The sequence below is a fragment of the Urocitellus parryii genome, chromosome 11, assembly GCF_045843805.1.
Source record: "Urocitellus parryii isolate mUroPar1 chromosome 11, mUroPar1.hap1, whole genome shotgun sequence".
Classification (NCBI taxonomy): Eukaryota; Metazoa; Chordata; class Mammalia; order Rodentia; family Sciuridae; genus Urocitellus; species Urocitellus parryii.
In genome coordinates, this window is record NC_135541.1 from 101566607 (window position 1) to 101853708 (window position 287102).

General features: G+C 37.9%; 6 protein-coding genes and 1 pseudogene across 9 annotated transcripts; 4 read left to right on the top strand and 3 right to left on the bottom strand.

Moving 5' to 3' along the window:
• Positions 1-7873: 7873 nt before the first annotated feature.
• Positions 7874-20524, bottom strand: Henmt1 (HEN methyltransferase 1). Its single transcript, XM_077791454.1, has 8 exons — positions 20448-20524; positions 19527-19624; positions 15964-16092; positions 13606-13718; positions 12416-12550; positions 10749-10928; positions 9894-10071; positions 7874-8601 (listed from the first exon to the last, which is right to left on the bottom strand). The coding sequence occupies exons 2-8, from the start codon at positions 19587-19589 to the stop codon at positions 8176-8178; spliced, it is 1224 nt and encodes a 407-aa protein (XP_077647580.1). The 5' UTR covers positions 19590-19624; positions 20448-20524; the 3' UTR covers positions 7874-8175.
• A 16731-nt stretch (positions 20525-37255) lies between these two features.
• Positions 37256-46808, top strand: Prpf38b (pre-mRNA processing factor 38B). The gene is made up of 6 exons (XM_026402792.2): positions 37256-37847; positions 40544-40612; positions 40906-41057; positions 41357-41417; positions 43694-43917; positions 44403-46808. The coding sequence occupies exons 1-6, from the start codon at positions 37563-37565 to the stop codon at positions 45262-45264; spliced, it is 1653 nt and encodes a 550-aa protein (XP_026258577.2). The 5' UTR covers positions 37256-37562; the 3' UTR covers positions 45265-46808.
• Positions 46809-58802: 11994 nt separating this feature from the next.
• On the top strand, positions 58803-88029 carry Fndc7 (fibronectin type III domain containing 7). The gene is made up of 12 exons (XM_026402848.2): positions 58803-58865; positions 59367-59385; positions 64916-65170; positions 66336-66596; positions 70961-71218; positions 72462-72716; positions 75003-75260; positions 76451-76705; positions 78020-78274; positions 80475-80735; positions 83719-83748; positions 87998-88029. The coding sequence occupies exons 1-12, from the start codon at positions 58803-58805 to the stop codon at positions 88027-88029; spliced, it is 2202 nt and encodes a 733-aa protein (XP_026258633.2).
• A 6547-nt stretch (positions 88030-94576) lies between these two features.
• Positions 94577-166244, top strand: Stxbp3 (syntaxin binding protein 3). Of its 2 annotated transcripts, XM_077791140.1 has the most exons (20): positions 94577-94718; positions 109793-109842; positions 110382-110463; positions 112444-112485; positions 114644-114720; positions 117845-117923; positions 119219-119322; positions 124010-124164; positions 126862-126952; positions 130693-130817; positions 136743-136838; positions 136974-137031; positions 148469-148534; positions 149840-149920; positions 151878-152016; positions 152357-152463; positions 153957-154049; positions 156142-156227; positions 162980-163131; positions 164719-166244. In XM_077791140.1, exons 1-20 carry the CDS (start codon positions 94670-94672, stop codon positions 164811-164813), a joined length of 1827 nt encoding a protein of 608 aa, XP_077647266.1. In that variant the 5' UTR covers positions 94577-94669; the 3' UTR covers positions 164814-166244. The 2 variants fall into 2 exon arrangements, with proteins under 2 accessions (XP_077647266.1, XP_026258564.2); XM_026402779.2 differs by lacking the exon at positions 112444-112485.
• Positions 145636-146885, bottom strand: LOC113192622 (eukaryotic initiation factor 4A-I pseudogene; annotated as a pseudogene).
• Positions 166245-175542: 9298 nt separating the features above from the next.
• Positions 175543-212643, bottom strand: Aknad1 (AKNA domain containing 1). The gene is given in 14 exon segments (XM_026402783.2): positions 175543-175677; positions 176406-176497; positions 176500-176542; positions 178207-178292; positions 180688-180789; positions 180882-181004; positions 184846-184943; positions 188740-188831; positions 196428-196584; positions 202374-202507; positions 207725-207787; positions 208019-208164; positions 208565-208604; positions 211657-212643. Coding segments are annotated over 14 exon segments (2298 nt in total).
• Positions 212644-232701: 20058 nt separating this feature from the next.
• Gpsm2 (G protein signaling modulator 2) lies at positions 232702-286427 on the top strand. Of its 3 annotated transcripts, none has more exons than XM_026402768.2 (15): positions 232702-232852; positions 245313-245384; positions 253766-253987; positions 254370-254505; positions 255057-255199; positions 256083-256206; positions 256320-256435; positions 258909-259064; positions 259946-260054; positions 261125-261254; positions 270798-270868; positions 274180-274356; positions 276631-276778; positions 278022-278239; positions 285671-286427. In XM_026402768.2, the coding sequence occupies exons 2-15, from the start codon at positions 245329-245331 to the stop codon at positions 285908-285910; spliced, it is 2046 nt and encodes a 681-aa protein (XP_026258553.2). In that variant the 5' UTR covers positions 232702-232852; positions 245313-245328; the 3' UTR covers positions 285911-286427. The 3 variants fall into 3 exon arrangements, with proteins under 3 accessions (XP_026258553.2, XP_026258555.2, XP_026258554.2); XM_026402770.2 differs by having other exon boundaries at positions 278022-278243; positions 285671-285769; XM_026402769.2 differs by lacking the exon at positions 245313-245384.
• Positions 286428-287102: the final 675 nt, after the last annotated feature.

The following is a 287102-nucleotide window of genomic DNA, read 5'->3' on the forward strand; positions in this document are numbered from 1 at the left end:
CAATAAAGAGAGATTCTGGGAGGGAAAAAAAACCAGAAATCCTTGAAATGGAGGAAACAGTAAACCAAATTAAAATTTCAATAGCATGACCAACAGAACAGACCACTTGGAAGACAGAACCTCAGGCAATATGTAATCTTGAAAATAAAGTGGAAGGCTGGGGTTGTGGCTCAGAGATAGTGTGCTCACTTCGCAGGTGTGAGGCACTGGGTTCGATCCTCAGCACCACATAAAAATAAAATAAAGGTATTATATCCCCCTACAACTAAAAAAATAAATACTTTTTTTAAAAAAAAGAAAAGAAAGTGGACCATGGAGAGAAGATGCTAAGAAACCATGAACAGAACTTCCAAGAATTATGGGATAACATGAAAAGACCAAATTTAAGATTTATCAGGATAGATGAAGGTGCAGATACATAAACCAAAGGAATGCACAACCTTTTTAATTACATAATATAAGAAAATTTTCCAAAGCTAAAGAATGAAATGGAAAATCAGACACAAGAGGTTTACAGGACCCTAAATTTACAAAATTAAAACAGACCCACATCAAGGCACATTATAATGAAAATGCCTAGCCTACAGAATAAGGATAGAACTTTAAAGGCTGTGAGAGAAAAATATCAGATTCCGTATAGGGGAAAACCAATACAGATCTCAGCTGATTTCTCAAAGCAGACCCTCAAAGCTAGGCGGTCCTGGAGTAACATATACCAAGCTCTAAAAGAAAATGGATGCCAACCAAGAATCCTATATCCAGCAAAATTAAACTTCAGATTTGAAGATGAAATAAAAACTTTTCATGATAAACAAAAGTTAAAATTTTGATTCGCAACCAGAAAGCCTGCACTTCCAAATATTCAACAATATTCCATAAAGATTAAATGAAAACTAGTAAAGGGAGGAACCATACTAAAGCAACAGTCAATCAAAGGAGAAACTAATGCAAATTAAAAACTAGAAATAGGGCTGGGGATGTGGCTCAAGCAGTAGCGCGCTCTCCTGGCATGCGTGCGGCCCAGGTTCAATCCTCAGCACCACATACAAACAAAGATGTTGTGTATGCCGATAACTAAAAAATAAATATTAAAATTCTCTCTCACTCTCTCTTTAAAAAAAATTTAAAAATTTTAAAAAAATAAAAACTAGTAATAAATCAACATGACCAGGAACACAAATCATCTCTCAAAACCCTTGAACATTAAAGGCCTAAATTCATCAAAAGACAAAGACTAGCAGATTGGATTAAAAACCAAGGCTCAACAATATGCTGTCTCCAAGAGACTCACCTCATAGGAAAAGGAATCCACATGCTGAAGGTGAAAGGATGGGAAAAAACATCACTCACTGAATCACGTAAGCAAGGAGGGATTTCTACCCTTATTTCAGATAAAGTGGACTTTAAGCCAAAGTTAATAAGAAGGGACAAAGGAGGACATTCTATACTGCTTAAAGGACTTTTTATCAACAAGACATAACAGTCATAAATATTTATGCTCCAAACAATGGAGCATCTATATACTAATCAAACAAACCTTGCTCAACTTCAAGAATCAAATAGACCACAACACAATAATACTGGGTGACTTTAACATGCCTCCCTCACTACTGGATAGAGTTTTCAAACAGAAACTAAACAAAGGAACTATAGAAGTAAATAATACAATCAATTATTTAGACTTACATATAAAATATTTAATCCATTAATGACTGAATATACTTTCTTCTCGGCAGCACACAGATCCTTCTCTAATATAGACCACGTTAGGTAAGCTATCACATATATTGGCATACAACTGTAATATTACCTTAATATATTTTTAGCATCTGCAGGGTGATTTTGATAGCTCCTTTTCCATTGATATCAATTTTTGTGTCCTTGCTTTTTGATTTTTTTATTAAATTTTAGCTGTATTTTTTCTCTATTCCATGTATTTCTGCTTCTTATTTTTTCCTTCCTACTATTTGAAAATAATGTGTTAATTCTAGTTTCTTTCTGATATAAATACTTTAAAGTACTTTAGATTACAAACATTTATCTGAGTATTATTTAATCAGAGATCCTGATATTTTAAGCTTTTATTATCACTTTGTTCAAAGCACTTTTTATTTACTTATTTTGTGCTTTCTTTGACTTCTGAGATATTCATAGGTGTGCCATTTAATTTTGAAATAGTTGACATGGGGTGGGGTTTTGTATCTCTTAAGGTTTCTAATGAAGGATCCACAGTCTATAGGATTTCAGTTTTTTTAATATTTATTTTTTAGTTGGACACAATGTCTTTATTTTTATGTGGTGCTGAGGATTGAACCCAGGGCCTCACATGTGCTAGGCAAGCGCTCTATCACTGAGCCACAACCCCAGCCCCAGATTTCAAATTTTTAAAAAGGTAATAGATTCTTTTTATATTGATTGTTGGTTACATACAGGTCAAAACTGATCAAATTGCATACTTCAAATACGTGCATTTTATTGTACTTCAGTTTTACCTCAATAAAGCTATGGGGGGGGGGAGAAACTAGAACTGGAAAGAAACATAATTTTTGATAGTTGTCAATAGGGGTGAAATTGAGGGCCAAGACGGGAGGTGGGGTAAATGTGGAGAGACACTTAATTTCTTTGCATCCTTATTAACAATTTGGGGTTGGTTATTTATTTATTCATACCAGGGATTGAACCCAAGAGCATTTTACCACTGAGCTACATCTCCAGCCCTTTTTAATTTTTGAGACAGGATCATGATAAAATTACTGGGGCTGGCCTTGAACTTGTGATCCCCCTACTTCAGCCTCCTGAGTTTCTGGAATTACATGCATGCACCACCCCACCCAGCTAACAATTTGGGGTTTTATAAAGTATGAACTTTAATTAAGGTTTTTTTTAAAAAGCATTACTGTTACTGTTTTGTAAAAGCACATGTAATCAAGAATGGAGTATATCCAGATGCATTTATAAAGTATATTGCTGAGCCAGGCATGGTGGCACACACCTGTATTCCCAGCAATTTGGGAGACTGAGGTGGTGTATTACAAGTTCTAGGCCAACCTGAGCAATTTAATGTTTAATGAGATCCCGTCTCAAAAAAAAAAAAAAAAAAGACTGGAGATTTAGCTCAATGGCACTGTGTCCCTCTTCCACCAAAAAAAAAAAAAAAAAAAAAAAAAAAAAACACCATAAAAACATAAAGCCTATATATTGCTGAGGCTAAGGCAGGAGGACCACAAATTCTAAGCCAGCCTGAGCAATTCAACCAAGACCCTGTCTCAAAAAATAAAAAGGGCTGGGGATGTGGCTCAGTGGGCGAGCAGCACCCTTGGGTTTAATCCCAGTACAGGGATGGCGGGGGGGGGGGGGGGGGGGGCAGAGGAGGTAAAAATGGGTTACATAAAGTATTACCAAGTTTATTTGGAATTCTATATAGTTCTGAACTGTCTTAGTCTTACTTTTGTAATATAAGTTTTAAGGTTATTTTCAAGTTTTCAATTCTTGCAAGTGTGGTGGTGCATGCCTGTATTCCCACTGACTCAGAAGGCTGAGGCAGGAGGATTGCAAATTCAAGGTCAGCCTCAGCAACATAGCAAGACCATGTCTCAAAATAAAAAGGGCTGGGGATGGAGCTCAATGGTAAAGCACCCCTAGGTTCAATCTCCAGTACACTCTAAATTATTTCAGTTCTTAACTGGTAGGATTTTGAGGGCTGGGGTTATGTGATAGAGTGCTTGCCTAACATGCATAAGACCCTGGGTTTGATTCCTAGTTCTGGGGAAAGAAGGAAGAAAAAACAGGTATTTAGGGTTGTTGCTTTTTTGGAAAAGGAGCTGGAAGTAAAGGCAGTAACTATCTTGTCCATCAAGGTCCCTTCACTTTAAGACATCTTAAAGTTCAGCAGAACTTAGACTTCAGAGAAAATGTTTCTTCTCCTACAGCTCCTCCAATAACCCCGGCAACCAGAAGCTTCTCAGACCACATTATCTAAAACCTATGCTGAGCACTGGGATTGTGACAGCAGTGAACACGCTTTACACAACATACAATGGATGATATATTATCAGAAGTTTCCCAACAAGCCAGTCATGATGGTACACACCTGTAATCCCAACAAGTCCAGAGGCTGAGACAGGATCACAAGTTCAAGGCTAACCTGTGCAGCCTAGTGAGACCCTCAGCAACTAGCAAGACCCTGTCTTGAAATACAAAAGGGCTGGGGATGTAGCTCAGTGGTAAAGTGTTCCTAGATTCAACCTCTAGTAACCACCCCTGCAAGAAAAAAAAAGAAAAAGTTCCCCAACAAGAACAAATGAAAGAAAAACAAATTGCATTAAAAACCTTCAGGCTGGGGATGTAGGTCAGTGGTGGAGGGCTTGCATAGGATGTGTGAGGCCCTCAGTTTAATCCCAGCACCACACTAAATAAAATAAACCCATCCCTTCTGGAGAAAGTGACCCCACTTAAAAAAAAAAAAAATTCTGGCTCCAGTGTAGATCAGCACCTCAACACATATTCAGCTTGTGCAAGGACTGGGGTTCAATCCCCAGCACCCAAAAAAAGGATAAACTTCTCCAGATAAGAGCAAAAAAATCCCACTTATAATAGAACATAATTATGAAATTCCAGATGTGCAGTTAGCATTAAGACATTAAGAACTCAAGGAGCCAGGTGTGGTGGTATACACCTCTAATCCCAGCAGCTCGGGCTGAGGCAGGAAGCTGTCAAGTTCAAGGCCATCCTCAGCCAACTTAGCAAGGCCCTAAGTAACTCAATAAGACCCTGTTTCAAAAAAATAAAAAGGACTGAGAATATGGCTCAGTAGTTGAGTACCCCTGGGTTCAATCCCTGGTACCAAAAAAAAAAAAAAAAAGGAATTCCTGACTTGTCTCTGATTTCTTAGAAAGCTCCTAGGGCCTCGGGGTGATAGTCTCAGAACTGAACTAGGAAAGGAGAGAGTCCATTCATCATAGGGCAGGGGGAGCAATTCAATGCCCTATGAGCAAGAATGGAGGGACAGCTGGTGATAGGTTTAACAAAGACTGAATGAGACACCTCATTCAGTAGGTCCCCACTCTAGTGTCTTTCAGACAAACCAGGCTGCAAGCTATACATGACTCACACTCTAGAGGGGGCTGCACACTTACATGTGGGGTGCCACTCACTGCTTGTTTAAGCTGTCGGGTATGACTATTTGATTTCAGAAACTATTTTGAAGAATGATAATGCTTGCCAAATGTGGTGACACACATCTCTAATTCTACTCTAATCAAAATAATTTTTAAAAAAGGTTGGGGATGTGACTCAGGAGGATCACAAGTTTGAGGCCCAACTCCCCAACTTAGCAAGTCCCTTTCTCAAAACAGGAAACAAAAAGGCTGGGGATATAGCTCAGTAATAGAGCATCCCTGGGCTCAGTCCCCAGTATTATAAAAAATTATCCTCAACTCTTTAGGTCTGCAATATGAACAGCTATGACATATTCAACACGGCCACATCAGATGACATATATCAAATGACATATTTAGCCTATGCCAACATAAATGGGGTTAAATTCCCTTAGGACTCCAGCCAGCTTCTTTCTGCATTTATAGCAGTAAGGATTTTAACCTCTAATTACTTCCCCTATATGAAGACCACCATTTCTATGCTGCTATAAGGGCAAAGGTGACTATTTAGAACAAAGGTCTGGGCTAAGAAGATGGCTGAGTTTTAGAAAGCTTACCTGGCAGGGGGGCCTGGGAGTAGGGGAGAATGTAGGTATAGAAGGTGCAGAGATGGGGCATCCAGGAGAAAGTAGCTCCAGCCCCCATGTCAGCCTGAGCACTTAAAAGTTTTCTGGGTAAGCACTGGACGTGGTGGCAGTATAATCCCAGTGTTTCCAGAGGCTAGGCAGAAAGATCACAAGTTCAAAACCAACCACGGCAATTTAGCAAGGCTCCAAGCAACTTGATGAGATCCTGTCTCAAAATTTTTTTTAAAAAAGTGGGGGGAGGGGGGCTGGGATTGTGGCTCAGCTGTAGAGCGCTCGCCTAGCACGGGCAGAACCCGGGTTCGATCCTCAGCACCACATAAAAATAAAGGCATTGTGTTGTGTCCATCTACACCTAAAAAAAATATTTAAAAAAAAAAAAGGTTGGGGATGTGGCTCAGTTTATAGCAGCACAATTCACAATAGCTAGACTGTGGAACCAATCTAGAAGCCCTTCAATAGATAAATGAATAAAAAAAAAATGTGGCATTTATACACAATGGAGTATTACTCAGCACTAAAAAAATAACAAGATCATGGCATCTGCAGGGAAATGGATGGCATTAGAGCAGATTATGCTAAGTGAAGTTAGTCAATCCCAAAAAACAAATGCCAAATGTCTTATCTGATATAGGGAGGTGACTCAAAATGGAGTAGGGAGGAAGAGCATGAGAAGAAAATTACCTCTAGATAGGGAAGAGAGGTAGGAGGGAAAGGGAGGGAGAAGGGGAATTGTATGGAAGATGGAAGGAGACCCTCATCATTATACAAAATACATATATGATGATGTGGGGGGGGGAAGAAATGTGTCACATTAGATTGGGTAAAGAGAAGTGATGGGAGGGGAGGGGAAGGCAAGAGGGGATAGGAAGGGCAGAATAAAATAGACACTAGTATTGCTATATGTATACCCATGTCTGTATAACCAATGTGATTCTGCAACCTGTACACTCAGAAAAATGAGAAATTATACCCCATTTGATTCAAATGTATGATATGACAAGATCATTGTACTGTCATGTGTAACTAATAAAAAATATAATTTTTTTTAAGGGTTGGGGATGTGGCTCAGTGGTTAAGCACCCCTGGGATCAATCCCTGGTACCCTCAGTTTCTGGATGAACATAGTCAACTCTGGAGAAATATGAAAGGGCTGACCCTGGATAGAAAATGTGGCCCTAACAAAGAAGGGAGCCCCAAGGTGAAACTTGTGCAGAGGCCTAGAAAGGTGAAGACAGAGGGATTTGGGGATGGGGTTGGAAGGATACAAATCTCTTAAATCATGCGCACATCTGAACGTAGATGAAGTAGGTGGGGATTAGTTTATGAAATTTAAGGAGAATCAGCTGGGTAGCAGTGGTTATGTGGTTAAGACTTTTCTAGAATCTCTCCTTTGTTCCCCACTGTCACCAAATCCACTTTTCAGATTAACCCTCCAAAGCTCAGCTTGAGGAGGCCTTCCCACAGGAGGACTTGCCCAGGGACTAACTCTGCTCTGCCACAAGGCCCATCTCCAGGTAGTCAGGATACTCCAGGTGTGATACCATTTGCCACAGGTATACATTCTCCCCTTGTTCCTTAGAAGACCACCAAGTATGCACATGGCCTCCCAAACACAGACCACATACACTCCAGCTTCCCTGGCCATACACTTCATTCTAGTCAACAGGAAGTATGTTCCCAACTTGCAGCAAACCATACTAGGCAGCTGGCATGCCACTTCTCCCTTTTCCTCTCTTTCTGCTGGTATGGAAAATACAAGTGGTAGCTGGAAGTCAAACCTCTATTTCTGTCCCTAAGGTAAACCACAATAGCAATACAGACACTGGGGTCCCAGAGGTGGACCTCTTGACTTACCATTGGATTCCTATGCCAGAAAAGGACAGAAAAAAAAAAACAACTCATTAAACCACTGCTTCCTCATGATGAAGTGATGGACAGTGGTGACATCATGAAGAGACTTCTGCACCCTTCAAACATCTGCATTCTTTTTTTGTATGACATTTTAGGCCAACTATAATAGGTAAAAATTTGGCCCAAATAATCCTAGAAAGATTTTAAAGCAACTCATAACCCCTGGGAATAGGTTTTGAACAGTGTATTTGATCACTTTAAAAAAATTTTAATGCTACTTCAACACATGGCTCTAACACCAAAAAAAGGGTGAGTTCAAAATTAGTACATCACCATATCCCATTTCTTCATTCTTGAGAACACAAAGAAAAATTCCAACTTATAAAGGAAAACACACTGCATTTAGTTAAACCCTAAAACCTTTCTCAGGTAAAGTGCAGTCAGGCGCATCTGTCCACCAGTTTAGGAGTGTCTTGTGTTAAAACTTTTAAAATGTTACTTGAATTATGACAATACAAAGTTTAAATTCTAAGTAAGCCCAACTATCACGGAGTCCTTGAACTTCAGGAAATGCAGATGGCTCAATAATCTTCAAACTGATAATCCCAAGATTTATACAGGTCGTCCATGACTGCAGAACCATCACTGCTCAGCTGCACCGAGTCTGCGATGAGTGATCTCATCCTCTCCTCAGTCACACGTAAGCGGTGCACTTTGGGATAAGCAAGGAGTCTTTGCAGGGGTACAAAAAACTTATCTCCTTCACAGAAGGGTTTTGGAGAATTCTCTATCCTGGCTTCTTCAGCCTCTGTGAAGACTGCTCCCAACACTACTTGGGGCGGACCAGAAGAGTCAGTGTTGTCTGGGTCACTGCACAAGTCCTTCTGTTCTCGCAGCATTCGCTGCTGTCTCAATCTCAGCCGTTCCACTAGTATCAACACTTCCCCAACCAATACAAATTTGAGCATCTTCTCCTGCTGTAAACTCGGGTAGGAGGTCTTATAAACCTGAACAGAAGAAGACAGAATGTAGGAAAACTTTCCAAAGCCATCAGTAACTCTTGTCACATAAGAATTAATTATATATACATATGGGATGTATGTCAAATCCTCATTGTAATGATTCAATTATAATGGGAGTCAAACTAACTTACATACTGACATTAACTATCTTGTTTACTTTCAATTCTGATAACCAGCTGTCCCCTAGCCAGGTCTTACCAATTCATACTAACCCAATATTTCTAAAGGAAAAGGGTGAAAGAAAAAAAAAAAACAGTTCAAATTGGGCATGGTGGCACATGCCTATAGTATCGGCCACTTGGGAAGCAGGAGATTGAGGCCATGCTGGGCAGGACAAGACCCTGACTTTAAAAAAATAATTAAAAGAAAAAAAAAAAAACAAGAAAGGGTTCAGTTAAGGGGAAAAAATGTGTTTCTCTGGGAAGATCAACTGTATTTCGTGTGCATGTGTGTGCTGGCAAGGGAACCCAGGGCTTTTCACAAGCAAGGCAAGCACTCCACCACTGTGCTACACAGCCCAGAGCTGTTTTTGTTGTTTTGTGCAACACCAGGGTTACACCCAGGAACATTCTACCTCTAAACTTCATTTCCAGCCTTTTTGTTTGATTTTGAGACAGTGTATCGCTAAGTTGCCTGGGCTGGCCTCAACCTTGCAGTTCTCCTATCTCAGTCTCTTAAATTGCTGGCATCACATATGTATCTTATCACCACACATAGCTATTGGAAGCTCAGTTCTAATAGTCATTCCTGACTGGAAAGAAGCTACTGCTGGCTTTCTCTTTACTGCTGATAATCCTGAGAGCTCACAAAGGAGGCTTTTGAAGTACTCTAACAAGACCCCAGCAGAAGATTGTTCTCTGTATTATACCTTGAGAAAGGCCAAGAGGCTAGACAAGCCCAAAGGATGCCTTAGACTAACTCTACTAGCATTCGAAAGTCCTAAAGGACCTTCCTATGAGCCTCAAAATAAGTCATAAGGGCTGGGAATATAACTCAGTGATAAAGCACTCGCCTGGCATGTGCAAGGCTCTGGTACCAGGAAAAAATAAGATCATGTACACTTATTACTTTGGGGACACTTACCAAAAACAAAAACAAAGTTCAACATCTTTTTGGGGGGGCTGGGAGTACTAGGGGTTGAACCCAGGGGTACTTTACCACTGAGCTACATCTCCAGCCCTGTTTATTTTGAGACAGGGTCTCACTAAGTTGCTGAGGTTGACCTCAAACTTGTATTAATGTACTTCTGCCCTGACAGCTACCTCACAAATACTCACAGTTTCATAAACATGTTGATCATGCTGCTCTGGAAAGCACAATTCTGTTACCTTCCCACTATTTTTCCGGAAGACACCTATCTGGGTACAATAGCCAACATGCTCAGCTCCAGCTGGTGGTTCCCCTACCCCAGTAAACTCCACAGAGTAATGATAACGATTTGCCACTTGTAAGGCCCTGAAATCAAAATAATAGAAATCATTTTACTAAACAAAGTTATTGCTAAATAATTAGATTATTGCTAAGTAAATTCTAGTCAATAGTATTATAGATAAATATAATGAATCAAAATACTTTGTTACACATCCTCACACTACCACACAATGCCACAAAGGGTTTGTTTGATTTCTATGATGCAGGAACAGCCAACATAGGGCCGGTTTCCAAGTTACCACAAAAATATGGACAAGCCAGAGGTGGGGTTGTGGCTCAGTGATACAGTGCTTGCTTAAGCATGCATGAGGTTCTGGGTTTGTTCCCCAGCATCACATAAAAAACAAATAAATAAAGGTATTGTGTCCATCTACAACTAAAAAAAATATTTTAAAAAAATATGGAAAAGCCAAATGCAGTGGCACACGCCTATAATCCTAAAGGCTTGGGAGGCTGAGACAGGAGGATCACAAGTTCAAAGCCAGCCTCAGCAAGGTCCTAAGCAACTTAGTAAGACCTTGTCTCAAAATAAAAAATAAAAAGAGCTGGGGATGTATCACAGTGGTTAAGCGTCCCTGGGTTCAATCCCTAGTACCAAAGAAACTAGAAACAATTTAGGTAAGAGATAGGTATCAGGGTTTACTGCCTAGGACTTTTAAAAACAGTTTAAAACAACAACAACAGAAACCTTCTGAACTTACCAGGTCTGAAACTCCATTCTGTTCCACTCAAATTTATGATCAGCATCTCTTAGGGTCACTGTGGGAAATAGCGGGTTGAATTCAGCGTTTGGTGTGCTGATGACAATCATGGCTGGAGACAGGTACCCAAATACTACTTCGGGAAATCTAGCCAGATCATCTGAATCCAAATGTTCTATTCTAAAATGGTTAATGGGAAAGATAATTAAAGTAGCTTCACTGACAAATGTTTCCCAAATTGATTTAGTAAAAACAGTGACCATCTGGAAAATCAATTTCTTCAACTATGCAACAATGCTATGACACAAGAATAAAACAATTATTCACATATTCTAATCTTGCCCTACCCACAACTCTACCCATAGTGTTCCCTTAACCAAGGTCCTCTGCTGTGCTCTATGGGACTCTATCATACTCCTAAAAACATGTTATCTGAGTTTGTACCTTCCCGATATAAATACACATCACTTCTTGGTAGTGCCAAAAATGCATACCCTGAGGCTGGGAGTGGCACTCAATGGTAGAGCATTTGTTTAGCACAAAGCCCTAAATCCAATCCCCAGCCCCTCCCCTCAAAAACAGCCTACCCTAAATCAAATGAAATAATAGATAAATCCAGATTAAAGGATATTCTTCTACAAAATAATTCACATGTATTCTTCAGGAATAAAGGGCAGGGCCAGACCCAGTGGTGCACACCTGTAATCCCAGCAGCTCAAAAGGCTGAGGGAAGAGGATCACAAGTTCAAGGCCAGCCACGGCAGTTTAGTGAGACCCTGTCTCAAAATAAAAAATAAAAAGGGCTAGGATATGGCTCAGTGGTAAAGCGCCCCTGGGTTCAATCCTAGTATCAAAAACAAAAAACAAAACAAAACAAAAAGGCTAGTTACATATAACCCCATGTCTTAGAAATACAAACTGAGTGTTTACAAGAGCAAAGGGCCATGATGTGTAAAACCTACCCTTAATTAGTTCCATAAAAACTGGATAGGTGGGGAGAATACACAAGTACAATTGCAAACAAAAGGAGTAAAACATTCACAGGTGAATCTAGATAAAGGGTATTGGGTATTCTTGGTACTCTATTTTTTGGGAACTTTTCTGCACTTTTGGAATTTCCAAGTAAAATGCCAAAGGAGAGTAAAAAGATATTCCCAACTGATGAACATTTTTCTTTACAAATATAAAGCCTAAATATTTAAAACACCAACCAGAAATGGTGGCACAAGTCCATAATCCCAAAAGCTCAGGAGGCTGAGGCAGGTGTATTACAAGTTTGAGGCCAGCCTGGGCAACTTAGTGAGACCCCCGTCTCAAAAAATAAAAAGAACTGGGACTGTAGCTCAGTGGCAAAGTGCCCCTGGGTTCAATTCCCAGTACTTTAAAAAAAAAAAAAAAAAAAAAAAACACCAAGAGCCTAGTTCTTTTTTTTTTTTTTTTTTTTTGATACTGAGGATTGAACTAAATGATATTCTACCACATTTCCAGCCTTTTTTTTTTTTTTAATTTTGAGACAGGGTCTCATTAAGTTGTACAGGCTGACCTAGAACTTGTGATCTTCCTGCTTCAACCTCTTAATGGGCTGAGATTACAGGCAAGCACCACCGTACCTGGTTTTCATACTTTTTATTTAAAAAAAAAAAATGAATTAACAGTTTAAAACTTACAATTCAATGCATGTTATCAAGTCAAATCCAAGCAAACGAGAATCTCTCTCCACAACAGAGCCATGATACAAGATAACAGTCAAATCCAGATCTCGGGGCTTTACAAACTCCCCCAAATAGGGAGACAACTGATGCCTGCAAAAGAATTGTCACATAAGAAACATTCTGAACACGATCCATTTAGAAACTCTTGGTCTGAGCCTATAGCTCAGTGGTAGAGTGCTTGTTCTCGGTTCCATTCCTAGCACCATATTAAAAAAAAAAAAAAAAAAAAAAAAAAAAGTTCTCTTCAGAGAGAGAACTCAAATCCTTAGATAATCATCTTCTACCTACATTAATCTAAGTTTGACTCAGTCCATTCTCCTGTCTTGATGTAGTAAACAGTGGGTCATAGGGCAATTTGCTCTCATTTTGGGGAATTACTGGGCAATGAGAACAAGATTTTGGCTAGGCATGATGGCACATACCTGTAATCCCTATGACCCAGATGTCTAAGGCAGGAGAATGCCAAGTTAGCAAGACCCTATCTCAAAATAAAAAGGAATTGGGATGTGGTTCAGTGGTAAAGCAACCTGGGTTCAATCCCCGGTACCCCCCACCCAAAAAAAGAGAATAAGATTTTGAAAGGCTGGAGATGTGGCTCAAGCAGTAGGGCGCTCGCCTGGCATGCGTGCAGCCCGGGTTCGATCCTCAGCACCACATACAAAGATGTTGTGTCCACCGAAAACTAAAAAATAAATATTAAAAAATTCTCTCTCTCTCTCTCTCGCTCTCTATTTTAAAAAAAAGATTTTGAATATTTGATATTGTTCTCTTTCTTAATATTTTTGGTCTTCTGGTTCATTTTGGATCAGTGACTTTTCAGTTTTTTGTTCTTTAGAAGAAAAACATTCTCAAAATAATCTGTGAATATCTAACATAAATATAGGAAAATGAAAAAGGAAATGGTAGCATAAAGGTGCCAAGTACAAGGAATGGCCTCATAACCCAACCTCAAACTAAATCCAATCATGAGACACAGCCCTCTCCCTAGAGGGAGGCAGGCAGACATTAATTCATTCATGAGAACAGAGCCTCCAGAACCTAAGTGAGTTCCACTCGGCCCCACTTCTTCACAGCTGTTTCATTTTAACACCACCACATGAAACTCTGGGGGATAAACCATATCCAAATCTAACACTAAATATTACCCATTTGACTGCAATTTTTCCTTATCGATATCTACTCCAACAAGCCGTTGAATACATGGGTAGATTTTCAGCAGCCTTAGGAGCTCTGTGTCACCACATCCCAGGTCTGCAACCTGTAGATGAGACAGAATGTCATTTCTTTTTTTTTTTTTTTTTTTTTTTATTCTCTAAAATTTATTTACAGTTAATAAAGAGAATGTCATTTCAAAGACATTTGTAACCAGAAAAAGTATGAACAACAACAACAACAAAAAAATGGAGTGGGGGATTGTGTGTCAGTAATAAAACCACAAAGAAACTATTATGCAGGACCATTTTTTTTTTATAAAATAGTATTCACCAAGACAGGTATGGTGGCACATGTCTATTATTCCCACCAACTTAGGAGGCAGGAGGATCCTAAATTTGAGGCCAGCCTTAGCAACTTAGCAAGACCTTGTCTTAAAATAAAAAAAATAAAAAGGAATGGGGATGTAGCTCAATGGTAAAGCACCCTTGGGTTCAATCCCTAGTACAGGGGTGAGGAGTAAAGGGGAAAGAATAACATTGACAAAAAAAAATAATAATTTGAATTTCATAAACCTGTAGACAAATAAGTATTCCAGTTATTTGTTTTGTGGTGCTGGGGTTCAAACCCATGGCTCAATCATGCTAAGTAAGCAAGTACTACTTCCACTGAGCCACAGCCCCTACCACAAATAAGTATTTGACTAATGAGAAAGGCAGAAAGATTAGATATATACTCAGTTTTCCCATTCAGAATCAGAACTTGGGAGTCAAATATTCTTAGTATCATACTTCAGCAGACTGAGCTCTCTAAACTTGCTTTCATTCATTTCTGAATAGTTTATTTGAAATAATAATCACAAACCATATGATATCCCATAATGAACTCTTGAGTTGACATTTCAGATGCTTCAATTGAATGCATGTGCCTTTATGGCTACAAAGACATAAATAAAACCTGCACCTTTGTGCACATGTGCAGAAACAGCTATAGTGTAAAGAATCTTAACTGTTTTCAACATCAAGCAAGAAAAAAAAAAAAAAAAACTTTCTTCAAGAAATTCACTTTACCATTAACTAGTCCACAGCCAGAGCATCAAATCCATTAGGATGGCAACAAGTATATATGTTCTGAAATCATGACTTTCCCCTGAGGTTGATGAGCAGACCTGATATCATCCAATTTGTTACTTTTTTTTTTTTTTTTTTTTTTTTTGAGTCAGAGTCTGGCTGTGTTGCCCAGCTGCCACTGAAATCCTGGACTCGAGCAATCCTCCTGTGTCAGCCTCCAGTGACTGGGGCTAAAGGCATACACCATCAAGGCTCACTTACTATTATCTAATTTAAAAGAACCACAGTACTTATGAACATAATATCAGTTTGCCTGATGTTCTAACTAAGCACTTTAGAAATATGGAAACAATAAGATCACTTTCAACTGCAAAAATCAAGATTTTTCACCCAGTGTAGTGGTGCATACCTGTAATCCCTGTGGCTTGGGAGGCTAAGGCAGGAGGATGGCAAATTCAAAGCCAGCCTTGGCAACTTAGCAAGATCCTGTCTCAAAAAATAAAAAGGGCTGAGGATGTGGCTCAGCATTATGTTAAGTACCCCTGGGTTCAAACATCCCTAGTACAAAAAAAAAATTCCTATAATTCCTCCCCATAATCAACCTGGTTAGAGTAAATTTTCTTTATTTGTTTTTGCAATTTTTTTAAAGGATAGAACCCAGGGCATTATATGTGCTAGGCTAGCACCCTACCACTGAGTCACACACACACCTTACTATCCTTTCTTACTACTAGTTACTTTCCCACTTAACTTTCTTGACTCTTTCCTATAAAAGAAAAAAAAAAAATAAAACCTTTTGCTTAACTCAGATATTGCATCGAGTCAAGGTATTTTCCCCACTGCAAAAATCCTTCTGAAAAAGATCTCCTAGCAGGTGTGGTGATGCATATCTCTAATCCATCTCTAATCCCAGATACTGGGGAAGCTGAGACAGGCTCAATATTTGAGGCCAAACTGGGCAAATTAGTGAGACTTGCCTCAAAATAAATGAAAAGGGCTGGGGTTTAACTCAATGATAGAGTACCCCTGGGTGCAATCCCCAGTATTGCAAGAGAAAAAAAAAAAAAAGAGATGTCTGGACACACCTGTAATCTCAATTTTGGGGAGGCTGCAGCAGGAGGATCATTTAAGCATACAAGTTTAAAATAAGCCTGGGCAATGCAGCAACACCTTTTTCTTACAAAAATAAAAAATTAAATTTAAAAAGTCTTTCCTTACTAGTGTATTTGACAATATAATAAGACAGTCTTAATAGTTATATGTAGGCAAAAAGATACCTACCTTCTTGGGTTTATGTTGATCCACAAAATCTCTAACAAACTGGTATCGTTGTTTGTATAGTGGAGGTTTAAACTTAATTACTTTCTCAGGACAAACTTCTTCAAAATTACCATCAATCACACTATTGCACTGAAAGTTTTTAAATAAAAAAGAAGAGTTCTTAATCATGCATGACTTCAGAAATTAAATTCAGGGAGACTATCATTATGGAGAATACACAAGTCATCAAAGACCCCTGTCCTAACATCATTAGGCAACATCACATCTCCTCCACCGTTCCCCTCCTGCATTTTAGCAGGTGAGAATCAGGCCAGGTCCTTCCCCTAGCTTAGTTTCAGCTGAAAGGAGCATTACTAAATGATGCATTTAATAAAAACAATTAGAAGCCTCCTAAACAGAGGGCCTTTATGGAGTCAACTGCCAAAGCCTGTGGTCTAATTAGAAGACTGGAAAATGTTTGTCAAGACTCTCCAGTAACCTCTCTCAGGTTCCTCAGTGACTACTTCTCTACCAGACTTTGACCTTAGTCCCAGTTCAATCTTTAATCTGCATAGCCCAGTTTTAGGAAGAATTCTGCTAAATCAGTTAAAAGAAAATCTCACCCACTGGATATCTAATCACCCTCACATTCAAGTTTTTTTTTAAATATTTTGTTGTAGTTGGACACAATACCTTGATTTTTATATGGTGCTGAGGATCAAACCCAGCACCCGGCATGTGCTAGGCAAGCACTCTACCACTGAGCCATAACCCCAGTCCACAATCAAGTTCTTCATCCCCCATCCTTAATGTATATCTAAGACCCTGGTCTGCCCTCAGCAGGAATCCTTTCAAGTCTGTTTAGCAAGAACCCTGCCACCCACCCCATCCTGATGAATCCTCTTAATTTTCCATCCACTACCCTACTCTCTCACACTCTACTCCTTAGATACATATTTCCAACTGCCTTTGCTGTACTTATTCATAGTTAAGCCCTGTCAGCAATGTGCAAGAGTCCTAAATAGTCTTTTTCTTTAACAGACCCCAACGGGAAAAAAAACAATTTGTAAGATTAATCAGTGAAAGCTTTTACTGCTGACTGCTGTTCCTATATACCAATATCACAAAGCATTGGACAAAAAGGCTCTTAATATCTAGAGTAATACTGTCTAAATAAAATACAAGCAGGGCTGGGAACTTAGTTTGGTGGTAGGACTTGTCTAGCACATGTGAGACCTTGGTTCCATCCCCTGCACCACAACACAGGGACCACACATGCTAGCTAGCAAGAGCTCTACCAGTGAGCTACAGCCCTAACCCCAAATACTCATTTTTTAAACTTAAACATAAATTCAGTTCCTTCCTCAGTTGCACTAGCCACAACTCAAGCATCCACTTGCCATGTATCATATATACAGATTGGACAACAGGGATCTAAAGCCTAAGTACTGCAAGTGTGGACTGTTCCCCCACACCGCCAAAAAGTGGCATCTCCACCTGGAAACAATAAAAATGCAAATCCTTAGCAGGGCAAGGTTCCTCAAATCTGTAATCCCAGCTACTCAGGAGGCCTTGGCAGAAGGATCAAAAGTTCAGAGCCAGTCTGGGCAATTTAGGAGACACTGTCTCAAAAGGAAAAGGATTGAGGGTGTAGCTTAGTGGAACAGTATTTACTCTAGTGTGTGAAAGGCCCTGGATTCAATCCCCAGTACTATAAACAGTTAAAAAAAAAAAAAAAAAAAAAACTTTCTTGGGCCTTATCTCAAATCTCCTCAAACAGAATCTGCTGTAAAATCTACAGGTGATGGAGAAGGGACAGGTTGGTAAGAGGGAGGAGATTTTCAGGGCATTCAAGTGGCATCCCTTTTTTCCCCCCCTTACATCCTTTTCAGTCATCTTTATGGTAACTGTAGACAATGGCACTGGGGGGAGGGGGTGTCATTTAACGTGCAGATGGTATTTTTGTTTTTGCAGTACTGGGGATAAAACTCAGGGACATGCTAGGCAAGTGCTCTCCCACTGAACTACATCTCCAGCACATGCAGATGGCATTATAATGAAGTTAGAGGGTATCTAAGAATCAGTCACTCTGGCGGCCATCTTAGGTCCAACCACTTTCAGGGTAGAAATTTAGCTACATCACCAAGGCAATGCACACTAGGGTGGGGAAACAGAAGTGAGATAGGGATTTGATAAAAAAAAGATACAGTGAATCTTAAAAGAAACCCCCAAGAGCCACTAAGATGCAGAAAGCATGGTTGTAAATCTTCAGTGGCATGCCTTTGAAAAATGAGGAAAATACACACACTCAGGTGCAAAACTGTGCAGCTGCACCTTCAGTCCAGCCCCTAAATACAGCCTTTGTCTGGCTTGTGCTGAAATTCTTTTCTACTACATATGCCAAGAAACCCACTGGTCCTGAATTTCCCCTCCCTTCTGGAAACTCCTTGAACCCTTGTCTGGAGGCACCTCTTCTCCCATAACAAGGATATAACATACTCAAAATTAAACAGTGGTTAATTCCAGGGATGGAAGTAGAAAAGTGAATTTTTATTTATTTTATTATTTATTTTTTTATCAACGATTGAACCCAGGGGTACTTAACCACTGAGCCACATCTCCAGCCCTTTTTATTTTTTAGATAGTGACAAAGTCTTACTAAGTTGCTGAGGCTGGTTTTGAATTCCTGATCCTCCTGCCTCAGCCTCTCAGGCATATGCCACCACACCCAGGTTTATAATATTGATGAATTACTTTTGTATTTTAAAAAGGCCCGAATTTTAAAATGTTTATAGGAGGCCGGGATGGTGGCACAACCTGTAAACCTAGCTACTTGGGAGGCTGAGATAGAAGGATCACTTGAGCCCATAGCTACTATATTAAGATCTTAACCATTTAGATGGGGCTTCTCTTTAGAATACCAGGCAAAAGGGGGGAGATGAAATCCTTGGGAGAAGATTAGGGAGGAGAAACAACTTTGGTAAAAATTAAAGGTAGGAGTGGCAAAAGTAATTTAGCCAAGCCAAACCTGGTGGCACAAACCTGTAATCCCAGCAATTCTGGGGCCCCAGGCCAGCTACAGCAATTTATTCAGGCCCTAAGCAATTGAGGGAGACCCTGTCTCAAATAAAAAGGGCTAGGGATATAGCTCGGTGGTAAAGCACCCCTGGGTTCAATCCCTAGCACCAAAACAAAACATCTCCAGGCAATCCATTCATTTATATTAGAGACAGTGTTGGGTTTGTTTTTCCTTCCCCCGCCCCCTTTTTCCTCAATACAGGGAGCTTTATCACTGAGCTACATCCCTAGTCCTTTTTATTTTTCATCCTAAAACAGGGTAGCTAGCACCTCTGTGCCCAGCTGAGACAGTTTTTTTAAATAAGTACCAACTGATGACAAAAACACTTAACTTTATATGCACAACTGTAGAAAATTTCATCAACACATAGCCTTGTTTCACTTAAGACCCCTGGAAATGCTAGAGCCTAAATGTGATGGATTTTGCATGCAATTTCCTCACAGTACACCACTGTAATAACTCCCAAGAGAAATACAGGCAAGCAAGAAGGGTGGCATTTACCTACCTGTTCATTCTCTTCTTCCATCTTGTTTCCAGGTTTTGTTGAGAACAAATGCAGATATATCATTCAAGCTCTGTATCTGAGAATCAGCAGCGATTCAACTGTAAATACAAAATAGTTACTTTTATTTATTCATTCGTTTGTTTTTGAAGTACTGGGAATCTAACCCAAGAGTACTCTACCACTGAACTACACCCCTAGCCTTTTTTGTTTTGGTTTGGTTTTGGTTGTTTTTTGAGACGGACCTGGCTAAATTGCCAGTCCAGCCTAGAACTTGCGATTCTCCTTCCCTCTTGACTCAGCCTCCTGAGTGGCTGGGCTTACAGGTATGCTCCACGCCCCTAGCCAAAACACTTGTTTTTTCAGACACCTATAGGAAACAGCTGGCCCAGATGTAAAGAGAGCTTTCTCCTCTATGTGTTGCTATGCAGCCCACAGAATTTACCCAAGTAGTATCGTTTCTGACATTAGCAAACAAGTCAGGATATCTTAACTTCACAGTATCCGACTCAGCTAAGTACAATAATACCCATTCTCTCCTTTTCCTGCTATTTGTTTAATTTGATGCACACTGAAACAAACTCCTGAGTTCTGCCTCTGCCTATTTCCCTGCTAAGATTCTCAATCTCATTCAAATTGCTTTCAATAACTCTATCAAACATCGTTAAATGAAATTTCGAGAGGGAAAAAGTGCCCTTAGTAAGTCAAAAGATACTGCAACATCGATCCAATTCACTCCTGGACTTGAATTTAAATTTCTGGCTCTCCATAGCACTAGTCCCCATAAACTAGAACTTAGTCCGAAATTTAGGCACCATGTCAACAACTAGCTTTTAATAATTCCCTGACATGTATTACGAAACCCTGTTCATGCGAGCCTAGGCTCTATCTTTGTGGCACCTCAGTCCTCCTAGCATCTGCTACCTTTGAGAAGGAAGCACACCAAGCAGAAGAGCAAAGAGCAGAGGACGGAGCGGATTAAGCAGAGCCGCAGCCGTATTTAACTCCAGGCCCCGCCCCCGACGCCCGCGCACGCGCAGCCACGCTACGTGACGTTACCCGCCTGCGGCCACACCTGCGCACCTCATACCTGCGCCTTCTGCTCTCCTCCGCTGCGCATCGAAGTTTTGCGTTCTCGGCGTCGGTTCTGGTTCTTAGCGTCGGCCCCGGCGTGCGAAGCCCCACAGTGCGCCTGCCCCATCCCTCCTTGCTCCTCACTCCCAGGCGTCGGTTTTGGGTTTTTTAACGGCCGCAGTGGCGCATGCCCCGAAGCTATTTTCAAGGTCCTCACCCGAACCCTGCCGGGCACTACGACCTCCACCCCGCCGCATCCCGAGCTCGCGCAGCTGTGATCCGCCTTGGCCGGGTCTCGTGACTGGTGGATGGAGAGGGCGCTGCAAGGAGCTCGTCCGCAGGCCGGGAGTAAGGGTGGCTGTTCCGTTCGTGGCGTTCCCGGTCCGAGGTTCCCAGTGCGCCCCAAAGACCTGAAAACGGTCCTGGCCAATGGAAAGCGGCTACCGGAGCAGCCAGGCTCAGCGCGAGCCTGCCGGCGTCCAGTGTCAGAAAGAGCCGCCGCTCTGATCCCAGAACATTTATTTGCAGGAGGGACTTAAGCGACTGCTAGGCTGGTAAAGTTGGTCTGAAAACACCTGAACTCAGAAAAATGTTCTTTCAATTCCCAGCTCAACTCCTGCCCACCCACCCCAACTTCACATACACACAGATTGTGGAAAGAATGTCTGGTCTCTCAGAAAACTTTAATAGTTTCCTCCTTTCTCTCAGAGACTCAACACTTATATAAATAAGTACAGCACTTACCTGTTGGTGATGAAAGAGGGTGGGGGAAGGGGGCGACGGTGTCTTTGAAAGAAATCTTACTCCTATTTTAGAAATCAAAAGTTGGTGTTTACTATTGAATTAATAGCCTATTCATATACCATAATGGGCCAGGGATGTAGCTCAGTAGTAGAGGGCTTGCATAGTATATTTACATACCATAAAAGACATTGAAACTGTGTTTTCTAACACAGGCATGTAATGCCTACTGTATGCAAAAACATGCTAACAGTTTTAGGGTAGCACAAAGATAAATTATACAAATCTTGGCTTTGGTAATTTGGAGTCTAGTCTTATGGACAAAAATAGTGTATAACTCAAAAAAAAAAAAGTGTGTAACTCAAGATAAGCTTCACAGATGCAGTGATGATGTTACATCACAGTTTGAGAGATTCCTGTTAGCCTAGGGAAACTGCAGTTGAAATAGACTCTTTGTTAAAGAAACAATTCCTTACTATAGGATTTTTTTTTAATTTGTTTTATTTTCTGGTACTAGGGATTTAACCCAAGGATGCTTTAGCACTGAACCACATCCCCGGTCCTTTTCATTTTTTTGAGACAGGGTCTCACTAAATTGCTTAGGTTGGTTAAGTTGCTGAGGCTGGCCTGGAATTTGTGATCCTCCTGCTTCAGTCTCCTAAGTGGCTGGGATTCCAGGCATGCACCACATTGCCCTGCTCACAGTATTTTTTTAAATGAAACATCTAAAAGTAAGTGATGGATGCATTTCTGGGTATCTACTAAAAAGGAATTGAAAAGGGAACAAACATATTTCTACACCAAAATTCACAGTGGCAATATTCACAGTAGCTAAAAGGTGGAAACAACCCAAATGCCTGTATGAATGAATGGATAAACAAAATATGGTGTAGACATACAGAGGGAAACTGTGGTCCACACCTGTAATTCCAATGCCAGGGATTATAGGAGTCTTAAAATACATAGCCATGCCCAGCTATATATATTTATACACACATGTTATATATTAGATTATAAGGAATTGGCTCACTGAGCCAATTTTTTTTTCCTTCTGTACTTGTGATTAAACCCAGGGTACTTTACCACTGAGCTACATCCCCAACCATTTTCATTTTTTATTTTGAGATAGGGTCTTACTAAATTATTCAGGTCCTGGCTAAATTGTTTAAGCTGGCTTTGAATTTTCAATCCTCATGCCTCAGCCTCCCAAGTCCCTGAGTTTATATGACTGTGGCACTGTACCCAGCATAAGAAAATTTTAAAAGTTAATAAATGAACTATACTGGACTCCTGGATCTAGAGTTTCTGCCTCATTGGCTAGAAGGCCCATTTATGAACTTGTATTCCTTATGACCTGTTTCCTCCAAATTAGCCTATTTCACAATTCTCCTGATCTACCAGGCTATGAGCCAGGTCCCAGACCTCATCCTTAGCTGTATTCACTTCTGCCCTTCCTACATTTGGACAATCCCAGAACCTAAAAATCATCCTTGGCTGTATTCACTTCTGCCCTTCCCACATTTGGACAATTCCAGAACCTAAAAATCATCCTTGGCTGTATTCACTTCTGCCCTTCCCACATTTGGACAATCACCAAACTTGATCTTTTCAAGCTGTCACATGCATCTGTTCTTTCCAACAACCAGTACTTGAGTTTAGCCTTTGTCATCCTGTTTTTTTCATCATAACTCATTTTATCTTCCACCATATTATAATTTCCATCGAGACTGGGAAGGCAAGTTGAAAGCCAGCCTTAGCAACTTAGTGAGATCCTATCTCTAAATTTTAAAAAATGAAATAAAAAGGGTTTGGGATGTAGCTCAGTCAGTAGTAAAGCACTCCTGGGTTTAACCCGCAATATAATAATAATAATAATAAAGTATCCTGAGCCAGGCACCATGATGTGCACCTGTAGTCCTAAACTGCTTGGGAGGTTGAGGCAGGAGGATCACTTGAGCCCAGGAATTGGAAGCCATCTTGGGCCACCCTGTCTTTTTAAAAAAAAAAAGTTATCCTGATGTTAGCTTGAGCATGATGCTCACAAAAAGATGAGACATTTGGCAATCTTGGAAAAGAGTAATTATATTTTTGCTTTTAAGAAAAATGTAAATAGTTTGAGACTAGAGGAAAGATTGTGACAGATTAAGATCCATAAATTTATTCACACTCCTTTTGAGACCTGTGATCTATTTCTTCTCCTTTTGAATTTATATGAATTGTTTTTGTTTGGGTTTTTTTTTGGGGGGGGGGCAGGTACTGGGGATTGAACCCAGGGGCACTTAACCACTGAGCCACATCCTCAGCCCTTTGTATTTTTTTATTTGAGACAGGGTCTTGCTAAATTGCTTAAGGCCTCACTAAGTTGCTAAGGCTGACTTTGAACTTGTGATCCTCTTGCCTCAACCTCCCCAGCCTCTGGGATGATAGGCTTATACCACTACACCCGCCTTGTTTTTGTTTTTTTGAGATAGGGTCTATGTTGCCTATGTTGTCCAGGCAAACTTCAAATTCCCATCTTGCTGGGCTACCTCCGCAGACCTTACTTAAGTCCTCCCTAAATTGCTGAGGCTAGCCTTTAACTTGCAATCCTCCTACCTAAGCCTCCAATTTTACTGTATTACAAATTTATACTACCTTGCCCTACTCAAAATAAGAAATTTTTTAAAAGGTGTGGGGGTAACCAGGCGCAGTGACACATGTCTGTAATTGTAATTTTATATGCATAATTTTTTAAGTTTTTCTGAAGCACATTGTATAAACTTCAGCCCTTTAAAAAATATATCTGGCCACGTGCCTTTGCATATGGAGGATCACAATTTCAAAGCCAGCCTTAGCAATTTATTGACACCCTAAAAAAACTGTATCTGTACTGCCAAGATCAAGATCTGGAGAAAAACTGCTTCCACACAGCTCAATTACTCTGATCAATCCTGAATTTATTAGTCAATATTCTCCAGAAAAAAAAAAAAAAAAAACCAGAAAAAACAAGCTGGGCGTAATGGCACACACCTGTAATCCCAGCTATTTGGGAGATTAAGACAGGAGGGTTGCAAGTTGGAGGCCAACCTTGGCCATTTAGTAAGCCCTGTTTCAAAATGAAAACTAAAAAGAACTGGAGATGAAGCTCAGTGGTAAAGCATCCCTGGGTTGAAACCCTAGAACACCAAAACAAACAAAAAATAGAATCAACAGGATGTGTGTGTGTGTGTGTGTGTGTGTGTGTATTTATATTTATATTTTTGTACCAGGGATTGAACCCACAGGTGCTTAACCACTGAGAAACACATCCCCAGTCCTTTTTATTTTTTGTTTTGAGACAGGGTCTTGCTAAGTTGCTTAAGGCCTCACTAAATTGCTGAGGAACTTGCAATCCTTCTGCCTTAGCTTCCCAAGCCACTAGGATTATTGGCATTCTATCATGCCTGGCTATATATTTTAATATATACACACATTCAAACATACTGAGAGAGATTTTATTATAAAGAATTGGCTCCTTGAACCAATTTGTCTTCTTTTGTACTTGTGATTGAACTCAGGGGTATTTTTCCACTGAACTACATACCCAGCCCTTTTAGTTTTTGAGACAGGATCTAACTAAGGGCCTCCTACCTGAGACTGACCTCAAACTTGCAATCCTCTTGCTTCAGCCTCCTGAGCCCCTGGAATTACAGGCATGCACCATCATGCCTGGGCTTGTGCCCAATTCCCTAAAATAAATTGGAAATAAGATTTAAGAAGCCAGACATGGTAATCCCAGCATTTTAGGAGACTGAGGCAGGAGAATCACAAGTTCAAAGCCAGCCTCAGCAATTTATTGAGGTCCTGAGCAACTTGGGAGACCCTGTCTCAAAATTGAAAAGGGTTGGGGATGTTGCTCAGTAGTTAAGCACTGATGGGTTCAATCCCCATTACTAAAAAATAAAAAAAAAAATTATGGAGTCTCTGTTTCAAAATAAAAAGGACTATAGTTCAGGGGTAAAGCACCCTAGGTTCAATCCCCAGCAACCATCAAACAAACAAACAATGAAAAACAGATTCAAAACAGTTCAAAATCTGCGGGATAGATAGGCAGCCTGGCCACTTGGGGAAGAGTTAAACTCAAGTCCAAAGTCAGTCAGCTGAAGAATCCTCTTTTGCTGGGTGGAGGTGGGCATAGGTGGAGAAGGGATAAGGTGAGGAAGGAATTAGTATTTGTTCTATTGAGGATTTCAACTGATTTTATTAGGCCCAGCCACATTATATAAGGATAGTTTGCTTTGTGATTTAAATGTTAATCTCATCCAAAACATACTTTCACAGATTTTTTTTTCAGGTTAATATTGGACCAAATATTTGGGCAACTTGGTCCAGATAAGTTAAAATAAAAAATAAAATCATCTATCACAATTCCATTTTCCCAGTACAGTATGCCAGTGCTTTGAGCAAATGATTTCCTCAACCCTGGAGCTGCATAGGGCTCAACCTCAGCAGATGTACTCCATGTGTCCAGGTCCCATTTTTTGGGAGAGATAATCTAGTTAGCCCATTTTGAATAAGCCTCCATTCCTCATTCAGTCACATGTAATAGTGGAGGAGATGTTTGAGCTCACAAGAGTGTGTATTGTTGTTTCTCTAGTATTATGAGAGAGATGATTGGAAATATACAAGCACATTGGAGCCCTGAAGTATTAAGCTTTCCCTTTTTTTAAAAAAGTACTTTTTTAGTACTTTTCTTTGAACCTCAGTTTCTTTATAGAATGACAATAAGAAATGTATTGGGATCAGGGTATACAGTGGTAGAACACTTGCCTAGCATGTGAGAGGACCTGGGTTTTTTCTATAGTGTTGGGGTTCAAATTCAGAACTCCACATGTACTAAGCAAATATTTACCACTGAGCCATACCCCAGCTTTGGAACCTCCTGAGTTTGATCACCAACACCAGAAAAAAAAAAAAAAGTCAACATGACCCTTTAACACCAAATTGATGATCTGATCCCAGAAATAAGGTAGGCACAGGAAAAGGTTTCTTAGAAATGTTCATTCAGGGTTCTTACTTGCAAACAATAGAATTCACTCAGGTTAGTTTAAGCAAATTGTGTTTTATTATAGGCTATCCATACCTAATCTCTCGGTCAACTTTATTTATTTATCTATCTATTTATTTATTTATTGGTACTGGGGATTGTCAGGAGATTAATTCTGGATACGGGCTGCCTTTGTGCCTTGCTCACTTGTGAATCTAATTCTCCTAAGCATGTATCTAATGGACTGAGCGTAGCTTATTTCTCACAGCAAGAATCTTGAGATTGTTCCTGGTGGTTGGATTATGTTCATTGCTCTTGTGACTGTGAGAGAAGATTCCTAGTAAGACATGAGACATGAGACATAGTAAAAGTGTCGCAAAATTTATTAGAAGGGCAAGAAGAAAGAAGGAAGCACCCTCAAGGGTGAGGGGGGTCCTCTTAGAGAGGAGAATGACAGTTCCCTGCTTTGTTTCCCAGCTTTTATTGGAGTTAAAGGGGCAGTTTCCAGAGGGTCCCATACCAATACCACTTATTAACTATAGATTGGCAGTTGGATTTTATCCGATTTTTAAATCCCTCTTGCCTATGTCTTACTCATGAGTGTCCAACTGAAACTCACGGAGATGAAAATTTATAATTATAAAAAATTAAATAACATGTGAAGGACCTAAAGGCAACTTTGGTCACCCTTCCCTACACCACGCAATTTTTATCTGGAACTTGACTTCACAGACCTTGAGACCATTGAGCTCTTCAGTCTCTGATCAGGGCAATCTTTTTGTTATCAAAGAAGGAGTCTTGTGCAAATACTCCTCAGTCCTGTGAATAATATGCTATTCAGGGCTATTATCTTAAGTCAGTGTAGGACCAGGATGACTTTATATAATTTGTCTTTTTAAAAAACATGTTGAGAGGCAGGGTCTCAGTGGTGGTGCACACCTGTAATCCCAGTGGCTTAGGAGGCTGAGGCAGGCGGATCACAAGTTCAAAGCCAGCCTCAGCAATTTAACCAGGCTCTATGCAACTTAGTGAGACCCTGTCTCAAAATAAAAAATGTGAAGAGCTGGCTCAGTAGTAAAATACCCCTGAGTAGTTCAATTCCCAGTATTAGGGGGAAAAATTATCTTGGGACTTAAAATTTTTAGAGGAAAGAGGTGGGAAGATAACTATCATGTGGAAAATTATAGAAATGTAAGGAAGGTCTTCAACTACCAAACGGCATGATTTCCCCCCTTGGCATGTGGCTCAGTGGTACAGCACTTGCCTAGAATGTGTCGAGATTGAACCCAGCACCACAAGGGGAAAAAAAAAGTAAGAAAAGTATGCTTTTATGTCTCCAGCCACAAAAGCCATAGGAAGAGTCAAGAAGAGTTAGATAACAATTAATAGTTAAATAGTAACAAAACAACAATTAGTACTTTTATTATAACTAACTTTTGTTAAACTATTGTGTGTACTCTAATGCTTTTCCCATATCACTCATTTAATCTTCCTAAGAATCTGCAAGCTGATTAATTACATTTTACAGATGAGAAACAGATTTAGTTACTCAAGATCATAATAAGCTCCATAAGCAGCAGAAATGGGCTATAAACCAGACCATTTTGGCTCTCATCATGCTTTGGTTGGAGCTAGGCGCTAAGATTTTCTCCCTTAGTGAAAAATGACCTTTGACAGGTACAAACAATTTGTGCATGTGTGTGTGTCACAGGGCTGGGGAGTAATTGGAATTAAATAGAGGGTCTCGCACATGATAGGCAAATGCTCTATCATTTTTTGAGACAGGATTTTGCTCATTCAAGCTGACCTAACTTTCCAACCTCCTGCCTCAGTCTCCTAAATATCTGGTTACAAGAGTGTGCCACCACACCTCAATTCAAATTCCCCCTCTGAATTAGCTTTATAATATTACTTTAAAATTGTTTTTTAGTTGTAGATGGACATAATACTTTTATTTATTTTTATGTGATGCTGCGGATTGAACCCAGCGCCTCTTACATGCTAAGCAAGAGTGCTATCACTGAGGTACCAGCACAGTTACTTTTTCCTTTACTATTAAGCTGAATAGTTGTGACATGTGTTCATTCCCTATTTATGATTAACTTGTTTTGTGTTGTTTTGTGTGGGTGTTGGAGATTAAACCCAGGGCTTCAATGCATATCGCTGAGGTATACCTTCGACCTGAGTTATGCTTTTTAACTTCAAGTGGAAGTTGAAGTTAACAGACATGGCTTAACTTTTCAGCAATAACAGACTTTTTGTTTGCTTGTTGTGATATTGTAGATTGAACCCCCCCCCCAGTGCTCTATCACTGAGCTACTATATCTTCAGCCCTTTTAAAATTTTGAGACAGGGTCTCACTGAGCTGCTGAGGCTGGCCTGGAACTTGTGATCCTTCTGCCTCAGCCTCCACACCTGCTCGGATTATAATTGTCCACCACCGTGCTCAGATAAAAGTGTATTGTTTATTGATTGATACTGGGGATTGAACCCAAGGGTGCTTAAACTCTGAGACACATCCCAAGCCCTTTTTATTTAAAAAAATTTTTTTTTAGTTTTAGATGGACACAATATCATTATTTATTTATTTATTTTTTAATGTGGTGCCCAGGGCCTCATGCATGCAAGGCAAGCACTGAACCACTGAGCTACAACCCCAACCCCCCCTTTTATTTTTTCACTTTGAGATGGGATCTCACTAGGTTGCTTACAGCCTCACTAAATTGCTGATACTGGCTTCTAACCTGAAATCCTCCTGCTTCAGCCTCCAGAGCCACTGAGATGATAGGTGTATGTCACCCCTCCTGGCAAAAGTGCATTTTTTAAAACAATGAATTCTCAAATATGTTGGGGGGAATGATGAAAGGCCTAGGTTTGCATTAAAGATATGGCTTGGAGCTCAGTGGTAAAGCATTTGCCCAGAACACAGGCAAGGCCCTGGGTTTGATCCCCAGCACTAAAAAAACAAAACAAACAAACCTGCAAAACAGAAAAACAACTATCCCTTTTCTCCACCTGAAATCCCATTATCTGTCTCATTACAAGATAATGTCTGTCTTTGATTCACTCAAACTCCAAACAGAATCATTTTAGCCAGGTATAGTGGTGCTCAACTGTAATCCCAGCTATTTGGGTGGCTGAAGCAGGAAGATATTTGAGCCCAAGAGTTCAAGATCAGCCTGGGTAACAAAGTGAGACTCTTGTCTCAGGAAAAAAAAAAACAAAAGGCAAACCAACATTACAATGCCTCAAAATTGTCTACACTCTCCATTCTGCCCTTCTTCTATAAAAAGGGGGTATAAAAATAGTGAATTATGCCCACTTAGTGGGACATTACACTATGTGATGTTTCCTATGTGTCCTTCTCCAATCAATCTATCTTTGTCAGTTTATTCCAGCAAACCTTCAGAGGATGGCCAGGTGTGGTGGTGCATGGCTATAATCCCAGCTACTAGAGAGACTGAAAAAGGAGAATCACAAGTTTAAGGCCAGCCTCAGCAATTTAACAAGAGCTTGTCCCAAAATAAAAATAAAAGGGGGTGGGGTGTAGCTCAGTGCTGTAGTGCTCCTATAGTGCCCAGTACCACACAAAATAAATAAATAATTTGATCTTTGTACTAGGTTTCCAAATCCTCAGAATTTCCTGATTGATCATATTTTTGTTATTCAAATTGGATCCTGAGTGTTTATGCTAATTAGGCAACTCTTGGTTGGCTTGTAAATAGCATAAGCTAATAAGATGACTCAGGATGGAGGAAGACCACAGTAAAATAATTAATCCTCTGATTAGAAAGGGTTGGAGCTTTGGGTTGGGATTGTGGCTCAGTGGTAGAGTGCTTGCCTAGCATATGGGAAGCTCTAGGTTTGATTCTCAGCACCACTTAAAAATAAATAAAATAAAGGTGTTGTGTCCATCTACAACTAAAAAAAATTTTTTTTTTTTTTTTTTTTTAAAGAAAGGGTTGGAGCTCTAAGTCCTGAGATATCATGGAGGGGACTAGAGCAAATGATCCAGTCAATTGTACTTACTTAATGAGACCACAATAAAAACCCTGGTTACCCCAAGCTCAGGTGAGCTTCCATGTTTGGTAACTACACTGATAGGGTGTACTATCCTGAGCACATTTGAGACTCTTGGAGATTTGGCCCTCTCTTCATTTAGTTGGTCCAGATTTGTGTCCTGTATGGTAAGTTGTAAGTACTACACTATTGAGTTATGAGTTATTTTTGCAAACTACGGATTTTGAGGGAATTCTAGAAACCCAAAGTGTATAATCATTTCCCCATAAAAGCAAGTAGTCCTATAATCCGAAGGAATCTTGTTTCATCTTTTTATAGTGTCAGAGATTAAACCTAGAGACTTACCTGTGCAAGGCAAGAGCTTTATGGCTCAGTAACATCCCCAATCATATCTCATTATTTATTATTATTGTTGCTATTTTTGCAGTGCTATGGATCAAACCCAGGGCCTAGGACATGCTAGCCAATCACTCTACCAGAAAGCCACACCCCAGCTCCCATTCTCATTGTTTTAATCTGCAATTCGCTAATGACATTTGTTGAATATCTTTTCACATGGTTATTTTTCACCTGTAAAGTGTCTGTTAGGTATTTAGCCCATTTGGGGAGGGGATACTGGGAATGAACCCAGAGTCACTTTACTACTGAGCTACATCCCCAGAACATTTTATTTTCTATTTTAAAACAGGGTCTCACTAAGTTGCTTAGAACCTAAGTTGCTGAGGATGGCCTCAAATTTGCAATCCTCCTGCCTCAGCCTCCTAAACTGCTCAGATTACAGGTAAGCACAGTGGTGCCTGCCTGCCTGTTTAGCCCATTTTTAAATTGGCTTATTAATTTTCTTTTTTGGTACCAGGGAATTGAGCCCAAGGGTGCTTAACCACTGAGCCACATCCCCAGCCCTTTTTATTTTTTGGGATAGGGTCTCGCTAAGTTGCTTAGGACCTCACTAAATTGCTGAGGCTGGCTTTGAACTTGTCATCTTTCTGCCTCAGCCTCCTAAATTGCTGGGATTACAGGCATGAGCCACCAAGCCTGGCTAGAGGATGATTTAACCAGAAGTTAGAGACTAGTTTATGCCATATAGCAAGACCCCATCTCAAACAAAATTTTAATTAGTTGTAAAGGATCTAATTTGCTATGCATTACAAATATTGACATTTGAAAATAATTTTTTTTTTTTTTTTTTTTTGGTAAGGAAAATTTATTTAGCTTACAGTTTGGGAGGCTGAAAGGTCACATGGCATGACATGGGCTTTCGTGAGAGCCCTCTTGGCTGCATCAGGATTGAGTGGGCCCATTGTTTCAGCTTCTGGTAGTGTTATTCATGCTGACAGAATTCCAGGGTGACACAAGGCATCATATGGGAAAAGATGTATCTGTGTGTATCTGTCTGCGCCACTCTTTTGAAGGTATTCAGTGAAGGCTGTTTCCTCTTTTGGAGGTGGCCTGCTCCTCATACCTCAGAGCTTTACTTCTATTTCACTGAATAAATCCTTTATGCTCTTTCTTTTTTTTATTTTTTAATTTTTTTAATATTTATTTTTTTAGTTGTACTTGGACACAATACCTTTATTTTATTTATTTATAAATAAATAAATAATCCATCATAGGTGCTAAGGATCAAACCTAGGCCTACATTTGCTAGGCAAGCACTCTACTGGTGAGCCACAACTCCAGCCATATTTTTTATTTTTTGATACTGGTGATTGAATTCAGTGGATGCAGTCCTTTTTATTATTTTATTTTGAGACAGGGTCTTGCTAAATTGCTGAGGCCTTAAGCTTTCAATCTTTCTGCCTTAGCCTCCCAAATTGCTGGGATTTCAGGCATACACCACCACACCCAGCCCCTTTATGCTTTTTATAATTTTATCTTGATTGAAATCCTTCTTTTGGGAAGACAAAGAACCAAGGAACCTGACACATATGGTGCCATGACTTAGACCTGGCTCTGATTGCTGCAGAAACACTAAGCCACCAACCTCTAGATGTCTTTTTACTGGGTACTATCAACCTATTGTGCCTGAGGCCCTGTTGCCATTGACATCTCTATTAGATCAAGTGGGACAAAGATTTCTCAGAGTTAATTTGCCATCAAGTGCCTCCTTTTTGGCTAAAGCAAGGAGACTTAAAACTCCCTATTCAAACCCCTTGAGGATCTGGACTCAGAAATCTTTGCCCCTGTCCAGAAACAGTCCAAGTGGTGATGCAACACCTCAAAGCAAAAGGGTTTCAGAGTTCCAACTCACTGAGGGGGTAATGTTAGAGCAGGCAACTAGGTAAGCATGATCAAGAGAGGTGGGGAAAGGAAATTCAAGTTCTGCCCCTGGACAGTACCCAACTGGCTGTTACATACCCAGCGACCGCCTTCTTGTGGTCAGATAGCTTCTATCAATCTGGAGAAAATGGATAATCTATGCTGTAAACATTTCCAGCATGACAAAATTAGTGTAGGCACACTGATCTATGGCAGGGAAGCACAAAAACTGCCCCAGATAAATAATTCATGGGGTATAAGAATCTCAAGCAGGCCATAAAAGCCCACAACACAGAAGACACAAAGCCATTTCCTCTTCTGGAAGTTGCTGCTCCACATGCCTCTGAGCATTATTTCCATTTCAGGAAATAAACCCTTTTTGTTTGCTGGGTTTTTTTTTTTTGGGGGGGGGGGGTTACTGGATTAAGCGCAGAAGTGCTTTACCACTGAGCTACATCCCCCAGCCCTTTTATTTTTTAATTCTTTTGATACTTAACTTCTGAGCCAAAAAAAATCAACCCTTTTTATTTTGAGACAGAATCTTCCTAAGTTGTTTAGGGCCTCATTAAGTTGCTGAGGCTGGCTTTGAACTTGTGATCCTCCTGCCTTAACTCCCAAGCCTCTGGGATTACAGTCATGTACAGCTCCAGACTGGTCTTGAATTTGCATTCCTCTTGTTTCAGCCTCTCAAGTAGCTGGGATTACAGGCTCCGGCCATTGTGCCCCTACACCATTCATTTTAAATGATAACGCCCACTCCCCACCCCCTGCACCCCCAATTTTGTGTTTTGGATTCTGGGGAATCAAGCCAAGGGCTTTGACTATGCAAAACATTGTTCTTATCACTGGAGCTACACCCTCAGTCCACAAAAGAAAATTCTGGCTAGTCTTCAGAGTCATTCGTTTTTCTGAACACCAATGCCAACAACACTTAGGAAATGGCATTTTGCCTGGCACAGTGGCACATGCCTGTTAATTCCAGGGGCTCAGGAGGCTGAGACAGGAAGATCACAAGTTCAAAGCCAGTCTCAGCAATTTAGCAAGGCCGTAAGCAATTTAGCGAGACCTTGTCTCAAAAGGGCTGGGGGTGCTGGGGATGTGGTTCAAGGGGTAGCGCGCTCGCCTAGCATGCATGCAGCCTGGGTTCCATCCTCCGCACCACATATAAAATAAAGATGTTGTGTCCGCCAAAAAACAAATATTAAAACTCTCTCCCTCTTTAAAAAAATTAAAAAAAAAAAGGGTTGGGGATGTAGCTCAGTGGTAAATTTTCCCTAGGTTAAATCCCACTACCAAAAAAAAAAAAAAAATTGCATGATGAGTTGCGTACTTTTTTTTTTTTTCAAAATAGGAGATCTATGGGAAAAGGAGGAGGCAGGAACAGAGAACTAGTATTATACCACTGATCTTAGGCAGATTGATTTTATTTATTGTATTTATTTACTTTTTGCAGTACTGGGGATCAAACGCAGGATCTCACAAATGCTAGGCAAATGCAAATTATATGCAATGTTCTCATAGGCTACATGAAGTACTTTTATTTTTGATATGTGGGTCTTGCTATGTTGCCTAGTCTGGAACTTGTGGGTTCAAGTGATCTCCCCACCTGGCTGCCCAAGTAGTTACATACACTCCCTGTTTAAAGAGACTTTTTTTTTTCATTTTTATATTTTTGCAGTTATGGGGTTGGAGCCCAGTGTCTCACACATACTAAGCAAGTGTTCTGTTAGCAAGGGACTTTATTTACTTATTGGTACTGAGGATTAAACCCGGGGTCTCATGCATACTGGGCAAGAGTTCTAACACTGAGGTACATGCCCTGCCCTTTTCACTTTTTTAAAAAAATATTTTTTAGTTGTAAATGAACACAATACCTTTATTTATTTTTTTTTAAATTTTTAGTTGTAGATGAACACAATATCTTTATTTTATTTTTTATGTTTTTCTGAGGTTTAAAACCAGTGCCTCATGCATGTGAGGCAAGCACTCTATCACTGAGCTACAACCTCAGCCCTTATTTATCTTAATGTGATGCTGAGGATTGAATCCAGGGCCTCACACATGCTAGGCGAGAGCTCTACGGCAAGAGCTCTACCACTGAACCACAACCCCAGTCCCCCTTTTCACTTAAAAAGAAAAAAAATTATTCATTTTTTGTGGTACTGGGGATGGAATGCAAGGTCTCACAGAAGCTGGGCAAGTGCTCTACAACTGAATCACATCCTCAAACGTTCTTTTTTTTGAGACAGTGTGCCCCCCAGGCCTGGTTCCTTCCCTGTGTATATGCTGTTGAAATTTAAGATTGCCACCTTGAAACTTCCCAAGTTTCTAGTAAAAGCCAGGTGTGGTGGTACATACCTATTATCCCAGGTACTCTGGAGGCTGAGGCAAGATCAAAGTTTGAGGCTAGATGAGCAACTTACAAAGATCCTGCTCAAAATAAAATGAAAAGGGGTGGGGATATAGCTCAGTGGTAGAGTATTTGTCTAGCATGTGTGAGGATCTGGTCTCCATCCCCAGTACAACAACAACAACAAATAAGGGCTAGTGGATTTTGGCAATTAGGATTCCATAGTAAGCCATCCAAGGTTTTTGAGAAGGATGATGATACATTTTTTTAAATTATTCTGACAATTTATGAAATATGACTATAGTCAGAAAACACTGTCAATATTAGTCTTAAAATTAGATTTTGAGATCATGGATGTAATCATGTATGATTTTTTTTCGCCCCAACACTGGGAATTAAATCCAGGTCTCTTGCATGCTAGACAAGCACTCAAGCACTGAGCTGTAGCCCCAGCCCCTGTTCAACAATGACATTTGGGGTAGGGGTGGGGTGCTGGGATTGAACCCAGGACCTAGCAAATGGTAAGCACAAGTTATATCATTAAGTCACACTGCTAGCCTGACTTTTCCTAAAGCATATAACCAATCCCTAACTGGCCTGTTTTATTGGAAGCATTTAGTAACCCTTTCCAGGCACTTCAGTCATTACTCCCTATTAATATACCTCTTAGCTGCTGTCAGTTGAATATTTATATTTAGCACCTATAAGTCTGATCTTCCCTGCTTCTGTGTATGCTCAGGCTGTTCTCTGCCATTTATAAAACTGCCTGTCTGGATTTCACCTGAGAAACTTCAGTGCTCTCTGTAGCCTTCTTTGTTGCAAACTGAAAAATATTCACAATCTGTAGTTACATTCTCTTTATTGCCCCCACTTTGGGAGTAGCCAAGAAATTCAACAAGTCTTTAAAATGTCAAAATGTGGAGCTGGGGTTAGCTCAGTGGTAGAGCACTTGCCTCATACATGTGAGACAGTGGGTGTGGGAGGCACTGGGTTCCATCCTCAGCACCACATATAAGTAAATAAATATATTTTTTAAAAAAGGAAAAAGAAACATGCAGAAACAATTTTTTGTTAAATATATTTATTTTCTAGTTATAGGTGGACACAATGTCTTTATTTTATTTTTATGTGGTGCTTAGGATCGAACCCAGTGCTTTACGCATGCTATGCGAGCGTTCTACCTCTGAGCCTCAACTCCAGCCACAGAAACAATTTTTTTTAAAATTGTTACAACATGAATGGTGTACTCCAAGAAATAAACTATTTGACCAGTATCTTTATATCCGTGTGGATTTTTAAAAAATCATTTTCATTCTTCTTACCCTAACCACTAAGTTCTTAACAAAACATACCGTTTGAAGTAAATATTTACAGTCCACAACACAAATCTTTATACCTGCAAGCATGAGAAGGGTCTTTTCAGTCTTTTTTTATGGGTAAAAATAAAACCCAAAGGTATTATTCTGTGTATAACCTTCTCTTAGTTCTCAAACACTAGGAGTCTTCTGTTAGCAGTGGGTTTAAGAGCTGAAACTGATTACTTTTACACCGTTTGTTCACTTCCTCTGCCTCATTCCTTGCCCGAGACAGGAGCAAAAGACAAGTAGTCAGTAAATGATCGGGTAAGAAAGATGAGGGCTGATTTCGAGGACCCGATCCTCCCAAGATACACATCACCCCTATGTCTAGCCCAATACATTCGTTAAAAGTGAAAGATCTGGAGAAGAAAGCAATGGCTTGAGCCAGATGCCTGAAACATTCTACTGGTAGCTTCAGGTACGCTAAGTAGTTCCTTTAAAGGTCACAACAGCCCAGCAAAATGTTATCGCAGTCTTATGTTCAGGCTTAAACATTAGACCTCAGGTCATACACTACATCCCTGCAAAGGATAGAAACATCTTTTATGGTAATCACATGGGGAAGTAGGGTCACTGATGATAATCCTTTGAAGAATCTTAAAACAGCGAACTCGGCGGAGACCTCCGACACTTCCCCGGAGCTAGACACTGAAAAGCCCATTGCGGCGGTGCAAAACTGTTTCCTGCCCGACTCTCGCGAGAAGAAACTAGGTCCCCAGACGAAACGCTAAAACATACAGATTGGGCCTAGAACGTCCTTCCCCATCGTCCCCAAATCCTCCCGGGAAATCTAACAGTCGGGCAAAGGAGGCCACCTCGACGAGTCCAGCGCGCAGAGAACGCGCGGAACCAGGAAGAGGAATAGCTAGCCCACCCAAGTGTTTCTGATTGGCTGCCGGCTTAGCTTGGAACGCTGGGGCGTATGACGTCACATCCGCCGAGCCCGCCATCTTGTTCCCAGGGGCAGTTGGCGGAAGAGATCGCGCTCCCTGGCCACCGGCTAGCCTTCTTCCTGGAGTTCTCGTAGCCCGCGTCTCGGTGTCTGCTCTCGGCCCGGGGTCCATTTTCGGGGTCAGGGTTGCCCTCTCTCGCCTTGCTGGGGCACAGCGAGGCGGCCCCCTTTTCTGACGGCATTCCATGGAGTAGGGTCCCGGACCGTTGTCCCGAAGAGCGAGATCGAGCTTCGCCCCCTCCCCCCTCCCTTCTCCCTCCCTCCTTCCTTCCGTCGCAACATGGCTAACAACAGCCCCGCGCTGACAGGCAACTCGCAGCCGCAGCACCAGGCAGCCGCAGCCGCGGCCCAGCAGCAGCAGCAGCAGTGCGGCGGCGGCGGCGGCGGCGCCACGAAGCCGGCGGTCTCGGGCAAGCAGGGCAACGTGCTGCCGCTGTGGGGCAACGAGAAGACCATGAACCTCAACCCCATGATCCTGACCAACATCTTGTCGTCGCCTTACTTCAAAGTGCAGCTCTACGAGCTCAAGACCTACCACGAGGTGGTGGACGAGATCTACTTTAAGGTACGAAGCCTCTAGGCCTTGGGCTTGGGGGTAAGTTCAGAAGAGGTATGGAGGAAACCGGCGGAGGCGGCCCCCGAGATCTGAGGATTTGTGGGTGGGGGAAGGTCGGGCGGAGGGGGAGCTGTCGCCTGTAGCCTGTCAGGGAGGGGTCGGGCTGGGGCCGCCCTCTCGTTTCCTTTTCAGATTTTAGAGCCAGGAGAGCCCGCCACTTTCGATATTTCTCTTCCCCCAACCTCCTGCCTACCCCTGGGGGATGTTGGGCAAGAGGGATAGGGGAAAGGAGAAATGAGTAACAGAAGTCTCTCCAGTTCACAGCTTTAAATTTGTTCCTTTTGACATGGATCTACTAGGCGCCAACTTGGTGCTTCTCCCGCTCACCCGGGCCAGGGCATTTAGTGACTTCAATGTGGGCCTCGTGTTGTTGGTACTGTCCAATCCAGATAGGGACATGGTCAGTGCGTGTGTCGGTTGGGGTGGGAGGGATGGGGGTGGAGAGGTGCCAGTGCAAGATGTGTACAGAAGGCCTGGAAATTTTCCCAGCAGGAAGTCAGGAGTAAGCGGTCTCAGCCACCTGTGCATTGGGCATATTTAGAATTATCTGGGCCCTGGGCTTCTGCGGCAGGGTCGGTGCTGGCTTGGCTGTGCTGGGGAGCTCACCTGGCGCCTCCTCACTGCACTCTTGTCTCAGTTCTTGTTTCGTTAGCAGGATTGACTCAGTCTTGCAGCGAGGCTCGGAGCAGCCCAGGGTCGCAGGTAGAGGTATGCACTATTAATCATGCTCAATCGCCATAAATGCATTTCCCTGGTTAAATGAACAGCTAATTAGACTTTTTTTTTTTTTTTTTTGGGCCATTGGTTTTGGTCTTCATCAGTAGATAGACTTTTTCCACTTCCCTGCAAATTATGTAGTATTAAAAATACCTTCCAGGCCTCCAACCATGGATTTGTATTTTAAAGAGAATTAATAATAGCCTCAACAGTTTTTACAAACGTTTTAGCTAGAGCATTTACAGTCTTTTGTCTGTAAAGTTTGAGACAGATCACGTCTTTTCTGTCATCCGAACATGTGTGAAGATGTTAATAAAAGGACATTTCTCTATTTGTTTTGCTGCCTTTCCCCCCAATAATTGTTTAGATTATTTCAGGATTTTGAGATATTAGTTGCTTTTTTATAGAAAACATTTTGAGGAATACAGTTCAACCCTGGGCATGTAGAGAACAGAAGTAAATTTAATATTCTCTTAAAAGAGTCTTGAGAAGGTGTAATTGTTATACTGTGAACTAGCTTTAAAAAAAAAAACAACACAAAAACTAGCTTTTAAAAGGTAAGACCTTTTCAACATGGATGCAATATGTCTAATAATATTTAATACACTATTCTATGCAGTAAACTTTGAAAAGCTGTAAATTGGATTTCTGCTCCTTTTGTGGCAGTTTCTGTTTTAAAATCTAGTTTATGTAGTAGGGGGAAAACTTTCATACGTTGTGTTTTGAAACAAAGATCTACCAGGAATTATTTTTAAGTTAAGTTTAAAACTAAAGACCCAGATTTTGTCATTAATATGGTTGTATCAAATAATGAAATATGTAGACCTCTAATTTTGTACTTATTTTTTATTTATTTATTTTTGGTACCAGGGATTGAACCATTTAGCCACATCCTCAGCCCTTTTATTTTTTTATTTTGAAGTACTTTAATTTTGTTTTATTTCTATCCCTTGACTACTCTTTTGAGGAATTGAAACATTAACACAGCAAGCTGGGGAAAAGAAATAGTTAAGTACTCCAGGAGTTGAGCAAAACAGTGTAGTACTTGAGTACCACTAAAAAGCAGTATAAAATAATACCATGTGTGGGTGGAAATACACTTTCAGAAAGATAATAGAATGAAAGAACAGGATTTTTTTTAACAACAACAACAACAAAATGAGATCTTTCCAAAAGACTTCTTGGCTTCTATTTTATAGTTAAAATTCTTTTTATTGCTATTTTAGATAAAGCTATTTTTGTAGGGTGGTCCTTTAGCAAAAAGGATACTGTATCATGTTTGATTTTACTTAGTGTATATTAATGGCTATTCACACTCCATTTCTGATACAGTTTATGTCTTGGGGGGAAATTTAGATTGGTTCACATAATTAGGCTGAAAATGAATTGTAAGAATGATCTCTGTAAAGTGTGACTTTTGTGGTTTTATCTTTAATCAGGAATAAACTTGATTCTTGTGGAATAATGTGCAAATAAAAGTTCTATTATTTTGCATTTTACTTTATTTTATCATGTAAATTTTTTTAAATCATAAAGTAGAAATATTGAGGGCATTTTTTTCACACTTCATTTTAAAATGAGTTTTTTTAAGCAATTTATAAATAAAAGGCTGAATAGTATCAAATATATTGTGCAAATTGATGAAGGCTGTAGACATTTCCTGACTCCCACATATGTAGAAATTAGCTGTGCATAAAGCTAGTTTAATGGGATTTCTGCTCTGCCAACACATTAAGGTTTTATTAAATCCTGGTAGTTTTATTGGTATTCTTTAACTGTCTAAGCAGGTTTTCCAAAGATAATTTACACACTTAATGTGAGTAAACAGTATTTTTGGAAGAGTTGCTCTGTTATGGACTTGGGCTTAATCAGAATTTTTAAAAATTCAGAGTATGAATGTTTGTTGTCTTCCTCTTTTCTATTTTCAGGTCACGCATGTTGAACCTTGGGAGAAAGGAAGCAGGAAAACAGCTGGCCAGACCGGGATGTGCGGAGGGGTAAGTAGAAGTACGTGCATTTTTCAGTTTTTCTGTGTCTGATAATTAAGTTTATTAGAAAACTAAAGTCTGTCCTTATACATTCAAGTGACAATTTGTTGGTGGATCTTAGAATTTGTAAAAAATGTAAACTCAAGGGTCCAGTGAATTGGGTTACAAAAAGTGTTACTGTTAATACTTCATTCTTAGTTCTGGATTATGTCTTGGTTATTAATCCTAACATGATTAGTCAGTGGATGCTAACTAAGCATCTATTAATTATTATACTTTTTTCTTAACTGTTTCCCCTAAAGGTTCGAGGTGTTGGAACAGGAGGGATTGTTTCTACAGCTTTTTGCCTGTTATACAAATTATTTACTCTGAAATTAACTCGCAAACAAGTGATGGGTCTTATAACACACACAGACTCTCCATATATCAGAGCCCTTGGATTTATGTATATAAGGTGAGCATGTATTTATCTGTATTTTTAATAAATATCTCGTTGTAATTCACATAATTTTTTTGTTGTTGTTATTGTTGTTTTTGTACTGGGGATTGAACCCAGAGGTACTTTATCACTGATATATCCCTATCCTTTTTATTTTTCATTTTGAGATGGGTTTTGCTTAGTTGCCTAGGAACTTGCTGAGGCTGGCCTTGATTACAGTCCTCCTGCCTTAACCTCCTGAATCATTGGGATTACAGGCATGCACCACCTTGTCTGGCTCACATAAGCTTAATAAATCTTCCTTGCAATTCTAGGTATACGCAGCCCCCTACAGATCTTTGGGACTGGTTTGAATCCTTCCTTGATGATGAAGAGGTATGTCAGCAAGGGTAATAATTAGTTTTTTCTAATTACTTTTATTTTTAATATCTTTTCATTGGAGATTTAATGTCTTCAAGAATTTTCTGTAGTTATTTCAGACATACTTTCAGAACTAAAGTCTTTTCACTAGGACTTGGTGGCTTTTACATATCTTATGTTAAATTTAGTATGTTTTGTTTTGTTTTTAAATTACTTAAATGTTTTTATAATTATTAGAAAATTTCTCTTCCTAATTAGTTTCTGTATATTGTATTGGTCCTAACTTGTACAGTTGATAGTGACTTTGAGGTGGGCTGTGGTCCAGATGGAGGTGATAAAAGACATATAACAGAAAATTAAATGTATCCTTTTTTTCTTGTGGAACTTTTAGTTCTTCACTCTAACTTCTAAATACAAATATTCCTACTTGCATAGAAATGCAAAATTGTAGAGCTAGGCTTGACTTAAATAGGCTGAGAGTTTGGATGGTTGGTTGAAGGTGACAAAACAAGAACTTTTAATTCTGAATTTCTCATTTTTTGAGACGGGTCTTGCTGTATTTCCCATACTCTCCATTCTCCTGCATCTGCATCTCAGTAGCTGAGATTATAGGCATTTGCTACCACCATGCCCTGCTAAATCTAGCTTTCTGGCTCCTAGCACATCACACATTTAAAACAAGACAATACTATTCTAGATGTTTTTAAAATTCTAAATCCAGTTTGCCATCTTGAGTTTGTTAACATGTTTAGAAATTACTTTAGGAAACTTGACTAAGTCCAATTTAAATCCTACTTATACGAATTTGCTTACATATTGAAGTCTAGGATATCAAAATGTACCCATGTATTATACCATGTTATCTCTTCTCCCCATTACTTTGTATTTTAAGGTTCATAAAGTAGACTCTGATATAGCAGTAGTCCTATTTAAAAAGTTCAAAGAATTTGTTGAATTAAAAGATGGTTCCAATGGAAATATTTTTGTTTGCCATTATATTCACATCAAAAAAATGACACATTTAGACATAGAGGATTTAGTCTTTCTCTACCTTTTTTTTTTTAACCTGTTTACTGAACTGCTTGATAATCGGAAGACACAAAAATTATTTTAGGTGATAATCACAACCTTTTAAAGATTTTTTTCCTCTTTATAAAAGCTTTTTTTTTTTTTTTGGTTGTAGATGGACACAATACTTATTATTATTGTTATTGTTATTATCATTATTATTTATGTGGTGCTGAGGATCGAACCAGTGACCCATATGTGCAAGGCAAGAGCCACAACCTCGGCCCTATAAGAGCTTTTTAAGACCAAAATGCTTCTCCCTTCTGACTATAAAAAAGCGTGTCCTTTTTAATTGTATTAGGTTTGTTTTTTAATGGTTCTATTTAATCTGTTTTTTATTGTGCTTACAAACCTGAGGTCCTCTGTTTAAGCTAACTTATGTTTTCTTCCTTAGATATCTGCAGCGATTATATTTGGAAATACTGTAAATCTGAACACTTAAATGTGTGTGAGTGCAAGCAGTTTTACCTTTAGCTCTTGTTTTCCTGTTTAGATAACAAATCTCACTTTCCTTGTGTGCTTGCACTATAGGTTTGGGACTGACAATAGCTGACTAACATGTCCTGAGCTGTGAGAGGGCATAGCAAGAAGGCCTTCATGCGGTAATGACCCTTTTCAGAGACAATGGTCATCATGGATTATGCGTTTCCAATTATTTGTTCATTTATTTATTTTCTACATAACTAAATTAGAAACCTCACTGCTTCATGGCAGTTGGTTTGCTATTGCTTCCAGTTTTATTAGGGCTTCATTTTTATATTACAGCTGTTAAAAAGATAACCTTTAGACAGAAATTGTCTGAAATAGTTCATATGTAGTTAGGTTACAGTGCTAGGTATGATGTGTGCAGATGTATCCACAGAAATATGTACTTAGTAGGTATGTGGAATGTAAATTAAGTCCTTTGTTCCACATAGTTTAGTAGTATAAGGTGCTTTTTCATATTATTACCTGAGTGAGATCAGTTCCCTTTATGCCTGTGAGGCTGCAGGATTTGTTCTCACCTGCATGTATACACTAAGCCCAAATATTTTGCAATGTGTCATTCATTATCAGGTTAGGATACAAAATTGAAAGTTTTCTGTTAGAATTTTTTTGTATTTGATTCCAAAGATGGTAATGTGTTTTTTTAGTATTCATGTTTGTGTTGAAATGCCTTTTTTTTCTTTTTGCTTTTTTATTTTTTATTTTTTGACCATTAGGGTATCTTTTGTGTTTCATAGGACCTAGATGTGAAGGCTGGTGGAGGCTGTGTGATGACCATTGGAGAAATGCTGCGGTCTTTTCTCACAAAACTGGAGTGGTTTTCTACACTGTTTCCAAGAATTCCAGTTCCAGTTCAGAAGAATATTGATCAACAGATTAAAACGCGACCTAGAAAAATCAAGAAAGATGGAAAGGAAGGTGCTGAGGAGATAGACAGACATGTTGAACGCAGACGTTCAAGGTAGACGTAACAAATTGTAAATTTATTCCTTTTTATTAGGGATTGAATCCAGGGATGCTGTACTACTAAGCTACATCCCCAGCTTTTGGTATTTTTTTTTTAATATTTATTTTAGTTTTCGGCGGACACAACATCTTTGTATGTGATGCTGAGGGTCGAACCCGAGCCGCACGCATGCCAGGCGAGCGCGCTACCGCTTGAGCCACATCCCCAGCCCCTTTTGGTATTTTTTTTTATTTTGAGACAGACTAAGTTGCCACGGCTGGCCTGAGCTTTTAGTCTTCCTGCCTTAGCTTCCCAAGAAGCTGGGATTGTTGTAGACTTATATCACTACACCCAGAGTTTTGTTTTGTTTTTACACAGTCTTGGGAATTAAACCTAGGATCTTGACTATGCTAGACAGTGCTGTCCCACTGAATTACATTCTCAGTCCTTATAATATTTTTTATTCATTGGAATTTCCTTCTTCCTTCTCCATTTCTTAGATCTCCAAGGAGATCACTGAGTCCACGGAGGTCCCCAAGAAGATCAAGAAGTAGAAGTCATCATCGTGAGGGCCATGGGTCTTCTAGTTTTGACAGAGAATTAGAAAGAGAAAAAGAGCGCCAACGACTAGAGCGTGAAGCCAAAGAAAGAGAGAAAGAAAGGCGAAGATCCCGAAGTATTGATCGGGGTTTAGATCGAAGGCGTAGTAGTAGGAGTAGGGAAAGACACAGAAGTCGCAGTCGAAGTCGTGATAGAAAAGGGGATAGAAGGGACAGGGATCGGGAAAGAGAGAAAGAAAATGAGAGGGGTAGAAGACGAGATCGAGACTATGATAAGGAAAGAGGGAATGACAGAGAAAAGGAGAGGGAAAGATCAAGAGAACGGTCCAAGGAACAGAGAAATAGGGGTGAGGTAGAAGAGAAGAAACATAAAGAAGACAAAGATGATAGGCGGCATAGAGATGACAAAAAAGATTCCAAGAAAGAGAAAAAACACAGTAGAAGTAGAAGCAGAGAAAGGAAACATAGAAGTAGAAGTAGAAGTAGAAATGCAGGGAAACGAAGTAGAAGCAGAAGCAAAGAGAAATCAAGTAAACATAAAAATGAAAGTAAAGAAAAATCAAACAAACGAAGTAGAAGTGGCAGTCAAGGAAGAACTGAAAGTGTTGAAAAATCAAAAAAACGGGAACATAGCCCCAGCAAAGAAAAACCTAGAAAACGTAGCAGAAGCAAAGAACGTTCTCACAAACGGGATCATGGCGATAGTAAGGACCAGTCAGAAAAACATGATCGTCAGAGGAGCCAAAGTGTAGAACAAGAGAGCCAAGAAAAACAACATAAAAACAAAGATGAGACTGTGTGAAAAATTTTGTAAAAGTGGATCACATTGAATCCTATAAATGTTTGATTAAATCTGCTTTTTTCCCCCCGAGTTCAGATTGTGCAGTAGTTATGCACTCTTCAAGCTCCCTGTAGGCTGCATTTTCATTTCTTCTTTTGTGTAGGGAAGTGCCTTTGTAATCCCATTTATTGCATTGATGTTTTCACCCAGTTGTTGAGTTTGATACATGATGCACAAGATTGTTCTTGCATTTTATTGTTTGTTTTTAAAATGTACAGTCTGTACATATGTCCTAAAAATGTTTTAATTCCTTTGGCATGGTTGCCATGTTGGTTAAATTTGTATAAGGCAATAAACTGCCACTAATTCTATTTTTGTTTTGTAGGTGTGGGATTATGGTTTGTGTACTGAAGTTAGCATGGCTGTGCTTTTCGTAATAGGATGCTAAAGACTTTGGGAATGGATCTTGGATATCTTATAGGAGAATTGTGTGCTTTCAAAGTACATGAAGGCAGCAGTTGTAGGATTAACATTCTTGTCCACTGTACATTATCTTGGAAGACTTGTTAATATGTTATACTTAATTATTCTCCACAGTTAACTTTAGAGAGAATTTATGAGAGGTTAGTTTCTGATGCAGAGGTTTAAATTAGGCTGTGATTTGATCAAAAGTCCTTTTAGCATTCTACCTCAAAGGGACACTGTTAGTATGCCTAAAATTTATTCACTTAGTTTTCCTTTTTTATTTGGGGGAAAAAAAACAACATGTAATCTTTTTTCCTTGAATTCTTTCTCAGATTTTTAAAGTACTATATTAAAGAAAAAATTAATGTTTAAAGCCTAGCATTCTTGCAGCAACCCTATACTAACTTGTAATTGGGAGAGGGTGGGGCAGATGAGTAGAGAAACAGATTCAAGCTCAAGCTTCCAAAGCATTTTTATAAATGGAAAAATACTTAAATTATGAAACAGCTTGATATAGTGTCCTTTTTTTAAAATTTAAAACTTTTTTTTATCAATAATGAAGATTGCTATTTGAGTTTTTAAACAATCTAGAACGGAGAAGTATTAAAAGTAATGCTGTGCTGCATTATTTAAGACTATCGGCAAATTATTTGATAGATTGTTCTTATGACTTGTATTCTGATTACAAAGAACATCATGAGTGGAATAAATACTGGATTAAATCCTTTATCCTGGGTGTTGGCTTTTCCCCCATTTGTTAACATTTTTTAAAGGTATTTTTGTTGTGGAAATTGATAAAATGTCAGTAGAGTTAAACTTTGTGCAGAGAGAGATCTTAGTGCCCAGACAACAAGTGGATTTTAAAGAAACTCAGAGACATGTGATAGTTATCCTCATAGTAACGGCAGTTCCCTTTCAGTGGATGTTATGTGCCACTGGGATGATCTTTTGATTGATTAATTTATTCCACATAAAGTATGTTTATTGAAATAATTTCATTTGGGTTTTAAGTATCACTTTAAAATATGAACTTTAAGGACATTTTTATAAGACAGCCCATCTACTTCTTTTTAGAACAGAAAATAGAGGCCCAAAGTGATAGGCTTCATCAGTGCCAGGACTAAGAGTATTCCTGAAAAGTCTAGTGATCTTTCTGTACACGTACCAACATTTTTTATAACCCACTGGTTATATTGGCTAATTGAAGGGTGCACAGAGCCACCTTGTGATAGTGTTAAGTTGAACAAACAAGTCCGTTTGGTAGTGCGCATATACTTTGGAAGCAGAGGTCAGAGGATCTCAAGTTCAAGGCTGGTTTGGCAATTATAGGGAAACCCTATCAAAAATGACTGGGGATGTAACTTTGAGAGCACCACTGGGTTCAGTCCCCAGTGTTATGAAACAGAAAAGATGTTCCATATGTGGGTTTGTGCCTAATTTAAGAAAACTAAATGAAGGAATTAGCTATAAAAATCCTGTTTGGGGTCAGGGATTGGTACTGGAGACTGAACCCAGAGGCATTCTACCCTGGATCTATATCCCCAGCCAGTTTTGGAGACAGTTTCACCAAGTTGTGATCCTCCTGAGTGGCTGGGAATATAGGTGTGTGCCACCACCTCCAGCTTTCCCCCTTCCCCCAAGAGTAGACAATTGAGCATCAAACATACTAGTATAGATAACCTAGAAATTAGAAAAACCTACTTTTGAGTAATGAAAGCCATTAGGGTTACCTTAAATTGAAAATTGGTTTTCTAGTATACCTAAATTCCAGTGCTATTCCTTTGGATATAATTTCACTTGAAGTGTTCAGTGGTATATTTTAAGTAAAACGTGAAAAGTATTTCAAATGAAGATGAAAGTACTACCATAACCTGTTTTTATTTTGATTTTTAATGTAATTTTGCTTTTGAGTGAGGAACATTTTGGTATGTGTAAGATCATCTAAGTACTAGTTAATGCCAAGCATATGCGTGTTTTGTTTGGAGAGTGGCTTCCTAAGACTGTGAGAGATCTCCATCATTTCTTGCAACATGAGATCAAGTTTGAAAAGATTTTAAAGCTTAATATAACTAGAAGCCTCCATCCAGTTTTTGTATACACCTGAAATGATTTTACTTTTCCATGTATTAATCTTGGCATCTGTTTTTTAGTGTTTCATTTGCAATTAAGCCCTATACATGGGTTAGAATATTATCAATCAAAATTTTAATATAAAATGTCCATTTTAATGCCATTTAATTTATAACCATTTGAGTCTGGTTTAGTTTTAGTTTGTTGTAAGGCAATGATTGTGTGTGTGTGGGGGGGGGGGGTTGGGATCAAACTCAGGACCTCGCTGGGCCAGTACTTTACCTCTGAGCTGTATCTCGGCTCCAATTACAGGACCTCTTAATTGGAGATGATTTTATGGCGAAGGAAATGCTTCCTGAAAGTCTCTGCAATTTCTCCTCCTGGCATTCCATCTCTAAAAATTCCACAGAGCTTTGCAAATACTTCCAAAATGACATTTTTCACTTTAGGATCATTGTCTATCAACATTTGTTATTGTTGGGAACATGACAGCATGAATATAATCAACTGAAAATGTTAGCATTGTAGCTAACTTAAAATCCATTTCATTCCTTGGCATCTCGTCACATTGTGGGTCTGGGGTTGTTACTAGGGATTGAATTCGCATGTCTCACAGTTAAGGCAAATTCTCTTCTATTGAGCCACATACCCAGCTTTTTATTTTCTGGGATGGTCTTCCTAAATTGCCCAGACTAGCCTTGAATTTGTAATGCTCCTGCCTCAGCTTAATAAGTACTGAGAATATAGCCATGCACCACCACTCCTAGCAAGAGAAAATCTCCATTAAGTAATATTTACTGTTAAGTAATAATTAAGTGCACAGGTAAAATGTATTTAGATGTATAGGGGAGTGCTATTTCAACCTATTGCAAAAGTGAGTTGAAAGCATTTTATGTGTCTTAGAAGCTGTGAGATTTTGTCACAAGGATTGAGACACATACATGTCTGTATATATTGTAAGGCAATCCTCACATAAACTTCCCTGATCTGTAGTTGCCTTTAAATTGTACCAATCTTCAAGTTGATTTTCCATGGTTTGTGTTCTGGCCATCTCCCCCCTCCCGCAACTCTTTTTAAGTACTGACAATTGAACCCAGGGGTACTTCACCACTGAGCTATATCACCAGCCCTTTATTTTTTGAGACTGTCTTGCTAAGTTGCTAGGACCTTGCTAAATTGCTGAGGCTGGCTTTGAACTTGCAATAGCTCTTTCTGCCTCAGTTTCCTGAGCCACTTGGATTACAGGCATTTGCAACTGCATTTAACCTGACTGACTGTATGAGTGCAACCTCATTAGGCTGGATGGTGACCCCTGATTTAGTCTAATAAAGGGATCAACCAAAAAAGTTTGCTGAGAATTATATAAGAGAATCAGTCTGTTCCCTCCAGTTTTTTTTAATTCAACATTTATTATTTTTAAATATTTTTTAGTTTTTTTTTAAGGCGGATACAATATTTTTATGTGGTGCTGAGGAGTGAACCCAGTGCCTCATGCATGCCATGCTACCACTTGAGCCACATTCCTAACCCCTATGTATTTATTGAGATGCCAAGGATCAAACCCAGTAGCTCCCCTGTGCTAGGGAAGCGCTTTATCACTGAGCTTCATTCTAAAGCCGAATTATTTATTTCTTGGGTCACTGGAATTAGTCATTTCTACCCCCCACCCCCCCACACAAAAATTGTATCAGCCCTGACCCCTAATATCTGAAATATAACTAAATGAAAACAATGTTTCAAGTCATCAGTATTCTGAATTTTCAACTACCAATAGAAGATATTTCTGAAGTGCTTGACTTATCCAATCAGTCCAGATAATACTGGTTTGGTGAACTTTTTTTTTTTCTGAAGTATTCCATATCTGATCCAAGTCCTGGGAATGGAATTATGCTACAGCTTATTCAGGAACAGTCAGTTATTGGTTTGTGCACAAGTGTTATACTGTTGTATTTTTTATTTTCCTCAGTACTAGGGATTGAACCAACGGCCTCACATACTAGGCAAGCACTCTACTGCTGAACTATCAATTTTTATTGGCTTCAGCCAAAAAATTTATATCTACTCTTCATGGCCCTGCTTTGTGATTCTGGGGCTGAGTCTTTTAAATATTTCTCCTTTGCTAGCTGGCATAATGTTAGGCTTGTTGGCAGAGGATGCTTGAGGGATGCTGCAAAAGGAAGGAGCTCTGGTTCCATGGTTTTCTTGCATCTTCATTGTGTAGCAACCAGTATGTCATCCAGTGGTACTCATCCAACAAATTTCAGTGGCATTTCATTGAAGGAAGCAAGGGGAGTTCCTAGCAAATCTACAGGCTGTCCTGCTGGTGCTCCAGCAAGTAACTTCCCAGTGAATCTAAAGCAGCATTCCAATGGGAAGTGTCGTGTCTAGTTTTATTGACATTCCTGTATCTCTAGTCCCAGCCTTCAGTATCTAAGCAAATGGAAGGCCACAGCTGCACTCTCTCCAGAATTCTCTTTACTCTTAGTAATAAATCTGTTACTGATTAAGAATTCATTATGTCAAATGTCCCTTGTTGGAATTACTGTATTTTCTGAATACTGGTTGAACCCTAAAATATATTATTAAGATGATTGGTATTAAGATGATACCAATAATATGAGTACCACCTCATGAGGTTGGATGGTGACCCCTGATTTAGTCTAATATAAAGGGCTCAACCAAGAAAGTTTGCTGAGAATTATGTAAGAGAATCAGTCTGTTCCCTCCAGTTTTTTAAAATTAATTAGTTAATTAATTTAATGAGGTGCCAAGGATCGAACCCAGTAGCTCACCTGTGCTAGGGAAGCGCTCTAATACTGAACTACAATCCAAGCCCTCCCCTTCTGTTTTGACTAAGAATAAATAAGAATTGACTGGTCCTTAGAAGCCCAAACCAGACTTGCATAGTTGTGGTTTAAGGATGGCCATGTGAAAGAGATACCATGATGTTTAAGTCACTGTACTTGAAGCTGCCTGGCTTCCTGACGGTTTTCTAGTTTAGTCTAGTTTTGTTTTGTTTTCCAGTCTGGTTAAGTGAATATCCTTACAATTTCTTTATTTTCCTTAAGATGACCTGAGTTTCTCTTCCTTGGAACTAGGAGCCAAACTCTAATTTCTCTATTATAATCATCAGGAATACCTGATCAGTGAGATTCTTCCTGATATTTTCCTGAGACTGAGGGGGCTTTTTGTTGTTGATTGTTTGTTATTGTTTGTTTTTAATTTTCCGACAGGATCTGACAAGGTTGGTCTCCCACTTGTGACCCTCCTGCTTCAGCCTCCCAAGTCACTGTAATTATACGCTTGTACCACCATGCCTGACTCTGAGATTGAAATTTTATCTATCTTCAGCACCAGTATCATCCACTTGATTTGACTTAACAAGTCAAAAACAACTTTAGCTGCAATTCCTTTTCCTTGGCAGAAATGATCTGCTCATGGGCAGAAGAGAGATGCAGGGGTGTGATAGAAGACAGCAGTATGAATCAGGGCCACTAAAAATCGTGTAGTTTTCCATTTTTTTCTTGGACAATCAATCCTACTCCACATTCCTTCTGTATTTTTAACACACACCTCCCCCCCCCCAACTACCACCATTAGTACTGGGAATCAAATTCAGGGTCTCTAGAATGCAAGGCAAGCACTCTACCACTGAGCTACACCTCCAGCCCCTCTGCATTTGGGTGTGGAGGGGCGGTTCTGGGAACTGAACCATATCCCTGGTCCTTTTCATTTTGAAACCAGGTCTTGCTGAGTTGCTGAGGCTGGCCTCAAACTTATGATTCTCCTGCCTCAGCCTCCCAAACTGGTTAGAATACAGGCATGTGCTGCTGCACCCAGCTGCCATAATTCTCAATGATTTCAATATTTCCAATACTCAGGCCTCTCAAGGTTTTTTCTGGTACGAGGGATTGAACCCAAGAGCACTCAACACCTGAGCTACATCCTCAGTTCTTTTTCTATTTTAAGACAGTCTCACTAGGTTGCTTATAGCCTCCTTAAGTTGCTGAGTCTGGCTTCAAACCTTCATGCCCCCCAAGCCGCTGGGATTACACGTGTGTGCCACGGCAGTACCCAGCATGCCTCTCAATTTCTTGATCCTCTGTCCTCCAGTGGTATGTTTTCCTCCACCAACCCTTAGCTGCCAATTCCTATGGTATCATCACAGAATTGGCCATTTTCAATAACTGAAACTTTTCCATATTTTCCATTTTAAACATCCCATTCTCTTATCACCAACTCCTATTTTTCCTGCTTACAATAGCCTGTCCAGCAATTTTTGGGGTCTTTCAGTCTACTGCCCCTGGTGCTCTCCACTGCAAACCCCTCAGCCTCCACTTAACAAGTCTCACTTCCTTGCTAGTTTAGTTTCCACTGTCCAATATTATAAATCACTTCCTTGTAAACATTCTCAACTCTCTCATTGCATTCTCTCTCTATCACACTTGTCTAATAATATCCCCAATCCAACTTACATATGGCTCTTAGCCTACTCTGTGCTTGCACACAAATGAACATGACTAGAGAAAGGACAATCATGCAGACTGGCATCTTTTTAAATTCTTGACCATAACTTCCATGGTGACCTGTTGAAGGTGCAGCAAAGGTAGCAATGGGAGAGAATACAATGAGTCTAGGATTCTACCCTTCATGTTACAGTATATACTATAAGTCAATAAGCATTATGTGGTGTTGTCTCCCTCAAAAAGGGTCCTGGAACAAAGGGTGAATGTGAATGCAGAGGTGGCCCTGTTTACCATCATTCCCAATGACCCACTTAAGAGACCTGAGCTCCCACCTCTCTAACTCTGGACTCCGTGAACGGACAGTGAAGTGTTCCTTGAACCTTGTATCCTAAGTGTGTTTCTGGCATTACCTTCATCTCAGCCCTATGGGTACCATGATATATCACCCAGATAGCTCTTCCAGAGTTATCCTGAACTCAGGCAAGGAGCACTGGTATTCTTTCACCCATTAACCACTGGATGTGACTGCCCCAGAGGGGTGTGACTTTGAGCAAGGACCTTCTCATCAGCCAAGGGCAAGTCAGAGAGAGACATTGGCAGTCACCAATGTTCCCTGCAGCTGGGGTGATGAGTGCTCATACTGTTCTAACCTTTCCCTTTGCCTTTCCTCTTCCCTCTACCTGTCATACTCCTTTCTAGGTTTTCCAAAGGACTCCCTCCCTCTCTTCCTTAGAGCCTATGTCCTGCTTGCCAGAGAGGTCTTCCCTGCTGATGTATGTAAATTAGCACTCTCTCCCTCCATATTCTCTCCTGTCTTTCTGCTCTATTTTCCTTCATGACACTTAGCAACACCTGATAAATTGTATTACTGCAGCTGCTTACTTTGTTCTTCCTCTACTAAAGTTTATGCTCCTTGAGTGTAGGACTCTGGTTTGTTTATTTTTATACTCCAGTGTTCAGAATAGTTCTTGGAATGCAATAGGTGCTCAATATTTATTTGTTGAATGCCCGAGCTAAAAATGCCAGGAATTTATAATAGTTGACACAGAAGGCAGAATGGCTCAGTAGAAGGAACTTAGTGTTTTGAAGTTAGACTGATTTAAAAAAAAAAACAACTTTATTTAGGTATAACTGACATACAATAAATCACACATATTTAATGCATAAGGTTGAAATGTTTTGACATATGTAGACCTCTTGAAATGAACACCACAACTGAGATAAAGATCATATCTTCCATTCTTAAAGTGTTTTCTCTTGCACTTCTACATTCCCTTCTTCCACCCTTTTCCATTTCCAGGCAACCATTGATTTGCTTTCTGTTTTTGAATAGTTTGCATTTTCTAGAAATATATATAAGTATATCAAGCCATCTGTATTTTTTTTTGCTTGGCTTCTTTCATTCAGTATAATAGTGCTTTATTTTATTTTATTTTTTGTACTGGTGATTGAGCTCAGGGAGATGCTTTATCACTGAGCTACATCCACAGCCTTATTTATTTATTTATTCGGGGGGATTGAACTCAGGGGCACTCGACTACTGAGCCACATCCTCAGCCCAATTTTGTATTTTACGTAGAGATGGTCTCATTGAGTTGCTTAGTGCCTTGCTTTTGCTGAGGCTGGCTTTGAACTCAGCAATCCTCCTGCCTCAGCCTCCCAAGCCACTAGGATTACAGGCATGCACACCATGCCCCATAATTTTTTAAGACAAAAAGATCTCACTAAGTTGCTTAGGGCTTTGCTAAATTGATGGGCTGGCCTCAAATTTAGAACCTCCTGCCTCAGCCTCCTAAATTGCTGGGATTACAGGTGTTCACCACCACTGCTTAGTTCATTCCCCCTCCTCCTCCTCCTCCTCCTCCTCCTCCTCCTCCTCCTCCTCCTCGTCCTCCTCCTCGTCCTCCTCCTCCTCCTTCTTTTTTTTTTTGGTTTTACAAATATTCCATTTGTTGATCATTTATCTTGATTGTCAAACATTTGGTTTGGTTTGCTTGTAGTTTGAGATTGTTAAAAATAATACTACTGTGAATATAGATGGTTTTCCATTTTGTTTCATTTTTGCCGATTGAATCCAGGGCCTCAGGCATGCTAGGCAAGTGCTATACCACTTAACTACATTTCAGCCCTTTTTGCTTTTTTGAATCAGGATCTCACCTTTTTGTTTGAACTTGTGATCCTCCTGCCTTAGCCTTCTGAGTCACTGGCTTTACATGTGTGCACCACACCTGGCTCAATTTATCAATTTTTAAAGTGAATCATGCTTTCAGTGTTGTATTTAGGAAATCACTCCTTAACCTGAGGTCACAAATATTTTCTTCTATTTTTTTCTTCCATATTTCATAGATTTTAGCATTATATTTAGGTTTATGATACATTTTGATTATTTTTCTTTTGAGACAGGGTTTTCCCTATATTGCTCAGGCTGGCCTCAAACTTGTGGGCTCAAATGATCCTGCTCCAGCCGTTACCACAGCATGCACCACTATGCCCAACATGAGTTGATTTTATAATATGGGGTCATATATGGATCAAAATCCATGTTTTTGTTTTTGTTTTTGTTTTTGTTTCTGGTGATTGAACTCAAGTACTAGAGAATGTAACACCACTATGAGTCATCCTCCTTATATCAGAGAAAACATTTGGCATTTGTTTTTTGGGGGATTGGCTAACTTCACTTAGCATTATCTTCTCTAACGCCATCCATTTACCTGCAAATGCTATGATTTTATTCTCTTTTAATGCTGAGTAAAATTCCATTGTGTATATATACCACATTTTTTTTATCCATTCATCCACTGAAGGGCATCTAGGTTGGCTCCACAGTTTAGCTATTGTGAATTGTGCTGCTATAAACATTGATGAGGGGGAGCATGGTAGGATTAGATAAATTCTAGATAGGGAAGAGGGGTGGGAGGGAAAGGGAGGGGGCAGGGGATTAGCAAGGTTGGTGGAATGTGATGGACATCATTATCCAAAGTACACGTATGAAGAATCAAATTGAGTGTCAACATACTTTATATATAAACAGAGATATGAAAAATTGTGGTATATTTGTGTAATAAGAATTGTAATGCAAAAAAGTTAAGTACACGTATAAAGGCATGAATTGGCATGAACATCCTCTATATACAAAGAAATGAAAAATTGTACTCTATATGTGTAATAAGAATTGTAATGCATTCCGCTGTATTTAAAAAAAATAAAATCAATAAAACTAAAAAAAAAAAAAGAATGGTTGTCCAATTTTTCCAGCACCATTTGTTGAAAAAGTATATATTTCTCCTTTCATTTCTGAAGAAAACCAAAATAAACCCTCTAGTTTTACTTGCTCTTTTTTTTTTTTTTTTTTTTTTTTTGGGTGGGGGTGGTATTGGAGATTGAATCCAGGGACACTTTACCACTAAGCTACATCCCCACCCCTTTTAAGATTGGGTTTCACTAAGTTGCTTAGGGCCTTGCTAAGTTGCTGAGGTTGGCCTCAAATTTGCAATCCTCCTGCCTCAGCCTCCTGAGCTGCTGTGATTACAGGCATTTGCTACTGTGCCCAGCTTCACTTGCTTTTAATTGACTTAAAAATCAGTAATTTTGGAGGTCACATAGCTGGCAGTACATTATTAGTCTCCCACTAACTCTGCTGTAGATAACCCTTCTGACATGGGTGTTATGGTAATGACAGTTGCCTAGGTTACTCTCCAGGGACATGAGACTTCTTTTACTGAAAACATGGATCCTTCACTTGGGCCTACAGATATCCCATGTGCGACTGACATGAGGTGGAAAGGCTTGGCATCTCAGTCTTCATATTGAGTCTGTCTCCTTTGTTTCTTAAACTTTTGGATCAGATTCTACTCAGTTCTGCCTGTGGACCTGTTGAACAAATGAAAAATATTTTGTCCAAAATTATAATACAGGGTTAACTTGACCTCAGCTTGCCTAGCTCCTCTCAACTACCATAAACAAAACCACCAGACCATGAAAGGAGTAAGAAGATGTGGCACTCGAGTTCCTAGAAGGTCACCATCCTAAATGAGAAGACGAGAATATTTCTTCCTTTTATTAGTCCGTCCCTCTGATTAGTCTGACCCTATATCTATCTGTAACTCCCTCAGTCCCCTGAAGTCAGGAAAATGATTTATGAACAAAGTTCCCTCTCTCCATTCTTAGGTTACTGAATAAAGACTTTCTCCCAAACACTCATCCCTTAGACATTGGTTTTTTCCGTGGGATGAATGAACCTCCAAACCTGAGTTCTGGAACATTTTTGGAATGACTTTGCACCTCTGTTGAAAGTCAGTGTATGGGTCTATTTTTGGATTCTCTGTTCCACTGACCAATTTGTCTATCTTAATGCCAATACCATCTTGTCTTAATTACTGGAGCTTTATAATACATCTTGAGGTTAAAGAGGATAAATCCAGTCCCTTTCAACCTATCTTTGTTAGAAGCAGAGATCAGACAGATTACTTTTTGATTTGTTAGGCATGTATGGTGCTGAGGATTGAACTCGGGGCTTGTGCTAGGTGAACACAAGCATTGAGCAACTCTCCCAGTGACAATGAATTTTAATCCCAGCCCAACTATTTAATACTTGTGTGACAGGAAACTCAGTTAATGATGCTTATTATTTATTCATGTACTTGTCTTTTGCTAGAATTAAAAATTACAGTACTTAGATTTAATGCTAATTATTATTAAAAACCCAAACTGAGCTGGGGTTGTAGCTCAGTGGTAGAGCGTTTGCCTGGCATGTGTGAGGCACTGGGTTTGATCCTCAGCACCTCATAAAAATAAATAAAATAAAGGTATTGTGTCCATCTACAACTGGAAAGTATTTTTTTTTTAAACAATTAACTGGGAAGATGGCTTTGGAAATAAAAGGTACTAGAATGGCAGGATGGCACTGGGGATGGGAAAATTTAATATGCTCAGCCGAGTCCTTTCACTATCTTTTCCAGGACATGCTCCTGCCCTTTCATCTTACTTCTTATTTTATTATTATTATTATTTTAAAAATTTGAGACAGGATCTCATTAAGTTGCTGACTTTGAACTTGAGATCCTTCTGTTTCATTTTCCTGAGATTACAGGCATGGGTCACCACACCCAGCTATTATTTTATTTTATATTTATTTATTTATATTGATTTTTAAAAAAATACACGACAGCAGAATGCATTACAATTCTTATTACACATATATACCACAATTTTTCATATCTCTGTTTGTATATAAAGTAGGTTGACACCCAATCTGTGTCTTCATACATGTACTTTGGATAATGGTGTCCATCACATTCCACCATCCTTGCTAATCCCCTGCCCCCTCCCACCCCTCTGCCCTATCTAGAATTCATCTATTCCTCCCATGCTCCCCCTCCTTACCTCACTAGAGTCAGCCTCCTTATATCAGAGAAAACATTTGGCATTTGATTTTTGGGATTGGCTAACTTCACTTACTATTATCTTCTCCAATGCCATCCATTTACCTGCAAATGCCATGATTTTATTCTTTTTTATTGCTGAGTAAAATTCCATTGTGTATATATACCACATTTTTTTTAATCCATTAATCCACTGAAGGGCATCTAGTTCGGCTCCACAGTTTAGCTATGGTGAATTGTGCTGCTGTAAACATTGATGTGGCTGTGTTCCTGTAGTATGCTGTTTTTAAGTCCTTTGGGTATAGTCCGAGAAGAGGAATAGCTGGGTCAAATGGTGGTTCCATTCCCAGATTTCCAAAGAAATTCTATACTGCTTTCCATATTGGCTGGACCAATTTGCAGTCCCAACAGCAATGTATGAGTGTACCTTTTCCCCCACATCCTCACCAACACTTATTGTTGTTTGTCTTCATATTTATTTATTTATTATTTATTTATTGTGGTGGTACTAGAGCTTGAACCCAGGGGTGCTATATCTACTGAGCTAGATCCCCGTCCCTTTTAATTTATTTATTTATTTTTAATTTTTGAGACACGGTCCCACTCAATTTTCCCAGGTTGCCTTGAATTTGTGTCAGCATGGTGGCACACACTTATAATCCCAGCTACTCAAGAGGCTGAGGCAGGACGATCACAAATTTGAGGCCACCCAGGGCAATTTTGCGAGACCTACTCTTAAAATAAAAAGACCAAAAAAAAAGTAAAAGGTCTGGAGGTGTAGTTCAGTGGTAGAGTACCCATGGCTGAGTTCAATCCCCAGTTCAAAATAAAAATAAAATGATCATTCCACCATATCAGTAATTTTCTGTACAATTTGTAAACTTTTACTTAGAAAAAAATTACCTTGAAACTAAGGTTACAAAAGCTATTTCAGTCTGCTTGGTGTGGCTTTTTCCAACACTCTTTTTTCAGCCTTTGCAATACTTGTCCCTGCTGGTCTCCAACTGTCCCTAGTTACAGGTGAGCGCCACACTGAAGGGGAGGGGCAGCTTCCCAGGGTCTATTCCCAGCATCACAGCCCCACATCGGAGTGCCTTACTGTGGTGCTGCCCTCCGGGGGGCCCAAAAGGACCCTGATTACTGTGTTTTGTGTCATGTGAGTGCTATGCCCCACAGGATGGCTGGTGGATGGAAGAAATGTTTGTTTTTGATTGGATTCCGTCTCATCTGTCTTAAAACGGTGAGTTCACCTTCCAACTACCTGCAGCTATTTAGAGAAAACAGAAACACATTCATTATCTTTCTCTTTCTTTGAAGGGCCAGGAGTTGGGGGAGATAGAAATTGAAACACTTAAGGATTATTCCAAGATTGTATATGTTTGTATATTGGAAACTTAATGTGATACATTGGAGAAAATGAACAAAATCATCATTTTATTTTAAGAACAAAGATTTTTGAAAAATCTGTCATTGACTTCTGACTCAGTTCAATAGGCAGATTCAATGGAAAAAATGAAATAGTAATGCGATATGCTCCCAGCCTTGAAATTCTACTCAGGATTGCTTTGTGGTAGGTTTGAGCGCTGGGAAGAGTTGCACAGATAAATACTTATGTGGATTGAAAAATTGCTCACATTATGTATAGAAATATGATTAATTTATTCCTGATTTATGTTTTTTTTCATTTCCCCAAATGGTGTTTTTTCTTCATGGTTCTAATTTTCTAAAATTTCCTTTTCAGGTTGTTTCAGCCAAAACAGGTAAAATTTTCTGACATGCAAATTTCCCTCCTCATGTTTGATTTTTATTGTCATTATTGATTCGTGGGCTACCCTGAAGTATAAAGGTTATGCAGAAAAAAGAATCCAACGTTTTCTGAACATTACATTGGGTGCAAACTATCTCTCAGGTGCTGGGGAGACAATAACTGGTAAGACAAATAAATGGATCAAACTTAAAAGACAAGACCTTATAAGGTATTCTTTTTTGAGTACTGTACTGTGTACAGGCATGTAGCAAAATGCATTTTCTCATAAACAGCCATGAGTAAAATATTACAGTGATCATCATTCTAGCCAAAGAAATAAAAATCTTAGCTACCATAGAGAAGATCTAATTTATGTATGTTTCTTATTTGTCTTCTGGGAAATTAGAAAAGAAAATTAGAAATGTTGTACTTGATTAAAATTTCAAGATCCCCTACTTTAATCAAAAGGAACTTTATACTTCTAAAATTGCATGTTTAAGTATAGACAATGGTAACTCAAAGCTGAAAAAGGGATTTCTTTTAAAAAGAATACATCAAGCTGGTGTGATGGGCCTGCACCAGAAATCCCAGTGACTTGAGAGTCTGAGGTAGGAGCAAGTTTGAGACCAGCCTGGGCAACTTGGTGAGACCCTGTCTCAAAAAATTAAAATAAAATAAAAAGATTTAATCACCATTTTTCTTGAATAATTGACTGATGGTAAAAATGATTTCTCTAAAAGCATATCTTGGCTTATCCATTCCAGAAATCTAAGTCCCCAGGGTGGAAACTTATGTTTAGTAGGAGTTAGCTTATCTGTAGGAACAATATAACATCAACTATATGAGCAGTAAATTCTCATGGTGAGGTCCTTAGTAACTTAGCAAGACCCTGTCTCAAAATGAAAAATAAAAAGGGATGATGGGCTGGGGTTGTGGCTCCAGAGGTAGAGTACTTGCCTAGCATGAGTGAGGCACTGAATTCAATCCTCAGTACCATATAAAGTAAAATAAAGACATTGTGTCCACCTATAACTAAAAAATAAATATTAAAAAAAGGGATGAGAGTGTAGCTCAGCAGTAGAGCTACACTCTACTGGGTTCTACCCTGGGTTCACTCCCAGTACCGTTTAAAAAAAAGTATTATGGCCTGATTTATTATTTCTTACTCACCTTATACTTGAGAAACATTTAAGATTGATCAGGAAGCCATGGGAAAGACCGGCCACATTCAAAGTGATTTTTAAACTTTTTCTATTGATTTCTTTATTTTGTTTGTGATGTGATCTTACAGTATTGTCCAGGCTGGCTTTGAGTTCCTTGTCTCAAGGGATCCCCCTGTCTCTGCCTCCTAGGTAACTGGGACTATAGACATGTGCCACTGGGCTTAGCTTATAAGCGATTTTTTTTTTTTTTAAAGAAAAACTGGTCTTGTGGATAACAAAATCTAGCTTTGCTGTCTCTTACAAGGTCCCAGCACATCTAAGACACACTGAGTCGTAAGACATGGCTCACTTTTAGTCATCAAGTATCCACCCTATTCAAGAGAAACAGAGACTCAGACTAAGATACTCACGGTGCTGTTAATCGATTGATTCTGGCTTTTCAATAGATGGGATGTGTTTGATTTGTACTGTATAAAAGGCTTCATCTTGGGGGTATGTGTGTTCTGATTTCATTTGGGTTCTAGGATCAGCTGTTTATGTGTGTCTGGGGCCTCTGGGCTAATTTAGATTTCTGAGTTGGTAGAATGAACAGATGATGAGAATCAAAGGGTTTCATTTCTGACTGATCAGAGTGGTTAGATGCACGTCTAGGGAATAGAGTTTTCTCTTTCATCCATCCAGTAAAGTAGGCTAAACATAAAAGCAAGAAAGAGCGAGGATTGTTGCTGCTTTATAGAGCCCAACAGCTGTCACTCAAGCTCCTCAGCCACCCCACTTAGAATGTGGAAAGGGTTGAAGAGTGGAACTCTCATAATTTGTATCATCAGTCTTTAATAATAATAATAAGAATATGAACTTTTTCTCAATCACACGGAAAGCACTCTTAAAAAGGCAGCTTCAAGACGAGCCCCCTGCTGGGCTGGAGGTGGGACTCAGGAGTCCTTACCTGGCATGTGCCAGGCCCTGGGTTCCATCAGGAACTCTAGAAATCTAAAATCCAGGGTGGAAATTTATGTTTAGTGGGATTTAACTTATCTGGAGAACAATATTTATCAACTATGTCAGCAATGAACTCTCAGAGTGACTCAACATAAACTAGAAGAGTGCTTACTATTTTTATTACACCATAGAAAAGGAAGTAGAATTCAGAAAACTGTAAAATCTGATATGAGACTAGAGCTAAGCCATAAAATTTTTACAAAGTCCATGCATACAGGTTTTAAAAAAGTATTACCTCCTGATATTATGATTATATAAGCCATGAACTCTGGGACTACAGGCATGTGCCACTTTTCTCAGCTTATAAATGATTTTTTTAAATATCTGGTCTTTGGGTAACAAAGCCCTGTTGTCTCTTATAGAAAAAAAGAAAGAAAGAAAAGAAAGAGACTAGATCTATACAACTGGAATGCCCCCCAGAGACCCCATCCCTTCTGCCAAACAAATGTCCCCAGAGGCTGGTCCCACCTTACCAGGACTTGCCACACCAGGACTGGGCACTCAGACTCATTCCCTCCACAGCGGGTGGTGCCTCCACTTGCTCCTTGTGTCAGGGGAACCAGCCACTGACATACATGAGTTCTCCCACTCAGATTGTTTAAATTTTTTTTTAATTGTAGATGGCACAATGCCATTTTTTTTTTTAAATATGATGCTGAGGGTCAAACCCAGTGCCTCACATGTGCTAGGCAAGAGCTCTACCACTGAGCCACAACCTCACCCCCAGGTTCAGAGTTGGGGTTTTTTTTTTGTTGTTTTTTGGGGGTGGTTAAGAAGTTTTGATCTGCTTTCATGGACAGTGCTGCTCAGAGCCTGTTGAGCACCAACTATAAAACAGGCTTGTCCCAGACTCCCTAGAATCTCAGTGTCTGTGGCACCCTCACTGTGTGTCAGTGTCGTGGTCTGGCTTTTCCAAATGCATCACAACATCCCTAATCTTTTTATTATTATTATTATTATTATTATTATTATTATTATTATTTTGAGACAAAGTCTCCCTAAATTGCTGAGGGTCTTGCTCTGTTGCAGAGGCTGACCTCATACTTGTGATCCCCCTGCCTCAACCTCCTAAATCACTTGGATCACAGGTGTGCGCCACCGCGCCCAGTTCTTAATTTAAGAGGGCGAGTTGTGTAGAGACCTCAGATCCCACAATGGTCTCTGACATGCTAGCCTTTTATATCCACTCTATGAATTCACTATCAGGCCTCCTATGTCTGCGGCTGGTTTGATCATCGTTTTCCCAGGAAAATGAGTCCATTCCAATGGGCAGGACTGGCTGCCATAAGAGGGAAGATAAACTGTGGGGACAGGGGCAACAAGAATTGAGAGACACCAGAAAATCAGAGAAAAGGAGGCAGAGACCACAGGAAAAATGACTGGAGGAGGAGAAGTGGGATGGGTGGGGGATTGAGTGAAAGGGGGACCCCCTAATGGGGCTTCTTACTTTTCAGGAGTGGGAGGGTACAGAGGTCCTTCCTACAGAATCAGCTTCTACTGGCAAATGGCTACGAGGTCTCCCTCTTCTGCCAGCATATTTAACTGTCATGATTTTCTTTCAAAGGCAGAAGAGACAGCCCTGGGTGATGTCCCAGGAATGTCTGGCTAGTGCACAGTGGAGACTTTGTTCATTTTCAACATGGTTATTTCTGAGGTGCTGCCAAAACCGACTCTGGGTCATTGGTAAAGAAAGAAAGGTTATCTGTATCATTCACACAGAGATTTGGCTAGAGGGAAAGGGGAAGAGTTGATACCGGCTATCACTTGTCTGTATTTATTCTTTCTCCTTGCCCTTTAGTTTTGCTTGTTTATTTTGCCATTTGGTTTTGAATTTGACATATTGTGACGTTGTATATCAAATGGAGTATATTAAACATAAAAAGCCAAGAGAGTCGGCTTCAAATGGAAAACCCAGCTATGGCCAGGTATAATGGCATACACCTGTAATCCCAGCAACAGGTGAGGCTGAGGCAATTTAGAGTCTAGTCTGGACCACTTAGTGATACTGTCTCAAAAAGAAAAAGGAGGAGGAGGAGGAGGACTCGGAGGAGAAGAAGGAGAAGGATGAAGAGGAGGAGGAGGAGGAAGAGGAGGAGGAGGAGGAGGAAAGGGAAGAAGAGGAGAAGCAGGAGGAGGAGGAGGAGGAGGAAGGGGGACTAGGCACTCAGTGGTAGAGTGCCCCTGGGTTCAACCCTCAACACTACAATTAATTAGTTAATTAAAATCCAGTTCATGTTCTTATTTATGACCTTATTTCCACTTGGATCTCCTACATCCCAAACGTTTTTTGTGTCTGTGGATTTGGTAAAGGGGTAAGTATGGTTACTGTTCTATGTCTCCTATCCCATACCCAAAATATAGGAATGCCTTGTGTCAGCTCAGGATGCAAGCATTTACATCCCCATGGCAAACCATAGCCAGGCCCACAGAAGAAGGGACCATAGCATCACATTTTTATGCTGAGACAGATGTTGTTTTTTAATTAATTAATTAATTAATTAATTTTATGGTGCTGAAGATTGAACCCAGTGCCTCCCACATGCTAGGCAAGCGTTGTACCATGGAGCCACTACCCCAGCCCAAGACAAATGTTTTGATAGAGAAAAGGAGAATAAAGTTTTTTATTTTATGTAAAAGAATCTGAAAATGGTTATACTCCTGTGTTAGGAACATACTATGAAGTAATCATCACAAAGGACTCAATACTCCCTCTTTCCTCCGTGAGAATGAATGCCAGTGGGGACGTGGGCAGAGTGCATAAGAGATGAAAGCCCCCAGAGAGCTCGAGACGGAGGTGGTTCCAGCTGGAAGCAGTGGAGCCAGTTTCAGGACTGGGAGGGAACACCAATGGCCAAGCATCCTGGGAAAGTCTCCTTTCAGAGCTCCACCCACAATCCCTTCCCACGCTTATTTAACTTATTTAAAAGGGCAAGTGGTACATGTCTGTAATCCCAGTGACTCTGGAGGCTGAAGCCGGAGGACTGCAAGTTTGAGGCCAGCCTTATCAATTTAGCTAGGCCCTAAGCAATGTAGAGAGAGATATGTCTCAAAATAAAAAAAAATAAAAATAAAAAGGATTGGGGCCGTATCTCAGTGGTGCAGTGCTCCCAGGTTCAATCCTCAGTACAAAAAATAAAATAAAAAATAAGTACAACTGGGGGTGGGGGTGGGGGGACTCTGAAATTCCGTCCCCGAGTGAGAGGTTTGAGCTTCTGCTCTCTTCTGGCGAACAACTGTAGCTTTCTTTCCCTCTGTCTTATCATGATCTGGAAAATGAGGGCAAAGCTTATGTATAAAGGATGGCATAAGAAGAGGAAAATGATGAAAGAAGTAACCCTTCCAGATATCCTGGCTAATGGACAACTTAAAAATCTCTTTCAGCTCCCCAAATACCCACTATTGATCAAGCATATTCAAAAATCAGCAACAGTATCACTGTGGAATGGGCCACAGTGCCAGGGGCCACCAGTTACCTGCTCACAGCTGAAGATGGGGACACAGTCATTGAAACCATGGTGGCCAATTCCCCAGGCACTGTAACAGGCCTGAAGGCTGCGACCTTGTACCAAATCACCATCAGATCCATCAGTGCCGCTGGCAGAAGCCAGGCATCACCTCCAAAGCAGGCAAAGACAGGTAGCTGATGCTCATCCTCTGTGACCTGTGACCTGGATCAATTATAATGATGCTGCAAATGCACAAGGCAGTTTGGTGTCACATGGGTGCCACAATTCAGGGCCCAGAAGTGAAAAATCACCAAATGATATTTTCTGGCAACTCAGGTATCTGTGGAGGAGGTGGTATTTAAATGCCTCATGATTTTGCTTTGAACATAAAGTCCTTCTGGACATCTTTAAATGTATCCCTGCTTTTACATATCTGAAAAGAAGTCCTATTTTTAACCGTACTGAATAAAGGATACATACAAGGCAAAGAGAGATCAGTAGAGGAAAGGGATTGAGGGACTGGAGGAGGGAAAGGTGGGTGGAAGTGCCAGGAAGTGAATGGCCAATTTATATTGTTGTGTAGTATGCATGCATGAAAATGTAACAAGTTCCATCATTACCATACACCAATTAAATTTGTGCAACTATAATGCACCAATTTAAAAAAAAAAAAAGAATACGTAGAAGGGTTTTTCCACATTTTAACCACATGGTATACCTGTTAACAAAAACATTTGAAGTTTTGTGTTTTTTTTAAATATTTTTTTTCTTTTTAAAGAGAGAGTGAGAGAGGAGAGAGAGAGAGAATTTTTTAATATTTATTTTTTAGTTCTCGGCGGACACAACATCTTTGTTGGTATGTGGTGCTGAGGATCGAACCAGGGCCGCACGCATGCCAGGCGAGCGCGCTACCGCTTGAGCCACATCCCCAGCCCAAAACATTTGAAGTTTACATCAGCAATATTTACATTGATTTGATAAAGTTGTTCCTAGGCATATTTCTAAAAAGTTGTGTGCACATTGAAATGATATAAACATCATTTTTATAATTGATTTATATTATGATTATAGGAATATTTTGTCTGATTTCTGGCTAACTTCCTGCTGAAAGTAGTGTCTAATATTTAAAGTTTCCCTTTGTCTCTGCCACATCATTTATGATTAATACACACTTAAATAGTGATTATTTAAGGGAACTCTATAATTAATAACTTTATAAATCAAATAATTATAAGGTGAAAATCAATCTCAATAGATAATCAACCTGAACTTACTTATTCCTAAATAACTTGAATTATCCTCTATTGGACTTTTAAACACAAATGCAGTTTTTCATTTTGCTTTTGTCTCCTTAGTGTTGGCTGCACCAATTCTGGAAGTAAGCTCTCCAAGTCCAGACTCTATCCTTGTGCAGTGGGAAGCTGTATATATGGCAATCGGATTCTCTGTGTCCATTATGCAAGCCAATGGCTTAGGTAGAATTTGGAAGGAAAATACTACAAATACCTCCTTGACCTTCAGCAGTTTAGATGCTGGGACTCTCTACACCATAAAAGCCTATGCATGGAACGCCAATGGAATCCCTGGGGATGACTCCACCTGCAATCAGAGAACAAGTAAGGACTTCTCAGCTCAGCCTCAAACAATCTCATTTTTGATTAATGAGGGGGGCTGTGCATTGCAACCATCAAGAGCAATGTTAAGTGATAAGTACAGAGCAGCTGGCAGCAGCTGTTTAAATTTATTATGAAGTTATTTATAGTGCCTTGACTATTCCTCCGTGGCAGTTTAAATGCTTACTGCATGGATAAAGAAATGCTGCAGAGAATACAAGGAGCATGGCAGCTTCCCCTCTGAAATCCAACTCAGTTGCTGCATATGCATTTGATATCACGATTTTTGTTAGGTTTACCAATCGCCCCTTGTCTCTTCCTGAGTTCAGCAATAGTCTAGACAAAAAGAATTGGGCCAAACAGGAATTCATTTATTCAACAGACATTCAGTGAGCATATGCTGGCTTCAGTGCAGAGATACAGCAGCAAACAAGACAGAGTTCCTGCTGTCCTGGTGCTTCATGCTGTGATAGGAGTCAGTGTTTCAGATTTGTTTCCCAAAGGCCTCCACCTAGGCCTGAGGCTGACACCTGCTTCCCACCACCTCTCCTCTAGTTGTAGGCAGAGAAGCTGCATTGCCGGGTGCAGGCTGTGTTCTCTCACCATCCCCACCCCAGGAACACCTGGCTGGGGGAATGCAGCTTAATAACTGCAAATCCAAACGGAACTGCTGGGATGAGCCAGAAGAATGAGAGGGTGTGAGGGGGGAGGGGGAGAGAGGGAGAGAGAATATGACAGTTGAATATGACAGTTTTCTTCTCTTGAGTAAGCTATCTGCTGGCAATGTGACCTAAATAGATGCCAGACTCGCACCAACCAGATTAACAGGATTAGCTGTTAACCTCCCTTGGGGGAGGACCAGGAAAGATTAGGAAGAAACCAGAAATGTTCTCTTTAGTTTCTGGAGGGGAATGGAAACTCTATGATCTATGGCCAAGACAGAAATGTAGAGAGAAGAATTTGCCTTGCATACTACTTCTCTAGGAGAAACCATAGCAAGTAGCCCCAAGGTGATTTGTGATGGGCTTGGTGAGTCAGGATATTTGTGACAAACAGCTCCTGGGCCTTTTCCTAGGCTAGCTGGTTTGCTTGCTTGCTTCCTTGCCGCCCCCCCCCACTCCGCCGCCCCTCACACCACCCACCCTCATCTTCCCACAAAAAATTGTTGAGGGCTCACTCTGAGCTGGGCAGAACCTAGCTGATGGGAATACAACATCAAATAAAGCATGCTCCCACTCAAAGATATGATTATATCTAAAGATGCATAAAATCGCTTCTCGGCCTTTTGGCTAAGATCAAGTGTAAAGATGCATAAATCCACAGTCATGGTTCTGTGTAATAAGTGCTTTGATGGCATCACACAAACACAGTGTGGCACAGGAGAGAGCATCTGCATCAGGTTGGGGGACTGAGAGAGCCATCTGGTTTCTTGCAGGCCTTCTCCTTTACTTGTTTCCCCATGTTTTGAAAAGTCTTAGAGCCCGGCGAGGTGGTGCACTCCTATAATCCCAGCGGCTCTGCAGGCTGAGGCAGGAGGATCACGAGTTCAAAAGCCAGTCTCAGCAACTTAGCGAAGCACTTAGCAACTCAGCAAGACCCTGTCTCTAATAAAATATTTTTTTAAAAGGGCTGAGGATGTGGCTCAATGTTTAAGTTCCCTTGTGTTCAATCCCTAGTACCAAAAATAAATAAAGTCTTAGAGTTTGAATTTAGCCTCTGTATTAGATTGCTAGGGCTGCTGTCACCAAGTGCCACAAACAAGCTGGCTTAAACAATAGAAATTGATTGTTTCACAATTGTGGAAGCAAAGTCTGAAGTCTAGGTGTTGGCAGGGCTGGTTCTTTTTTTTTTTTTTTTTAAACCAAGGATTGAACGCAGGGGTTCAGTTGAATCACTGAGCCACATTCCTAGCCATTTTTATTGTTATTTTGAGATAGGGTCTCTCTAGGTTGCTTAAGGCCTCACTAAGTTGCTGAAACTGGCTTTGAATTTGCGATATTCCTGCCTCAGCCTCACTGGGATAACAGGCAAGTGCCACGCTGCCCAGTTAGGGTTGGTTCCTTTTGAGGGCTATGAGGGAAGGATCTGTTCAGAACTTTTTCCTTGGCCTGTGAGTGTGCTTGTCTTTGTCTGGATCTCTTTTCATAAGAACATCAGCCATATGTGGGCACCTTGGCACACTTATAATTCCAGTGACTCAGGGGCTGAAGCAGGAAGATCACAAGGTTGAGGCCAGCCTGGGCAACTTATCGAGACCCTCTCTCAAAATAAAATTAAAACGGTTGGGGATGTGGCTTAATGGTAAAGTGTCCCTGGGTTCAATTCCTAGTACTAAAAAATAAACAAGCTGATGTAATTCATACATAGGGATATAAATATACCTGGAGAGCTGGGGACATGGTTCAGTGGTACAGTACCACATAGCATACTAGGCCCCAGGTTTGAGGTAGTAGTGGGGGAAACATTGATCCTATTGAATTAGATCCTATCCTATGACCGTATTTCCAAATAAGGTCACAGTCTTGAGGGCACTAGGGATTAGGACTTTGACGTACATGTTTTGGGAGGAATGACTTCAACTCGTAACAGTTTCCCACTATCCTACCTATTTTTCCTAGTTCTCCCATATCCCATATGGGAACTACATTGTCCTAAACTTCTGTAGGGTACACTTAACAGCCTTTGGCCTAGCACTACCTACCCCAAAGCAGACCTTCCTTTGTAGATGAGTTGACCCTGCAGTGGGGGAAAGGGACCTGTGGAGATGACCTATAAGGGAAACACAGCAGGTACCTGTCTTGTGGAGAATGAGTTGGGTCCCCATGTCCTCAAATGGGGTCTTTCCTGTACTCCAGATGTGACCAGAGGATGCTATCTCTGCTCAAGTTCTGCTGGGTGGTCTTCATTACGGTACAGATTCCAAAGGTGATCCGAAGCCAGTTTCTCTCCCCACTTGGCCCAGTGGACATATGTCCCCCAACTTCTTTTAACAGGATAGCCCAGAAGATAAGGAGGCATATTTATAATTTAGGGGAAAGTACTTGGGAGACACTGAGAGTGCGTAAGGTGTCATCGCTCTCAATATTTTCCTTCCTTCCCTTTAATTTACAAAGGAAATGTTTACTCTTCCAGAAACAATTGTGACCTAGCAGGGGTCAAAAATAATGAAGGGATATGTTTGCTTCATCAATCAGTAACAACATATTTGGCCTATCATGTAATGATAACATACTCATATGGCGCTTTTAATTCTTCATATTTATTTTTGGGGTGCTTGGGATTGAACCCAGAACCTCACAGTGCTAAGCGCATACTCTATCACCAAGCTATATCCACAGTGCCCCCATTTATAATCTCATTTTATTCTATAATCACTTGCAGTTTTTGTTTGTTTTTGAAGTCCTGGGGATTGAACCCAGGGCCTCATACATGCTCGGCAGATGCTCTACCACATCCTGAGACCCCTTTCCCCACCATATTTATTATTGGTGCATTACAATTTTACATAACGGTGGGAATCATTACATATCTGTTTATGCACACAATATAACATTACAATTTGGCCAAAGTCATTCCCCAGTATTTCTCTTTTTCTTCCTCTTCTTCCTCCTTCTGCTTCCTTCCCTCTACTCTACACGTCTCCCTTCAATTTCCATGAGAACCCCTGCCATTTTTCTTCTCTTTTTTTCTACTCTAGCTTCCACAAATGAAAGAACATAAAAGACCCTTGGTTTTCTGAGTTTGGCTTATTTGGCATAACATAATGTTCTCAAGTTTCATCCATTTTCCTGCAAAATGACTTAATTTCATTCTTCTTTATGGCTGAATAAAACTTCATTTTGTGTATATATCACATTTTCTTTATCTACTCATCACTGATGAACACCTAGTCCATCCCCTTTTTAAAATTTTGTTTTCTGACAGGGTTTTGGTAAGTTGCCCAGGCTGGTCTAGAACTTGAGAGCTTCCTGCCTCAGCCTCTCAGGGAGCTGGGATTACCGGCCTGTGCTGCCACACCTGGCTACTTGTTAAATAGTATATTCATATATGCATGCATGCATGAAAGTATATATATTTTTTGCACCTGTATAGGCACTGATCTTACATCCATTTTGTAGATGTGAAAAAAATTAACAAATAGTTGAAATCATATGGCCAGGGTCACGTAGATATATGAGTTCACATAGTTAATGGCAGATGTGTTACCAGTTCCCAGGTATCCAAAATCCCAATTTTACGCTTTGAACGTTTGTATTTATCCAACTATTGGTGTACCTTATTATCCACTGAGCTCCTTAACATTGTTAGGCTACGTCTCACTTGGCCTGAGGTGGTTATAAAATCTTAATTGTTTTTCAAAAACATAGGTCCTCGTGCTCCTGCCAACATTCAAGTCTCTTTTGACAGTGGGGCTCTGAAGGCATCTGTTTCCTGGACACCGACAGAAGGAGCCTTCAACTATACTGTGATGGCTTTGAGTGGTTCTTCTGAGCGGAGCTGCAGTACAACTTTCAGTTCCTGCAGCATCTCTTCCCTCCAGTGTGGAACTGAGTACCTGATTTCCGTTTTAGCAAGTAATGATGCTGGATCTAGCAAGTCCTCTTCAGCAGGGACCCTGAAGACAGGTATGTAAACAAGAGTGAGAACCCTGCAGTACTGGCGAGTCAAAGTCCCTGACCATATTCCAGAACACTCTGGAACCAAAGCCTGGTCTAAATGAAAAAAGCACTGAGTTGGACATTCTCATGAGTTTGAATAAGGTGGATAGGGAAACCCGGTTTTGTGAATTTTGAAAAAGCACTGCTTTGAATATGTGGAGGCCTGGCTTTTATTCCAGATCTTCCATTAGTTAGTTTTTTTTTTTTTTTTTTTTCATTTTTATTATCTTATTTTTGAGACAGAATCTTGCTGTATTGCTCAGGCTGGTTGAATTCTTGGGCTCAAGTGACCATCCTGTCTCCGCTTTCTGGCTTCGTCTTCATTTTTAAAGAAGATCCAATTGGAGGGATTTTGTTTTTGTTTCTGTTTGGTACTGGAGCTTACCCAAGAGTGTTTTGCCACTGAGCTACATTCTCACCCCTTTTTATTTTTTATTTTGAGACTTTTGAGACAAGATCTTGTTAAGTTGCCTAGAGCCTCATTACGTTGCTTAGGCTGTCCTTAAACTTGAAATCCTCCTGCTCCAGCTTCCCAAATCATTGGGATTATAGGCATGTGTCACTGGGCCTGGCCAGCTGGAGTTATACACACAGCTCTAAATGTGAAATACAGACAACTGTCTCTTATTGACATTAAGTTTCATGACAGAGACTTGGTGGGAGATTTTTTTTTTTTCTTTTGGTACCAGAGATTAAACATTCAACCACGTTCAACCAGAGGCATTCAACCATTGAGCTACATCCCCACTTTTTTTTTTAATATTTTATTTCCCTGAGTTGCTTATGACTTTGCTGGCTTTGACCTTGTGGTCCTCCTGCCTCAGCCTCCAAAGGTGGGAGATATTTTTAAAGATGAAGATATTTCTAGTTCTGAACCCAAGTAGCTGGTTTATAGGCCTGGATCACCATGCACAGCAAAATCCCCGTATTTTAAAATGACTACCAAACTCTGACAGCCCATTATTTCTCTCATATAATGAGAGAATGTGAATAGGTCTTTGTGGTTTGCTGTAGCATAGACTTTTGTTCTCTAAGGAAAATCTTCTAACGTTTCTGGTACATAATTTTTCATATTGTACACCAAATTCAATCTATTACAAAACTCAGAGTTGCTGATTTAGGTTGTTCTTGGATAATTGCAAAGATGCAAAAAAAAAAAAAAAATCTCCTGCAATAGTCTTACAACTGGTTATTATTGATTACTTCTTAGTGGCTTGTGCACCTGGAAGAGTGATGATCCAAGAAGATCCTCCTGGCCATCTGTCTGTGGCTTGGTCCAATGTAGATCTGGGTGATTACTACGTGGCTTTTGTGAAGAGTGATGATGGCTGGGAAGTACACTGTAATACATCCACCACCCAGTGCAGCTTCTTATCTGAGTGTGGCTTCACTTACTTTATTAGCGTTTTTGCCTATAACAAGGCAGGGCAGAGTCCTTTGGGTGATGTATTCAATTATACAACAGGTAAGTCACATTTGATGTTTGTAAAGGGAGTCTGAGTTCACTAAACTCAGCAGCAGAGTTGGTCACCACCTGGGAGTCATTCTAGAGCCAGGAATGCAAAATGAATGTTTTGTTTCATTCTTCCCAGACTAGGAAAATTTGACTTTGTGAACCCAAACTTTACAAAAATACAAGGTTAGCTAGGTGTAGCACTCCATGTCTGTAATCTCAGGGACTTAGATTGCAAGTTCTAGGCCAGACTTGCCTGGGCAACTTAGCCAGATCCTGAAAAGCATATATAGCTCTAGCATGCTCTGAAAGTTGAATCGTCCACAAAGATCTAGTTACTGGACAGGCCTGGATGCTGAAGAGGATGCAGCTCTCCATTTGAGGAGTTTACTCTGTTTCTGGGACCAGAGAGACAGATGCAATAGCCAAGATGCTACATGGTTTGGAGGGCTTTGGAGTACAACACCTGGTTTTAAGTTCTAACTCGACCATGCCAAGGGACGATGATGTCTACCTTGCTACTTCCTTAGTATCCTTCACTAAAAATGGGACAAATAATAATAGCATAAATGTGAAAAGGACTTTGTATGTAATAAAGCAGAATGCAAATATTTTCATGATCATGATTATTACCATGACTACTCTCCTCCACTAGGCTTGGAATTTGTATTGGGCATAGATTATGTTTTATTTATCTGTCACCAGTGCTTATCATAGTGTGATCAGCATAGGGGAGATGCTCAATTTTTGAAGAATGAATGGAGTAACTTGGAATTAATTAACTATCTTTACAAATAAGAATAATATAGTTATATAAAATATTTGCTTGATTATAAAAAATTTTACCAGTTTGAGGGGTCCAAATAATTGGTGCTTTGGAAATTTGGAATTTGAAGTAAGCGGCTATCATTAAGGTTCAAGAACACAGGAGGGACTTCCAAAAGGAGTGGCCTTGAGCTGGAGTTTAGAATGGATGGAATGTAGGTGGGGCAAGAACTTCTCAGAGAAACCCCAATCCTAGTTAGACATTTGTTAGGCAGGCTTTTTAAGGTCTCTTCTAAGATTTACTAATACAATCATGCTCCCCTCTCCCACACCCCAGCTTTATCCGGTTTAGTGTCTGGAAAGAGTGATAGCATCTGAGAAGTTAGGATGACCTTGTTAGGCAGAAGAGGGGAAAGGCTTTCTTGTAGGGGGTTCACAGTCTTCAAGGCTCTTGTAGTGAGAGCACAAAATACAGTATTGAGAGGTCTGATATGTGTGGAGGGGGGGGACATCTAAATATTACAGCTTGTAATGACCTTCAATGTCATACTGAGAATTTATCCTATATGCAGTGAGAGTTAGGCCAAAGTTGGAACTGAATGCATAACTGATTATTATTATTATTATTATCATCATCATCCCATCATCATTATTAATTTATTTTTTGGTACCAGGAATCAAACCCAGTGGTGTTTAGCCACTGAGCCACAATTTCCAGCCCTTTTTATTTTTTTATTTTGAGACAAGATCTGACTAAGTTGCTTAGGGCCTTGCTATATTTCAGTAGCTGTCTTCAAACTTGTGATCCCCCTGCCTCAGCCTCCAAGTCACTGGGATTACAAGCATGTGCCACTGTGCCTGGCCATGTAACTGATTTTTTTTTAAAAAAATATTATTTTTAGTTGTTGATGGATCTTTATTTTTATTTACTTATTTATATGTGGTGCTAAGAATCAAACCCGGTGCCTCACACATGCTAGGCAAGCACTCTATTGTTGAGCTACAACTCCAGCCCCCATGTAACTGATTTTTGTGCACACACACAAAAAAATGGGTCTCTTTTCTCTCTTGAAATTATAGAACCAATAGCACTGATTGAGCAGTGAAGGAGATTTTGTTCTTGGCCAGAAATAGAAGTGGGGGATAAACTCACAAATCAAGTTCTCATCCCTTGGGGGTCAGGAAGTTATAGGGTTAAAGAAATGAGGAGGAGGGATACTCATGTCTTTTTCTGAGGTTAGAGGTTGTCTAGTGGTCCCTCTGAGAGCCAGCTTAGACGATCCAACTGGTGTTTCAGCCAGTCCTGCTGAAGAGGAATTTCTGGCCTTCAGACAAGAAAAGCTAGAGCATGGTAAAAATTCCGTTAGGTCACCCGCAGTAGGGTAGATGACAAACATACCTGTCGGAGGATATTGCAGTAGTGTAGGAGTATGGTGACAAAGGCTGTGGCCTTGAGGAAGTCAGGCCTCAAGGACCCCCTCTGGTGGCATTGCTCCTGCATTGACCTCATTCCCTCTGGGCTCTTACTTTCAGCTCCCTGTTGTCCTAGTGACATTAACCCAGTGCTGGTGTCCAGCGAGAGAGTAGAGATGGTCTGGTCTCCTGTCCGTGGTGCCGAACTCTACGAAACCAAGGCTGTGGCTGGGTCCAACGTGGTAGAGTGCAACGACACCGCCCCTGCTTGCACTCTCTCAGCTCTGGAGTGTGACACCAAGTACAGCATCACAGTATATTCCTTCAGTGAAGTCCGGGGCATCAATATGTCATGCCGTTCACGCTTTATCACCACAGGTATGGGAGAGCTCTGCTTTCATTCACTGCAGCTGCGTGCCGCAGAAGAGCCACTCAGCAAGACCTAAAATCCCACTAACCACTGTTTGTAGGGACCAGTAGAGTTCCTAACTGTATTAAGAAGAGATGGAAGAGAAAGTGGAAGAGGAAGGTGGGGGAAAGGAAACAAAAGGAGACCACAGGGAGAGAAGGTTTTGCCAATGACTGTCTCTGCCATTCAGTTCTTTCTGCCTTTGAGGGACGTGCCTGTTCATACACCCGTGGTGTACAAGGAGGGTTTGTCTTACTTTTGATTTCAGAATTAAAAATGCTCTTCCAGTTGATTCTACACTCTAAAAACCCAATACCTTATGTCAGTGTCAACAGTTTTCCACACAAAGTCTCTAGAAATTTGGTCTATGTGCAAGATATTTTTGAAAACTATGATGGTAGGATGTTGTTATTGTTGTTGTTGTTGTTGGTGGTGGTGTGTGTGTGTGTGTGTATGGTGCTGGGGATTGAATCCTGGGGTCTCTACCACTGAGCTACATCCCCAGCTCTTTTTATTCTTTATTTTGAGGCGTAATGTAGTCTCATTAAGTTGCTTATAGGTTAGCCTTGAACTTGGGATCCTCCTGCCTCATCCCAAATCACTGGAATTACAGTGTGTGCTATGCCCAGCCTGTTAATTTTACTGCGGGGTAGGGGGGGGGGGGAATCCTATTTTTTTCCAGTAGCAGGGAATTGAACCCAGAGGATCTTAACCACTGAGCCACATCCCCAGCCTTCTTTATATTTTATCTTGAGCCAGGATCTCACTAAGTTGCTTAGAGCTTTGCTAAATTGCCGGGGTTGGCCTTGAACTGTGATCCTCCTGCCTCAGCCTCCGGAGACACTGGGATCATAGGAGTGTTCCGCAGTGCCTGGCAAAAAATTAATTTTAGACTAAATAACACATGTATCCCCTTTTCATTCCCCCAACCAGCAGGCTGGAACCCAGGGTGCACTCTACCACTGAGCTACATCCCCAGCTCTTTTTATTTTTTATTTTGAGACTGAGACTCATTAAGTTTCTTAGGCTGGCCTTGAACTTGTTGTTCTTCTGCCTCAGCCTCCCAAATCAATGGGATTATAGGCCTGCACCACCAGACCCAGTCCACTTGTGACACTTTTGACTCAAGCTGTTTCAATTAATAATTTTAAATTTCTAGGTCCTTGCAGTCCTGAAATAATAAATATTTCCAAGGATGCCTTCTCCATGATTCATGTGCACTGGCGATCCACCAACGACGATGCCACTTACACAGTGACTGCCCAGGGGGAGAAGGGACTGTATCAATGCAGCAGCACAGGAGAGTCCTGTACCCTGGGAGACCTGCCCTGTGGCTCAGTGTTCTCGGTCACTGTTGTGGCCGAAACACAGGCAGGATGGAGTCTGCCCAGCTACAGCATGCCCCTGGAAACAGGTATGTAGCAACCACCAGCTCAAATGCTGACTTCAGGAGGTCTCTAGGACATGTTTTAAGACATGGACTTTATTTTCTACCCTGCATATGATGCAAATGCAGTACACTTAGAACTCTTTTCAAGAGTCCCAGACTTTAAAAATCAAACTTTCAGCATTTTATATGCTCTGTAAAAATATCATCAAAAGACTCTAGAATCATCTTACATTGGCATCAAAGGAGCAATGCATTGACTCTACAGAAACATTTATTAGAATTTATATTCTCTCCAGGTACAATCTGTCAAAACAGCTAACAAGTAACCAAATGAACTGATTTATTTTTTTGTCTCTTTAGTTGGGCTCTTTTATATCTTTCTCTAAAAAATGCTTTCTGAGTTTCAGTTACCTTATCAGTAAGAGGGGGATAATAGCCTTAGATGGTTGTGTGTATTAAATTAATGGTGCAGAGCACTCAGCATATGACCTAATCAAAGTAAAATCTCCATAAAAGGAAAGTGCTATTGCTGGGCACAGCAGCACAGACCTGTAATCTCAGCAACTCAATAGGCAGAGGCGGAAGGATCACAAGTTCAAGGTCAGCCTAAGTAACTTAGTGAGACCCTATCTCAAAATAAAATATAAAAAAGGCTGAAGACATAACTCAGTAGTAAAGTGCCCCTGAATTCTATCCCAGTACAAAAGAAGAAAGTTTCTATGTCTTATATAAAGGGTCTCTGAAAAATTGAAAAATTGAGATGACATGGTATCTTAGGAGGCTAAAAAAATCAAGTTTTTTTTTTTTTTTTTTTTTTTTTTTTTTTAATTTCAGGGCATGGGGGGTGGTGTTGGTGCCAGGGATCAAATCTTAGGTAAGTGCTCTACCACGGAGCCATAACCCCAGTGCAGGAAATCAAGTTTTTATATCAGTAATGTACTACAAAGTGCTCAGGAAAAGCAAAATACATTTTCTTGCAAATGCTATAAGGTGTTCTATTGGGAGAAGAGGTGAATGGATCCGTTGCTTTGCAGTCTGTATCTAGAATTTCTCATGTTGAGGAACAAAAAGGATTATTCTGAAAGAAAAGGGAAAACCTCACACTAATCACAGCCTGTTAGCGCTCTGCATTCTTGGGGAAAGTACTCATTAAAAAGAGTTGATGTTACAAGATATAACAGAGGGTGTGACCCATGGAAAATTTTGGTTAACAATAGTAAGCTTGAGAAATTTAAGATATTGAGTGAAATGCAGACAAAGTACAATTATTAGTTGTTTTTCACAAAATCATCTTCAGTGGAAATAAAACCTAATTCTTTCTCTCTTTCCCCACTTAAGTGCCATGCTGTCCAACTGGCATGACAGTAACTCAGGTCACCCAATCAGTAATCAATGTGAGCTGGACTATTGGGATGGCAGCTCAAACCTACGTGACAGTCCTGGAATCACATATTGGACAGTCTAAGTGTCATACCCATCAAAGTCACTGCCTCCTGGGGTGTATCACGTGTGGCATCAACTACACAGTAGCATTAAAAGCAATTAGTGCCACTGGGTTGACTGCAGACTGCGCCTACCAAAGTTATTCCTCTAGTAAGTGAATTCTTTTTTAAAAAAAAAAATTATACAATTTATATAAATCAATGGTGCTCAGCAAGATAAAATAAATATGTGTCTATGATGTATTAATGATTCATTGGCTATGCTGATTATTCAATTTCTACTTAAGTTTCCAGGGGTATTCATTATTGTTATAGAGAGGGAATATTTTTATATAAGAACTATGCTTGCAGTGCAGTTTACATTTTGTAAATTTCTGGGGGAGAATGAAATAAGAATCTCTTATTGACTGGGATTAATCTGAGTTTCTCTTCCCATTCTGCCTCTCTTCCTTATTTTACTCAAACACCACACTATAGTAAGTAAATAAATTCTCAATTCTACTACTGGAGTATCAGTGAGGACTCAGCACTTCCAGAGCCAGGCACAACCCTTCCTTCTCATTTAAAAAGATGCTGCATCTCCACCCAGTTTGCATTATAAATGCAGATTACTTTCTAAAATATTTACAGTTTCCCCTTGACCTCAGAGCTTCAGATGCTTCTGTGGGTAGTTGGTGAATCGCCTCTCCTGCTGACCACCTTCAGGTGCATGTTTTCTGAAGGAATGACATATTTTTATGACATAAAGACTTGCAGCTGAAAGTAACTCAGGATGGCAGAGTTTTCAGAAAGCAGTAGATCATACATTCTATTTGGTTTGCATTATTTTCTTATTTTTCTTATTTTCTACTATGCTACCACCTCTCTCTCTTCTAAACCACTCTAGCTCCTCCCATGCTTTTGTATTTCGACAGGCTAAGATAGCAAAAATATCTGTCTACTGACAATTTTGTTACTTATCATCAGAAGGACCAAACCATCAGGGAATAACAGGGGGAAGTAAAAATGGTGCAGGGCTAGCAAATTAAGATTCAAAATTCACTTAAGTGGCTGCTTGGAGGGAAAACTCTTTGAAAAACTCCTGAGGATGACTTCCTGGCCTGAGGAAAAAAAAAAAAAAAGAGTACCATGATCAATTAGTTATGTCTGCCTGGGGCATGGGATAGGAAGGTTGAAATGTAATTTTGGCATCTCAGAGATAATAGAAAAAGTCTTCAACAGGGAGTCTACATAAACATGATTTCTGATAAGCTGTGTTGGCCTTATCTTCCAGGCATCCTCACTGGTAAGAAAAAATAAAAATTAGCCAGGCACAGTGGCACACAACTGTAATCCCAGCTGTTCAGGAGTCTGAGGCAGGAAGATTGCAAGTTCAAGGCCAGCCTCAGCAACTTATGAGACCCTGTTTCTATAAAACAATAAAAAGGGATAGAGATGTGGCTCAGTGGTTAAGTGCCCCTAGGTTCAATTCTGATACCAAATAATAATAATAATAATAATAATAATAATAATAATAATAGTATTATTCTAGCTTATTCCTTAAAGTTGTTTTGAGAATCAAATCATAATATGAAAGCATGTGCAGTATGCTTCAATTTATGTTAGCTGGATTATACTTTGTTTTGACCATCTTCCATTAATTTCATTAATTAGTTTTGGGAATATGGCCCATTGCTTATCTTCACACCTGAAAAAAATCCTTTTGAAGAATAAATCAAATGAGACTGCTTATCTGTAACAACTTTTACAAAACATACAATAGCCTCTTGTGCCCTCATCAACATCTAAGGTGTGGCCTGCTCAAGGATTTTAAGAAAAGATCAAAAAAGTACCTAATCAGCTTAGCATGGATGAAATGTGGACCAACCAACCTGGCTACCAGCCTGTCATGTAAGAGGCTGCTCCCAAAGTGTCATGCCACTCAGCTCAGCAAAATAGTGTTTTTCAACTAGAGATGAATGCAATGAATTATATTTAAACTTTGTCCCACTAAAATCAAATGAAACTGGGACCCATTATCTTGACAGGGATCTTAATAGGATTCTGGGCATTTGACTCATAGTTTGAGTCACGTACAATACAGCATATCTCTGCCAAGTGTGGAACTTTTTGAATCACCATTGTTCTATGTTAAAAATTCATACCCCATACCACCCTCACACACAGATTTCTGATCATGTGGCTCAGCATTAGAAGAACTTCAACATCCCTTCAAATCTTGCTCTATTCTATTCAGTAACTAATCATATTATTTGGAATAGTTTACTTGCATTTTTTTCCCCTGAGTAATAAAGGCCATGTTTGTGTGTGATGATAGAATAAGTGACTTTGTATTTAATTTTATCCTGCAGATGCCTGCTGCCCTTTGGGGGTGAAATTATATAGGCTGGGGCCTAATGGCATCCGGATCTACTGGCAAGCCTCCAGGGGTTCTGCCAACTACAGCACTGACCTCTATGGCTCCAAAGGCATTTTCACATGCACCCCAAGTGCTGGCTTGAGTTTTTGTGATGTTACTGAAATACCCTGCGGGGATGTATATACTGTGGTGGTCTCACCCGTTGCTGAAACAGGATTGAAGCTTACTTTTTGCCCCAAAAAAATATATTCAGGTAAAGCAAGTTATGACCCCTTACTGAACCCTCAACTCAGATCTGTGAATCATTTGCTATCTGTGAAATTTCTAGACGCTTCAAGGGACCCCCGAGCAATTTTTGGAATTGTGGTCTTATTCAATTTGAAGTGCTCTTCCCTTCTCAGTCTCTGTCTTACTCTTCAGGGAAAACACCAGATGCTTGTTGCTTAAATAGTAAAGAAAATTCAAAAAGATTTAAGATTAGGGGACAATTTTAACATGGTCTTAGAGATGAGGCTAGATACCCTGGTGAAAATTAAGAAACTTGAACTTTCAATTGCACAGATTGAGAATTATGACTGAGGAAAAGTTGGAAGATCAGGAAAAAAATGAATTTATAAGTTGTAAACGAGGTTTGGATATATGAGTGGGCAGACAATCTGATCACAAAATGTGGCAATCAGTGATGCCATCATTTCCACCCTCGTTGGCAGAAAGACATTACAATTCTCCAGCTCTGAGTTCCAGCAAACTCTGCTACCTTGCCCAGGGCACAGTCATATATTTTTCACACATTTCTAGAAGAAAAGAAAAGAAATGATGAAGCCCAGGCTTCACAGGCAAAAACAAGACGAGGAATAAATGGTTCCCAAACCTTTACTGACACCCAGAATTCAAATTTTCCAATTAAAAGTAGGTGGTGACAAGAAGTCTGAGATGGCTCCTGGTGATGGAACAAGGCCAGCTCCTCCTGAAAGGGTGTTCTCACTGTCCTTGGATGTCACGCTCTGATTCCTTGTTTTTTCATTATCTTTTCCCCAAGACAAGCTGGCCCAAGGCAGGGAAGAGATAGGAACAGGTTCTTGGGGTAAGGGTGAGCTCTTTGGAAGAGGAGCCTACAGCTCAATAACAGTACTTCATCGATTTGAATAATGATTTGCAGTTTATCGAGTGTTTTCACATTCCATATCTCAGTGAATGATCAAAATGTTCCTGAGAGGTTCAATGGATTTTATTGTCTCCAATTATTAAATGAGGAAACCAGTGCAGAGGCTACTGAAGCTTCATCTGCAACCTTTCTCTTTTCCTAATCTCTAAATTCATCTTTACATATTTTTAATTTGTTTAGAATTTAACACTTTTTTTTCTTCTGAGTCAGGGTCTCATTCTGTTCCCTAAGTTGCCCTCAAATTCCTGGGCCCAACTGATGCTCCTGCTGAGAAGCCTTCTGAATGCTGGGACTACAAGGATGTTCCTGGCCCAGTTGTCTTATGATTCACTATCTTAAAAAGGTTTTTCATTGCTCCGTAGGATGAAATCTGATCCTCTAAGCATGGTGTTCAAGATCTTTCCTGCTCTTTTTCTTATCTGTCTATATACATCTTCATTGTCCAGTAGTAATTTAATGTGAATCATGAATGAAAATTTAAAATTTTCTAGTAGCCACATTGAGAAAGTAAAATGAAACAGGTAAAATTAATAATGCATTTTAGTTAAACCAATGTGTCTGAAATATTCTAATATCTAATCAATCAGTGAAAATTAAGATAGTTTATCTTTTTTATACATCTGGTGTATATTTTATGCATATAGCACATCTCAGTTCAGATTAGCCACATTTCCAGTACTCAATAGCTATGTGGTGGGTAGCTACTATTTGGGTAGGCTCATTCCCCAGCACCCCTCCTGAGAGGATTCCTTTTTTTTTAATGTTTTATTAGTTTATTGATGGACCTTTATTTATTTATTTGTGGTGCTGAGAATCGAACCCAGTATCTCACACATGCGAGGCAAGTGCTCTACCACTGAGCCACAACCCCAACCCCTCCTCCTGAGAGGATTCTATTTTCTAGTCTTATGGCATGGAATCATTCACACATGCCTGCCCCCAACACACATATAGACCATGCTATTCATGTTTCTGAGAAAATGCAGTACTCTTCTCTTTGTCCAGAAGAGCATTCTACTCCATCCCCATCCAGAAAACAGCCCAAATTTTCTGTTGACCTTCTCCACTTCTCATAGGCCAAGTTAGTGTTGTCTCTTTCTTGTTTATGACCTCAAGACACCCTTATCTTTACCACAGCATATGACTGTGACTTGAATGTGTGCCATATCCCTTAATAAATGATCTCTCTGACTCTTAGTATTTACTTAGCATATAACTGTTGCTCAATATGTTTTTTTTTTTTTTAAATATTTATTTATTTATTTTGGTTTTTGGTGGACACAACATCTTTGTTGGTTTGTGGTGCTGAGGATCGAACCCGGGCCGCACGCATGCCAGGCCAGCGCGCTACCGCTTGAGCCACATCCCTAGCCCCTCAATATGTTTTAAATTAAAAAAGAATGAACAAGCCAATTGATGCACCCATGATCACACAGCTAAGTGAATGAGTAATGAAATCCTTTTGTTTTTTATTTTGTTTTCCTGATCCAGGCTTGCAAGTCAACCCTTAGAGACTCACTCCTCTGATGGTTTGTTAGCTGCCAGAAGTCCTTGTTAGAACTCTTTAGTGGGGTGTCATCTCAAGCCTGCTGCCATTTCACCTTAATAAGGACCTAGACTCTGGTTAGGAAATTCACCTTTTCTCAGTCTTTCTGGAAAGAAAACAAAACAAAACAAAACAAAACCAAGTTTCCTCATTTATTTCAATGTCAGTGATGCCTTATTCTGATAATCAGGACAGTATCATAAATGAAGTAATAAATACTGAGTGCTTTGTTCCAAGAACAATACTTTATGTGTATTAATTCCATTAACCCTTTTAATAAACCTGTGAGGTTGGCATTCTTATTCACTTTACCAATAAACTGAGACACTTGCACACACAAACTGAAGTGACTTGCCCAAGGTCATAGTGCTAATAGGTGTCTCCTCTTATCACCCAAATTTCTTCTTATTCATTCTTTGGTTCACTTTCCTCTTATTTTTTTCTTAACTTATATCTTTTTTAAAATTTACATCTTCTTAAATACATCAAGGAATGTATTTTCAGTGTTTGTGTTTTTATTTACAGTAACCTGCTCTGGAAGTACCCTTGGAATGGGTAAGTCATTTTTCTCATGAATAAAACAGAGGGACTTTTTGTTATTGCATTTGGGTCACTTAATGAAATCAGGGTCAAAGGTGATGCTCCAATTAGTTAGGCAAACGATTTCTTTCTTTGATGCAAGAGTGTCCTGCCCTCCCCTCCCGTCACATTTTCTTTCCCATTATACAGCCCTTCGGTTCCACCAATTGAAGTGAATTCCTTTGGATTCTGGACTCTGAAGTCTTCTGGGGTCCCCCAGAAAAACGCAAAAGTTTTTTGGAGGGTCTGCTCCTTAATCTCTCCTACTTTAAAAAGATTGTTCTCTTCCCTGCTGTACATTGGAATCCTTGGAGGGCTTAACATTAACTGAAGCCTGGGCTCTATTTCTAGAAAGTCTGATTCAATTTGGTAGGAAGTGGAGGCTGGGCAGCAGGACTTTTTTCCTTCGGTGGTACTGGGAGTTGAACCTAAGAGCACTTTACCTACTGAGCTGCATCCTCAGGCCTTTCTGTTATTTAAAAATTTTGAGACTGGGTCTTGCTAAATTGCTGAGACTCTTGCTAAATTGCTGAGGTTGGCCTCAAACTTGTGATCCTGCTGCCTCAGCTTCCCAAATTGCTGGAGTTAAAGGCATGTATTATTGTGCCTAGCTGGATATCAGAATTTTTAAAAGCTTTTTAAGTGATTCTAAAGTGTAGTCAAGACTGAGAACTGCTGCTTTAGAGCAGTTTTTGTTTTTGTTTTTTTGGTACTGGAGATGGAACCCAGGGGTGCTTTCTCACTGAGCTACATTCCCAGCCCTTGTTTTAATTGTTTTGAGACAGGGTCTTGCTAAGTTGCTTAGGGCCTTACCAAGTTGCTGAAACTGGTCTTGAATTTGCAACTCTCTTGCTTCGGCCTCCTGAGTTTGACAAGCATGCACCACTGTGCCCAGCTTTCCCAAACTTTTATGTATACACATCACCTTGGCCTTGTTAAAGTCAGATTCTGATTTGTTAGGTATGGAAGGGTGCAAGACTTTGCATTCCTAACAAAATTCAGGGCATGCTGGTGATACCCATGCTATTGTTCTGACAGACTTTTAGTCATCAGATGGGAATTTGTTAATAGCCTGCAGAGAGCTAGATGTTTTGCATGGGTGGTATCCCCAGTGGAGAAAAGGAGATGTTGAAAGGGAGTTGGAATAAAGACAACCCTCAGTGCTTTTACACTTTTGCTCAGGGCTGATGCTGTTTAGGACATTTTGGTTGCCCCCATGAAGTTACTCTTGGGTAGGACAGTGGAGATGATCACACACACACAGTCCTGGGCGCTGGCCTAGTAGGTAGCATAAACTGCTTCATGAGGAATCTTTGCCACACTCCTCTAGGGAACAGCTTGCCGTGGGACCTTAGGAAAACCCCTCAGGGAATATAATCAATTCCAAAATACAAATTCTCCTGATCCCAGTCAGATAGGGCTGGCTTCAGAGGGTGTGAGTGGAAATGAAGCCTCCCTGTCAACAAGCAACAGAGGACAGCTTCCCAGCGGTGGTCAACTCTCCACCCAACACCTTCCATCGCCAGGGCCTGGGTGGTCCAGAGTCTCTCTCCATTGCCTGTCCTCTGCCTGGGCTCCTTTTCTTCTCCCAGCCCATTGCTTCTCTGAGCACAGCAGTGCACATACTTTCCAATTCCTGACCCACCTGCAGGTCTAAAATAAGCACAATCCCTATTAATTTTTCAAGACTTTTTGTTTCCCATAGTTATAGAGAAATAGGCCTGGCTTAGTGAAAACAAACTGAGGAAACAACTAGTTATAAGAAATTGCTTTAGGGATTGTGGATGTAGCTCAGTAATAGAGCATGTGCTTACCATGTGCAAGGCCCTGGGTTCAATCCCTAGTGCATCCACCAGAAAAAAAAAAAAAAAAAAGAGCTGGGCACAGTGGTACATGCCTGTAATCCCAACCACTTGGGAGGCTGAGGTAGGAGGATGGCAAGTTCAAGGCCAGCTTCAACAATTTAGTGAGGCCCTAGCAACTTAATAAGAACCTATCCCAAAATAAAAAAATAAGAAGGGCTAGGGATGTAGCTCAGTAACCAATCCCCAGTGCAGCAAAATGCAAATCAAATTTCATTACACCTAAGCATTGCTACTCATCAGCATTCCCAGAGAGTTTGTTAAAAAATATACATGCTCAGGCCCCACTCTGACCTAACTAATCCTTAGGTTTTTGTATGTGTATTCAAGTCTGAGAAGCCTGGGCTCTATTAAACTTTGGTGTGTATCAGAATCTAAAACAACAACAACAACAACAACAACAACAAAAAAAAAACTAATAAGAAATACAGGGGTCCAGGCCCTATGCCCATTGAAATGCTGCTGTATTTTTATTTTCTTTTTGAACTTCATGATTTTACTGTCTTAATAAGAAAATGAAAAATGAAGCTTAGAACTGGATCACTTGGCCTTTCTCTTCTTATTTCCCACCAGTTCAGCCTCCAGCACAATCTTCTCCATGGTTTTAGTATTTGCGGGGGGGTGGGGGGGATCCGTTTAGTCTGCCCACCATAGCCACTGTTTTCCCTTTTCATATGGAGAATTCTTGCTTTCTTGTTCTGTGTTGCTTTATGGTTTGGTGCTTGCCATACTTCCTACAGTATGTCTGCTGGGTTTTAGGAACATTTAGGATGATTGCAAGAGTATTAGCATTGCAGAAAGCACTGCTGTATTTTCTAGCACATTCCTAGGTGATTCTGACCTACACAAAGTTTGAAAAGTGCTGCTGAAGATCACCACTCTTCTCTTTTCTGTGTCTTTGGGCTGCAACTTATCCTTGCAAGTCTGTCATCAACCTGAAATAGGCCCTTCTCATGAAGTAAATCCTTGTAGAAATCCTGCAAGATCTTTAAAAACCTTTAAGCCAGGTCCTTTGAAGACCTCTATAATCATATGGAAATTGTTATATATAGGAGGAAGTTCTAAATTGCTGTCTCCAGTTTTAGTATTCTCCCTGTACACACAACAAGTCAAATCAGAACCCTGGCTTATGTGGAGCCTCTGGATATGATCTGGGGAGCCTCGGGAATGTTTCTGGTCTAAGACTTTTGGTCTTCCTTAACTCCTGGATTATCCTAAAGCTTGTCACCTGCATGAATTGACTTTCTAAGAGACAGATCTAGATTCAAATTCTGCTGATATTATTTTATATTTACATATATATTATATCAAATTGCCTCAGTTCTCTCTAAGCCCATGTTTTCTCAACTGAAAATTGGAATAAATCATAATCATTTCATAAAACCTAAAGAGAATTAAATGAAATGTAACTTACTAGATACAGTGCTCATCGTAAGTAACTAACAAATGGTAGTTACTAATTCAGAATCAATTTAAGCTCATATCATACTCTATTATGGTATGTGCCAGTTATTAAGATTTTAACATGCTACTCTTAACTAAGGTAATTATATTTTAACCTAAGCCCTCATAATATTCTCATAACACCTTAACTCATTTATTCTCAAAGTGTGGTCCTGGGGCCAACAACATCATCATCATCATCTGAAAAGCTTTCAGAAATGAAATTTCTGGGTTTCCCCCAAAGACGTACTGAATCAAAAATTCTGGGGCTGGGTCCAGTCATCTTTGTTTTAACAAGTCCTTCAGGTGATTCTGATACAACTTAAAGTTTGAAAACCACAGCTCAGGAAAGTTACTTTGGTACTGAAAATTAGACGCATCTTGAAAGGAAGAGGAAAATAACCTATTTGAAGTAAAAAGTGAAGGGTTTGTGTCTGACATCACCCCATGGGGCATCCTTTACTGTCACCATGTGGGTGTCACCTGTGCATCCTGGGGTAATTTTAAGGAATATTTTTGTCCACAACTGCTTAGCAGTTGGACAGGTTTATGTTCCCCCTGCACAACTCCCTGAATGAATGAAATATTGGGGCTCCCTGTGGAACACAGCCATTTGGCCTGTGGATGGAAGAAAGTTCCTTGTCGTGAGCCAGTAGTCTGAGTTCAAAAAGATTCTTCAGATGCATTTGTTTCATAAAGCCAGAGAGATCACCCTGGTTAGTCAGAAATTGCTGGTGAGTTTGAACACTTTGCCTTTTGAACAGTCAGATTGTCTCAGTTTCCTCCTTACTAGCTGTGAATTGCTGCATTTCAAATCAAAACACAAATAAAACCTCAGTGACATTTGTGCTCTTTAGTTTTAAAAAAATGTCTGCATATTTAATGTGTCTTACTGCTTCTTCCCTTCCTGTCCTTTCCAGTGATTTACAGAGGGAAGAGGAATGCAGAATGATACAGTAAGTCCCAGATAAAAACAGAGACTTGACCAAGTGAGTAATGTAAATTGATTTGGTGAGAATCCACAGCAAACTTTTGTGTTTATTTAAAAAAATTCTTCCCATTTCTTTGTTGCAGAGTCCTTTCAACTGTTAGAGATGGAAAAGATCTATTAGAATATTAAATTCCTCTAGGATAGATAAAGCTCTTCTGGCCTTTACAAAAGTAACTCTGACTGCTTCCTGAGGGCAAGGTCAGGTGTGTCATCACCTGCAGAGGAATTCAATGTCAGCTGTGGAGAGGACTCTGGAGATAAGGATCCAGAAATTCCTCTGGAAGGCTGCCAGAGTGCACCAGAAGCATAAAAGAGCCCTGGAAGCATAAAAGCTCTATTTAGCAGAAATTCAGTGATTTCCCATCCAGACACACCATAGATTTCAATATGTCCACTTCAGTGTTTCATCAACACCAGCACTTGCCATGCAGCCCCCTAGCAATTCAGGGGCTAGAAACATTCACTTCCAGAGAAGTCAAGCCACCTACGCAAGGACAGCATTCATCCCAGAACAAACCTCCACCAGGACTTCAGCTTAGGTTGGATAGCAGCAGCTTTCAGGGCAAGCTGTGGTAACAAATGCCCTTATTGCAAGTTAGGAGAAAGGCTGAGCTGCTTACAGGGTTTGCTGAGCCAAACCGTCACATGATTTGACATCTGCGGGAGCATCTGGGAAAGCAGAGCTCCTGGGCTGTTACAAGAAGGATTTTGGTCATGCTTTCTGAGTCAGCAAAGATGTCAGATAGAGCAGCAGCCAACGGCAGAGACTCAAACTGTGACAGAATGACACCGACATATCTTTTCGGGGGAGTAACATCAATCCTGTTGGCTGTGTTCCCCACTCACATTGTAACTGCTTTTTTTTTTTCATCTTTGGAGGAGAAAGTCTATGGTATAGAACATAAATCTCTTGTACCTAGAAAAATGTTTGTCCTTTTAATGTCTGTCACTTAATTAAAAAACAGTGTGAGTAGAACTTGTATAACACATATATGCACACAACTAATGTTTACTCCCCAAAAGCATGGGAAAGAATGTCTATGGTTGGGAACAACCATAAAACACTGCCCAGACCAGGCATGGTGGTGCACACCTGTAATCCCATCGTCTTGGGAGTCTGAGGCAGGAGGATCATGAGTTCAAAGCCGGCCTCAGCAACAGCGAGGCACTAAGCAACTCGGTGAGACCCTGTCTTTAAATGAAATACAAAAAAGAGCTGAGGATGTGTCTTAGTGGTTGAGTGTCCCTGAATCCAATCTCCTGTAACCTCCCCTCCCCCCCCCAAAAAAAAAACCCCACCACTGCCCAGAGGGAGTTGGGAGTATGGAGTTAGCACTGAAGAAAGGTAAACTTCCTTCCCTATGTCTCCTTTCCCTTTCTTTTTTTTTTGGGGGGGGGGGTGGAGTGGGGGGCGGGAGGGGTACCAGGGATTGAACTAAGGGGCGCTCAGCCACTGAGCCACATCCCCAGCCCTATTTTGTATTTTTTTTTTAGAGACAAGGTCTTACTGAGTTCCTTAGCCCCTTTCCATTGCTGAGGCCGGCTTTGAACTCTCTCTTTTTTTTTTTTTTTAAAGATATATTTTTGAGAGAGAGAGAGGAGAGAGAGAAAGAATTTTATTTATTTTTTTGTTTTTCAGCGGACACAACATCTTTGTTTGTATGTGGTGCTGAGGATCGAACCCAGGCCGCACACATGCCAGGTGAGCGCACTACCACTTGAGCCACATCCCCAGCCCTAGCTTTGAACTCTTGATCCTCCTGCATCAGCATCCAGAGCTGCTGGGATTACAGGCGTGCACCACTGTGCCTGATTCTCCTTTCCCTTTCTGAATTAACCTATCAAAACTAAGGGAGAAGGTGACATGCTTTTTCTGAAAGACTAGTTAGAGATATATAATGTATCAATGATAAGAGATTGTCACTATCTATCCTAGCTGGTGACCTAATGCAGGGTTCACAAAATCTGACTATTCCAGTAACTCAAGAAAATGACAAAGAAAGCATGCAACCACACAGAAATATCTTTTCTGTAATCTGGAGATGGCTCTTCGACCTTAAGTGTCCTTGGAAAGAGAGAGAGAGCCACTGGAATTCTTTATTCTCATATAGGTAACACACAAGGGGAGTTTCCATGGAACATTCTATCCCAAAAAGGGCAAAGGGGTCAGGTTTCAGGGAGTTGAGTCTAGCTTCTTGACGTCTGCTGTCAGCAGATTGGCTGACATCTAGGAAGGCCATGCCCATCTCATGAGCTGTGTGGGCATCATAGGCAGAGCCAGCAAAAAGACCAGAGTGAGGACTGCCCAAACAGAGAGGTAATGTTGGTTCAGTCCACTTTGTGCTCTCACTGCTCATAGTTCACACACACACAGCCCATGGCTGGCTTGTGACATCTCCACATTCTCATCACTCAGGGCTCAGTTCCTATGTGGCAGCCCCGACAAGAGATCTTTCCTAGAGCATTTATTTGCACATTAAAGGGAAACAAGTCAAAGGCAATGACCCCTAAAAGTGGAGTTTGATGCATCGAAGAGCACACATAGAGGAGGATTGAGTTTAGTTCACTTTTGTTCCTAAACACTAGTGAGTGAACAGGAGGTGGGTTGGGCTAGGTCCGAGAGCTCATTACTCATAGATTCCTGGGAATCACCCCTGGAGGTTCAAATTCACTATATCTGGGATGTGGCCTGGGAATCCATACCTTTAAGGTCTGGGATTCCATATTTTTAACAAGTTCACCAAGTGATTCTGATTAGCCAGGTTTGGGAATTATTAGTTTTTCAGTGCTAGGAATCAAACCCCAGGCTTTAGGCATGCTAGGCAAGCAATCTATCATTGAGCTACTTTCCCAACTCCAGGTTTAGGAGCCGTCAGAAGTTTGCCATGGTAAGCTCTTCCTTGAAGCAAAATTTTAGTGATGGGAGGCTGGTAAAATAGAGGCCCTGTGCCCTGTGATGAAAGACTGGTGAGATCTGGAGGATTTGGAGAAGTCCCATACCCTGATGGTATAGAACTGGGGCTGTGTGGTCCAGATCCCACTGAAACCATGTACTGAGCCAGTCACTAGCAATGTATGCTGACTGAAGTAGCCAAAGAGCCCAGGCAAAGGCCAAAGAAGGCCAGAATCTCTGCCCCATATCCTGCAAATATCAGAGCACAGAAAATTAAATGGCCATCTAATGTTGAGCTACCTTGATCAGAATTCCATGGAAGACAATATGGTCCACACTGAGCAAACATAAAACTAGTTGACATGTGGGGGCTGAGGTTGTGGCTCAGTGGTAGAATGTTCGTCTAGCATGTGTGAGGTCCTGGATTTGATCCTCAGTACCACATAAAAATAAATAAATAAAATAAATGTATTGTGTCCAACTACAACATATACATATATATATATATCCATATATATATCCATATATATAACCGTATATATAAATGTATATATAAATATATATAACCATATAAATATATATATAAATATAAAAATATATTTATACATAAATTTATATTTATGTATAAATATCTTTATATTTATACATAAATATAAAGATATTGTGTCCACCTAAAACTAAACAATAAATATTAAAAAAACCTAGTTGACATGTATATAGCCCAGATTATGTGCTCCTAAGTGATTTCTACAAACTTATTTCATTACTCATAGCAATGCTATAAGCTGAGTAATAAAGTTATTCCCTTTGACCCAGAAAGTTCAAAAAGCTCACCCACATTCACACAGGTAATCAGTACAAACACTTCAGTGGAAACAAGTAAGTAAGTGGCATTGTTTAGACATGCTAATCAATGTTTTCTTTATGGAAAACATTCCTTTAGATTATCATGATGAATTATTAGTGAATACAACCTGAGAACAGGATAGTGAGTAAGTGATCTGCCCTAACTCAAGTGCCTGTACATTCATTCAGTCCTTGGTTATTTTGTATGTTTATTTGCTCTGTGAATTATATAAAGCAGCTTTTCATCTTTGGCCAGTGTTAGTGGATTTTACCTTCATTTTGCAGTGTCATGTTCAGGGAATCAAAATTCATTTTTTGATCTGCCCAGGAAAACCAACTAAGGGAGATTTAAAGAAACCACCTAAGGAGGTTATGCAAAATTGGAGGAGCATGGGAGGATAAGCAATAAGAGAAAGGGCAATTGTCTTGGAGCCAGATCCAGATTCTAGCCCATCTTAATATTTTACATGATGTAGTTAACCTTTCTTATCTTCAGTTTCCTCATTTGTGAAATGGCAACAAAGATTGAAATCTTGCTGGGTTGTTATGCTGTTTGAAATAATTTAGCACACAAATGCAATGTAACTGAGGTGTTTGAAGTCACACTGCTAGTAAGAAGCAGAGCCAGGGCTGGGGATATAGCTCAGTTTGTAGAGTGCTTGCCTCACATGCATAAGGCCCTGGGTTCAAACCCCAGTACCACTAAAATATATATATATATAAAGCCTATTCTTCCTTCATTATTTCACACTGCCATCCTGGAATATGGCCTTTAGGAGCATAACCACAACTTTATCCCTTGTGTCCAAGTCAAACTTCCAACACCAACGAATTTTGTGTGTGTGTGTGTGTGTGTGTGTGTGTGTATTATTCCCTGACACTTAAGTTATTTTCCTCAAAATTGAGAGATGGAAGCATCACACTTTCCTCTTGTTTTGACCATTCAGGGCAAAGAGCTCCACTTTAGAAGAGTCAGTCTGCATTGTCCTGAAATTTTCTTATGGTTTTGGTTTTCACCCTCTTATACTAGCAGAATCTGATTTAAAATTGAAAAGGGAGGGGCAATGGGCTGGGGATGTGGCTCAAGCGGCAGCGCACTGGCCTGGCATGCGTGCGACCCAGCTTTGATCCTCAGCACCACATACCAACAAAGATGTTGTGTCCGCCGAGAACTAAAAAATAAATATTGAAAATTCTCTCTCTCTCCTCTCTCACTCTCTCACTCTCTCTTAAAAAAAATAAAAAAATAAAAAATGGCTAATTAAATAAAAATAAAGCATATCTTCATTATAAAAAAAAAGAAAAGGGAGGGGCAAATAATATGTGCATTTATATAAAATTCTGAACTGAATCTATTTAAAGTAGGTTTAAGAGAGGCCAGGGCTCCACCTTCTATTCTCATATAAGCCTCAAACAGAAAAAAAATTCATGTCATAGGTTGTACCTGAATCCATATTATGGCTGTTTTTATTCTTCATTCTCTTTTTCTCTCTCCAAAATTATAAGTTATCCCACAAACTGCTCTATTGCTTTCTGATTCCCCCTAGCACTGGATGTGCATCCTTGGCAATTAATTTAACTGCATTAAGCCTGTTTTTTTTTTTTAATCTGTAAGGATTGTTTTGAGGATCAATGAGATAATCCATTTTGCATGGTGCATGGCATATAGTGAGCACTTCCTAAATACTGAACAATATTAGCAGTAGTCTTCCCTAACCATTTCACTATGCGATCAACTTGAATCTTGTTTCTTTGCTTATTCCTCTAGGAAGGCCTACTATCTGCCAATGTATACAATGGTTATATGATAGGGCTCTCAGTAACTTAATTGATCTAGTGCATATTCGCTTACTTTGATTTCAAGTTCTCAAAGAACTATCTCAGTAAATAAATCTTCAAAGTTGAGACTGGGGTTATGGCTCAGTGGTAGAGCACTTACCTGGCATGTGTGAGTCGTTGGTTCAATTCTCAATACCATATATAAATAAAATAAAGGTCCATCAACAATACACACACACACACACACATATTTAAAAATCTTAAAAGTCTAAGGTCAAATCATGTCTGTTAATCAGCTTTCAACAACAATTTTGGGTCCTATAGCATTGAGAGCCTCTTCCCATACATCTTTTGCACAAATTCATTGAATAAATGATTGTTTTATTGTTTCATTTACTTATATTGTATCCTTAAGGCATTCAGTTTTCAACCAACTTTTGACTATCTACAGTATGTCAGAAATTGTGATCCTTGATTAGATTATAAAGCTTCAGATAAGCGGGTCTCTTATTCCTTTGAGTTTCCTGAAAGCCCAGCATAATTCTGGGCTCACTGGAGAATACCTCATAGTTCCACACAACCTCTTATGTCCTTGAAATGTGAATTAAAAAAAAAAAAAAAAAAAAAACCTTTGGGGGGAGAGTGAATTATCCATTTGTAGTTGAGCTGGCTACTGAGTGACGTCTATTATGAATCGCTTTGCAAAGTGAAGAATCCTTTTGTAAGGCGAAGCGTTCCACCTTCTTCTTGTATGTTCGCATTCATCATTTTGTAGATTAAGTTGGCTCACAATCTTGCTCACCCTTGCTATCCGTCGTCGGAACCCAATCTTGAGCTAAAGCCGCCTTCCGCAAGGAGGCGCCCGACAGTCCATTGACATTCAGCCCACAGTGCACTGCGCAGCCTCTGTCCAGGAGGGGGCGAGAATCCCCGCGCTGACGCGCCTGACGTCACCGGAGGGCGCGGTCCGTGGAGGGGCGAGGCTTTCCCCGCAGTGAGGGGCGGGGCCACCCGGGCGCCGCTGACTGGGCTAAAGTGGGTTTCGAGTGTGAGGCGTCGGCGTAGCTCTGCGGCTTTGGGAAGATGGCGCCACTGGTGACCGAGAGGGGGCTAAAGAGCGTCGTGTGGCAGAGTGAGTGGGATCGGGTAGGGGCTGAGAGAAAGGGAAGGCCAGGACGCCGTCGCGCCGGGCCTTTTTTTCCTGCCTTCGCCCAGCAGCCTAGTTTGGAGCCCCCACGGGCACTTGTTGCTTCGGACCCGCGTCCGGCTTCGGACTTCTTCCTGCTTTCATGCCCAGCCCGGTTTCTGGTTTGCACCCGGAATGGGCAGGTTTGCGATACTGCGCGGCCTTCGCGCTGGTCTTAGGCACCCACTTACCTTGGCGGGGTCTTGCCTCCAAGCCCCGCCCTGCTAAAGCAGCCCCGGGGCCGCTTCACTCCCGCGGCCGCCGGCGTACTCGGCCGCGCTCCCCTCCGCCTGCGCCGGGGCCCTACCAGTCGGGGATGTCTCTCCACTGGGGACAATCTGGGCTCTGTTTTTCTATCCCGTCCCCTCTTCCCCGCACTTGAGTTTCCAGAAAATGCTTATTCTCCTTATTTGTGTTAGTATCAAGGAGGATTTTTATTGCTGTACTTTCCTTTAAAAACAAAAACAAAAATTCACTGTTAAACAGATCCTTCTTCCACGATTCCTAGAGGAGCCTACTTGATAAGCTTTTGAGAAGGGACCTTTTAATTGGAATAATTAAATCTCTACCCGTGACAGCGGCTTGCGTACCTGGGCAAAGATGCACCTTCGCCTTTCCCTTTACACTCTGGGGCGACTCTCTGTTGTTAGAACTTTGTTGCTTGTTGGTTATTGATGTTCTGCCCTATCATCCTTGGCTTTCATAAAAATTACTCCAAACCTAGGCCAGGCATGTTAGGGAAGGAATGAACCCACCAAACAGGAAGAACCATCATTGTTTGGCATCTTTGGGTTCAAAGTAATTATGGTCTAGTAGTGGAAAGGGAGTAACTTCTGATTAGTAGTTCTTACTCCAACTTGTTGAACAAAGAACAGAAATTGCTTGGCAAAAATCTGGGAGTTTTCAGTTCTTGTATAAAATGAAAAATCCAAATCAGTAACTGGGCTAGTATATCATATATAGCAGACGCTATGAGTGTGTAAAGAAGAAGTAAGAAATTATAGTTTTAAAAAAATTAGTTAATTTTAAGGTTGTCATTTTGTTTTTCAGGTTTAACATGCTTAACATGGTAAGGATTTGGAAATGGTTAAAAACAATGGCATTTAAATACATTTGTATAAAAATGGGTAGTAAAGTGTGTTGTATAAAAATTTCCAAGATGTACATTTTGCTTTACATTAGCATTTATGAGAAAAGATTAGTGATGGTAATGCCAATCTTAATAGCATGAAACTAGGTAGGAGGGAGAGTGTAGGGATAACAAAATTTCTAATTTGTGCTGTTAACTTAAGGTTAACACCAGACTTTCCAGATGGAGTGTAAGATAAAGACAGACAAAATGAAAGGAAAAAGATGTAGGGTTGTAAAGTAGTTCTTTGAAACTTTTTGTAAATAGAAACATAACAAAAGACAATAGTCATTCAACATTTATCGAGTAAAGTATATATATTGAGAAGAGGGAGCCTCTGAGTTCTGTTAGCAAAAGATGCAACTTGTTGGGTGTGGTGGTGCATGCCTATAATCCCAGTGGCTGGGGAGGTTGAGGCAGAATGGGAAGTTTGAGGCTAGTCAACAATTTAGCAGCACTCTGTCTCAAAAATAAAGAAGGGGTGTGGCTCAGTGGTAGAATACCCTGAGTTAATTCTCCAGTACCACGCCCTGCCTCGTCCCCCCCCCCCACCCCCCCATCCGGGTGTGGTGAACCATATGGAGGCTGAGTCAGGAGAGTGATAAGTTCAAAGTCAGTCTGAGTGACTTAGAGATCCATGGCCCCAAATAAAAATTTTAGAAAAGGGAGGATTATAGCTCAGTGGTAGAGTACTTGCCTAGCATGTGCTAGGTCCTATGTTCAATCCACAGTACTGCAGAAAGGAAAAAAAAAAGAATCTGAGAGAAATGTTGAATGAATTTTTGAAGAGATAAGAGAATCAGGGGTTGCAGTAGTGGCTCAGTGGTAGAGCGCTTGCCAGGCATGTGTGAGACCCTGGGTTCAGTCCTTGACACTTCATATAAAATAAATAAATAAAAGATCCATTAACAACTAAAAAATTTTTAAAAAGAGATAAGAGAATCAGAATCATATTTTTAGAGAAAATGTTTTATTAGGTTGATGATATAATAGGTGCGGGTAGAAAACTAAATAACCTTTAGTTTGACTAGACAGTGGTAGGTAAAGAGAATGGAACCACTACTTCTTTTTTCCCTTCCTTTTTTTTTTTTTTTTTGTTGGTTTTGAGGATTGGACCCAGAACCTCATGCATGCTAAGCAAACACTGTACTGTTCAAATGTCCAGGCACTGATAGATGGATAAATAAAGGCAGTAAGAAAAAATGAAATACTGATATATTTTACAATAGCACAAAATATTGAAAATGTTATTATGCTAAGAAGCCAGTCACAAAGGGCCACATTCACACTGTATGACTCCATATATATGAAATGCCCAGGACAAGCAAATCTATGGAGACAGAAAGTAGATTAAATGAATGCCTATTTGGAGGGTGGGTTTTCTTTTTGGAATAATGAAGATGTTCTCACAGTTGTGGTAATGCAGTGATAGATGCATGACTTTGTGAATATGCTGAAAACCATCGAATCACACATTTTTTAGTGGATGAATTGTATGGTATACAAATTATATCTCAGTTATGCTGTTAAAATAAATCTTGATATGGGGCGTGGTACTGTATGCCTGTAATCCCAGTGATTTGGGAGGCTGAGGCAGGAGGATTGCAAGTTGGTCAACTTAAGCAATTTAGTGAGACCTTTAGACCTATCTCAACATAAAAGAAATATAATGTCTGGGGATGTAGCTTAGTGGTAAAGCACCACTGGGTTCAATCCCCAGTACCAAAAAAATAAATAAATAAAAATTAAAAATAAATGCTGATAACAGCTGTGAAATCTAGACCTAGGATTTACGCTTAGTTGTTTTTTTTTTTTTTCACCCTGCAGAGTTAATGTTTGAGCTGTCCGTGGTTTTCCGTGTTTAAACCTTTAAAAAGGTCTTACTTTTTGCCCAGTCTATTGCAGGAGGCTCCTAACCAATCTCGTAACTAATCCTCTAAACTCTTACTTTTTCTCATTCTAGTCCATCCAGCAAGTAGCTTCCATATTAATTTTCCTGTAATAGTAAAATTAGTTGCTCTGTGCTTGTGTGTTTAGAGACCTGTTTAGAGACCTCCAGTTACCTAAAGTTCATTTCAGAGTCTACCTTTGAAGATCTGGCCCCAGCCTACCTGGTTATTCTTGTTTTCTTTCACCTGTATACTTTTATTTTTCCGTCTAGTCTGTATTATTTACTCTTCTTGAAAAAAAATATTTTGGGGGGTACTAGGGATTGAACCCAGGGGCATTTTACCGCTGAGCTACATTCCCAGACCTTTTTTGTTTTTTGAGGCAGGGTCTTGCTAAGTGCTTACTAATTTTTGAAGCTGGCCTTCAACTTGTGACCCTCCTGCCTCAGTATCCCAGGTTACTGGGACTATAGGCATGCGCCATTGCATCTGGCTTATCTTGAAATCTTTTACTGCCATATCTTATTTTTAAAATTAATTTAAAGAGTTAGTTTTTCTGTTTATTTATTTACTTTTGGTACTGGGGATTGAACCCAAGGGTGTTCTACCACTGAATAGGTCCCCCAGCTCTTTTTATTTTTATTTTGAGACAGTGTCTTGCCAAGTTCCTGAAGCTTGAATTTGGAATCCTTTTACCTTAGCATCCCAAGTAACTAGGATGCCATCACACCCAACTTCCCTTATTTTTATCCAAAATTTAGCCAGCCTTCAAGTTTCAGTTCAAATGAGCTACCACCTTCTTAGTGGCTTCTAACTTTTACCTGCCCTTTTAAGTTTCTGTAGCATTTAGTTTACCCTTCTTGAATGTCACATCTCACAACTGCCTTGATAGTCTTTTGTTAAGCTTCTTGAAGGTAGGTCCACTGTTGTGTTTTATAGGACTTTAAATTCCTAACAGGGCTGGGGTTGTGGCTCAGTGGTAGAGCACTTGCCTAGCATGTGTGAGGCACTGGGTTGAATTCTTAGCACCACATATAAATAAATAAAATCAATGGTCCATTAATGACTAAAAAAAAGATTAAAAAAAAATCCTAACAGACCCTAGCAGAATGTGATGGGTAACAATGCTTTTTAAAAATGAATGACTCTGCTGGGCATGGTGTCACACACCTGTAATCCCAGCAACTCAAGAAGCCGAGGCAGGAGGATTGCACGTTTGAGGCCAGCTTTAGCAGTTTAGCGAGATTCCCATCTCAAAATTTAATAAAAGACCTGGGGATGTGATTCAGTGGTTAAATACCCTCTGTTCAATCCCTAGTAACGATAGATAGATAGATAGATAGATAGATAGACAGACAGATAGAGACTGATAGATTGATCTAGCTGGGCAGGTGGACTGCTATGGCTTTCTTTCTTTTAAACAACATTGACTCAACATTTTGCATGTCCTTCTTAATCTTTGTAATTAACTATTTTGTGTGTGTAAGTCAAATGTGAGCATCCATTTGTAATTAACATTTTAAACTATTTAAAATCTTGAGGCAGCAAAAAATTTTAAGAGCAAGAGTATAAAATAAAATTAATCTTCCTCCCAACCCAGATTTCCAGCTTTTCTCTCCAAAACAACCAGCTTTTAGGTTTCTTATAAATCTTAAAGTTTTCTGAAAATAAAGTCCACACAGAGAATTGTATTATTTTGTTGTTTGTTTGTTTGTTTGTTTTTATCAATATGTAATTGTTTTTAGGATGGGGAACCAAAAAAAGGGAACAGTTTTTTTTGTTGTTGTTGTTTTGCTTTTTGTTTGGGTACCGAGGATCTAATTCAGGGACACTTACCATTGAGATATTTCCCCAGCCCTTTTTATTTTTATTTTTTTATTTTGAGACAGGGTCTTATAAAGTTACTGAGGGACTTACTAAGGCTGGCCTTGAATTTGTGATCCTTCTGTCTCAGCCTCCTGAGTTGTTGCTGTGCCACCATACTCTGCTGGAACAGTTTTTTTTTCTTTTGACTGAGTACAGGAGGTATTTGTTGCAGGTGAAGGGGGATATAGACCTAAAGGTAGATTGGAGCCAATTAGGAAGGGTCCTGGATGAGCTGACATAATGGTATATACCTGTAGTCCCAGTGACTCTGGAGGCTGAAAGAAGGATCTCAAATTTGAGACCAGCCTGGGCAACTTAGTGAAACCCTTTCTCAAAATAAAAAGGTATAGGGATGTAGCTCAAGGGTAGAGCAACCCAAGATTAAATCCCCAGTATTAAAAAAAAAAAAATCCTGATGCTTTGCTAAGTAGTTTATTCTCTAGGCTATGGGGAACCAATAAAAATGATCCCCCTGACCCCTGAAAAGCAGTCACCAGCATTTTGGGTAATCAATTAAATATTGTCAAAAGGTTTTTTTTTTTTTTTTTTTTGTGCCAGGAATTGAACTCAGGGGCACTTGACTACTGAACCACACCTCTATCCCTTTTTTGTATTTTATTTAGAGACAGGATCTCACTGAGTTGCTTAGTACCTCCCCGTTGCTGAGGCTGGCTTTGAACTCACGATCCTCCTAACTCAGCCTCCCAAGCCGGTGGGATAACAGGCATGTGTCATTGCATCCGACCCCTTTCTTGTTCATTTTTGAAGGGCAATGACTCAGATATATTATGGTGGTGAAGTACACTATCGCAAAAAGTACAGTGGATGTGCTGGGCGCAGTGGCGCACACCTGTGATCCTAGCAGCTGGGGAGGCTGAGAAAGAAGGATCCAGTTAACATCCACCCTCAGCAAAGGCAGGGCACTAAGCAACTCAGTGAGATCCTGTATCAAAAGGGCTGGGGGTGTGGCTCAGTGGTTGACAGTGCCCCTGAGTTCAGTCCCTGGTACCAATAAAAAAAATACAGTGGATGAAATTTTTGCTGGTGTAGCTTTCACCCAAATCAGTGTATACAATGTTTCCAAGCACTGCATTACTCCTCCCAGTTCTAACCCCACTTTCTTCCCCAGCATAACCACTATTCTGATTAATATCATCCCCAACCCATTTTGTAATAGTGACTTTTGCCTTTATGCTGTTATGCTAAGAGAGAAACCCTCCAGATCCTTTATTATTATAAAGTACAGTTGGAATAAATAAAAATAAATATAGTACAGTTGGCCTTCTGAACTCACAGCTTCCACCTCCATGGATTCAACCAAATGCAGATCAAAAATATAAGAAATTCTATCATTCAGCATGTTTGTGCACACCTGTAATTCCAGCTATTCAAGATCCTGAGGCAGGGAGATCAAAAGTTCAAGGCCAGCCTTGGCAATTTAGTAAGACCCTGTCTTTAAAAAACAAACAAAAAGTAACTGTGGAATGAAATTGACCACACTGTGCTATGTGCATATGTGAGTATGTCACAATGAATGCCACTTTTATGTATAACAATAACCAATTAAAAAATAGAAGACCAATAGAGTAGAGCAAAGGGATCAGAGAAGGAAGGAGGGAAGGGAAGGAAGTAGTACTGGGAATTGAAATGGAGTAAAATATCTCATGTGCACTTATGAATATGTTAAAAGAAAATAGGCCAGGTGCAGTGTGCATGCCTGATTTGCCAGTGACTTGGGAGGCTAAAACAGGATCTCAAATCCCAGCAATTTAGGGAGACCCTGTCTCAAAGTAAAATATTAAAAGGGATAGGGATGTAACTTAGTGGTTAAAAGCACCTCTTTTTCAATCCCCTATGTCAAATGTAAATAAATAACATTTTTTAAATGGTTGTTTTACGAGAAAAAAAAGTAATGATACAGATAAATGTTTAAGGATCCTTATTGCAGCACAGTGGCAAAATTGGAAACAGAATGACAATCTGTCATAGAGTAGATGAATAAATTCTGTATTAAGGAATATTTTATAACTGTTAAAGGAGTTATTGTATGTTCATACTCTACATGGAGGTTATCCAAGATGTAAGTTTAGTGAAATAAAGAAAGTGAGTTATGTTGATTCACTTTTTGTAATAATTTGGTTATTAAAACAAACTCAGAGGTTAGAGGGAAGGGGGCATTTATTTGAAAGAGAAATGGGGAATGGGAGGCAAAGAGACAACATAGTTATTGTATTGGTCTAGAATAGAAGGCTGAACTGTCACAAGGGAGGTAAGGAGAAGATGAATGAGGAAAGGAGAAATTTAAACGGTAGACTCAATAAGATATAATCTAAGGGAGAGTCATCCTAGACTAAAATTCCAGTCTAGACTAGACAGTGTTGTTCCTGTTTATCGATGAGGGGGAAAAAAGGAACAGGCTTGAAGGGAAAAGATAGTTTAGAATTAGAACATAGTGAATTTTCAGTGCAAGTCAAAGTGTCCAGTAGCAGTTGGAGATAAGTAAATATACATTTACAGAAAAGGGAGCTGAATGAAGAGATCAGGATTTAGGCTACAGCATATGGTGGGATTCATTTATTTAGGGAAGGTAGGGTAGATAAAAGAGAATGCAAGATAACTTTTCCAGGTCAATATTGAAATTATCTTCTGGTAGTGGTAATTTTTTCCCACTCATTTTCTTGATTATGATTTTCATATTTTCTGACTTTTTAATTTCTTTTAAAACTGTTATTCATAGATTATTTTCTATTTTCCAGGCAAATCAGTTTCTATTGTATTATTATCAGGTTTATTAACAATTTCTCTGTGATTTAAGATAGTTGTGCAAATATACTTTCAGCTTTGCTCATATTGTTATGTACTGTAGTAGTTCTCTTATTTCTCCTTTCAGTGTTTTCACTTCTTTGGCTTTAGAGTTTTTTTTTTTAATAATTTTTTTGTAGTTGTAGATGGACAAAATACTTTTATTTCATTTTTTAATTTTTATGTGGTGCTGAGGATTGAACCCAGTGCCTCACGCATGCTGGGCAAGTGCTTTGCCACTGAGCTACAGCCCCAGCACTTTACAGTTTTAAATGTATTTCCTTTTGTACTTCAGAAAAACAAAATGAGCAAAGATAAGATAATTGGTATTGATAGGTAATTATTTGGGTAGCATTTGGACTAGGGAAGATCAATATAGAGATTAGGTAGAAGCAGTTCATGGAGAATATTGAATAATAGATTTTTTTTATTCTGTAGGCAAGAGTGAACATTTGAGACTTGAGATATATAGTGATCTAAACAAGGAGTTGAGTTTTAGGAAGGTAATTGACAGCAGTGTGAAAAAATGAATTGGAAAGGTAAAGGGGTTGGAGGTGGAAAGCAGGAAATCTATAGATAGGGGTCTGTTGCAGTAGTTCAGTGAGTGATAAGAATTAAGGTATTGCTGGTGCCAGTGGCAGTAAAACATAATGGTCAAATACCAGAAAGAAAAATCAGTACTGCCTAATTATTGATTGTGGGGGAAGGAGGAAATAGTCAAAGACTAAGAAAACAACAAACTTGTAGAAATGAAGCCTAGAGCAGTTTTTAGGAGGCATTAAACCTGCATTAAAGTGCTTAAACCTGTATTGTGTAATTGAATGAAGTCTAGGAGAGATGAACTATAAGATGATTGGAAACTGAAGGATTGATCTTATAATCTGATAGATGACTAACTTTGGTGATATTCATCTTTGAGGAAGAGTAGATAGAGTAGGCAGAGCAAAGATAAAAGTGTTAAGAGAAACCGCTTGAGAAAACATTCTAAGTCCAAATTTAAAAAAATTTTTTTATGTATATTTTTTAGTTATAGATGAATCACAGTTTCTTTATTTATTTTTATGTGATGCTGAGGATCGAACCCAGGACCTCACGCATGCTAGACATGCACTCTACCACTGAGCCACAACCGCAGCCCAGGTGAAATTAATTTTAATAATCAATATTTAGTTTAACTTGATGTATTCAAAGTGTTATAATTTAAACATGTAATTTAAAAATTCACAGAATATTTAATATTCCTTTCTTTTTCTTCAAAGTCCCCCCACCCCTTTTTTTTGTTTTGGGGTTCAAACCCAGAGCCTCATACATGCTAAGCATGTGCTCTGCTACTTCACTACACTCCAGCCCCCTCATATGTATTTTCTTTGCAGGACATCACAGTGCAGACTAGCCACACTCCAAGTGCTTGAGAGCCTCATATGGCTAGTTTCTATTATCTAGAATGGTGTAGGTATAAAATTTCAAATATTGTAGAGATGACTTCTATTCAGGGACCTCTTTTTAAAATAAAATCCCATAATTATTAATATATATTATTTATACAGGTTAATGGTATTCACTGTGATATATACATGTATACATTGTACATTGATCATGTCTACTTGCCTTCTACCCTCAAACCTCCTTATCCTGTACCCTTTCTAGTTTCAAAGTCGTCTTATTTTCTTCTATACCCTTAACCGTTACACTTTCCTATCTCCAGTTACCACTATTCTGTTCCATACTTTACCATATTGGCTTACTGGTTTCTGTTTTAGTTAGCTTTGCATCACTGTGACCAAATTACCCAACAGGACCAACTCAAGAAGAGGAAACGTTTATTTTGGCTCAAGGGTTTCAGAGGTTCAGTCCATGGTCAACTAACTCCAGCACTTTGGGCCTGAAGTGAGGCAGAACACTATGGCAGAAGGGCAGCACTGGAAGAAAGTTACTCATCTCATGGCAGCTGGGAAGTAGAGAGAGAGGAGAAGCCAAGGGGACAAGATGAAATCCCCAAAGGCACACCTCCAGTGATCCAGCTCTTCCAGCCAACACCTCATTTGCCTGTAGTTACAATGCAGTTAGTCCTTTCAAATTACTAATCCATCAAATAGATTAATCCAACGATTAGGTTATAGTTCTCATAATCATTTAATTTCTGATTTCCTGCATTAACATGGGAGCTTTTGGAGGGACACCTTATATCCAAACCGTAACAATTTCTGTAAATGAGTGAGAACTTGTGGTGTTTGTCTTTCTGTGTCTGGCTTATTTTACCCAACAAAATGTTCTCCAGTTCAATCCATGTTGCTACAAATAACAGAATTTCATTCTCTTTTATGACCAAGTGGTAAATAAACTCATCCTGTGAGGGGCATTTAGGTTGATGCCATATTTTAGTTATTTGTAAATAATGTTGCAGGGAACATGGGTCCCAAGTATCTTTTTGGTATTAAGATTTCATTTTTTGGTACTAAGATCTGGGTATATACCCAGGAGCAGAATTGCCGAACCATATAATAGTTGTACTTTTAGTTTTTTTGAGAATCTCCATACTGTTTTCCATAATAGCTGTACTAATTTGTATTGCTACCAAGTGTGTAAATATTCACTTTTCCCAACATCCTCAGCATTCATTATTTCTTGTCTTTTTGATGATAGCCATTCTAACTGGAATGAGAGGACATCTTATTATGATTTTTGATTTGCATTTTTCTGCTGAATAGTGAAGTTGAACATTTTTATATATTTGTTGGATGTTTATAACTTCTTTTGAGAAGTGTCTGTTTAGTTTTTTAGCCCATTTTTTTATTTGGACTGTTTTTGGTGTTCATTTTTTTTAGTTTCTTACCGTGTTTTGGTTTTCAGTCCCTTATCAGGCGTATCTTTTGCAAATATTATCTCCCTTTCTGTATGTAGGTTGTCACTTGATCTTGTCACTTCCTTTGATATGCAAAAGCTTCTTAATTTAAGGTAAGCCTGTCTTTTGTTGTTGTTGTTGCCTGTGATTCTACGGTCCTATGTGAAAAAAAATCATTGCCTATACCATTGTCTTGAAGTGATTCTGGTATGTTTTTATACAGTAATTTCATAGTTTTAGGTTTAAGATTTAGGATTTTGATACATATTTTTGTCGGTTTTTGTGTATGAAAATAGATATCAGAGAAAGATATCTATTTTCATTCTGCAGATGTCTATTCAGTTTTGCCAGCATTATTAATTGAAGAGACTGTCCTTTCTCTACTTTATGTTCTTAGTGTCTTTGTTAAAAACCAATCCGCTGTATGAGGGTGGATTGATTTCTGGCTTCTCTGTTCTATTCCATTGGTCTACGTATCTGTTTTTTATACAGTACCATACTTTTTTTTAGTAACTAGAGCTTTGTAGTATATTTTGAAGTCTGGTGCTGTGATGCCTCCAGCCTTGTGTGATTTTTTTTTTTTTTTTTTTTGTGTGTGTGTGTGTGTGTGTGTGTGTTTTCAGGATCTCTGGCTATTCTGGGTCTTTTGTGATTCCAAATGAATTTTAGGATTGGTTTTTCTATTTCTGTCAAGAAAGTCATTGGGATTTTGATGGGAATTAACATTGACTCTATTGATCACTTTGGATAGTGTGGTTATTTTAACAATATTGATTCTTCTGATTCATGAACATAGGCTATCTTCCCATTTTTTTGTGTGTATCATCTTAATTTCATTTATCAGTGTTTTCACTTCCTAAATTTGTAGTATTGTGAATGGGATTGCTTTCTTAATTTCTTTTTCTGTAAGTTCATTATTTGTGTATAGATATACTACTTTTTATGTTGGTTTTTTAAATTCTGCTACTTCACTGAATTTATTTGTAAGTTCTAACAGTTTTCTGATGGAGTAATTTATGGTTTTCTATGTGTAGGATCATGTCATCCTCAAACATGGATAATTTGTCTTCATTTCTTTCAAAAGATGCCATTTCTGTCTTTTGCCTAATTGCCATTGCTAAGACTTCCAATATTATATATTAAATCAGAGTGGTGAAAGTGGAAAGCCCTTCCGTGTTCCTGATTTTAAAGGAATTGCTTTCAGGTTTTCCCCATTTGGCCCTGGGTTTTTCATATATAGCACTTATTATTTTGAGGATTGTTTTTTCTACACCTAATTTGTTCAGTTTTATCATGAAGGGATTTTTAAAAAAAAATTTTAAATTGTAGATGGTCACAATTTGTTTATTTGTTTATGTTTTTATGTGGATTGAACCCAGTGCCTGACATGTGCCAGGTAAGTGCTCTACCACTGAGTCACAACTCCAGGCCCTCATGAAGGGATGTTAATTCTTTTTGTTGTTGTTTGTTCATTTGGTTTTGGTGGTATTGAGAATTGAATCCAAAGGCACTCTACCACTGAGTTGCATCCCCAGCCCTTTCTATTTTTTGAGACAGGATCTTGCCAAGTTGTCTAGCTAGGCTGGCTTCAAACTTGTGACCCTCCTGTCTCAGCCTCCCAAGTCACAGGTTATAGGCATGTACCACCATGCCCAACTTGTTGAACCTTTTTAAATCCTTTTTATGCATCTATTGAAATGATCATAGGAGTTTTGTCATTCATTCTGTTGATGTGTTGTATCATGGTTTTTGATTTGTGTATGTTGAACTGTCCTTGCATGCCTGGGATGAATCCCACCTGATCATGATATATGATGGTTTTGATATGTTATTGAATTTGGTTTGCTAGTTTTTGTTTGTTTTGTTGTTGTTGAGAATTTTTGTATCTGTACTCTTGGGAATATGGGTCTATAGTTTTCTTTTTTTAATTCTGTCTGTCTGGTTTTGCTATAATGTTTGCCTCATAAAAAGAGTATCTTGGGCTGGGGATGTGGCTCAAGCGGTGGCGCGCTCGCCTGGCATGCGTGCGGCCCGGGTTCGATCCTCAGCACCACATACCAACAAAGTTGTTGTGTCCGCCGAGAACTAAAAAAAAAAAATAAAAAAATATTTTAAAAATTCTCTCTCTCTCTCTTTCTCTCTCTTTTTCTCTCTCTCTCTCTCTCTCTCTCTCTCTCTCTCTCTCTCTCTCCTCTCTCACTCTCTCTTTAAAAAAATAAAAATAAAATAAAATCATTGTAATTAGTAAAAAGTTTAAAAAAAAATAAAAAGAGTATCTTCTATTTCAGTGTTTTGGAACAGTTTAGAAAGAATTGGTATTAATTCTTTCTTAAATGTTTTGTAGAATTCACTTGTAAAACTATCAGGTTATCCCTTCTCCAATCTGCTCTGTCATTAATTCCATTTTCATTTCTTAAGAGAAAGACAACAAGAAAATCTGCTAAGAATAAACAAAATGTCTTCAATTTGAGCTTATTTGAGGTATCAGGAAGGAAGCTAATTTAGAAAGGGAAGTGGCATAATATTTCAGTATCTGAGCTCTAATTGAGAAAATCCTTTGTTTATTTGCCTATAGGGTATTAGAAACTGGTGCTTTGGATTAAATTATAATTAAATATTTCTGTTTTTTTACTATAATTCTTCTCAGATAACATTATAATCCTCCTAGCAAGCAATATATAATTGTCTTAACTAATTTTTCTCAGCAGTTTCTCAGTCACAGTAAAGCCTTCCACTTCACAATTCTTAATAGTAATTAAACTTTTTATTTACAATACTTCTGACACCAAATATGATCCCCTGCCCTATATTAATTCTTTAACTTGTGAACACCAGTAGGGTATCCTGCTATTCAGTTTAATTCTGACTCTACCTAGTATTACTTAACTATGTCAGACTGTAGGTTTAAGGGTTCAGTCCCACAAGACTGCTCTCACTTCAGATACTGTTAGCACATACTAGGTCCTCAGGTTATCTATGCTTCTTCCTGGATTGGGTACAAATCAGAGGTTCCCACAATCCCCCTTCCCTTCAGGTTCAATAATTTGCTGGAGTGGCTCACAAAACTTTATAAAACACTTTACTTCCTATTATCAGTGTATTATAAAGGATACAAATAAAATAGCCAGATACAGAAATATATAAGGGTGAGATCCAGAAGGGTCTGGAGCGTAGTTGGGGTACACCACAGTTCTTGTATGTAGATAAACATTCAATTCAGAAGCTCTCCAAGGTCTTCCTTTAAATTTTTTTTTCCCTAATGGAGATTTCCTTATGTAGGCCCAGTTGATTAAATCAAGTCATTGATGATTTAATTCAATCTCCTGCCCCTCTCTCCTCCATAGAAGTCATGTCTTGGTCTTTTCTGTGACCAACCTGAGTCCCAAAGCTATCTAGGAGCCCTTTAGCCAAGAGTCATGTCATTAATATAGCATAGATACTCTTTCACTCAGTAGATTTCAAGCACTCTAGAAACTCTATGCCAGGAATTAGGAACAAAGACCTAATTTTTAAAAATTATACCATAGTAACCCTTATTAATTATATCCCATCCGTTACAGGAGCTATTGTTTTTTAACATGGTATGAAGAACTTGATGGTAAATTTTCCAAAAGGATTAGCTTAAAACAGTTTTAAATTATGAAGTAGAAAAATTTAAATGAATTGTATAACTATCTCATTTATAAGAATTAGTGAAAGAAGACTTACCATAATGTACATTTTAGTTATATTTTATGCATTAGGTACAATATTACTACAGTTTTCAAATTTAATTGAATATCAATAAAAACATTAAATATAGGAGATTGTCTTATTATAAAATAGAATTTGTATGTATTGCCTACATGTATTCTTTATTATGTAAGGGATTTTGTAAATCCATGAACTAGTTTATAAAATATTTAATTTTGAAAATTATTTAAAAGACCATATTAATATTTCTTGATAAATCAAGGCAAAGTTTTTATCCTAATTTAATTATATATGGGGGGGAAGAGAAGGGGAGGGAGGAAGGGATGCAAAGCATAATGTCAGTCAGGATGAAAAATGTTTATGCAGATTCAATTGTTGAATATAATTTATGAGTAAATTATTTTAGGATAAATTATAAATTAGTTTAGGATTGTCCTATGGATTTTTTTTGTTTTCATCTTTTTTACTTAAGATTTAAGTAGAACAGAAAAAACCAAATCAGATAAAATTTTCAGAAATATTTTCATGTATTTATATGTTTATATACTTAAAATATTAGCCCTTTTTATAATTGTTATCTCAGTTTAAAAATATAGTTGAAATGTACTTATATGTTAGGTATTAAATATGTTGGATTTTTTACTTAGGGTACAACAAATATGTATGCTTTTAATGTAGTTTTTCTTATTTTCAAATTGGAATTTTCCAAGTCATTTTGGACCTCTTGAGTAGTTGCTATTATTATTTTTACAAACTGTTGATTTAGATTCCTAAATAATTCCCCCCTTTTTTTAAACAGAGATAAAAGCAACAGTGTTTGATGACTGCAAGAAAGAAGGTGAATGGAAGGTAAAATTGTATACTTTGCTCTTATATTGAGGACTTCAGTATGTTGTACTTTAGGATACTTCTTAAGGAAATAGGAACTGGACTTACACTGTTTGCCTTCAAATCCTAACTTCACATCTTAATGGTGTTTCTGCCTCTTGTTTTCTTGTCTATAAAATAAGGATGGTAGTAACTCAAGTGCTACTTGTAAATATTAAGTGAACTAAGTGTCATTTTTCAGTAAGTGATGATTTGTGATTTGAAGAAAATCTTATGTTAAATATAAGACATTTAAAATGAACAAGCTCCTGCATCAAAATAGAAATATTTCTATTCCTGTGCTTATATATAATACTGTGTGTATGTCTAGTGATAAAATTAATTTTCAGATCATGCAAGTTAAAACATGAGTTGAGATCATTTTGCTAACTGTCATGATATTTTAATTTTATGTTATAAATGATCTATAAATCTGAGTAGAGTTAAGGGCCAAAATTCTGTCTTTTGTGAATTTTTGGTGTTCAGATACTTATAATATATTAATTTGTATTTCTTTTAAGATAATGCTTTTAGATGAATTTACCACTAGGCTTTTGGCATCATGTTGCAAAATGACAGATCTTCTAGAAGAAAGTATAACTGGTAAGTGTTACAAATTTTTCTTATGAATGCTTTCTTATACTGATTGGGAAGGTCTGAAGTATTGAGAAATTTTAGTGCTGGGAGCATGACACAGTGGGCATACCTGTAATTCCAGTAATTTCAGAGTCTGAGGCAGAGGATTACAAATATGAAACTAACCTTGACAATTTAGTGAGTCCCTGTCTCAAAAGAAAATTTAAAAAGGGGCCAGAAAGGGTTGGGGTTGTGGCTCAGTGGTAGAGCACTTGCCTAGCATGTTTGAAGCACTGGATTCAATTCTCAGCACCATGTATAAATAAATAAAATAAAGATCCGTCAACAACTAAAAAAATATATATACATATATATGTGTATATATATAAAAGGGGAAGTGCAGTTGTAGCTCAGTAGTAGAGCACCTCTGGATTTAAATTCCCAATACCACCAAAAAAAAAAAAAAAAAAAGAAAGAAAGAAATTTGAGTGCTAGGGATATAGCTCTGGTAGCTCATGTGCTTTGCATGTGTAAGTGAGGCCCTGGGTTCAATCCTCAGCACTATAAAAAAATTATTGTATTTTTATTTTTGAGGACATTATGTTTCATTATGACTCTACCAATAAATAACCTCTCTAAATTTTTACCTTGGAGGCATATAATTAAGTGCCCTGGCCAAGACTTAAGTCAATTACTTTGTTGAGGTGGTTCTTTAATTTTTTTTCCTCTTACATATTTGGTAGTTTAGTTTATTGCTATACTAGGTTTACCTCAGTGGTTTCATTAATGTTTCTGGGGTTTTTGTTTTTAGTGTTTTGTTTTGTAGTGCTGGGTATTGAACCCAGAGCTTCACGTGTGCTAGGTAAGCACTCTACCACTGAGCGACATCTCCTGCCCTTGTCATTTATTTGTATTGTTTTTCAATGACTATTAAGATGTCATAAAATCAGCCTTTGTACATATTTTAAAATACATAATATTGATTCGAAGTTATGTTGTATTAATCTGTATTACCTTCTGGAGGAAGTACCAACATCTTATAACATTCATGATCATGTTATTTTTAACTCATCGTCCATTAACTCATTTATTTATAAATTTGATCTTCATAATTCCCCTGTACAGAGAGAGATTAAATACCCCCATCTGCAATGAAGAAACAGACTCAAAGTCAAATACAGTTCTTTTATATTTTGCTCCTAAGTATATACCCAATATTTTCTAGAAAGTCTGACCATAAAATATTTATGGGCTTTTTTGTTTGGTTTTTGGTTTGGTTTTGGGGGCATTAGGGATTGAATCTATGGACACTCTACTGCTGAGCTACAATCCCAGCTCTTTTTTATTTTGAGTTAGGATCTTGCTAAATTGTCCAGACTGACCTCAAATTTGCAATCCTTCTGCCTTAGCCTCCAGAGTAGATGGGATTGCAGGTATATGCCACCACATCCAGCTAATATTTGTGTGTTAATAGTCACATGTAAATTAATCTTTATCATTAATTGTATTATATATTCAATTTATGATCTTTATGGAAAAAGTTGTAAACTAGAAATTAGATTAAAGCTTTAATTTTTTTTACTATTAATAAAGTAAATTGTTGATTAAGGCTATGTAAGTTTTTCAAGTTCCCAGAGGATATTTTGCTCTGAAACTAGGATGAGCACCATTTTATAAATGTGTGAAAGCACAATGAAACTGTAGAGAACTATAAAGAGTTTTTAATTACCTTTTTCTGTAGACCATTGTTTTTCTTACTGTGGCCTGGTCTTGTAGACCAACACATATATAGATCTCCTGGGTAAAAATATTTGTATTCTTTTTTTAAATTTAAAAAAGGAATACTAATATTCCTTTTCTTTTCTTTTCTTTTCCTTCCTTCCTTCCTTCCTTCCTTCCTTCCTTCCCTCCCTCCTTCCTTCCTTCCCTCCCTCCCTCCCTCCTTTTCTCCTCCCCCTCCCCCCCCCCCTCCCCCCCCCTCCTCCTCCTCCTCCGACTATATCATAGAGCACAGTGCTATGGAATGTTCTCAATATCTTCCAGAGTCATGTAGGTTTGCTCTGGTTTAATCACAGTCATTATCTATTAGTTTAAACTTATGGTCCTTTCAAATTTTATATTAGCCCTTCTAAGAACCTTTATATGAGACTTGGCATTGGCATATTCACTGGTCAGACTTTATTTTGTCATGCAGGTCATTTTGAAAATGTTCAGTAGTGTCTTGTTATTTACTTGTTTATTTATTTATGGTACAGGGGATTGAACTTTAGGACACTCAACCACTGAGCCACATTCCCAGCCCTATTTTGTATTTTATTTAGAGACGGAGTCCTACTGAGTTTTTAGCACCTTGCTTTTGCCAAGGTTGGGTTTGAACTCAGAATCCTCCTGCCTCAGCCTCCCAAGCAGCTGGGATTACAGGCATGTGCCACTGTGCCCAGCATGGGTCTTGTTATTCTTTAAAAGTCAATGAGGGAAGAGGCTCAGGCTGTGGCTCAGTGGTAGAGCGCTTGCCAGCATGCGTGAGGCACTGGGTTCGATCCCCAGCACCACATAAAAAACAAATAAAAACCTTAAAAAGTAAAGATTTGGAATTAGACTTTGTCATTATTGAAGACCTTTCTTTTTTTTTTAATATTTTTTAGTTGCAGTTGGACACAATATCTTTATTTTTTATTTATTTTTATGTGGTACTGAGGATCGAACCCAGGGCCTCACACATGCCAGGCAAGCTCTGTACCACCGAGCCACAACTCCAGCCCCCCTGAAGACCTTTCTTTATCATTTAATAGATATACACTTTCAGTGAATTGGAGAAGTAATACTTTTCTGCTCTTGTTAAACAGATATTTCATTTTTACAGGGTTGTACCTGTACATTATTCACCAAATTATAATAGTATGTACAGCACAGAATGATTGTTAGATACTTCATTTTGAGTATTAACCACTAGAAGTAAATTTACATTGAATCTTAATCATTTTGGGGGAACTGTGGGGATGGAACCCAGAACCTCAGGCATGCTAATAATTAGTATGTGCTCAACTAGCAAAATTCACCCCAACCCCCCTGAACCTTAATCTTTTAAAAGTAAAAATCATGGTTATTGGAATTGTATAAAAATTACAATTTCCTACCTAAAGTATTTGAAATTTTCTTTGGAAATTTTCTTTGATATCTAATAACAAACTGTACATTAGTAATATTAATTTAAGAATGAAAAAAATGAAATCACCATATTTAAGAGAGAAGTCCAGGGTGTGTAGGGTTGTAGCTCAGTGGTAAAGCACTTGTCTAGCATGCACAAAACCCCAAATTCCATCTCCACTACTGGGGGAAAATAAAGTCCAACAGTAGCCTTCATTGCATGTCACATATGTTGATTCTTAATAGTCCTTTGCCAATACAAGTCTTGAAATATGGTTCTTTTGATTTATAGGATACTTTTAGTTTTTTTTTTTTAAGAGCTTTAAGTAATTTGACAATTAGGATTTGTTACATTCACTTTGTTTTATTGTTGAAAAAATATAAATGTTAGTATGTGGTTTTAAAAGATTAGTGTCCTCAATTTTAAAATACTCTTTCAAAATAAACAGGTATGGTGCCCCATGCCTATTATTCTAGCTACTCCAGAGGCTGAGGCAGGAGGATCAAAAGTTTGAGGACAGTCTGAGCAACTTAGCAAGATCCTGTCTCAAAATAAAAAATTGAAAGTTAAAAAGGCATGGGGTTGTAGTTTGTAGTTCATGATAAGAGCACCATTGAATTTAATCCCCAATACTGAGGGAAAGTACTCATAGTGTGGTTATAAGGTTTCATAAATAATATATGTAAAGTCTTTAGTGTAGTATAACTGGTATCATATTTGCTATTATAATAGAATATTTTTAAAGAAATATATTTTTAATTTTTAATGCATTTTCTTTTTTTTTCATGGCATATTCTTTGCTTATGCTGGTAAACCTACCTATGAAATCACTGTTTTATCTTTTTTTCTCACAATGAGAAAGCAGTGCAGCCTATGATTTAGACTCAGGGAAGACACACTTTTATGATTTTTTAAATTTACCAAATGAAAAAAAAGCGTTGTGTATAAATGTGTTTCTCTATTATTGTAAATGGAAAGTACAGTAAAATTTATTTAAAATTTGTTTCAAATGCATAAATATTTGCTTGTATAAAGTGACCTTTTTGTTATTGTTGTTAGTTGTGGAGAATATTTATAAGAATCGTGAACCTGTCAGACAAATGAAAGCTCTTTATTTTATCACACCAACATCAAAAGTGAGTATGTTGTCTTTAAAAAGTGGATTCCTGGGCCCTGGGTATATCTCAGTATATATGTATATCTTATACATATTAAGAAGAGTGAGTTCTTAATATGTATAAGGTACTGGGTTCAATCCCCAGCACAAAAACTGTAAAATGAAAAGTATATTCTTTAGTATATAAAATAAAAAAGTATATTTTTTAGTATTGTCATGATTTGCTATTAGAAAATTAAAAGTAATGAAATACTCCTCTTCAGAAAAATATTTCCGTAAATTATTTTGTTTAGTAACCTTCTGTTAGAAGGTTGTTTTATTTGTTCTTTTCCCAATGGAAACAAAAATGAAAGCTTTCCTTTCTCTCATATATATATATATATATATATATATATGCAAAATTTAATTGTATAAAGTGGTAGAGTTTCTTTGCATAATTTGTTGTTCATGCAGTTTTTATTGATCCATAATTTTGAGGAAAATGGAAATATAGATAAAAGAAATAGATCTTGTATTAATCCTTTATTTATCATTGTGACTTTCCTGTACTGTATGTATGTGTATATGTGCATATGGATATGTCTGTATGTTTTTGTATTTTATTTCAAAAGAACTTTTTCCATTTACAGTCTGACTATATGATTTAACTCATACTTTAAGCCAAACTTAGAGCCAAATAAAGTTCCTTCCTTTATTCGGAAAGTATCTGAGAATGTATTTTCCAACACCTCCTCTTACTCATTTATACCTAGAATATTCATCATTTGGTGATCCCAATTTCATTTCACTTCTAACTCTAGCAGATGATAGGGAAAAAAATCAGATAATCAATATTTAGCCTCTACATATTACTACTGGTACAAAAGGGGTTTTAATGGCAGTTTATAATTTATCCATGATATAATTCCACAGAAGAAAATTCATGATTAGAGAAAAATGCAAGTTAAAAACCACTGTTGTTTCTGATGTACTGGTACACACACACCTGTAATCTCAGCTACTTTTAGAAGGTTGAGGCAGAAGAATTTCATGTTTGAGGCCAGCATGGGCAACTTAGCCAGAAACCATATCTCAAAATAAAATTAAAAAATGCTGGGAATGTAGCTCAGTGCGAGGCTCTGGGTTTAATCAATCCCCAGTACTACAAAAAGCAAACCATTCTTTATGTAGCAAATCAGTCAGTCAGTCAATCCATCTATCCATCCATTCATTCATTCATTCATTCATACACACACAGTATACATACAGACAATATCTGTGTACATATGTATGTTACATTTTAGCTATTTTATCTGTTAGTGAGTAATGAAGCAGAAACTGCCATATACTGTTAGTGGAAATACAGATTGAGATAACCTTTTTCAAAAACAATTTGCCATTCTTTCTTAAGAATCTTATAAGGGTGCTCTATATTTTAGAATTAATAGTAAGAAAATAATCATATAAATGGTCAAATAAAGTTCCTATGAATAATTAAGACCAGGTAAATTACTAGAATTAATAAAATATAGAATGAGTAATCATTAAAAATGAGGTTTTTGGGAATTTTTCATGACCTAGGAATTCACTTTTAATATTAAATGATAAAATCAGGATATAAGATTGTATATTCAATAACAGATTAAAGGATTCAGAGAAGATGGTGCTTGGATGTGCCTCCCCTCCCTACCACAGCCAACTGAAGTTTCTCCTCTTGTCCTGAAACAAATGCCTGCTGGGTTCTATAGGCCTCTGTGTATGTGAGGCATTGGGGTTCTTGAGAGCTCTGGTAAAGAAACATAGTATGAGACTTGCATCCTCATGAACTGGGAGTACTTGGAGACCAACACAAGAGTTCCCAGACAAGGATTCTAATGTGACAGATTTCAGAAAGAGTTTGCTATAAGAGATCTGTAAACTCCAGGGGGAAAAGTCAATTGCATGTCTCAGAAAATCCCTAGTGGTCTATATACTTTGCTTTGGTGGTTTTGCTGTGGGATGAGAAACCTCTTTGTCTTCCTTCTGTTGTGGAACTGTCTCTATTTAGAATTTTTCAACAACTAAGTCTAAGCCACAACTGAGTTGACAAAAGAAAAGTTGGCAACTAAGTTGTCTAGATACCAAAGAGAGGAAGTTCAGTGAAATGAAGAAAACACACAGCTAGCAAAATCTAGCTGCTTGAAGAGAATGCTAATCTAAACAGAAAAAATAGTCTATATAAAGAGAGTCTAGTATAGCGCCTTAAATAGTTTCTAAAGCTCAGAGTGTGATTTCTTTAAATTAAAAAAAAAAATTTTTTTTAGTTGTAATTGGACACCATGACTTTATTTTATTTATTTTTCTGTGTGCTGCTGAGAATCAAACCCAGTGCCTCACACGTGCTAGGCAAGTGCTCTATCACTGAGCCACACCCCAGCTCCTTAGAATGTGACTTCTTAAACAGTCCGTTGCACTTTTGAAATATGGATTAATAAGCTGTAAGATCAAAACGGAATGTCTTTAAGAGAAAGAAAGTCAGGGAGATCATGAGGAAAAGATAAAGATCCATGTGAACTAACAGAAGTACATTTTTGGGATCTTCAGAAGTAGAAAAAGGAACAGAGAGATAATAAATTCATCCAGATGATTTTCTTTTTTAAAATGACTACATACTATCAACCACATAACAACTGCCTATATTACCTGCTATTCCTCCTCAAAGTCATCTAACAAGCTCTGAGCTTTTATTTTAATCATATGACAATTTTAGCTCCTACCTCACCATCATGCTCTTTTAATACTTCTGTCATAAGTCTTGGTGGTTTCATTATCCATGTAGATGATACTTCTAGTACCTTGGCTTTTCATTTCCTTAGTCTGTTATCTTTCAATAATATTGTCTCCTGTGTTGCTTCAAGCTTAATTCCTAGACTTCTACATTGCCAATAAAAGCACCTTGTTCATGCATATTACCTTACTCTTTGTTGCCTATTAGCTGTCACTGGCTAGAGAACTTCGTATCTGTAAAAATCAGTTTATAAATTAAACTTTTAGCCAATAAAGTTTTATTTTATCATTGAAATAATTTTAATTATTTCAAAAGCTAGCATACTTTTTTTAAAAAAAAGCTAGCATATTTAAATTAATATTAATAAAATGTGTATTAACATCTAACCTGTTTTAAGTCTGTAGATTGTTTCTTACGAGATTTTTCAAGTAAATCAGAGAACAAATACAAAGCAGCATATTTATACTTCACTGACTGTAAGTATCTTTTTAGAAGTTATTACTTCATTGTTAAAGATCCTGTTAATTTTAAAGTGTCTGCTTTTTATACTGTTTAGGTACTAGTGATTTTTTTTTATCATTAATCAGTTTCAATTGAGGATTTGATTACACTATAAAAAATAAGAACCTTTGGGACAAACAGCCATCCATTTCTCCTAGTAAGAGAGAAAGTCTGTTACATTTATGTTCAAACAAAGGAAGCTAAAGTATTATAAGAAGTTCAAAGACACATTTCCGTTTTATGTTATGTTATATAACTATATTTTCAAAATAAAAATACCATGTATTCAGTTAAGTCTTGGTCTCTACTATTAGAGATTCCTTACTTTAAGGAGCATATAATTTTCCTTGCCCAGTAGTAGTTTTTTTTTTTTTTTAAGGTCATATCATAAATATTTGTTATTTAAGTAACTTTATTATACAGAACTTCATGATGTGGAATTGATAAAATTTAATGAATGTGAACCTTCTTCTAACTTACAGAATCCATCTTTCTCCTCCTCCCTCCTTTCCCCAGATCTAACCCAGGGCCTTATACATGCTAGGTATTGTTCTACCACTGAGCTCTATCCTTAGCCTAAACTTAAGAATCTTGAGACTGAAACATATATTAAAAGGCATTAGGAAGCCAGGCATGGTGGCACATACCTGTAATCCCAGCTACTCAGGAGGCTGAGGCAGTGGGATCATAAGTTCAAGGACAGCCAGGCATTATAGTAAGACCCCCATCTTAAAAAAGACATTAAGAGCCAATGATTTTTATCTCTTATCAATCTTAATAGTTTATTATTGATATTGCATCCTAGATCTAATGGTGAAATTATGGCCTCTTAAGTTTTAGAGCTGACTAGTTAGAATCTTAGAATTTCTGGACATTAGAAAAGTTTCTTTAATTCAAGGGATAATTAACAGTTTGTGTGGCATTGTATTTCACTTACTGGCCAACCTGGAAAAGTAAAATTATAAGCAGTTCTGAAAATTCCAATTTTATTAAGTCATGAGTTTGGATGTAATTTTCCTTTCTAACAATTTTAGTTTGCTCTGTTAACAGATCTCTAGTAGAGATTATGGTGAGTGTGAATGGGAGAAAATGGAGTTTCTGTTATAGTTCTTTTGACTTGAATATACTTGTCTGTAAAGAACACTTACAGTAAATTACTTTGTGAAAGCCATTAATTATATATAAAAATATTCTTAAATGTTGGGATGATTTATTCAAAAGTAATAAAGAGTTAGATGGGATTATGTGCTTTAATTTTTTTTCTTCTCAGTTTGCCCTGATAGTCTCTTTAATAAAATTAAGACATCTTGTCCCCCCAAGTCAATAAGAAGATGTAAAGAAATAAATATTTCCTTCATTCCACATGAATCTCAGGTACTTTCTCTTTTTTTTAAGTTCATAATGGATTATAAATTTGATTTTATGAGTTTAATAATAAAGCATATTCTAAAGATGTTTTTATTTATTATTTGTGAATTTTGTGCCTAATCCATAAATAAGGACTCCCCTTGATAAAGGGAAAAAAAAAGAGCAAAAAATTGGAATATGACATTAATAATGAACAAAGGAGACTTAAGTTTCATATCTGCCACAAAGTCAAATTATAGCCTTTCTGGATTATGAAATCAAGAGATTTCTAAGCATAAATTTTTGTTAGATAAGACCAGAAAAACATTTGTAGCCATTGTGGTATTCAAACAAATGCTGCTGCTTTTTTGGGGGGTGGGTACTGGGGATTGAACCCAAGGACCTTTACCACTGAGCCACAGCCCTTTTTTTATTTTTTATTTTGAGACAGGGTTTCTCTGAGTAGCTTAGGGACTCCCCATTTGCTGGGATTATAGGCATGTGCCACCACACCTGGCAAAATCAAATGTTCTCTAATAAATTTTTAATTTATACAATAAAGGTCTTCTATTCATTTTGCCTTTGGAATAGTTAATAAACTTTTGATTAATAATAGTAATGGTTAGCTGAGTGTGTTGGTATACATCTATAATCACATCTACTCAGGAGACTGAGGCAGGAGGATCACAAGTTTGAGGCTAGTCTGGGCAACTCAGTGAAGCTATATCTCAAAATAAAAAGGACAGGTGATGTAGCTCAGTGGTAGTGCCCTTTTCTAGCACGTGTGAGGTCCTGAATTCAATCCCCAATACTGCAAAATAAATAAATAAATAGGATAATAGTAAAGATGATAATAATAATAAATTTTGTATAATACCGTGTGTCCAGTACTTTCTTGGATGCTTTAATAAATTTAATCATTTAATTCTTCCAGTAGTTTTATGAAACTATATTAAAGATCAGAGATCAAAGAAGATAATTTATTTAAACAAGTCACACAGCTAATGAATTATTCAGGTTTGTTGTGCTCTGTTCTTTGTGTTTGGATTCTAGCATTTTACAGAATTGAAATTGTTAGTTCAATTTTATTTGGAGCTGAGAGGTTCATTATTGAGGTATAGAAAGGATCCTAGATAAGGGATTTCTCTTTGAAGCAGTTGCTTTTTTCTACAAAGATCATGATCCAAATTGAAAACTGTTCAGATATCTGCTTAGCATTAAACTGTTTTTGAGAAGTTAGCTTTATGCTTACTTCTTTAATATGACATGTAAATTTTAGTATAGAATGAAAATAGGTTTCCTAAAATCATGTGGGATATAAGCAGTAGCATAAGTATTATAAATGTTTCCAGAACATCTTGTTTCACAGCAGATAAATATAGTTTTAGCCCCACAATTCATTAAAATTCTGCAATTGCTATATTTGAAGGAGGGATTTATGTAGATATCTGACTAATTTGATAGTTTATGGCAATAACCTATCTGTATGTATACAGAGAAATCTCATGAGAAGTTTTTACTCAACCAGTATTTGTGAAATGTTATGATTTTATAAAGTCTTTTTAATTTACTTCCTTGATAAAAATCTTAAGAGGATTTGCTTAATAAGTTTAACTATTTTGGAGAAATGACAGAATATATGGGATTTTTGTTTGCTTGAAATAAAGATATAAATGAAATATTGCTAAGTGCTTTGCACTATAAGCAGAGACCTCTGTGAGCATTTATCAATATCATGTTCGGTGGACATAATTTGCTAGATTCAAAGCAGTCTGCTATGAAATGATAAGCAAAATATGTGACTTACCCTCATTTGAATACTACAAAAGAGATACAAATTATTATGTAGCTTCAAAAAACTACCAATTATGATTAGGTTCAACTGCATACAACAGAAAATCTAAACAACAAGAAAATGTGTTGGTTTAAACAACAAGAGAATGTAGTTTTTGCTAATACTAAAGAAAGTGGGAAATAAGCTATATAAAGCTTATATGCTGACTATACAGAATTCTCAGGAACCTGGTCTCCTAGGCATGGCCCTCATGATCCAAGATGACTATAGAATTTTTTTTTTTTAAGAGAGAGAGAGAGGAGAGAGAGAGAGTTTTTTAATATTTATTTTTCAGTGGACACAACATCTTTATTTTACTTTTATGTGGTGCTGAGGATCGAACCCAGCACCCTGCACATGCCAGGCGAGCGCATTACCGCTTGAGCCACATCCCCAGCCCGACTATAGAATTATTATATTCTCATTTGAGGAAGCAGGATGAAAGGGAGAATGAAGGAAGAGTTGTCATTTATATTTTATTAGCCAAAGTTTAATCATATATCTAAGTTCATGGAGTAGTCTTGCCTGAACATATATTGTTGTTCCTCCTAATGAATTGGAGTATAGTTACTGAAAGGGAGAATATGTTTGTGGGGGAGGCATCTCACAGTTTGCCACAGAAAGAGAGATTGGGAAAACATCTGAAGAATGGATAGAATTTCATAAAGTAGTAATGAAAAGGTAACATTCTATAAGATGGGAATCTGAATGCAAAGATATGGAAGCAGAAAAGTGTAGGGGAGCAGCAAGAATACGGATTATGAGGAGCAAGAGTATGAAGGCTCTCTCTGGTTAGGAGGCTCCCACCAAGTTTAATGACAAAAACTGATGGGGGACTGGTCCTAAAGTTTTTAAGGAGAAGTAGAATCTTAGAAGTCAGACAAGATCAGGTATGTTTAGGGTAGGATGGCCATAGACAAGAGGCCCACAAGTCAAAAGATTATTGAGGAGCAGTTGATAATGTCAGATATGATAGTGCCTCAAAGAAGTAAAATTGAACATGTAACACATTTAGAAGTTAAACTGAGGAGGTCCATATAATTTAATGAGTCAAGGGATCAAAGAAAGATCTCTTTCCCCTTCGGAAAGTTTAAGGTAAGTAATGTTCTCACATATACATTAAGGCAAGTAGATGAAAGCACTCAAGAAAATGGGAGAAGGCTAAAAGACATCTAGGTAGAAAGTCAACTAGCTGAAGAGTAGAGGAAGGCAGGGGATCTATAATTAAGAAACTAGTTGTGAGTCATAAAGATGAAGAAATATGATAGTGGTCTAAAGGAACTTTTAATGATGGTGCTAGAAAGTGGAAAGGAAGAAGAGAGTGAGGGATAAAGAAGAAATGTGAGTATAGAATGAAAACCAGCCCCTAAATCCTTTTTGATGCACTGAAATATTAAATGGCTTGATTTAAACAGTATAAGATCCTCCTCTGCAATCTCAGTGCGTTATAGCAAAGATTTATTTCTCATTCATGTTATTGTCCATTGTAGTTTGCCTGGACTTCTGCATTTTCTACATTCTGGGACTAAAACTGAAGGGATGCTCTGGGACATAGCAGAAGGCAAGGAGGAAATATTGGAACCACACAGTGGGGTTCTGTTGTTGTTGTTATGGGTTTTGTTTTAAGGTTTTAATTATTTGTTTTGCAGTGCTGGGGATCAGACCTAGGGCCTTACACATGTCAGGCAGGTGCTCTATCATTGAGCTATATCCCCAACCCCACACAATATTTCTTAAAGCTTTTTGTCTCTATATTCACATTCTAATGATTATAGCCAAAACTACCATCAGTGGGTAAGAAATAGGGAGAAGCCTTCTAAGGCAGGGCAACAAATACTTTTGAACAAATAATATTTACTGCAGTGGGATAATATACTATGAGAAAGTTACAGTTCAAGTGTAGGGTGCTTGTTGATAAATTAATACAGCAATATAACCCTTGGGCAGCACAAAAAGAAGTGGATTGGCCATAGCTGAATCTCAGTCCATGTTCATTCAGGCTGCTGCTGCTGTTGGTCATGGTTATGTTCAGAGAAATGAATGGTTTCCAGAAGGAAATGAATGAATGTGGAAGGAAATGCAAGGTAGTTTATTCATAATACATTATTTAACTTATACTATTTATTACTTGCCTGCTCTTACACCTGGTATATTATTATTATTTATTAATCCCACCGTGTAGTTTAATGGGGAATTCTCAGTACTGATAGGGAGCTGCTGCCTTTGTATCTTCAAATAGTATAATAATAACAAGCCTCCAATCCAGTTTTTTTCTATATCAGTAAATGCTTTAGTTAGTCAAATGGATGAATGTGTCTGTAAGGATTCATTGCATTATGATAAGACTTGTTTCTGGCACAGTGGCATGTCATTTTGGAAAATATTTATCTTAGAGACATGAAGAGTCTAAAGAACTGAAGACATATGTCAACAGTGGGAAATTTCTAGGTTTTTCTCTAATGGGCTAAGATTTTTAATCTTTGATATGTAGGCAAATTTTGGCTTTGTTGTATTTCTTTCTACCAGGTATTAGATTTTTATTTTAGTTTGACTACCTCAGATTCCTTCATCTGTTGCACAGGTAGTGAAAAGCAAACTGTACAATCTCTTTATGAAACAAGAATTGAAGGAGAGAGGTAGTCTAAGCAGGAAAGGAGAGTGAGAAAAGAAATAAAGGATGATATCAAGATGACAGAATGATTTGATTGAGGTAAAGACACAGTTGTTTCAGGAAACAGCATGGTTAGTGCAAGTATTTTTTTCTTTAATGCCTCAAATCACAATTGCATTTCTCTTTTTTTCTTCTTTTGTATTTTTCTTGATACATTTTAAAAGTCAAGTCTCTAGATTGACAGTATAACTTTTTTTGGCTTAACTTAGGTGTATACTCTTGATGTACCAGATGCATTCTATTACTGTTATAGTCCAGACCCTGGCAATGCCAATGGAAAAGATGCCATTATGGAAGCAATGGCCGAGCAGATAGTTACAGTATGTGCCACTTTGGATGAAAATCCTGGAGTAAGATATAAAAGGTAAGACATAATAGTGTTTGTACATTTTATGCTTCTCTTTGCTGTCCAATGTAGAGGCAAGGGATATCTCTTGTGACTTTTTTTTTTTTTCAAAATGTATTTTTCTTATATATTTACCATGCTCTGCATATAGGAAATCTAAAATATAAGGCTTAAATTTCAAATTACCTAATATTTAGTAATAACCTCTGTTACTGAATTTTAAAGCTTAAACTTGGTACTATTTATAGACATGGTTTTTCATTGGTTTAAGGAATACTTGAGGAAATGTCTTTATTTCATATAGGGAATAGACTTACATTTTTTATGTCTTATCATTTTTACTCTTTTGGGTTTTTTTTTTTAAGAGAAGGCCTAAGTTTCATGCTATATAACTTTATATTCTTCTTTATGAAAATGAGTTTACTGTAAAATGTTGTAATTATTTGTATATGGCTTGATAGTTCATCCAAAATGATTGTACCCATTTAACCCTACCAAGATAAAACATACAACATTAATAGCATCATAGAAGCCCTTCTCATGACCCCTCCCAGTCACTCATCCCTGTTCTTCCTAGAGATAACCTCTATCCAACTGCTAACATATAGTTTAGTGTTTCCTGATTTAGAACTCATATAAAAGGAGTCATGATTTGTTTTTTAGCTCTTCACTCAACATTGTTTTCTAACTCATCCGTGTTGCTGAGTGTCACCAGACAGCTTGGGTTTTCTTTCTGTATTTGTTGTTGTTTGTACTGAGGATTGAACCTACAGGTACTTAATCATTGAGCCACATCTCAGCCCTTTTTGTTTTTTATTTTGAGATAGGGTCTTGCTAAGTTGCTCACAACCTAAGTTTTTTAGGTTGGCTTTGAATTTATAATCCTCCTGCCTCAGCCTCCCAAGCTGCTGGGATTACAGGCATACACCACTGCACATGGCATAAATCACTTTTTATACAGGCTGCTTTGCGTATTTAATAAGTATAAAACCTAAAGGTTCAGCCAAATGCAGTGATGCATGCTTGTAATCCCAGCAACTCGAAAAGCTTAGAGAGGAGGATGGTATGTTGAAGGCCACCCTGAGCAACTTAGCAAGACCTTGTCTTGAAAAATAAACAAGACTGGGGAGGTAGCTCAGTGGTAGAGCAGCCGTGGGTTTAATCCTCAGTGCCAAAAATAAAGTAAAATAAATAAAAAATGAGCTTGATGGGGCTGGGGTTGTGGCTCAGCGGTAGAGCACTTGCCTAGCATATGCGAGGTGCAGGTTTGATCCTCAGTACTACATAAAAATAAATAAAGAAAAGGTATTGTATCCAACTACAACTAAAAAAAATTTAAAAAAATAAAATATTGGGGGGCACATGGGAGGATTAGATGAACTCTAGATGGGGCAAAGGGGAAACAGGGAAAGAGAAAGGGGTATGGGGATAGAAAAGACAGTGGAATGAAACAGACATCATTACCCTGAGTACATGTATGAAGACATGAATGGTGTGACTCTACTTTGTGTACAACCAGAGATATGAAAAATTCTGCTCTGTATGTGTAATGTGAATTGTCTCAAATGCATTCTGCTGCCATGTATAACAAATTAAAATTTTTTAAAGTTGTAAAAAGACGAAAAAATGCTTATCTTAAATAGTTCTTTTTAAAATTTAATTTCCTATTTGATATAAGGATGATAATATAGATTTATGGCTGGGGATGTGGTTCAAGCGGTAGCGCACTTGCCTGGCATGCATGTGGCCCAGGTTCGATCCTCAGCACCACATACAAACAAAGATGTCGTATCCGCCGATAACTAAAAAATAAAAAAAATTTTAAAAAAAGATAATATAGATTTATAATTGTATTTTATAAATTTGTATTTTACTTCATGTTATAATTTTGGAGTTTTATATTGGAAATGGATTAAGTATTTAGTTTCATTAATTTGTGATATGAAATGTGAACACTGTGACTTAATATTATAATTCAATAACTATCTTCAAAAATAAAATAAAAAGAGCTTGGGGTGCTGGAGTTGTAGCTCGGATATAGAGCGCTTAGCATGTGTGAGACACTGGGTTTGATTCTTAGCACCTCATATAAATAAACAAAACAAAGGTCCATTGACAACTAAAAAAATATTTAAAAAAAAAACTGGGAATGCAGCTCAGAGATAGAGTGCTCTTGTGTTCAATCTTTAGTACCCCAATAAAAATTTAAGAATTGAGAATGAATTATGAAATAAATGTCCATCTTTTTTAGATGTTAATGGACCTTTATTTTATTCATTTATTCATATATGGTACTGAGAATCAAACCCAGTACCTCACACATGCTAGGCATGTGCTATACCACCGAGCCACAAACCCAGTCCCTTAAATGTCCATCTTTAGCGAAATGAATATATAGAATCCAGTGTAATCATATGATGGGATACTAAATGATATAAAATGAACAGATGTTGTATATGTGTCAATAGATGTTGCACATGCGTGCGCATATGCACACACATACACAAATAACAGAAATGAATTTTTTTAGTTGTAGTCAGACACAATATCTTTATTTATTTTTATATGGTGCTGAGGATTGAACCCAGTGCCTCATATAAGCTAGGCAAATGCTCTACCACTGAGCCACAACCCCAGCCCAGAATTCAACTTTTTGATATGTAAAGTATGTCTTGAAAGAAAAATAATTGTTTGAATATTCTTTTCCAATTCTAGTAAGCCTCTAGATAATGCCAGTAAACTTGCACAGCTGGTTGAAAAAAAACTTGAAGACTACTACAAGATTGATGAAAAGAGACTAATAAAGGTAATGTATAAAAGGCAAATAGTGACTGTACATAAAATCTGTATTATTTCTTTATAAGCCAAAGCAGCTTGTTCATTCATTTTCTAGTATTGTTTTGGGAATCATTAACATAGACTTCCAATACTGATTAAAGAATCATTAACAGAGAGTAGTGCTCAGTGTGGTTTAGAGGGGAAGATATGGGCTTTGAAGTCAGCATTGTGTCCACAGCTTGACTCTGCCATTTAGTTCATAGTTATATTAATTTGGGCAAATTATGTAACTTCTCTGTACCTAAGTTTTCTTTTCTAGAAAATAAAAGCTAAGAGAATACCCGTTTTTTAAAATATTTTTAGTGGGCTGGGGATGTGGCTCAAGCGGTAGCGCGCTCGCCTGGCATGCGTGCGACCGGGGTTCGATCCTCAGCACCACATACAAACAAAGATGTTGTGTCCGCCAAGAACTAAAAAATAAATAAAATTCTCTCTCTCTCTCTCTCTCTCTCCTCTCTCACTCTCTCTTTAAAAAAAAATATATATATATATATATATATTTTTAGTTGTAGATGGACACAGTAATTGTATTTATTTATTTTTATGAGGTGCAGAGGATCGAACCCAGTGCCTCATATGTGCTAGGCAAGTAAGTACTCTACCACTGAGCCATAACCCCAGCCTCAAAGAATACCTATTTTTTTAAATTAGTGAGAGAATTAAATAAGATAATACATGTAAAAATATAAAATTTCTGCTGTTATGGGCTATGTGACCTTGAGGATTTTTTTTTTTAAATCTTTTAAATGGATGAGATAATAAGTACCTTGTTTGATTGGTATAAGGATTAAGTTAATATGTAAGTATTCAGCACATATGGAAGTTTAATAAATAACAACTATTGTAATAAAGATAACATAATGTAATCAAGGCTAAGGATATAGGTCAGTTAGGAGTCTCCTGCCTATCATGCATTCGGCCCTGGATTTGAGTCCCCAGCATTGAAAAAAAAAAATGCAATTAAAGATTAAAGTTGGAACCTGGGGAATACCAGCATATAGGTGTGGTTAAAGAATGAAGAGCCTGCGGAAACTGACAGAGGAGGTGCTAGAGAGAGGCCATATTTAATAGCTACAGAAAGAAAGAAAGGAATTGTCCATAGTTTAGGAGAGAAGATATTCCAGGAAACCATCAAATGCACTACTATGTAGTATGTAGAATGAGAGAAGAATATATAGAGTACAATGGGAGCATGGATTGGGACTTACTTTATTCTCAACTGGAAGCTTGGAAGGCATTCTAGATGAAGAGGCCCTTGAGGTTCAAGCATGAATACACCTGGCTGAGGCTGTAGCTCAGTGGCAGAGCACTCCCCTAGAACAGGTGAGGCACTGGGTTCAATCCTCAGAATCACATACAAACAAATAAGTAAAGTTTAAATTCTTTTAAAAAGGAAAAACAACATCAACAAAACTCTTAAAAAAAATAAGAATGAGTACACCATAATAAAGTAGGAAGTCTGTTGCATGATTTTCTTGCAAGGAATAGGATTCCTTAGGTTGAGGCATAGAGAAAAAGGCAAAATTAACAACTAAACAACTTGCCTGGAATGGAGGATGTAAGTTTAGGTGTGGTGTTAGTTGCTTTTATAAGTTTTTGGTTTGGAGGTCCAGTGAAAGCTGTTATTCTGGTTATTATGAAGATAGAATGACTTCATATAAACAGTATACTAAAACTTGTTGAATGAAGAGATACACTAACAATATATTAGTAAATCTGTTTAATCTTTCATAATTTCAGTGAAAAAGTGGCAACATCCACAAAAAACAAATTTGTGTTTTCTATTCTAAGTAATTACATACTCTTCAAAAGCTTGATACCTTTTATTCAAGAACCTGATAAATGTTACCTCTTTTTTAAAATCTTTCCTGACTTTTCATGCCAAGCAATACTTCTCCTACATACTGTCATAAGTCCTAAGCCCTGATATAGCACTTAGATTGTATTTTTTCTGATTGACCTTTCCAAGGACTTGTAGCTCATATATATTAAGAACTTAATAATTGCCAGGCAACGTGCTAAGTGTTTCATGGTATAAATGTATTTGATCTGCACAACAATCTTATAAGGAAGATGTTATGTGATAATATTTTGTTTTATGAAGAGAGAACTGATATATAACAGGCTAAGAAATTTATTCAAGGTCGTACATCAAGAAAGTGATCAAGGGCTGGGGCTGTAGCTCAGTGGCAGAGCACTTTCCTAGCATGTGTGAGGCACTGGGTTCCATCCCCAGCACCACATAAAAATAGACAAATAAAGTAAAGGCATTCTGTCTATCTACAACTACAAAAAATAAAAATAAAATAAGAAGAAAAGTGACCAAAGATAAATTCAAACCCAGATCTGATTCCAAATGCTGTGCTCCTAAATATTGTACATTACCATCTCAAATTTTATTAAGAGTGATTTAGTCATCTTTTTGTCGCTGTGACCAAAATATCTGACAAGAACAACTTAGAGGAGGAAAAGGTTATTTTGGCCCACAGTTTCAGAGGTCTCAGTGTATGGTCATATTGCTTTGGGCCTGAAGTAAGGTGAAGAAAAGCAAAAGGGCATGAAGAAGATAACTTCTCAGCTGGTAGCAGCCAGGAAACAGAGAGAGAGGTAGGGGCAAGGGACTAGATAAACCCCCAGAACTGCACCAGTGACCCTACTTTCTCCTACTAAGTCCCATCTCCCAGTAGTTCATTTAGCTGTCAGTGGATTAATTCATCAAATTGTGGAGCCCCAGGACCATTCATTGCCTAAAAGCCCTATCTCTGAACCTTTCTGCCTTAGGGATCATGTTTTCAACACCTGAGTTTTGGAGGGGACATTCCAGATGATAAGCCATAACAAGGAGTGAATTGTAATTTAAGTACATTTATTAAAGTTTAACCTATATGATTTACTTCTGCCTGATATATGTAAATAAATAGAAAATGTTTATCTAATGAGTTATAGTTATCTTTTATTGCTTTGAATAATAAGCCAAAGAATTTACTACTTTTGAAAATGACATAAAAGCAATACTAACAGTGACTTTTCCCAATACTTATTTGTCATTGAGTGATTAGTGCTGTTTGTGAATTAACAATAAGTCTTTGTGATTTATCATCTTAGTTGGCACCAATGTATTTTAAATATTGTAATGATTAAAAGCACAATCATTGGAATAGAACCAACTTGGATTTTAAACTCTGTTGTGTGATTTGGACAAATTATTTAACTTTAAGCCTAATGCCACATTGTCAAGTGGAGATAACAGTATCTGTCTTACAGGGTTGCTACAAGAATCTGAAATATTTTGAATAGTAAATGAAATAATGTATATATTTCTTACTTAGCAAAATGTCTAATACAAGAGCTCAAATAGTAACTACTCTTCATAATTACATCAGTTTTAGTGTTTATCAAGTTGAATTCTTAATAGATTTAGTGCAAGCTAAATATTACTTTTTTAAAAGAAATTTTGAAAATATTAAATGTAGTATTTTAATCTAAATATGAATATGTATTTTTTCCATAGTGTACCACTCAGATTTTTCTTGTCTTACTATAACTTCACTCTTTGAGGAAATTAACCATTTGTTTTGTTTTATTGTATATTTTTGGTGGGGAGGATCAGAACTTAGGAAAAGTCTGCTTTTATTTTCTAAGTATATTAAAAATATGTTCCCCCCCAAAATTAAAATTTCTTAAGATAAATTTATCTTGTTATTCTAGGGTAAAACTCATTCCCAGCTCTTAATAATTGATCGTGGCTTTGATCCTGTGTCCACTGTCCTGCATGAACTGACCTTTCAGGCAATGGCATATGATCTACTACCAATTGAGAATGATACATACAAGCAAGTATAACTTGAAGGGCATATAAAGGGCATATACAAACAGGATAGCATATGAGCATTTAATGATTTATGAAGGATCAGAAATTTGAAAAACTTGTAAACTTTCTTATTCAGAGACTACTTTTACACCTATAATCATAATCTTTTTAAAGAACGTATTGACTTTGTCAGCTTTTTGAATGTGTTTGCCTCCTTAACTAGTCTACAGCAAAGCTACATTTAAACAGATAGAATTTGGACTTTTTCATTTATGTTAAAAGTAAACATCAAGCTCACTGTTATATTTTTGGAAGCAGAAATGCTATTCAAAATGGTTTGGCAGTGATTATTCTGAATCATACACTCAAAAGTGTCTTGTCAATGAAATGTATTTTAAAAAATTAAGATATAAGAAAACAAAGTGGGCTGGGATTGTGGCTCAGTGGTAGAGCGCTTGCCTAGCATGCACGAGGCACTGGGTTCGATCCTCAGCACCACATAAACGTAAAATAAAGATATTGTGTCCACCTAAAAAACTAAAAAATAAGTATTTAAAAAAAAAATGAAGAAAACAAAGTAGGATGGCTATTAATAATAGGCACAGTTTTTTACCTACTCTTAAACTTAATTTACTTAACCTTGGTATAGCATATTTACCTTAAAAGTAATATCAGTTAAAAAGCTAATGAAATATGAATAGCTTTTCTATCATTCAACCATTTCACTTATTCTTATATATCATTTATGGGTATGTGTATGTATACATTAAATATGTTTTTTCTAATTGGCATTTTCAGCTAAGATTCACTACTTGAGTATAATAGTAAAAATGAAAATTAGTCTTCTGAAATTTTATGTTTAATTTTGTAGTTTTATTAAAAAGATACGAACAGCTTTTTTCCCAGTACTGAGGGTTGAACCCAGGGCCTTGTGCATGCAAGGCAAGCACTTCACTGAACTACATCCCCAACCCTTTACAGTCTTTGATAATTATAGTATTTAATAATTTTTCTCAAACAAATATTGGTAAAATAATTTTGTATTTTCTATTGTATTTTTAATTTGCATTCTGGTCACTCATATTTCTGAATTTTTCTGTGTGATTTGCGTTAATGTTAGTTAACAGAAAAAGCAATATTTTTCTAATATGAAAGTCATTTTTAGCTGTTTACTTAGAATTTTCTGAAGGAGTATTATTTACCTTGGTTTTTTACTTCAGTCTATAAAACTGTACTCAAGAGATTTAAAAATGAATTAATAAACTGATGGATAATAAAGAATTTTGACATGTAAATAATATAGATATAAATTCTAACCTTGCTTTTAAAATATATATCTCTATAGGTTTGCTGGCAAGCACGGCAAGGTTTAGTTTATATTTTTTGTTGTTTTGTTTTTGTTTTTGTCTTTTTAAAGACACATGGCCTTTCCTTGAATCAAAAAAATTCACAGATTAGCATAAACTCCAGATGCTCTGTCACAATTTGATTGATTGATTGACTAGAATACTGGGTATTGAATCCAGGGGCACTCAACCACTGGGCTATAGCGCCGGCCCTTATTTTTTATTTTAAGACAGGGTCTTACTAAGTTCCCAGACTGGCCTCAAATTTATGATCTTCCTTTCTTAGTCCCCTGCAGACCTGGGTTTACAGGTGTGTGCCATTGCACCAGCTGATCCTGCCCTTTTATTTTGTATTTTTTATTTTTGAGACAGGGTCTTACTGAGTTGCTGAGGCTGTTCTTGAACTTGATATCCTCCTGCCTCAGCCTCCCTGAGTAGCTGGGATTACAGGTGGGTGCCACTGTTCCCAGCAGTTTTCTTTCTTTCTTTCTTTTTTTTTTTTAAAAAAAATATAGGACATGATTTATTACTAAAAATAAAAAATATTTTAATTACCTCTGTGTTGCTAAATCCAGAAGTCAGTTTTTATAGCCTCCTTCTTAATCCTCCATTCTCAGTATTATAACGTTCTAGTGTTCAGTTTTTGGAACTTATCCTTGTTTATATTCTTTCAGAAGCACATTCATTCCCAAGATTTATCTGTTCTTTGATCTCAAATTTATGTCTATTCTAAACCTTCTTCCTGAACTTGAGATTTATATATCCAACTGCCTTATTGAATATCTCATACTTGGAATGTCTAATGAACATCTTAAACTTGTATGTCCAAACCTGAGCTCCTGATATTCCACTTCATACTACTTTAACCAGTTTTCCCAATCTTAGTAAATGGTGGGTCCAGTCTTATAGTTACTGAAGCCAAAAATTTCAGTCATCTCTCACATTTTAACAGTTAGTCAAGTTCAAAAACATTGGATTCATTGGCAAATCTTTTTTTTTTATGAAGCTACTCATGTACTAGAAGCAAATATGTAAAAATAAATTTTCTGATACAATTTTATTCTTAAATTTAAGCATTGTGATAGTAACTGAGACATGTCTTGAAACCTGTTTTCCATAGCCTGCCAGCCCACACCATCCTGCTCCATTTTTTTTGCGGGGGGGGGTCAATCCTTTTTTTTTTTTTTAATTTTATTTTTTTTATTGGTTGTTCACAACATTACAAAGCTCTTGACATATCATATTTCATACATTAGATTGAAGTAGGTTATGAACTCCCAATTTTACCCCAAATGCAGATTGCAGAATCACATCGGTTACACATCCACAATTTTACATAATACCCAATTAGTAATTGTTGTATTCTGCTACCTTTCCTATCCCCTACTATCCCCCCTCCCCTCCCCTCCCATCTTCTCTCTCTACCCCATCTACTGTAATTCATTTCTCTCCTTGTTTATTTTCCCATTCCCCTCACAACCTCTTATATGTAATTTTGTATAGCAATGAGGGTCTCCCTTCATTTCCATGCAATTTCCCTTTTCTCTCCCTTTCCCTCCCATCTCATGTCTCTGTTTAATGTTAATCTTTTCTTCCTGCTCTTCGTCCCTGCTCTGTTCTTAGTTGCTCTCATTATATCAAAGAAGACATTTGGCATTTGCTTTTTAGGGATTGGCTAGCTTCACTAAGCATAATCTGCTCTAGTGCCATCCATTTCCCTGCAAATTCCATGATTTTGTCATTTTTTAGTGCTGAGTAATACTCCATGGTGTATAAATGCCACATTTTTTTTATCCATTCATCTATTGAAGGGCATCTGGGTTGGTTCCACAGTCTAGCTATTGTGAATTGTGCTGCTATGAACATCGATGTGGCAGTATCCCTGTAGTACGCTCTTTTAAGGTCTTCAGGGAATAGTCCGAGAAGGGCAATAGCTGGGTCAAATGGTGGTTCCCTTCCCAGCTTTCCCAGGAATCTCCAAACTGCTTTCCAAATTGGCCGCACCAATTTGCAGTCCCACCAGCAATGTACAAGAGTACCCTTTTCTCCACATCCTCGCCAGCACTTGTTGTTGTTTGACTTCATAGTGGCTGCCAATGTTACTGGAGTGAGATGGTATCTTAGGGTGGTTTTGATTTGCATTTCTCTGACTGCTAGAGATGGTGAGCATTTTTTCATGTACTTGTTGATTGATTGTATATCCTCCTCTGAGAAGTGTCTGTTCAGGTCCTTGGCCCATTTGTTGATTGGGTTATTTGTTATCTTATTGTCTAATTTTTTGAGTTCTTTGTATACTCTGGATATTAGGGCTCTATCTGAAGTGTGAGGAGTAAAAATTTGTTCCCAGGATGTAGGCTCCCTATTTACCTCTCTTATTGTTTCTCTTGCTGAGAAAAAACTTTTTAGTTTAAGTAAGTCTCATTTGTTGATTCTTGTTATTAACTCTTGTGCTATGGGTGTCCTATTGAGGAATTTGGAGCCTGACCCCACAATATGTAGATCGGAGCCAACTTTTTCTTCTATCAGACACAGAGTCTCTGATTTGATATCAAGCTCCTTGATTTGATATCAAGCTCATTGGTAAATCTTTATGGCTACATTTTCAAAACATATCCAGAATTAAAGCTAGTTCAAGTACATATAATTTTTCCTATGGTTTATTGCGGTGTGCTTCTAAATGGTGTCTATTGCTTCTTCAGTCCATCTTCAGTTTCCCTTCAACACAGTGTTTAAAAAAAAAATCTTGGTAATACCTAGGTCAGTTTGTATGAAATCACTTCTCAAAACTTTTAAATAGCTTCCCATTTTCTTTCTTTCTTTCTTTTTTAGTTGTAGATGGACTCAATTCTTCATTTATTTATTTATTTATTTATTTATATGTGGTACTGAGGATTGAACCCAGTACCTCATACGTGTGAGGCAAGCACTCTGTCACTGAGCCACAATCCCAGCCCAAGCTTCCAATTTTCCTCACAGTAAAAGCTAGAGCCCTTGCAATGGTCTTCAAGGCCATCATTTATGTTCTCCCTCCATTATTATTTGACCTTATTGCCTTTTACTTTCCCCTGTGCTCACTTCATTGTAGCTAGATTCACCTCCTTGCTGATCCCCCACCCAAATTTTAACAGAATCAAAATAATCAGTAAATTCTGAATATCCAGATTCTTTTGTTGTTCTTAGTCACCTCTTTAAATTTACTCTTAAGGGATTGTCATTATCTTTGAGTATCGAGGCTTGCTGATAGATTAATCTTTGTAAATCACTTAAAAGTCAAAGGTATTATTTAACATTTCTATGTGTCATGTCTTGCATACATTGGAAAAAAAACAAAAGTAGACAGATGTGTCTTAGGATATATGTGTATTAATGTGCATACATATAAATAAAGATGTGGGCATAAAAAGGGGTATTATTTAAGTACAAAGTGGCATTTTAAATGACAAAAGTGCCCCCTGTCCTAAGTGCTGTCTTGTAATAAAGTACAGCCATTTTATCTTTGGGCATCTATAATTAAGACCACACAGGTGAATGATTTTATAGGTTGGACCTATAATTTTTTTGAGCTACAGAAATTATTGTATTCACATAGCAGACATCTACAGGTATTGTCTGCAGTCCGAACTAGGAAAGCTTAATGCAGTCCTTTCTAATTTTGGCTTAAGGAAATTGGCAGTCCCAAGGACAATGGATTCTTCCCAAATTCCTCAAATGGAAAGAGGGTGACTAGAATAAAAAGGGAGAAATTCCATTAAGAGAAGCTGTTTTGAATCTCATTTTGAGTGCTTTATGAACCCCTTGAGTTGTTGGTCACTTAAAAAGAACTCATTAAAGCTATCATAGTGTTTTTATGACTATTTTAGTCTTTCACTTCTTTTTCCCATTCATTAAAGAAGATATAAGTTACAGGATTGTGGAAGAATAAAGAAACAGATGTTAGATGTTTGTGAATTTTGTGTCAACTCTGAAATACCTTCAATAGGATTACATTGGGGTGACATTTCTATTCTTAATGAATATTTAATAGTTGTGCTATGATCTATTAACACATTGTAATAGTGTTTTAAGCAGTTAGAACACAAATGGTTAGTATATTCAGTCTTGTTCGTAAAGTTGTTTGTAGGACATTGAATTTTTGCTTTGTAAATTTTGTAAAATTTTGCCAAACTTTATAAACCTAACATTTAAGAATAAAAATATCTTGCTAGGTACAGCAGTCTGATTTTTAATGAAAGGATAGCAGTATGCTATACGTGGTGGCACACCTGTAATCCCAGTGACTCAAAAGGCTAAGGCAGGAAGATCACGAGTTTGAGGCCAGCCTCAGCAACTTAGTGACGCCCTGTCTCAAAATAAAAGACAGAAAGAACTGGAGATGTTACTCCATGGAATTACCCCTGGGTTTAATCCCAGGTCAAAAAAAATAGCAATGTGCCTTAGTTTTGAGTAGGTATTCATCTTGAGTAGGTATTCATTTTCCTCCTTTAGTAATAGACTGAGTATATTTACTTTTCAGTTTTTCAAAAGTATTTTTCATGAAAGTGTTTCTCCCACTTTTATGGGAAAAAAAATCCAAAAGTTTTTTTGCATTTGTGTTCCTGTAGATACAAAACAGAAGGAAAAGAAAAGGAGGCAATCCTTGAAGAAGATGATGATCTCTGGGTAAAAATTCGACATCGGCATATTGCAGTTGTACTAGAGTATGTGAACCCATTTTAATTTTTATTTCATATTTCTTAGGTATTCAATATGTTGTAGTACATTTTATAAATTTAAAATAGTTCTGTAAAAATATTCCACCTTAGAAGTTACAGAATTCTTTCACAATTTTACAGAGAAATTCCAAAGCTTGTGAAGGAAATTTCATCAACAAAGAAAGCAACCGAAGGAAAGGTAAGCTCTTTTCAACTTTCAAAATAATGGTAAAGGTGAATTTTAAACTTTGTTGAATTTTTGTTTTATTTATTTAAATTTCCATTTGGGGAACATTCTAACACAGAAGTCAAGAAAATAAACACCTATGTACCTAAGTCTCATCAAAAGTTAGCATTTTGGGGCTGGGGATGGGGCTCAGCAGTAGCACACTTGCCTGGCATATGTGAGGCACTGGGTTTGAGTCTCAGCACCACATATAAATAAATGAAAGAAACATCTATCAACAACTAAAAAAAATTTTTTTTAAATTACCATTTTGTGGGGCTGGGGTTGTGGCTCAGTGGCAGAGCACTTGCCTCACACATTTGAAGCACTGGGTTCCATCCTCAGCACCACATAAAAATAAATAAACAAAATAAAGATGTGTTCACGTATAGTTAAAAAAATTTTTAAAAATACCATTTTGTCTGTCCTGCTTCATTAAAATTGATTTTAAAAAGGTGATTTAGTCAATTTCAGTTTACTGTTGGGATTTTTATACTGGAGTATAATTTACAGAAGCAAAGCACACAATTTTTTTTTTTTTTTTAAATTTCTGGTATTGAAGACTAAACCTAGGGATGCTTAACCACTGAGCCATATACCCAGCCCTGTTTATAGTTTATTTTGAGACAGGGTGTCAATAAGTTGCTTAGGAGCTGGGGATGTGGCTTAAGCGGTAGCGCTCGCCTGGCATGTGTGCGGCCTGGATTCGATACTCAGCACCACATACAAACAAAGATGTTGTGTCCGCCGAAAAACTTAAAAAAAAAAAAAATGTTAAAAAAATTCTCTCTCTCTCTCTCTTTAAAAAAAAAAATATATGTATATATATATATATATATATATATATATATATATATATATATATATATATTAAAAATAAATAAATAAGTTGCTTAGCGCCATGCTAAGTGGTGAGGCTGGCTTTGAACTCATGGTCCTCCTGTCTCAACCTTCCTGGGATTACCAGTGTGCACCACTGTGCCCAACAAGTACACAAATCTAAATGTACACTGGATAACTTTTTACTGATGTATATACCTATGAAACTACCACCTAAATCAAGATTAAAAACATTTCAAAAAGTTCCATCTGCCTTTTCCCAGTCAGCAATCTGCCAGAGGTAAACTATTCTGATTTCTATCACCATAGATTAGTTTTGCCTTTACTTAAATTTCACATATATGGAATCTTATGGTATATGATCTTTTTGTTTGGCTTTCATTTAACATGATGTTTTTGTGATTTACACATTACATCTTTTCAATAGTTCTTTCATTTTTATGTAATAGTAATACCATTTTTATAAATATACAGATATGCTTTGCTTAACAACAGGGATACATTCTTTGTGATACTGAAGCTTGAACCCCAGGGCACTCTACCTCTGAGCTACATCGCTACCCCTTTTTAACTTTTTATTCAAATGAGGTCTTGCTAAATTGCCCACAGTGGGCTGAGGTGAACTTGAGATCCTCCTGCCTTAATCCCCACCCCTCAGTAGCTGGAATTATAGGGTGTGTCATGGCACCTGACTATAGGGATACATTCTGAGAAACATGTCATTGAGTATTTTTGTCACAATGGGAATATCATAGAGTGTAGTTATGCAGACTAAGATGGGTGCATAAGTAGGTAATATAAATCTTCTGAGACCACCATTGTATGTGTGGTCTATCATTGACCAGAACATTTTACACAGTACATGACTGTACTGCACTTTGTTTATGTGTTTGTATTTCTCCTTTTGATGGATATTTGGACTGTTTCCAATTCAGGCAAATTTTGAACAAAGCTTCTATGGATATTTTTGTAAATATTTTTTAGAGAATAGATGTCCTCTTTTTCTGGGATATGTTAAGAGCAGAATTATTGAATTATAGGGAATATACTTAGCTTAATAAATGACAAAAGATAATGCCAAACGTTTATAAAGTATTTGAACCAATTTACACTCCTGTCAGCAACATATAAGTGTTCCAGTTGCTCTGTATTCTCACTATTCCACAATATTTTCAGGGTTTTTTCCCTTGCCCAGTTAAAATTTTCAACACTCAGGAGGCTAAGCAGGAGGAGTGCAAGTTCAAGGCCAGTCTCAGCAAATTAACAAGGTCCTAAGCAACTTAGCAAGACTCTGTCTCAAAATAAAAATAAAAAGGGCTAGGGATGTAGTTTAGTTGTAAAGATTAATCCCCAGTACCAAAAAAAAAAAAAAATTATTTGTGAGGTGGTATCTATCTATCTATATCTTTATTTTATTTTTATGTGGTGCTGAGGATTGAACCAAGGATCTCACACATGAGAGGCAAGCGCTCTACCACAGAGCTACAACCCCAGCCCTATGAGGTGGTATCTTATTGTATTTTTAATTGATTTTTTTTAAATAAATGATAGCGGAATGCATTACACATATAAAGCACAATTTTTCATACCTCTGGTATATTCACACCAATTCGTTTCTTCATACATGTACACATTCCACCATCATTGCTAACCCCCTGCCCCTTCCCTTCCCTTCCCTTCTCTTCCCTTTCCTTCCCTTCCCTTCCCACTCCTGTCTCCTATCTAGAGTTCATCTATTCCTCCCATGCTCCCACTCCCTATCCTACTATGAGTCAGTAACCTTATATCCAAGAAAACATTTGGCATTTGGTTTTTTGAGATTGGCTAACTTTACTTAGCATTATCTTCTCCAACTCCATCCATTTACCTGCAAATGCCATGATTTTATTCTCTTTTATTGCTGAGTAATATTCCATTGTGTATGTATACCACATTTTTTTTATCCATTCATCTATTGAAGGGCATCTAGGTTGGTTCCACAGTTTAGCTATTGTGAATTGTGCTGCTTTAAACATTGATGTGGCTGTGTCCCCATAATATGCTGTTTTTAAGTCCTTTGGGTGTAGACTGAGGAGAGGGATAGTTGGGCCAAATGGTGGTTCCATTCCCATTTTCCAAGGAATCTCCTTACTGCTTTCCATATTGGCTGTACCAATTTGCAGTCCCACCAGAAATGTATGAGTGTATCCCTTTCCCCACATCCTTGCCAACATTTATTGTTGTTTGTCTTCATAATAGCTGGCATTCTGATAGGAATGAATTGTCATCTTAGTTTTGATTTGCATTTCTCTAATTGCTAGAGATGATGGACATTTTTCATATATTTGTTGATTGATTGTATATCCTTTTCTGAGAAGTGTCTGTTCAGGTCCTTGGCCCATTTATTGATTGGGTTATTTGTTTTTTTGGTGTTTAGCTTTTTGAGTTCTTTATATACCCTAGAGATTAGTGCTTTATCTGATGTGTGAGGGATAAAAATTTGCTCCCAAGATGTAGGCTTTCTATTCACCTCACAGATTGTCTTTTTTGCTAAGAAACTTTTTAGTTTGAATTCATCCCATTTATTGATTCTTGCTTTTAATTCTTGTGCTATTAGGAAGTTGGGGCCTAATCCCACATGATGACGATTAGGGCCTACTTTTTCTTCTATTAGATGCAGTCTCTGGTTTAATTCCTAGTTTCTTGATCCACTTTGAGTTGAGAGATAGGGGTTTAATTTCATTTTGTTGCATATGGATTTCCAGTTTTCCCAGCACCATTTGTTGAAGAGGCTATCTTTTCTCCTACGGAGGTTTTTGGCACCTTTGTCTAATATAAGATAATTGTAATTTTGTGGGTTAGTCTCTATATCCTCTATTCTTTACCATTGGTCCACCAGTCTGTTTTGGTGCCAATACCATGCTGTTTTTGTTACTATTGCTCTGTAGAATAGTTTAACGTCTGATACAGTGATGCTACCTGTTTCACTCTTCCTGCTAAGGATTGCTTTAGCTATTCTGGGTTCTTACTGTATTTTTAATTTATATTTCCCTTATGTTCTTAAGCTTATTGGCTGTTTGGATATCCTATTTTAAGAAGTGCCTGTTTAAGTATTATTTCCATTTTTAACTGAGTTGTCTGTTTTTCCTACCAATCTGTAGAAGATATTTTCTGGATGAAGTCCTATATATAAGTCTTTTCATAAACAGAAGTTCTTAATTTTTATCAGTTTTTCATAGTGCTTTTGTGTCTTGATTAAGAAGTCTTTGCTTATCACAAGATCATTAATATATTCTTCTGTGTTTTCTTTTAGAAGGTTGATTAGCTTTTACAAATCTATAATTTACTCAGTAATTTTGTTGTATATGTGAAGTAAGCATCTAAGTTCATTTTATTTCTATATAAAAAAACCAGTTACTCAAGCACTATTTATTGAAAAGACTGTGACCATAAATGCCTAGGTATATTTCTGATCTCCAGTTCTTTTCCATGTTCAGTGTGTCTGTCTTTGTGACAATACTGCCCTGTCTTAATGTACTTTGTATTAGTTTTAAAACTTGATATTGAAAATCTTTCAACTTTTTCAGGATCATCTTAACTTTTTGTAACTTCAGCATTTTTATGTATATTTTAGATTCTGCTTGACAATGTCCACAAAAACATTTCCCTGAAATTTTTATTAAGTTACATGAATTTGTACACCAATTTGGGAAGAACTAATAGAAATATAAAGTTTTCTTACTCATTGAAATGGAGTATAGCTCCATTCATGTGGCTCTTCTTTAATTTCTCTTAGCATTGCTTTATAATTTTCACTGTAGAGATATTGAGCATTTTGGATTATTCCTAGGTATTTGATTTTTTATGTTGTTATAAATGGTAATTTTTTTGAACTCTGTTTTATCAGTATATATTTGTATATTGACCTTGAATTCAGTGACCTTGCTAAATTTATTTTTTAATTCTAATGCTTATTTATAGATTGAATTTTTTAAAAAAATTTTTTATAGTTGTACACAATAACTTTAATTTATTTTTATGTGGTGCTGAGGATCGAACCCAGAGCCTTGCACATGTGAGGCGAGCACTCTACTGCTAAGCCATAACCCCAGCCCTTGAATTTTTAATATGTACAATAATGTCATCTATGAATAAAGAAAATTGAGTTTATTCCTTTCCGGATAATCTTTATTTACATTAAACTATTTTTCTTAGTAGTTAATATCTCCTGCCTCTGGCTCATACCTCCAGTATGAAGTGGAATAGAACTGGTAGTAAATATCCTGTCTCATTCCCAACCGTAGAGGACATGTGATCCATGTTTTATTATTGAATATTATGTTAGTTTTAGGTGATTTTAGTTGTATCCTATATGAGACTAGAGTAGTTCCTTTTTATTCTTAGCTTGCCAGCAGGCTTCTTTTTAAATTTTTCTTCCCCTTTTGTGTGTGTGTGTGTGTGTGTGGTTTTTTTTTTTTTTTTTTTTTTGACTGGTGCATTATAGTTGTTCATAAGAGTGGAATTTGTTACATATTAGTACATGCGTATCATATAACAATATAATTTCACCAATACCCCTCTTTGATTTTCATGAGATCACTATCCACCTTTCTTTTCCTTTTTCCTCTCTAGCTTCTACATATGAGAGAAAACCCTTGACCTTATAAATTTGGCTTATTTTGCTTAATATAATGGTTTCAAATTCTATCCATTTTCTGCTTACAGGTTTTTAAATGTGTGTGTATGTTTGTGTGTGTTTTGCTGGGGGTAGAACTCAAGAACTCTCACATTCTAGGCAAGCACTCTACCACTGAGCCACATCTCCTATACCTGTTGTTTTTCTTTTAATAAGGAAACATTGTTGGAATGATTCAAACCTTCTTCTTCTTCCTCTTTTTTTTTTTTTATTTGTACTGGGAATTGAACTCAGCAGTGCTAAACCACTGAGCTACATCCCCAACACCCCTTTTTTAATATTTATTTTTTAGTTATAGGTGGACACAATGTCTTTATCTTACTTTATGTGGTGCTAAGAATAGAACCCAGTGCCTCACGCATGCTAAATGAGTGCTCTACCTCTGAGCCACAACTCCAGCGCTCCCAACCCTGTTTTTACATTTTTAATTTAGAGAGAGGGTCTCACTGAGTTGTTTAGTGCTTTGCTAAGTTGCTGAGACTGGCTTTGAACTTGCAATTCTCCTGCCTCAGCTTCCCAAGCACCTGGGATTACCAGTGTGCATACTACACACAGCTCAAGTGCTTTTTCAATATTGTATTTTTTCTTCTTTGTTCTATTAATGGGGATGAATTACACTTAAATATTTTCTAACATTAAACCATCTGTGCTTTACTAAAATAAACTTTACTTGGTCACAATGCATTATCCTTTTTCTGTTTTGCTGGATTCTACTTACTTATATTTTGCTTAAAATGTCTGTCTCCATGTTTATTTTTCCCTGGCTGGGTGCAGTAACGCATGCCTGTAATCCCAGTGTTTCAGGAGGCTGAGGCAGGAGGAACATAGGGTTTTTTTTATGAAATTTTTTATTACTGTGTCATGTTATCTCCAGTATACCTTTGAGTATCCTTTTTTGTTGTTATTATTTTTGTTTTTGTACTGGGGGTTGAATCCAGGGACACATAACCACCAAGCCACATCCTATTCCTTTTTATTTTGAGACAGGGACTCTCACTAAATTGCTGAGGCTGGCATTGAACTTGTGATCTGCTGGGATTACAGGCATGTACTACCATGCCTGGCTAATATACTTCTTTTAGTTATTGTACTATGTATTTTTAATGTATGGCTATTTTATAAAGTGTATTACCTTATAGTACACTTTTTGCATGTCATACATAATTCAGAAACCTTATAATAGTTTGGTTCCATTTTCTCCTTCCTTTTTTGTGCTTTTGTTTCATGTGTTTTACTTCAGTGTGTGTTTGTTTTAAACACTCAGTAGACTTTTCTATTACCCACATAGGTATCTAGACTTGTGTTGTTTATTCTCTATTGCTCTCTAGTTTTTTCTTCTTCTGGGCTGGGTTAAATTCTCTCAACATTCTTTTTGTCTAAGGACATCTTTGTTTTGTAAGTTTTTCACATACTTTTGCTGGATTTAGAATTTATAGTTGGGAAGTTTGTCCCCCTTCCCTCTTTTTATCAATTTAAAGATTTCAGTATATTACTTTCTAACTAACATAATTTCTGTTAAAGAAGCCAGCTGTCATGTATCATTTTTTCTCTGAGTGCCTTTAGTAATATTTTCTTTGATTATTAGCAATTTGACCATGATAATGCCTTTCTTTCTATGTACAATTTTCTTGGCATTTATCCTCCCTGGGGTTTGCTGAGTTTCTGTAATTACTGGGTTGACAACTTTACTCATATTTGTAAAATTCATGGCCATTAGTTTCTCACATCTTGATTTGTTCTATGTCACTGAGGTTTGAATTCTGACCTTCCATAGCTAAGCATACACTTTCCTTCTGCACTCTATCCCCAGTCCCACATCCTGTATGATTGAATATTGTCTGTTGATCTATTTTTTGTTAACCTCAATAATTTCCTACTTCTGTCTTTTCTCATGTCCAGTCTGCTATTATTAAACCCAAATAATATAAAATTTATCCTTATAGTATACAGTTTTGACAAATGCATACTCTCATGTAACTTCCACCATAGTCAAGATACTAGAATAGCTCCATCACCCCCCAGAATTCCCTCATGCCCTTTGTAGACAGTCTTTGAACTCTACTTCCCCATCCCTGGCAACCACTGATCTGTTTCTTATCTCTGTAATTTTACCATTCCCAGGTTGTCATATAACTGAAATAACCTACTATGATTTTTTTCATTTAGTATAATGCACTTAATATTTATCTATGTTACATGTAATAGGAGAGTCTATTACTTTTTATTCCTGATTAGTATTCCATTTGCATGGATGTTTATTACCAGTTTTAGAGTATTTGAGTTTTTTCCCCTGAGTTTTTGGAATTCATGAATAAAACTGCTTTAAGCATTGTTTTTTCCCACAGTGGACATTCACATCTGTGAACAGATATTCTCATTCTCTTAGGGAAATACTTAGGAGTAGGGTTGCTTTGTCGTACGGTATACACATGCTGAGATTCATAAGAAACTTCCAAGGTGTTTTCCAAAGATGGGATACCATTTTGGAGTCCAACCAGCATGGTATGACTGTCATTCATTGTTTTCAATTTAAAGTCTTATAATTAGTTTTAGGATATTCATTGAATTTTTAAGAAATAAATTCTAATTCTCTGTTGAAATATTCCATTTTTGGATCTATGTAGTCCATCTTTTCTTTTGCTTTCTTCAGTATTAACATGTTACTTTTAAATCTTCGCTAACTCCAATATCTAGATCTTCTTGGGACTACTTTTGATTGTGTGGTAGTTTCCAAGTCATTTTATTGTGAATTTGATGATTGTTTCTTGAAATAGTAAATGCTATCCAAAATAATATTAAAATAGCTACCATTTTTCCTCTCTCAATCTTACCTCCCTCCTTTCTGCTTCCTCCCTCCTTCTCCTCCCAAGAGACAGTCCACTGAGCAACCTCACTTAGGGATTCTCCCTGCAGATTTGAGTCATTTCCAAGGAATTCTGCTGGAGTGGGGAAAGCCTCTGGAATCTCAGGATGACTAGGGTAAGGAAATGGTATAGTGTCTGTGGGGGAGAGACAGCACCTGGGGCAAGAGTCTACCCCAAAGAAAAGGTTGTCTGAAATGTTCACAGTTCATTCTTTAGCCTCAAATTATGACATTTATTCCAAGACAAAAAAATTACAAAATATCCATCCCTTGGTTTCTTTCCGTTCCCCCTTCCAGGATTGAATGCTGGCTGAGGCTCTGTGGTAGGGCAGCCCTCACATGTGAGGTCATCAGCAACACTCAGATGCATCTTCTCAACAGAGGTATCTTAAAAGGTCGTGATGTCCCAAAGAGTCCTCTTGTTGTTAATAGCCATATCCTTACTGCCAAAATCTTATAGCAAAACCAATTCTGTGTCTGTAGTTTTCGCTGTTGGTGGGAAAGTCATAGTTGATGACTAAAGAAAACTGTTGCATGTCAGCTTCTCTGGCCAGCATGTCACTGGTAACCAGTATTCTTCTAGAGCCTGAATGGAAATCCCTCATGATCACATCTCATTCTTGGTCTTTATCTCCATTCATGGCAGAGACAGTGAAGTTTTGGGCATGTATCTTCTTAGTGAGCAATCAATCTTTGTTCAGATGTTGATGAAGATGCCTGCTTGGGTGATAGTCAGTTTCATAAAGTCACAGAGTGTGTTCAGCTTCCACTTCTCTCATTCTGTGTTAATGGAGAATTGGCAGACACCCTCCAGGATAAACTTTTCCTTTCGACAGGAATCGGAATGGGGTCTCTCATGAACTTCTTGGTTACCCCAAGTACCTCAGAAGACATTGTAGCTGAACACCCCAAAACTACTTAGGTATTGCTGTTGAGCTTTGGGAATTTGTCATAAATCTGCTCCTTGAATCTGTAGCTTTTAACATTTCAACAGCTTCATCCAATATAAACATATTAGTATTGGGGAGCCAGGTATCTCTGATTATAACAGCATATCACATAGTCAGGGGTACCCATAATGATATGGTCACCTTCCATCTGTAGCTTCTGCACCTCAACACGTATATTGATTCCTCCAATAAGGATGTGATCAGAGGTATAGCCACCTGAGTCTTCTCATCCAATTCTTGAGTGGATTCCAGTACCAAGGCCTGTGTAGCCTTTAGATCTAATTCAGAATTAGTTTGTTACAGAATCAAGATGGTAAATGTTGTCATTTTTCCAGGATGAGTTTGAACGTTCATGTTAAACATCATGTTAAAACTCTTAATACGAGGAATAATGACTTGCTATTGCATTTCAGAGAACTTTTCAAGGCCATTGGTATAGATGCCATGAATGAGGGACTCTTGAGAGATTTATGTCATCAAAGTTGTCAGCAGTCTTCATTCCAGTTACTTGTTTTTTTCTTTTTTTAAATTATTATTATTATTTTTTGCATTACAATTCTTAATACACCTCCAGTTACTTTTTTTTATTAGTTGTTCAAGACAATACAGTGATCTTGACATATCATACATTTGATTCAAATAGGGTATGAATTCTCATTTTTCCATGTGTACAGATTGCAGGATCACATTGGTTATACATCCATGTGTATACATATAGCAATCCTAGAGTCAGTTGTATTCTGCCCTCCCTATCCTCCCCTCCCCTTCCCTTCCCTCCCATCCCTATTCTCTACCCATTCTTCTGTGACACTTATCTCTCTCTCTCTCTTTTTTTTTTTCCCTTAACTTCTAGTTACTTTTGATGATGCCTTCAGGCTCTCATAAGGCTATTGTTTCTGGATTAGGAATCCTGATTTACAGGCATGATTCTTAGAAACTTATTGACTATTTTATCACTTGGATATTGACCTCTTTCCTGTTCTACTTATTAATTTTTAATTGTGCGTTAGACATAATGTATTATACATTGCAGAGACTCCAGATGACGTTCTCTCTGCATTAAGTGTTAAGTTTCATCTGGCAAGTAGTTAAATTGCTAAAGAATAACCTTGACTATGTTGAGACTTCATGTCAGGTGGTGTTTATGATGAGTATATTTCACTTTTGCACTTAGACCTAAGTTGTAGTCCTAGGACTAAATGTTTAGGGTGTTCAATTAGGTCTCTACTTTGAATCTGAGAATGTTAACATTTTCTTAGCACTAAGACCCCTTCAAATCTCTGTGTAGTAATTAACCCAATAGTTGTCCACTAGGCCTCTGAGAGTTCTGCCCTGTATGTGTGCAGATTAGGGGCCCAAGGACACCATACTATACATTTTGGGTTATATTCTACCTGGTTCCTTTCTCTCTGGCACCCTGCTCCCCAAATCCTACCTTAGCAGTTTCAAACACTAATCTTTTTTTTTTTTTCTTTTCCCAGAGAGATAATTGTTTTCTTCTTCTCAGACTTTACTTTCAATGTGGTTTGGAAAACATCTCCAGGGAGAAGTCAGGGTGAATGCAAGAATCACCTTTTGTACTTTCCTTCACTCAGAACTGTTTTTTATCCATTGCCTAAAAGTTCTTGTTTTATTTATTTGTCCATTCAATTTTGTTTGTAGGGGGAGAATAATTTTGATATCATCTATTTTGTCTTGTCTAAAATTAAGTGCTTCATAAAGTTTTCTTTTAAAACTTTGCCAAATGTAGCCAGATATGGTGGTGCATGCCTGGAATCCCAGCAATTTGGGAAGCTGAGGCAGGAGGATCGCAAGTTCAAGGCCAGCCTCAGCAACTTAGCAAGACCCTACTCAATTTAGTGAGGCCCTGTGTCAAAAATAAGAAAGGCTGGGGATGTGACTCAGTGGTAAAGCACCTCTATGTTATCCTCAGTACCCAAATATAAATGAATAAATAAAATTTTGCCAAATGTTTAGTAAATTAACTAAATTTAGTAGCTTAACTAATACTTCAGAATTTAAAAGTTGTAGCATAGAGTAAATTAATCATAGGTTTACTCAAAATATTTTTATTTTTCTTAGACATCACTTAGTGCTCTTACCCAGCTGATGAAAAAGATGCCCCATTTCCGTAAACAGATTACTAAGGTAAGCAATATTGTCTATAAGGTACTGTATTATTATTAGTTAATTGATCTAGCCAGTCCTGTAGTTAAGATTAGCAGTGTCTTTCATGGAATATTTTTTGTGCATTGTCCTCTAAAATTCTTAAGACTGAAATATCCCAATATCTAAGCTTTCCAATAACATTTCTACATATGTCATTTAGATTTATTCAAATCCAGCATAGACTTTTTTGTCTTTATCTTGAACTGCTAAGCAGAATAATTTTAGTATTTATCAACCTCATAGGAATTCAGCAGTATATTGACCAGTGGTTGTCATTCTACATGTTACTTTATATTAGTAGTTATATATTAATAGATTAAGGAGGTTTTAAGCTGGTGGGGGCAGGGGGCTCTGATAAACTTTTTTTTCCTCTGCTATTCCAGTTCTTTTTCCATATCACTGTCAGAATAACTTTTATATACTTTTATCATGTTGCACTCCAGTCAGAACCAGTGAAACCTTTTCTGTTGGCCTTTAGGAGCTCACTGTTTTGGGGGGTTTTGTTTTTGTATTTGTTGTAAATGGACACAATATCTTTTTATTTATTTTTTTATGTGGTGCTGAGGATCGAACCCAGTGCCTCACACATGCAAGGCAAGTGCTCAACCACTGAGCTACAGCCCCAGCCCCTTACTGTATTTTTTTGTCACCTTATTTTTATTCCCAAACTCATCACAAATTCAGCACTTCCATTCTGGTTTTTGTTGATTATCTCCCTTTATTCCCCCAGACATCTAGTTATTAATCTTGCCTTCATCTTCTGTGTAAAATCATAATATGAGGTAGCTAGGCAAACATTATCCCCATTGTGCAGACAGGGAAACTGAGGCTAGGAAGATGTGGTGGCAGTGGGCTGTGAGGTGGAGGTGTTTGGCTTGAAGCCAAAACAGTCTGATGGTAAGGTGCTTTACCTCCCTGAGCCATAGTGGACCTCACAGGCACTGGCAGGCACCGGGGCTCGTTGGGGATCCTGGCCTCAATGTGCTTTGCACACAAGGCCAGGTGCTGGCAGGCGGTATACAGAAGGTACACAGGTGACACACTGCTTGTACATTGCAGCAGAAGTTCACATGCAGCACTTGTAGCATGTGCCAGCGTGCCACCATAGCCTGCTTGTTCCATTTGATCACATCAATTTTCACTTCCTTTCTTGAGCTGTTTCCCTTACTTGTAGTTTACCTTCTTTCACAAAAGTCCATGGTTTTCTCCATTGTTCTTTTAATATTATCATTTGCATAAAAATAATTAAAATGCTTTAAATGATTGATTTCTTCTGTTTTTCAGCAAGTTGTTCATCTTAATTTAGCAGAAGATTGCATGAATAAGTTCAAGCTTAATATAGAAAAGCTCTGTAAAACTGAACAGGTATGAGCAAAGTCAGAAATACTTATGTTTATAGATTTCCATAATGAACTTTGTAAGTTAAAATATAATATTTTGCTGAATACAATGGTTGATTTTCTCAAAATCACAGACTCTTAGAAGGAGACCAACTTAGACAAGCATGTTAATACATATTAATCATTTCCCAATAGTGTTAGTCAACTTGCTGTTCCTGTAAGAAATACCTGAGATAATCACCTTATAAGGAGAAAAAGGTTATTTTATAACCCTAACTCAGTTTTGGTTTGTTAATCAAAACTCAGTTTTTTAAAAAAATATTTTAGTTGTAAATGGACACATACCTTTATTTTGTTTATTTGGGTTTTTTAAATATTTATTTTTTAGTTGTAGTTGGGTACAATACCTTTATTTTATTTATTTTTATGTGGTGCTGAGGATCAAACCCAGGACTTCACACTGCTAGGCGAAGCGCCCTACTGCTGAGCCAAGACCCCAGTCCTGTTTATTTAGTTTTTTTTTATGTGATGCTAAAGAGCAAACCCAGTGCCTCGCACATGCAAGGCAAGCGCTCTACCACTGAGCCACAACCCTAGCCCCTCAAAGCTCAGTTTTGTAGGTTTCAGTACATGATCAGTTGGCCTTGTTTCTTTTTAGTCCTATGGTGAGGCAGCACATGGCATCAGTACATGTCAGAGCAAAACTGCTTGTATTACAGCCAGAAATCAAAGAGGAAAAAAGAACGGGTATGAGTTCTACTATCCTTTTCAAGGGCATACCCCCCAATGACCTAAAGATCTCCCAGGAGGCCCCACTTCTTAAAATTTCTACTACCTCCCAATAGTGCCATGTTGGTGGAGGTGTCTTAGTAAACAGTCCTTTCTAATCTATGATTATGTATTTTGGTTGAATGGAGTGATTTAGGTTTTGGGAGCATTATTTGAGTACAGGATTAAATATGCAGAGAACTGCATAGGCACATTATATTTGTTTTAAGAAGCTTTATGTATAATGTTTCAACTAATTAGATCATTGTACTCTTCACAGAAACAGAATGCAAGTTGTATATAATATTAACTATTCTAGTAGCCACATTAAAAAGGGAAAAAGAAAGTACAATTAATTTTCACAATATGTTTGACTTGGGGCTGGGGTTATGGCTTAGTGGTAGAGTGCTCACCTAGCATACGTGAGGCACTGGGTTCAATGCTCAGCACCACATAAAAATGAAATAAAGGTATTATGTCTACCTATAACTAAAATAAATATATTTTAAAAATATGTTTCACATAACCTGATACACCCAAAATATTTCAACATATAAACATAAAATTATTAATGAAATATTTTATTCTTTTTCACACCAATTATTCAAAATCTGGTATTTTACACCCAGAGCATATCTTAATTCAGATTGACTACATTTCAAGTGCTTACTAGCCACATGTGGCTGGTGGCTACCATATTGGATAGCATAGGTTTAGATTAATGATTTTCTTCTCTGATTTACTTTTTGACCTTTTGCATTTTGTACAACAAATAGTTTACAAATGATGTCCACATTTTCCTGTGAAATGTGTGTTCTGGGGGCTGAGGTTGTAGCTCAGTGGTAGAGCACTTGCCTTGCACATGTGAGGCCCTGGGTTTGATCCTCAGCACCACATAAAAATAAACAAATAAAAATAAAGTTAAAAAAAGAAAGAAATGTGTGTTTTGTTAAAATTTGATATCTTCATAATAGGTATTTTTAAATAAAAAATGAATTTGGATTAGAGACCACTGACTTTTATATATATATATATAATGTATATGTATATGTATGTATATATTTTTTTTAGTTGTAGCAGGACACAATACCTTTATTATATTTATTTTTATGTGGTGCTGAGGATTGAACTCGGGGCCTTGCACGTGCTAGGCGAGTGTTCTACCGCTGAGCCACATCCCCAGCTCAAGGCCACTGACTTTTATTTTCATTAAGGACCTGGCACTTGGAACTGATGCAGAAGGACAGAAGGTGAAAGATGCTATGAGAGTACTTCTTCCAGTTCTACTCAACAAAAATCATGATAATTGTGATAAAATAAGAGCAATCCTACTTTATATCTTCAGTACTAATGGTAATTGATATTTTGTTTATTTTCATTAACGCATTAAAATACCCAGTTCTACAATCATTTTTTAATAAATAGTTTTCTACTAATCATAAGAGAATCTTTGGAAACTCAAAGGAAGTGGCTTAAGTTGGTTAAGGTAAATACAAGGGAAAATAGGAATTAGAAGACTGAAGGGGACATAAATGGACTGTTTGCTTTTTTTGTTTTTTTGTTTTTTTTTTTGTTTTTTTTTTTGGACTGTTTGCTTTTTCAAAAGCTTTATTTGTGGTATATGTAACCTAGAATTGATTGCAGTAGCAATTATGTAAATTGAGTACACACTAATATTTTTTACGTATCTAAGGAACTACGGAAGAAAATTTGGACAGGTTGATCCAGAATGTAAAGATAGAAAATGAGAGTGACATGATTCGTAACTGGAGTTACCTTGGTGTTCCCATTGTTCCCCAAGTAAGAAATCTTACATTGTGTGAGTGTGTGTGTGTGTGTGTGTGTGTGTATTCTTACATATATGTATGTGTGGAGTTTTTGAGTTAATCATGTTTGGTTTTTTTTAAATGTGGGAATTCATATAGACAGTCTTCTTAATTTCATACTATAGATTTTGACTAAGCAATTAAAACTTAAAAATGCTGATTTCTTGTCATTTCCATATGAGAGTACTTTGGACAGATAACGATTTTCTAGTGAATTTGTATTCTATGGGTTCTGTTACAATTTGTTCTTTGTTCTTTTCTCTTTAATGATTCATTTATTGCAATTGTCATTTTGTTATACATTTGAATTGGAATATAGCACAAAAAATAATTATATTCTGTTGCTTTAAAAATCTAGGCTCAAAGTTAAGTTTGGAAGAACTTCTATTTAGAATCCCATTCTTGGGCTAGGGTTATAGCTCAGTGGTAGAGCACTTACCTAACACATTTAAGGCACTGAGTTCAATCCTCAGTACCACATAAAAATAAATAAAGTAAAGGTATTGTGTTCACTTACAACTACAAAAAATTTTTTTTAAAGATTCCCATTCTTTCCAGAATCCCATTCTTTCCTATTATTTTGATACTTTTATTTGAATAAATGTATTTCCTTATGCTCTCATAAATTTTAGCACTACAGCTCAAATATTTTTTTACATTTTTTTATTAGTTGCTCATGACAATACAATGATCTTGACATATCATACATTTGAAAACATAAATTTCTCATTTTTCCAAGTGTACAGGTTGCAGAATCACATTGGTTATATGGCCACGTATATACATACAGCAATACTAGTGTCTGTTTTATTCTGCTTCCCTTCCTATCCCCCCTTCCCCTCGCCTCCCCTCCCATCACCTCTCTCTACCCAATCTAATGTGACACATTTCTTTTTTTTTTCTTCCCCCTCACATCATCATACATGTATTTTGTATAACTGTGAGGGTCTCCTTCCATCTTCTGTGCAATTCCCCTTCTCCCTCCCATTCCCTCCCACCTCTCTTCCCTATTTAGTGGTAATCTTCTTCTCATGCTCTTCCTCCCTACACAGCTCAAATATTGTTCAGTGAAGTTATGTGACTATACCTACTTCATTTTTTTTAAGGAAGTACTTCCACTCTTGATTTTTTGTTCATTTGTGTTACTGGGGATTGAATACAGGGTTCAGTCCTGTACCACTGAGCTATATCCCCCGCCCACTCTTAGTTTTAAGTCAAATACAATATAGTATTTTCTGATAAATTAAATATCTTTGTTAGGAAACATAAAATTATTATATTACTGAATAAAATTACTGGGTTTTTAAAAATATTTTTTAGTGTTGATGGACATTTATTTTATTCATTTATTTATATGCGGTGCTGAGAATTGAACCTAGTGACTCACACATGTGAGTGACTACCACTGAGCCACAACACCAGCCCCAAATTACTGGTTTTTAATTTTTTTTCCTCTATTGATATTAGTCTCAACAAGGCAAACCATTAAGAAAGGATCGGTCTGCAGAAGAAACTTTTCAACTTTCTCGATGGACACCTTTTATCAAAGATATTATGGAGGTAAATATCATTAAGTTTCTACTTACTTCTGAATGCCTTCTGTAGAGCACTCTTGAACTCTTTATGTTTAGCTGTCATTGGAGTATGTCTAATGGGGCAGGAATTTTCTGCAATGCTTGGTGGATTCACCAAAAAAGGCTACATGTGGGTCAAAGGAGGAGAGGATGCTCTTGAAGATTCTTAACTAAGAAAAACACACCACTGTCTGTCTCAAAATAAATAAGTAAATAAAAATAAGCACACATCTGCTTTATGAAAAGCAATACTATTGTTTTAAATAACTATAGGTAGTATAAGTGGAATTATGTGAATGAAAATTCAACAGAACAACATTCACATATATACCACTGTTAGAAACCATTAAGTGCCAGTACTCTTAGTAGTATATTAGTGATTAAAATATAAACTTCATATAGTTGTTATTAGATCTAACATATGAATAATGCGTTTAGAACTGTTTTTTCCTAGAAAATAGTATTCAATCATAGGAAATTGTAAAATGAACTAATTTAAAAATTACCTTATGAGGGGGCTGGGATTGTGGCTCAGGGGTAGAGTGCTCCCCTAGCATGGGTGGGACCCGGGTTCAATCCTCAGCACCACATAAAAATAAAGGCATTGTGTTGTGTTCATTAAAAAAAAAAATGCTCTGTGCAAAGCAGAGAATTACGAAGTGAACACAGTAGGTATTTTTTTAAAAATTACCTTATGAGCTCAATAAAATAGTAATTTATTCCAGCTTTCCTTTGACTTAAACTTCAATTTGTACTTTCCTCTGAGTGCTAATTTGGTACATATTACTATGATTTTTTTTGTTTTGCTAGATTAATTCATACATGTGTAAACTTACATGAAAAATCTAAAGAACTTAGTTTTCTGCAATGTAACTTTTTTCCCCTTCAGCAATTACAGAAAACTAAGTGATTTATCTTAAGCTAGTATTTTAAAAATAAATATTTAAAAATCACTTTAACAGTAATTTGCTTATTAAATCAGTGACAATCTTGGGCTTGTAGGATTTCTCCTGAAACACAATTTCTTCCTTATGATCTTATTGAAATAGTCTTGACTACTTTATGCTCACTTCTTGTGCCTGCTTGTCTATACTATTTGTATTGTCTGTAATACAGTGATGTCCAAAAAAATTATTATTATTTTTTGTACCAGAGGATGAAGCCAGGGGTGCTTAACCACTGAGCTACATCCTTAGCCCTTTTTAATTTTTATTTTGAGACAGAGTCTTGGTAAATTGCTGAAAGCCTGCTAAGTTGTTGAGCCTGCCTTGAACTTGGAATCCTCCTTCCTTAGCCTCCCTAGTCACTGGGATTATAGGCATGCACCACTATACCCAGCTCCAAAATTTTGATCATATAGACCTAATTATAAAAAATGTGAACATGAATCTTTTTATAAGTGATAGATTAACATACTAATAAAGCATATATAATCTCTGTATAAAATATATCCATTATACTTAAGTATTTCTTAAAATGCACCACTGAACAAAGGGAAAATTCTAGCAAATAAAGTGAAATGAAAAACTTTCTTCATGTCATTGGATTGTTTTGAGTATCTCTAAGCCGGGTGTGTGCGACCTACTTTAGAGTCATTGCTGTTAATGACAAAGTCTTGAAGGTATGTCAGAACTGGGATACTATTTAGAAACCCCTAGCACTCTATAGTTAAAAAAAGGTCCTCGTGCCAATGCAGGGACCTTCCTAATGAAGAAAGATAGGTCTTCAATAAATAGTAGTTGAATAAGTAAGTAAATGATAGTGTTAGTTTTTGAAGCAACTGAGTTTCAGAAAGGACCAATCTTGGAGATGGGGTAGTGGCTCAGCACTAGTGCGCTTGCTTAGCATGTGTGAGGCACTAGGTTCGATTCTCAGCACCGCATACAAGTAAATAAAAATAAAGGTTCATCAACAACTAAAAAATATTAAAAAAAAAAAAAGAAAGGACTAATCTTGTTATATGTTTATATTCTTAATGTTTATTTATTATAAATACAAATTTTGTCCTTCACTCAAAACAAACAGAAATCTTCAACTTAAAATATCTTTTTAATGTTGTTAACTCTTTTCTTCTCTAGGATGCCATTGATAATAGATTAGATTCAAAGGAGTGGCCGTATTGTTCTCAGTGTCCAGCAGTTTGGAACGGCTCTGGAGCTGTAAGGTAAAACTTATAAATGAAAGTCAGTGAAATTTTCAGTGTGATGCTACAGACTAATAATTGAAAGTAGTACATAGGTGTTCTCGTATTTGGCAACTCTCTTTGACACATATAGTCACATCAGAGGTAGTTTTTCTTTAGCTGTAACCTGTTTTAAATGAGTTCAGGTAAGCAATATGAAAACATAGTTTATTTAAAAAAATATTTTCATAAATATTTCATTTATTTAATAAATAAAAAGTCCCCCACCTTTGTTTTCATATAGCAGAGGCCTTTTTGACAATTTTTATGATGGAATATTTGAAACATTCAGAAAGATATAGAGAATATTATAATGTATTCCCTTATACTTAAGTACCCAGCTTAACAAATAAATCATTATAAATATAATTCACACTTTCTGTATATTACTCTTTTATTATTTTTCCTTTCTTCCCTATCCTTAATTTTGTGTTTTTAATCTGTCCTTGTGCTTTTCCTATCTATATTTGTGTCCTAAACAATATTTTGAGTTGTGTTTTACAAGAATTTTTTTTTTTTTAATCTTTGGCTTTCAGCAGTTTAATTATTTTGTGTCTAGGTGCAGTTCTTTGTGTTTATTCTTCCTGCAGTTTGTTGAGTTTCTTGGATTTGCAAGTTAATTTTTTTTTAGATTTTTTTTTTTTTTTAGAGAGAGAGAGAGAGAGATCTTTTTTTTAGAGAGAGAGAGAATTTTTAATGTTTCATTTTTTAGTTCTTGGCGGGCACAACATCTTTGTTAGTATGTGGTGCTGAGGATCGAACCCAGGCCACACACATGCCAGGCGAGCGCGCTACTGCTTGAGCCACATCCCCAGCCCCTTTTTTTAGATTTTTTAAAATGTTTTTTATTAGTGCATTACAGTTATACATAACATATTTTTGATTGTGTCTTTATGATGATAAATTCAGGAAGTTTTCAGGCATGATTTCTTCGACTTTCAAAACTCTTATTATGCAAAACGTTGGAGGACTTGACACTGCCCCTAGGATCACAGAAACTCTTTCTTTCTTTCTTTTCTTTTTTTTTTTTTTTTTTTGTTGTTGCTATTCTTGTGATATGTAATACCTACTTGTCTATATTTAGGTTCACGGATTTTTCTGATATGTCAAATCTGCTTTTGAGACCATCTGCTGGTTTTTTCATTGCACTTAACATACTTTTCACATTTGGTTTTTTTTTATTTTCATCTCTCCCCCCCCCCCTTCTTATTTGGAATGCTGGGGATCAAACCCAGAGCCTCACTAATGCTAGGCAAGTACTCTACCACTGAGCTTCACTTCAAATCCTAGTTCCATTTCTGTTGAAAAACCCTATTGGTTAGTGATTTTTTTTTTCTTTTTTTTTTTTTTTTTTTTTTTTTGCGTTTTTGTAATAACTGCTTTGAAGTCTTTGCTAGATCCAACATATGGGTCTACTTTTCTAGTCAGTTTCTGTTGACTTTTTTCCCCAAAACATGAATCACACTTCCCTGTTTTTTTGCATAGCTACTAATTTTTGGTTGAAAATTGGACCTTATAGATAATATATTGAAGCAACTCTGAGTTGCTTTTTGTTGTAATTTGTGTAGACTTAAACTATGGACTCTTTCTCTTTTGTTTATATAGCCACTGATATCATTGCTGCATTTTTTAACCCTTTAGCTTGGCTCTTAATGGTTGGTTCTGTGTGATTTAGAGGTCAGCAATTTATCTGTGCAGAAGTTGTGCTTAAGCACTTTAAGCATGTACAGTCTCCATCCTCTTCTAATCAAGCTAAGGGTGCATTAAGGAATACATTCCATATAGCTAGTTCTTCAATCCCCACTTTTTTTTTTTCCATCTCATTTTTTTCCCTAAGTGTTCTCAGGATTCTCTTGCATGCAGAGTTTTAGCAGTCAGTTAATGTCTAGAGAGCTTTATCCTTGCCTTCCTTAGATTTCTCATTTTCAAGATTTTCAAGGTTTACATATTAAATTTCTGACTGATTTGCTGCCAAGCTCAAATTGAGACTACAGTATTAGGCTATCAAAGCTGTAGGTCTTCTTGCTCTGAAACAGTTCTGCCAGTTTAAATTATCAAAGCTACAGAGTTTTGTGTACATTGTTTTTGTATTGTTGTTTTTGTTTGTTTTTTTCAGTTGTAGATGGACATGATACCTTTTTTATTTATTTATTTTTATGTGGTGCTGAGGGTCCTAACCCAGTGCCTCATGTGTGCTAGGTAAACGCTGTACAACCCCAGTCCAGGATTTTGTACTCCTGCTACTACCACCCCTCATTACTGGTTTTCACAGGCAGTTTTAAATCAGTAAAGCTGTAGTTTTTCTCATCTGAGAAGGCAGAGCAATAGAAGTAGGTTGCAGTCCTGGGCTAGAAGACCATTCATAATGACTACCACCTTCTTTACCTGGTAATTTAGGAGATATTCAAGAATAAATGCTTCTCAGTTTGTTGTCTGCCTGTCAACAATTTCCAGTTGACCTGAAACATTTGGGTTCCCCACTCACATACACAATGTCATCCAGGTTTATATACTTGTTTTCTCACAGGGAAATCTCCTTCCCACTTTATTTCACCATGACTGCAAGTCCTTTCTACATTTTGTTCTTTTTATTTGGGTTTTTTGTTTTGTTTTGTTTTTTAGTTCTGGGATTGAGCCAGGGGGTGCTCTACCACTGAGTTACATACCCAGTTCTTTTTATTTTTTGAGACAAGAGTCTTGCTAAATTGCCCAGGCTGTTCTTGAATTTACATCCTCCTTCCTCAGCCTCCTGAGTTGCTGGGATTACAAGTGTGCACCACTGCTCCCAGCTTTTTTTTTTTTTTTTAAGTGGGGGAGGATAAAAGAACCTTAAAACAATTTAATACAAACCACATATCCTTAAATGTTTTTTTTTTTTTTTTAATATTTATTTTTTAGTTCTCAGCGGACACAACATCTTTGTTGGTATGTGGTGCTGAGGATCGAACCCAGGCCGCACGCATGCCAGGCGAGCACGCTACCGCTTGAGCCACATCCCCAGCCCCCCTTAAATGTTATATACATTTTTTTTTTCCCTCCAGTACTAAGGATTGAACCCAGGAGTTCTTCACCACTCATCACCAGCCGTTTTTATTTTTTAAGGCAGAGACAAGCTGTCCTTAAACTAATAGTTCTCTTGCCTTAGCCTTATAAGTAGCCTGGATTGTAGGTGCCTAGCTCATATACTTTGTTTAAGTTTACCTTATATCTTTTTTACCCCTCATATAAATGCTCAGCATTATTTTTTATTCAGTTGTATTTGAATGTTAACCAGTTACATTGCTCAGTGCTTTCTTGCATCCTCAGTTGTCTTCTTTCTAAACTATTTCCTGTTATTTCTTTCAGTGGAGGTCTGTTAGTGGTAGAGTATTCATGGTTTTATTTGTCTGGAAATATTTTCATTTGGCCTTGTTCTTACATAGCAGCCTTAGATGGCTATGAATATTTAGGTGCACAGTTCTGTTTACCCAACACTTGTAGATAATATTTTGTTGTTTTAGGTCTTGAGATAGTTGTGAAGGAGGGTGTGTTTTCTCTCAGCCTTGTTACACTATTGTGGGTAATTTGCCTTTTCCTGATTGTTTTTTGTCTTTGGTATCTATACGTGCCCTATACTAAGTCTATCTAAAGATTTATTTTTCTTTCCTTATATTTGTTTTCCTGAATTTGAGGATTCACATCTTTCATAAATGCTTCCAATATTGCCATTTCTTTAGTCTTGGTTTTGTTTGAACTCCTCATTCTAACTAAATATCTCTTAATTTATTTCTGTGTTTCATTATGGAAATTGTTCTTTGAATTTAGTTTTCTTTCAAATTTAGTTTTCAGGTCTTTAGTTATCTCTTAAATTTGTGCCTAATCTAATCTATTTAAACCATCTCTACAGTTTTATTTTTTTGTTTTAGAAGTTCTTATTAATTTTTCAAATATACTTGTCACATAATTATTGTGAGCAGTATTATCTTCTTTTCTTTTGCTTTCTTAACTATTCCTCTCCCTTGAAAAATTTCTTAAGTCAGCCTTATTGTGTGTTGAGAGCTAAGAGTGTGTCTTGTTCCAATTTTCATTTTTCAAATCCAACTACCGGTTTTTTCCCCTTAATTTACCACCATCATTCTTGCCAAAGGCAAAAAACATTATTAAAAGTTTACTGTGGGATCCCATATTCCAGGGCCTTAGAGGTCATCTGGAACAGTGACCCCCAAAGTGGTCTATTGGTTATTTATATATATATTTTTTTTTAATATTTATTTTTTAGTTTTAGGTGGAAACAATATATTTATTTTATTTTTTTATGTGGTGTTGAGGATTGAACCCAGCGCCCCATGCATGCTAGGCTACCTCCAAAAGGAGATATTAAGCTTTTTGTTAATATATACTAGTATACACATATAATTTATGAATTAATGTTTATTTATAAATGTATGTCAATGTTTATTTTTGAAATATGTACCTTTCAAATAGCTCAGATTTTTTTCTTTTCTATATTTTTTATTGGTGCATTGTAGTGTACATAATAATGGAATTTTTTGGTTACGTATTCATACATGCACACAATATAACAGTATAATTAGAAGCTTGTTTTTTCATTTTAATTTTTTTATATACATGACAGGATAGTATATTTTGACATATTATACATGCATGGAATATAACTTAGTCTAATTAGGATCCCGTTCTTGTAGTTTTACATGACGTGGAGTTTCACTGGTCATGTATTCATATATGAACACAGGAAAGTTATGTCAGATTCATTCTACTCTCTTTCCTAGTCCCATCCCCACTTTCTTCCCTTCATTCCCCTTTGTCTAATCTACTGAACATCTGTTCTTCTCTCCTTCCCGCTTGTTGTGTGTAAGAATCTGCATATCAGAGAGAACTTTGGCCTTTGATTTTTGGGGATTGCACTCAAGGGCAGGCAACCACTGAGCCACATCCCCAGCCCTATTTTGTGTTATTTAGAGACAGGATCTCACAGAGTTGCTTAGGGCCTCACTAAGTTGCTAAGGCTGACTTTGAACTTGCTTTCCTCCCTTCTCAGCCTCCCGAGCCACCGTGCCCGGTGGGACTGCTTATTTCACTTAGCACAATAGTTTCCATTAAGTGGCAAAGAGTCATAAAGTCATTCTTCTTTATGGCTGAGTGATACTACATCATGTATATACCACATTTTCTTTATCCATTCATCTGTTGAAGGGCATGTAGGTTGGTTCCATAGTTTAGCTATTGTGAATTGAGCTGCTATAAATATTGATGTGATTGTGTCACTGTAGTATGCTGATTTGAGTCCTTTGGGTATATACTGAGGAGTGGGATAATTGGGTCAAATGATGGTTTTATTCCAAGCTTTCCAGAGTGGTTGCACCAACTTGGAGTTCTACCAGCAATGTATAAGTGTACCTTTTTCCCCACATTCTTGTATTCTTGATATTACTTGTATTCTTGATAATTGCCATTCTAACTGGGGTGAAATAGAATCTCAGTGTAGTTTTAATTTGCATTTCTCTAATTATTAGAGATGTTGAACATATTGTTGACCATTCATATTTCTTCTTCAGTGAAGTACATGTTCCAGTTCCTTTGCCCATTTATTGATTAGGTTATTTGGTTTTTTTGTTAAATTTTTTGTAGAAGCTCAAAATTTTTACCAGTAGAAGATGTAAACCAAAAAATTAGTTCTTATACTCTAGAGCAGTCCTATCCACTAGAACTTTCTGCATTGTTGGAAATGTTCTCTGTCTTCACTGTCTAGCATAATAGTCACTAGCCATAGTGGATTTGGGTTCCTTGATATGAGTGAGTGAGGAACTGAATTTTTTACGCTATTTAATTTTTCATTAATCTCTTTGTGGTTAGTAGCTACTATACCGAACAGTGCAGATCTAGAACAGTCTGGGAGAAGAAATGACCAAAATAAGAGTTATTATTTATTCACTGCTTATATACTTCCTGTGTATATAATGAGTACCTGATTATATACTTCCTGTGTCCTATACAATACTTCATTTAGTTCTTAAGCAAATTTCAGGGTTTAAAGAGAGGCTTAGAAATTTGCTGAGTATAATAGCTAGTCAAAAATAAACAAAATAAGAATAAAAACCTGTGCCTAACTTTACAACCCAGCCTCCTACCATCATATTTGCTGAATTCCAGGAATATATCGGCTCCAAATCCGTATGTGCCCCACTTCCCTTTCATATCTTCAAAACCTTACTGTTTCAATGCCAGTTACCAATTTTTCTTTTTAATTTCAGTAAGCTGCAGACTTTTCAGGTACATTATTTCTTCATATCAAATAAATAAGGGAGGATATTAGTTCTACTTTAAGGTTAAAATGCTAAGCTAGACAGAGCTATCCTAGCTAATTCTGGGTGCTCTAGTCATACTGTAGTTAGGTCATTTCCTTAAAATTCATATATTTGGGTCAGGCAAGATATATGCCTATAATCCTAGCAACCCAGGAGGCCAAAGCAGGAGAATCTTAAGTTTGAAACCATCCCAGGCAACTTAGTGAGACCCTGTCCCAAAAATTAAAAAGGCTGGATAGGTGGCTCAGTGTTAGAGTGTTCCTGGGATCAATCTCCAGTACTGCAAAAATAAGTAAAATAAATATTTTAAAAATCAATATAATTGGTATCACAGTTGAATTTGATTAAATTGGGCTTTTTAAAAGTCTTTAAAGTATAGGTTTGGAAATTTTTTTAACATGTTCACTTTTTTCCTTTACTTTTAAGTGCTCGCCAGAAACCTAGAACCAATTATTTAGAACTGGACCGAAAAAATGGATCAAAGCTGATTATTTTTGTAATTGGAGGAATTACATATTCTGAAATGCGTTGTGCTTATGAAGTTTCTCAGGCACATAAATCCTGTGAAGTTATTATTGGTAAGATTTTTGTTTTCCTTTTTTTGTATTTTAAAACAAATACTAAATACAAAAATGAATATGTAAAATTGTGTCAGTTTTCATCAATTAAGACTAAATTGATGGGCTGGGAATGTGGCTCAAGTGGTAGTGTGCTCACCTGGCATGCACAGGGCGCTGGGTTCAATCCTCAGCACCACATAAAAATAAAATAAAGATGCTGTTTCCACCAAAAACTAAAAAATAAATATTAAAAAATTCTCTTTCTCTTTTTTAAAAAAAGACTAAATTGATGAATGCAAAAATAAATTTTCAACCATAAAATGTATTTTATATGATTTGATATTTTTGATTATTTTATTTTGTTTATAGGCTTGGGGATTGAACTCAGAGACATCTCATGCATGCTGGGCAAACACTCCAGTGAGCAACATCCCCACTTCTTTTACTTTGAGACAGTGTCTTGCCAAGTAGCCCAGGTTGGACTTCAATTTGTGATCCTCCTGCCTCAGCCCCTGAAGTAGCTGAGGAATTACATATTCTGAAATGCATTGTGCTTATGGAGTAGCTGGTCTTACAGGCTTGCACCACTATGCCCAGCTTGATAATTTTATTTTTAAATATTCTGATTTGGGGGAAATAACCTTGTTCCTTTAAAATATTATATCCTATGATTCTGTTTCCTCTGATCATTAAGTTATTTTGGACACATAAATACATGTTTACTTCAGAAATATTAACAAATTTTTGTGGACATGAATGTGACATTTTATGGACATTAATGCCACATAGGTAAGGCCTATGAGGAATTCAGTTTTAAGAATTTCAGTTAAGCTGGGTGTGATGGTGCATACCTATAATCCCAGCAACTCAACTAAAAGTTGCTAAGACAGGAGGATCTCAAGTTCAAAGCGAGCCTCAAATTTTGTGAGGCCCTAAGCAACTTAGCAAAACCCTGTCTCAAAATAAAATGTAAAAAGGGCTGGAGATGTGGCTCAGTGGTTAAGTGTCCTTGGGTTCAATCCCTGATACCAGAAAAAAAAAGAACTTCAGTCAAAGCCATTGATGGGTAAACTCTCCTGACCTGTGGAAGTTCAGGATTTATATGTCAGTATTGCTTAGATGTTCTGTTACTAAATGATAACTATTGGGGTTCTGTTATGAGGATAGAGAAAATTCTCAGTTTTGCTCTTTAATATGTGGTACAGGGGCTAGGGTTGTGGCTCAGCGGTAGAGCACCCGCCTTGCACATGTGGGGGCCCTGGGTTCGATCGTCAGCACCACATAAAAATAAATAAAACAAAATGGATGTATTGTGCCCAACTACAACTAAAACATAAATATTAAAAAAAAATGTGGTACAAAGTAGACAGAACACTAGTAATTGGCTGTGTTTCTGATGGATTACTGAGCATGTTCAGAGACAAGGAACAATTGAACTAGTACAATATAGGCATATTTCAAGAAGATGTCTATAGAAATGTTGTTAATTTGCCCCAAAGCTATTGCACTTTGCATATTTGAAGAATAAGACAAAATATTAAGCCAAGGAAAATCAATTTAATTGCTGGCCTCTAAAAATTTATCTTTTCTCTTTTCTTCTATCAGGTTCTACACATATTTTAACACCCAAAAAGCTGTTGGATGATATAAAGATGCTGAATAAACCCAAGGATAAAGTCTCCTTTACTAAAGAAGAGTAGCTTCAGGGAAGTGGTTTAGAGGTTTATTTTAATTAATATGTTCAATTAAAAATAGAAAAAGAAAATGTTACTATCATGTAATTTAAACAATGTAAATATTTTATGGAACAATGACTTTCAAATACATTTCTTAAAGGACTGTTTATGATTATGTATTGTTGGATTTGCCACCTTTAATAATTTAAATATTGTTGCTGCTTTATAGGTGATAAGATATTAAAATGCTTTCTAAACTTTTGTTTTAACCTCTGGAACAGAATTTCTTAAAGAATTTTCAAAGCCCCTTGTGTATATATATTAATCATGTATTAAATACTTATCTATCTTATGCTGAAGTATAGTTTTTTGGGGAAAAATGATTTTTAAATGAAGATATAAAAGTAAAAACTGTAAATGTGTATGTATGATAGAATTATTTCCTATTAGTGCAGTTTTTCTTTCAACTGAAATTCACAGTTTTATTTGTAAAATAATTGAGTCATTGAGTGATTTCATAGTGAACTGTCTAGATACTTCTAAAAAACACAATTTTATGTAATTTTGAAATGATGTATGTTTAAACTAGAAAACCAAAAATAATCATGAATATTCTAAGAAAAAATAAAATATATAGTTACAAAAATTATGGGTTTTTTTCCGGAGAAAGAAGGAGAAAGTTGGAAAGTTTAAAAATTCTAAATTAGAATTACAAAGAAGAAAAAGAAGGTACCATAAAATCCAACCAAGATAACTCCTAATGACTTTTTAAAAAACGATGTGATAACTGCATAAGGTTACATCACATAAGAATATGTTTGCAAATGTGTTTATGTTATTCAAAGGTAACGTCTTCATTTTAAATCTCTCCTTTTACTTGACCTAAGAGTGTTCTGTCATTTGATGGACCATAATTTTATGTAGTACTCATGTTCAGAGTTTTGCTCTTAGAAATACAGCTTTTAAACGAAGCTTTGTGTGTGTGTGTGTGTGTGTGTGTGTGTTGCTGAGTTTTGAACCCAGGACCTCACACATGCTAAGCAAGTGTTTTATCTCTGTGCTACACCCATAGCCCTATTTTTTCATTTTTATGCAGATAGATCCATTTGTTTTCCTTTTTGGCTTCAGAATTTCATATTCTTATTCTAAGATAGTAAATTCACCCATGGTTTCTTCTAGAACATTTTGATAGATTCATTTCAGTTTTTTTATAAATAATTTTCATCTATCTGAACTTTATTTTAATATAAGAATATATGTTAGGTATTGTCTTGGCACTTGGTATTAGGTCCCATACCTCCCACCAATGTGAAGCTTTGCAGACTTTGTAGGTTCTGAAAAGCTTAGATTCTATCAATAATATACATTTGATCAAGATTTGGAAGATAGAAAGGAGGCAGAGGCCATCTTCTTCTGTGGATGTGGAAGTGTAGACAGTTGTTTGTAGCAACCAGATTCCAGGTTAGTGTCTTGTCACCTGCTTCCTGGGTAAGAGGTAATGCTGTTGGTGGTGGCAGCAGCATTAGCTTTCTGAGTCACAGATGGTAGTATGACCTTGAGTCTCCAGTTTCTGCCCCTGCAACTTTTTTTAGCAATTTAGTAAAAACCCAATTCTATTAAATCCCTTTCTACTTGAAGTATCTAGAGGGGTTTATTTCCTGCACAGAACCCTCACTCATGCAGAATTTAACACAGATCCAACTTTATTCCTTTCTGGGCAGGTGTTGTACCACATTTTATTGGGTAATCTCTCTTTCCTCAACTAATCTGAAGTACCATCTTTATCATAGAATAAATCTATTTCTGGATTTGTCTAAATTGACTTATAGTTTGTGTTTCTTTTTCCCTATTTCAACATATGGTATGTTTTTTGTTGTTTTGTTTTGCTTTACTTTTTTTGTGTTGCTGGAGATTGAACCCCAAATCCAAGGCTTTGCACGTGCTAGGCAAGTGGTCAACCATTGAGCTATATCTCCAGCCTTCATGATGTTTTAATACGTAGTGGTAGTGATCCTTAATATTTTTAAAAAATTTTTTCTATTCTTCTAGATGAATTTATATCATTTTGTTGAGTTCCCCAAAATGTTATTTGATATTTTCATTAAATTCATAGATTAACTTAGGAAAAATTGAAATCTTTGTTATATTTTAACTTTATACAAATAATGTGGATGTTAGGACTGAGAATGTAGCTCAGAGCAAGGCATGCCTAGCATGTGCAAGGCCTGGGTTTAATCCCCAGCACTGCAAAAAAAAAAAAAAAAAGTAGAATGTCTTTAAATCTTTTTATTTTTCTTCCATTTTTTAACATTGGTGCATTACAGTTGTACATAAAGGATTCATTGTTATATATTCATATATAGGCACAATATTTTTGTCTAAATCTTTAAAAAATCAAAATTTTTCTTTATATAGGTACTGTATATAGTCTTATCTTTTTTGGTTCCATTGTGGATTGGATCTTCTATTCTTTTTAAATAGGTTTTTAATATATAGAAATTTTTATTTATTTTTAAGTCTTTGAAAAATTTTTTAATATATTTTCCTAACTTGCTATTTAAGTACTGATAATAAAATAATATATAAATGCTTACTTAGTGTTTTCTATATTCCAGACACTGTTGTTGTTTTTAAGATTCTTATACAGTTCTAACATTTTTTCCTATTTCCATTTTTTTTTTTATACTGGGGCTTGCACTTATGGACATTCAACCACTGAGCCACATCCCCAGCCCTATTTTTTATTTCATTTAGAGAAAGGGTCTCACTGAATTGCTTATGGCCTATGCTTTTGCTGAAGCTGGCTTTGAACTGGATCATCCTGCTTCTGCCTCCTGAGCTGCTGGGATTACAGGCTAGGCACAGTAGGCAAGCACTCTACTACTGAGTTACAACTCCAGCCCATCATTTCCATTTTTAATTTGACAAAACTGAGGCACCAAGAGAGTTATGTAACTTGACAATAGATGTGAATATAGAGAGGAAAGTCTTGGCATTAATAAATAGGCTTTTTCTTTGAATATCTGTAATAAGAATAGTACTTTTCCAGTGAGAATTATTTCTGATGTTTTCATTTTACCTGAGAGTCTTGAATGCCTTGGTTACTCTCTGCCCAGAGTTGGAATCTGTGTGGAATATTTAGACTAACCTAATGCCCAATGACAAATGGAATTGAAAATGTGATGCCAGCAAATACTGGCCTGTTTATATATACTTAAGTGTAGAATTGGAGAGATACTTTAATGATCTCATAAGCTCTTAATATTTAAGTTGACTTTTTCCCCCAGAGTATTAGCAATGATGGGTTCTGATATCAAGTCCATAAAAAAGACTCTTGTTACTGCAACTAACTGAAATTATTTATTCACTATCTCTAACGCTATAATTTTTTATTATTTATTTATTTTAACATGAGCTCTCTTTTATACTTACTTCCTGTTGAAATTCACTTGGTAGTTTTGCTTCCTGTTGAAATTTACTTGGTTTATAAAATACAGTGAATTCACATTGTTCATACATATTGGCAAAAAACAAATAAGAAAAATATCTTCAGTAATTCTGTTCTTAGGCCCTTGGCATCTACTGCCCCAGGATCAAAGAAGTAATTCACAAGGGCACAAGATTCTTGGATTTGAGCCCTAGAGGAGTTAATTCTAGCAGTTTATTGTGTAAGATGCAATGCCTCCATAATTCAGTTCTGCATTAGATATTTTGTAACCTTTGTTGAGTCCTGTCAGGATATAAGGATTTCTTCTAAAACTGAAGGAGCAAAAAAATGCCTTCCACTTACAACAAAATTACTACCAAAATAATTGGGATTTTAAACATAAATATATATTCATAAGTATATATTCATATTAAGTGTAAATTAGGTCTATTTTATATAATTCATTAACAAGATTACAATAGAAATGAATAACAAAAAGGTGAGTTTTCTTTTGCATGGTTTAATTATTAACTAAAGTAGATGGCCCTAACTTTTTCCTAGAAAAACTTTTTACAGATAATCTCACCCTGCTATCCCTCTTGGCAGTCCAACAGGCAGAACACTGCTTACTCCGTGGAGTAAGTGCACAATGAAGACTGCCAGCTGTTTATATACAGCACCACTGCCCTTAGGCAATCCTGAGCCCCTTGGCTCACAGCAGTAGGGATACAATTTTACTTAACAAGCTGGTTTTTCTGCTTTATTACTGGAACAGAATTAGAAGAAAGGTCTGTAAGAACTGACACACACATGCATGAGAGAGGAGACAGCCAAGGTTACAGGATCAGTAAGTATAAAATTATCCTTATAAATCAAGGCCTGTAACTTTAATAGAACTCCTAAATGACATTGCCCTATTTCTTTATTTCTTGAATTAGCCACATTGCAGTGATTGCTGGTAATGATTCACAGTCATCAAAAAGCTGTAAAATTACATTTAGAATATGGTTTAATAGGCATAGATGAGCCATGTTTTTAAATAAAAATGATTACACTTGCAAGTTTCTATAAAGGTCAGTTTAAAGAATAAGGAATATTCATCAATGGTAGTTATTTCTAACCATATTTCCATGGGTTTGTTTCAGTGTAACCATGAACTTTTAAAAATTGTGTATATGCACATATTTCTATGGGAGGGCAGAACATGGGGGAAGGGGAACTCCATATCTTTCATCAGATTCTCAGAGATAAACCCCAAAAAAGATAAAGGACTAGCTGGATGCAGTGGCAAACACCTGTAATCCCAGAGATCACAAATTCTAGGCCAATCTCAGCAATTTAGTGAGACCTTCAGCAAATTAGCAAGACCCTATTTCAAAAAAATAAAAAGAACTGGGATGTAGCTCAGTGCCCCTGGATTCAATTCCCAATACCCCCCCCCACAAAACAATAAGGACTAATGAATCATCTAAGAACACTTCAACCAAATCAAATTTGGAGACAGTGATACTTAGTATATAAAACACTATCAAGTTATGATTAAATTTAATTATTTTATGAAGCTAGAAGTCTGTTAGAGCTACTAGAAAACGAAATTCCAAGAAATTGAATTTATATACATTGCCAGTGGGACTGCAAATTGGTGCAGCCAATATGGAAAGCAATATGGAGATTCCTTAGAAAACTTGGACCAGAACCACAATTTGACCCAGCTATCCCACTCTTTGGTCTATACCCAGAGGACTTAAAAACAGTGTACTGTAATGACACACCCCCATCAATGTTTATACCAGAACAATTCAAAATAGTCAAACTGTGGAACCAATCTATATGCCCTTCAAGAGATAAACGGATGAAGACACTGTGATTGATATATATAATGAAATATTTTTCAGCAATAGAAGAATAAAATTATGGCATTTGCAGTAAATGGATGAAGTTAAGAATATCATGCTAAGCAAAGTAAGCCAATCCCAAAAAACCAAAGGTCGAATGTTTTCTGATAAGTGGATGCTAATCCATAATGGGTGGCAGGGCATGGGATGAGTGGAGGAACTTTGGATCAGCCAAAGTTCCCCATAAAACTGGGGAGGGTGGGGGACATGGGGATAGTAAAGATAGTGGAATGAGATGAACATCATTATGCTAGGTACATGTATGATTGCACAAATGGTGTGACCCTACTTTGGGTTTAACCAGAGAAGTGAAAAATTGTGCTCCTTTTGTGTACAATGAATTGAAGAATATTCTGCTGTCATGTATAACTGGTTAGAATAGATAGATAGATAGATAGATAGATAGATAGATAGATAGATAGATAGATAATTGAGTTTAATGATCCAGTTGGCCCCCCACCTACCTTTTATGTGGCACTAGGGATTGAACCTAGGGCCTCACACATGTTAGGCAAACACTGAGCTACCTCCCCTGTCCAATTTTTGTTTTGAGACAAGTTCTCAAGAGTTTCCCAAGGCTGGCCTGGAATTTGAGATCCTCCTGCCTGAGCCTCTGGAGTAGGTGGGAATACAGGCGTACTCCACTGCACCTGGCTAGAAGGGACTGCTTTATGGTGCCAGGTCATGTTGACTGGGCCCCTTCTGACTAGTTAACTGTGAATATTCTGGGGTATTTATTTTTAAACTGAAAAAAGAGGGTTTTTTTAATGGGGGGGGGTATGTGCTGGGGATTGAACCTGGGGACACTTTACCACTGAGCTACATTCCCAGTCTTTTTTTATTTTTTATTTTGAGACAGGGTCTCACTAAATTGCTGAGACTGGACTTGAACTTCCAATCCTGCTGCCTCAGCCTTCAAGTCGCTGGGATTATAAGCATGTACCACCTTGGCCAACTAAACTATCGCATTTCAAAGTTTAGTCTGACTACATGGCATCTAGCAGGAGTGACTCCATTCTAGTTTGGTTTGGTCTACTACAGGAGCTTGACACAAAAGGGAGCCATCACAAATTTTATGTAGTAGAATATATACAGCTTAAGCTCCCTCTTCTCTTTTACAATACTGCCCTAAGTCTTTGTTGTCTTCTTATATTACCACAGCCAAAATTAAATTTAGCCACAAAGTCAGTTACTTTCCAGTTGGCCTTTTCATTATCTCTTCCATTGTATCCTAAACCAAGATCCAAGCCTCAAAGTTAAAAATAACCCATTGTCCAGCCTGCTAGACAAACAGCAACTGCCTTGGTTGGCACAAAACTTTAAAGTGGGAGTGCATTTAACTCCTTCCTGACGGCTGAACCAAATTCTAGGGGTTGGGAAACCTTTTGTTGAATGTTAAGAGTGCATGAAAATTTTCCTATGTTCATAAATGAATACATGACCAGTGTAACTCCACACCATTACAACCACAACAATGGGAAATTATACTCCTATATATATAATATGTCAAAATACATTCTATTGTCATGTATAACTAAAAAGAACAAATTAAAAAATATAGAAAAATTTTTTAAAAAGAGTGTGTGGAGTTAGGAGACCTCAGGAATAATCTGCTGCTTTGTCATTAGGAGGTAATAAATCAACAGCTTGGTACACACCTGCAATCCCAGCAGCTTGGGGGAGGCTGAGGCAGGAGGATTTTGAGTTCAAAGCCAGCCTCAGCTACTTAGCAAGGCTCTAAGCAGCTTAGTAAGACCCTGTCTTTAAATTAAAAAAAAAAAAAAAAGCTGAGGGATGTGGCTCAGTGGTTGAGCCTGGGTCCAATCCCCAGTACCAAAAAAAAAAGCTTGCCATAGCATTCTGTGGGGAATGTTATCAAATGTACTTAATTCCTGGTATGCAGTTTTGATTATCTTTTTCTAAAATTTCATTAATCTAGGACTTTTTTTGATTATTGACTTCAAAAAATTCTTAAACAGTAACTTTAATTCATAATATAACTTTAATTCATAATATTGTAAGAATATCATACAGCATAGTAAATAAAGAAAAAGTAAAAATTCCTCTTCTCCCTAACATCATCAAAATGGCGATATTACCAAAAGTTCTCTATAGGTTTAATGCAATGCCAATCAAAATCCCAACAGCATTTCTTGTAGAAATAGATAAAGCAATCATGAAATTCATATGGAAAAATAAAAGACCCAGAATAGCAAAAGCAATTCTAAGCAGGAAGTGTGAATCAGGCGGTATAGCGATACCAGATTTCAAACTACATTACAGAGCAATAGTAGCAAAAACAGCATGGTACTGGTACCAAAACAGGCGGGTGGACCAATGGTACAGAATAGAGGACACAGAGACTAATCCACAAAGTTACAACTATCTTATATTTGATAAAGGGGCTAAAAGCATGCAATGGAGGAAGGATAGCATCTTCAACAAATGGTGTTGGGAAAACTGGAAATCCATATGCAACAAAATGAAACTGAATCCCCTCCTCTTGCCATGCACAAAAGTTAACTCAAAATGGATCAAGGAGCTTGATATCAAATCAGAGACTCTGCGTCTGATAGAAGAAAAAGTTGGCTCCGATCTACATACTGTGGGGTCGGGCTCCAAATTCCTTAATAGGACACCCATAGCTCAAGAGTTAATAACAAGAATCAACAAATGGGACTTACTTAAACTAAAAAGTTTTTTCTCAGCAAGAGAAACAATAAGAGAGGTAAATAGGGAGCCTACATCCTGGGAACAAATTTTTACTCCTCACACTTCAGATAGAGCCCTAATATCCAGAGTATACAAAGAACTCAAAAAATTAAACAATAAGAAAACAAATAACCCAATCAACAAATGGGCCAAAGACCTGAACAGACACTTCTCAGAGGAGGACATAAATCAATCAACAAGTACATGAAAAAATGCTCACCATCTCTAGCAGTCAGAGAAATGCAAATCAAAACCACCCTAAGATACCATCTCACTCCAGTAAGATTGGCAGCCATTCTGAAGTCAAACAACAACAAGTGCTGGCGAGGATGTGGGGAAAAGGGTACTCTTGTACATTGCTGGTGGGACTGCAAATTGGTGCGGCCAATTTGGAAAGCAGTTTGGAGATTCCTGGGAAAGCTGGGAAGGGAACCACCATTTGACCCAGCTATTGCCCTTCTCGGACTATTCCCTGAAGACCTTAAAAGAGCGTACTACAGGGATACTGCCACATCGATGTTCATAGCAGCACAATTCACAATAGCTAGACTGTGGAACCAACCCAGATGCCCTTCAATAGATGAATGGATAAAAAAAATGTGGCATTTATACACCATGGAGTATTACTCAGCACTAAAAAATGACAAAATCATGGAATTTGCAGGGAAATGGATGGCACTAGAGCAGATTATGCTTAGTGAAGCTAGCCAATCCCTAAAAAGCAAATGCCAAATGTCTTCTTTGATATAATGAGAGCAACTAAGAACAGAGCAGGGACGAAGAGCAGGAAGAAAAGATTAACATTAAACAGAAACATGAGATGGGAGGGAAAGGGAGAGAAAAGGGAAATTGCATGGAAATGAAGGGAGACCCTCATTGCTATACAAAATTACATATAAGAGGTTGTGAGGGGAATGGGAAAATAAACAAGGAGAGAAATGAATTACAGTAGATGGGGTAGAGAGAGAAGGTGGGAGGGGAGGGGAGGGAGGATGGTAGAGGATAGGAAAGGTAGCAGAATACAACAGTTACTAATAGGGCATTATGTAAAATTGTGGATGTGTAACCGACGTGATTCTGCAATCTGCATTTGGGGTAAAAATTGGGAGTTCATAACCCACTTGAATCTAATGTATGAAATATGATATGTCAAGAGCTTTGTAATGTTGTGAACAACCAATAAAAAAAAATTCCTCTTCTCCCAAAACACCCAGTTTTATTTCCTAGAGGTCACTTAAGAATTGTATGCATCTTTCCAGCAAATGGGTATATCCTGTAACAAAACATGCACAAATGTGGTCACACTAGATATACTGTTAGGTATCTTTTCTTCATTATCTGCCTTGCAGATAATCCACCTCTTTTCAGTGGCTGCAGAGTATTATTTGTTAATCATCATATAGAGTATTTAAGATTTGTTTTCCCTAAAGGTGCTACAATGATCCAGCAGCCCTTCTTATACCTGTATGGTAACATATTGTATGGGTTATCTATAAATTCCAAGTCGTGAATTGATGGTCAAAAGATAAGTGCTTTTTGAATCTATAGATTTTGGTAGCTACAAACAGCCCCTGACTTGCAATTGTTGGATTGTTAATTCTTTCAACTTTATGATGGTGCAAAATTGATATGTATTCAGTAGAACTTGTACTTCAAATTTTGAATTTTAATCTGCATACCCTTTCTTACTAGTGATATGTGGCATAATACTCTGTTAATGCTCTTAGTGACAGCCAGCCACAGCTCCCAGTTAGCTGAACAGTCACAAGGGGAAACAAGTGATACTTTACCGTGTGTGTGTGTGTGTGTGTGTGTGTGTGTGTGTGTGTGTGTTGTTAAGCAATGGTTTTTTGGGTTTTGTTTTGGTATTGGTACCAGGGATTGAACCCAGGGACACTTAACCACTGAGCCACATCCCCAGCCCTTTTTTATATTTTATTAGAGACAGGATCCACTGAGTTGCTTAGGGCCTCACTAAGTTGCTGAGGCTGGGTTTGAACTTGCAATTCTCCTGTCTCGGCTGCCCAAGTCACTGGGATTACAGGTGTGAACCACCACGCCTGGCTAGCAATGTTTGGTAGGTCAGGTGTTTCACATGCATTTTTTAAAAATATTTTTAGCTGTAGATGGACACAATATTTATTTTTTATTGTGGTGCCCAGATTCAAACCCAGCACCTCACACATGCTAGACAAGTGTTCTACCACTGAGCTACAACCCCAGTCCCTCACATGCATTTTTTACTTGGTATTTTCAGTTTACTATAGGTTTATCAGGATGTAAAATTTCCTTCATAATGGAGGATCATCTGTATTAACAAACTGCTTTCCAAAAAAGCTTCACCAACTTATAATTCCATCAACGTTGTATGAGAACACCCATTTGTTTCCATCTTCACTGACAAAGTTTTTTCAAACTTTAATTTCTTCCATACTATTAATAGGTGAAAGTAGATTTTATTTCATTTTGTTTTCTTTATTATGAATTAGGAAGGACATAGATTTATTTAATATAAATATTTGTTGGTTGCTTTTGATTTTTTAAGAATCAGAGGGTTTTGTTTTGTTTTGTTTTCATTTAAACACTTTGTTGACCACTTCTTATGGTTTTGGTGCTTCCTGTAGAAAATAATCTTTCTCAATTGTGTAATAAGTGAAATACTTTGGGGGGCAGATCAAGTTTTCTTTATCTTTTTAACTCTTGGTTACTTTGTGTTGAACTAGTAGTATTTCAGTTGATTCCTCCATCTCTCTGCTTTGGCAAGATCTTCTGCAATACCTTTAATCATTTGATCAGTAGTTTTTTTCAAAATGGTTGCTGTCTTTAGGGCATGATCCAAAGCCGAGTTTAAAATCTACAGAGGAAAAGTCCACATGTTTTAGTTACATAAGCTTACTAATGTTTCTGGTAATTGGCTTCTTTCATTATTAAACATGGCAAGATGGAATTTTTGGAGCATTCTGTTTTCCACACAGTTTATTTCTGTTTTTGAGGGTTGGTTTCCTAGGAAACCAGTCAGATGGAATATATTTGTTAGGGAAAGGGAGAGAGAAAAGATCAACGTGTGACGGATGAGCATGAATCAGAGGGTGAGGTCAGCAACCTGCTGGTCTGTTTCCCTGCTGCAGAGAAAGAAAAAAAGAAAAGTTCTTAGGGGGCATTGAAGGGGTCCCAATTAGGGGCCATACCACTGAGAGACCACCCAGGGAGACAGTGCACAAATGTGGAACATCTGAAAGTGGCCTGAGGATAAGTGTTACTGGCTTGAAAATAGGAAACTGCTGGCAACCCTAACCACAGTGTCCCTGGAACACACTCCAGACCTTCAAGCCTGGGCCAGGGGAATCCTGCAGCATAGGCACCACCCACAAAACACTTTCTCCAGGAAATGTCCTTTGGAACCAATTTAGGAATGATACAAACCACATGGCAGGTCTCTAGGTTAGTACTGAGCACAAAATGCTTTTAACAGAGCATTTTCTGAAAACCTATACTGTAATGACTTAAAAGCTAATAGTTCTGTAGTTTTAAGATTAAACTTATGAGCTGCAAGATTCTAGAACCTTTTTTCTAAGTCCTCACCTTAGATTCTGTTTCTTCGGAGCCACTAAAGCCACATAAGGATTTGCTTCCAGGAATCCTGAAGGAGTGAAAAAGGAGTAAAGGTATTGCAAGTCTGAGCTGTAGGTCATGAAAGTCTTAAGATTTTAGATTTCTTTCTAGAAGGCAAAAACACATTCATTGGTACTTGTGCCACCCTCACATAACCCTCCTGTTCCAGTCAGCACTGGTTTAATAAAAGGCTCTTTGGGGTCTGGGGTTGTGGCTCAGTGGTAGAGCGCTGGCCTAGCACATATGAGGCCCTGGGTTCGATCCTCAGCACCTTATAAAAATAAATAAGTAAAATAAAATAAAGATATTGTGCACAACTATTACTACAAAGGCTCTTTGGGGGCAAGAGGTTGGGACGATACATACATGTGTGTACACACACACAGCCTTTCATAGCTCTTGTTTGTCCTGTGGACTTACCACCAACCACAGCTGACTTCGGAACAAGGTTGTTGCCATGATCAGGAGGGCACAGTTCTTCTAGAATTGGCCTCCTTTTTCTTTGAAACAGACAGGCAAGACTCCAAAGGGATTTTTACCTCATTTTCATTTTTGGGGGAACCAGTCTTATACCCTGAATATTTATAAAACAAATACACATATAAAATGGCCAACCATAGGCACCTTGGATAGAGTTTATTCTAGCACCAATGAGCTTACACAGTAAGGAAGCTGAGGTGGTAGAAAAATAAAAGAAGCATCTCTTTAAGTCAATAGGCCCCCCTAGACTACTACATTCTAATTATGGTTCTGTTGCTGAGGGATGGCCCGAAGTCTGCACTGGGTGACTGGCAGGGCCATTGTATTGTTCATAACTAGGGGGTTTATTCGCATAGCATGTATGATGGGCAATGCAAGTAGTGATGCTTTTCTCAACCATGAGAAAGTAGCCCTGAGAGCTGCCATATAGACTTGCCTGTCCATCCTTGCTTCATCCCTCTACTAAGCCTTACTTTGGTACTTGCATTTAGGAGCAATATCATCTCCAAAAAGACTTATTTCAGATACTTGTGACCTCAGAACCTCCCTTCATCCCTCTTTCCTTACCACATTAACATTAGTTGGTTCTGCTGTTTAGCACATTGGATCTGACCTCCACATAAGTGTTGTCCATTCTGCATCAGGGTCTCCTAGCTGATGAAAAATGGCTGGGGGTGGCAGTGGGCGGTGGTGCAGTGGGAAGAGCATGGGCTTTACCCTGTGTCCAGTTATCATTTTCAATAATATTAATAACAGCTGTCATTTGCTTAGTAATTTTTATGAACTGGGTACCATTCTCAATATTTAATGTATTGACTCAGTCCTCAATGAATTTGCACTATTATTGATTTCCCTGTTTTACATATGGGGAAACAGAGGCACAGAGAAGTCAAATAACCTGCCAAAGGGCACAACCAAAATGGAAACCCCAGAAGTCTTCAAAGACTACATTTTTAAGCCCTATGCTGTACTATGATAGTGGATAGTAGATTCAGACTGAGTTGATCTGATCGCAGAACTGAATTATTAGGCACCCTGCTTGCTATTGGTTCTGCCTCTTGAATGCATATACTTCTGTCTCCATGACTACCACTGTCCCACCTGGATCATTGCATTAGCCTCTTTATTTGGCCTCTTTGTTCCACCTTTGGCTCCTCTAGTCTATTTCAAAGTGAATTAAAACATTACAAAACTCTCTTCCTTGGTTTCCCATCATTCCCAGATAAACACATTGTATGCATCTAACCAATGATAGCTAATTTCATGACTTTTAGTAATAACAAAATGATACTTACTTTCCAGGTGTGGGCTCATGTTCACCTTGAAAGAATTTTGAATTCACTCTCTGGGAACAGATCCTTTTTGGTTTTGGACAAACTGAAAATGATTAGCTATGATTAAATTGAGAGCAAAAAATGATCCCCCAAATTAAATAAACTTCATTTGAAAACGAAACAATTCCCAGATGATGATGTATATCATTTCCTGAACTTTTCAATGTGAATAAAATATTTCATAAAATTTTAATAAATATGTAAATAAAGGAAACACAGAAAACAAGAAATTTTCTATCAAGTCTTCTGAATTCATGAAAAGAAGGGCAACTTTTAAAAGGAATTCTATTAACAGACAAGAGACCAAGAGTTTAGAATCCTTTAGGATTCTAAACACCTTTAGGTGTTTGCTGTTAACCAGGGCATGTTGTCCAACTTCTGTGGCTCAACTACTTTATCTGATAAATGGAGAGATAATAGCTTCCAGGAGATTGGAAGTTCCTGAAATCCTCTCCAACTTCAGAGAAATCTAGGAGTCAAAAACTAGCAATTTTATGTTAACACAATTCTGAGTTGGGCATGGTGGTGCATGACTATAATCCCAACAACTCAGGAGGCCAATGTTCAAGGCCAGCCTTAGCAATTTACTGAGACCCTGCATCAAACTTAAAAAGGGCTGGGGATGTAGCTCAGGGGTAAAGTGCCCCTGGTTCAATCCCCAGCGCGCACACACACACACACACACACACACACACACATCAAAAAGATAATTTGAGACTAAACAGAAAAGAAGTATGTAGGGGGGCTGTGGTTGTGGCTCAGCAGTAGAGCGTTCGCCTCGCACATTCGGGGCCCTGGGTTCAATCCTCAGCACCACATAAAAATAAATACATGAAATAGAAGTATTGTGTTCAACTATAACTAAAAAATATTTTTTAAAAAAGAAGTATGTAGGAAAGTCACCATGAAAGATAGGAAGAAAGAAAAAGGAAGAGGGACAAGCCATCAGCTAGCAAATCTGCTGAGGTCCCTTCTTCTCCATTCTTTCTCTGTTTTTCTCTTCCTCTTTTCTCTATCTTCCTGCTTTCTCAACCCAGGTCTCCTGCTGTATTCACTGGTGTTAGTAGCCAGGCTTCGCTTCTATCCAGAGGGTCCCACTGGACAAGGGAAACTGGAAGGGATTGTCCCTCAGACATGGAAGGCAGGACAGAAGCCAAAAAGTCCAGATTTTAGTCATGCTGACCACCTGGCATTGGGTCATGATGAACGGAGGCACTAATGAGCTCAATCATAATTTTTTGGTGGTCTCCAAATGTAACTTTGGATTTTGTGGAAACATAGAAACTCAGAAAGCCCACAGGGTCATCAGATCCAGTTCTAGTCTAGTCCACGGATCTATAATATCAGACAACATACATTGTCTCCCAGATTGGGGCTCAAGGCCTGTAACAGCCCACTCCGTTTTCTATCAGCTCCAATTACTGGAAAGTTCCTTTCCAACACCGGAAAAAAGCTGCCTCTACCCTCTTAGTCACTGTGACTTCTACCCCCTTAGCCACTGTGTTTACTAAGGGAGTTCAAGATCACATCTCAGTGGCTCAGGTGTATTCCTCATACATGGATTGGAATAACAGTTCCCAAGACTGAGGAGATAGTAAAGAAATCTGCTTCTGCAGGGTCTTAGTGACTTTCAGTTTGAGAGAATACATCTCACTGGAGGATTTGGCAGCTGGCGGTGAGTAGGGGAGACACAGCTAAGGTCAGTCAGGTAAATGACATTGTTTAATTGAGCACTAGCAATAGGGAAAAATAAGAAAATTCTCCCTGGTCTCCTTTCCCCAGGGGAAGAGTTCTGAAGGGATGAAGGAAAGGATGTGGCCCCTGTGAGAGAATTAAATGTGGCTGTCACTAGGGTAAAACAAGAGGAATTTTCTTCCGTCCTTCGTCCTTCGTGTTCCCAGGGCGCACCACATTTTGCCTTGAACTTTCCTTATGTGCATATAAGTTCCTTTCTGTAATTGGAAACCCCTTGAGAGGGAGGAGCCATGTCTTAGTCATCCTTATAAATAAATGTGGGATTTTAATTTTCTTGAAAGACAGCAAAATTTCACATTGAAAATGAGCTATATGATGTCTAAGAAATATAAAAATGGTCTATTTTTTTCTACATACTTTTAGAAAGGATATATTTAAAAGCTGTAGCCACTCTGAATAGTGGCGATTATTCAGTCATTTGTTCAGCAAACATTTATGCTTTGTTACTGATTTGCCCTGGTGTAACAATAACTTTCAAAGTCATTTATCGCTAGGATTTTATATTTCTCACCCCCCACTGTCCTCTTGCCACCCAGGTGTAGGGCTGAATTTGGAAGTGTCAGGTGAGTGCAGGACACTTGGGCAGCAGACTAGAGGAGAGGGCAAGGCTCTCCAGGGAGAAGCAGTGGCCAATGTCACATGGGCAACCCACACAGACAGGATCCTGCAGGTGATGTACTTACGAGGTGAAGAATTTTTATTTTCATCTGAAGACTGGACAAAGGCACCTTTTCTGCTATGATTTAAGTAATTCTGTCCTGGGGTGTTGTACCTATAATAAAATTCTAAGAAGAAAAGATTACAAATGCAATTCATTGCTTGGAAACAACAGCTCTCACTACACTTAGCCTTGCAGAGGCCCCCAAGTTGGTCTCACCGTTCAGTGGTTCTTTACTGCAGACGTTTTGGTAGTTAAGAATATTATTGCCGCAGTCCTCACATTTGTTCCTTTGCCACCCAGTGTCAGAACCAGAACAGAACCTGGGTTCTGTGTCAGAACCTAAAAAAAAGCCCAAGTTACACAAAGGAGGTGTGAGTTTCTTGAATATAGTCATTAAATGTGGTGTGGAGAGTAGGGTTGTAACACACAGGGCATGCATTAGACACCAAAGTGTTCACCTCCTCGGCTGTGTTTCCAAGGGATGTTGTCAGCAGGAAAGGAACATCCTGGATCCTCTTCTGACAACAGAGATATTTTGGTAAGTGACAGATCTGATAATGAAAGTCTCAAGATGTGCCTAGTACATATATAGATGCACGTCTACTGAGTTGAGTGGGAATTTGACCCAGTGAATTAGGCAATGTTGCATTTGTACGTTTGTTTGGTTTTTTTTCCCTAGACTTACCCTGATATATCCATATTCTTAAACTCAGACTCTATTATGGTCAAGAGCTTTTGTTTTGTCATCTACACAACTGAAAAGATAATTTTCCTGTATGTGGCATTCATAAGTCCATGAGAATCTGAGTGATAACTTGACTCTCTTAGCTAAGAGGCTAGGTAGCAGCAGAGAGCTCAAGTGCCTGGTGCAGATCTAGAACTTGCTGGGCGGTGGAATTCCCCAGGGAGGGCCAGAGCGTGAAAGCACAGGGCCAGACAGGGGAGCATGTAAGTATGAATCACCAATGGAATGAGTTTGAACGCCTGTGGTTAAACATGACTCTGGTACTTATTAGCTGTGATAGTTGAAAATATGTCCACAAATTCCTTGATGCTCTCTTTAAATGATGGAACCTGGGCTGAGGTGTAGCTCAATGGTAGAGTACTTGCCTAGCACTCCATCCCCAGCACCACAGGGGGAAATAAAGGAGCCTAATTCATCCCTGGGAGGGCTGGATTTAGTGACTCAATTCAAACAAATAAGTGATGATGGCTTATAACATCCAAAACGAGACCATAAGAGACATTGAGGCTTCCACACCTCTCTCTCTCTCTCTCTCTCTCTCTCTCTCTCTCTCTCTCTCTCTCTCTCTCTCATCACTTGCTCCAGAGAAAGCTGGGCACCATGTCATGACCTGCAAGCAGCCTATTGCAGAGGCTCTTGTGGCAAGGAGCTAAGACCTCCTGCCAATGACCACGTGCGTGAACCACCTTGGAAGCAGCTCCTCATGTGTCAGTTGATCCTCCAGATGACTGCAGCCCTGGTATAGGTTTGAATGTAACCTTGTGTGAGCCTGAGCCTGAGCCAGCCAGCTGAGCCAGCTAAGCCATTCCCAAATTCCTGATCCACAGAAACTGAGATATTTTAGATTCATTATTTTGAGCCATTAAATTCTGGGATACATGATTACACAATGATGGATAACCAATCACACTAGTTCTTTGACCTTGATAAGCCACTTAATTTCCCTGAGCCTTCATTTCCTTATTAAAGATAATAATTCCTACTTTAAAGGAGTGTTGTAATCATTAAATGACACTATATCAATGGCTCTCAAACTTTTGATTTCAGAATCTTTCACACTTTTACAATTGAGGACACTATACAACATGTGTTTCTGTGGGGATTTTTAAAAATCTACCACATAATATATGCCAGTTTATATACCTGAAGTTAAATATATCCTTCTGATTTGGAGAAGAGCTATCATACAACATTCAGTCAACTGAGGATGAATTGGTAGAGATGTCTTGATATATAAATTGCAAATAATTTCTGTATTCAGATTTCCCAAGACTGAATGGATGCTTCTGGGTTTTTTGTTTAAAATAGTTTTGAACTGACACATTTTTTAAATTTTATTATGTCATTTAAAAATAATAAGGGCTAAGACCAGGTATGGTAGCACAAGCCTGTAATTCCAGCAGCTCAGGAAGCTGAGGCAGGAGAATCGCAAGTTCAAAGCCAGCCTCAGCAAAAGGGAGGCGCTAAGCAACTCAGTGAGACCCTGTCTCTAAATAAAATACAGGGCTGGGGATGTGGCTCAGTGGTTGAGTACCCTGAGTTCAATCCCTAGTACCTGCCCCACAAAATTATTATAATAATAATAAGGATTAGGGCTGAGGTTGTAGCTCAGTGGTAGAGGGCTTGCCTAGCATGTGTGAGGTACTGGGTTTGATCCTCAGCATCACATAAAAATAAATAAATAAAATAAAGGTATTGTGTCCTTCTACAGCTAAGAACAATTTAAAATAATAATAATAATAATAACAATAATAAGGGCTGAGGGTGTAGCTCAGTGTTAGAACAGCTGTTTAGCATGTGAGAGGCCCTAGGTTCAATCCCCAGCATCACCGAAAATAACCATAAGCAGAGCTCTGTGGCTTGTGCCTATAGTCACAGCTATTTGGGAGGCTGAGGCAGGAAGACACCTGAGCCCAGCCGTTCAAGGCCAGCCAGGGTAACACAGCAAGACTGTATCTCTAATAAATAAATAAATAAAATAATAGGCTTATGTTAACAAAGTAACATGTTTTTAATAAAAATAAACTATGTTCCAAATGTTTTAGAAATGAGAAGAGTGCTATTATTTTATATTTTGGCAAATTAAAGGTCTGGCTTCATAGAAGGCAGCTGAATTCCACAGATGTATCTCCATCAATCTGTTACAATATTGGCCTTGCTGGAAAAGGGGTGGACTGCATGGCCTCTCTGAGAGAGTTTCAGGGAACCCAGAGGCCCTCTGACCACAGCTTGAAAACCCCTACTCTGTTATAGCATCTGGTATTAAGTGTTAATCCATGAGACCTCTTAATTGAAAAATGTACCATCACAGAGAGCCCAGATCAGAATGGAGAGTGACCTAACAATACGGAGCTGAAGGCAAGGCTCTGGCAACAGGGTGTGTGATTGCACACACCAGCCATCTGGCCTCCAGCTTCCTCCAAGTTGGGCTCCAGCAGCGACATTCAAGCTCAGGAGTTGCCTGAGCAGGCAGGCCTCTGGCCCCGCCTCTTCATTCACCAGGACAGTTCCGCCAGGGAATGCATCTCTGCTTAAACTAGCCTGGGAGAAAGGGTCTGAAGACTAAAATCATTGAATTCCATGTACTTGTGCCCTCTGGGTCTCCTGCCAGTTCTAACTTTATTTGCTTCTATGAAATATGTTTGAACAAGTCAGTAGCAACCCCCGTGATGCTGTTAACCTTCCCACGGACAGTTATGGGTCATGCTGGGCAAAAGATGGACAGATTGACCAGATTCCTCTGTGACTCTAGCTAGAAACAGGTGTTGGCACTTCATCCTACTTAACCACATCTTTTTTTCCACATTTTTTACTGATGCCTTATAGTTGTACATAATGTGGGATTTGCTGTTCATATTCATACATGCACATGATATAACAATATAATTGGGCCAATATGAATCCCCAGTATTTCCCTTTCCCTCTCCTCTTCCTTCTCCCTGGTCCCTTTCTTCTGCCCCACTGATCTCCCTTTGATTTTCACGAGATCCCACCCCTCCACCTTCCTTTTTCTTCTCTAGTTTCCATATCCGAGAGAAAACATACGACTTTTGCTGAGTTTGACTTATTTCACTTAACATAATGCTCTCAAGTTCCATTCATTTTCCTGCAAATACATGATTTTCATTTTTCTTTATATCTGAATAAAACTCCATTGTGCATACATACCATATTTTTAAAATCCATTCATCCATGGAAGGGCACTTAGACTGGTTTCATAGTTTGGCTATCGTGAATTGTGCTGCTATAAACATGTTAATCACATCTTTTTAAAAATCTACTCAATTATTCTTCACATTTGGAAAAAAAAAAACACATACAACACCTTAGTGTAGAGCAATGTTATTTGAGTGGCAGATAGCAAGCTGCGGCCAGATCCCCCATAATGAAGAACCCCAAAGATTGAGCACCCACAGCCGCAGCCCCTCCACTCACCGAGAGTTGAACGTTGGCGCAGTGCCTTTTCATGAATGACAACTGAAAGCCTTCCACAGTCCATCTGTCTGTGGCCTTTTTTCTCTGTGTTTTGCTTCCTAAAAAAGGTGCATAATATCCCAGAAACTTTTAGTTTATTTCTCATAGAGAAAGGAAAAAGTACTAGTAAACTGAAATGTTAAATATATCAGAGCCCGGAACAATGTAGGAGAAGCCGGTCATCCTCAACATAGAGGTCCCCTCTGCCCTTCTGTTTGAGAGCCTCCCTGTTAGAAATTGCACCCAGCACAATTTGGTCTGATAATAATATATTTACAAAACATTAAAAATGAATATTTTGTTCCATAAAGGATGATACCTAATCATCATATACACATATACAAAATAGAAAATTGAAGTATGGAAGTGTATAAATTGTTTTCCTCATATTTATGCCTCAAAATCAATTCTTATCTGGGAAAGAAGCTATGCAATCCCTCAGCGCTGAGTCAGATGGCTTTGGCTCTTAAGGACAAGCTGAATGTATCCAAGAAGTCCAGCAAAGTGGGATTTGTCAGTGTGTAGGGCTAAAGGCTGTGGCAGTGTGGAGTTCATTTTAGTTTTATAAGGCCACCAGGGGGCATCAGAAAAAAAAGAAATACAACTGGCATTTATCAGGAGACTTCTCCGACCTGTCTGTAGTGTGGGCCTCCCTCCTCCAAAGAAATTCTAACTAACTCCTCCAAAGGAAACAGTTTTTAACAAAGCTTTTGCTCAGCCACTGGGATACAGTAGTAGTCCCCAGGGAACGTTGCTCATTCTTGATGTGGCGCTTTGCCAAGATGTCCTGGCACAACGAGAGGCCCAGGCCTGGGGTAGGAAGTGCGGGTGTTACTGAGGCAAGGCATGAGTGTTGGATGGGCTGCTGGTGGAGGGGACGCAGGGCTTGGGTCTGGAGCTGGTGGGGTTGGGCTGGGAAGCCAGGCCCCTTCCCTCCTCTTGGAAAACATGCTCTCCTCTTGAGTCACACATTTTCTCACACCTAATTTTTTCTCTCCACCCTCTGCCTGTGGGGCATTTGAACATCTGCTCACCAAAGGGGAAAACCTGGATCTCACTCAAGTGAGTGCAGTCTAACACAGTCTAACACATGACTTTTTCTACTTCTTTTAAACTCCTTTGTGCACTGAAGTCTTTTGGTCAAACTTAATGGCCAAGGACAGGAGAAGAAGTTTTTCAACAAGACAAAGTAACTAAAGTATTCTGTTAAATGCCAGCGGCACTGTACCACTGAGCTGCATCCCCAGCCCCTTTTATTTTTTATTTTGAGACAGGCTCTTGCTATGTTGCTGAGGCTGGTCTTGAACTAGCAATCCTCCTGCCTCAGCCTATACATTACAGATGAGCACCTCCAGCCTAACTTAAATCCAAATTTTTTTTTTGCGCCAGAAATAACATAAAGGGATACACATTTTATGTTTATTGGCATTTACATTTAGATAAATAATATGTATATAGAGAAATAAAATGTGTATATTTATCTACACATTTGTAACAAGTTAAAAATACCCTGAAAATAGTATGCACGTGAGCAAACTTCATAAAGAACACATCCCATCATAGAGCAATGTGATCTAACAGCGAAGGGTGTACAGTGCTCCCTGCAATTAATAACTCTGAGTATTGTATGATTTACCAAGATTTCATTTCATAGTTTATGCCTATCTCTTCATCACTCCCCAGCAGTGGATTCACTGGGTTTGATTTTACATTTGTTTGTGCTTTTCTATCTTGTCTGTTATAAATAAAAGAGCACATTTAGTCTGGAAAATTGGTTCCTATCTTGTTATTTACATGATTGTGTAGGATCTAGATGAAGAACTCAGAAGAGAAACAGTTAGTACCTTGAAAGCCTAATCAAAGTGTTTTTTAATGTCAAAATATTTTTATTATACTTAAAACCTTTTTAAAAATAAAAAAAATCCAGACTTTGATTCAACAAGCAAAAATAGTAAGCTTGGGATGTCTTGGTGAGCAAGCTTCATTAGTGCCCCTTGTATTTAAAGGAGCACTCAAAGCTGATGAGTGGCATGGTGGTTTGGAGTCATGGTCTGTACCCGATGACACATGGTAATTTTTAGTATAGACTCCGTGCTGTTTCTTTTTTTAGATTTGGAAACTCAATAAAATACTCATGACAAGTGCCCATTCCCGTGGTGCAATGCTTTCTAACAGGAAACTTCAGTCTTTCAGACCTTGTCACCTGCTTCTATTAGAGTTCATTATGCACTGTAATAGTTGTTGCTTAATAGCCGCTCCCTCCTTAACTCTTGACCTTTCAAAGGTAAATTTGCCAAGCTTGGGCTGAGTGGTAGAGAGCTGGGAAGTAGCACCTGTCACTAACTCATAGACACACTACAAATGACAGAAGCCTTGTTTGTGATCGATACAATCGATGTTTAAACCATAAAGATCTCTCCTTAGTTTTGTTTGGGTTTTTGTTTTGCGGTGCTAGGGATGCAACCCAGGGCCTTGCATATGCTAGGCAAGTGCTCTACCACAAGGATTTCTCCTTAGGATTTTTACATGATTTCCAGCTTGTTAGCTCTGGAAGAGTTCTCGCTTAGGAATGGAAAGAAGTCTGCCTGAGAAAAGTGGCTTGCTTCCAGTAGCCTGGGATGTGGTGGTGGGGACACAGGTGGGACCCTACAGGGAAGACTTTTGCTTATAAAGAGAGCAGAGAAAGGGAGCTTGTCTGTGTGGGGAATGATCTCCCATATGGCAATGTTCCAATAGTCCTCAGGACCACCCTACTTGTTCTGTAGCTCTGATTCTTCACCAAGGGTGCTTTACCAGAATCACCTGGGGAGATTTGAACATGCTGTGCGTACCAGAGCTCCACTCCTGGAGATGTTGAGACTATGGGGGCTGGGTGTGCAGGGGCATGTGCATTACTTTAGAAACTCTCCAGGTATGTTGATGTTCTCTGGGTAAAGAGCCACTGCTAGAGGATTTGTAAGGTGCCCAGCCCTGAGATCCCTGCTTCTATAACTAACTGGCCAATGGCTTTGTAACAGGGACTTAGAAAGAATAACTTTGCTAAAAGCAGTAACTCTTTACCTAGATCTGCAGCTGCCCTGTGGGTAACTAAAAGCAGGATCAAGCCTGGCCTCTCTGCCTTTATTCTGCATCTATCTCCTTTGCTATCTAAAACTTTGAGTCAGGTCCCTGATCGGCTCTATGTGTAGGCATGTTAATCACTTAATGAGTGCCCATCCAAAATCTAGTAATACAAGGTTTCTTAACCCTAAATTTACCTAACCTATCTTGTCCGCCCCCCTTCAAGACTGAGGCCAGATTTGCAGGGAGATTTGCAGCATCCTATTTCAGACCCCTGAAGCAGCGCCTGGAAGTCTCCTGTCTTTGCCCCCATCCAGGATCACGGGTCTCATAAATATTCTGAGCAACAAGTGGAAATGTCCCCCTTGAGTGATAAAGACTTCTCTGGAGCCACTTCACAGAGAAGTGAGGTGGAATGATCAACCAGACCACAGTTTGGCCAAGATTGCTTAATTAAGCAGACCTCTCACCCACTGCCCTAGTTCTTCCTCTATTTAAACCTAAAGCCCCTGTCAGCACCCCGAAGGCAGTGCTGAGCCACTGGATCTCGCTTTACCTTGCCAACATGGCAGTATTGATTAAAGTTTCTTTTCCTGCTTTCCGCTAAAACCTTTTCTGCTCAGTTTTGAGGGATGAGTAACAAGACCTGACCCAGTTAGTTGGGACCCCGAAGTCAGGCCTCTGGCCTAGGATGCCAGTAACAGCTTCAGTAAGCTGTCACCCACTGTTACTGGAGTTATTATGCCAGGAACACCTCCCACCCATCCTGGGAAAGTAGCAGCAGGAAGCCCTCACCATTCAAGGAGCCGGCTGCAGAAGGCACAGCTTGGACTGGATGTCATCATCTCTGCACGTTTCTGCCTTCCCCGGGTGCTGCTGGGGTCCTCCTGCACCACAAAACACACACAGATGTGGTGTGAGGGAGGATGTGACTCAGCCCAGTCTGCTGCTCAGACCCAGCTGAACTTGCCACATCAGGATGGGAGACATTCTCACACACATCACTGTACAGACTGAGAAGCAGAGGCCCAAGGAGATCAGGAAGGGAAAAAGAGCCCATCCTTAGTTCTGATGTCTGTCAGTGTGGTCTGAGCCTCTGAAGGCCCAGGTGTTAAGAACGGAAGCTCTACCCTGGCTGGGCTTCTCTTCTTTAAGACAGGTTTTAAGTCTAGGGTACAGATAAGAAGATAACCCCCCTGCCTTTTTTTTTTTCCTCCTTTGTTTCAAATTATCTCACCCTCTACCAGAGAATGAACAAATTTTGGAAGATAATTTTATTTTTGCAGTGCTGGGGATGGAACCGAGGGTGCAGGCCAGGCAAGCACACTATCACTGAGCTACACCCAGCCTGGAAGGTAATTTTAAAATCTTATCAATCTGATCACAGGTTAGTAGAGCTCTAAAAGCTTCTTCAAAAAAAATCCATTTAACTATGAATTAAAACAAAAAAGGTTTAGGTACTGTTCAGAGCCCTAAATGATTGATTTTATGTCTTCTACATGTTAACATCTTTTTTTTTTTTTTTATGGGGGTGGGTGCTTGGGATCTAACCCAGGGCCTCGCACATGCTAGGGTGCAAGGCAAACACTCTACCACTGAGTTACATCCCTGGTCCTATACATCACTTTTTTAAAAAAAAAAATATTTTTAGTTGTAGATAGATACAATATCTTTTTTTTTGTTTTGTTTATTTATGTGGTGCTGGGGATTGAACCCAGTGCCTCATGCATGCTAGGCAAGTGTTCTACCATTGAGCCACAACCCCAGCCCTATACATCACTTTTTTGGGGGTGGGTGTTACCAGGGATTGAACTCAGGAGCACTCAACCACTGAGCCACATCCCCAGCCCTATTTTGTATTTTATTTAGAGACAGGGTCTCACTGAGTTGCTTAGCACCTTGCTTTTCCTGAGGCTGGCTTTGAACTCACTGTCCTCCTTCCTCAGCCTCCTGAGCTGCTAGGATTACAGGCCTTCGACACAGTGCCCAGCTTATACATCACTTTTTTTAAAAATTTTTTTTAGTTGTCAATGGACCTTTATTTTTTTTTACTTACTTATATGTGGTGCTGAGGATCAAACCCAGTGCCTCACACATTCCAGGCTAGTGCGCTACTGCTGAGCCACAGCTCAGCCCTATACATCACTTTTTAACACAAAACAATTGCACTACTGAACAGAAAGGGCTAACACCAGCCACTGTGTATTTTTGACTATGGCTTTATCCTTTGTGTAAACAGAAAATCAATGTTTTTTTTTTCCACCATTACAAAGGATGCTTGCATAAGCATTATTATAGACATATCTTTTTCCACATTTTGAATTACTTCCCAAGGAAACATCTGGGCCAAAGGTTGCGAACATGTTTGTGTGATGATACATTTTGCTGAACTGCTTTCCACAAAAGGTTCACGGATTACACAGCCACCAACAATGTGGATGGCCCAGTTGGACCACACCTTTCTCATTACCAGGATTTATCTCTTGAAAATGTTTTCATTAATTTAAGAGGGGGGGCGAGTTATATTAAGTAGGATCTCCTCTGCTACCAAAGAAGATGAGCATTTCCCCACATGCTTATTTATTGGTTGCATTTCCTGCTTGTGGCTTTTCAGTTCATATCTTTTGCCCACTGATTTTTTGGGAGGGCTTCATTATTTTTTTATTGATAGAAACAACTGCGGTATTTGCTGATTGTTCATTATGTGCCAGTGCTTCTCAGATAATTTTTTATTACTTACCATCCTGGCATGTTGTGACAATTTAATGATGAATAATTTGAGGCTCAGAGAATTTAAGCAACTTGGCAAGATCACATAGAGAGTATCTGAGCTGGAATTGAATCTTTATTGTGTGACTCATTTGCTTGTGTTCTTAACCCCAATTCTGTTAAACTGTGCATTTGTCAGAGCACTTGATAGGATACCAATTTGAACAGTGAACATCCTTTTGTTTTTCATACATTCCCATTTTTCTGTCTTTAAAAATTTGACTGTAATTTGTTTTGCAAACATAAGTTAAAATTTTTGATATTGTCAGAGAGGAGGTACAAATGTCCAAGAAACAGATGAAAATAGATTGAATTTCACAAATAGTTTAAAAAAAAAAAAAAACAGATTGAGGCCAGGCCTGGTGGTGCACACCTGTAATCCCAGCTGAGGCAGGAGGATTGCAGCCTCAGCAATTTAGCAAGGCCCTAAGCAATTTAGGGAGACACTTTCTCAAAATAAAACATAAAGGGCTGGGATGTGGTTTAGTGGTTAAGTGCCTCTGGGTTCAATCTCTGGTATTAAATATATATATTGGTATAATAAGATACCCATTTTCACTTACCACTGTAGCAAAGCTTAGGAAAACATTGAGGTGAGCTCAAGTCAGAGACCCTGATATTCCCAAGCACTAGTAAAGTGGAGGCTACAAATAGCCACTTTTCACAATGGTTTGAATCATTAACTGCAATGCTACAATTTTATTCTCAGGAAATAATGGACAACAACAACAAAAAAGTTTGCATGTAATATGATGTTACCTGAAACCATGTTTATAATATCAAAGAACTGGGGAAAAACTAAGTGTCCATCAGTGAGATTGTTTAAATAAATCAGGATACATCCATATAGTGAAATGCACCATGGTGATGCTGATACAATAGGTGAGGTGGAGGCATATACATTATTTTAAAAGCTCATTAAAATGAAGCCATAGAGCTGAGCATGGTAGTGCATGCCTGTAATCACAGCTACCTACCTGGGAGGCTAGGCAGGAAGAAAAGTTGGAGATCAGCTAGGGCAACCCCAGATCCTCCCTCTCTCTCAAAAAGTAAAAGTCTGAAAATATAGATCAGCGGTAGAGTGCTTGCCTAGCATGCTCAAGGCACTGGATTCAATTGAAAAAAAAAAAAAGTAGGTTTATTCTTAAGTGACGTGGAGAGATGTCTACAATATGTTAAATGGAAAAAAGTAGATTATAAAAAAATACATATAGTAAGATTTCATTTTTGTAAAAATATATACACAAGAGGTATCAGAGGTAGAGCACTTACCTAGCATGTGTAAGGTACTGGGTTCTATCCTCATCACCACATAAAAATAAAAAAATAAAGTTTTTAAAAAAGAGGGGAAAACTGGAAGGATATATACTAAAATGAATATACTAAAATATTAGCAAGGGCTGGGGGTTGAGGCTCAGTGGTAGAGCACTTGCTTAGCATGAGTGAGGCACTGGGTTCAATTCTCAGCACTGCATATAAGTAAATAAAGAAAATAAAGGTTCATCAGCAATTTAAAAAACTACTGAAAAAATTAGCCACAATTTGTCTAAGGAAAATTTTCTTCTTTACACTTCTCTATATTTTTTTATTTCTTTTGCAATAAAGATTTATCACATTTATAACTTAAAAATGAAGGGTTCCCCCTCCTCCAATCTGTTCCCCATATTTTCTTTTATCACTACTAAGTTTACAGGGTTCCCCTGCACTTGACATTTCAAACAGATTTGCATTAGCAAAATGGAGGAGGTGTCCTTCCACTGAATTGGAAGATCGAGGCTTTAATATCTTTTGCCCTGGGCAAGTTTCACCTTTCTAAGTTATTCCTCCTATGCAAAAAGTCTTTGCAAACCGTAAGGCTCTGAATCAACAGGATTATCACTGCTTGTTATAACATGGATATCATTTTGGTCCCTTGGGCTTTTAATCCCAGTTTTTCCAATTTATTCATAATAAAATAATCTTTGGATTTTTGCTACTCTTTGAAGGGTGGTGTCCAGACCAAAACCAGCAACGTTGGCATCACCTGGGAGCTTGTTAGAAATGCAGGATTGCAAATCACCCAGACCTACTGAATCAATTTAACAAGATACACTTGATGAACATAGATGCAAAATAATAAGAAATACTTGATGAACGTAGATGCAAAAAATTTTACTAAAATATTGGCAAATCACATATAAAAATACATTAAAAGAGAGAGTATACCTTGATCAAGCAGGTTTCATCCCAGGCATACCAGGTTGGTTTAACATAAAGAAATCAATAAATGTAACTCATCGCAGAAATAGACTTAAAGACAAGAATCACATTATTGTCTCAATAGATGCAGAAAAAGCATTTGGCAAAATACAGCATTCATTCATGTTTAAAACACTAGAAAAAAATAGGGATAGAAGGAATATGCCTAAACATTGCAAACAAACACAAGGCTAACACCATTCTAAACTGAAAAGAATTGAAAGCATTCCCTCTAAAAATAGGAACACAGGATGTCCACTTTCACCACTTCTATTCAACATAGTCCTTGAAATTCTAGCCAGAGCAATTAGGCAAAGCAAAGAAATTAAAGGGATTCCAATAGGAAAAGAAGAGTTCAAACTATCTGTTTGCCAGTGACATGATTTATATTTAGAAGACCCAAAAACTTCACCAGAAAACTCTAAAAAATGAATTCAGCAAGTAGCAGGATACAAAATTAACACCCAGAAATAAATTGCATTCCTATACTCCAACAATGAATCACCTGAAAGAGAAATTAAGAAAACCATCCTATTCATAATAGCCTCAAAAAAAAATAAAAAAAACCAACTTGGGAATCAATCTAACAAAAAAGGTGAAGGACTTCTGCAATGAAATCTACAGAAGAGAGCTGGGGTTGTGGCTCAGTGGTAGAGAGCTTGCACTGGGTTTGATCCCCAACACCACATAAAATAAATAAATTAATTAATTAAATAAAGGTATTAAAAGTGACACCATGTTTAAAAAAAAACTACAGAACATTAAAGAAAGAGAGAAGACCTTAGAAGATGGAAAGACCATCAATTGTTCTTGGATAGGGCCAAATTAATATTATCAAAACAGCCATACTACCAAAAGTGCTATACAGATTCAAAGCAATTCCCATCAAAACTCTAATCATGTTCTCCATAGAAATATAAAAAGCAGTCATGAAATTCATCTGGAAAAATAAGAGACCCAGACTAGCCAAAGCAATCCTTAGCAAGAAAAGCAAAGCATCACAATCCCAGATCTTAAATTATACAACAGAGTTATAACAACAAAAACAGCATGCTATTGGCACCAAAACAGGCAAATCCCACCCATCATTTACATCCATAAGAATGGGGACCTAACTAGAATCAGATATATTCCACGCTTGGACAATTGTATCAAAATGAATTCTACTGTTCTACTGTCAAGTGTTACAAAAGAACCAAGAAAAGAAAAGAAAAAAAAAAGATCTAAAATTGATTTCTAGACACAGTGAAGTTGAAGAAGCCCTCAATTAGGTCCAGGTACCTCAATCAAGTTTCTCCTGAGAGCTGGAAGAATGGGAAACCCTTAGCAAGAGCCACAATCACCAGCCCTAACACCCAGCCTGCCAATTAGTCCAAGAGCTGGGGATGTAGCTCAGTGGTACAGCAGAAGCTTAGCAAGGGAGAAATTCAGGGTTCAATTCCCAGTAACAGGTGTAACAGGTACACGCGCACACAAAACCAGGTGAGGATTTGCATCTGCACTGCCAGCTCACAGAGCTCCTGGCTTGGGGCCTGCAGCAACCCCCACCACCTCCACCCCCACCCTCACCCCCACCCCCATTCACCTTACTTCCCCCGGGGCCCAAAGGGCCCCAGAATGCTCCTTGGGAGCACACAGAAGGAATTGCCCTTAGGGCCAGAGTTAACTTCAGATGTGACTCTAAATTAGGTCAGGATCCCCATTATCCACTCCTAAGGCACCATAATATGCCTCCCAGGGTCCCTTCCCAGACTCCTCACCAAGTAGCCTCCTTATCCCAGGACTCAACTCAAATGTTCCCTCTGACTATCTCTCCCTTAGTAATGCTGCCCTCTCACAGTTACCTTGGTCATGTCCCATCACTTAATAGTCTCAACAGCTAACACCCAAGTATGTGCTGGTTTAAGTACTTTACATGTACTAACTCATTTAAACATCATAACAACCCGGTGAGACAGGCATTGATATCCCATTTTTCAGAGGAGGGAACTGAGACACAGGGAGGTTGCCTAACTTCCCCCATGATCACAAAGCTGATAAGTAACACAGCCAGTATTTGAACCTAGGAAGTTTGGCCTCAGAGTCACGGGAGTGTTTGATCACTTCCTGCATAGTGCTTTTTACATTCTGTACTCCAACTCTCCCAGAAGCACAGCAAACATCTTGAGGAAGGGGGTGATTTGTCTGCCTTGTTTATGTTGAATCCCAGATACTTAGGAAAGTGCCTAGTAGAACAAATTAAAAAGAAAAAAAAAATAGAAGGGAGTCGGGTAGAATAGAAGAAGGGAATCAGGGGGAGGGTGCGGAGGGGAAAGGGGGGGTACTGGGGAATGAAATCGACCAAATTATACTGTTTTATTGTGTGCACGTATGAATATATTACAACAAATCCCACTGTTATGTATAATCATAATGCACCAATAAAAAGGAAAAAAAGTGCCTAGTATATAGCAATAAATATTGCTGAATGGGTAAATGCATGAATTAATAATAAATACCAGCAGTAGATGCTTTCTTCAGTACTGATCATTACAAAGTGTGGAGTTTTCTTCATTTTACAACAGTTGATGTAAACTTGGGACCAAGTAAAGCAGAGTGAATCCAGGCCTGAGGCAGCCCCTGCCGGATGGCTTGAAGAACCCTCAGGCTCCCTCACACCCCTCCAGGCAAAGAATTCTGCCTGAGGTGGGGGGCTGAGGATCCAGGATGCAGAAATTACCTGTGTCCAAAGTTGGGCCTGAGGGAATGAGGTTTTGTCAGGCAGCAAAGCGTTCCGAGGAGGTGAACACACTTTTTTGGAAGGCTAATATTTATATAATAAATTTTGTCCTTAGCTCTGACAAAAACCTCATTTGAATTTTGAATATCATCCCTGGACTGTGTCTTCAAATACTGAATGACACCAGAGTCGACTTAAGGCAATTATTTAGATGATTCAGTTTTTTCAAATTTTAATTTAGTCTGAAATGTTCTGATAGTTGAGGCAAAGAAAACAAAAAGCGTAGAAAGACAGTGGTGATTGATTTGAATTCCCAATCTGGTATATGCAGACAATCAAAAGAATTTAACTTGAGAGAAGGAAAATGCAGAAGTGGATTTAGAGGAAATAATTATTTCACTGAGTGTGCTAGTCTTTATTTAGAAGAAAGAGCACAAAACTATTGAAAAGAAAAATTTTCCCAGGCACGATCCACAAGTTTTGCTCTTTATCCAGAAGAAATAGCTATTCTGTGGATCATCAGTTCACACTGAAATGTTGCATCCAAAATTAATGAATGGAATGTTTCAAAACCAACACTTGAAATAGCATCCAATTACTAAAAGCTGGTTCCATTTTAAATATTATGATTCAAAGGGCTTTGGAAAGTTCAGTTTTCATTAAATATTAAAATAGAATCCAGTGAATCCAGGAGTCCATACATGCATAAAAAACATTTTTTCCTGGCACAAAATTAGGCTGTAGGTTGCTGCATGACCTCATTTGAGGACGAAGAGGCTGTGGATGCCAAGTCATCCAGGAAGATTGGAGAGCTCACAGGAAGACAGAGTGCTGAAGTACATTTGCTTTCGTCAATTTTCTCTCTAACATCTTCAAGTAGCACCTCCAACTTGAAGATTTTACCTTCCACTTTTCTGGGTAAACATAAACAGGCACCTCCTGGGCTATGCTCTCAGCCTCCTAACTGGTGACAACAGTAATTGAAAAGGGCACTGATCTACATTTTTAATGTGGCCTATCTATAGACGGGAAGGATAAGGGACCTCTGCCCTGATGCATTCTGTTTAGAGTTTCACTCCAAAGTCCTGGGCTCTGAGCCTCATTTGCTATCTATTAGCTGTCTATCCTTTGGTGAATCATTTCGTCTTTCCGAGCTTCCAGTATCTCAGCTCTACCTTGCTTTTCTGGATCTGATGACACCAGGATCCCTGACAGTTCTAAGAGCTGCAATGCCATGGAAATAATCATTATGCCAATTAAAAGAGAGGAGGAGCATAAAAGTATGAGAATAATTTAATGAATAAGCTCATTATGATTACATGCACGTATATTTTAAAACATAGATTTTACCCAATTTTCATCTAAATAATTTTGGGTTAAACATAAAATAGAAATGGGAGTGAGGAATAATTTATTAGCAGATGAAATTTGAGAGAAAAATCTATGAAAATCAATCCAATGCAGTTAAAGCAGTAGTTTGAGGAAAATTTATACTTTTTTTTTTTTTTTTCCTAAGAGACAAGTTTTCTGTGTTGCTCAGGCTGGTCCCAAATTCCTGGGCTCAAGTGATACTCTTGCCTTAACCTCTTGAGGAGCTGGAACTCTAGACTTAAACCACTACACCCAGCTTAGTTGAGTTGGGGGAGGGAGGGTTGGTATGTTTCTTTTTCATTCTGGATTGTTTTGTTTTGGTGCTGGGGATTGAGTCCAGGACCTTGTGTATGCTATGTTCCAAGATATGCCCCCAGCTTAGAGTCTTAAAGATGCATTATTAGAAGAAAAAAGTTGAAAAAAAATCAATAAACTAAGTGTTCACAACAGGAAGACAGAAAAAGAAAGTACATCTAGAAATTTTTAAAATTTGATCAATAAAATAAATTTCTGTTTCCAAAAAATCTGCAAAATAAACTGCTGGAAAATAATGAGAAACATAAATAACATTAAGAAAAAGAAAGAAGCTGGGTGTGGTGACTCCCAGTGACTCAGGAGGCTGAGGCAGGAGGATCATAAATTCAAGACCAGCCTCAGCAACTTAGTGAGACCCTGTCTCAAATAAATATTTTTAAAAGATTTTAGACGCTGGGGATGTGGCTCAGTGGTTAAGTACTCCTGGGTTCAATCCCTGGCTACCCCCCATGCAAAAAAAGTTCTTTCACAAGTACTAATTATTCAATATTATTCTTGAAAACCTAGCAAATGAAATAAAGTAATAAAAAGAAATACATAAGAACTGGAAGGAAAAATAGAAATAAAGTATATAAATATTTAGGGAGGAAAAGCCTGTCATTGCTTTCAGATGCTACAATGTCATACCTTATAAATGAAGACAACCAAGTAAAAATCAACAAAATGCTAAGAACAGAAGTGCAGGACTGGTTGTAGCTCAGTGGTGGAGTGCTTGCCTTGCACTTGTGAGGCACTGGGTTCAATCCTCAGCACCTCACATAAAAATAAAGTAAAGGTATTGTGTCCACCTACAACTGAAAATATTTTTTAAAAATTTGGTTAATATAGAGACAGAAACAGATCAGTAGAATGAAATAGAAAAATGTCACATCAACATGCAGAGATTTTGTATTTGATAAAACGTCTTTTGCCATTGGGCACAGCGGTGCACATCTGTAATCCCAGCTACTCAGGAGGCTGAGGCAGGAAGATTGCAAGTTGAAGGCCAGCCTAGGCAACTTAGCAAGACTTTGTATCAAGACAAAAAATTTTAAAAGGCTGGGATGTAGCTCAGGGGTAAAGCACTTGCCTAGCATATGCAGTTCTTAGTACTGAAAAGAAATTAATACATTTTTTAAAATGTCTTTTTCAACTAGTGGAGAAAGGCTGCTGTTTTTGATAAATGGCAGGAGAAAGAAATGCTAAAGTGATAGTTGAATAAGATTGGAGAATATTTATAACGTAGAAGGCAGAAGAGAATGCAGCAGAGGATACATAGAGGCTGCTGATTTACAAAAAAAAAGGAGTGAACATGAAAAAATGCTCACCATCGCTAGCAGTCAGAGAAATGCAAATCAAAACTACCCTAAGATACCATCTCACTCCAGTAAGACTGGCAGCCATTAGGAAGTCAAACAACAATAAGTGCTGGAGAGGATGCGGGGAAAAGGGCACTCTTGTTCATTGCTGGTGGGACTGCAAATTGGTGCAGCCAATTTGGAAAGCAGTATGGAGATTTCTCGGAAAGCTGGGAATGGAACCACCATTTGACCCAGCTATTCCCCTTCTCGGTCTATTCCCTAAAGCCCTAACAAGAGCATGCTACAGGGACACTGCTACATCGATGTTCATAGCAGCTCAATTCACGATAGCAAGACTGTGGAACCAGCCTAGATGCCCTTCAATAGATGAATGGATAAAAAAAATGTGGCATTTATACACTATGGAGTATTACTCTGCATTAAAAAATGACAAAATTATAGAATTTGGAGGGAAATGGATGGCATTAGAGCAGATTATGCTAAGTGAAGCTAGTCAATCTTTAAAAAACAAATACCAAATGACTCCTTTGATATAAGGGGTGTAAACAAGGACAGGGTAGGGACGAAGAGCTTGAGAAGAATATTTACAGTAAACAGGGATGAGAGGTGGGAGGGAAAGGGAGTGAGAAGGGAAATTGCATGGAAATGGAAGGCGATCCTCAGGGTTATACAAAATGTCATATAAGAGGTAAGGAGGGGTAAGTCAAGAGAATACAAATGGAAGACATGATTTACAGTAGAAGGGGTAGAGAGAGAAAAGGGGAGGGGAGGGGAGGGGAGGGGAGGGGGGATAGTAGACAATAGGACAGACAGCAGAATACATCAGACACTAGAAAGGCAATATGTCAATCAATGGAAGGGTAACTGATGTGATACAGCAATTTGTATACGGGGTAAAAGCGGGAGTTCATAATCCACTTGAATCAAACCGTGTAATATGATGTATTAAGAACTATGTAATGTTATGAACGACCAATAAAAAAAAAAAAAAAAAGAAAAAAAAAAATAAATAAATAAATAATTACACTTTTTCTGCTGACCTACCCATTTTAATGGCTCTTTTGAAAGAAGTTTTTGTTTCATGGATGCACCTAAGAAGACTTGTATAGAAGTTTGCAATATTCAAGAGCCTGATGCTGTTTTCTTTGGTACAGCTTCCACATTGCATGTTCCTTTTAGCATATTTTGGTATTGGTAATTTGATATATTTAATGGTGGCAAATATTAGCTCTATTTTGGGACTTTTTATAGAACTACCCTTGTTCAATAGCATAGGAAAATGTTCTTGTGATTGTCAGGGTCTCCTAGTATTTATCTCAATTCTTTTATAAGTCTATGGAAATTATTTAATTATTTTAAAACTTACACTTTTCTTGTAAATATGTCACATCTGAAGTGTCAAAAAATTACTTTGAATACCCTAATATTTGCTGCATTTTTTTTTCCTGTGTGTAACCTGTCTTCTTTCAGAATGGGAATGTGTGCCTCCCAAAGTTTACTGTTACGTCTTTTACCTTTATATGTTGAACTGGTTGAACACTGTAATGACTTGAGAATAAACTGCTCAGAATTCAAAAAAAAAAAAAAAAAAAAAAAAAGAATGAAAAAAAAAAAAAAAAAAAAAAAAGGAGTGAAATGACCAAGCAAGGCTTCATGGCAGTCCAAAGGGAGGAGGGGCTCAAGGAGGTTGGGGGGTGAAGGAAGGAAGAAAAAAGAGGTGTCAACATGGAGATTTGGAGATAAATAAGACACATTTTTGAGGGAATTCATGATTTTTCCTGTAAAGCAAAGGACAAGATTGATGCTGAGAATATCAGAGAGATTGATGGAGGTAGATACCCATTTCTTTTTCTTCCTTCTTTTGGGGGGTTGGGTGGGGGAAGTACTGTAGATTGAACCCAGGGGCACTCTCCCTCCCTCCTTTTCTTTCTTTCTTTTGAGACAAGGTCTTGCTAAGTTGCCTAGGCTGACCTCGAACTTTCGATCTTCCTGACTCAGCCTCCCAGTTTCTGGGATTACAGGCATGTGCCTGGCAGTAGAATCCCATTTCTTGACTCGTTTTGGTTTCTGATGTTTGAAAGAATCAGACAAACCATTGGACATTCTGATGAACAACATAGATGAGATCCAAACAAATAATTCTGTATATTACCTTTTTGTGTATGTGGGAAGGGGCTGGGGTTTGAATACCTTACCACTGTGATAAAAAGCTTTTACTAAGAGCACAGCAGTCAATGGAAACAAGTGACTACTCAATAAATCAGAATTCTTGCTCCCACAGAAAGCTACCTATATCGGCTTTTGGACAAACACTTAGAAGGTTCTCAACACTTCAAGACCCTAAAGGTTATATGGGCTTCTGCCATTGCCTCGTTAGTCTATGTGAGAATAAGAGGACCAGTCTTGAGCTGATCAGCTTTGCTTGTCCTGAGGTGGCTCCAAGGGAGTTTTGGGAGAGGCTGGGTCCCTCCCTTGCCCCAGTGTTGAAAGTTTTTCCCGTATATGGGATATAATTGCAGTTAAAACCCTTTTGATTTATACTTGTGCCAGGCACAGTGTGGTTGCAACTAGGATATAAATAAGGCGTTGCATAACTTCAGTCTCAATGCACACAGAGGCCTGTCTTGAAAATGACAGCTAAGAGATTCCTTGAAAATAAATATACTTACTCTATTAATTTTTTTAAAAGCAGAAGAATGTAGAGATGGTTTCCCCCCGCCCCCAGAGGGAGAAAAAGCCATTGGGGAAAAAAATCAATATTAAAACCTCATCCCTGCTGTTTAATTATACAGTATTAAAATAAAGGCAGACAGAGGTTCCATTCATCTTGAAAAAAGTAAATTGTACCTCAGGGGAGAAAAAAAAATATCTCAGGATGCTAGTTCTGAAACATAAATCATTAAAATATTTTGGCATCAAGAATGATTCCACATTAAAATGCTGTGAGTAGAAAGAGTTGAACTTCACAAATATTACTCAATGGTTTCTTTTAATTCATACCAGGAAATTAAATGGAAACAATCTTAGCCTGGAGTTCTGGAATGGATCTTAAAATTATTTGGAGTGAATCGAGAAGAGAATGATTCCATAAAAATGGCCAATTGGAAAGTTCAATAGGAGTGTGCGTCCAAGTTTCTAATGTGAATTAACTCCGGAATTGTTTTCCGTTATCAGGATTTTGAAGGTCCTTCACCTCCGCACAAATCAACTTTCCAATGATCCTCTCCTGCCACCGCCCCTTCAGAATTGTCAGATGGATGGAAAAGGAAGGGGTAAAAAATGGACAGGAGGCAAGAACCAGGCAGGGATAGCAAAGTTGGAAGCAGAGAGAACTAGGAAAGAGCTGAGGAGGACAGGAGAGGAGAAGGCCCCCTCTGTCATGACACATGAGTTCTTCTGAGATTTTCTTGTGCTCCTCTGAGTCTCAGAACCAATTAAAATAACCTCCAACAGAATATAAAAGTTGTGGCATGGTAGCTCTGTCCCAGGAGACAACTGGTTATTTGGGATCGATGTCCAGCACAGCACCTTACACATCACAGATGATCTATGCTACTTGTGACCAGAGAGAATGGTCACATTTTTCCCTTTGGTGACACAGTTTTTGCTGACTCTACAGTGGCTCTCCACCTACTAAGCCAGTGGCTACTTCAGAATCCCACGTGAAAGAGGCCACCTTGGGCCCATGAACCTTGCACGGTAGGTGTGAACCTGACCTGTTGGGATCAAAGTCATCTACAGTTGGGCATTCATGCTTGTGGATTTGCTGCTGCAAGCCCAGATGCTTTTCCTTGGTGGCCAGCAACTCCTGTTCCAGCACTTCAAGGTGTTCCTGAAGTTTCTTCAGGACCTGTAGCAGTGAAGTCATTGGAATCATCCACATGTAAGCTGTGTGTGTAGTTGTTTTCCCCAAAACGCAGAGTAGGTGTACCCTACAGTAGTGTCAGAATCTGACATCTAAAATATAGACAACCCAAGAGTCACCTTGGCATTCGCAACTCCCTCACAGCACATGGCTGAAAAATACAGTCTTTTCTGATTTCTCCCTTGGAACCCGCTTGGAGGCCTCTGAACCCCCTGAGTGGCATATTCATTATCCTGTATTTTGCAGAATGACTTTCACTTACAGAGCACTTTATCTTGTTTAATCTTCACATCAACGTTGTGAATTTGCAAAGGAGACTTCATTATCCTGGTTTTGTAGAGGAAGAAAACTGGAGCTCTAGAAATTATGTCTGAAGTCACATAGATCTTAAAAAGGATCTGAAGTTAGAGGGCCTGGGTTTCAGTCTATGGCAGCTGGAGGGTAAGATGGGGAAGAAATAGCAAAATTTAGCCAGAAAAGTGGGTGGGTCTTGCAGAAGTCACCCTGGGGCAGCTTGGTAAATGAATGTAAATGAATGTTTAAACACTGCAGGTCAGGATCCTCTCTTGAAGATATGTAGAGGCTTCTGACCCAAATCCCCAGGTGCTAAACATTCCCTGAGTCCTGCTTATGTCTGACCCTGGGCCTGAGGCATGAGATTCAAAAACTATCTCAGGAACAGTCCTAGTATAAATGATTTTATTCTGCTGAAAAGAGAGACTGTGTATTTGACTCCAAGACACAATGGAGGAAGTAAGACTGAAGTCAGATTTAAAGGATGCTCAGGGAAGCCTAGACTAGGCAGTATTCATGAAAATGGAGATTAAAGGAAGAATTGAAGCTATGTTGCCAAGGGTGGGAACATTGCACAATGAGGTTACAATGCAGACAAAACAGGGTTCAAGTTCAGACTTTGTCCCTTACTAATTGAATTATTTGAGTTAACTCGAACTCTTGAAACTTCAGTTTTTCATCTGTAAAATTAATATAATAGCTCCCACCTTCTGAAAATTAAATAAGATAACCATGCCAGGAGCACAGTACCAGTGTTCCTCTGCTCACAATGGGGCTACATCCTGAAAAAGTCATTGTAAATTGAAAATCAAAAATATCACATGTAGAAAAGCATTCACTACATCAGAGCCTGGCCCAGCCTACCTTAAATGTGCTCAGAATCTTGCATCAGCCTACAGTTGAAACAAATCACCTAAAACAAAAATCTATTTTGTAAGGAAAGTGTTGAATATCTCATGTGATTTGTTGAACACAGACCACTGTACAGTATTGGCTGTCTACTCTCGTGATTGCAGGCTACCTCTGAGCTGCCCAGCATCTGAGAGAGTATCCTTACTGCATGTCTCTAGCCAGGGAAAGATCCAAACTCAAAATCCAAAGCATGATTTCTACTGAATGGGTATTACCTGGCATCATCATAAAATTGAAATATTGTTAAACCATCCTAAGTCAGGTGCTATCTATACATATACAAAAGATAATAGCTGCTACTATTATGCATTCTTGTTAATATTAACAAATAGACAAGAGTTTAGAAACATATTGGCCATAGGGTTGAAAGTGGCAAGTTTGGTGGCTGTTTTCCGTTTCCTCCCTGTATTCATCCTCTCTCTTTCTCTGTGCCCCAGACTGGGGGCTGACTTTGAGTCAACTGTATCAACAGGCACTTTTCTACCCTGGCTTCAGTTGTTTCCAGCCAACAGTTGGCAGCAGCAGGAGAGAGGAGTTGGAGACAATGAGGTAGGAGTGAGAGTCATTATTTCCCTAATTTCCTTCTTCCTGCATAGACTGGCTAATGTCAATCTATCAAAAGCCACAGAGCTTGTCCTCTATTCCTACAGCTACAGCTCTCCCTGTAGGCTCCAGTGCCTGGTTTTCCTCTGCTCCTTTAAGCCTGCAGGTGAAGTAGCTCCCAACATTCCTTCCATGAGAGGCTTTCTCATCCTTTATTGGTTTTCCTTAATCTTGCCTACACTGTTGTAAAAGGAGGCCTTTATTAAACTCTCCTCGGTTACCCCATGTGAGCCAGCCATCTATTCCCTGCCAGGAAGAGATCCTGGTACTATGAATCTAACAAACTAGAGAGTTTCTGGGTTGGGAGGTGGAAAGAATGTAATAGATTTGAGTAAAATGAAGAATCGGAGAAGGCTAGCAAGTTTGAGTGAAGATATCAAGGCTGAACTAGAGTTGCAGGGAGAGCAGGAGACCCAGGAAGACACTCACCGGTGCTGGAACTATAGATGAAAAGCTAGGGGCTGGGGTTGTGGCTCAATGGTAGAGCACTTGCCTGGCAGGTATGAGGCACTGGGTTCAATCCTCAGCACAACATGAAAATAAATAAATAAAATAAAGGCATTGTGTCCACCTACAACTAAAAATATTTTAAAAAGCTAAGAACAGTGGTTTAGGAATCTGTAGCACGCAAGTAAATGGCAATTAAAGCCACGAAAGGGAATCAGGTATTCAAAGGCCAGAGGATGAGAAGAAAAGAAAGCCAAGTATTAATTCTAATTTAGGATCTTGGAGTTATAAATCATGTTATATTCCAGAAGATAGGGCACAGTTTTCTAGACATAACTGTATCTCTTTTCATTCTCAGAACAATTCTGAGATGGGAGACGTGCCACAACATGTCTAAGCTGTATAACCAATAAGTAGAACTAGGAAGTCTGCTCCAAAATCCAAATGCTTCCCATTATTGTGCTGCTCAAGCTGAGAAGGCTGGTTCCACCCTGTCTGGCCTTCTTCCAACACTGATCCAAATGGGCCTGGAACGCTCAGACCACAGGCTGAAACTTTCAGGAGCTAGTTTTCTGTTCTCCCTGTCCCAGCAGGAATTTCTGCTTACCCTCTACCATCAGAAGAATCTTTCTGACTTGAGGCCTCTGAAGGCTATTGCCTTAAACCAGTTCTGCCCTCTAAAATTCTGTGTTCTGCAAGCTCCCCAAACTCTGGCCTTGGAGAGATCTCCTTTATCTCTCATTTAATCCTTAGCCTCTGCAATTTGCCTTCCCATCCACCACCTCAGTGAAACCAGGCTTGCCAAATCCAAGGCACATTTTTTTTTAATAGACGATTTTTCAACTTTTCTTTCTTTTTATTTTGTAGTGATGAGGATTGAACCCAGGACTTTGCACATGCTAGGCAAGTGCTCTGCCACTGGGCTATATCCCCAGACCAATATACATCTTGTTTTCTTTTGTTCCTTGAATGGTGTGGCCCAATTTCCTACATTTTTTTTTTTTGGTAGATGGACACAATGCCTTTATTTTATTTACTTATTTTTATGTGATGCTGAGGATCAAACCCAGTTCTTCACCCATGCTAGGCAAGCTTTACTACTGAGCTACAACCCCAGCCCTAACTCCTTACTTCTTGAAAACCTCCTTCCTGGGGTTTCAATAGCTCTTCCTCTTCAGATCTGCTCCTGATCTTTTGGGTCTTTCCTCTTCAGTCTCCTTTTTGGGCCTCTCTGTTTTTTTTTCCTCCTGCCCTCTGCTTGCTGCTGAACAGTGACTCTATCTTTGACCCTCTTCACTTCCCACTTGACCTGGACAACCTCAATCCCTCCATAGCTTCAACTCATGGCTGTGCCAAATCTACATTTCTGGCCCAAATGCTTCTGAGGGCCAGACCCATCACACTAAGGGCCTACTGGACATCCTCATTGGAATGTCCTCTAGGGACTTCATACTCAAAAGTGTCCAAACTACACCTGACATCTTGCCTTCTGCCTGCCTTCCACACCCCTTCTGAACTGGATCTTCCACTTTTGTTCCTGACCTTTGTGTCACCCAAGCCAGAAATCTGGAATTCATCCAAGCCGCCTCCTTTTCTTTATTCACTCCTTTAATCTGCCACCACTACCTTGAACACATAGATTTGTCTCCCTCTTCATCTTCCTCACACCAGCCTTCAAGCCCTCAAACTCGTCCTGCATTGGGTCTATGCCTACCATAGTGCTTGGTGCCTGCCATTTCTCAATTTTAAATCCTTCCATGTTGCCCCATCACTCAAACTCAGGGGAAAAAAAAATCTAAGCTCCTGAGCATTGCTTAAAGGCCTTTCATGATGTACTGAGCTCCGTCTGACAAATTACACGAGAGGCAGGTTTTGCCCTCACACTATTGCATCTGTGGTTTCCTTTCTTCCAGAAGACTTCTCTGCCTCCTATTCTGCTGAACTCACCCTTCTTCCTCTTGCGATACACCAAGTTAAAAGTCATTTCCAGGAAGCTTTCCAAAGCATTCAATAGCCAGGAGGAACTTCTCCTAGGCTGCCATGAGAATCATCTGTAACCTTTCTCAAGATGCATTTTTAACAATCTGTTCACCATCCTGTTTGTAGGAGACTATAAGCCACTTGAAAAGGAAGAATTTCTTCATTTCCAAATCCCTAAGGCCTGGTGCATGGTTTTTGAAGGAATGAATGATTTCATTAATATGATGAGTAAATGGATAATCCATGGTATCTTTTAGCATCTGGGTTCTCCTGGGTTTGGCCCATACTTTTAGGTTTCTACAGCACAGCCCGCCCTGGACCTTGCTTGTGCACACATCAGGACTCCCCACTACCTGCCTTGCTGCTGACTTGATGACCTGAACTACATCTTCCACTTCAGCCCATCTCTGGTTCTCCCAGCCTCGGCCTGTTACTTCATTGTCCACACGTTTCCCATAACCCTGTCACTGATAACAAGGCTGTTAGAGTGACAACATAAATTGAGTGATCAAATGTAACAACAAGCAAGGGTGTGAAAGTAAAAGATTTTGACCTGAAAAGCATTGCCTCAAGTTTGATCTTAAGTTTTCAAAGTCTTAAATGTTGAGTTGCCAGATACTAGCCATTTTTATAACCTAAATCCACCAGGACCCATCAACTAGGACAGGCACCCTCTTTATAATGGCTTCCATGTTCTTCTCTTGAGCATACCTCAGATTTATTATGAGTTGACTAGTGAGGTAAGCGATGTATCTATCCCCTGGAAAGGAAAGAGAGCTAAATTCTTATAGAAACAGAATTCTAAGTTCTTTTAGCCCCATAAACTAAGACAGTTTAATCTTCAGCCAAACATTTCCTACCAGAACATTCCACTTGTAGAGAAAGCATGGTACCATGAATTCATTTGTATTTACCCATGTCAAATTCTCTAAAAAAGATTTTAAAAAGCTAAATCAAATTCATTACCATTCTTTTTTCTTTCAAATGGCAGAAAGGGTCTTGTTTTATTTTTTTGGAAAATTCTTGTACCTGCAATAAAAACACATAATAAAACACATTATTTCATTAATAGCATGGTCTCCAGTGTTTAAATTTGTTTATTTCTATTGTTTATAATAAGTTTAAAAAAAAATTTAGATGTAAATAAAACACAATATCTTTATTAATTTCTATGTGGTGCTGAGGATCGAACCCAGTGCCTGAACCCACACATGTAAAGCAGGCGCCCAGCCCCTATATAATAAGTTTTAAAAGTATCACCTTAGTCTTCAGTTGATCAGTCTGTTCTTTTAACTTTTGACACATCTGCTTGCCTTGGCTTAGCTTTTGAAATATATAAGTACTTGAGAAGGGCTCTTTCTGAGAGGCGGATGACAACTTCAACAAATGTGTCTCAGTTTTTATTTCTACATAAGAAAGAACAAGTTTTGGCATCCATGCATTTCAACTCATCTCCATCTTATTAAGTACTGAAAACAGAAATCTGTGGCAGTAATCAGCCTTGCTATTCTCTTCTAGAAATTTTCAAAACACATATCAAATCATATGATCATCTCAATAGATGCAGAAAAAGCATTTGATAAAATACAGCACCTCTTTATGTTCAAAACACTAGAAAAGCTAAGGACAGTAGAAACATACCTCAACATTGTAAAAGCTATCTATGCTAAGCCAAGGCCAACATCATTCTAAATGGAGAAAAATTGAAAACATTCCCCCTAAAAACTGGAACAAGACAGGGATGCCCTCTTTCACCATTTCTATTCAACATAGTCTTTGAAACAAAGAAGTTTTAAAACTCTATACCTGTAAGAAAGTCTTGATGTTTGTGTACTGTAGGCTCCATCTGCATAGTTAAAGAATAAGAAAACATTACTGTTGCAATTGACCAATTACACCATTATTCAGAATGATCAATAGGCTGCCTCCAGGACATCTGATGTGTTCTGGTCAAGAGCTGGGACCATGGTGCTTGGGTTGGATTCCACTATGACACTAATTTGCTAGGTGACACAAGCAATTGCCTCATCATTGTAAGCATCAAATTTCATGGTGGTGAAATGGAGATAGTAATAGAATCTACTATGAGAATTAAATGTTAAATATTTACTATAATATCAGGCATGTGCTAAGCATTCAGCAATACATCTTAGCTATCATTATGATCATGTTTGATACCAGAAGGTGGAATACCCAAACATTTCTCCTAAAATTATACTGTAAGCTCCATGACTCAGGAACCATTGTTGATCTTTCCAGCAGCTCTGTTGTGGTCCTTTCACTAACACCAAACATGTTCTAGGAATTATAATGTGCCATGCACTCCAAAATATGTGTCAAGATAGTGGTTGTTTTATGCTCACCACAGGCTAACTGTTTTAATCCCACAATGAATCACCTTGAGGGTCTTCCCATTGCTCCCAGCATAAAGCTCAGAAATACACAGAGGCCAGAGAATGAAATGGCAGTGGTAAAAGTAGGCTGTGGTCATTATGAATATCTCCAATATAGGCTGGATGTGAAACCTAGAGCGTTCAGTTCTCTAGCTTGAATTGACAGGACTGAAAAGAAAAAACAACAACAACAACAAAAAAAAAAACAGATGCCTGATCTCAAACTGCCATTGCCAGAGAGAGATGAGCCTGATATCCATTCTCCTTCTACTAACACAGGAGACTGAGAACTGGGAACAATATTAATGTTATCCTCCAAGTAGAACAGGAACCCTGAGAAATGCAAATTAATCTACCTTGAGATTTCATCCCACTCCATTTAGAATGGCAATCATCAAGAATACAAATAACAATTGCTGGCAAGGATGTGTGGGAAAATTATATTTTGTTAGTGGGGCTGAAAATTAATTAGTACAACCACTTTGGAAAGCAGTGTGGCAATTCCTCAAAAGACTAGGAGTGGATCTACCATATGACCCAGCTATTCCACTCCTTTGTATTTTTTATTCAAAAGAAGTAAAATCAGCATACTATAGTGACACATGCATACACATGTTTGTAGCAGCACAATTCACAATAGGCAAGTTATGGAACAAGCCTAGATGTCCATCAACAGAGGAATGGAAAAAACTGCGGTATATATACATAATGGAGTTTTACTCAGCCATAAAGAAGAATGAAATCATGGCATTTACTGGTAGATGGATGGAACTAAGTGACTAATCTCTACTCAGAAAGTCGAGGATTGAATGTTTTCTCTTATATGTGGAAACTAGGTGGGGGGAGCAAAAATAAATAAATAAATGGGATCTCACAAAAATAGAAGGGAGACCAGTAGAGTAGAGGAAGGGGTTAGAAAGGAGGGGTGGAAAGTATGGTAAGGGGAAATACTAGGGAACAAAATCTACCAAATTATGCTATATCCACATATGAACATACTATAATGAATCCCGCCTTAGCTATATAATTATAATGCACTAATTAAAATAATAACAAAAGAAAGATCAGTAAAGTAGAGCAAGAAGATTGGGGGAGGGAGGAGGAAGGAAAAAGGAAAGTACTGAGGAATGAGATTGACCAAATTATGTGCATGTACAAATATAGCATAATGAATCCCACTATTATGTATAGTTATAATGCACCAATTAAAAAAAAAGAACACGTAACCCTGAAACTTCCCAATACCATAAAGGTATAGATTTCTCCAAGACTTAGGGAAGCATTGTTGTCACCACCAGGTTGGCTGCTGGCTCCAGGTTGTGTCCGGGAGGTTCCGGTTCAAATTTCCCAGTGTTGGGTTAAATGAGGGATGGAAATTGAAACAGGTAGACCTTGCTATTCAGTCCAGGATGCCCTTCATAAAAGGCTGAAAAGAAATTTCATACGGTCCTGGGAAAGTGACAAAAGAACTAAAATGTTCACTTTGATCTTTTTATTTCTCCCAGTACTAAGGATTGAATCTAGGGCCTCACACATGCAAGGCAAGCACTCTACCACTTATCTATATCCATAATCCTTTTTATTTTTTATTTTGAGATAGGGTATTGCTAACTTTCCAAGGTTGGCCTTGAACTTGTGATCCTCCTGCCTCAGCCTCTCAGGTAACAGGGATTACAGTGGATGCCTCAGCACCCAGCCTACTTTAATTATTAATGTGAATTTGCCTTACTATTCTCCCTCAAATGATGAGATCCTCAGCCTCATCACATTGGAAAGTTGGGTAAGGGATGAGAAGAGGGGATGTGGGGCAATGGGAAAAGGCATAGATTAAGCATTAACAACGTTTTGTATGAAGTGGTTACCAATGTAACAGTTTGTATGGTTTGTTAGACAACGTTTGTATGGAAATTAGACAAAGGAAAGACGAAGATAATGTTGCTGCCCTCTGGAGTCTTAAACTCGAGTGGGAGAAAGAGTTACCTCTAAATTATTTTGATCCAAATCAGGCTGAGATAAAAGCTCTGACAAAAGTACTAAATAAGCAAAGGACAGAAATAACTGTGATTTTGCAGATTTGAAAATTTACACGGTCCAGGGGAAATTGAAGGAGACCATGAAAAGGAGCAGGTCTTTGGCAAGTGGAGATGGGATGCTTCATGGAAGGTAGGAGCTCAGAGAATTCGGAGGCTTAGAAGAGGTTTAGGCTGGCCAGGTAACTGAAGCTGAGTTTAGAAGGTTAGGATGAAGTAAGAATACTAAAGGGGATGCCCCGCTTGAGGAATTTGGATTTCACCCTCTTGTATGCTGTTGTATATTTGGCCCATGATTCTTCTCTTGAGAATACCACTGAGCTTCTGAAAGGTCAAGTCACTCGCCCCCATGGTCCCAGGGAGCTGAATGAGACCTCAGAACCAGAACAAAGCCCTACTCACCCTCCAAAAACCCACCCTGACAGAGATGACCAGTAGTCCCAGTATATATTTACAGGAGACTCTTTTCATTTACCTGCATTTGTTGTGAAGGTTTTGTACTTTCCCCTTTCTGCTCCGGATGTTGTTTTTCAACATACTTTGACCTAAACATGGTTTCTAAAATATCTTGCATGATTGCTGATTTGTTTCTCAATTTAGGAGAAAAACTGGCTGGCTTAGTCATTGTAAGTGACTTATTCATTATGTGATTTTTAGGGATTTTCATTTTGAGAGCAACTTTAGAGAAATCTGGCAGCTGGCAATGAACTTGACCTTTTCCATATTTGAAGTCATTGCTTGAAGTTGCTTTTTCTGTCAACTGTTTCTGGGGTGTCTGCCGTTGGCAACTTTTTTGTTCATCCTGTGGACCCTTGATTTTAGTTAGAAAATTTAAATTTTCGTGATGGTTGCTATTTGCAGTCACAACTGGCTTTTCTAAATCACAGGTATTTTCTTTTGCCATGATAGGAGAACAGGTGGGCTTACTGCTTTTTTTGACATCTCTTTTGGGGTTGAGTTGGTCAATGAATTCTGAGGTTTGTGCTTTGGGGAAAGAATTCTTAACATAACGTGAAATAATATTTTTAATAAAAGCTGCTTCATCAAAACAGTCACCATTACGTACCTCTGGGAGAGTTTCAAAGTTAATACCTTGAACTCTTAGTAATTGCTCTTTAGAAAGATGATGGAGTAAAATATCAGAAATGTTTGACTTTGGAGCAGCTCCTTTAGTAGCTTGAACATGAAGAGTCATGGCGCGTTGATTCTCTTTATCACACTTTTTATTGGTAGCATTTTCAGTAACTTTATCCCACGTCATGGCCCTGGCTGTATTTCTGTATGTTTCAACATGGGCAGCCTTTACTTTAGGGTCATCTCCTATTGGAATAACATTGAGGGTGTTAGTATTTCCGGTAAAATTGTAATCATTGCATATGTTCATTTGGGAGAGATCACCATCATAAGGTAAATCCTCCTGTTGCTTATACGTTGTATCTTCTGAAAAATCGTTTTCATCCATGATAGGGTAGCCTGATGTTTCTTGACCTCTGCTGCCTGGTCCTGCTGTCCTTGTCATGATAGTATATCTGGTTTTCATGGATTGTCTTCATTGTGCACCTTCTTCTATGGGAAATGAGAATAGCCACATTGTTAAATATATTAGAATAATGTACTATGATTAATTTGGTGTCTACGCTGAACGAAATGCATGCTTTTCAATTAGAGAAATTCAGTTATAAACATGAAGGCAGAAAACTCAGCCAAGAGCTAACTCACCTTAAATATTCTATAATAGTAAAGGAAAACAATTTTCCTTCTTTTTTTTTTTTTTTTTCAGTGCTGGGGATAAAACCTAGGGCCTTGTGCTTGCTTTGCCACTGAGCTCCATCTCCCATCCTCATTCATTAAATTTTGAAGGAGACATTGGTCTATAGTTAATGGCCAAATCTTTATTATTGTCCCTTAGGAAATATTATTTGTGTTTGTTCTCTCAAAATGAGAATTTTTTAAAATATTTTTTTTAGTTGTCAATGGACTTTATTTATTTATATGCGGTACTGAGAATTGAATTCAGTGCCTTATACATCTAGACAAGTGCCCCAAATAGGAATTTGGAATGCAAGGAAAGGAGGAATATTTCTTTCTTTTCTTTTCTTTTTTTTTTTTGGAGGGGGGGAGACCAGAGGTGCTTTACCTCTGAGCCACATTCCCACATCCCCACCCTTTTTTTTTCTATTTTGAGTCAGGGTCTCACTAAGTTGATGAGGCTGGCTTTGAACTTTTGATCCTTCTGTTTCAGCTACCCCAGTTGCTGGTATTATCAGTGTGCACCACTATGCCCAGCTTAAAGGATGAATTTTACAATACCAAGGCCTTCATTTATCCACTCATTCCTGAGTAAGTCATGTGACATTGAAAGCCAGCTTAGCTTAAATATAACCACCCACCTTCTCTGTTCTGGTGGAAGTGTTTGTTTGTTTGTTTGTTTTAGTTGTAGATGAACACACATACTTATTTTTATGTGGTGCTGAGGATCGAACTCGGTGCCTCACACATGCCAGGCAAGTGCCTTACCACTGAGTTACAGCCTCAGCCCCTCTGGTGGGAGTTTTTTAAAAAGGTTCATTTTAAATTGATCCATAATAATTGTACAATATGTATGGGATACAATGTGATGTTTTGATATAAGTATATAAATGATCACTCCATTAGATGGAATGATCAAATGAGGCTAATTAGCATGTTTATCCCCTCAAACATTCATGATCAGTTTGTGGTAGAACATTTAAAATCCTCTCTTCTAGTGATTTCAAAATATACCATACGCCATTGTTAACCACAGTCACCCTACTGTGCAAGAGAACACCTGGACATTCTTCCTATCCTAACTTTGCACCTATGACCAACCCCTACCTCCCCCTGCCATCCAGCCTCTTGGTAACAGCATTCTGCTTGCTACTCCTCAGGATCAATTTTTTTTTTTTTAATTCCACAGTATAAGCAAGATGGTGCAGTACTCTTTTTTTTTTTTTCTCTATTTGGCTTATTTCACTTAACACAACGTCCTCCAGTTCCATCCATGTTGCCCCTCATTCTGGTTCTTTTCCACTTGGGCTTCCAGACATCATGGTCCCCTCTCTCTGATTTTCCCTTGTATGTCTGAGAAGGGCAGAGATTGGGCAGAAATCTGACCAAGGGAGGACAAATAGGTTTTTTTGAACACCTGGAGGCCAGTCTGCAGCCAAATGTCCCTTTCTAATTAGAGACCAGGCGGGAGCCTGGTCAGAGGCCGCCTTTCCCTGGGCAAGGCTGGCCGGCTGCCATAGCCCAGATGGCAGTGTGGTGGCAGCAGTGTCACAAGGATGCTCCTGAAAGTGGTCAGAGCTGTCAGCTCATCTGCCACTTGGTATGAGTCCTTTTTTACTTTCTTTCTTTCTTTTTAAAAAAAATTTTTTTTAGTTGTGAATGGACACAAAACCTTTATTTTATTTATTTTTATGTGGTGATGAGGATCAAACCCAGTGCCTCATGCATGTTGGGCAAGTGTTCTACCACTGAGCCACAACCCCAGCCCCCCTTTTTTAAAAAGAAAATTTTAAACACCCATTTAAATATCTCTTCTTGATTTGTGGACTTTGTGTACAACTCCTTGGAAGTAGTGGAATTCTATTCAGTTGTAGGTGGAGTGACTGAGGCTGTCTTGCCTGAGTACTTGCTTTCTAGCCCAGAATGACCGTAGCCACTGGCCACCCAATCTTGCCCATCCAGTGATGGATTTGGGAGAATGGATCTCCATGGTTCTTCCTCATCCAAATTTTGAGAAGTCTACCAACTTGTGATAGATTACTTAACCTCAAAAGCAAAAATAATATGTTTGAACAACAACAACAACAAAAAAAATGAGCTGAGTTCTCCAAGAAAAATGAGTACAAACTAAATGTGATAAAGGCATCTGCAAAACATTATACAGAGATCTTAGTTCATATGTAGATGCCAGTGTTGGACAACTCAATTTAAAAAAAAAAAACACTCTGTTTAGAGAGGGAGAAGGGGAGATTATCACTACTGAACTGCCTCAAATCACTTATAGAGGCTAATGTTTAAACTGAGGGAGACATACCTTTATGACCAGAATTACAAACTACTCCCACTCAAGTTGAAGATTAAGGGAAAATGCTCCCCAGCAAAGTCAAAGGCATAGCCTGAAAGTAGGAGTAGAGAGACCTGACTTGAATTTTGCCTTCTTTACTCATTAGCTGTATACCATCTGGCTGGCTTATAGACTTTTTTTTTTCTTCTTCTTTTTTTAGTACCAGGGGTTGAACCCAGGGGCACTTAACCACTGAGCCACATTCCCCAGCCCTAGATTTTATTATTTATTTTTTAGATAGGGCCTCACTAAGTCTCTTAGGACCTTGCTGAGTTTCTGAGGCTAGAGATCCTCCTGCCTCAGCCTCCCGAGTCACTGGGATTTCAGGCATGCACCACTATGCCCACCATCAGATTTTTAAACTTTTCTCAGTTTATTCTTTGAAAATTAGGGGAGGAAAATAAAACAAAAACACAATAGGAAAGAGAAAGAGAAAAAAAGTATAAAAGCAAGTGAGAAATAGAAACAATATTACCCAGTTCTCAGGATTACTAGATAATGAAATGAGATAATACATGTAAAGTACTTGGCATGTAGTGCTTGGCTCAGAGTGAGAATTCAGTCAATGGTAGGTTTCTGGTTTTGTTTTATTTGGGTACTGGGTATTGATCTCAGTGATGGTCTACTTTTGAGCAACATTCCCAGTCCTTTTCATTCTTTATTTTGAGACAGGTTCTCTCTAAGTTGCTGAGGCTGGCCTCAACCTTGCAATCCTCCTTGCCTTAGCCTCCCCAAGTAGCTGGGATTACAAATGTGCAGCATCATACCCTGCTGTCAGTGGTAGTTTAAAAAGGAAAAAAACAAAACCAGTCTTAGTTTTGCAATACTGAAGAACTCCCAGGTACAGAAAGCTGGGCATTCCTTATCAAGGTGATGTTTAAAGAATAAAGGAAGGAGCAGAGCGTGGTGGCACATGCCTATAATCCCAGGGCCTCGGAAGGCCGAGGCAGGAAGATTGCAATTGTAAAGCCAGCCTCAGCAACTTAGCCCCAAAACAACTCATCGAGACCCGTCTATAAATAAAATATAAAAAAGGGCTGGAGATATGGCTAAATGGTTAAGCACCCCGGGGCTCAGTTCCCAGTACTCAAATAAATAAATAATAGTACATTTAAAAAAAAAAATAAAGGAAGGAGGGCCAGGATTGTGGCTCAGTGGTAGAGCACTTGCTTAGCACGCATGAAGCACTGGGTTCGATCCCCAGCACCACATAAAAATAAACAAATAAAGGCATTCTGTTTATCTACAACTACAAAAAAATTTTAAAAAATAAAATAAAGGAAGGAATTGCATTTATAGGACATAATCTCTATAAAGAGCCTGAAAACAATGTTTAAAATCTACTTGTAAAGTGGATATGTTGTTTGAAGGTTTAAAATATCACTAATTGGGCTGGGGATGTGGCTCAAGCGGTAGCGCACTCTCCTGGCATGCGTGCGGCCCGGGTTCGATCCTCAGCACCACATACCAACAAAGATGTTGTGTCCGCTGAGAACTAAAAAATAAATATTAAAAAAAAACTCTCTTAAAAAAATAAATAAAATATCACTAATTAATTTAAAACAAAACATTGTCTAATTTTTGAGGTTAAAAATACCCAGAATTTTAAAAATGCCTAGAGAGAAAACAGAAAAATAAGACAAGTTCTAGTTTTGCAGTGCTTTTAATGACCTAAGGTACAGGCCAAAGCCACCCTCCTGCTTTCTTTGTAGACTGAGGGCTTCATTGCCGGATGCTAAGCCCTTGTCATTAAGGAAAAAAAGATCCTCTGGTGGCCAGATCAAAATTCCTAAAATATCGTTCCATTTAAACTGATAAAATTTGATTTCTGCTGTGACTCTTAAGAAAAAGAAAGGCACCCCACCAAGATGAGCCAGAAGCCTGACGAGCTCTCTCATTTCACATAGAAAAACAGTTTCTGTTGTTATTATTACTACTATTACTATTACTAGTATGTGTGTGTGTGTGTGTGTGTGTGTGTGTGTGTGTGTGTGTTTATACATTAAAAATATCAGGAGCTGGGCATGGTGGTGCAAACCTGTAATCCCCGTGGCTCATGAGGCTGAGGCAGGGGGGACGGCAAGTTCAAAGCCAACCTAAGCAAAAAGGGAGGTACTAAACTCAGTGAAACCCTGTTTCTAAATAAAATTCAAAAGAGGGTTGGGGATGTGGCTCAGGAGTGAAGTGCCCCTGAGTTCAATCCCGGGTACTTCCCCCTAACCCCTTCCCCGCCAAAAAAAATCAAGAGGACTATTTCTAGAAAAAGACAGTTCACATCCTTAGCATCAAAATAGCCCCTTACAGATATTTGGAAAGAACAGGAACATTTTCCCATGTCAATACTCAGCTCAATCTTGGAATCCAAAGGCACCTCCAAAGAGATTCTGGGCGGAACCCAACAGAACCTTCTGTAGAACCCAATTTGATCTCCTGATGTTGGGGGTCCATCTGGGGTCGTGAGTGCTGTGCGGCTGTACTGACCATTGTGTGCTCAGCGGTAGCTCATAGTCACTCCTCCCAGCAGATGAGGTCAGGGCATTCCTGTGACGCAGGCTATGAAAACACTTCAGTCTGGGACCAAGGGGAGATGAACAACAAGGGGCTCACCATGTTGACGGCTCTTCCTTGTGTGGTGTACTTCATTATGAAGCCTAAATTTGGTGTTGAAGTGCTGACCTAAGCTCGCTAACTAGCCTACTTAACACAAGAAGATAACCCTGACTGCGAAGATTGGGGAACTGATGGAATCCATGAAGAATGTCTATAGATGGGAAAAACAAAACTCCTGAATGGTTAGGGGTGAAAGACGGTCAGCAAATCATTGTTTCTGGCTGGTAGGTGATATTTCTTTTATTCATTAGCCTGTTTAGTGGTGATACAATTTTAATTGGAGGACGGTTTTCATCACCAAAGAAAAATGGCAAGACCATAGGGGCTTGTAACCATCTTTCAACTTCATCCCCAATACCCTCTGTCCTGGTTTAGACTTCTGCTAGCCAGGTAAACCAGGAAGATGTCTAGTCTACATCCTGCTGTGGAGAGGAATACAAGCATTGTTCCTATCTGCTCCCACTCTCTCTGCTACTGTACTAGTTAGCTCTGCCGCCTGACCCTTGGTGGTCCCAAACCCCACACTTCTGAGATCAGTCCTACTGGCTGTAAATGGCAGTGTGTGTTGACTAAGGGAAGCAATGATTCGACAATCCAAATTCTTCCTGCTCCTGTATGAATTTTTCACTTAGACCGTGACTCTCTTATCATTAGGAGCTTTAAGGACATGATGGATCGCTGTTTTATTCTGCACAAAGCAATCTGCTGCTGAGTCTCCAACCAAAACAACATACAGGCAACACAGAGGTAACACAGTGGCAGCAACAATAGAAACTCACCTACATCTTGGGGTCTCGGCATCACCGGGTGAACAAGAGGAAGGGCCTCACAACACAGATGAGCCATCCTTTGACTCCAGTCTTTCTTTTTTGGTAGTCAGAAGTTGACTGCAATTGAATAATAGAACAAAAATGAAGCTTCAAAGTCATGGTGTGCTGCTGCTTCTGGGTCCCTTTAAGCAAGAAATAGTGTTGAAGATTCTAATATGATCTAAACTTTGGTCCTTTTTTTTTTTTTTTTTTTTTTGGTCTTTTAAGAGCATTCAAAACACTCTTGGTTTGACTCTGTTGTCTTAATTTTCACAATCTCTCCCTCTGTTCCTACCTCCGGATTTCTATTAACCCACAAAGGAAAAAAACAGGAGCTGGTTCAGAATCACACGTCCTAAGCCACACACAGGGGTCAGACACTCATGGATTTTGTATCCAGTGTATGGTGTCTCTAGATTAAATATTTTCAAAGGAAATGTGATGCAGGCTCCGCTGCACAGGCTGTATTTGAGGATGCCCTGGTAATCCTATCAGCTAACTTCATCTCCAAAATGCAGGCTGCCCACAGAAGCTGCGCCTGTAACTGTAACTAAATACCATTCTGTTTGGCAGCCTGGCTTCATTTTGTCATTGTGGAGTAACAGAAGGGAGACACTGCCATGGAACAACAAATCTATCCAATACTCCCTGGAGAGCCAGGTGGATGTATTATTTATAGTCAAGCTTAGGGTTGTGGTCCTTCCGGGAATGGGCATGAATTTGATGACCAGCTGTTACAAATTATTTATCCTGCAACTATTTTAAAAGCCAGTGGTGGGCGGCGGAGGTGTCTTTTTGAAACTGAGCAAACCAGTATCTGGAGAAGCACCGGCTCCGTATTTTACCAGCAGCCTTCACTTGCTCTTCTTGCTGTTTGGTCAATGCTGTCTCTTTATCCACTGGTGGTCAGCAAATCCTTCTTTCAGCTGTGCTGATGTGGCCATGCCATCACCATCAAGGATGATCCAATTTGTGCTGTAAACCATGGACCTTGCTTGTGCTTTGGGAACACTAAGAAAACTCTTGTCAATTGGTCTTCTGAAAATAATTCTCATGATAAATTTAAAAAGATATATAATTTAAAAAACAAACCTCACTGCTCAAACTTCCTCTTTTCCTAAACTTTCCATTTTTTTATTATTAATTTTTTAAAATTTGTTCTGATTTGTTAAACTTTCCAATTGAACTTTGACAACTTTTGCCCATCAATATGAAGGACCAGAATATTTCATAGTATCAAATATTATCTCCTTTTTCTAAAGACATGTCCTCCTCTCCCCTGTCCTCTACCCACTGCCAAAAGGAAGAACACTGATTTGAAAATATAATTTTTAAAAATAATAAGATTTTAAACCTGTGGTATATTGATACCTGATCTATGCTCTTCAAAATGATTTCTAAAAGTTATGATGTTGATAATAGTCTATCTACACATTAAGGAAAAAAATCAAGAATGAATTCCCCAAATCTCCACACAGTAGGATTACAGGTAAATTTTATTTTCAACTTAAAGTTGTTTCTTAAACTATTAAATATCTTTTGAGTATACCTGCCAGGTGCAAGGCATTATGCTAGGTCCTGTAATCAAGGAGAAATAATGAAAATAACTAGGAGTGTGGACTTTAGTGCCAGGCTATTTTATAGGTAGGATCTACTACCCAGTAAACTGCCATCTTTGGCAAGTTTACTTAATTTCTCTGTTCCTCTGTAAAATATCCTCTATAAAATGAGGATACTAATCGAATTACCATATAGGATTATTGTGAGCATTATCCAAGTTGATTTTTTATATAAACACTTATAAACTGTATAAGTGTTTATATGGGGCACTTATTATGTGCTTAGTGCTGTGCTAATCACTTTACAGAAATTAATTGCAGAGAATCAAGAACACTGCATATTATTATGGTGATAAGTGCCTTGAAGGATAGGAAGAGACTACTGGGAGAAAGAAAGGAGGAAAGATAGGGTAGGCAGGAAAAGAGCTTTCTGAGGACTAGAATTTCAAGTTGAGCCCCAGTGATGCAGAGCCAGCCATGTCAAGAGTCAGGGCAGAGTGTTCTGGGCGGAGGGGACGTTGTGTGCGAGACCTGAGGCTGGGAAGGAATTTTGGGATTGGGGAAGTTGAAAGTCTCCCGCATGGCGGTGGCAGTGGAGGTGAGAGAAACGGGGTGTTCCATACATATGACAATGGCAATAGACTTATGCTAGTATGTGAAAGTAAGGAGGAATTAATCGTGATTCTTGGACTTGCTTTCTGGTATTTTCCAAGTGTTTTAGAATAAAGATCACTCAATAATAAAATGACCCACAAAAAACAAAGGACATGAATTAAATATACATATCACTTAAAAATATGAAAAGATGATTATCTAAACATGAAAGGATGGTCGCCTCTGTTAGACTGTGCTGTTCTATGCTTTAAACACATTTGTGGTCAGCTAATGGTTATTGACTGTTAAGAACCACAGGTCATATTTGGCCACGCCTCACACAGGAGCCTGTTCCTCCTGTGGCCCTAGGTCTAAAGAAAACCCAGAAAGTACAAAGGAGCAAAGACTCACTCAGATAACATGTTTAGGAAGATAACAGCTTCAGTTTGGGCACCAAGACAACTGCTTTGTCTAGAAGATGCACTGTGCACCCAAATTGAGCCTTGTCATGAATTTTTATATTTCATGCATAGAAAAAGTCCCTAGTATGGTTCCAGTAAATGGAAAGATGCTCTGAAGTTTAGAACCGGGTGCAGAAGATGCCTGACTTTCATCCTCGCCTCTAGCCTGACCTCACCAGCTGCCTGCATGTGTGGGCTTGCAGATGTGCCTGTACACCAGTTTTTCAGAGTAACCCTAGAAAGGGAAGTCTTCTGGGCTTTGTACTTGGGAGAAGAGAAGCCCACCACCAACACATCCTGAAGAGGTTGCATTCCCTTGCTTGTGGGAGAGAAAGTAGTCTTCAGCAATTTCTTGGCATCATTTAATAAGCACCTTAGAGCATAAATATAAGATTGGTTCATATTTGCTTATCACAATTCCGTTTTTAAATAGTAACATCTCTGTATATTCTTTTATATAAAAAAGAAAATGAGCTGGGTGCAGTGGTGCATACTTGTAATCCCAGAGGCTCAAGAGGCTGAGGCAGGAGGACCACAAGTTCAAAGCCAAACTCAGCAATGGCAAGGCCTTAAGCAACTCAGTGAGACCCTGTCTCTAAATAAAATTCAAAAAAGGGCTGGGGATGTTCCCCAGTGGTTAAGCATCCTTGAGCTCAATCCTCGATACCAAAAAAAAAAAAAGAAAAAAAGAAAAAAATGAAATGTCAATTGAAAGTTCATAAAACATTTGAGCAGCAAAAGGCGCAAGATCACCCAGACCAATACCCTCATTGCTGAGCAAGTATTCTGGGGAGCAGAAGGAGGGAACGGCTTTCCCAAAAAGAAGAAAGTTCAATGTGTAGGGTAAAGCACGTGACCTCACAGTCTTGGGGACAGCAGGACAAGAGTTTGAATCCTGGTACTGCCACTTTCTAGTTTCACAATCTGAGGCAAGTTACCTAACTTGTCTGATCCATATTTTTCTACTTTGTAAAATGTGAAATTTTTAAAAGATTGGTGTAAGAATAAAAAGAATGTTTTCTTAGTGCAGTATCTGTCATATCCAATAAATGTACCCATTACTAAAGAACCTAAGTCCTGGGTCTATAAATCCTCCCCCACCCTCACCCCAATACAAACAATCCTGATGAATGAGCTACTTATATGGAAATTTATACAGTAGTGCTTTCTAACGTAGTAGCAGTGCTTTTTTAATGTTATGTGGCTGGGCACAACGGTGCATGCCTTTAATACAGCAGCTGGGGAGGCTGAGGCAGGAGGATCACAAGTTCAAAGCCAGCCTCAGCAACTAATAGGTAGAGCACTGGCCTAGCAAGCACAGGGCCCTGGGTTAATCCCTAGCACTGAAAAAAAAAATTTCATAAAGTTTCTCAGTATTTTAAAGATTGAGCATTTTTGTTTTGTATATTTTATCTCATATAGATAAAAAATTGAAATATAAGTGTGTTATAAGTTATTCCATGATAGAAAAATATTATTTATCAATACGTCCCCAACACCTTTCTTGTAAAAACCACCAAGCTCTTTAAATAGTATTAAATTAGACACCCCTACACACATGATTTTGAAGTAAATATTACTTAAGCTCATGCTGAAATGCCAACTTTTTAATATGAATTGTATTAAAATACCGGAAGTAACCATATGAAAGGTAAACAATCAACATTTAGACTTTTAAGATAGGCTTGGGTAGGCTTAATAAGCGTTAATTATTTATGACTTGAAACACCTCAGGGAGGTATTTCTTTATCCTTTCAAGCAATGCCATCATCTCAGAGATGGAAACTCAGTATAACGCTAAACAATTTAGGACAGGAAACAATTACTTGCTTGAAAGATAACAGCTCTTTGCATCTAATAACTCTTTTTCCACCAGGAGTACCTAGTCACATTACAAATTAATTAAACACTCGGAGGGTCATAATAAGTATCTCCCTTTAACTTTATGGAACAGATTGAGGAAGAGGAAGCCATTTAGATAAAATGACACAGCAGGTCACTGGCAGTGAGGATTTAGTCCCTTGAAATAGAATATTTGATGGGAAGTTAAGGAACATTTGTTGGAGACCTACTGTGTGCTAGACACTTTGTATATATCACTTCTGCAATCCTCTCTACAGCTCCCAAGGGAAATAGCATTCCTTAGGGTAAGAAATGAACTTTTAGGAGCTGAGATAAGTTAGGTCAGTCTGATTCCAAAGCCACTGGCTTCCACTCTGGTTAGACCATGCATTACAAAGAGGAAGAAGAAACAGAAGACATAGGACTCATCAAAGTTATACTATTTAAAAAAAAAAAAACCAGGATTGGTTATTGTGTTAGTTTTTTATTGTTGCTGCAACAAATTGTTAAAGAACAAAAATCAATAAGCTGAGTTTAAAGGTCTAATTGGCTTTTTTTTTTCTTAACACCAAGATCCAACTGGATTTATTGTGCAAACATGGGAAAATGAACAAAAGTCTCTTACCTTCAGATATTCTCTTAAAAAAAATGGCTGATCTCTATGAAAGGTACAGACAAAATGTTGATCTCTTGTTCTAATTGGCTTTTATTAGAGAGTCATCTGCAAAATACTGAGCTGGGTGGAACAGATGGGCTTTACAGGAAGAAAATACTAAAGAAAGTAGAAACAAGGAGCAAAATTGGATTGGTCATTTCAAAGTTACTTTTCCTATCAGGTTAAAGCTGAGGTTGTTTGGGTTACTTTGGATTAGTTCCTGTGAGTTTTCTGGCCCATTTCTAAAGTCACCTTGATGACATGGCACCTAGCATGAGTGACTCCATTCTGTTTTGGTGTGGTTTTCTGGGGCCCAACTGCTGGAGCTCAGTACAAAATAATAGCCCCCGATAAATTTTATTTAACAAAATTATTACAAATTGTGGCATAAAGCAACACAAATACATTGTCTTTCAGCACTGGTGACTAAAAGTCTGAAAATGGCTCAGTGGACTAATGTCAGGGTGTAGGCAGGGCTGTATTCCTTCTGGAAGCTCCAGGGGGAATCCATTCCCTGTCTTCTCTCACTTCTAGAGACTTTCTGCATTCCCTTCCTCCAACTTTAACCTGTCTTCCTACCATGTCCAAGCTTGTCACGCTTCGACAATCTCAAACTGCTGCTTCTTTTCTTTTTAGTTGTAGTTGGGCACAATAACTTTTTAAAATTTTTATTTATTTTTATGTGATCCTGAGGATAGAACCCAGTGCCTCACACATGCTGGACAAGCACCCTGCCACTGAGCTACAACCATAGCCCTCATCTCGGGCTTCTTATAGCTCCCCAGGCTCACCTGGTGTTTATGTCCCCTTGTCTTTGAATATACTTCTGAATATACTTCTACCTGGAGTGACCTTCCTTCCTGGCCTCCTTGACCTGGGGTAGCTATTGCTTCCTCCTCTGCCAGGTCCCCACAATCTTGTAATTAATCGTTTCATATCGATGTTTGTCCTGAGCCTACCTATACTCCCTCGGAATGTAGTGGGGAATTCAACATTTATGTCACAGAATTGGAAATGTTCCTGAATGTGTCATAGAGATGAACATTGGAGACATTAGAGGGTCCAGAGGGAAGGAGAATCCTCTAAAAGAGGAGTTTGGATGTCATTAAAATGAAGGGAGGAAGCTGGTCATAAAGCTGGGGCCCCTGACATTCCTGTAACCTGCACTGGAGCAGTTGAAGGGTGGAAACCACCCCCAGGGACTTTCAGAAATAGAGGGGGGAAAGGCTGCTGGCATTTAGGATGGCAGGTTGGGGAAGGAGTAAGGTAGAAAACAGTTCTGTTCAAAGAGAAATGATCTTGACAAAAATGTCCACAGGGTCCACATTAAGAAACACGGCTCTATGAAATAAGCCAAACTCAGAAGGTCAAGGGTCAAATGTTTCCATTCATGTGTCAGCAAGAGAGGATAAAGGAAAAGAAAAGTGGAGGGAGAGAAGGGTCAAGGACCTCTGAAAAACAGAGGGAGATCAGTAGAGGAAAGGGACCAGAGGGTAGAAGGCAAGTGGTGCTGGCCAAGTTATATCATTCTATTGTGTGCATGGATGAATATGTAACAACAAGTACCACCATTATGTACCACTGTAATGCACCAATAAAAAAAATGTGGAAAGAAAAAAAAAAACTGCTCTAAAGATAGTTTGTTTTTTCGGAGAGATCACAAATAGTCTGTCTTTGGTGCCTCAGGTGAGTGTGAGGTACAGTCAGTAATGAGGACCAGCATAGAATCCGCTCCCTGAAGCATTCACTATACAAAATAGGGCTGGGATGTGGCAGTGGTGGTGTGTTCCTGAGTTCAATCCCTGGTACCAAAAATAAAAATAAAGAAAAAAAAACTGATATGGAACCAGGTGCCTTGGTGCATGCCTGTAATTCCAGAGACTCAGGAGGCTGAGGCAGGAGGATCACAAGTTCTAGGTCAGCATTGGTAACTTAATGAGACCCTAAGCAATTTAGTGAGACCCTGTCTCAAAATAAAAATTAAAAAGGTCTGGGGATATAATTCAGCGGTAAAATGCCCCAGATTCAATTCCCAGTACCAAAAAACAACAAATTGAGTTGGACTTTTAGCTCTACTTTTTTTTTTATTCTTTTTTTTTGTTAGTTGTTCAAAACATTACAAAGCTCTTGACATATCATATTTCATACATTTGATTCAAGCATATTATGAACTCCCATTTTTACCCCATATACATATTGCAGATTCACATCGGTTCCACATCCACTTTTTTACATACTGCCATACTAGCGTCTGTTGTATTCTGCTGCCCTTCCTAACCTCTACTATCCTAACCTCTACTATTCTACTTATTATTAATTGAGGACTTTGGATTAGTCATCTAAATGCCCTGAACCTCAGTTTCATCATCCACAAAATGGGGACAAAGGGTATTGTGGGAATTAAATGAGGTAAGTATATAAGCTTCCTGACTCATTTGTCTGACACAGAGTGGGAGCTCAATTAATGGTAAGTCTTTTTTCCTTCTCTCCTTCCTCCTCTTCCCTTAATGAAGGGCATACAAAAGTGGATCTAAGAAATTTGAGAAAAGTGACCTGAACAGAGCCTGTATACCTCAATTGATAGAGGAAAGACCATCTCTGATGCTTCCAGATGGTTTTACAAGGTTCTAAAGACAAAAATTTGTCTTAAAGAAAGCCTGTGGTCAGGGTGGAAGTCATATAGGTTGTAAGTACAGGAATGAATAGAATTTATGACATTAATATGTTAGTGCTGCTCAAATTCTCAAAAGTTCTACCCTTTTCTCCAGCATGTTAACAAGTATCTTTCAATAGCCACAAGTCCAAGGTCCTCTGCAGATACCAAAATCCACTGATGCTCAGGCCCCTTAGATAATGACATAGTGTTTGCATATATCCCATGCACATCCTCCTATAAATCACTTCTAGGTTACTTGTCACCAGCCATCCATGGGTTGTGTGTGGGTCACTGCACATCAAAGCCTAGTGGACAGAAACATCTGGTGTCTGGGAATGACCAGTGGACATTTTCTCTGGTCAATTGCCCAGGGATATTGGGAACCTCTATCCTGCTCTGCCATGTCCCACACAGCACCTGAGATGGGCGTGACCTGCTAAGATGAAAATCAACCTGCTGACTGCAAGACCTCTGGAAGCCAGACTCTGCCCTTGAAACCTTTTCCCTGCCTTTGATGTACCCCCTTAAATAAAACACATTTCCTTTGTCTAAAGTTCCAGTTCTTGTGTGGACTGGATGTATCAGGGGCTCTGCTTTTGTAAATATATTTCTGACTCTTTGTCTTTTGTTCTTCACTAATTATTTTAGACTTTTAAGTTTTCAGGAGGCTTACACCCTCCTCGGCAGGAAGAACTCCCCAACGAGACACTGCCCATCGACCCTCTTAGTTACTTATAATACCTAATGCAATGAACATACTCTGTAAACAGTTGTCACACTATATTGTTTGGGGAATAATGACAAGAAAAAAAAAAGTCCATACATGTTTGGTAAAGACGTAAAATTTCCCCTTGTAACATTTTCAATGTATGATTAGTTGAATCTGGTTGATGCTGGATACAAATGCTGACAACATACGTGGGATGACTATACCTGGCTTCTTGGGAGGAATTTGACCTGAGAAGTGAGTCAACTCTCAAAAGTTACTTAGTTCTTCATGTCTCTAAAACCAGAATCCTATCAAAGTCATATTGATAAAAAATAAATAGATAAATGGGAAGGGTCTTATCTGAGATGGTCTAGAGACTAAGGTAGAAAGAGTTCCATAGGATAACAATTTAGATTCGTATGATTTGCCTGTCCAAGGGAACCTCTGGGTACATTTGCAATCCCATAATTAAGACTGATAATAGCATCATAAAACAGGGGCATAATCTTCAGAGATGAACAAGTCTGAGTAAGCATGCTATCCTAAAGGCAAACTGACTCTTAGAAATTAAGACACATGAAAGACTGCTAGCTAGTCATGAGAGGACCCAGCCTCCTTTCAAGCAATCCACCCCTAAGTGACCTTAGGAACAATAAGGTAGTAAAATGGTTTAATTGGACAACTTGCAACTTCTTTTGCACATGTGAGTCAAGAGCACTTGATTGCTTTTGCTGACAGGTAGCCTCTAGATCTTCCCATTGCTGTTTTAGTTTGTACTATTTAAATACTGTGAAGCTAAAGTTCGTCTGTGGGCTCATCGGGGTCACTTGAAGTTCCACTGTAGAGTGCTAATCCTTGGTGGTTTTTTTTTTTTTTTTTGAAAAGTCATTTTTAAATTTTGCAACTATAAAAATATAAGCCAGAAGATTAATATCTTTCATGTGCTGAATGTAATGGAAATGTCTTTCAAAAATGAGAGTGAAATGAAAGCGACAGCCACCCCAGGTCAAGAAGGCCAGGGAGGAAGGTCACTCCAGGCTAGAGAAGTCAGAAGTATATTCAAAGACAAGGGGACATAAAACACCGGGTGAGCCTGGGGAGCTAAAAGAAGCCTGAGATGAGGGCTATGGTTGTAGCTCAGTGGCAGGGCACTTGTCTAGCATGTATGAGGGCACTGGGTTCTATCCTCAGGACCGCATAAAAATAAATAACTTTAAAAAGTTATTGTGCCCATCTACAACTAAAAAGAAAAGAAGCAGCAGCTTGAGATTGTCGCATCGTGAATGTGGAGCTTGGACATGGTAGGAAGACAGGTTAAAGATGGAGGAAGGGAATGCAGACAGTCTCTAGAAGTGAGAGAAGACAGGGAATGGATTTTGTTAAATAAAATTTATGGGGAGCTATTATTTTGTACTCTCTTTCTGCTTTTAAGATTGCCTCTTTGAGCCAGGCGTATGCCTATAATCCCAGCGGTTCTAGAGGCTGAGGCAGGAGGATCTAGGGTTCAAAACCAGTTTCAACAAGTTATTGAGGCCCTAAACAACTCAATGAGACCATGTCTCTAAATAAAATATAAATAAAAGGCTAGAGAGGAGGTGCAGTGGTTAAGCACCCCTGGGTTCAATCTCCTGGTACCAAACCAAACCAAACCAAACAAAACAAAATAACCCAAAAAAAGATTGCCTCTTTGTCTTTTGTGTTTTGTATTTTCATTATCTTAAGTCTAGGTGCAAATTTCTTTTTCTTTAAAAAAATCCTGCTTAAAATATTGTTTGTTTCTCATCTTAGAATTTTGACTGGTTGTATGTTAGATCTTCTCAGTCTATATTTCTCTCTCATATGAAATTTTTTTTTTGAGTTCTGACTTACAGTTTACTACTTCTTTTTTAGCCACATCCAGTTTGCTGTTAAACATGCTCATTGAATTTCAAATTTCAACTATTATGTCTTTATTTCTTTTTTTTAAGTCTAGAAGTTCTATTGGGTACTTTTTTAAACCTGTTGGCTATTTTTTGCAGTCCTTTATTCTTATATTTTTAATCTTTTATTTCTTTTTCTCTTTTGGTACTGGGGATTGAACCCAGAGTGCCTAACCACTGATCCACATCCATAGCCCTTTTTAAAAATTTTTATTTTGAGGTAAATTCTCATTAAGTTGCCTAGGGCCTTGCGATCCTCCTGCCCTAGCCTCCAGAGTTGCTGGGATTACAAGCTTGTGCCACCATGCCCAGCATATTTTTAAAAATATATTAAATCTACTTATCAAAAATACATTAAATATACTTACCTTATAATCTGTGTTTGATAATTCAGTTACAAAGTCTTCATGGGCCTGATTCTGCCATGTTTTTTATTTGTTTTTGTTGCCTGATGATTCTTGCTTATCATATCTTGTTGCTTTGCATGAATTGCAATTTGATTGATCAGTCACATTTTTTGGAACTTTTCCTGGGTAAATTTATTTGGTCCAAACAAACTGGGCTCCTTTAAGAGGTATTTGGTTTACCTCTTACTTACTAGCTCATTGTCAAAATTTATACAGTTTTGTTTTTAAATTTCTAAAGCATTTTAAGTTGTTTTCACTGTGAGAATTGGATGGGGCATATAATTAATTACTGTCAGAAATGGAAGTCTATGGGATGATTTTCTTATTTTTCATCCTGAAAAATTCCACATTTCCAGAAAAGATAAAATAATCATATACCAAGAGTATATAGAAGAATTATATACATCTTTCTCTCCATGTATCTTCACCAAGACCCAGTTCTTAATATTTGGTTTGTATTTCTTATTCTCTCTCAGTTTTGTGCTGAATTGTCTGAATATAAGTAACAGAAGTCATGTTCTTTACCCTTAAATATTTAACCTGCATTTTCAAAATATTAATTCTCCTGTATAGCAATAATTCCATGTCAAACCTGAGATAATAACAGTATAGTAATTCTATAATATCATCTAATATATAGTATATATTTAAATTTCTCAGTTATCTCTAATATGTATTTTATAGTTTTCCTGTCTTTCCCAAGACTCCATCAAGATTCATGTCCATTTTTAAATTTTTTTTTGTGATATTGACTATTAAGAAGAGGCTGGCATAGATGTCTTAGAGAATGTCTCAAATTCTGGATTTATTACAGAGTGCTTTTTTAAAAGTATAAATCAGATGAAATTATTCTCATGTTTAAAACCTTTTGCTGACTTCCTTCAATGCTTAGAAAATAATGTCCAAACTCATTACCCTGCCTTATGAAGGCCTGCATGGCCTCTTGCATGTTCTTTTATTCTGTTCCAGTGGCCTTCCACAAAGCTTATCCTCACGGAACTTTGCGTTAGCTGTTTCCTTTGCCTAACTTGCTTTTCCCCTGAAATTTGAGGAAGACTAGCTCCCTCTTGTAATTCAAATCTCAGTCTGGGTATCTCAGAGAGGCCTTGACCCTAAATCTAAAGTAGTCTTTCACTCTGTTTTGCTCACAACTGTATTTTTGGTATCTAGACCATTTCCTGGCCTACAGCAGAAACTCCATAAATATTTGCCAAAAACCGTAATGCATAAGGAGAAGACTGAGGAATGAATCCAAGCCAGTCTTTTAAAAAGCTTGGGGAACAGCCTAAGTAGAGGGAGCTGCCAGGAAGGAGGTCCTAAGACCTTGAAGTCTGGTCTATTCCAGGGCCAGAGGAATGCCTTGTGTACTTGGAAAGAAGTCAGATATGAGGACAGGAGTAGAGAGGTAGGCAGGGCAAGATGGCTTAGGTTTTGTGATTTACGGTAGGCGTCTGGATTTTATTTAAAATCAAATGGGAAGTCACCAAATTCAAGTAAGAGGATAACATCATCCGATTTATACGGCCTGAAAGATAATTTAAGAGATCAGGAAGATGGAGGTAACTAATATCAGAAATAGGAAGTCACATCTGTAAGGTTTGTGGTGGGATAATGATTTTTTTGGACATGCAGAATTTAATATATTGCACTTCCTTTGTGTCTTTCATAGTATCAATACCCTCAAAGAATTTATGAGTCAAAAGGAATTATAATATATACCTCTGAAATAGTATAGTTGGTTAATTCAGCTATTGCTTTTAAGAACCTGATATTAAAGGTGGTTGTTGATATTAATGCTAATAGGTATCATGTATTGAGCAGTTTCTGTATCAGGCCCTAAGTCAACCACCTCATAAACCTTACCTCACTGAAGCATCATTAAAACTCTAACTAGAAGGGACCTTATCTGTGTTTTACAGGTGAAGAAATGAAGATTAAAGAAGGTATGTCACTTGTTCAAAGTCAATCTGCAGAGTTGGGCAGAGTTGAAATTCAAACCCAAGTCTAGTTTGAAGCCAATACTGTTGCTTTAAACAATTTGCCTAATAAGAAATGTTACTTGGATCACTAGATATGACCCATCATTCAGAAAGCCTGTTTTTTTTTCTTTTTAATATTTATTTTTTAGTTGTAGGTGGTGAACACAATATCTTTATTTCATTTTTATGTGGTGCAGAGGATCCAACCCAGTGCCTCACACGTGCTAGGTGAGCACTCTACCACTGAGCCACAACCCCAGCCCCTGTTTTTTTTTTTTTTTTTTTTTTTTTAGCATATCTCTAACCCTGTAAAACATTTCAATTTCATTTTAGTGCAGAAATACCCACTTGAGAAATAATGTAACATCAGATTCTTTACACCGGAGAGACTGTAGTGCCGAAGAATCTGAGACCTATTTTTTGGTCAATTCGATATGGAGAAGTGAATAGAAATAAAACCTATTCTTGGTGTATTTGGAATGCAGCTGCTGAAACTGACGCAAACTGCCAACCAATTTTCCTGGGAACCAGCGATCCTACAGCAAAAAGAAGCTTGCTTTTTCAACAGCTGGACACGCTAGAATTGTGACACAGAGAGTCAAGAACTGAGGATGCCTTGTTCAGACTTTCACACGGGTCCCTCTGTTCCTTTCACAGAAGTCTCTCTTTTTTTTTTTTTTTTCCTTCTACATCCGGCATCTGCCACTTGGAATACTCTTTCTCTAGGGCGGGACCCAGACTTCAGGGAAGGAGGCACTTGCCTGGGGCTCCCATCCTTTAAAGGGGTCTAAGTTATACCCTATTTGAATTCCGCACAGTACTTATTGTTCCACTTTTCCGTGTCTAGAGAAGAACTAAGTGGAAAAGAAACTTCAATTTGGTGGTTGAGGAGAGGACCCCGGTCCGAAGGTACCGAGCCCGGCAAGTGCCGGTTCAGCCAGGCTCGAAGGTCCTGGGCTGGGGAGCCGGGAGCGGGGAGCTGGGAGCGAGCGAAAGCCCCGCCCCACTCCGCCTCCGCCATTGCCATTGGCTGGTCCGAAAGACGCGGGGTGTTGTCTGTTTGAATGGGAGCGCCTGAAGCTGGGGCGCAGGCGCAGAGGAGCGCCGGCGCCGAGGGCTGACGGCGTTGTGGGACCCCTGGGTGGCGGAGGGACGCTCTGGGGAAGCGAGGGGTGTCCAGAACTCTGGCCCACGTGACCTTCCGGGGGCGGGCGCAGGGGGCGCGCGCCGGCCTCCCGCGGTGCCCCTGCCTGGCTCGCCCGCGGCGGCGCGCGGACCCGCCTGAGGGAGGGGCCCTAAGCCCCCGCCTGTCGCCCGGGGCAGCTGCTTCAGCTCCGCGGAGTCCTCCGCACAATAGTTACCTGCCGGCCGGCTGGAGGTGAGTTGTGCGGGGCTCTGGGACTGAGGCGTTGAGGGGCCCCACAGCGAGCGCGGGGTGGGGTGCGTGAGTGTGGGAGTTGGGGTAGGCTCCTCTGTTGGGAATCTGGGGGCGACCTCCTTTGTCCCTTGAGGGCCGAGCGCCGTGCGGGGCCGAGGGGGCGGGGTGGCTCTAATCTGTGGGCCCTGCGGGGGACCAGACGTCCCGAAAGCCAACTCCGGGTGCCGAGCCGCCCGCGCCAGTGCGGGAGCTCAGTTGCTTTCTTGTGTAAAAACTTTTTCCCCCCAATTTTTAAAAATTTGTTCTAATTAGTTTAAACATGACAGTAGAATGCATTTTGACACATCGTACACAAACGGAGTATGAATTCTCATTCGCCTGGTTGATATATAGAGTTACACAGGAAAACTTTTTAATGAGGGTAAGACTTGAAGAGCTTCGTTCCTTAGATTCTTTAAAATAAAAATTATGCCAGGGTACAGTGACTTCTCATGTATTCTGAGCGTAGTGGACAGTAGGTTTGAAATACGAATCCCTGTGGAATCTAATCGTAGGCGCGTCGCCGTCACTTGCAGTCGGGCGCTTGATAGCTAAATTCGTGAACCCTTGAGCACCAACTGGTCAGTTTTCTGTTGAGAAAATGAAATTGGCAATTGCTGCAAACAAGTTTAAAATCTTTAAGAAAATCTTTTCTTGAAATCTGCAGACTATCTTCAAAGGTTATGTTTTAAGGGTAACCAGTTGGGTAATTTTAACTAGTATCACTTGAACTCTGCTCAAGCAAACGAGTGAGGGTGGAAATTGTATTTCCCTTAATGCATAATTTAACCGTGGTAGAATTAAGAGAAGTAGGTTCTTGGTTTTCCTCTCTGTTGGCTGGTGTTGGTGCCTCGCGTGTGTTGGAAGCGAACTTGACCAGCCAAGCTGATTTTCAAATTGCCACTTTAGAACTATGCACCTAAGATTTCCGGACTGATAATAGCCAGTGTGTTGGCGTGGGCCCTCTCTATTGAGGAGCAGCTTTGGTTTAGAAGTGAAGTAGGGACCCACTGTTGGTCTCCTTGGTGTGCGTTAAGGAAGGGTAGGAGTTTAGGGGTGAGGGAGGGTCTCAGACCTACTCTTCTTTACTCCTTTCCGTGGATTCCTTTCGGGAAGCAGTTTCTCAGGCTGTTGTTTATAATTTGAGGAGTGAACTGGTTGTGAAGTAAAGGATTGTGTGATATTGCCTTAGAGGCATATCCCTAAAATCCTCTTTGACAGTTTAGGCGTAGTTTCTTCGTTTATTCGATCAGCCAAGTAGTGTTACAAACGTTTTAATAGAAATCTGAGACTTGGTAATAGGCTGAATTACAACAGTGATAGGATATACTAGTTTTCAAAGTTCTAGTTTTCAAAATGGCCTCTCTTTAAGCATAAAATATTTCTAAGATTTACTTAAAAAGTGAAATTTGTAAATTTTTGCAGTTCTAAAGTTGAAAACTTGACATGGATTTAGACTGTTCCAAATCTAATACATGTATTCTATTTGTAATAATAACAACAGCTATTTCATTACTTTGTTCTTTATTGAGAACTTTTTTGTTATGTGCCAGAGCCAGGCACTGGGTTAGGTACTTTACAAATCCTATCTGTAGTCATCACAACACATTGTTAAGTATAATTATGCTCACTCCACCTCTGAGAATTTCACTTAAGATCATATAACTCTGTTCTGGGATTAAAACCATGGCTTGAACTCAAACATGTTGTAATGCTTGTATTTAAAGCTCAGCATGTGCCTGGATCCCATTTGTGGTACATAATTCTACTTAAAGATGCCTCTAGGTCTTGTGTTTTATTGTGAACTCTGCAGAAATATTTCCATCCTTCTTTTAGAACTACTGTCTTGCTTTCATTGTCATCTAAATTGCCTGATATTTTCAATATCCTTTTGTCATTTTTATTAAAAAATTTATAAATTAAGAGTAAGACTTTTCTGAGTAATTTTCATGAATATGAATGTACTCTTTACCATAGAACAAGAAAGTATTAAAGTACAGTTTTCTGACTAGTATAGCATTCTTTGCTGCTTCATAGTTCCTATCTTTTTCCCAGACATGAAATCAAGAAGTTCAGTGGACGTGTGCAAAGCAGTGTGCTTGATGTTGTGTAGTGATGGGAGGCTTCCTCTTCAGTAATTGTTTTTTAGTGTATATTTCTGCCTGTCTCCTCACCTGCTTTGTATGATGCTGCAGTTTATCTTCCTACTACAGATCCAATTTTCCTTTTTATTTGTTTAAAAAAAAACTACAATGTTCCCCATTGTATAAATACAATGCCAAATATGTACTTCAGCCACATAGTCAGAGTCTTACAGTTTGGTACTGTTCTGTGTTTTCAGACATCACTTTGATTCCTCCTAACCCAGTATTCTTATCCTAAAACACAGTATATGTGTTCTTACCTTCTTGCTTTTGCTTGAGTTGTTTCCCTTGACTGGAATATTTGCCTTCCTTCATGGTGCAGTACAGATTTTCTTGCTTCCTAAAATCTTTCTCTGGTCCTTTTTCATTAGAATTTTTCGTTCCATATCATCATGTAACATTATTGAGCTGAATAGAAACATTTATTTTCTCACAGAATGATGATACTTTTTGAGAAGACAGATATATTTTCCTATGAAGAATTTTTTTTTTTGTATTGGGATTCTTTACCACTGAGCTATATCCCTTTGGAATGCATTATAATTCTTATTACATATATAGAGCACAATTTTTCATATCTTTTGTTGTCTATACAGTATATTCACACCAATTTGTATCTTTTAAAAAAAAATTTGAAACAGACTCTTGGCTAAGTTGCTTAGGACCTCAATAAGTTATCGAGGCTGGCCTCAAACTTTTGATCCTCCTGCCTCAGCTTCCTGGGTTGCTGGTTGTGCACCACAGTGCCTGGATTCTATGAATGAATTCAAACTCTTTAGGGGCTCTTTTTTCAGCTTTTATAATCCTTTTGCATTTGAGATTGATTTCTGCTTAGAAATGTATTTGAAACCAGGTTTTACTTTTTAAAGCCCTTGTGTTACAGAAACATATTTATGTCATTTACTGACTGAAAAACAATGCTCAGTAGAAAGGACACTTCTATTCTATTTACCTATTTGGCTTTTAAATGATCATATCTGTATACTGAGTGATTGAAGCTGGTGGTTAACCAGTACAACAATCCCCAGTTGTCCATGGAGGATACTTCCAAGGCCTCTGTGTAGTGTTTGGTACTATCTGAGGTTTTAGGCATCTAAGGTGTGTGTGTGTGAATATGCTAATAAAGATCTTTATAAAACTATATTTTTTTCTGTATAGAAACATGTATGTAAACTTTAATTTATAAATTAGATGTAGTAAGAAATTAACATCAACAATAAAATACAACAATTATAACTATAATGAAATAAAATTACCAACATCTCTACTCTTGCACTTTGGAACCAATATAAAGTAAAATAAGGGTTACTTGAATACAAGGGGTGTAATACTGGGATAGTCAGTCTGATAACCAAGATAGCAGTTACTGAGTCATGGACGGGCAGGTAATATATACAGCATGGGTACAGTAGACAAACTGATGATGATTCATAACCTGGGTGGAGCTAAAATATTTCATCATGCTACTCAGAATGGTGTTCAGTTTAAACCTTATGAACTTCTGTTTTCTGGAGTTTTCCATTTAATATTTTTGGGCTGTGGTTGATTGTTGGTAACTGAATCTAGGGAAAGTGAAATCACAGATAAGGGAGGACTATAGCGATAAAAGATCGTGGATCAGTGGGGCACAGTGGTGCATGCTTGTAAACCCAGTGGCTCAAGAGACTGAGTCAGGAGGATCATGAGTTCAAAATTAGTCTCAGCAAAAGCGAGGCTCCAACAACTCAGGGAGAACCTGTCTCTAAATAAAATACAAAAGAGGACTGGGGATGTGGGTCAGTGGTTGAATGCCCCTGAGTTCAATCCCCAATACCCACTCCCTCCAAAAAAAAAAAGACTATGGGTCATGTTCTGTGGAGACTTGATAACTAGTTTTTCTCAAAGTTGTATACTTCCCATTATTTACTAATAATTATTTATCTTTTTTTCTGTTATAGTAATGTGTTCATAAGATTATTTATTTTGAATTTATTTTTTGAGCTGTTAATTGTATCATGTTTGTCCAATTTGTATAGGCCCTAAAAAGATAAAATTTCAATTCATTTTTATTTATTAACAAAATGATTATGGATAGGAAAATGGAAAGACATAAATATGTATATATTTAGGTTGGTCTTTCTTTTTTGGTAGAAATTGGGCTTAGTTTGAATCCTTAGTATTTTTATAATCTTTTGTTTTTATACCAGATTGTCATTTTGATATTGACTATATAATTGGGGTTAACTAAAGTTTTGAATCTTTTTTAAAAAGTCATAGAATTTTTTTTTTTTTTTTGTACCAGGGATTGAACCCAGGGACACTTAACTACTGAGCCACATCTCTAGCCTCTTTTTGTATTTTTATTTAGAGACAGGTTCTCACTGAGTTCCTTAAGGTCTTGCTAAATTGCTAAGGCTGGCTTTGAACTCTGGATCCTACTGCCTCAGTCTCCTAAGGTATGAGCCACTGCACCCAGCTTCATTGTATCTTTTATAACTTTGATTTTCTAATACTTCTATATATCCAATTTTATGTGCTAATAATTATCTAGAAATACGTGTGGGGGGGCTTAAATCTACAATATTCTACCATTGAGTTACATTTCCAGTCATTTTTTAAAAAATTTTATTATGCATTCATTCACTGGCACTGTGGATTGAACTCAGGGCCCTCTACTACGGATCTAAATCCCTAGTTCCCCTGTGTTTTTTGTTTTTTTATGTTTTTTTTGAGACAGTGTCTGATTAAGTTATCCAGGCAGGTATCTAATTTCCATCCTCCTGCCTCAGCTTCCCAAGTAGCTAGGATTATAGCACCTGTTTTAGGAATCATTTTTTTCTTATGCAAGAGTCAAGTCAAAACTCTTTTCAAAAGATTATTCATTTTATTAATAGATTTAAAAGACTATTATCTATTTAAAATAGTTTTATAGGATATAAAATTAACACTGTTCTTACTCTGGAGTTCAGTTTGATGAGAAATAAAACCAAGAGAAAAAATATTGTTTACAAGTATAGTATAAGACCTTTCTCCTTTAGTTGAACATATGTGTATTATTTTTTCTTTTTGCAGTACTGGTATCAAACCCAGAGCACATTAGGCTCTACAGCTGAGCTATGTCCAATATGAATACGTCCAAACATATTAATATTCCTTTTAAAAATATTTTTTAGCTGTAGATGGACATAATTTATTATTTATTTATTTATTTTTATGTGGTGCTGAGGATTGAACCCAGTGCCTCACATGTTCGAGGCAAGCACTCTGCTGCTGAGCCCCTTGAAGTACATTTTTTAACAATATTTATTTTTTAGCTTTATGTGGATACAATATCTTTATTTTATTTTAATGTGGTGCTGAGAATCGAACCCAGTGCGTCATGCATGCTAGGCGAGTGCGCTACCACTTGAGCCACATCCCCAGCCCTTGAAGTACATTCTTTAGGATTATAAATTTGCTTAAGAATAACTTTAGTGATATAGTTTTTACAGCATAATCTCTAGTAAATCTAGTTTTGCAGCATAATTTATAGGAAATCTCTATTTCTCCACAATGATAGAGAACAGGATGTTATATTTAAGTAAGCATTATGATTGCAGTTATTTTATTAATCGGGATTGTGTAAAGCAATGTATTTTTGGAATGTATGGTAGTTGTGAGTTAATACTAAAAATCATGCTCAACACTGTTAGATATAGATACATATATGTAATCTTTTTGGGGGGGATTAAACCCAAGAGTGCTTAACCACTGAGCCATAGTCCCAGCTGTTTTTAAATTTTTTTTTTTTTATTTTGAGACAGGTGTTCACTAAGTTGCTAGGGCCTTGCTAAGTTGCTGAGGCAGGCCTCGAACTTGTGATCCTCCAGCCTCAGCCTCCTGAGTTGCTGGAATTACAGGTGTGTACTTGGCTACATATATATGATATCAAGTTCATCTTTAGTTCACAGGTTTTTTTTTTAATATTTATTTTTTAGTTTTAGATGGACACAATATCTTTATTTTGTTTTATTTATTTTTTTTGTGGTGCTGAGGATCAAACCCAGTGCCTCATGCATGCCAGGCGAGCGCGCTACCACTTGAGCCACATCCCAAGCCTCTAGTTCACAGTTGAAAAAAAAATTTTTTTTTTAATTGTAGGTGGACAGAATACCTTTATTTATTTATTTTTGTGTGGTGCTGAGGATCAAATTCAGTACCTCACATGGTAGACAAGTGCTCTACCATTGATCCCCAGCCCTATGTATTTCCCGCCCCCATGGAATTTCTCTTTAAGTTTGCCAATTAATTACTGACATATTATATTTAGATCTTATTGGTGGTACTTTTTAAAATTTTAGTTTTAAAAGATGTGCAAAGATTCAGTAATATTACTTATTTCTCTCCCCCCCCAACCTTTTCCCATTTATCAAATTTTTATATCTGAAGCTTTATATCTTTATCTTTCTCTCAGCTGTTAACATATGAATAGAGCACTTTACCAACTAGACGTTTGGTATAAGTATTCCATTGTTTTCTTTGTATAATAGCTCTCTTGTAATCCAGTTTGTCAATCACTGTGGGTATTGCTGCTGTTTTATCTCTTTGTTGGATTGGAAATCTTGAAAGCTCTCTGTTGCCACTTGATCTTTGCCTCTTCATTGATGGGTATTGTTTACATTTTTCTCTAGATATTCTTAGATTGCTTTATCAAATGTCCAGCCATTCTTGGGCCCAACTGCCATTGCTTTAGGCGCTAGTTGCTCACATTAGTTATATATTCTAATGTTAAAATCATTCTTTTTGCCTTTAGTTGCTTTATCAACATTCAGTTTAAATAAAGTCAAACTGAGTGTTTGTCTGTACATGTTTGCCTCATATTGTCCTGTATTTCCTAGTCTTACCATCCTACTCTTAATTTTGCTTGTATCATTTTTTTTGCCTTTTTTAAAATTTATTTTTATGTGGTGCTGAGGATTGAACCCAGCACATGCTACACAAGCGCTCCACCACTGAGCCACAACCCTAGCCCCTGCTTGTATCATTTCTTTTACTTGTCATCTTGTTTCTTCTCCTCCAGAGAAAATGTAGTCAGAAATAGAAATTTGGGGGACTAGGAATCTATCTCAGTGGTAGAGTGCTTGAGTAGCATGCTTGGGGCCCTGATTTCCATCCCTAGCACTGTGTGTGTTGGGGGTGGGCTGGATTAGGTGACAAGCCACCTTTAGTCCATCTAAAAATAAATTAGGGTTTACTAACAGATATGTGATAATTTGACAGAAGATAACCAGTTTACCTAAGATAAGTTGAGTTCATTCTACAGGTGGATATTCTGGCATCCTAGTTTATTTACCCCATATTTTTTTTATACCTTAATTTTATTTATTTATTTATTTATTTATTTATGTATGTGGTGCTGAGGATGGAACCCAGCGCCTCTAGGCGAGGGCTCTCCAGCTGGGCCACAACCCCAGCTCCTCCCCATGATTTTTATGTTTATTTGTTCCTATAACCTGTGCTCTGAAATTTAATATAGTAACTTTGTTTTAAATATATTCTTAGTTCTTCCTCATGTCTATCCCTACTCAGATTGATAAAAGACTGTGATTCTTACTTAAAACATTATAACTAAATGGTTTTGGAGAATTTGAATATTGTATCTTAGAGGGAATTATTCGGATATGAAAAGTTTAAAGGATTTAGATGATCTAACTTGGAGACAAGAAAAGTAAGTTATATAATGGGTGTTGACAGTTTATGTAGATCCTTGAATCAAAGAAGCAGACCAAAAGATATATTGTTTGAATTGCAATTAGGATCAGATGGTTTCAATAAATTCAAATAAGCATAATAGACATAAATGTAATTGTGTGTGCTTTGTTTTTCTTGGTCACTAGTTTGTTTGCAGACTTTTACTGCCAGCAGAGTAAAGCAGGGCTAGGATTTCTTGGATGAAGGGCCAGCCTTTCTTGCCCACTCTGATTGCATACTTTGTTCAGTGCTTAGAAGTCAGCCTAGCTATATAGTCTCCCAGGGCTGGGAGTGTGGCTCATTGGTAAAACACTTGCCTGGTTCTCATGAGTTCCTGGGTTCAGTCCTCCCAGTAGGTAGGGGTTCCTGGAAAGGGTTCTCTGAGAGCAGGGATGAGGATGGACTCAATAAATTCGAAACAGTGTACTAGTTATTTAATTGTTTGAGAGATGCTATTAAGGGATGAATTATGAAGTCTGGTTTATTATTAGGGATTAATAAATTGTGGGGACTAAAATTATTAGTGACTAACAATTCTTGTAAATAATTATTAGCTCTAACCCCTCCCCACCCCCATACTAGGGTTTGAGCATAGAGGTGTTCTACCACTGAGCCACATCCCCAGCCCTTTTCATTTTTTTGAGAGAGGGTTTTGCTAAATTACCCAGATTGGCCTCAAACTTGTGATCCTCCTTGCCTTAGTCTCCCAAATCACTGGGATTACAGGCATGTACCATTCCCCTCCCCCAGCAGTTATAAATCTTAATGGAGGTCGGAGGTTAAACTTGATGACTTCTCAGTATTCTTTCAAACCTATAATTTCCATTACCAGTTCATGGTCCTGTCATTAAATTTTCTTATCCGAGTGAATCATTTTAAGATAAAAAATGCTACTGGGTTGGGGAATTGTGTAGCTCAGTGGTAAAGGGTTCGCCTAGCATGTGTGAGGCCTTGGGTTATTGATCCCCAGTGCAGTGGGGAGTAAAACACTACTTGATTGTTATAGATACTTTTTTTTAATTATCTTTTTAGTTATAGACCTTTATTTACTTATACGTGGTGCTGAAAACCGAACCCAGTGCCTCACACATGCAAGTGCACTACCTACCACTGAGCCCCAGCCCCAGCCCTGTTATAGATACTTTTTTGTATACTTTTTAGAATAGTGTGACCATATATATATATATTTTTTTTCTTTTGGTATCAGGGGCACTCAACCACTGAGCCACATTTCCAGCCCTATTTTGTATTTTAGAGACAGGGTCTCACTGAGTTGCTTAGTGTCTCCATGTTGCTGAGGCTGGCTTTGAATTATGTGATCCTCCTGCCTTAGCTTCCTAAGCCTCTAGAATTACAGGCTTGTGCCACTGTGCCTGGCCAGTATAACCGTATTAAAAAGAGTGGTGACATAACTCAGTGAGAGAGTGTCCCTGGCTTTAAACAAACAAACAAACAAACAAACAAAAACCCTGTCTGTAGTAAAATAGTGAATAGAATTCTCTGTCTTCTTGCTTTTTAAATTCATTTTAAGGCTGGGGATGTAGCTTGGTAGTAGAGTGCTTACCTAGCATGTACATGGGCCTGAATTTGATCTCTAGCATTAGGGGGGACAAATACATCAGAGTTAATTATTTTAAAAGTATCTCTCTATGTGGTTTTCATCAAGTAAGGTACTTTGCAACTTCTTTTATATACATTTGTTAATTTGTTAAACATGTAAATGAATATATGTAAGCATTTAACATATTTACATTTTAATAAGTATGAAATTAACATTTTTTAAAAGATTTTATTTTTTAGTTGTAGTTGGACACATCTTTATTTTATTTATTTATTTTTATGTGGTGCTGGTGAGGATCAAACCCAGGTCCTCGCATGTGTTAGGTGAGTGCTCTACTGCTGAGCAACAACCCCAACCCTGAAATTAACATTTTAAATGATTAGTAATATTTGAAATTTCATTATGATTTCATATATGAGAAAAATATTTAAATTAAACACAACTTAATTGAAGTAAAGTAAATTCTAGTACTTTTCCTTCTGCCCCATTTTATAAATAACAGGCTAAACCTCATAGTGGATAATGGAAGGCTGTTGAGTTGCCAATTTAGTTGCCAATCTAGGTGCACTTGGGAGCTGTTGTTCTAAGTATCTATACCAATTCCTCTTACTAATATTTTTTTATTAAGAAAAAAAGAGGCCAGTAGAATTTGGAACAAAAGGAAATTTGTTGTATTAATCGTTGCCACCTGTCTTTTTGTCCTTTTTTATGTTACCACTTTCTTTATTGGATAAGAGAGGGAATAGAGGATTGATGTTTGTGTGTTTCTTATCAAAACCTTATTTCCTCTAGGAGGCTTTGTCAGTATTCCCAAGGCTGGCCCTTTCCACCTTCCTCCCTCTTGCTTTACTGCTCTGTTCCCTATTAACTTAACTGTACTTAATTAACCAAGCAATGGGTGTCAATTGTTTACATTCTGCTTTATGTTATAGCCAAAATATTTTTTTAATGTTACATGGAAGAAGAACGAGGCTTTCTTGAATATGGTGGCAGAAGGAAGAACCAGGACATGACTATTCAGAATTAGGATTAGCTATTTAAGACCTTTCCAGGAATGCTGTAGTAAAACGTTGGACCGACTGACCTGTAAGGGTTGTTTATAGCCTTCACTATTGTATATTTATTTATTTTTCCTTGTTTGTCTCTTTCAGCTGTTACCTTAAAGGTTATGGTTCCTATCTGACATACTGTAGTTTCTGTGTTATATTTGGGAGTGAATTCATTTCTCTTTGTCCTGTTCAAGACAATGTGCTGCTTCAATCTGCTGCTTCAAGTCTCAATTCTGAAAAACTCTGTCTTTATCACTAGAGATTTTGCCTTTATTCCTCTCTGTTTTTCCTTCCAGTGTTCCTGTTAGCTCTCTGTTGGAGCCTCTCATTTTGTCTTTCTTTTCTTTCAACTGATTTTTAGTATTTTTTATCTCTTTATCTGTTTTTCATTCCTGTATCTGCTTTGCTGCCTAACTAGTACACTGTTATTAACAACAATGTTCATAGCAGTATTTTTAATAATAGAAACAAAACAAAACCCCCCAAAACTACAGTCCAAATGTCCATCAATACATGAATGAAAAATACATTTGGTATAATGGCATAGGATACAGCAAAAAAAAAAAAAAAAGCTAATTGTAGCAATGTGTAACAACATTTGAGATGATTCTCAGAAAATAGTGGTAAAGCAAAACTGTACAGAACTGAGTAATATGTTATTTAGAGCTATGCAGACATTTGTGGCCAAGTTGTGGAGACAAGCAAGGGAATAATGAATAAAATTCATTTTGGTGGTTACCTTAGAGAGGAAAGGAAGGTGATGGTTAAGTTGGGGTATCCAGGAGACTTCAAAGGCACTAGAAATGCTCTTTGTCTTGTACTGGGTCATGTTAAGTAAATGTTTTGTTGTGTCATTATTTTTAGCATACACATTTTATAATTTCTTTTGTGCTTATTCAATATTAATAAAAACATTTTAAACATATGGGAGAGTTTAAATAGAATATACTTTGACAACAAATAAATACAACAATTATCAGTATGATATCTTTTTTAAAAATATTTATTTTTTAGTTGTAGTTGGACACAACACCTTTATTTTACTTATTTATTTTTATGTGATGCTGAGGATCGAACCCAGGGCTTCGCCCGTGCTAGGCAAGCGCTCTACCGCTGAGCCACAATCCTAACTCCAGTATGATATCTTTGAAGAAATAAATTTACAGAATTTAGAATTAACTTATTATTGGATTGTCATTTGATTTGTTAATAGTTTGAAGTATGATAATTTTGTTTTAAGATGTTAATTATGATGCATATTGTATTATTGTTTATAATAGAAAATATTACATAAAATTATTGTATTTTAGCCAGACGTGGAGGTGTACACCTGTAATCCTGGGATTACAGAGAGGCTGAGGCAAGAGATCACAAGTTCAAGGCCAGCCTGAACAACTTAGTGAGACTCTGTCTCAAAATAAAAAAGACTGGGGAGGTAGTTCGGTGGTGAAGCACCCCTGGATGCAGTCCACAGTACCATTAAAAAAAAGTTGTACTTTAAACCAGTTTTAAAAACTAAATTGCAGTTTTCAAACAAATCTCTTATATTCATATCCTTATTTAGAATCTCCATGGTGACAGTTAAGCCCTCTGCTGTTTACTCTAGTGATTGACATTACAGCAGTCTGTGGAGTTAACTGTGTGATTATGTACAGCATAGGGTTACTTTAGGTTATTCTTTGAAAATGGGACTTCAAGCAAAGCATCTTGTATTCCTTTTGCAGAAATGTTGCTGAAGTGCTGCTGAAAGGGCCAGAGATACAAGGATTTGGGATATATTTTGAATCTTTAAGCTGTCTGACATTGACCTCCTTTCACTATTAATAAAGAAGAAGCAGGCGCTTAGGATGTATTAACACCAACTCATTAATATACTAACTGGACAATGTTCTGCGAACAATTCTACATTGTAAAGAACTGGATTGGCACAAAATAAAATAATTTTATATTTTACTCAGCTTATAATATGACTCGATGGAGGAAAATTTGATAAGCATGAGGGAAGACCATTCTTTTCATGTTCGTTACAGGTAAGACTATTCCTTTCTTAGTGGATGACTTTTAGTCCTTAAACATGAATTTAACTCTGACCATTTCATATTTCAATTTGAAAATATTCAAAATATACCAGTAACAGTATCTTCTGTAAGCAATGTTTTCTTTCTGTTGGGATGGTTTCAAATTTTTGTACACTTTCTATAGGAAAATGATAGCAGAGACCCATTATGTACTATAGTTTGTTCATTAGTGTTCTCTGAGTTTATGAGTAGTTACTTTTTATTTTATAATTTTTATGCAACACAAATATTAACATTGAGCATATTTTAAATATTTGGAGGATAAAAGATGGCTTTTTATGTTGCCAGCTAAAGGACCAATCTGTTGTGTTATAATTTTTAAATGGCAATCTCTCATAAATGCCTTTTTAAACAAATGAGTATTGAATGAAATTCGAAAGGGTGGGTATGTTCTAAACATGACCAATCTATAGACAGTTTAACATTTAGTGATAACATATTAGTGATGTTTCTGATATAATAGGAACAAAGTAAGCATATATGTACTATCATTATTGTTTAACATTTATTCTGGAAGTTCTGTCCAAACCATAAAATAAAAACAAACAATGATTTAGTAAGGTGATTGCATAATAGGTAATTCTTTTTTTAATATTTTATTTTTTAGTTGTAGATAGACACAATATCTTTATTTTTTATTTTTATGTGGTGCTGAGGATTGAACCCAGGGCCTCGCATATGCTAGGCGAGCACTCTACCGCTGAGCCACAAACCCAGCCCAATAGTTAATTGTTTATCAGAACTATTACAAGTTAATGAAACAGACACAGGAATTTTGTATCAATGAGTAAAATTCAGAATCTAGGAGTGAAGGTGTTTTGCTACCAAGTCTTAGATTCCTTAACATATGTTTAGGAAGGAGTGAAGAGATCATCTTGTGGAGTAGATTGTTCATGTTAGGCCATCATGCCAAGGAAGTTTATATGGTCAAGGTAAAGACATTTCTGTTAAAAATTTTAAAAAATTCAAGTGAAGAATGGAAGATATTCAATATAAGATGAGCTTTTAATATCAAATGCCTTCACCCTTTCCTTTAGGACAATTTTCTTAAAACCTGAGCCTTATCTACTTTCCTTCCTTCTCACTCTCTGTATCCATCATGAGGTGTTAACAGTTTTGACTGCCTTAAAAGTGTTTTTCATGTTCATCTGTTCATCTGCATCCTCTCCACTATTGCTGTAGTTCAGGTCTCCAGGATCTTCCCTCCAGACTGCCTTGTTTTCCATTCTTATCCTCTTGGAAGAGGGCTCAGTCTAAAGAGCTAACCATGCATCCTCTCTGCTTAATGCCCAAGGTGACCTTAATCACCTGTAGGGCAGACCTAGGCTTACCATAATATACAAGATCTTCCATTACTTGACTTCTACCTGTTCCATAGACTTTATTTTCTGCCATTCTCCACCTTGTATTTGAGCTGTTTCTTTGCATGTTACACTGTCTCTTATCTCAGGGCTTTGCTTTCACTTATGCTACACTCCATCACCTGAATTCCCTTCCCATTTCTTTCTTTAACTAATTCTACTGAATATCTAAGATTCGGCTCAGAGGTTATCTCCTCCTGGAAACCATTTCTAAGTGCCATAGTTTGACCCTCCCCGTGCTCACATTTTGCCTTTGCACATCTGTTTGTTAGCACCAACTACATTAAAATTCAGTATGTTTTTACCTCTTTGCCGCTCTCTTTGACTATTAGCTCCACAAGGCAACCTTTATGCTTAGCATATTGTCTGATACATGTCCATTGAACTTTATTGGACATAACTCATATGAACCACTAAGATGTTTTCTGCGTTTTGAACATTTCGAAGAATGGTGTGCTTAAGGAGGAGTGGATTGTACCTCTTCCTATAGGAGGATCTTAGATTTGTCCTTTTGCCATGATACAGCACAGGTCATACATGGTTGCACATTGCTGCTATGGGACTTCATCAAGGGAAACTTAAAAATCTGTAACTTTTTTTTTTTTTTGATTAGAAAGAATGTCCCCAACAAATCCCTGGCTTCATCAGTGTTCTTAAGATCCAGCCATATATTGATTGCATTGTTGTATAATTGTGAATAATGATTTGAGCTCTTTATATTAGATCATGACCTAGTATAAGTTACCCTTCTACTCTAGCATAGTATGTTTTATCCATTGGATTGGTTCTTTCGTTGTAGAGGTCCTCATCTATCCCTGAAGGAGTTTCCATGGTATGATGAGTTTGTAATTTTGTTTTTTGGTTTTTTTTTTTAAAGAGAGAGTGAGGAGAGAGAGAGAGAGAGAGAGAGAGAATTTTAATATTTTATTTCTTAGTTTTCGGCAGACACGACATCTTTGTTTGTATGTGGTGCTGAGGATCTAACCCAGGCCGCACGCATGCCAGACGGGCGCGCTACCGCTTGAGCCACATCCCCAGCCCCAGAGTTTGTAATTTTGTAATTGAATATATCCTTGAACACTAAGAAACTTTCTGAGGGATACCAGAATGCTTTATGAAATATTTTGCATCTATTTGGGAAGGTAGATGCTGATAACTAATGAAATTCGTTTCTAAACTTTTCAAAAACTTATTGAAAGGGGGTGAAACCAGGGGCACTTTACCACCAAGCTATAGCCCCAACCCTTTTTATTTTGGGACAGGCTGGCCTCAAGTTTACCATCCTCCTGCCTCAGTCTGCCAAGTTTTTAGAGTTATAGGTGTGTGCCACCACATCCAGCAGATATTATTTTTATGATTATGATTATTAATATTTTTGTGGTGCTAGGGATCTAACCCAAGGCCTCTGTGATGCTCTCCTGCTGAGCTCTACTCCCAGCCCTATATGATTGATTTTAAAGAATTATTAATTATTTAGGTGTGATAATGGTATTATAGTATTTTTCTCCTCCCCAAAAGACTCATCTCTCTGGAATGTACTTCCAGATAATCTGGGTTGGAGGAATGATGATGAAGTTTATATTGATAGGGCTTGGGATGTGGCTCAAGTGGTAGCACGCTCGCCTGGCATGCGTGAGGCCCGGGTTCGATCCTCAGCACCACATATAAACAAAGATGTTGTGTCTGCTGAAAACTAAAAAATAAATATTAAAAAAAATCCTCCCTCCCTCCTCCTCCCCCTCCTCCTCCCTCTCCCTCTCTGCCTCCCTCCCTCTCTCTCTCCCCACCCCCTCTTTCTTTCTTTAAAAAAAAAAAAAAGAAATTTATATTGATAGTATGATACATGTTGGTAATTGCTGACCTTGAAAGATGGATACATCATTGGTTCATTATGCTAGCTTCTCTAGTTCTTTTTTATTTGGGACATGTCATACTTGTTACTATGTATGATAATCATTTTAACACTTTAATGTTGTTGTAAAACTGAAATGGTTGCACAAAGCTTTTTGTGCAAAGGAAATATAATTGTAAAGAAGATAAAATTTTGGTATTGAATTCTTTAACTTACTAGATAAATGTAGTTATCAGTTATATTATTTTCTAAAGAATAGTTTGAGATAATATTGTAGAAAGAGCACTGGATTTAGACACAAAGACAAAAATTTCATTTCTCAACTTTGCCATTACCTGATCTTAATCAGGTCACTTAACCTGTCTGAGCATCAGTTTCCCCTTCTGTAATTATACCTATCTCAGAGTTATTTTGAAAATTAAATTTGATATGTGTTAAGATCACTTTTAAAACTCAGTTGCCATGTAAAATTTAAATCTAGATAATTTATGCTACTTTTTCTTTCACAAAATAAACTGGAATAGCTAGATATACATGGTAAATTGAATGGATGAAAATTGTTTATTGGAGTGAGGACTGGTGATGGAAAAGGCCTATGCCCAGTTAGAACACATAGAAGATAGAGCTAAGGTTTATGAGAGGAGATTTCATACTGGGGAGATGGAGAGTACTCTTGTTTTGGATTTTAAGTCCTGAATCCTATCATTTATTCTGAAATAGCATATATGTCTTTTGAGGGGAGAGTCATATTTGGACATAATTGCTGTTAACTCTTTTAAAGTGATGTAGCATCAGAATTTTAATCCTGTTTCTCTCCACTAATGGTGCTGTGAACACAGGAAACCAAAATTGAGGAGGTAAAGAAAGTTATGAAGGTCAAATCTATTGTGGAATAAAAGTTTAAGAAAATATTTTTTAAAGAAATGGAAATAACAAGGATTTGTACAGAAACTTAGGAATCATACCTAAAATATTCAATCCATTATTAGCAAAAATGAAAACATTTCAATCAAGGATAGTAATATTTATAGATATCATAAATAGTTTCTTTGATTATACAGTTAGGCCATCAGGTGAGTAGAAGAAACTTTGTATGTGATATATATTTTCATGGAGAGCTTGTCATGTGTGTGGTGCTGGGGATCAAACCTAGGGCTTAGGGCTACACAAGTGGCCACCACTGAGCTACATCCTTAGCCCTCCTAATTCGTCTTCCACATTTAGGTATGTTCTTTATTTTCAACCCAACTGGTAAATAAATTAAGTAATTCTATCATAGTTACAGAGAGGATATGAATTACTTTCTCCATTACTATTTAATGATGATCTAAAGAATTCATAAGCTAGCCTGCCCTATTTTGATTGAGTTGAGGATTTTGCCAGAAAATTGACTTCTTTTCTAATAAAATATACTAGAGTCATAATATATCTCAGAATTAACAATAACTGAGGGAGTTTTAGACTGTTTCAGGCATGACTGAAATAACTTTTCGTCTTTTTAATTTTTTGTCTTTATCCATGGAGTTGGAGGACTGTGTGTAGCCAGTAGAGTTCTAGTTGGAATTTCTAGTGACAAATATGTAAAAATGTGTAACTCTTGGTGGGGAGGTAGGTTGGTGGCAGAGTGCACATGCAAGGTTATAGGTTTAATCCTCTTCCCTGAAAAAAAGAAAGTGAAAAACTACACACACTCCCAACCAAAAAAAAACAAAAAAACACCCAATCCCAAAAAACAAATGGAAAAAACCATGTAACTCTGTGACACCATTCAGCCTATAAACAAATTTTGTTGGTCATCTCGTCATTTGGATCTATGGTTCCAGTATAATGTTTCGTATATGTTTAAATCCAGAAGGTCAATTATTGGCAAGATATGTATTTGAAGAAGACACATCTCTGCTTTATATTGGAGATAGGCAAACACCTATGAAAACCTATAAACTTCCAGTTTATGGATGTCTTGTAATAGCCAGCTCTGTTTTATCCTAACTTCCTGGCCAATAACCCAGTCATCCTGAGCTGGTGCTACTGTGTGTGACTATTTTCCTGCTCTCCTTCAGTGAAGTCATATGCCAGGGTGGTAGCATGTAATTTTTTAAAATCAATAATCTGTAGGTGGACATTTCAGTTGTTTGAGTTTCTTGCTGCAGTGAATATCATTTTGTATAATAACTGTAAACATAATACTCTTTCTTTTAAGAATTCTCTCATTCCCATTTTCAGAAATGTAGTTCTAGCCAGGTGCAGTGGTACTCACCTGTAATCCCAGTGGCTCGGGAGGCTAGCTAGGAGGATCTCGAGTTCAAAGCCAGCTTCAGCAAAAGTGAGTTGCTAAGCAACTTGTGAGACCCTGTCTCTAAAAAAAAAAATACAAAATAGGGCTGGGGATGTTGCTTGATTGTCAAGTGCCCCTGAGTTCAATCCATGGTAACCCCCTCCCCCCCAAAAAAAAGAAAGAAATATAGTTTTTTTTTTTAAAGAGAGAGAGAATTTTTAATTTTTTTTTTTTTTTTTTTTTTTTTAGTTTTTCGGCAGACACAACATCTTTATTTGTATGTGGTGCTGAGGATCGAACCCTGGCCACATGCATGCCAGGCGAGCGTGCTACCGCTTGATCCACATCCCCAGCCCAAGAAATATAGTTTTAAAGGGCAGTTAAAACAAATAAATAAACAAAAAAGGCTTTATTAACTACAAACTGTCATGTAAAGAAATGTAAATATAGTGATTTAAGGTTTCTAACTTAACTGATCTATCTTTCCATGTATTTTAGATCTTTCTCCTATATCTAATTGGCTTCAGCTAATGGTAAAGCAAAATGTTAGTAGTTTTCTTGTATTATTTTATATAAATCATTTAGAGAATGAAGGTTAGGTAACTAGTCTGTGAACAAGCAGTAGCCATTGGCTTGGTAGAATTGTAAAGAAAAAACACCTGTCTATAAATCTTGAAATTTACGTTTAGAGATTACTCTACAACTGTTTATTTTTAACCAGGAATCTGCTTTGAACCTTTGTAATTGGCTCCATTAATCTTAGCTCATATTTTCTTTTAGCTTCATCAGATTCATTTTCTACTTTTGAAATTACATTTCAATTTATGGGTCTAAGGCACCTTGTAGTTTTATAGATTAAAAGACAGCACCTAAAGAAATGTGTTAATTGACCTGCTACTGCATACACTAAGTATAATTGTATTTGGGTGAATTAAGGTGTGTGTTAGTTCAATTCACATTTCCTGTTAAAGCAGTGATTTTTTTTCTTCTTCTTCTTTTGGTACCCGGGATAAAACACCAGGAGTGCTTAATCACTGGGCTACATCTTCAGCCCTTTTTATTTTTTGAGATAGGATCTTGCTAAATTGTTTAGGGCCTCACTAAATTGCTGAACTGGCCTTGAACTTGTAATCTTCATCATGCCTCAACCTGCTGAGTCCCTAGGATTACAGGTATGCACCACAGTGACGGACCAAAAGCAGTGATTCTTTTTTTTGGCGGGAGGTGGGGAGACACCAGAGATTGAACCCAAGGAAGCTTAACACTGAGCCAGATCCCCAATCTTTTTTGTGTGTGTTTTATTTAGAGACAGGATGTTCTGAGTTGCTTAGGGCTTCACTAATTTGTTGAGGCTGGCTTTGAACTTGTGATCCTCCTGTGTCAGCCTCCTGAGATTATAGGTGGGATTACAGGTGTGAGCCACCACGCCCGGCAGAAGCAGTAATTTTTTTTTCCCTTTTGTGATGCTGGAGATTGAATGCTGGGTCTTGTGCATTCGAGGTGAGCACTCTACCAGCTGAGCTATATCCCCAGCAGTGATTCTTAATCCCAGTTTGTACATTAAAATTTATTGGAGGTTTTTGAAGAATACTGATGGCAAGATCTCCCCCAGAGAGTTTAAAATCTGCTGCATATGAGCTCTGCTATTGTGAAACTAGGAATTAAGAACCACCTTCTATTAGAGTGGCTCAAAGTTAATTCTAGTAAGAAATAATGTCGTGTTCTGAAAATTTAAAAGTTTCTTGAGCTCAATCAGAGTTTTCAGAGGGTCATATGGTGGCACATAAGGGCCATGTACTGGTAATACATAAGGTAATTTTAAATTTAAATAGTTACATGTTTGTTTAATGTATTAAAAAGTAAATACAATATCATATCAAGTTCAGTTTCATGAATGCTGATTTGGATGAAGACAGTTCTTTTTTTTTTTTTTGAAGTGATAAGTTACAGATAGTGTGCCAATTTAACGAAAATTTGCCAAAGTATAGAACTACATTATGTGAAAAAGAAGAACATTTACCACAGACATGGCAGAAGTCATAAAGATACTGAAGAAACACAGTGACAACTTTGGTGAAGGTCACCATGTGAAGTTTAGGATTAGAATCAGAAGTATGGTGTTTTTTTTCCTCACAGATATATTTACAGTAACTCAGCTTTTATGATGTTTTCAATTCAGGGATAGACTTTGGGGATTAGAATTTCTGCATATCATTAAATTATTGCTTTAAGACTAACAAATTTCTTAACACTTAGTTCTTTTGTGAATCTGCCATAAAGATTAAGATATTTTGCTCCTCTATTTTTTTTAGAATATAGGTGGTTTTGTATGATACAAAAAGGAAGGAGAGTGTATGTAAGACAGAAAGGGAGAGAATTTGGATGGACAGTGGGTGGGGTTGATGAGCAGATGAATGGGTTACCTGGATATCTGGATAAAGTATGATATTAATTATAGCACCTCACCTTCTTAGGCACTCTGTATTCTTCCCAAACTCTCAAGAAGTCCATCGGTCTGCCATAATTCAGTAATTTAGGAAACACTGCTTTAGGTTCTTTCACTGGTAAAGAGTGGGTTGGTTTGGATTGGCCAATTAAAATGAGCTCCATATGAAGATATTTAGCTGTCCATTATAACAGACTGCTGAGCCTCAGAAATTTAAATAAACAAATAAGCTCTTGCTGTATAACTACTGTTTTATCAGTAATGTCTATATGCTTCAATTAGGTAACTAGTTTGAGTAAGAGTAGTCACATAGTCCATGTGTAAATTATATTACTGGAAGTTAAAAACACTGTGATGTAGTAGTTGTGTTGTAAATGTCTGTCCTATATAATTTTGTAGAATGGAAGCTTCTTGCCTAGAGCTGGCCTTGGAAGGGGAACGGCTGTGTAAGTCAGGAGACTGCCGTGCTGGTGTGTCATTTTTTGAAGCTGCAGTTCAAGTTGGAACTGAAGACCTTAAAACACTTAGTGCTATTTACAGCCAGCTGGGTAATGCTTATTTCTATTTGCATGATTATGCCAAAGCATTGGAATACCACCATCATGATTTAACTCTTGCAAGGTAATTAACTTGTTTCTTAATATTCTTCCTCCCTAAAATAACTGTCACTTTAAAAAATTTCCAGTCAATTAAAGAAAAACTAACAATACATTTAATAAATTCTAGTTTAATAGTATTGATTTTTGAAAACTAATGTTTAGGCTAAACACAGAGTTTAATTAAATGAATAAATAGTAATGAAATGACCCTAGAGTTTAGTTAAGTGAATGAAAATTAATTTAAATTGAGAAATGTTAAGTTTCAAATTTTTATTTAAAGTAGGTTTCAAGGCTAATAGCTTTTTCTTGCATGTCTGTTGTCCTCTAGGAAACCTGTACTCAGGCTGCTTTACATTTTAACACCATTTATATTAACACCATTTGCTTCTCTCTCTTACTCCCAGGACTATTGGAGACCAGTTGGGAGAAGCCAAAGCTAGTGGCAATCTGGGAAACACCTTAAAAGTTCTTGGGAATTTTGATGAAGCTATAGTTTGCTGTCAGCGACATCTGGATATTTCCAGAGAGCTTAATGACAAGGTAATGAGAGAACAGTTGATAATAGGCCAAGTGCCAAAGGGTTTCAATGAAATTGCTTTGTGTCTTAAAATTGTTTATACTGTAGTCTATCTAAAAAAGAAAATATTCAGCTAGGCATGGTGGTGCACACCTGTAATCCCAGTGAGGGGAGGCTGAAGCAGGAGGATCACGAGTTCAAAGCCAGCCTCAGCAAAAGCGAGGCACTAAGCAACTCAGTGAGATCCTGTCTCTAAATAAAATACAAAAATAGGGCTGGGGATGTGGCTTAGTGGTTGAGTGCTCCTGAGTTCAATCCCTGGCACACACACCCCGGCTCCCGTGGGGGGGGAAAAAAAAAAGAAGAAAAAATATTCATAGACAAATAGAAGTCAAAAAAGACAATAAAAATTTTAAATAGAGTAAATAGAAAGCCTTTTCATAAGTAATTGTTTGATTTCATATGGATGACCAATGTAGAAATTTCTACCCAAGACTATTACAAATATATGTGGTAAGCATTATCAATACCGAGTCTCTGTTTAAATGTCAACTTTGCTGATGTCTTCATGTAGGTGGGAGAGGCAAGAGCACTTTACAATCTTGGAAATGTGTATCATGCCAAAGGGAAGAGTTTTGGTTGCCCTGGTCCCCAGGATGTTGGAGAATTTCCAGAAGAAGTAAGAAGTGCTCTGCAGGCAGCTGTGGATTTTTATGAGTGAGTATGGCTGATGCAGATAGGGCCCACCTTGGCCAGGGGTACGCCACATGTTCTTTACCCAGTAGTAAGTTTTTGGCATTGGAGAAGATAATGCTAAGTGAAGTCAGCCAATCCCAAAATAACTAACAATACATTTAATGAATTCTAGTCTAATAGCATTAAAATTAAATGCCAAATGTTTTCTCTGATATAAGGAGGCTGACTCATAATGGGGTAGGGGGAGCATGGGAGGAATAGATGAATTCTAGATAGGGCAGAGAGGTGGGAGGGAAAGGGAGGGGGCAGGGGATTATCAAGGATGGTGGAATGTGATGGACATCATTATCCAAAGTACATGTATGAAGACACGAATTGGAGTCAACATACTTTATATACAATCAGAGATATGAAAAATTGTGCTGTATACATGCAATAAGAGTGGTAATGCATTCCGCTGACATTTATTTTTTTAAAAATCAATAAAAAATAAAAATAATAAAATAAAGATTTTAAAATTATGGACTAGCAAATAAAAATAAATCATCAAATCAATTGCTTAAATGTGAGTGTTGTATTAGTAATCTGCAGTTTTCATTTAACTGCAGACCAGTGCCCCTTAGTGGCAAAAACAAGAAATATCAATGGTTAGTCTAAATTGGAGTGTTTCCAGCTAACCCCTGTAATTATCCTCCATTATAAATGTATTAAAAATATCATATTATAGCTATAAGCTTAAATTCTTCTTTTGATACAACTGGTTATATCTGTAAATTGAACAATAAGAACTTCTTTCCAAACTGATTTAAATTCTTCTTTTGACATAACTAGATTTGTAAATTGAACAATAAGAATTTCTTTCCAAACTGATTTTTTTTTAAAACCACTGTTTGTTATCACTTAGGGAAAATCTATCATTAGTAACTGCTTTGGGTGACCGAGCAGCCCAAGGACGAGCCTTTGGAAATCTTGGAAATACACATTATCTCCTTGGCAACTTCAGGGATGCAGTTATATCTCATGAGCAGGTATAAACAAAAGATCCTGGAGTCTGATCATTTCATCCATCAAAGTTCTAACTCGAGTTAGAATATTTTGCAGTTTTATTATGACTGTATCTAATTAAACTTTTCTTTTTCAGCGCCTTCTTATTGCAAAAGAATTTGGAGATAAAGCTGCTGAAAGAAGAGCGTATAGCAACCTTGGAAATGCATATATTTTTCTTGGTGAATTTGAAACTGCTTCTGAATACTACAAGTTAGTCTAATATTTCTGTAGCTAAATATCAAATGAGTAGTTATGTAGTCCTTTAAATCAGAGGCTTTGGGTTTATTTTTTAATTATTTATTTTTTATTATTGGTTGTTCAAAACATTACAAAGCTCTTGACATATCATATTTCATACATTTGATTCAAGTGGGTTATGAACTCCCATTTTTACCCCGTATACAGATTGCAGAATCACATCGGTTACACATCCACGTTTTTACATAATGCCATACTAGTGACTGTTATATTCTGCTATCTTTCCTATCCTCTACTATCCCCCCTCCCCTCCCCTCCCATCTTCTCTCTCTACCCCATCTACTGTAATTCATTTCTCTCCCTTGTTTTTTTTCCCCTTTCCCCTCACATCCACTTATATGTAATTTTGTATAACAATGAGGGTCTCCTTCCATTTCCATGCAATTTCCCTTCTCTCTCCCTTTCCCTCCCAAGGCTTTGGGTTTAAAGCTTCATTTAGCTACATACTAGCAGCAGGACCCTGGGCTTCCAAGCCTCAGTTCCTTCATGTGTAATAGAAGATGTCAATACTTTGATTTGTGAATTGCTGAGGAGTGAATGAAAAATGTATTAAACTCTTAGCATGGTACCTGGCACACAGGGCTCAATAAATTATGTTATACCTAAGATTTAATAGCCCCAGTATGACCCCTTTTATTTTTATTGGATTTTATCTTTAAAACTAGTTTTTTATTTTAAGAGAGAGAGAGAGAGAGAGAGAGAGAGAGAGAGAGAGAATTTTTTAATATTTATTTTTTTAGTTTTTGGCGGACACAACATCTTTGTTTGTATGTGGTGCTGAGGATCGAACCCGGGCCGCACACATGCCAGGTGAGCGCGCTACCACTTGAGCCACATCCCCAACCCCAAAACTATAGTTATTTTTAAATGAAATTCTAAACTTCCAAGTCTTAAACCCATTTTACCATGTGTGGTGAGTATATCTTATTTCACCCACTTATGTGTTGGAAGAGAGGCTGAAGAAGGCCTGGTAACAAAAATACCCCCTCATGTCCACCAGATCTCACTTAGTTTTCCCTCTCACCCCACCTTCTCAGCAGTCTTCTTCCCATCTCTTTCTGCCCAATTTTGATTCTCAGTGGGCTGGGGCCCCATTCATCTGCCTGGGGGTTGACAGTCCCAGCTTCTTCTGCAGCAGGGTCTTTCTAATCAGTCAGTAGGCTTGAAACATAGATGGCAGCAAAATTTAAATTGCTTAAAGTTGCCTAGTCTATGCTGTCTATATTGTTTGGGGTTTTCCTTAGTTGGGTTTGAAAGCTCATTCAGACCTCAGGCAGAATACAGTTTGCTGAACCAAAGACCCAGTGATTGATTTGTATTGTATTTTTTAAAGAATCCAGTGTGAGGAAATTGATACTCAGAGAGGTTGAGTGACTTGTCCTAAATTACACAGCTGGCAAAGATAGGATTTGAACCTAGATAGTCTAATGATAGGATCCATGCTTTTTTTGGGGGGTGGGGGGTACCAGGGATTGAATCTAGGGGTGCTTAACTACTGAGCCACATCCTCCCAGCCCATTTCATGTTTTATTTTGAGATGGGGTTTCACCAAGTTGTTCAGGGCCTCACTAAGTTGCTGAGGCTGGCTTTGAACTCATAATCCTCCTGCCTCAGCCTCCCAAATCACTGGGATTACCAACACATGCTGCTGCAGCCAGCTAGGATCTGTGCTCTTATGTTAGCTTCTTGGTGACAATACCAGAATGTTAGGTACAATCTGGGTAAAGAAGGCCTGGTAAGGGCTGGGGATGTGGCTCAAGCGGTAACGCGCTCCCGTGATATGCATGGGGCACTGGGTTCGATCCTCAGCACCACATAAAAATAAAATAAAGATGTTGTGTCCACCAAAAACTGAAAAATAAATATTAAAAAATTCTCTCTCTCTTCCCCCTCCCCCACTCTTTCTCTTTAAAAAAAATTATATAAAAAAAGAAGGCCTGGTAACATAATCTGGGTAGTATTTAAGTGAAATATCCAGTATTTTTTATGAATCAGTGACAAATGACTTACACATACTAATTTTACCCAAATATTTAAAATTTTGACAAAATGTAAGGTTAGAAGTATGATTGAAAACAGATGTTATATGAAAAAAAAGTTTTAAGTTATTGCCAGTATAAAGGGGAAAGATTTTTTCAATGTTAAAAGTACTGCCAGTCTTTAGTAGCACTTGATCTTATGTTTCATTACTCCTTTACTTTGGTGAATTGTGAGGAGTAAGTTTATTCTGAAAGTCTGACTCTGTTTTTTGTATTTCAAAAACATTTTAGTTTGTTTAAAAGTGATGAAAAGGTTTGAAATATTTGGCTCTAAAACAAATGTACTTGAAAAGCAGCAGAAAACAGTAGAGAGAAAAAATGAGTTTTGTTTTATTATAATAGCTAAAACTAAACATCATTATGTGAAAATTAACTTCCTCTTTTAGGAAGACACTACTATTGGCTCGACAACTTAAAGACAGAGCTGTAGAAGCACAGTCCTGTTATAGCCTTGGAAACACATATACTTTACTTCAGGACTATGAGAAGGCCATTGATTATCATCTGAAGCATTTAGCAATTGCTCAAGAGCTAAAAGATAGGTAAGTTATTCACCCTTTGACTACAGTTAAGGCAAAATTTAGATGCATTATTGAATTCCAAGAATTTTTTTTCCATTTGTTTCCTTTTTAAGGAATTTTCTATTTCATGTATCTTCTGTATTGAAGGCCAGCTTGTAAATTAGTCTGATTGCATGTGCCCCTGAGCAGGGTCAGTGACCTACCTCCTGTGAAGTTCTCCTGACTAGATCAGTGTGGGAAGTTTGGTGAACTTAGATAAATGCCCACTGTCCAGGGGCAGCTGCTGCTCAACCCCAGCCAATCAATCAGTACCAGACAGAAAGGAGGGTGTCATGTCCAGATCCTCCCCTTTTTTCAGAAGAAGCTGGAAGTCCTGTGTTGTATTTTCCGCTTTTTAAATGTTAGTGACTCTGTGTTAATGCAAATATCACAGACCAAAGGCCAACAACTTATCTGTGTTAGCCTTTTGTCTGTGATGTTTGCATTAAGAGAGATTTTTGCCTCTGTATTGGAAAGAACTTTTCATTACAGTTGTTCAGAGTGAAGTATGGTAGGTAGCTCAAGAGGTCATGGAGTTACTTTCCTTGCTGCTCAAACATGTACTGAATGGTTACCTGGTAAGGCCACTAGAGAAAGAAAAGTGAGCAGTTGGACTAGAAGACTTAACTCTTGAGATTTTATTATTTTATAGTGTATTGCATGTTTAAAAAGCATGTTTTCCAGTATTCTTGACTGGAATAGTATTTGACTCTTGAGTTTTGTATTACCTGGGTATTCTAATATCTCAATAGTACATTCTTAATATGAAAGACAAAGCATTATTTATACTATTGCTAGATCATTTTTATTCTATACACAGACCTCTTTTCAGATAACTACATGTTGGCTTTGAATTGTTTTAGAATTGGTGAAGGAAGAGCATGTTGGAGCTTAGGAAATGCATACACAGCTCTAGGAAATCATGATCAAGCAATGCATTTTGCTGAAAAGCACTTGGAAATTTCAAGAGAGGTATGAAATAGAAAAAAAAATTCTATCTGTACTGTTGAAATTTACAAATCAGTGGCAGGGGGAGGGAATCTTATTATTTCTTCCGATTGCTCTATATGACTGAATAATAAGTTTGATTATACACTGTTTTCTTGGCATCCACAAAGCATTTTGAGATAGAGATCTGAGATAGTTTGTGTTCACCTTGATGTAGGAAAACCGGAAGGTAAGGACAGGCATGGGGAAATAGGAGCACATTACTAAAATATGCTCCCTCCCTAGCCCCATCTCTATTTAAGAAAAATAGGATGGTATTTAAGGAAAAGCAAGGTGTTTAAAATCAAGAACTGATTCCAGTTATACTTTTGCCACTAGCTGGCTAATTGACCTGGAAACCTTTTCTGAGCCTCATTTCTGTCATCTTAAAATAATAATAATACTACCTTGCAAATTGTTATGATTAGAGATAATATATATAAAAGTTACTACATAATATATAGTACTAGATGAATAAAATTCACTATTGTAGTATAGAAATAAAATATTGTAAGGAAAATTTGTCATATGATGCTAAGTTAATAAGGCATAAATAACCTACATTATTTAATGTAATCCTAAAGAATTAGAGCAATCTAATATTTAGAGAACTAAAGAATAAATAGACTATAGTTAATTGTCCTATTGTGATATTTTTTAAATTTGCTGTTTTTTTCTACATTCTTTTAAAAAGCCAGGTGTGTTAGTACATGCCAGTAATTGCAGCAGCTTCGGAGGCAGAGGCAGGAGGATTGCAAGTTCAAAGCCAGTAATTCAGCAACTTAGCAAGGCCTTAAGCAACTTAGGGAGATCCTGTCTCAAAATAAAACATAAAAAGGGCTTGGGATGTGGCTCAATGGGTAAGCACCCCTGGTACCAAAAAACTCACAAAATGATTGAGATACCCATTGCATTCATTAATAGTCTCATAATTCTAATGTAGCTATTTTCACTTCTTTATATTTTCTTCTAGTTTTAGGGTCACAACATTTTCAATTAGTCATCATTCTTTGTCTTTAAATAGTACTATAAAATATATGTGCTTGTGATTGTAGGTTGGAGATAAAAATGGTGAACTAACAGCACGACTGAATCTGTCAGATCTTCAAATGGTTCTTGGTCTGAGTTATAGCACAAATAATTCCATAATGTCTGAAAATATTGAGATTGATAACAGTTTATATGGTAAGTAACAGGTCTTCCAAAACCCAGTTTCTTTATACTCAAAATTTACATTTAAATTATTTATCATACTTGTGTATTGTATCCAGAGAGAATATATAATCTAAGAAGTTCAACTTTATACCCCTTTTTTGTTTTACATAGTTCTGCTCATTTGTCAGTACAAAATATTTTATAGTTTTTATCATGAATTTAAAAATGTTAAAAGTATAGTTTTTTTGATGGTATATGCCTGTAATTCCAGCAGCTCGGGAGGTTGAGGCAGGATGATCATAAGTTCAAAGCCAGCCTCAGCAACTTAGTGAAACCCTGTTTCAAAATTTAAAAAAAAATACAAATAAAAAGGACTGAGGATGTTGCAGACTGGCTAAGTGCCCCTGGGTTCAATCCCTGGTACCAAAAATAAAAATAAATAAATAAAATAGATTTAAATATTGTATCTATAGAGTCATTCGAAAAATAATATGAAGATACTGAAACTGAAATGTTCTATTTTATTGTTTTTATTTCAAATAGTTTTATATATCAGATTTTTGTTTGGTTCTTTTTCCCCCATTTCAATTAAAAGGTGAAAGCTCTTGGAATTTTTTAATTCAGGAAACTTAATAAACTTTGTTGTTGGGATGGGGGAGGGGTGTTGGTAGCAGCAAAACTTGTTTCTAGGAGACTGTCTTTCGGTGCTGATTTGGTCAGATATTTCTACGGGGAGAAATGTGCCAGAATATCTCTATTCCTGAAAGAAAAAAAAATTTTTTTTTAAAATAGTGTGCTTTAAAATATTTGTTTTTGTTAGTTATACATGATAGTAGAATGTATTTTGACATATTATATGATACATACATATTATACATATTGTACATGTTATAAATATCGTATACGATGTAGAATTACATTGGTCATGTAATCATATATGCACAAAGGATAGTAATGTCCAATTCATTCTACTCTTTCATATTCCCATTCCCCCCCACCCCTGCCTTCATTCCCCCTTGTCTAATCAGAAGTACTTCTTTTCTTCCCTAACCCACCCCCTTATTGTGAATTTGCATCTGCATATCAGAGAAAACATTTGGCCTTTGATTTTTTGAGATTGGCTTATTTCACTTAGTATGTATTCTCTAGTTCTGTCCATTTACTGGCCAAATGCCATACTTTCTTCTTTATGACTGAGTAATATTCCATTGTGTATATATACCACATTTTCTTTATCTATTAATCTGTTGAAGGGCACCTAGACTGGTTCCATAGTTTAGCTGTTGTGAATTGAGCTTCTATAAACATTGAGGTGACCATGTCACTGTAGTATGCTGATTTTAAGTCCTTTGGGTATAAACAGAGGAGTGGGATAATTGGGTCAAATGGTGATTCCATTCCAAGTTTTCTGAGGAATCTCTATACTGCTTTCTGTAGTGTTTGCACCAATTTGCAGTCCCACCAGCAATGTATGAATGTACCTTTTTCCCTACATCCTCACCAATATTTATTGTTGCTTCTATTCTTAATAATTATCATTTTGACTGGAGTGAGATAAAATCTCAGTGTAATTTTTTTTTTGAGGTGCTGAGGGTTGAACCCAGGACCTTGTGCATGTGAGGCAAACGCTCTACCAACTGAGCTATATTCCCAGCCCCTCAGTGTAGTTTTAATTTGCATTTTTCTAATTGCTGGAGATGTTGAACATTTTCCATATTTTTTGTTGACCAATTGTATTTCTTCTTCTGTGAAGTGTATATGTGGTTCTGAGAATTGAACCCAGTGCCTCATACATGCTAGGCAAGCACTCTAACACTGAGCTACAACCCCACCCCAACCCCCTTTTTTTATGGTACTGGGGAATGAACTCAGGACCTCATATATGCTGGGTAAGCTCTCACTGAGCCAATCCCCAAACCCAAAATCTACTTTTGATTACATAAATTAAAGGAGATAAGATGAGAATCACATTTTTAAATTTACCACATTTTTGTGACTGTGAAATAATTTTTAAAATATGGATTATAAGCTTGAGACATTTGCAATATGAAAAAAAATCACTGACACAAATATCTAGCTTTTATCTTTCCAGTTTTTTTCTCTTAGTTCTACATAGAGAAAAGGATAAAAGGAAAAGAAATTAGTAGCTAATCATCTGATTGGGACTTTCCAAAACCTTTGGTGAAAAATTCTGAAGTGTAAACCGTATAATAAATTAAAACTATGCTTTGTAATTGAATAATGTGCTAAAAGGTTTTCCTGTGTTTAACTTTCATTTAGGTTATGCTAGAAGAGCTCTTCTAAAATTATCACTTATTCTCATGGACTTCTCTAGCTATAGACCTATTCCTTTGTTTCCTTTTATAACAAAACTTGGAAAAGATCCCAGTGTTCCCTTTCTTTCTGGAACCCACTCCACTCAAACTCTGGCCCCATTCAAGGTTACCAGAAACCTCCACTTTACCAAATACATGCATCAGTTTTCAGATGTCAGTTTACTTGATTCCTCAGCAGTTATTTCCTACAGCTGATCATTTCTACCTCAAAATAACTGTCTTTCTCTGGCCTCCATGATTATTCTACTTTTCTGATTTTCTTTACTCATTCTCTCCCTTCATCTTTTCATCTTTTAAATTTGTAATGTTCAAGGTTTCAATTTTTGGACCTTTTCTCCCTCTTTCCTCTTTTCTTTTCCTCCCTATTATTCATCTATCTATGCTTCTTTCTGCTTTTATCCTTGTTTTTTCTATTCTATGCTCTAAGTTGGTGCTTCCAAGAAAACTTTTTCTGATGACAGAGAAGTTCTATATCTGTGCTGTCCAATATAATAGCCACTAGCCACATATAGCACTTGAGCATTCAAACTGTGGTTCATGCAAGTGAGGAAATCAGTTTACCTTTCCCTTCCTTTTTGGTAATGGGGATTTAATCCACGGATGCTTTATAACTGAGCTACAGCTCTTTTTATTTTGAGAAAGGGTCTCACTAAGATGCTAAGAGCTTCCCTAAATTGTTGAGATGGGCCTTGAACTTGGAATTCCCCTGCCTCACTGAGATTACAGGCGTGTGCCACTGCACCTGGCTAATTTTTTTAATATTATTCATCTTGAATTAGTTAAAATGGAAAAATCCATATGTAGATCATTAAACAGTGTAACCTCTAGATGATCTCATTCACTTGCTTCTCTTCTATATAGTTTATATGCTGATTTCATATTTTTTTAGAGAGAGAGAGAATGAATTTTAATATTTATTTTTTAGTTTTCCGGTGGACACAACATCTTTGTTTGTATGTGGTGCTGAGGATCGAACCTAGGCCGCACGCATGCCAGGCGAGCGCGCTACCGCTTGAGCCACATCCCCAGCCCCAGTACGCTGATTTCAAATTCATGTTTTCAGCCATAATTTCTCTCTTGAGTTTGATACCCATATAATTATAACATTTCCGCTTGAATGTTTATTTGGAATCTAAAACTTAACATGTCCAAAATGTGTTCCCTCCACACACACTCTCCTGTCTACTCCATCTGAGGCAATGGCACCACTATTCACTCCCATGTTCAGGACAAAAAAAGCATCCTTGTTCCCTAATTTCTACAGCCAACCTGTTAGAAACCCTGCCTTCAAGTGTATCTCTAATCAACCATGTGTACCGCAACAGTCTTAGTACATACTGCCAAAGTCTCCAGGAGAATTCTAGCCCATTGTTTTTCTTACTTCCAGTTATGATCCCTCATGCCTAAGTTTTCCAACACAATAGCTAAAATACTCCTTTAAAATGTAAATCACTGGAGCTGGGCATGGTGGCCTGTAATCCCAGTGGCTCAGGAGACTGAAACAGGAGGATCGAGAGTTCAAAGCCAGCTTCAGCAAAAGCGAGTTGCTAAGCAACTTGTGAGACCCTGTCTCTAAAAAAAAAAAATACAAAATAGGGCTGGGGATGTGGCTCAGTGTTTGAGTGCCCCTGAGTTCAATCCCCTGTATCCTCCCCACTCCCCAAATGTAAATCATTTCACATACAGTGGCACAGGACTATAATCCCAGCTATTCAGGAGGTGGAAGCACGAGGATCACAAATTCAAGGCCAGCCTGGGCAACTTAGTGAGACCTTGTCTGTCTTGAAAAATAAAAAGGGCTGAGATGTAGCTCAGTAATACTGGGTTTAATCCCCAGTATCACACACACACACATAGTAAATTATGTCATGTTGTTCCTCTGTTCTAAACCCTCCAGTGACTTCCCATTACATCCAGAACCAAGTCCTCAGTCCTCACAGTGATTAAAAGGCCATCTATAATACCCTTCTGTAGATGAATGGATAGGGAAACTGTGGTATATATACACATAGGAATATTACTCACCATTAAAAGAGAACAAAATCATGGCATTTGCAGGTAAATGGATGGAGTTGGAGAATATTATTCTAAGTGAAGTAAGCCAGTCCCAAAAAACCAAAGGCCAAATGTTTTCTTTAATATGAAGATGTTGACTCATAATGGGAGCTTCGGAGGAATGGAGGAACTTTAGATAGGGCAAAGGGAAGGGAGGGGGGAGGAAGGAGACATGGGGGCAGGACAGATGGTGGAATGAGGTGGACATCATTACCCTAAGTACATGTATGAAGGCATGAATGGTGTGAAAATACTTTGTGTACAACCAGAGACTTGAAAAATTGCATTCTGTATGTGTAATGTGAATCGAATTGCATTCTGCTGTCATAGATAACAAATTAGATTAAATAAGTAATTAAAAATTAAAAGGCCCTCTGTAACCTGAACCAAGCCAACATCTTCACCTTCTTTTCCTACTACTTCCCTACTTGCTCAGTCAGGATTCTTGAGGATGGATTTTTAAAAATTTTGTTTTGTTTGGGGTTTGTCTCCTTTGTTTATTGTTGTATCCCCAGTACCACGGAAAGGAATCTGCAAGAAACCTTTTTTTATTTCTGGTGTCGGCTCTGAGTAGAAAAAGGAACCTTTCTAAGAATCTGAATTTATAAGCCTGCCTACATACTGGTTTGAAATTTGATTTACACACAATCTAAGAAACCCCAATCCATTAAAGTACTTTTGGGTTTGAAGTGCTTAGCAAAAGTAGGACCGCATGTTTTCTGGAGGAATGCATCCTTGATCCTGGGCCATGACTGAAAACAGAAAAATTACCAGACACATAAAAAAAAAATCAAGTCAACATAAGTAAGGGAAAAACAAACAAAACACCAGCAACAAATAAACCCTGCAAGATTAGGTAGAATATCAGATTCAGTAGAATTATCAGATAGTAGAATTATCAGATTCAGAAAATAAAATGACTGTGGTTAAATGTTTATAGAAATTCAGAAGGAGAGGCTGGCATACTGAATCTCCATGGTAGAGCAATTGCTTCGAATGCACTAGGCTCTAGGATCAATCCCCAGCACTGCCCAAAAAACAAAACAAAACCCAACAACAACAATAAAATAAATAAAAGCAGGAGAATAATAAAAATAGTCACAGTTAATGTTTATTGGATGCTTTCTTTGTGCTAGGCACTGATTTCAGAGCTTTACATATTTTAACTCATCTGATCTTAATAATTCTAGGAGATAAGTTTCTGTTATCCTTAACAGATGATAGGAAATGGAAATGGAGGCAGGAGAGTTAAGTAAGTTTCCCAGGGTTGCCTGAGTAGTAAGTTATAGAGAGGAGAGTTTAACTTTGTCAGTGTAGTTTATCTGATATTTTTGTCTTTTTTTCGGAGGTTGGGGGGCTTACCTGGAATTGAACTCAGGGGCACTAGGCTGCTGAGCCACATCCCCAGCCCTATTTTATATTTTGTTTAGAGACAGGGTCTCACTGAATTGCTTAGAGCCTCGCCATTGCTGAGGCTGGCTTTGAACTTGCAATCCTCCTGCCTCAGCCTTCTGTGCCGTTGCTATTACAGGTGTGTGCCACTGCACCCAGCTGATATTTGTGTCTTATGTGATTTTTAACATACCTCTCTTAATAATTAGATAAAAATCAGGAGTCAAATACTAGTAATGAAATAAAAGATTTGACCAACAATCAATTTCACAATAGCTTCATCTAATGCTATTTTTCTAACTGTGTTTTTATGTAAAATCAATATCATGGATTGCAACTAGTATTAAAAATGCATGTGCATCAGGGGCTGGGGCTGTAGCTCAATGGTAAAGCGCTTACCTTGCATGTGTGAGGCACTGGGTTTGATCCTCAGCACCACATAAAAATAAATAAAGAGTGTGTGTGTGTCCATCTACAACTAAAAAATTTTTTTTTAAATGCATGTGCATCAGTAGCTAAATTGTGGAACCAACCCAGATGCTCTTCAGTAGATGAATGGATAGGGAAACTGTGGTATATATACACAATGGATCATTACTCAGCATTAAAAGAGAATAAAATCATGGCATTTGCAGGTAAATGGATGGAGTTGGAGAATATAATGCTAAGTGAAGTTAGTCAATCTCAAAAAACCAAAGGCCAAATGTTTTCTTTGATATGAGGATGATGACTCATAATGGCGATGGGGGCCGGGAAGCATGGGAGGAATGGAAGAACTTTAGATAGGGCAAAAGGAAGGGAGGGGGCAAAGGGATAGGATTGGTGGTGGAACGAGTTAGACGTCGTTACCGTAAGTACATGTATGAAGACATGAATGTATGAAAATACTTTGTGTACAATCAGTGACCTGAAAAATTGTGCTCTACATGTGCACTATGAAATGAATTGTATTCTGCAATCATGTATAACAAATTAGAATAAATAATTTTTTAAGAAATACACTTGCATGTGCGTGTGTGTGTATAAAACTGTTGTGTGAGGTTTTGTTATGCTTTGTACATGTGTGTTCAGGGGTATAACACAATGTATTTCTTAATATGGATCACAGTTAAAAAGTGCAAAACAGATTTAATGGAACATAGAATGCTGTACCTAGCAACTGGTCAATTCATGTTCTTTCTACCAAAATTTAACAATAAAGCTAACCCAATAAAACAAATAGTGCATTTCATAGAACCTATATTACATAAGTTTCATGCCCCAAGTGTTATTAAGTTAGAAATTAATATCAAGTAAACAAAACATTGACTTGAAGACTTATAAACATATTTCTAAGGAATAGGTTGAAGAAAAATCTTGAAAATTAGAAAATAATTTGGGGTTGGGGTTGTGGCACAGTGGTAGAGTGCTTGCCTGGCATGCATGAGGCACTGGGTTCGATCTTCAGCACCACATAAAAACAAAATAATGTGTCCACCTAAAACTAAAAATACATAAATAAATATTTTTTAAAATTATAAAATAATTTAGGACTAAATCATGATGAAAATACTCTATTTCAAGGCTGGGGATTGTGGCTTAGTGATAGAGCGCTCGTTAGCATGTGTGAGGCCCTGGGTTCGATCCTCAGCACCACATAAAAGTAAGTAAATAAATAAAGGTATTTAAAAAAATTACAGTATATCATTTAAAAATGCTCTATTTCAAATTTTGTGGCCATGTGACTTATACTGGTACTTAGAACAAAATTTGTATTTTAAAAATCCAAAAGGAAAAAAATCAGAATAAACTGAAAATAAGTGGAAGACAAAGATAAGAGCAGATTTTTTTTGGGGGGGGGTACCTGATTGAACCCAGAGGCACTTAACCATTGAGCCACATCCCCAGCCCTTTTTAAAATTTTTTTATTCTGAGATAGGGTCTTACTAAGTTTATTAGGACCTTGCTAAATTGCTGAAGCTAGCCTTTGAAGATCAGAATTTAATAAAATAAAGATTTAATAGAGAGGAGTTTTAAAAGGTAAAATTTGGTTCTTTAAAAATATTAATAAATCTTCCAAGCATGGTGGCACACTCTTGTAATTCCAGCAACTTGCGAGGCTCAGGCAGGAGGATCTCAAGTTCAAGACCACCCTGGGCAGTTAGCAAAACACAGTCTCAAAATTTAAAAAGGGGCTGGGGGATGTAGCTCAGTGGTAGAGCACCCTGCCCCTTGGTTCAATCCATGGTACCACATCAACAACAATAGATTAACAGATCTACAGCAAGACAATTTTTATAGTAATATAAATGTAATATAGAAATATAGTAATATAAAAGAATATAAATATAGTATACATATATAGTAATTATTAGTATAGTAAACCTGAAAATAAAAATAAAAGGATAGAAAAAGACTATGATCATGTTATAACCCAAAAGGAGGCTGGTATGGACTGTATTAATACTTGATAAAAAGAACTTCAAGACAAAAAAGATCATTTCATAGGAGTGATTCCCAATGATCAACAGGTTCTGTTCACTAGGAAGATAAAACCATTACATGAGTGTGCTTAGTGGCCAGCAGTACTAGTGCTGACGTAATGTACTGTAATGGAAACTCTTACACACTGTTGATGGGATAGAAATTGGTATACTCTGTAAATCAACCTGGCAGCATTCTGATGAAGTTAAAGGTGTGTGTTCCAGCAATTTCACTCCCAGTTACATACCCCTGATATCTAAACTGGAAGAAATTCTTGATTTTGTACACCAAAATACATTACCAAAAGTTTATCTAGTATTGTTTATAATGACAAAAAAAAAGGGGGAAGAACCTAAATATCTGTAACCTGTAAAAAGGATAATTTCCTAGTCCTAAAATGATGATGAGAATTAATTAAGGGCTGGGGCTCAGTGGTAGAATGCTTTAAGCTACCATTGTGTGAGGCACTGGGTTCTATTCTCAGCACCACATATAAATTTTTAAAAATTGAATGAAGCTCACAAAGAAAGTAAGTTGTAGAATATGTACAGTATGATGCCATTTATAAATGTTCAAAATAATGCAAATAATGCTGCATGGCCTAGAGATACATATATAATGGAAATATATAAAATATATATATGTATATTTATATATAAATATATAAAAGAAATTATGAAAGGAATCACACAAAGGGAGCTTAATATGTTGTTAATGTTTTATTTGTAAGCTGAGTATTAGATGTCAGTATTACACCTCTAAAAATACTACTTAATTTTAAAAAGATTGAGTAGATATGGAAATTCTCTGCATTTAATATTTACTAACTTTATTGAAAAAATATTTTGAGGACCTTAACCCATCATCTAGTGAGCTCTTAAAATGGAAAGGAATTACTTAGAAAGGAGTAACAGTATAGTACTGGGGATGTTATTTTGATTTTTTTTTCCCCAAAATTGAAGCCCTAAAGCCTTTTCCTTATGTTTTTACTTAATTTAAACCACCCTGTAGTTTTTTTTTTTCTTGAGACTATGTGGATACTATAAAACCAGTTATTATAAAATGCCTTTTCTAAATTAAGAGGTAATGTTAGTAACCAGTGGTTAGTTTCTAACCAAAATGTAACTTCCTTACATCAAAGCATTTTAGAGGGAGTATATATTTTTATGTAGTTGGTGTGGAAAATAATTATTCTTTAAAAAAATGTATGTTTCCTCCTTTTGTAAGGATTTATGTATCAGATTTTAGAACTGAATGTGTAGTGAGGCTGAATTTGTACTCTTAAAAGATTCCTTGATTTATTTGAATTAAAAATTCTTTTACAAAGGTGCCCGCCCCAAGTTAGGACGCCGACACAGTATGGAAAATATGGAACTCATGAAGTTAACACCAGAAAAGGTTGGCCATTTTTATGTTTTAAATTTTATGTACTGTTATGAAATATTTTAGTTACTTTTAATTTAAACAAAATAATCTGCATACACCTCGTCCTTTGTGGCTCTCACTTAAAATTTTGCCTTAAAAAGAATGGAAAAAAGTGCAGTACAAAATTAATATGTACAGCATGTTGTCACTTGTATAAGATAAATGCATATCCTTTGTGGATTCATAAAGCATTTCTGGAAAAGCATGTCAGAAACTTGGCAACAATTATGACTTCTGGGAAGAGGACTGGGTGTCGCAGTTAGGCTGGAGATACTTTATATACCAGTTTGAACTGTTTGAATATTTTATCATGTAAATGTATTACTTTTTTTTAAATTAAAAGATCAGAAAGATCAATAAATAATCAGGAAGCTTTTTTTTTTCTTTTCAACTACATGACCAGCAACTATAATCAAGAGGAAAGTGGTTTTTCTAGCTGCATTTTTTTTTTAACTGACAAAGTACTTTTTATTCAAGATGCATCCTCCTTAGGCTTTTTTTTTTTGGGGGGGGGGGTGCGTTACACAAGGAACTTCATAATTGGAAAAAGGTTATTGGAAAACAAATCAAGGCTACTTTCTTCCACCTCCATTTAACTTAGTTTTACATTGTTACAATAGGCTCTCATTCCCTCATGGTGTATTTTTAGAAATAAGTTTTTTATAAGATAGGTTCATTATAGCAACTTTAGAAAATTCCAGCAAGAAAATTGAAATAATCAGTAATCTCAACTCATAGTAACTAACTATAATATGTTGGTATCTTTTCATTTGGCATTTTCATTTGAATGTTATCACATTTTAGGTGCTATTTTATAATATATAGTCATGTGTTAAGAGCATTTTTCTATGTCATTATTCTTTTGCCCTATCATTATAATAACTAGCATATGATGTTTTAATATTAACTCTTTTGTATGAATAGCCTTCAAAAATCCGACATCTAATTTTCTTGGTCTCATATCCAAGAGTTCTTATTCCCATCAGTTATAGAGTTGTTTAAAAACTCTGGTAACTTCTGAAGGACCTTGAGATTCCTCCCAAATATCTAGCTCTCACCTTCTGAGTAGTTTTCAAATATAAATCTATTAAATCCACACTTTTTTTTAAAGTTAGGACAGTTTTAGTCTGCTTTCTTCTAGTTAGAAACCTTCTAATAGGTAGCAGATTAATTTGTTATCTTACGCCTACCTGTGTAATGGTATAACTAGAATTTTTCTAAATTCTATAAGAAGTTTACTGGAGTCAATCTGGTAATTCTCCAAGAGCCAGGTTTTATCTCCATTTAAAAATATTTTAGTGGAGTTGATTCCTTTTTCCTCATAATAAATTTGCCAGAGTTCATTATTTTATTACTCTCAACAAAGAAGCACATGTAAGGAAAACAGAGAACTCTGGGCTCAAAGTTGCAGCTTGGGCAAGAGTGCAGTGAGAGGGGACTTTTGAGACTTGGATGTCTGAAAAGTTGTGAAAATGTCTTTTTCCTGGTAATTTTGCTGACTATAGAATTCTTGGTTAAGGGGTGGTCAGACTGAATACTTAGCATGCATAAAGAAGTAGGTTCAGTCCTCAGCATACATGCAGGAAAAAAACTGGGGTTGGAAATAACTTGCCTTCACAATTAAAAAAAAATTTTTAAGTTGTTGATGAACCTTTATTTTATTTATTTGTATGTGGAGCTGAGAATCGAACTCAGTGCCTTATGCATGCTAGGCAAACGCTCTACCACTGAGCCACAACCCCAGCCTTCATGATTTTTAAGATGTTAACTCCACTTTGGATTCTTACATTCAATGTTATGAGACTGAAAGTCCAAATAACTACATAAGAAACATTTTTCCAATTTCAACTTGAGTTTTAAGTACAGTTTTATGTTCTCACACCATTCAGTAGGCCATGAAATTGATTCTACCTGATAATTTCCCCTTAGTAGTCTATATGTGAAAAGGAATAGATGGCTTGGCTCCTTACCAGCTATGTGTCTCATTCCTGTATATGAGCCTCAGAGTAGGGGTTATTTTAATTCGTACTTCATAGGAGACTTTTCTGAGTAGAATAAAATGTTGTAATTGCCGGGTTTCTGTTCTCGCAACTAAAAGGCTCAAGGGTCACTCCAGTTGAACTGGGCTAACTGGGCTGTGCAAAATAACCACACAAGAGACACAAATACCTTTTTCTTTGGGGTTGCTGTGATGGCTACTTGACCTTAAGGGTCTTTAGAAAGGGGGGGGGATGGAGGGGGGGGGAGAGAGAGAGAGAGAGAAAGAGAACGTGATGAGGAAAAGCTATTCAAATAAGGCAAGGGGTCAGGTTTCAGGGGGCTGAGTCTATCTTCATGTTGTCCACTGTCAGCAGGTTGACTGACATCTGGGTAGGCCACACCCAAAGGCACAGTAAGAGAAGGGGACACACACAAGGCACTTCCGTGGAAGATTCTATCCTAAACAGGGCAAGGGGTTATATTACAAAGGAACAGGTGAGCATAGCTCCACCCATGGGGCTGTAACAAGACACACCCATGCACAGGACACTGCCCCTCGAACCCAAGAAGGGTGGGGAAAGCTCTGTCACATTTCTGTGACTGAGCACTTCAGCACCCAGCCGGGGAGTGTGACTCAGTCACATGCAAGGTTGGTCTCCCATAGTATATCTCGATTGGGGTAAGAGTTTTATTGTATACTTGAAATTTGTACATTTTACCAACACATGAATTTCTTCTATGAAAAATGTGCTACGTGAAAATTGTCAATTGTTATATAAGCACAGACCTTTAAAATTATTTGCACTTAAGATGGAATGTTAAAGCTGCAAATGTCCTAGGGCTATTGTAAGTACTATATATTCTTCCTTCATACTGAATAAATTTGTTATTTTGAGTCTGTTAGAGATTGTCATGTGTATTTAAACCAGATCTAGATCTATATAAATTGGTTTTGCCTAGTAGAAATTTAGCATGTGTTAGTGAAAACAGTTTTTTATCATCAGAAAAATTGCCAGTACCATGGACATACTAAAGGTTAATGGTAAAAAATTACACATGCACCCAGAATTTCCAGTTATAACAGATTTTTATGTAGCTCACATCCATACTACTTTGTATCTTTCTCCTAACACATTTGATATAAGCTCTTTAAAATACTGAAATACACTGAAAAGGGGGACTTACTAAGAGATCTGAAATTCTCCTCCCATCCCAATAGTCAGTGCATTATCATGTCAGGTTAATGATAAAAGAAATCAGAGTTGGGTTTTTTCATGTCTTGCTTTCCATCTGTAATTTTATAGGTACAGAACTGGAACAGTGAAATTCTTGCTAAACAAAAACCTCTCATTGCCAAACCTTCTGCAAAGCTACTCTTTGTCAACAGACTGAAAGGGAAAAAATACAAAACCAATTCCTCTGCTAAAGTTCTCCAAGATGCCAGGAATTCTATTGACCACCGAAATCCGAATTCTCAGAGGGTATGTTTTTGAGTATTGTGTTTTGAGTAGCAACTTACTTTAGTTTTCTTATATTCATCCTGAATTTTTGGTCAGATAGATGGCATAAAATATCTTTGTTATTTAGAAAACTTGTCCATGTTTTCCTATCTTTTCTATTTTTTTCACAGCCAGAACAGGAATTACTCCATTCATAAATAATTGCTCCATTGTTTTGGATAGTAATTATCACTTTATGTTTCAGGTACTACTGTTTGCATAAATATTTTGTTTTGCAGTGCTGGGGACTGAATGCAGGGCCTGTTCAAGGACTTTTATTTTGAGGTACTGAGATGTGAACTCAGGGGTGCTTTACCACTGAGCTACATCCCCAGCCCTTTTTATTTTGAGAGAGGATCTCACTAAGTTGCTAAGGCTGGCCTTGAATTTAGAATCCTCCTCCATCAGTCTCCCAAGTAGCTGGGATTACAGGCATATTTTAGAATGAAAAGTATATGTTAGCTCCTCTTATTTCACATAAAATGGAGTCCAGTCCTGTTAGTACTACATACAAGGCCCCTATTTTGACTTCTTTCCTCCTCTTCCCCCACCTCTTGTTGTTCACTGACTACTACAAATCTTCAGAAATGCATATTAATCAGTATTAAACCATCTCTAAACTGAAAAAGCATATTCAGTCTTATGGACTCAACACAAATACAAGCTGTGTAATTTTCTCTAAGAATAAACCACTTCCTCCTTAGGCCTATTACATTTTGTATAAATATGCCTCTATTATATTACTTACATTATGGAAAAAATTTAACATTGTATTCATTTCAATTGAAGCCTTCTAAGTAAAAATATTGAGAGGTCCCTTCTTCCCCACAAATATTTAATTATTACAAGTTTGTTTTTTGAGGATCTTCAAATATTTAATAAAAAGACCTTGGAGGGACTTGAGATGTAGCTCAATGGCAGAACACTTACTTTGCATACACAATGCCCTGGTTCTATTCTCAGTACTACCATCAAAAAAAGAAAAAAGCTGGGCGCAGTGGCACATGCCTGTAATCCCAGTGGCTAGGGAGGCTGAGACAGAAGGATTGAGAGTTCAAAGCCAGCCCCAGCAACTTAGCGAGGCCCAAAGCAACTCAGAGACTTTGATTCTAAATAAAATACAAGAAAGGGCTGGGGATGTGGCTCAGTAGTAAAGCACCCCTGGGTTCAACCTTGGTACCAAAAAACCCAAAAACTTGTATATACTATGATAGGAAAATATACTTGCTTTCTCACTTAACTAATCTTGAATTCTGTTTTTGTAGAATCTTAAAACTGAAATTTGAGTCTGAGGTATACATCCGCATCACACATACAGCCATGTGCCACATATGCAACGTCTCTACTTATATAACAGTATATACCACATGGCTTAGCTGTGTAGTAGGTTATACCTCCTAGGTTTGTTTGAGTATATTGATGTTCACATGAGGAAACTGTTTTAACAATGTGTTTCTCAGAATGCATCTCCATTGTTAAGTGGTGCATGGCTATTTACATAACTCATTCATATCTGTAGCAGTTCTCTTGAGACAGAGTTCTCTTGAGACTTTCTTTGGTCTTAGAAATATAGAAATTAAAGGCTGGGCTCAGTGGCACATGCCAATAATCCCAACAATTTGGATGCAGTAGGATTGCAAGTTTGAGGCCAGCCTCAGCAAATTAACAAAACCTCTTAAGATAAAAAGATGTAGCTGGGGATGTAGCTCAGTGGTAAAGCACCCCTTGGTTCAATTTCTAGTACCACACACACAAAAAAAGAAATACAGGAATTAAAATTTTTTTGTTAGGGCTGGGCTTGTGGCTCAGAGGTAGAGTGCTTGCCCAGCACATGTGAGGCACTGGCTTGGATCCTCATAAAAATAAATAAATAAAGGTATATTGTGTCGGGCTGGGGATGTGGCTCAAGTGGTAGCGCGCTCTCCTGGCATGCGTGCAGCCCGGGCTCGATCCTCAGCACCACATACAAACAAAGATGTTGTGTCCGCCAAAAACTAAAAAATATTAAAATTCTCTCTCTCTCTTAAAAAAAAAAAAAAGGTATATTGTGTTCATCTACAACTAAAAAAAAAAGAATTTTTAAAAAATTTGTTAGTTGGATTGAAATAACTTTTTATCACCAAAATTGGTTCTTTAATTCTTTTTGAAAATTTATTTTTAATCTTAATCCTATACCTTTTGCATTTGAGTGCATCATATTGTTGATTAATGACCTGAGGAAAATGGGAAATATTTTATATATTTTCTCCATTTTAGAAAATCAGCGCAGATACTGTTGGAGATGAAGGATTCTTTGACCTATTAAGCCGATTTCAAAGCAACAGGATGGATGACCAGAGGTGCTGCTTACAAGAAAAGAACCGCCATGCAGCTTCTTCCACTCCCCCGAAAGGGACGCTAAAAAGTAAGTCATCTGTACTGCTGTTCTGATTTTAATATTCTTGATATTCTGGTGCTTTATTTCTAAGAATTCAGTGCTCATCACAGGAGATAAAATAAATGAAACTGAATCCAGGTATGCTTGAAATGCTGGCATTTGTACAGTTCAAAACAAGGTTCTTTGAGTTCTCTTAAGTAGATCTGTGTTTTCAGTCCAGCGCTTTCCACTGTTATCATTCTTACTCCCTAGTTTCTTTGGGGCTGGGGTTCAGTTCAATGGTGGTGCTTGCCTGGCATAGCCCTGGGTTTGAACCAACAAAAAAATGAGGGGAAAATGATAGTTGTACATAACTTATGATTGTATATAATTTGTAAATACTTCATATCTGGAATAAAAAATGAAAAGCCTGGACTGGGGTTGTAGCTCAGTGGTAGTACACTTGTCTCGCACGTATGAGGAACTGGGTTCCATCCATAGCACCACAGGAAAATATTTAAATAAAGACATTGTGTCCATCTACAACTAAAAGCTTACACAGACTGAGGAGTCACCTATAGCTAAGGCCTGCCTAAGTCTTAGGCCTACAATAGGTTACTTAAAATTTCTTATTTTAGTTTACTAAAATATGACTTGTGCAGATCAAGACTTTCCAACAGCACTTAACTCAGTTCACTAAAATTCCCATCCCAGGGATAGAAGGAAAAAACTATCTCATTCCACCTAGTCTGAGAAATTATTGTAAGAAAAGCAGTTTATTCACCTTCTCAAGTCTACCCATACCTTATAGATTTGGAAAGTCGAGTCAATAAAGAAAAATATAGACAAATCTGAATAACCTCCAGGTGGGTCATCTGAGGTACTATGGGGTTGTGCTTCCCTCCCCGAAATGAAAGCTACCACCATCTTGTCAAAGCCTGCCAGACCCAGCACTGAAAGGAGGAGGTCAGGACAGGTGTTAGGAAGGCAGAGAACTGTGTGATAAATATGTTTATGTATGAGTGTACCTTTTTCCGGAGGGAAAGGGAGGGGGCAGGGGATTATCAAGGATAGTGGAATGTGATGGATATCATTATCCAAAGTTCATGTATGAAGACACGAATTGGTGTCAACATACTTTATATACAACCAGAGATATGAAAAATTGTGCTGTATACATGTAATAAGAATTGTAATGTATACTGCTGTCACTTATTTTTTTTAAAAAATCAATATAAATATGTTTAAACATTTTTGTAATTTTTTTGGACTTTTTTTTCCCTATTCATAGCGCCATATGTTTCCGTGGTGTCCCCCAACACGGATGAGTTTTTAGATCTTCTTGCCAGCTCACAGAGCCGCCGTCTGGATGACCAGAGGGCCAGTTTCAGCAATTTGCCAGGACTTCGTCTGACAAAAAACAACAATCAGTCAGTACTTGACCGACTAATGACTAATGACAACAAAGAGCCTGATGAAGACTTCTTTGATATCCTTGTAAAATGTCAAGTAGGTCTGCATAGTCTTTTTTTTTTTTTTTTTTTTTTAGATGGGGGCAGGTACTGAAGATTGAACTCAGGGGCACTCAACTGCTGAGCCAACATCCTCAGCCCTTTTTTGTATTTTATTTAGAGACAGGGTCTCACTGAATTGCTTAGTGCCTTGCCGTTGCTGGGGCTGGCTTTGAACTCATGATCCTCCCATCTCAGCCTCCCTAGCCACTGGGATTACAGGGATGTACCACCACACCTGTCCTGCATAGTCTTTGAATTCTGTATATAGCTCAGGTTCTCATGTTACAGTGGATACTACATGTTATAGTAGTATACTACTATAGTTTTTATTCAGGAAGGGCTCATTTTGTATTCTAAAGTTATTATCTACTTACTCATGATTATGTTCTAGACATTGAATATATGTACTTTACCCTGCATTAGTGAGAGAAACAGTAAACAAATATACATATTCAAATATTTATGAAAATTATATGGTCAAGCAGTGATACTTGGTATGAAAAAAGTTGAAAAGGATGAAGGAGTTGAGGACCCTCTATTTTACAGTGGTTAGAGAACTTTCTGGATTTTTATTTGAACAGAGACTTGAATAAAGTGTGGCAAACAGCAAGTCCCCTATAGGATATAATAGCTGAGCAAGTTCAAGGAAGGGCACTGTGGCTAGTGTGGAAAAAGAGAAATGGAGAGTGGTATGAAATGTAGCCGGACAAGTAATTAAGGCCTTGTTCAAGTGAGTTCTTATAGGCTGAGATGAAGTTTGTGTTCTAAATCTGTGAGGAACATAATAGAGTTCTGAAAAATCATCCTGCTACTGAGATGTAAATGTAAAGTAGCAAGTATATTAGTACAAAAACCAGATGCAAAGCTAGCATGGTAAATAGGCAAAAGAGATTGGTAATCTAGACTAGGGTGACAGTAGTAATGATAAGTAGAATAGAGATATTCTGGCTGATTGGCAAAACCTGTTAATAAATTGGATGAAGGTATGAGAGAAACTTAAGATGACTACTTTTTGCTTTAAAATACAACTGGGTGAATGAGTGATGGTGGTGAAGACTGGAGAAGCAGGTTTGGAGAGAAAAGTCCTGAGTTTTATTTTAGATATGTTAAACTGGAAGAAATCAACATATAGCTGGAACTAAAGTCCTGAGAAATGATTATACATACACAAAAGGTAAGGTGGAAACCAAGTGAAGAAAGTATCTTAAAGAACGTTCAAAATGTTGCCAAGATGCCAAATAAGATAATCATTTATTTATTTTAGAATTTTAATATTTATTTTTTAGTTTTTAGCGGACACATCTTTGTTTGTATGTGGTGCTGAGGATCGAACCTGGGCCGCACGCATGCCAGGCGAGCGTGCTACCGCTTGAGCCACATCCCCAGCCCCGAAATAAGATAATTAATGATTTGGCAATGTGAAGCTCATTACCAATTTCAAAAGATTGTTACAAAGTGGAGAGAGTAAGTATAGAAAACTTTCAAGAGGTTTTGATTATAAAGAGAAGCAACAAAACCGATCATTAGCTTAAGGGAGACATAGAGTAAAGATACATTTTTCTTTGGATGATAATACATCATGTCTACAGATGGAAATGGTCAAGTAGGGAGGACAGCCACTATCACAGCAGGAAGGTAACATAGTTTTTGCGTAGGAAAAACTATGAGATGGAAAACAGAATATTTGCGTACAGCTGGAGATGAGTAAAGTAGAAATTCTCTGACTTCTCTAGTTGCTTTTATTTTCTTGGTAAAAAGTAGGGCCATTAGGGCTGGGGTTGTGGCTCAGCAGTAGAGCGTTCATCTAGCATGTGTGAGGCCCTGGGTTCAATCCTTAGCACCACATACAGATAAATAAAAGTATTGTGTCCACCTAGAACTAAATTAATTAATTAATTAAATATATATTTTTTCAAAGTAGGGTTTGGGGACATCACAAATATGAAGAGAAAAAGTGGAAAATAGCTGACTTTGTGAAACTAACTTGACTAGGTTAAAGTAATAAGATTACTGAGCTGAGGCCCCACATGAAGGTCACGGGAAGTAGGACCATTCAGTGCAGTTGTACTTAATCAAGGTTGGTATTTTGCCAGAGAAAGGTAGTTGAAGATATATTCCAGGGAGTTATTTTAATAGTGGACTTTGAAGTCTAGGCAATAGGAAAGAAAGTAAGGAAATAAGGAAATGAAAGATACCTAATAACAAAGCATTAAAATATATGAAGTAAAAAATTGATAGAATTTAAGAGAAAATTAACTCTTGTACAATAACAATTGCAGACTTAAATACTCCATTATCAATAATAGATGTGACAGTCAGCAGATGAGTGGGGAAATAGAGAACTTGAACAACCAGTAAACCAACTAGACTTAGCAGACATGTTACTACTCTGCCCAACAGTAAGCATGCACATTCTTCTCAAGTGCACATGGGATATTTTCTAGGATAGACCATACTGAGTCTCAGCATATTTAAAGATTTTGACCACAGAAGATGAATTTAGAAGCAATTACAGTAAGAAATTTACAAATTTGTGGAAATCAATGTTATTAACCAAAGAAATCAAAGGGAAACTGGAAAATACTTAGAGACAATTGCAAACTTAATACCATAGTTAAGGCACGAAGCAAAGGAGGCACCAAAGGGAAAAATATACAACTGTAAATGCTTACATTAGAAAGAGAAAATCTCATCAACAATCTAACTATTTTTCTAGTTCCTTAATTTATAAAGATTAGACAGAGGTAGAAAACAGAAAACCAATAGAAAATCAACAAAACTAAAAGTCATTCTTTGAAAAGATGAACAAAACTGGCAAACCCTTACCTAGTCTAATAAAAGGGAAAATTAAATTTCATTCATATATAATTGTTAAAGTGAACCCAATTATTATATACAACTATAATGCACCAATTAAAAAAAATTACTAAATCAAAATGAAAGTGGGATATTATTACTGATTCTACAGATACAAAAAGAAATAAGAGAAAATTATGAATGACTATTAACAAACTGTGTAATAGAGATGAAATGGACAGGTTACTAGACAAAACCTACTAGGAACAAATCATGAAGAAATGGAAAATAAACCCATAACTAGTAAGGAGGTTGTACTAGTAATCAAAAACCTCCTGGCAAAGAAAAGCCCTAGACTTGACAGTGTTACTGGTAAATTCTACCAAACATGCAAATTTCTCAAAAACAAACAAACAAAAAAACTTCTGAATTGATGCAAAGAAACCACCTGGCAGAATTCAAGATTCTCATGATAAAAACACTTAAGAAATTAAAAACAGTATGAGGGGCTAGGGATATATAGCTCAGTTAGTAGAGTGCTTGCCTCACATGTACAAGGCCCGGAGTTCAATCCCTAGCACCACCCACACACACCCACATACACACAAACACAAACAGTATTAAACCACTACAACATAAAGCCATATGAGAAATCACAGCTAACATCACGCCCAATGGTAAAATAATAAAGCATTCTAAGATCGGAACAAGAAAAAAATGCACACTTCTGCTGCTTCTATTCAACACAGTACTAGATTTTGTAGCCAGAGCAATTAGGCAAGAAATAAGACAGATTTGATGAAGAAGTAAAATTATCTTTGTTCACAAGTGATATGATCTTATATGTAGAAAATCCTTGTCGGGCTGGGATTGTAGTACAGTGGTTGAGCACTTGCCTAGCATGTGTGAGGCACTGGGTTCAATCCTCAGTACCACATAGAAATCAATGTCCATCAACAACTAAAAAAAAAAAAAAAAATTAAAAAAAAAAAACCTATGAAAAAAAAAGAAAACTCTGTCAGAGTGATGGGGCACTCCTGTAATCCCAGCAATTTAGGAGGCAGAAGCAGGAGGGAGGATCCCAAGTTCAAGGCCAGCCTCAGTAACTTAGCAAGGCCCTATAAAAAATAAGGGGGGGGGGCTGGGGATTTGGCTCAGTGGTTAAGCACCCCTGGGTTCAATCCTCAATGCCAAAATAAATAAATATCTTAAATATTTTACACACACACACACACAATTAGAACTAAGCAATGTATGAGGCTGGGGCTGTAGCTCAGTGGTAAAGCATCTGTTTTGCATGTGTGAGGCACTGGGTTCGATCCTCAGCACCACATAGAAATAAATAAAGATACTGTGTGTTCATCTACAACTAAAAAAAAAAATTAAAAAAAAGAACTAAGCAATGTAGCAGGATACAAAATCAACACGAATATCAGTTGCATTTCTATATTGACAACGAATGAGAAAGGGAAATTACAAAAATAATTCCATTTAAAATACTAAGAAATTAATCAAGGAGGCAAACTACTTGTGCAGTGAAAACTACAAAGTATTGCTGAAAAAGATAATGGGAACACATTCCATGGTCACGGATTGAAGACTTATTATTAAAATTCCCCTACTCATCTACAGGCTGCAGATTCAGTGCATTCCCTGTAAAAATCCCAATAGTTTTAATTTGCAGAAATAGAAAAATCTGTCTTAAAATTAATACAAAATCTCAAAGCCCCAAATATCCAAAACAAGAGGAACAAGGTTGCTGGACTCAAATTTCCTGATTTCAGAAGTTCTTGCTAAGCCAGTGACCCAAACAGTAATGTACTAGCATGAAGTTAGACATAAAGACTAGAATAAAATGGAAAGCCCCCAAATAAATCCTTGCATATCTATATATATATATATATTTTTTTTCTTCCTCAAATGATTTTTAGCAAGGGTGCTGATTTCTTCCTTTTATAATGCTACATAGGTACTGCAGACTGGGTATTAGTAATAGGAAATTTATTTGCTTCACAGTTCTGGAGCTTGGCTCTGGCATGGCAAAGGTAAGGGTCTTTGTGCAGCGTCATCCCATGGTGGAAGGGTAAGAGTACAAGAACAAAAAAGCAAGAGGCTTTTGGAGAGGTGAGGGTTGGGAGGGCAGTAGGGATTGAACTCAGGTTCTTGCACAGTTTAGGCAAGTAGTCTACCACTGGGCTATACTCTATCCCTGAACTCACTTTTTTTTTTTTAAAGAGAGAGTGAGAGAGGAGAGAGAGAGAGAGAGAGAATTTTTATTATTTATTTTTTAGTTCTCGGCGGACACAACATCTTTGTTGGTATGTGGTGCTGAGGATCGAACCCGGGCCGCACGCATGCCAGGCGAGCGCGCTACCGCTTGAGCCACATCCCCAGCCCGTGAACTCACTTTTATAGTAAGCCCACTCTCAAGGTAATTAACCCACTCCCAAAATAATGCCATTCAGTCAGAGCCCTGTGGACTAATCACCTCTTATTAGCCCTACCTCCCAAAACTGTAGTATTGGAGATTAAGTTTCCAAAAGATGAACTTTGGGGGACACATTCAAACCATAGCATGTGCCAAGGACATTCTACAGGGTAAAGAACAACCTTATAAAAATGGTCCTGAGAAAACCAGATGGTCATGCACAAAAGAATGAAATTGAACCCTTACCTAACACCATATGCACAAATTAACTCAAAATGGATCAAAGACATAAGCATCAGAACTGAAATTATAAAACTCTTAGCAGAAAGAAGAAAGCTTCATGACATTGGATTAGGCAATGATTTCTTGGTTATGATACCAAAGGCACAGGAAACAACAAAAAAGACAAGTTTGATGTCATCAAAACTAAAAACCTCTGCATCAAGACACCAACACCAGTAAAATGGCAACCCACAGAAAACATTTAAAATCACATTATCTGGCAAAGGATTTAATACTGAGAATATACAGAGTCCTAAAACTCAACAAAGAATCAACCTGACTTAAAAATGGGCAAAGAACCTAGATAGGCATTTTCTCCAAAGACAGCAAGGATCTGGCAGGCCTGTGGGAGCACCAGATAAGGAAGAGGTAAAGGACACACTGAAGTACAGGACTGTTGGATTAATTGGAGGCCGCTGTAATTATCAAGAATATGACAGGAGAAATGAAGAAGAGTGGTCCAGGTGTAATGCAGAGTGTGAAAGCAAAGCCTGCTGGGAGGCAGATAAACAACTGCACCCTCATAGAGTTAAGAGGTTAAATGTTAAGGCATGTAAATGCTTAGCACAGTGCCCAGCGATGTAGTGGATACTCAGTTACCAGCCATCAACATTTTTTTTTTAGGGGGTGGGTACTGGGGACTGAACCCAGGGCCATTTTACCACTGAGCTGCCTTCCCAGCCCTTTCTGAGACAGTCTCACAAAGTTCCTTAGGGCCTCACCAAGTTCCTTAGGCTGAGCTTAAACTTGTGATCCTTTTGCTTCAGCCTCCCAAGTTGCTGGAAATTATAGGTGTGTGCCACCGTGCCCTGTCAGTCTACTCTTATTGAGTTATAATACCAAAAATTGCACTGTAGACTTAAAAATATATATTTGTTTTAGTTATAGGTGGACACAGTATTTTTATGTGATGCTGAGAACTGAACGCCCAGTGCCTCACACGTGCTAGACGAGAGCACTATCTCTGAGCCACAACCCCAGCCTTTGCATTGTAGACTTTTAAATTCTTTATTTGATCAATACTATTTCTAATATATTTCTGATATAAGTTATAATTGTAAGAGTAAAATTTGAAGGAAAAAAATCAGTCTGGCCTATTTCTTTAACAGATTTTACTGCCTAAGACAAAGGCAGACGAAGTTTAAAGGACCAGAGACAATATTTTAGGCTTTATAGACTACTTGGTCTCTGTTGCAGCTGCCCAACTCTGCTGTTACAGCAGAATAGCCAGATAGTAAGTACATAAACAAATTTTTGTGATAAAGTGAAGCTTTCAAAAGCACACATTGGGTTGATATTTGCTGGCCTAAGGATTTTTAAAGGTACTGCTTCAGGGCTTTTGTATGCAACATTTAATTTCTAAAGCTCTGCTTTGTTGTATTGTTGATGCAAACTGTGGTTAAGATTATAATCTTGAACCATCAGACACGGATGACCTTGCATTTTCAATTAATACTAGATTATTTCTTGTGACCAATTATAATTAAAATACTATGACTTAATATATTTACTAAACCCATGAAACTGTGGCTATAGTTTTACGTGATACCATATTCTGATTCTGTAAGTCATTTTAAAGGAAAAAACTGTTAGGTTTCAGGTCTTAATGTCTGAAAAGAGGGCTGGGGATGTGGCTTAAGCGGTAGCGCGCTCGCCTGGCATGCGTGCAGCCCAGGTTCGATCCTCAGCACCACATACAAAGATGTAGTGTCCGCCGAGAACTAAGAAAAAATAAATAAATGTTAAAATTCTCTCTCTCTGTCCCCCCCTCTCTCTCACTCTCTCTTTAAAAAAAAAAAAAATGTCTGAAAAGAAGCAAAGTAACTTTTTACAGCTCCACTTCTTATTATGACTAATGGACATACCTTGGTGTTTTCCTTCCCTGAAGTATTTGTTTTAATCTTTCTTGTAAATTTTTAGGGGTCCAGATTAGATGATCAAAGATGTGCTCCACCACCTGCTGCCACAAAGGGTCCAACGGTACCAGATGAAGATTTTTTTAGCCTTATTTTACGGTCTCAGGCGAAAAGAATGGATGAACAGAGAGTTCTTTTACAAAGAGATCAAAACAGAGACACTGAATTTGGACTAAAGAACCTTTTGCAAAGCAATGCTTTGTTGGAATTTAAAAATTCAGGAAAACAATCAGCAAAAAACTAATTGCTACGGATTTTTCTTTTTAAAGAAAAGACTTGTTTCCTTTCAGAACACTGCAGGGAAATCCAATCTATTTTTTTTTTCCTAAAGAGGATATATAGCACTGTAACATAGCTTGAAATGTTTTTAGAATGATGTACATATTTAATTCAGTAGTACAGTAGTGAGGAATGAATGTTGCTCTGGACACTCACTTGTGGGAGGGTGGAGATGTCCCAGAAGATGCTTCATCCACTTCTGTGATTATTGCTTTGGAATCTGTTCTTTGGCAACTTATTAGATTCCTTTATTGGTATTTATAAAATAGGAATTTAAATGACTCCTACAGTAGAATTTAATCCTCTTGCTGAGGTAATTTTTTAAGCTCTTTTTTATGTATTTAACCATGGATACAATAGGAAATTATGTTGTTTAGTAAAAACAAAGTACTTGACCAATGTAAAAATGTTATGGACTTATTAAAAAAAAAAAACTTTCTCTAAGAAAACCTATTTTCAAAATATTTTTAGGCCAAAACCAATTAAAGGAAACTCTTAAGAAATAAACTTCTTTTAGCATGTTTTGGAGTACTTGTCTCTTGTGTTACTAACACTGCTATAAAAAACTAGTAGGAAAACATATAAAGAAAAACACAAAACATGTTATATCAAGAACTCAAGCTACATAAATAGAAAAGAAAAAAAGACAACAACTATGAAAATCAGTATAGAGGACCCTCAAAAGACTAGGCATGGAACTACCATATGACCCAGCTGTATCACTCCTCAGTATTTATCCTAAAGAATTAAAGTCATCTTACTATAGTAATACATACATGCATACCCATGTTACAGCAGCACAATTCACAAACTAGGGAACCAGCCTAGGTGCCTATCAACAGATGGATAAAGAAATTGTGATATACATAGATACACAGTGGAATTATATTTAGCCATAAAGAAAAATGAAATTATGTCATTTGTAGGAAAGTGGATAGAACTAGAAAACCATGAGGTTAAGAAGGTCAAGAGTCATGTTTTCTCTCATACTCAGAAGCTGTAGAGGAAAGAGGAAAAAGGTGGAGGTAGATGTCCTGAAAATCAAAGGGAGAAAAGTAGAGGTAAGGGACCAAGGGGTACAACACAGGGAGAAAGCGGGTGAGTGCTGGGGAGTGATGCTGGCCAAATTATGTTGTTATATTGTGTTCATGTACAAA

What these genes read in the sequence shown, in the direction of transcription:
- Henmt1 (XM_077791454.1), bottom strand. Translation starts at nt 19,589, where the DNA reads ATGATATATCTGCATTTGTTCTCAACAAAACCTGGAAACAAGATGGAA. An exon ending in AGAATGGAGTTTCAGACCTG is followed by an intron (nt 10,072 to 10,748) that starts GTAAGTTCAGAA and finishes TTTTGATTTCAG; the next exon opens with GGCCTTACAAGTGGCAAATC. An exon ending in ATCAACATGTTTATGAAACT is followed by an intron (nt 8,602 to 9,893) that starts GTGAGTATTTGT and finishes TCTTCTGTTCAG; the next exon opens with GTTTATAAGACCTCCTACCC.
- Prpf38b (XM_026402792.2), top strand. Translation starts at nt 37,563, where the DNA reads ATGGCTAACAACAGCCCCGCGCTGACAGGCAACTCGCAGCCGCAGCAC. An exon ending in AGACCGGGATGTGCGGAGGG is followed by an intron (nt 40,613 to 40,905) that starts GTAAGTAGAAGT and finishes TTTCCCCTAAAG; the next exon opens with GTTCGAGGTGTTGGAACAGG. An exon ending in GTTGAACGCAGACGTTCAAG is followed by an intron (nt 43,918 to 44,402) that starts GTAGACGTAACA and finishes TCCATTTCTTAG; the next exon opens with ATCTCCAAGGAGATCACTGA.
- Fndc7 (XM_026402848.2), top strand. Translation starts at nt 58,803, where the DNA reads ATGGCTGGTGGATGGAAGAAATGTTTGTTTTTGATTGGATTCCGTCTC. An exon ending in TCCAAAGCAGGCAAAGACAG is followed by an intron (nt 65,171 to 66,335) that starts GTAGCTGATGCT and finishes TTGTCTCCTTAG; the next exon opens with TGTTGGCTGCACCAATTCTG. An exon ending in CTACCAAAGTTATTCCTCTA is followed by an intron (nt 78,275 to 80,474) that starts GTAAGTGAATTC and finishes TTTATCCTGCAG; the next exon opens with ATGCCTGCTGCCCTTTGGGG.
- Stxbp3 (XM_077791140.1), top strand. Translation starts at nt 94,670, where the DNA reads ATGGCGCCACTGGTGACCGAGAGGGGGCTAAAGAGCGTCGTGTGGCAG. An exon ending in TTATCACACCAACATCAAAA is followed by an intron (nt 114,721 to 117,844) that starts GTGAGTATGTTG and finishes ACCTGTTTTAAG; the next exon opens with TCTGTAGATTGTTTCTTACG. An exon ending in TTATCAAAGATATTATGGAG is followed by an intron (nt 154,050 to 156,141) that starts GTAAATATCATT and finishes TTTCTTCTCTAG; the next exon opens with GATGCCATTGATAATAGATT.
- Gpsm2 (XM_026402768.2), top strand. Translation starts at nt 245,329, where the DNA reads ATGGAGGAAAATTTGATAAGCATGAGGGAAGACCATTCTTTTCATGTT. An exon ending in ACTGCTTCTGAATACTACAA is followed by an intron (nt 256,436 to 258,908) that starts GTTAGTCTAATA and finishes TTCCTCTTTTAG; the next exon opens with GAAGACACTACTATTGGCTC. An exon ending in GATTGATAACAGTTTATATG is followed by an intron (nt 261,255 to 270,797) that starts GTAAGTAACAGG and finishes TCTTTTACAAAG; the next exon opens with GTGCCCGCCCCAAGTTAGGA.